General features: G+C 46.4%; 1 protein-coding gene across 4 annotated transcripts; it reads left to right on the top strand.

Moving 5' to 3' along the window:
- The first annotated feature begins 11,911 nt into the window (after positions 1-11,911).
- Positions 11,912-200,639, top strand: ARMC9 (armadillo repeat containing 9). Of its 4 annotated transcripts, none has more exons than XM_010362003.2 (25): positions 11,912-12,045; positions 19,802-19,893; positions 22,552-22,677; positions 29,529-29,699; positions 31,329-31,484; positions 37,727-37,819; positions 41,893-41,917; positions 48,415-48,572; positions 53,643-53,741; positions 70,329-70,363; positions 72,712-72,823; positions 76,348-76,440; positions 86,440-86,530; positions 88,379-88,502; positions 92,059-92,198; positions 94,025-94,101; positions 97,692-97,766; positions 109,679-109,769; positions 115,161-115,216; positions 151,771-151,875; positions 165,680-165,795; positions 178,559-178,695; positions 183,563-183,692; positions 194,715-194,887; positions 196,275-200,639. In XM_010362003.2, exons 2-25 carry the CDS (start codon positions 19,843-19,845, stop codon positions 196,295-196,297), a joined length of 2,457 nt encoding a protein of 818 aa, XP_010360305.2. In that variant the 5' UTR covers positions 11,912-12,045; positions 19,802-19,842; the 3' UTR covers positions 196,298-200,639. The 4 variants fall into 4 exon arrangements, with proteins under 4 accessions (XP_010360305.2, XP_030772755.1, XP_030772756.1 ...); XM_030916894.1 differs by having other exon boundaries at positions 11,978-12,288; XM_030916895.1 differs by lacking the exons at positions 194,715-194,887; positions 196,275-200,639 and adding an exon at positions 186,519-186,711 and having other exon boundaries at positions 178,559-178,719.
- Positions 200,640-205,798: the final 5,159 nt, after the last annotated feature.

The raw sequence follows: 205,798 nt of genomic DNA, 5'->3' as shown, positions 1-205,798 counted from the left end.
CCAGCTGTTTTGATGTTCAGATCCCACAAATAAGTGCAAGATTTGTCGTTCTGTGAACTCTCTTGGCTTTTCATGCTGTGCCCACCTATGAAGAGAATGCCACTCCCCTGCAAGTGCCCTCGCCCAGGGGAAATACACAGATGGCTTGAGGGGTCCCACAGGTGGCTGGACACCCGTGCACCTCAATGTCAGGGACATGCTCCCACTATCTTGTGCTCCTATGTGGGCTGGAAAATGTCCCTCTAAAATTCATTTCCACCCAGCGCTCACAAGGTGACCTTATCTGGAATAGGACCCTTGCAGATGTAATTAGTTAAGATGTGGTCATACTGGAGTAGCATGGTTCTCCAGCACCAGAAGCCAGGAGAGAGGCAGGGATCAGATTCTCCCTCCAAGCCTTCAGAAGCAGCTAACGCTACTGATCTGATGTCAGGCTTCTGGCCTCCAGAACTGGGAAAGAATCAGTTGCTGCTGTGTCAGCTGCCCAGCTGTGCTCACTTGCTACGGGAGCCCCGGCAGACTGATAAGCCACCAGCCATGGTTCCTTTCCCAAGGCCACCTTGTGGTCCAATGTGCCACCTGGGCTTCAGACGGTATATCTGCGTTCCAGAGGGAGGAGGGAGAATGCTGAAGGCACAACCTCCCCCTTGAGGGACTCTTCCCAGAAATTGTACACATCATTTCTGTCTTCATTTGGCCAGAGATTAATCACTTAGTGGTATGTGCCCAGCTAAAAATGTTTGGTTTGGCTGGGCACAGTGGCTCATGCCTGTAATCCCAGCACTTTGAGAGACTGAGGTGGGCGGATCGCTTGAGGTCAGGAGTTAGACACCAGCCTGACCAACATGGCGAAACCCCATCTCTACTAAAAATACAAAATTGGCCGGGTGTGGTGGTAGGCGCCTATAATCCCAGCTACTCGAGGGCTGAGGCGTGAGAATTGCTTGAACCCAGGAAGTGGAGGTTGCAGTGAGCCGGGATCATACCATTACACTCCAGCCTGGGCAACAGAGTGAGACTCTGTCTCAAAAACAAACACACACACACAAAAAGTTTGGTTTTATTCCTTTTATTCCTTTGGAACCAGGGGAAAAGAAAGATGGAGGTGTTATACTGCACACACCACAATAAACATCTTTCTCTATTAGATGCTTCTGGCCCCCAAGTCCCAAGACCCCCTGATGGAGCCAGTGCCTTCAGCACCTCCATGAGCAGCTCACCACCTTGCTAGCTCCCTTTCTCCCCAACTCCAAAGCTCCTTCTAGGCCCCCTTCTAGGCCAGGACACCCCAGGTCAACCCCAGTGCCCCCATGGGACCACACACCCTCCATCCCCTTTGGCACTGAGACGTAAAAGGCCCCCAGGCATGAGGACTCCACTTCCTTGAAGGCAGTTCTGAGACCCTGGAGTCTCACCCTGCTCCTCTTCCCACCTCACCCTAGAGGACTTATGTATGTATTCCTTCCTAATGAATCCATTGCTCTTCCTAAGAGGAAATCTGGAGAAAGAAAGGACCTTCGTCTGCTACCATGGGACCCCATTACCTTTCCAGCCTGCTTGGTTGGTTGGGCTTCCCCGCCCACAGCCAGAGAACCCTCAAATTCAAAGTGTCTCTTCCCTCCGCCCCCCCCGGCTAACAGGCCTGGAGTAAAGGACACTGTGAGGTCCAAGCTGCTCAGGCTTCCTCAGCCTCAGGGCTCTCAAGGGGTGGGTTGAAGGCTTTCTTGAAAGCAGGGTGTCCCCGCCTCCCCAAAGCCCTTCCCACAGACTTCTCTCACTCTCCACGTGTTTTCTGGCTGGTCCCAGGGACTCCCTTGCCTCTAGTAGGATGAATCCCAGAGATTTTTGGCTCCCAAATGGGACTCCAGCGCTAGGAGCGCCTCCTGGGAGCCGGTACCCGCTGCACCCTGTAGTTATGGGACTGGAAGATGGCTGCCAGGTCTTCACCCACAACGTGGGGAACGCTATCCCGACGTGTTCATCCTGAGGGCTGGGGCGCTGACGGGCCAGGGCGCAGCTCTCTGAGCCTCAGCTGTCTGTATTTGATGACGCTGCCCCTTGGGTCTGTGCCAGTGTTCTCCTGTCAGCCTCCGGATGTACCCAGACCCTTGCGGGCCAACCTCTGTCAAGACCACCCCAGCCCTCAGATAGGGTTTGCTTAAATCTAAAGGGTGGGCAGGGCTCGTGTCACTTTTTTCTGGATAGCTTCTAAGCCTTGATTCAAAGCAGGGGCCGAAAATACCAAGGGGAGTGGGTGACTTAACTCCATTTACTAGAAGCGTCTGAGCCTGGACAAACTGCCGCCACACTGCACATAACTTCAACACATCTGCCTCCTTCAGCACCTCCCCCAGGATCCCGCGGCCCCTTTCCAGGACCTGGTCCAGGCATGGAGAAAGAGGAGGACACAGCTGCTCCCCTATCACAGAGGGAGGGAGCAGGGGGCCCCCAGAGCTGAGATGCAGCCACTTGTTCTTTCCTCCTGCCTCCTGGGCAGGAAGGGAGACCTGGGATGGAGGCTGGCTCTGCCAGGGAGCCTGTAAGAGTGCAGACTCTGCCTTGCAAGTGATCAGTGTGAAGCGCTCAAGTCAAAAGGGATCCTTTACCCAATACACTCAGGCATTTTAGAAAGTCAAGAGGGTGCAGCCACGCCAGGGTAAGGACTAGGTCACCAGGCTCCAGGGAAGACCCTGGAAGGCCTCGGTGGCTCCTCTCTGGTTCTCAGCAGACCCAAGGTTACCCAGGCAGAGCTGACATGCAGTCCCAGTCCCACACAGGGCTGAAAGCGGAGCGGAGAGGGAGAGAGCCGGCCGGAAGCCCAAGGGCCCAAGGCACTGTGAAGTCCTATTTCCAGCCCTGCAGAGCGAGACCAGCTCCGCCTCTGACTTCTCGGGGATGTAAGCCAAGGAAGGCCCTTTTGGCTTAAGCTGTTTCAAGGCAAGTTCCTGTCACTGAACATGGAGGATCTCTTCTTTCCTAAGACACCGGACAGCTCTGATCTGTCCTTTGTAAGGAGTTCAGGCAGGGAGGGAAAGGGCCAGGGGCCGGACCAGAGAGAACTTGCAATAAGGGACCCTGGTGGGCCTGGGCTGCCGGCCGAGGCAGCTCCACAGTCAGGGGCTGAGGGCTAAGCCGGGGCGTGCTGAGAGGGGGCGGCTTGCTGATGGGAGGAAAACAGTGAACCTAGGACGCCTGGATGGGGACTGACTCTCCACTCCAGGGCGTATGTTTTCTGGGAACCTCTCGCCTCCTGACCACTGGGCTGGCAGAGATGGACCTGGGTTCCTGGAAATGACGGCCTAGGGGAGGAGGGGGTGCACCTGGGGCCAGGTCGGGCGGTGCTGGCTGCTCTCCAAGACTCTACCTGAGTCCCCCGCGGCAACCAATCCCAATCCTTACCACACCGGAGATCACTGCAGTGGCCCACCCTTCGTTAAGTTTACTGGGTAAAAATCCCTCCAGTCCCTCGCTCGCTCGTCTTGGCTGGAGGCCGCGGGACAGGGCTCACTCCCGCCCGCCAGGACCCAGATCGGGAACTGGCCCCCGCGCCAGTCTGGCTGCGTCTGGGCCGCTTCCTGGGCTGCTCGGCCGCCCGGTTGCTCCCCCTGAGACATTTATCCCCGGCGGGGCAGGGCGCTGGGGAGGCTGCCCCTCCTGCACTGGCTGCGGGTCTGTCCTTTTCTTTTCTTTTCCTTTCTTTCTTTCTTTTTTTTTTTTTTTTGAGACAGTCTTGCTCTGTCGCCAGGCTGGAGCGCAGTGGCACACAATCTCGGCTGACTGCAACCTCTGCCTCCCAGGTTCAAGTGATTCTCCTGCCTCAGCTTCCCAAGTAGCTGGGATTACAGGCACCCACCACCACACTCGGCTGATTTTTTGTGTGTTTTTAGTAGAGACGGGGTTTCACCATGTTGGCCAGGCTCGTCTGGAACTCCTGATCTCAAGTGATCTGCCCGCCTTGGCCTCCCAAAATCCTGGGATTACAGGCATGAGCCACCACGCCTGGCCCCAGATTTGCATTTCTAGCAAGTTCTTGGGTAATGCCGCAGTAGTGGTCAGTCCTTCCAAATTCCCTCCTCAATAGGCATATGGTTTCTCTTTCAGTTTCCAATTTCTGTCACCAGTAAAAGACAGGAGCAGAAAGGAGTTCTACAGGGTACCCTTGACTTTGGGTTCAGCAGATCTCATAGGACATTCATTATAGGTGGGGAGAAGGGTGAAGGGAGAGTTAAGGTTACTATGTGCGCCCTCTAGTAACATGAATTGTTTAGTGGTAAGATTAACCAACCATTTGTTAGCTAAGTTCTCGCTTTGTCTCATACACACCCCCTCTCTAGACCATATGTGGGTCTAACTGCAAAAGTAATCATCGTAATGCAACATTTGTTTGGGGCAAGAAGGCCTAGTGTTTAGACTAAGTCAACAATGAGGCCAGGAAACGCTTTGTGGCTTGCAGGAATCCCTTCTGCCTCTGAAAGGAAGGGATGACCACATGAATAAAGATGTTCTCTGGACCAGGCACAGTGGCTCACGCCTGTAATTCCCAGCACTTTGGGAGGCCAAGGTGGGTGGGTCACAAAGTCAGGAGTTTGAGACCAGCCTGACCAACATGATCAAAACCCGTCTCTACTAAAAATACAAAAATTAGCTGGGTGTGGTGGCGCGCACCTGTGATCCCAGCTACTCAGGAGGCTGAGGCAGGAGAATCACTTGAACCAGGGAAGCAGAGGTTGCAGTGAGCTGAGGTTGTGCCATTGCACTCCAGCCTGGGTGACAAGAGCGTGACTCCATCTCAAAAAAAAAAAAAAAAAAAAAAAAAGTGCTCTCTGTGTGCCACATCTTGCTGGTCACCCAGGTGTGTTGACCTGCCAGGAAACTACCCAAATGTGGTCACTTTAGCATCTATTCCTCCAGCTTAAACCAACATGCCACCCTCTGGGCTAACATCCTGCACCCTGTGATGTGCTTTTTTAAACTTGCTCAGAAAGTGACAGTCCTCATGAAAAGTCTGAAGTGTCTATGTCTATGAGCACCACTGATGAAAGCCCCAGCAATCTCTCCAAGTGTGCTTGCTTGGAAAACACCTGGGAATCCAGTTTTGCTCTTCCATTTTGAGGCCTGAGTTTTTCTGCCAACCTCATCCAGGCCACAGAACAACTGGGGCAGTGATGCGGCTCACATCCTTGGGACAGGGGAGGAAGGACACATACTAGAGGCCACGGTGGCTGCTCAGTGACTTTCAGGGGCTGCCTGCTCTACCGCCCACCGAGAGCTCTTTTGGGAGATGAATATTTCCCCCCGGTGTGCTCTCCTTCCAAGAATCTTCAGCTTCCAGATATAAACAGCTTTTGGAAGGGGAGTGGGAGGAGAAGCAGCCTTTGGGAGACAACTGCTCCTCCATCTCTACATGGACTCCGGGCTGGGAAGATGGATGGAACTGCATCCCCCACACGTCATGAGTTTTGAGCAGCGACCAAGATCCAACTCTCCTGGAAGGAAATGTTGTTCGCTTAAGCAGCGTCTTGTAATTCATCTCTTGATTTATGCCGGGCATTTCAGTACGTTCCTCCTCCAACCCACTGATTAGATCCAGGCGCTGGGCTTGCTCAGAAACATGCTCTTGGTCTGAACTCCCCCTGCAGGAGCTCCAGGATGAGGCAACTGTGTTTAGTCTAGCTGGCCGCTGGTCTGCCTGGGTGGGTCGGGCTCACCGTGCTTGATTTAGGTGGCTTCACCCTTTCATGCAACTCAGGAAAGTAACGTTTACCAACTCTCCCTCTTTACTCGTGGTCTCAGCTCTTTGCCTTCCAATGAAGACAGCAGCCAGGAAGATGCCTGCTATGCCTGCAAAGATGACTTCATTCATGAACTGTGTGTAGCAGGCCACAGAGGAGTGTGACCTCTTGCCCCTAAAGTGCTGGGGCCCACAGAGGGCTCTAGGCTGTAGAAGAATCAGCTGTGTCCCCCACCGGAATGCAGAGCTCCATCAGTCCCTTTGATGTCCAATACAAGGCTGAAGATGTTGGCTACAGTGTTCTGCATATTCCAAGTATTTAATTTGAGGTTAAGTTTTCCCCAGCACCAGCGTCATTATAATCCTAGAATCTGAGTGATGGGTGTATGGCGATTCACTAAACTATCCTCTGGTTTTGCATATGTTTGAAATTTTCATAATTAAACAATTTAGAAAGTCAACTTGGGCCCAATGGCAGTATGTTTCCTATTTTGGGAAAACTGGAGTGCTCAAACAAGAACATTTGGGACAAATGCGATGCTTTGGCAGGTCCTAAGAGTGGGGAAGTTGAGGCAGCTGGTTTAACGTATTGCTATCAACTCATGGAATATACACAGCAGAGCCAACCTAGAGACCGCCTGGAGGAAGCTTCAGATCTAAGCAGCTTTGCCTGTTGTGACAAAAGTATCCATTGTACTCCCACCAGAACACATCGAATAAATTAAATAGACTGAGATTGATTCAGAGATTTTTCCACCTTAATATTTGCATTATGCATTACACAACTGTTCAGGATTCGAAGAAAGTCTTAAATTGTAACTAAGGAATTATAGCAGTTTAATAATTTTTAAACTCTATCAAACCGTACCTATTTGTTCCATATCACTCCTAGTCATAGGGATGATACAATTCAGAAACTAACCCAGATCCCTGACAACTGGAGCTACTGGTAAGAAGCTAGCTACTTCTGTATTTATTATAAGAAAATGAACCACCACCCCTGTTGCTGACGCCACTTTTAGTTGATACGACATTGTGAAATAAGAAAAATATATAGGCCGGGCGCGGTGGCTCAAGCCTGTAATCCCAGCACTTTGGGAGGCCGAGACGGGCGGATCACGAGGTCAGGAGATCGAAACCATCCTGGCTAACATGGTGAAACCCTGTCTCTACTAAAAAATACAAAAAACTAGCCGGGCGAGGTGGCGGGCGCCTGTAGTCCCAGCTACTCGGGAGGCTGAGGCAGGAGAATGGCGTAAACCCGGGAGGTGGAGCTTGCAGTGAGCTGAGATCCGGCCACTGCACTCCAGCCTGGGCGACAGAGCGAGACTCCGTCTCAAAAAAAAAAAAAAAAAAAAAAAAAAAGAAAAATATATAATTAGGCCAGGCACAGTGGCTCATGCCTATAATCCTAGCACTTTGAGAGGCTGAGGTGGGCGGATCACCTGAAGTCAGGAGTTCGAGACCAGCCTGGCCAACATGGTGAAACCCCATCTCTACTAAAAATACAAAAACTAGGTGGGCCTGGTGGCGAGTGCCTGTAATCCCAGCTACTTGGGAGGCTAAGGCAGGAGAATCATTTGAACCCAAGAGGCAGAGGTTGCAGTGAGGTGAGCTTATACCACTGCACTCCAGCCTGGATGACAAGAGCAAAACTCCGTCTAAAAAAAAAAAAGAAAAGAAAAATATATAATTGGTCTCTGCCCCTGGTTCCTGGCACAAAGCTCCTAAAATTCTTGTCATTTCCTGAGTGATAGGGGCACTAGGTGGATCTTTTTGTTCTATTTAGTCTTTGTCCCTTGCTCCTGATGAGGGATCCTAATCCTTGGAATTTCATGGGTGATGGGAACATCTAGTATTCTAATGAGATGACTCTTGGTAGGCTGGTCACCAGAAAAACCAAGCCATGGTTAGAAGCTTGGAACTTTCAGCCCCATCCCCATCTTCTGGGATAGGAAGAAAGGCCAGAGATTGAGTTAATAATCGATTGTGCCAGCTGGGCGCGGTGCCTCACGACTGTAATCCCAGCACTTTGGGAGGCCGAGGCAGGCGGATCACCTGAGATCGGAAGTTCGAGACCAGCCTGACCAACATGGAGAAACCCCGTCTCTACTAAAAATACAAAATCAGCTGGGCATGGTGGTGCATGCCTGTCATCCCAGCTACTTGGGAGGCTGAGGCAGGAGAACCATTTGAATCCTGGAGGCGGAGGTTGCGGTGAGCCGAGATCACACCCTTGCGCTCCAGCCTGGGCAACAAGAGCGAAGCTCTGTTTCAATAATAATAATAATAATAATAATAATAATAATAATAACAATCAATTGTGCCTGTGTTATGAAACCTCTGTAAAAATCCCTGAACTACAGCGTTCGAAGAGCTTCTAGACTGCTGAACCGTGGAGGTAACTGGAGAGGGCATGGAAGCTCTGTGCCCCCATCCTTTGCCCCGGGCACTGCTTCATCTGGCTGTTTATCTGTATCCTTTGTCACATTCTTTATAACGAGCCAGTACATGTGTTTCCTTCTATGAGCCATCCTAGTAAATTAATGGAACCCTCATTTATAGCCATTTGGCTAGAAGTATAGATGACAACTGCTACTTTTGACTGGCATCTGAGGTGGGGGACAGTCTTGTGGGACTGAGCCTTTGACCTATGGGATCTGATTCTAACTCCAGTCATTAGCTAGTATCAGAATTGAATTGTAGGACAATCAGTTAGTGTCTGCCGGATAGTTGCTTAGTGTGTAGGGAAAAACTTCCATACATCTGCTGTCAGAAGCATTGTGTCACACCTGTAATCCCAGCACTTTGGGAGGCCAAAGCAGGAGGATCGCTTGAGCCTAAGTGTTCGAGACAAGCCTGGGCAACAAAATGGGACCCCACCTCTAAAAAAAAAAAATTAAAAAAAAAAAGCCTAGCATAGTAGTGCGTGCTTGTAGTCCCAGCAGCTAGTTGGGAGGCTGAGGCGGGAGGATCACTTGAGCCCGCAAGGTCAAGGCTGCAGCAAGCTATGACTGTGCCACTTCACTCCAGCCTGGGCAACAGAGTTAGACTCTGTCTCAAAAAAACAAAAAAACAAAAAAACAAAAAACAAAAAACAAAAAAAAAAAAACCAGTGTTGAGTGTGAGAAGAGTAAAAACAGTCAGTTTGGTTTTTCCTATCTCAGATATACAGAAATTATGTTTATATTAGTTTATATTAGTCTGGCCTCTTTTGGTTGCAAGTGACAGAAACCCAACTTGAACAAGTTTATTAATTACATTTTTTTTTTTATACAGACGTATTTTTTTTTTTGTACAGATGGATGTTGCTGTGTTGTCTAGGCTGGTCTGAAACTCCTGACCTCAAGCAATTCTCCTACTTTGGCCTCCCAAAGTGCTGGGATTATAGGCATGAGCCACCATGCAGGTCCAAAACAGTTGGAATTAAAAAGACAGTTGAAGTTGGGTGCAGTAATATGTGTAATCCCAGCACTTTGAGAGGCTGAGGCAGGCAGGTGGCTTGAGCTCAGGAGTTTGAGACCAGCCTGGGCAACATGGTAAAGCTCTGTCTCTACAAAAAGTACAAAAATTAGCTGGGCATGGTGGCACATGCCTGTAATCCCAACTATGAGGGAGGCTGAGGTGGGAGGATTGTTTCAGCCCAGGAGGCAGAGGTTGTAGCAAGCTGAGATTGCGCCACTGCACTCCAGCCTGGGTGACAGAGTAAGACCCTGTCTTAAAAAAAGAAAAAATAAAAAAGACAGTTGATTGGAAGGATGCTGGAGGAGCTATAAGAACAAGTGCAGCTCCAGGGAACTCAGATCCTGGGACCAGGGATTTGATGCCCCCAGCACTTTCTTTGCATTTCTCTAGGTAATGGCTTCACCTTCTCAGTCTTTCCCATGTAGTGAAGGCTGTAGGCTGCCCTGGAGTCTCATTTTACAATAACCTGACCACACTTCAACAGCAAAATCCCAGGGAAGGGCTGTCATTGGCTTTGCTTGGCTCATATGCCCATCCTGGAGCCATCACTGAGGCCAGAGGGATGGGGTAAGATTGGTCCAGTCTGGACCATCTGCCCATCCTGTGGTCAGGGATGGGGTGAGTGGAGTATGTTACCAGAAGGGAGAGGGGAGGTAGACAGACAAAGACAATAGCCACCACAATTACCATAATCCTAGCAGTCAGGCAAATGCACTCAGGAGGGAAAGCAAAGCAGGAGGAGTGTTCACGGCGGCTCAGAGCCCAGGGTCCAGAGACACAGAGACCTGGGTTTAGTCCTGGTCTCCTCAGCGGTGTAAACTTGAGGAGTTTCTTAATCCCCTATGCCTCATGTTGTTTATCTTGCCAAAGACAAGACAGACAGCTGTAATCTCAGCTAATCAACCATGAGACAAAGAATGAGAAGCTGAAAGGTCTGTACTTGGCCTTGCCAGCAGGCTCGGGCAGAAGGGAAAAGGTCTGCATTTGTCCTTGTCAAAGGTAAACAAGGGGGTCATCCGTGCATCATACGGGAGGCATGAGAAAGAGAGGACAGTGAGTCTGATGAAGTCATATGTGGAAGGGTAGTTCTTTCTGGTAAGCTACTTCCCAGAACACAAAAGTGTGGAGGATTTTAGAAAACAAAAGGTTTGGGGGTGGGTGGGTGAGATTTCTTAATTATGACTGTTTTCTAAGAGCACAGGGCTCAGGTTAATAACAACATTGTCAATCAGTAAAATGCTGAAAATATTATTCATCTCATAGATGTGGTTTTAGAATTAAAAACTTTTTTTTTTTTTTTTTTTTTGAGACAAAGTCTCACTCTGTTGCCCAGGCTGGAGTGCAGTGGCTTGATCTCAGCTCACTGCAACCTCCACCTTCCAGCTTCAAGCGATTCTCCTGCCTCAGCTTCCCGAGTGGCTGGGACTATAGGCACTGCCACTATGCCCAGCTAACTTTTGTATTTTTAGTAGAGACGGGTTTCACCATGTTTGCCAGGCTGGTCTCAAACTCCTGACCTCAGGTGATCCACCTGCCTTGGCCTCCCAAGTGCTGAGATTACAGGTGTGAGCCACAGTGCCCGGCCTGGTGTGAGAATTAAATAGAACAATCTATATGATTCACTTAGCACAATGCTGGGCACACATATAGGCTGCACGTTTTGCAAACAAAAATACAGAACAATATAACATCCTACATGCACAATGAAATGAAGCAGCATTTGGGATCTACTTACATTAAAACATCTGAAATTTACATTTAACTGTGTGTCCTGTATTTTGTCTGGCAACTCCTGGCACACAGTTGTGTTGATGATAAATATTATGGCCATGGATTGAAGATTTATTTTCAATCCGTATTACCTGGACAGAAGGTAGGGCTCTCTTCTACTAAATACAGCTTTTTTTTTTCTTTTGGAAGACAATCCACTGGCAGGGCTGGGGACTGGGGAGGTGCTGGCCACAGCGCATCTTAGGGCTTCTTCAAAGGCGAGCTGACCTACCTTCTCCGTGCCCCATTCCCTGTCTCTGGCCCTGGTAGCCTCCTCCTTCTTGGAAGCATGGAGGTGGAAACACTGAGGTGGCAACGGGAGACTCCCGCAGAACCTCAACGCCTGGAGGGGAGGGCTTTTCCATCCATGGCCACCTCCTCCTCCTCACCCTCCAGCACTAAGTTGGGCGACTAGCAAGTGCTCATTCAGTACTGATGAACTTCAATTCAAAAGCATCAGGTGCAAAGAGAGGGAAGACGTGTGCTCCTGATTTATTTTTAAAAGCCCACATTTCACATGGAAAACAAAAAGTTTCTCTGAAATCCCTGGAAACTGCTGCAACGGGCGGGACCCTGGTGCCCGGAGCTTTAATGCATATTTTGGGCGTCACTTTTGGTTCTAAGGTGGCCCCAGGTCCCTCCGGTAAGATGGGAGTAACCACGCCTGACTCTTCCCACAGACATCACATGGTCCTGGTTTGTGTTCTCTACGCGACCACAAGCTCCTTGAGGCAAGGGGTTGAGCCTGCTCCGGCTCATCCCCAGAGCCGGCACAGTGACTGGCGTAACGAAGGGGAAATGAACGAATGAATGAACGAACGAACAAAAGTGGAGTGGTGGAGGGGACCGCACGAGACGTAAACGGCGGCCACTGCTGGGCTGTGGACCCTCACTTCCGGCGCCAGGAAGTTTCGGGGTCGCCCACCTTCCCTCCCAGGCTGCTCCGCGCCAGCAGCGCTCCGCGCGATTGGCTGCGCAGCCCCACGTGATGCCGGGGTGGCGGCAGCGGTTGCCCGGGTGACGGCTGCCGAGGTGGCGGCAGGGCTGGGTGAGCGCGAGTGTCCGCGGCCGAGCAGCAGGTAAGTGCGTCCCCGGATGCAGCCGGGTCACCCTCAGCCCGCCGTCCTGGTGCTAGGAGGAGCAGCGGTGGGGTTGGAGGGCCGAGGCTCTGCGGACCTCTTGTTCCGAGGAATACCCCGACGCGCCCGCTCCGCCGCCGCCGGATGCTACCACTTCTCGCCTGCGGTCCAGGGATCTTTCTCCGGTGAGGGCCGAGGCGGCCTCTTGGACATCCCAAGCAAGGACGGGCGCAGCTGCTTCCCGCAAGTACTCCCTGATCTTTGCTGCAGCAGTAGTCCCTGATCTTTGCTGCAGTGGGGCAGACTTGGAGGGGGACCCCCAACCCCTCTAGCTGGTGGTGGCGGTGCGAGCGGGTTACCCGGGGTTTAGATCTCCCTCATAATCTCCATCTGCTAGCCACGTTCCTCAGGCACCCAGGTGAAGTTGATTCCACCTAATCTAAGGAAAAACAGGATGCGTGCTATGCAGATTCGGCTTCCATACAAATCCCGTAATCCCACCCGTTTGTAGGCCCCGAATCTTTATTATACAGGAATTCAAAAGCTGCCACTGCAGTCCCCAAGTGTGACTGGAAAAGTTTTTCTTAGTTTCTGCATGGAGGAGAGCAGTGGTTCTCAAACTTGAGAGTGTGTAAAAGTCACCCAGGGAGCTTGTTTAAAAGGCAGATTTCTGGGCATGGTGCCTGCCGTGGTGTTCAGTAAGACCAGGGTGGAGGCAGGAATTTTCATTTGCACAAGGGTGCCCAACTGATTCTTATTTAGGTGGTCCAGACTTTGGGGAAATACTGTGTCATGGTTCATATTAGCCACTTAGTCACTTACTGTGGCTGTAGGGAGTGTGTCAGACTTCACGAGCCTCGAATTGCCTCATCTGGAATGGGAAAATATAAACTACATTCACCTCTCAGGTTTACTATGAAGATTAAATGTAAGCATTTTGCACATTGCCTGGCATACAATATACCCTCAATAAATGATACCTATTATGATATGAAAGTTTAGAGAAAATTCTGTAATTTCTTTTTCTTTTTTATGAGATGGAGTCTTTCTCTGTTGCTCAGGTTGGAGTGGAGTGGCGCAATCTCGGCTCACTGCAACCTCCACCTCCTGGGTTCAAGCGATTCTCTTGCCTCTGCCTCCCTAGTAGCTGGGATTACAGGTGCACATGCCACCACGCCTGGCTAATTTTTGTATTTTTAGTAGAGATGGGGTTTTACCATGCTGATCAGGCTGGTCTTGAACTCCTGACCTCAGGTGATCCACCTGCCTCGGCCTCCCAAAGTGTTGGGATTACAGGTGTGAGCCACTACGCCCAGCCAATTCTGTAATTTCTAAGAATGTCAGAGTAGTAGGATACCCAGCAGCACTCACGTTCAATGACAGTTGATCACAGCAGATGCTATTTAAATGGCTTACGGAGGACTACTCTAAGGAGGTGATGTTTATTAGGCACAGTGGTTAACCAGGTGAAGAGAGGGAAAAGTGTTGTAGGCGGAGAGAGTAATTTGTGCAAAGGCCTTGAGGTTGGAAGGAGCTCAAATTCTCACAAACTCACTTTTCCTGTTCCAGGGCCTTTAAAATGCCATCCCCTCAGCTCAGGCTTCATTTATTCATCATATGCCTTGAGTACCTTTCTTGCTTACGAGGCACTCTGTTAGGTTCTGGGGATACGAAATTTAAATACAGCTCCCTGTCTTTATGAACAAGTTTTAAGAAGTGCCAGGCACAGTGGCTCATGCCCATAATCCCAACACTTTGGGTGGGCGAATCACCTGAGGTCAGGAGTTCAAGACTAGCCTGGCCAACATGGTGAAACCCCATCACTACTAAAATAATACAAAAATTAGGCCAGGTGTGGTGACTCACACCTGTAATCCCAGCACTTTGGGAGGCTGAGGCAGGTGGATCACCTGAGGTCAGGAGTTCAAGACCAGACTGGCCAATGTGGCGAAACCCTGTCTCTACTAAAAATACAAAAATTGCTGGGCGTTGGTGGCGGGTGCCTGTAATCCCATATACTCGGGAGGCTGAGGCAGGAGACTCACTTAAACCTGGAAAGCAGAGGTTGCAGTGAGCCGAGATTGCGCCTTTGTACTCCAGCCTGGGCGACAAAAGTGAAACTCCGTCTCAACAACAACAACAAAAAGTTAGCTGGGCGTCATGGCGCATGCCTGTAACCCCAGCTACTTGGGAGGCTGAGGTGGGAGAATCACTTGAACCTGGGAGCTGGAGGTTGCAGTGAGCCGAGATCCCGCCACCGCACTCCAGCCTGGGCAACAGAGCTAAACTCCGTCTCAAAAAATAAATAAATAAACAAAATAAAAATATAAAAAAATTCTTGGTAGGGAAAGAAGGGAGGGGTTGTTCATGGAAGACTTCTTGAAGGGGGTTAAGTCTGGCTTTGCTTGGAATCATGAGTCATGTTTACCTGGGGTTCAGGACATACATCAACCATAGGCTTAGGATCCTGGAAGAGCTTGTTACGTGGGGAAATGGCCAGGAGTTTGCTGTTGGCAGGGTCCAATGTGGGATTGGTGGAAGGGAGCAAGGAGCGGGAGAAGGTAGGGGGAAGGTGGATGGATTTGAGGTATAGGTCCAGAGAAAGGCTGGAGAGGTGGGTGTCCTCCAACAGCAACTGCCTTCTTCTGTCCCCTTTTGCATCTGGCAGGGCTGGTGTGGTGCATGGGGAGGTGTCCTGCCTGCTCCTCATTGCTGCTTCCAGATCACAACCCACTCCTTCACAAACCCCAGCTCCTTTGAAGCACATGGCAGACACTGTACCCTTTGCCAGCCCTCCCTGCGGCAGCCACTTCCCAGGGCAAGTCTCTACAGTTCCCTTGGAGCCTCTAGCACCTGGCTGGCTGCCTATCCCTTCATCTCTTTTACTTCACTTTTGGGGGTTTCCACATCCTGGCCCCTCCGGTTTCTTCATCCTCCTGACTTGCAGGCATCTCTTTCCTCCATCCTCCTCATCCACCCACTCCCTTGGTTGAGAGCTTTTTAGTACTAGTCACCTTCGAATTCTTGTCTTCAGGCATCTGTCCCACTCTCTGCCCACTCCTTTCCATCTTTCATGCTCACTGGAATGTGGCTCCTTCAGCAGGCCTCGCACCTCACCGCTTCCTCTGCCCTGCAGCCGCCTTTTGTGTGTTCCCCTCCCCCATTCTTAACCTGATTGGTTCCAGTGTCCCATCATGGTTGTACTGTTTCCCCTTTCCTCTCTCTTCTAGAAGAACCTCTCGCATTGGTTAACCAAACTCAGATAGCTGAAAGTGCCTGGAGAAGAGCTGCAAAACTGTGCAGACTGATTCTATTTTAGATTCCAGTACAGAGATCTTAAGTGGACTCTACTACCAGCAACCCTGCCGTGTTGCTGTAGTTACTTTGGTTCCCACCCTCGCTTCTTTTCAAACTGTCACCTTGCTTCTTACTTGCAGCTGATGACCTTGTTTCTTTCTTTTCTTTTTTTTTGGGGATGGAGTCTCGCTCTGTTGCCCAGGCTGGAGTGCAATGGTGTGATCTCAGCTCACTGCAACCTCCACTTCCCGGGTTCAAGTGATTCTCCTGCCTCAGCTTCCAGAGTAGCTGAGATTACAGGCACCCGCCACCACGCCCGGCTAATTTTTGTATTTTTAGTAGAGATGGGGTTTCACCATGCTGGCCAGGCTGGTCTCAAACTCCCAACCTCAGGCGATCCGCCTGCCTTGGCCTCCCAAAGTGCTGGGATTACAGGTGTGAGCCACTACACCTTATTTCTTGTTTCACTTCCTTTTTTTTTTTTTTGAAACCGGGTCTTACTTTGTCACCTACGCTGGAGTGCCGTGGCATGATCCCAGCTCACTACAGCCTCGACCTCCCTGGTTCAAGTGATCCTCCTGCCTCAGCCACCCCAGTAGCTGGGATTACAGGCATGCACCACTGCGCCTGGCTCATGTTTGTATTTCTGTAGACATGAGGTTTCGCCACATTGCCCAGGCTGGTCTCGAGCTCATGAGCTCAGGTGATCTGCCTGTCTTGGTATCCCAAAGTGCTAGAATTACAGGTGTGAGCCACTGCACCCAGCCTGTTTCATTTCTAATCACTAAATCTGTGTCTTTGCTCAGCACCCGTATTCTCTGCTATCCCTGTGAATGCCGTTCCTGCTTCTCCCTTAAACTCCAGGCTCATGTATCTCTAAGAATTAAAGAAAGAGGAGAGAAACACGAAGGGTGACTCGACAGTCAACAGGTTTGTTTCTTGGGTACCTGCCAAACTTCACCCTCTTACAAGGGGCCTCAGTATAACAGTGGGCCCTAGTAAGGACATTCTGTTCCCTTCAGGTCTACTAAGGGAAGCTAAAAGGAGACTTGGCGGGGTATGCCTCCAGCTGCAGAAAGATGCATGGGAACAGACAGACAACTCTCCCTCCCAGATAAGCACAACAAAGAGACAGAAGCAGTCCAAGCCTCTGATAAACTCTCCCACCCTGAATCCTTAAAAACTCTTAGTCTGTAAGAGAGTGTGGCTCTGACCTAACTCGGTTGGAAGTCCCTCCCAGGTTTGAAATAAACCTGTTGACTGTTGAGTGACCCTTCGTGTTTCTCTCCTCTCTCCTCTTTCTTTAGTTCTTATAATACCCACTGACCATTTCGGAACCTCCACTGGAATGTCTAACTGGCAGCTCAGACTTACAGCCAAAACAGAGCTCTTGGTTTGACCTCAAAACACTCCTTCCCCATGTTTTCATTGACTCATGAAATGACATACTATTCGGCCAGCTGCTCAGATCCCAGGGTTCTTCCTTCCCTTCTTCCCCTCATGTCCCACAACCAGCCCATCTGCAGACTGTGCCTCTTCTGCCTTTTCCATCTGAACTCACAACACTCATGGCCCCTCTTCCTTATCCAAATGACGCTCATGGCTGACATGGCCTGAGCGGTACTCGTCTCCCTCTTCCCACTCCCCTCCAGTCTTCTCTGCAGAACAGGCAACATGCATATTAAAAAATGGACATCAGCAGCCGGGCTTGGTGGCTCACCCCTGTAATCCCAGCACTTTGGGAGGCAGAGGAGGAAGGATTGAGCCCAGGAGTTCAAGACCAGCCTGGGCAATGGTGAAACCCTGTCTCTGAAAAAACTAAGGCTGGGCACGGTGGCTCACGCCTGTAATCCCAGCACTTTGGGAGGCAGAGGAGGGAGGATTGAGCCGAGGAGTTCAAGACCAGCCTGGGCAATGGTGAAACCCTGTCTCTGAAAAAACTAAGGCTGGACACGGTGGCTCACGCCTGTAATCCCAGCACTTTGGGAGGCTGAGGCAGGTAGATCACATGAGGTCAGGAGTTCAAGACTAGCCTGGCCAACATGGTGAAACCCCATCTCTACTAAAAATACAAAAATTAACCAGGCATGGTGGTAGGCACCTGTAATCTCAGCTACTCGGGAGGCTGAGGCAGGAGAATTGCTGGAACCCGGGAGGCGGAGGTTGCAGTGAGCCGAGATTGTGTCATTGTACTCCAGCCCAGGCAACAACAGTGAGACTCTGTCTCAAAAACAAAAACTAACAACAACAACAACAAAAAACCTCACCAAAAACCAAACAAAAAAACCAGAAAACAAATTACTGGGGCATAGCAGCACACTCTGTAGGCGCAGCTACCCGGGAGGCTGACGTGGGAAGATTGCTTGAGCCCAGGAGTTTGAGGCTGCAGTGAGCTATGATCATGTCAGTGCACTCTAGCCTGGGCAACAGAGGGAACTCTGTCTCAGGAAAAAAAAAAACAAAAAAAAAAAACAGATGGTGTCAGTGTCCTCCTCCATATTCTCTCTGAGCCTCCTGTTACTCTCAGCCTAATGTCCAAGCCACTTACCAGCTCTGCAAGGCCCACCTGACCTGGCCTCGGCCCCCCATTGCCTGCTGCTCTCTGCCTCATCTCTAGCTACATCCCAATACCCCAAGACTGCAGAGGTCTGTGGCCTGTGACCTAGCAAAGCCCTCTTCCCCAGATCCAAGCGCTCAATCTTTGCTGAAATGTCACATTCCCAGTGAGGCCGCCAACCACTCTATCTAAAATAACCCCGTACCCGTCTCCTTTAGGCTCTGTCCCTTTCCTTGCACTGTTTTCTTCATGTCTGGAATTAATTTCCACTCCGTCCGTGTTTTTGAGCCCGTACTGTGTACCAGGCACTGGTCTAGGCACTGGGGATGCCAGGGGAACACCTGTCAGGTGCTGTTGAGAAGAATCAAGCAGGAGAAAGGGCTGAGAGGTGATGGGCCGACCTCTTAGAAAGGGTGGTCAGGGCAAGACTGAGAAGGTGACAGTTAAGCAGAGACCTGAATGAGACGTGAATATCTGAAGGAAGGGCAGTGAGCCAGAGTTAACGAGGGCAGGCGTGTGCTTTGGGTGTTCAGTGGGTGTACACAGGAAGCACCCAGTGGCCATTGTGGCTCAGCTTTACAGAACCCATGGGAGTGTGTCAGAGGCCACGTTGTCTAGGGCTTTGGGAGTTGGGCCCAAGGAGTCTCGCCTTCATCTGGAGGGTGGTGGAACCACAGGAGGGTCCCAAGCAGGAAGAGAATGCTCATTGTTAAAAGTGTAGAAATTGGATTGGAGTGGAGAGAGAGGGGATGGGGAGGCACTGCCAGAAAAATGTAAGGTTACAGACTGAGAAGAGATCTGACTGGGTGTGGTGGCTCATGCCTATAATCCCAGCACTTTGGGAGGCCAAGGCTGGAGGATTGCATTACCCAGGAGTTTGGCAGCTTAGTAAGACCCTGTCTCTACTTTAAAAAAAAAAAAAAAATTACCTGGGTATGGTGGGATGCACCTATAGTCCTAGCCACTGGGGAGGCTGAGGAGGGAGGATCGCGTTAGCCCGGGAGTTTTAGCTTGCAGTGAGCTATGATCGCACCATTGCACTCCAGCCTGGGCAACGGAGTGCGATCCTATCTCAAAAAAAAAAAAAAAAAAATGGAAGAGTTCTGATATATTCTGAATTTTATAGATGAAAAAAGGCTCTGCATTTCAGTGATTTGGCCCAGATCGGGTGCCAGTAATTGGCATGGTTAGCATTAGAGTCCAGACTTTTTAATTCCTCTGGGGTTACAGGCAACTGGTTTGGGCTGAGCCTGGGGTGTGGGCCGTGGGGAATGACTGCTTTGGGTACACCTCGAGGGAGGGCTGGTAGAAGGAGTAGGAAGAGTTTCTTTTGACTTTAGCCATTGTATTTCCTAGTGCTGCTGAACAAATGACCATAACCTGAGTGGTGTAAAGCAAAAAAGATTTATTATCTTCTAGTTCTGGAGGTCAGAAGTCTGAAATGGCTCTTACTGAGCTAAAGCCACGGTGTCTGCAGGGCTTGATCATTTCTGGATGCTCTGGGAGGATCTGTTCCTTGCCTTATGCAGCTTCTAGAGGCTACCTACCCTCCTTGGCTTATGCCACTTTCACCCCTTTAAAGCCTGCAGTGGCTGTTGTCTTTCTCACACCTCATCATCCTGACACTGACGCTCTTGCCTCCGTCTGCCCCCCTCCCTCTGCTGTGACTACCTTGGGCCCACCTGGGTAATCCAGGATCATCCCCCAGTTTAAAGGTCAGCTGATGAGCAACCTTAATTCCATCTGCGCCTTAATTCCCCCTTGCTGTGTAACCTCACGTATTCACAGATTCTGGGGATTGGGACATGAATGTCTTGGGGGCCATTATTCTGCTCACCACAACCACCTTTTTGTGGTTTCACAGGTGGTTGAAATGAAAGCTCTTATATTTTTGCCTTCTAGAGATTTTTGCTGTGAGAATTAATTACCAGTAACAGTTCAATATGGGGGACATTCTGGCTCATGAATCTGAATTACTTGGACTAGTGAGAGAGGTAGGTATATTATACAAAACAGAGGTCACAGAGAAACATCTTGAAAACTTGTGTTTTAAAATGCAACCAACTGTTTAGTGCCTTGTAGTGTTTCTTCTATTGTTATGTTGGAGCTATTTTTCTATTATATAATATTCCATGCATTTACATTTTGTTTTTATAACTAAACAGATCTTAAAGTCACTTAAAAAGTCCCTTGAAAGAAAATTATATAAACAATACATGTCCATGGTAAAAGATTCAAGCACTACAGAAGTATAAAAAGGAAATTTCCCTCCCAGACTTTTTTCTATGAATAGTAAAAATATGTTCATATGCCTGTAGTTTGTTTTACAGAATGGGATGATACATTGTTCTGTAGCTTGCTTTTTATCTGCCAACAATAATATAGCATGAACATCTGCCTATGATCTGCCCTAGACATTTGAATGCCATAGAGTGTTTCACTGAGTAAATGCATCATAATTTTTTTAACTCATTGTCTGGTACTGGCCTAGGTTTCCTACACTAAAAGCTTTGACAAGTAGGGCCCAGGCCTTAAACTTTCTGGTGCTGAAGAAATGGTTGGTGCTTGCTGCTGCTTAACTGTGTGAGTAACCATCTGCAGGTTGCGAGAGCTGTGGGCCTGGAGCAAGGATGAGGCATCCACCATGCAAATCCAGATTTGGAATTTGGTGGTGTGATGGTGAATATATATATATATATATATATTTTTTTTTAATTTACATTAAACATTTTTTTTAGAGACAAGGTCTTGTTCTGTCACCTAGGCTGGAGTGCAGTGGTGTGATCATGGTTCACTGTAGCCTTGAACTCCTGGGCTCAAGCAATCTGCCTGTCTCAGCCTCCCAGGTAGCTGAGACTACAGGTGTGCACGACCATGCTCAGCTAGGTTTTATTTTATTTTTTTTTTTTTTTTTTTTTTTTTTTTTTTTTTTGAGACGGAGTCTCGCTCTGTCGCCCAGGCTGGAGTGCAGTGGCCGGATCTCAGCTCACTGCAAGCTCCGCCTCCCGGGTTTACGCCATTCTCCTGCCTCAGCCTCCCAAGTAGCTGGGACTACAGGCACCCGCCAACTCGCCCGGCTAGTTTTTTGTATTTTTTAGTAGAGACGGGGTTTCGCCGTGTTAGCCAGGATGGTCTCGATCTCCTGACCTCGCGATCCACCCATCTCGGCCTCCCAAAGTGCTGGGATTACAGGCTTGAGCCACCGCGCCCGGCCGGTTTTATTTTAATTTTTGTAGAGATAGGATCTCATTCTGTTGTCCAAGCTGGTCTTGAACTCTTGGCTTCAAGCAATCCTCCTGCCTCAGCCTCCCAAAGTTCTGGGATTGCAGACATGAGCCACTGCACCCTACCTGTATAACACATTTTCTTTTAAAAATTTATTTATCTGAGATGGTGTCTCGCTTTGTTGCCCAGGCTGGTCTCGAAGTCCTGGGCTCAAGCAATCCTACCTCGGCCTCCCAAAGTTTTGGGATTACAGGCATGAGCCATGCCACCTGGCCTATAGCGCATTTTCTTTTCTGTTCTTTTTTTTTTTTTTTTGAGACAAGAGTCTCGCTCTGTTGCCCAGGCTGGAGTACAATGGCACGATCTCGGCCCACTGCAACCTCTGCCTCCTGGGTTCAAGCGATTCTCCTGCCTCAACCTCCCAAGCAGCTGGGATTACAGGCCCCCACCACCACGTCCAGCTAATTTTTGTGTTTTTATTAGAGACGGGGTTTCACCATATTGGTCAGGCTGGTCTCGAACTTCTGACCTTGTGCTCTGCCCACCTCGGCCTCCCAAAGTGCTGGGATTACAGGCGTGAGCCACCGCACCTGACACCACTTTTTCTTTATCCATTCATCTATTGATAGACACCTAGATCATTTCCATATCTTGGCTATTATGAATAATGCTGCAATGAGCATGCGGATGCAGATATCTCTTTGAAATACTGATTTTATTTCCTTTCTATCTATACCCAGAAATGAAATTGCTGGATCATCTGGTAGTTCTGTTTTTGTTTGTGTGTGTGTTTTGAGATGGAGTCTTACTCTGTCACCAGGCTGGAGTGCAGTGGTGTGATCTCGGCTCACTGCAAGCTCTGCCTCCCAGGTTCAGGTAGTTCTCCTGCCTCAGCCTCCTGAGTAGCTGGGACTACAGGCACGCACCACTGCGCCCGGCTAATTTTTGTATTTTTAGTAGAGATGGGGTTTCACCATGTTGGTCAGGCTGATCTCGAACTCCTGACCTTGTGATCTGCCTACCTCAGCCTCCCAAAGTGCTGGGATTATAGGCGTGGGCCACTGCTCCCGGCTGGTAGTTCTATTTTTATTTTTTTTGAGGAACCTCCATACAGTTTTCTATGATGGCTGTACCAATTTACAATCTCACGAATAGTATGCAAGTGTTTCCTTTTCTCCACATCATTGCCAACACTTTTTATCTTTTGTCTTTTTTGTAATAGCCATTCTGACGGGTGTGAGGGAATTGTGTCTGTGTGGTTTTGATTTGCATTTCTCTGATTGTTAGTGATGTTAAGCACCTTTTCAGGTATCTGCTGGTCCTTTTAATGTCTTCTTTGGATAAATATCTATTCAGATCCTTTGGCTGTTTTTAAATTAGATTATTTGTTTGTTTTGCTGTTTAATTGAATTATTTATTTTTTATAGTATTTAGATTTTGCTGAATTTGAAGACACCTTGAAAGCATTTTCAAAAGAATGCAAAATAAAAGGAAAACCATTGTGTAAAACAGTAGGTGGATCTTTCAGAGACTCCAAATCATTGACAATTCAGGTAATATTTTGCTTATTTTTCATCCCTGTAGATAATTCAAGATGCTCCCAACTTGTGGAAAATGCTGCCATTGGATAGTGCTGGAATAGTTTTTGAGCACTTGCTCAGAGTTACTTTAGATTGCACAAGTGTTTATAGATGAACTAATAATGTCATTTTAAATCTCTGTACCGTCCCTAGGAAATGTGTAGCCATATACGATCTTTCACAAACGTTTCTTGGGAAGAAGGAAAAGAAGAAACATGCAGTGTTTAGGAACTGAGACAATTGTAGCCTTCCTGCTGAGGAGTTTCAGGTTATTAATTCTAGGCACTGGGGATCCAACAGCGAACAAACGAAATCCGGCCCCTGCCAGTACAGCATTTGCATTCTAGCCTGGGGAGGTTGGAGGGAACAGGGAGCAAGAGTGAGACTGACGAGGTGGGTCTGTGAAAGGAAGTCTGAGCAACTCTGTGAATACCAGTGGGCTGCAGGGGAGGTTATACAGACCTCAACTCTCAGGGTTGGCAGGGAACTTAAAAATCCTTGGCTGAGCATGGTGGCTGACTCCTGTAATCCCAGCACTTTGGGAGGCCGAGGCAGAAGGATCGCATAAGCCCAGGAGTTCAAGACCAGCCTGTGCAACACAGTAGTACCTCGTTTCTTTTTCTTTTTATTTGAGATGGAATCTCTCACTCTGTAGCCCAGGCTGGAGTACAGTGGTGCAATCTTGGCTCATCACAACCTCCGCCGCCTGGATTCAAGCAATACTCCTGCCTCACCCTCCCTAGTAGCTGGGATTACAGGCAGATGCCACTGTATCTGGCTGATTTTTGTATTTTTAGTAGAAATGGGGTTTCACTATGTTGGCCAGGCTGGTCTCGAACTCCTGACCTCAAGTGATCCTCCCGCCTTGGCCTCCCAAAAATGCTGGGATTACAGATATGAGCCACCACACCCAGCCGGAACCTCGTTTCTATAAAAGATAAAAAATTGGCCAAGCGTGGTGGCATGCACCTGTAGTCGTAGCTGCTTAGTTGCCTGAGGTAGGAGGATCACTTGAGCCCAGGAAATCAAGGCTGCGTTGAGCCATGATCATACTGCTGCACTCCAGCTGTAGTGACAGAGTAAGACCCTGTCTCCAAAAAAAAAAAAAGTCATTATTTTAACCGTTATTTGATGTCTTGATCTCATTTGTAATATGCCAGATAAGTAATCAGTTCACCTAGAATATTTCCATTGACCATTTCCTGAGACAGCATGTTTCACCTTTGGATGATTTTATTTATTTATTTATTTATTTATTTATTTATTTATTTATTTATTTATTTGAGACAGAGTTGCGCTCTGTTGCCCAGGCTGGAGTGCAGTGGCAGGATCTCGGCTTACTACAACCTCTGCCTCCTGAGTTCAAGCGATTCTCCTGCCTCAGCCTCCCAAGTAGCTGGGATTACAGGCACACACCATCATGCCAGGCTAGTTTTAGTATTTTTAGTGGAGATAGGGTTTTGCCATGTTGGCCAGTCTGGTCTCAAACACCTGACCTCCGGTGAGCCACCTGCCTCAGCCATCCAAAGTGCTGGGATTACAGATGCGAGCCATCATGCCTGGTCTATTTTATTCTTTTTTTTTTTTTTTTTTTTTTTTTTTTTGAGACGGAGTCTGGCTCTGTCGCCCAGGCTGGAGTACAGTGGCCGGATCTCAGCTCACTGCAAGCTCCGCCTCCTGGGCTTTCGCCATTCTCCTGCCTCAGCCTCCCGAGTAGCTGGGACTACAGGCGCCTGCCACCTCGCCCAGCTAGGTTTTTGTATTTTTTAGTAGAGACAGGGTTTCACCGTGTTAGCCAGGATGGTCTCCATCCCCTGACCTCATGATCTGCCCGTCTCAGCCTCCCAAAGTGCTGGGATTACAGGCTTGAGCCACCGCGCCCGGCCTATTTTATTCTTATAATTAAAAAAAAAAAAAAAGTTATGTGGAGACAGAGTCTTGCTTCCCAGGCTGGTCTCAAACTCCCAATCTCAAGTGATCCTCTTGCCTCAGCCTCCCAAAGCACTGGGATTATAGGCATGAGCCACTGAACCTGGCCTTATTACTTTAACAGATTTTTAAATTTTAACATATCTACTTCCAGAAATAATTTGAGGCTTGGCCTGCAAGCCCCTTGAGTAGCCGGAGTTCAGGTGGCAGCCACCTCTGGTTTTCTCCTAGTACTTGACTCCCTAGTGGCCTGGCATGGGCACTGTTGAGAGAGGGGCACTTTTGAAGTGGCCTGTGGAGCTCAAGGCAGGGCTGAACCCTCTGCCTGCTCCCCTTCAGGCCTCAGGCCCCTGGATGCTGAGCTGCTGCTGCTTTCTGTCAACACAGACTCTTCTGTGGATGCTACAGGAGCCAGACCTCCCTGGCACCCCCTACCCCAGAGAGAGATATGTTCAGAACATAAAAGAATACAGTCATTATTGGAGGCGAAAACAGGTTCTTAGAGTGAAGTGTGTTCCTCGGGGAATCAGCTTCACTCCCCAGCACCTGGCTTCCCTGGTTCTTTCTGGATGAAAAAAAGACCTTTACCCTACACGTGGGAAGTGTATGTGAGCATCTGTTAATTAAAGCTACCATTTGAGAGGAATGTAGCAAATCCTCAATACCTAACTAGCAGAACAGTGAGAATCTTTTGTGGAATTCACACGTGACCGGATTGTGTGATGATACAGGGTAAGGCCGACAGGCCCTGTGTCGTGAAGCTTCTTTGCTTATCGGGGCCCTCCAGAGGCGGCTGCTGTACACTTTTCCAGCTGGGTTCCCGTCGCATTTCAGCTCCAGCTGCATCTGCGAACACTCAAATGTCAGAGGTCTTTTTTAAAAAATTTGATTAAAGATAACATAGAATGTATCATCTTAACTATTCTTACGTGTACAGTTCAGTAGTGTTAAATGTGTTCATGTTGTTGTGAAACAGATCTCTAGAATTTTTCATCTTACAAACATGAAACTCTCCCCATTGAACAGCTCTCCCTTTATCCTCCCCCTAGGCCTTGGCAGCCACTATTCTTAACTTTCTGTCTATGAATTGGCTACTTTAGATATGTCCTATAAATGGAATTATACAGCATTCGTCTTTCTGTAATGGGCTTATTTCACCCAGCATAATGTCATCAAAGTTCATCCATGTTGCAGTATATGACAAGATTTCCTTTCCTTTTAAAGGCTGAATGATATTCTCTGATATCTATTCACACCCCCCACAGCTTGTTTTTCTTCTGTTGCTGGCCACTCGGGTTGCTTCCGCCTCTTGGGTATTAAGAATAATGCTGTTAGGGCCGGGCGCGGTGGCTCACGCCTGTAATCCCAGCACTTTAGGAGGCCGAGGTGGGCAGATCACCTGAGGTCAGGAGTTCAAGACCAGCCTGGTGAAACCCCATCGCTACCAAAAAAAAAAAAAAAAGAATACAAAGTTAGCCAGGCGTGGTGGCCGGCGCCTGTAGTCCCAGCTACTCGGGAGGCTGAGGCAAGAGAATAGCTTGAACCCGGGAGACGGAGGTTGCAGTGAGCCAAGATTGCACCATTGCCCTCCAACCTGGGGGACAAGAGCGAGACTTCTTCTCAAAAAAAAAAAAAAAAAAAATAGCGCTGCAGTGAACGTGGGTGTGCAAGTATCTCTTTAAGGCCTTGCTTTCTGTTCTTTTGGATGTATACCAGGAAGTATTGCTGGATCATATGGTAGCTCTATTTTTAATTTTTTGAGGAATTGCCAAGCTGTTTTACAAAGTGGTTGTACCATTTTCCATTCCCACCAGCAGTACTTAAGCGTTCCAGTTTCTCTACTTCCTTGCCAATGCTTGTTATTTTCTCTCTGTGTGTTTTTAAAATATTAGCCATTTTGATGGGTTTGAAGTGATATCTTGTCATAGTTTTGATTTGTATTTCTTTGATGTCTTCAGGTTCATTTTTATATAACTTGAAAGACCTTGAACCTTTCTGATTGTCACAAACATTTCTTTTCTGCTCATCCAGTCAACAGCTGTGTTCCCTACTATGGTAGATTTCCCAAATGAAATGTCTGGTTTGAGTGAAGAAGAGTGGGGAAAAAAATTTAAAAAGAAGAAGAAAAAAATACATCTAGAACTGAGGTTTAGCAAAATATGCTAATTTTTAGTGGAACTCAAAAAATAGTGAGTTTCCCCCAGCAGTTTTATGTGTATAGTTCAGTAGTGTTAAGTATGTTTCCATTGTTGTGAGATGTAAGAAGCATGTGTGTTTACAAGTTACTATTGATGGTGTACACATTTTCTCATCTTGTTGATTCTGCTTTGATCATAGTTTATAGACCATCACTAATATTTTGTGACTGTAAGTTATAATAGTGGATTCTTTTATGTGTGGTATTATTTTAAGCTCAGGGACCATTTCCAGGTACAGAATATGAGTCATGAGTTAGGAAGGATGATAGAGGTGATTATGATGACAGCAAAGGTTTGTGGTTTCAGGTCTACAAATAGAGACCTTAGAACAAACTGTAGACGGGCCTTTTGACTTGTGGACTCTGCCAAGCCATGTTAAGAAAATACCTTTTCTCTAAGCCATAACATTTCACAAGAGTCTGCGCTCACCTCATCCACACAGTCAGAGAGCTCTTGGTCACCACGCTTCTCGTGGCAAGGCCTCCTCAGGAATGGTCACAGGGCTTGCTTGGGACCTTGGCAGAGGCAAGCATGGGGCTGAGCTTGGCCCCACAGCACTGCCCCGGGAGGATCTGTTCACCTTTGTGGCAGTCGTTAACAAGCATGCGGGTCTCTGGCCAGCTTCCCCAAATTCTTCCAAGAGGTGGCTGTATTCAGCTGCTTGTGCTTTGTTTTGGCAACCCCCACCCACAGGTGCTAACAGACTGTCCCTTGCCTGTGTCCAGGAGGAACAGAAGAGCCAGCCTTGAGGAGGTAGATGCTCATTGTAGGGCTTATTAGAAAAATTCTGAGTTTACTTGAAATGTAACTGGCACCTTCCAGCATAAGGCAGTATTCAGAGACAGTTCTTGATCACATGACATAGTGAACATTTTTGTAATATTCAGATTTGAGGATTCCTTACCAATCAACATCTTTGACATATGTGTAACCAAACACTGTTACATTATTTGTTCTCTATACATTTCCATTTTAAGTTAGAAAATTTGCTTATAAACAGATAAAACAAGTAATTTTTAAAAATGACAATTACGCAGGAAAATTATCTGTAAACTTTTTTCTTTTTTCTTTTTTTTTTTCTGAGACAGGGTCTCATTCTGTCTCTTAGGCTGAAATACAGTGGTGCAATCTCCGCTCACTGCAGCCTCTACCTCCAGGGCTCAGATGGTCCTTCCACCGCAGCCTCCTGGGTAGCTGGGACTACAGGCACATGACACCACGCCCAGCTAATTTTTGTATTTTTAGTAGAGGCAGGGTTTCACCATGTTGTCCAGGCTCGTCTTGAACTCTTGGGCTCAAATGATCTGCCTACCTTGACCTTCCAAAGTGCTGAGATTGCAAGTGTGAGCTACCATGCTCGGCCACGTAAATTCACTTTTTTTTTTTTTTTTGAGATGGAGTCTCGCTCTGTTGCCCAGGCTGGAGTGCAGTGGCACAATCTCGGCTCACTCCAACCTCTGCCTCCCGGGTTCAAGCAATTCTCCTGCCTCAGCCTCCGGAGTAGCTGGGATTACAGGCATGCACCACCATGCCCGGCTAGTTTTTGTATTTTTAGTAGAGACGGGGTTTCACCATGTTGGTTAGGCTGAACTCCTGACCTCATGATCCACGCGCCTTGGTCTCTCAAAGTGCTGGGATTACAGGTGTGAGCCACTGCACCCATGAGCTCATTTTTAAAAGTATAAAAGAACAAAGGCGAATAATGGTGATAAGTAACAATGGTATTGGGTGGGGAAGTGGGGATTCTGTAGAAAATCCAATCTCAGAAACACTGTTACAGCTGAGCATAAAATGTAAGTCCAAACATCTTGGGCATTCGATACAAAAAGAACAGTAGCAGCTGCATTGTTTTAGACTCTTAGGAAGTTCTTTCACTTCTGCCTTTTACTTAAATCCACAAAATTATGCCACAGGTATTTGTGACAGGTGAATTATCTTCCTTGTGAGACAGGTGACATGATAATTACCACCTCCTTTCTCCAGAATTCTTTCAACTAGTGCATGCTAAATCATGACGCTGTCGTTGTCCCAGGTCAAACGGCACTGAGCTGGTGCTCCTTCCTCCACCTCCAGCCTTCTCTGTCACTGCAGCTGCAGCTGGCAGGCATGGACAGTCACCTTATGGTATATTGGGGTCTATAGTGGCTTCCTTCAGCTCCATCTCAGCCTGGTGTGCTTCTAGCAGTGGGGCAAGTGGCAGTGCTATCGCCTAGGCCCAGGATTGACTGGGTCAGTGTGTGTGGGCTCCCGGCCACTCCAGGACGTGGAGCCATGCTGTCAGCAACCTTCTGTGCATGTGAGGTTTGTTCCTGGGAGGCCCGGCTAGACTCGGTCTGGATAGCTTTTGTCAGTTGCACGCTGTGGGTCAGCAGGTCCAAAGGGTGACTTCAGTATATTTACGTGTCCGTGAGTTCTCTGGCCCCAAGTCTTTGTTCTATGCCTGATTCTTTCTGTTTCAAAGACCTTAAATGTTTTTGTGTGTTCTTCATAGTGCCCAGATTAGATATTGCAAAGGTGTGGGAAACCAGGGTTGGTCTGCAGGAATTGCAGGCTCAGGAGCTTGAATCCTGTGGGATCTCTGTTTTTCTATCCTTTAACTCTGAAAAGGAGTATATGGGAAATCTGTGGTGTTGTGAGTTGTGAGAATTTTGGGTGTTGAAATTTACAACGAGGTGTAGTCTGATGTCTTCTCCACAGAAGGATCTTGTTGCTGCATTTGACGATGGAGACCAGAAGGTGTTCTTCAGTCTGTGGGAGGAGCACATTCCCAGTTCCGTCCGAGATGGGGACTCCTTTGCCCAGAAGCTGGAATTCTATCTCCACATCCATTTTGCCATCTATCTTCTGAAGCACTCTGTGGGGAGACCGGTGGGTTTACCTCGTGTTGCGGGTGGGTCTGAGTGGTGTGTTAAGGAACAGTGTTTGCTGTCATTGTCCACATGGGCGTGGATTTTATATGTGACTGTTCTGTTATATTGCTTACAAGGTACAGGAATCCTCTGTCCTGAGGAGTGATTTTCTACCATATTCCCAGCAGCTTATATTCTAATTTCTATGGAGATTTAATAATTTCTGTAATCAAAGCTATATTGTTTTCCTAAATACCTCAAGTTTTTGAAACCTCGTCAAAATTAAGTTTATTTGGCAATTTAGTATGTAGACATGTATGTCTAAGAGAATCCATATTTCAGCTGCATATTAGACCCTATATTAGAACATAAAATTATTTACGTATTTATTGTAGAGAAAGGGTCTTGCTATGTTGCACAGGCTGGTCTTGAACTCCTGGGCTCAAACAGTCCTCTCACCTTGGCCTCCCAAAGTGCTGGGATTACAGGCACGAGCCACTGTGTCTGGCCAGAACACACATTTAAATTTAAGTAGTGGAAAAGGGTACATCTCTTTGTGGAAAGTCCTTTTGAGTGATAGGTTGAATTTAGCGTCTGCAGTCCTTTCCCAGATGGGGCTGGAGATGGGAAGAGAGGAGAGGGCTGAAATGTCAAGCTGCTGGGGTGGCTGAGCTTTGATGACAGAAGGGCAGCAGAGGCGAGCTGGCATTTGACACCGTGCATTAATTACTGCCCTGTGGACCAATGTGAACGCATGAGAACAATGTGTCCCCAAAGGTGGGGACAGTGGTGGAGGGAGCAGCAGGACCGTACGTTGTAGTAGTTGTTGGAAGGCTGTTCCTCAGGTTATTACTCTTCCAGGGAAGATCACAGGAGGTTTTCATTTTCTGTTTGTATTTCTGTTTCTTTTACGTCTGGGGGTCAAAAGAGGGCCTCATGGTATAGGTCAACTGAGATGTGTTTGTTTAAGAACAGGTTAGTCTGTGTACGAGACTGTGAAGGCCATGATTGGTAGAGCCAGTGTGGGAGCAAAGCCCCACGTTCACCAACTCTGGTTTTCTCATTGAGAGCCAAGAGGAGGTAGAACCCTGAGAGGGGAACTAACTTGCCTGGGATACACGTGGAATAGTGACACGGGGCGAGCCCAGGCCTTAGCACAAGAAAGGAAAGGAGTGAGATGGAAGCTTCTGTTTCCAAACACCATAAAGAAATGCCTGTTAACCTTTAGAAACCGCTCCTGCTGGAGGCATGGGAATGCAAACAGATACTTATTTATATCTGAAAAGTAGAAGCCATGTGTCTGTCTAATAATGAGGAAACTAGTTAAATAAATGTGATAGACAAGATGAGGTTTTTTCCTGCCATTAAAAATGTTTATGAAGAATTTTAAGAATGTGAGAAATGGCAATAATAAAGTTAAAAAGCAGCATATTGAACTGTATATACAGTTCTCTGATCTTCCTAAGTTTCATTAAGGGGGAAATTTAGGGTGGATGGTAGAATTCTAGAGACAATGCACCTGCCAGGCTAGATAGGGGAAGCCAGCGACATGTACTGGGATAGAAGGAGCCTCAGAGAGAGGATGGGGTGAGCAGATGGACTGGGCATTGAGCTGGAGACCTCAAACAAGTGCTTTCCCTTCCTCCAGGACAAAGAGGAGCTGGATGAAAAGATTTCTTACTTCAAAGCCTACCTGGAGACCAAAGGGGTAGCCTTGAGCCAGACCACAGAGTTTCTTCCTTTCTATGCCCTTCCTTTTGTTCCCAACCCTATGGTGCACCCCTCATTTAAAGAACTCTTCCAGGTAAGTGTCAGCTTTTAGCTCTTGTGTCAGGTCCTGGGTGACATTGTGGTTTTACCTTCTATAAGCTGGGGGTTTCTGAATGATGATTTAAAAAACTAAAATTTGCTTCTGTTATTATTTTTAGTTATAGCCATAATTTTTTAGTCAGTCTCCTATTAGATGGTTAGTTAGGTTTGGTTTTTGCCATCCTGTACTAGCAGTGGTTTGCGACTTGTACGTACATTAAATCTGGAAGAGTTACAGTAATTAACACTTTGTAATACCAAAAACTAGGAACAACCCAATTGTACACCAACAGGAGCATGCATAAATACATTGTGTTATATTCACACAATGGAATATTATACATCAATGAGAATGAATGAACTAAATCACACAATGATGAAATCTTAAGCTGGATACAAGAGAGGACAAGCTATGTGATTCACTTTACATATACATCAAAGCAAACAAAAGTAGTTTTTAGGCATATGTGTACCAGTGTTAAAATGTTACAGAAAGTTGGCCGGGCGCGGTGGCTCACGCCTGTAATCCCAGCACTTTGGGAGGCCGAGGTGGGTGGATCACTGGAGGCCAGAAGTTCGAGACCAGTCTGGCCAACGTGGGGAGATCCCATCTCTACTAAAAGTACAAAAATTAGCTGGGCGTGGTGGCACGCACCTGTAATTCCAGCTACTCAGGAGGCTGAGGCAGAAGAGTTGTTCAAACCCGGGAGGTGAAGGTTGCAGTGAACCAAGAGTGCCACTGCACTCCATCCTGGGCAACAGAGCGAGACCTTGTCTCAAAAAAAAAAAATTACAGCAAGCAAGGATTCTCACCTGCTCGAATGGCAACTTTAAACTTTTTACATTATCACACATAGAGTTGACTTTTCAGGATGTATAGTTCCGTGAATTTTAACACACGTTATGTTTTGTTTGTTTGTTTAATTGGTTTTTTTTGAGATAGAGTCTCGCTCTGTCGCCTAGGCTGGAGTATAGTGGCGCGATCTCGGCTCACTGCAACCTCTGCCTCCCGGGTTCAAGTGATTCTCTTGCCTCAGCCTCCTGAGTAGCTGGGGCTACACGCGCGCACCACCACGCCTGGCTAATTGTTGTATTTCCAGTAGAGATGGGATTTCACCATGTTGGCCAGGATGATCTTGAACTCGTGACCTCAGGTGATCCACTTGCTTGGCCTCCCAAAGTGCTAGGATTACAGGCATGAGCCACTGTGCCTGGCCTTGTTTGTTTGTGTTTTGGAGATAGAGTCTCATTCTGTCACCCAGGGCACTCTGTCACTCAATAGCAACTGATGCAATTCTTCCAAATCCCAGTACATTTCAGCATCCCGTTCAGTTATAATTCTGTAAAACAACTTTCATCCCTCCTGAATAGTATCTGCTAGACTGAAGGCTACTTAGTTGACTGCTTTCATTAAAGCAGGCCTTTTGTAGAGTAGCCTAAGTTGAAATTTTTGCTGTTTTTTCTTGATCATTCTAGATTTACCTACTTTCTCTCCCAGAAAGTTGAAGAAATAAGCATTAAGAAGGTGGTTAAATTTGGAAGGGTTCAGGTGTCTTGGAGGATTAAAACAAAGAAAATAATAAAAATAAATTTTAAAAAATTAAAAATTAAATTTAAAAATTTCTAAAAATAAATAATCTTGGAAGGGGACGGTAGATTTTCTCACAGTGAGACTTCCGTTCCTGAATATTCTGTTCCTGAATATTCCGGCATAGGAACATGGATAAAGCTTGGACCCAGGTGGCAGTAGAGCTGGCAGAATCAGGGATGGGGCCTAGCAGAGGCTGCAGCTGGCAGCTTGACTCACTCACATTTGGTGTTCCAAGATAGAGTTCAGCTTCTGGTGGTTTAAGGAATGTAATGACCTTCTGTATTCATGGAGATTGATTTTATTCCATTTTTTTCTTTTGTTAGTCTACGTATGTTCTTTTAATGGTAACATAGATATTTTTAGTATGTATACACAATAAAGTCAATTTTTTTTTTTTTTTTTTTTTTTTTTGAGATGGAGTTTCGCTCTTGTCGCCCGGGCTGGGGTGTAATGGCTTGATCTTGGCTCACTGCAACCTCCACCTCCTGGGTCCAAGTGATTCTCCTGCCTCAGGCTCCCGAGTAGCTGGGATTATAGGCACGTGCCATCATGCCTGGCTAATTTTTATATTTTAGTAGAGACGGGGTTTCACCATGTTAACCAGGCTGGTCTCGAACTCCTGACCTCAGGTGATCCGCCTGCCTCAGCCTCTCAAAGTGCTAGGATTGCACTAAGCCACCACGCCCAGCCATAAAGTCTAAATTTAATCTTTATTTTCTTCCAGAACATTCAGGGAACTCAGAATGCATTAACTTCATTCACCCCCTTTGCAATTTATGTACTTTTTTTTTTTTCTCCACCAAGTATCTTAGTTATATATTTTAAATGTACAAATTAGGAAGTTTTACTATTTTATGCAATCAGTGTGTGTAGATTTTCCCTTATAGCTACCAGTATTTTTGTTTGTCATTCCATCTTGTGTTAATAACCTTCCATCTGGGATAGTTGTCTCCTCTTATTTAAGTACATGTCTTTAAAACCCCCTTTCCTTGAAGATCTCTTCTTTCAGTTCTTGTTTGACTGCAGTGTCTTTATTGCTTTCTCAGGTAGGATTTAGAATACTAGGTTTACAGTTATTTTCTCTTAGTACATTGAAGATACAAAGCTTAGCTAGACTGCACCATCTCCTAGCTCACATTGCTGCTGTTTTGAAGTTGGCTGTCAGTCTAATTGCTGTTCCTTTGTAGGTGATCCATCTCTTTTCTCTGGCCTCTGGGATTGTATCATTTCCCTACAGTGTTTCTAGGGATAGATTTCTATTTTTACTTGGGATTTGTTGGGTTTCCTGGATGTGAAGTTTTGTGTCTTTCAACAACTCTGAAAAATTCTCAATTTGTATCTCTTTGTATATTACCATTCTCTTTATTATCGCCTAGATATCTGACTAAATGTATATTAGACTTATATTCTCCATGTCTTTTTTTTTTTTTTTTTGAGACGGAGTCTCGTTCTGTCACCTGGGCTGGAGTGCAGCTCCGCCTCCCGGGTTCACGCCATTCTCCTGCCTCAGCCTCCCGAGTAGCTGGGACTACAGGTGCCCGCCACCTCGCCCGGCTAGTTTTTTGTATTTTTAGTAGAGACGGGGTTTCACCGTGTTAGCCAGTATGGTCTCAATCTCCTGACTTCATGATCTGCCCGTCTCGGCCTCCCAAAGTGCTGGGATTACAGGCTTGAGCCACCGCACCCAGCTTCCATGTCTTTTTTATTAAAAAAATTATAAAATACACATAACATAAAATTTACCATTTTGACCTTTTTTTTTTTTTTTTTTAAAGAGATGGAGTCTCACTCCATCCCCCAGGCTGAAGTGCATGATTATAGCTCACTACAGCCTTGACCTCCTTGGCTCAAGTGATCCTCCCACTTCAACCTCCTGAGTAGCTAGACCGTAGGCATGCACTGCCACCATTTTGACCATTTTCGAGGGTTCAGCTGAGTGGTGCTAAGAACGTGCACATCATTGTGCTCACCATACATTTTAATATCTTATGTTTTCCTTCTCTTAATCTCTCTGGCTGTATTCTGGGTGATCTCTTCACGTCTGCCTTCCACTTCACAAACTCACCCTCCAGCTATGTTTAGTCTGTTCTTTAACCTTTTCATTGAATTTGTAATTTCAGTTAACTCTTTATTAGAAGTTTTTTGTTGTTGTTTATTCAGATTTGCTGGAACATTTTTATAGTCTCTCATTCCTTCCTCTCTTTTATTTCTTTAACACATTAAAAATTTAGGCCAGGTGTGGTGGCTCACACCTCTAATCCTAGCACTTTGGGAGGCCAAGGTGGGCGGATCACCTGAGGTCAGGAGTTCCAGACCAGCCTGGCCAACATTGTGAAACCCCGTCTCTACTAAAAATACAAAAATTAGCCAGGCATGGTGGCTAATGCCTGTTATCCCAGCTACTCCGGAGGCTGAGGCAGGAGAATCTCTTGAACTCGGGAGGCAGAGGTTGGGGTGAGCCAAGATTGTGCCACTGCGCTCCAGCCTGGGCGACAGAGCAAGACTCCGTCTCAAAAAAAAAAAAAAAACTCCTTGGCTTCCTTGCTCTAATTTTCCTTCTGATTTTCCTCCTGTCTCTGACCATCTCTTCATTTAACAAATTGAGCCACCACGCCCAGCTAGGAAATGTTCTTATTCTCAGAGTTGAAAGCACAGAAAAAGTAAGAATGGTCAAGAAAAAATATAAGTGACTCATGTCCAGAGAGGCTTTATTTCAGTCTCATCCTTGTCATTACCAGAGCATCATAAAGTAAGTAATTACATTGAAAACACATATTTGTTGGTTATACAAAATAGTAGTCAGCAACAGAGCAATCTAACTGGAATTCTGCGTGTCCCAAGCATTTCGTTTTGTTTTTTGAGATGTAGCAGTCCTTTCCTGAGATTCTTCTCTGTGTGGTTGAGCATAGACTACCTAGAGTTGTAGCACTTGGGTGATTTCCCTAGGGCTGCCCTAACCGAGTACCACAGGCCAGGTGCCCTGAGACAGCAGACATTCATTGTCTTACAGTTCTGGAGGCTACAAATCTGAAATCAAGGTGTTGGCCGGGCTATGCTGCCCCTGAATCCTAGGGGAGGATCCTTCCTTTCCCCTCCCAGCTTCTGGTACCCCCAGGTGTTCTGTGACTGTGGCAGCATCATTCCAGTCTCTGTCTCCATCATCACATGGCCTTCTTCCTTCTGTGTCTGTGTCTAAATATTTCTTTCTAAATATGACACCAGTCATATTGGATTAAGGACCCACCCTACTCCAATGTGACCTTTATCTTAACTTTAATTACATTGGCAATGACCCCATTCCCAACGACCTCATGTTCTGAGGTACCAGGGGTTAGGATTTCAGCATGTATTTTGAGGGAACACAGTTCAATCCATAATAACACACATGTTATAAACAAAGTTATCATGCAGTATAAGGGAATTACACAATTTTTTAAAAATATAAGAACTCTCTGATTGGGCATGGGGGCTCTTGCCTGTAATCCCAGCACTTTGGAAGCCTAAGGCAGGTGGATAACTTGAGGTCAGGAGTTCGAGACCAGCCTGGCCAACATGGTGAAACCCCATCTCTACCAAAAAAAAAAAAAAATACAAAAATTAGCCAGGCTTGGTGACACTCGCCTGTAATCCCAGCTACTCAGGAGGCTGAAGCAGGAGAGTTGCTTGAACCTTGGAGGCGGAGGTTGTAGTGAACTGAGATTGAGCTACTGCACTCCAGCCTGGGTAACAAAGCAAGACTCTGTCTCAAAAAAAAAAAAGAACTTTCTGTTCATCTGGCAGTATTTTTTCCAGAAATCAGATGACATACTGGCTAGAATGATTGGGTGGGGGTGGGAGGCATGGAGGAGGATACAGAGCTGGAGAGGCAGACAGTGGAGAAGGATGGAAAGGTCCAAGGGCCATGGGGCAGCATCCAAGAGGATGGTGGGTATGCATTTTTAGTGGCTTAGCTGCTTTTTTTGTGGAACTTCTTGGTTTGGGTAGAAGATATTTCTGTATAAAGGAGTATAAGGAAAATTGTCCTGAGACAAAGATAGTTACTTGTTATGTTTTTTTCTTATTTAAGTCATTAATTTTTTCTTCTTAATAAGCATTATTTGAGATAAATAATTTCTTTTTAAAGGATAAATCGTGTTAAGACTATATCATAATTCTTGACATGATGGGGTATTTGTCGCAGAAAATAGCTTCTGTCCTTTTTTCTTATCTAGATGAGGTTTGTGGAAATGAGTCCCTTTCTTGGGGAAACTCTCAGTAACTTAGTGATAATTGTTTATGTTATGCCTCCCAGTGCTGTGCGTGCCTAGACTGTACTGAACTATTTTTGGTATGCAGCCTAATAAGGTTCCTTGTCACGACTGTGTTTAAATCACGTGAAATATTCAAATCATGTTCAGGGTTATTTTTTCCCTGTTTATGAAAGAACTCTATTTTTTCTTCCTACTGTGGACACTTGAATCTTCTATAAATGAGTTGGTCAAATGTCCTAAACCTGTTTTTCACAGCCTCACATCACTGGCAAGACATTTTGCTTTTGGTTTCAGTCACTGTGCAGGGTTTTTTGGCCCAATGACCTCAACTTGATGATACTGTTGGTACTTAGTAATCTAATGTTTGTGTTTTTGTTCCCTTGTTTTTTTCTTTAGGATTCCTGGACTCCAGAGTTAAAGTTGAAGTTGGAAAAGTTTCTAGCTTTAGTATTTAAAGCCAGCAACACGCCAAAGCTTTTAACAATATATGTATCCTTTTGAAGCAAATAGAGACCACCTATGGTTTTAGAGCAGATTTTATTTAGAGTGGCACACTGGCTTAGGTTGCCTCATTAAATAGGGATAATTAATAGTGTTGCTTTCATATTTACAAGATCAAAGAATCATTAGTGGCAGGGCCTGCAGAGACCAACTTCTGTGTCATTAGGCCTCTGAGTCTTTCTTTTTGGCTAGGTCTTATTTTGATGTCATGTGGCTAGAAGCTGTCTTGGTAGAAAAGAAAGTTTGTCTTCTTGTAAAAGAACTCCTTGGGATAATTGTCCATTTGCAAAATATCACTTAACCACTTTTAAGGCCTTCAGGCCATGGCATATGGATCGGGTGACCATCTAACTTGTCATTCAAATTGGGATTTCTTTTTAAATAACTTTATTGAGGTGTAAAATCTACCCCTGGTAAGTGTACAATTTAATGCTTTTTGGCAAATGCACAGAGCTGTGCAGTATCACCACAGTCCAGTTCAAACTGGGACACTTTTGAGAGTAAAACGGGGCACTAACTGGACAAAGTACCAGGGTGACAGGTGTAAACAGAGCCTGTTTCAGGAAGAGCAGAACATTAGGTCACCCAGCCCATGGAAGACTCATTTCCCAAAGGTTATTAGTCTTTAAAGACAAGTGTCTCCTTTTATTCGGAATAAAAATGTATCCAAAGTTATTTCATAACAAGAACATAATGTTTTGAATTATAAAATTGGTGATTGTTTTGTTTTATTTCATGAAAAATATAAGCTACTTTGCCACATAATACCTTCTGCTTCCTTTCTAACTCCAAAGCATTTGACTTTCTTGACCTAATTGAGGTTTTTTTGTCACTAGGATTCTATGCCGCTTTTCTTCTTGAGCTTCCTAAGCCTTCCCTGTTGCCCGTCTTCAAATTCCTTAGGCTGGCCTGAGTCAAACAGACTGATCTACAGCTCTCCTCTCTGCCTGTGTATCCTTAAGGCTTTCGTTTAAATTCTTCTCTTTACCTACATACCATGATGTTGGCATATCCAATCCTTTTTCTTCCTAGAGTTTCATATACAGTAGTTTTCAGTGAAACTAGAACTTTTTCAACTTGACTTAAAATTATTTGAACATGCTTTTAAAAAGTATTTCTTGGCTTAATTTTTTTTTTTTTTTTGGATACTGCTCCTCTTGGAACAGGGCTACCCCATAGGCAGTGTGCCCAGAGTAGCTCAGCTTAATAATTATGGGTGCCAATATGTTAAGAATCTAATCAAAATGATTTACATGGTAAATTATATTAGTTATATTAATAATATATTAGTATATTCAAAACAGTACCTTACTGGGCCCTGTAACTTATGCCTGCAATCCCAGCAGTTTGGGAGGCTAAGGCGGGAGGATCACTTGAGCCCAGGAGTTTGAGTTCAGCATGGACAGCATGGCAAAATCCCATCTCTGCAAAAAGTACAAAAAGTTAGCTGAGCCTGGTAGTGTCCACATGACTGTGGTCCCAGCTATTTGGGGGAGACTGAAGTGGGCAAATCACCTGAGCCCGGGAAGTTGAGGCTGCATTGAGCTGTGATCGTGCCATTGAACTTCAGCCTGGGCAACATAGTGACACCCTGTCTCGAAAAAATAAGAATAAAAAAAAAATCATAGTACCTATTTTATAGGAAGATTATGAAGATTAAGTTAATACATATAACTTGTGTGAAACAGTCCAGTATATAGTAAGTGCTTGATAACTGTTAGCTATTAGCATTAGGGTTTTTAAGTACTTACCACCTTTCATCCTGTTCTACATGCTTTGAAGCATATGCTGAAATGTAGCAGGTCACTATAAATAACATTCTAATATTTTCCTTGTTACATGAAAATATATGCAATTCAGTTCAATACATTAAGCTTCTACTATGAGTCAAATATTGTTCTAGGATTTAGGGTTATAAAGAAAAGGCCAAGGTGTAATTCTCTTAGCCAAATTGGAGCTTTGGACAATAAAATGGGAGTCTGTGAGGCAAACACAGGAGGGATGGGAATTACAGGTAGAGGGAACAGCCTGTGCAAAGGCACTGAGACGGTGCCTGGGAAACTAAAATAATTTGATATTGCTGGAGCAGAGTATTGACATAGACAAACTCAGAGACTAGACAGGGCCTAGGTCATAAAGGTTTATGCAAAGTCCTGTAAGGAATAAGGAGCCTTTGAAGCATTTTAAACAGGAGAATAACAGTTGTATTGCAAAAAATCACTTTTTACTTCCTGATTATAAAATCAACTGTATTACTTATAGAAAATTTGGAAAGTACAGAAATGTATTTGATACAGACATACCCCCAAATTGTAATAAATGTAGGTAAATGTATGTGTGCGTATATTTCTATGTATTTTTATCAAAGGAAGAGAACATTGTCCCATATCATTAAATAGCCTTCAAAAGCAGGTTGAGTTCCCTCAGAGGTTTAAACAGAGTTACCACGTGACCCAGGAATTGCAGTCCTAGCTATATACTCAAGATAAATGAAAACATACGTATGTCCACACAACAACGTGTACACAAATGTTCATAGTAACATTATTCATAATAACCAAAAATGCAAACAACCCAAATGTCTATTGTCTTATGAATGGATAAACAAACTGTGGTGTTATCCAAGTGATGGAATATCATTTGATATTATCCAGCCATAAAAAGGAATGAAGCACTGATTCATGCTGTAACATGAATGATCCTTGAAAGCGTTATGCTCACTGAAAGAAGCCAGTGGCAGGGACCAGGTATTATATGACTCTATTCATAACTTGTCCAAAAGAGGCAAATCTGGAGAGACAGAAAGTAGATCAGTGGTTGCCAGCAGCTGGGGAGAGCAGGGAAAATGGGAGTAACTGCAGTGAGTACAGGGTTTCTTTTGGAGGATGATGAAAATGTTCTAAAATTGATTGTAGTGATAGTTGCACAACTCTGAAAACCACTGAAATGTACGCTTTATTTATTTATTTATTTGTTTATTTATTGAGTCAGAGTTTTGCTCTTGTCGCCCAGGCTGGAGTGAAATGGCGCGATCTCGGCTCACTGCAAACTCCACCTCCACGGGTTCAAGTGATTCTCCTGCCTCAGCCTCCCAAGTAACTGGGATTACAGGCACCCGCAACCACACCTGGCTAATTTGTGCATTTTTTCTTTTTTTGAGACAGAGTCTCACTCTGTAGCCCAGGCTGTAGTGCAGTGGCACGATATCCGCTCATTGCAAGCTTCGCCTCCCGGGTTCACACCGTTCTCGTTCCTCGGCCTCCTGAGTGGCTGGGACGACAGGCGCCCGCCACCATACCTGGCTAATTTTTTTTTTTTTTTTTTTGTATTTTTAGTACAGATGTGGTTTCACTGTGTTAGCCAGGATGGTTTCAGTCTCCTGACCTTGTGATCCATCAGCCTTGGCCTCCCAAAGTGTTGGGATTACAGGCGTGAGCCACCACGCCTGGCCTGAAAGGTACACTTTAAATAGGTGAATTGTATAGTATGTGAATAAAACTGTTACCAAAAAATTGAGGAAAAGTTTAAGACAAATTAAGGGAAAAGAAACATGTTAAGTAACTGCCTTCAGTCATGCAGCCAGACATGTGGGAGCTGAGATTTGAACCCAGGCAGTCTGGCTCCAGCGTCCGTGGTCTTAGCAACACTGTGCTATGCTGTTTTCACCTCAATATCAGTTTCCTTAGGATCAAGCTTTCAATTGAAGTTAGAGTTGAAGTATGTATAAAATCAGATTTCCATTTTTAGTAGAATGGCTTGGTAGCAGTGGGGAAGGCCTTTGGAAGGGGATAGGAAGGGGATAGGAGGCTGTTGAAATAGTGCAAGACTTGAATTCAGACAGTGATAATTGAGATGGGGAGAAGAGGACTTGTTTGGGAGTGAGTCCGGTGAGTATGGAGAAGTTGCTTAGCTATTTATAGCAACAGGTGGAGCTGGCCCTCCCGCCCCGAGAACTCTGTTTCACCATGCTGCGGTGCTTTCTCACACTGGCCGCAGGATGTCCGATACCCCAAGTACTGTTCCCTGAATGCCTGTTTTCCTGAACTTCCTTTTCATCCCAGAAGGAGAATGGACAAAGTAACAAAGGTAAATCATCTAGATTTAAATTTGTCTAAAAACAACTTGGCCAGTTCAGGTTTTAAGTAGTAAGATCGGCGCAAAGATGGAGATAATTCATGATTTTGGCTTTAAGAGTCTAAATATTTATGAAAGGCTTTGCAGTCATATTGATCTGCAGTTCCTTGAGGCCCATTTTCACGGGGGGCCAGTATTGTTAGCTTCGCCTTGCATATCAGATAGCTAAGCCTTGGGCAAATGAAGAGAATCCAATAATGTCCCAAAGGGAAGTAACTGCAACAGCAACACATTTTCCCTAGAAGGCATAGGGCAGCTTGGATAAGGAGAGAATTCTTTTAATTTAATTTATTTTAATTATTTTAATACGTTTAACTTTTACCTTGAACTAGTCAACTGGGGTCTTTGAAGACATATGGAGTACCCATTCTTATCAAGCATTTTCCGTTCCAAAGTAGGAATTCCAGCCTTCAGTTTGTAGCATAAAGTGTTATTTTTCCATGGTCAATCATTTTTACCAGAACTATTCACTTTTGAATAAGGTGAGAAAAAGTATAGTTAATATGAAGTTGGTGGCCACAGCTGGGGCACTGTGCCTCAGTTTTGCCTTTGATACTACATTGTGAAAGCTGCTTAAATGATGATGCTGGGAAGGGCCTGTGATGGTGTGTCCTCCTTCTGGTGAATATTGATGGCATAACCCTCAGTTCCCAGCAGGTGGAGTGTGACTACAGGAGATCTTGTTCCATGCACCAGCACATTTGCCCTTTCAAAGCAGAGTCATGTCAGAGAGGATTTCAGAACTTCCTGCCATTGGTTTTTCCTGTTTCTTTTTAGGGAATGAAACTCTTTTAAAGAAAGGAAGCATTAATTAGTAAATTATTTAGCTCTTTGCTCACCAGGGAGTTGGCAGTTGAGCAATGGGATTTGTCAACCTCAGGGAGAGCTTGGGTTTGGGTTTGTCACTCAAGATGGCTTTGGCAGCGTCAGCCTTTGAGAAGGCTTTGGATGCTTGGTTTCGCTCTTGGTAGCCTCAGGCATCCCCAGCTCAGCCATTCTAAGTGTGCTACTGGTTCTGCCAGCCAGGCTGACCCTTCTGTCCCTCAGAGGGGACAGGCCCTGCTGACCCTTCATGGAGGGGCAGGGCTACAGATGTGGCCCCACGGGATCAACCTAGACTGCTCCAAGGGTCGCAAGAGCACCGTGAGTCTTGGAGCTCCCCAAGGTTGCCCTGCCCCCAGCACAGTATGTGGAGGAAGAGTCCCAGTCTGCATCCTCAGCCCTGCAGGCCCGCTCTCTCAGTTCTAACCTGGGCCCAGGCCTTGGCCAGGGTGCATCGCGGTCCAGTTTACTCACATCCAACACAGCTAGTATCTTCGACTGGGCTGGGAATTTGGATCTCGCCCTGCAGCTCCTGGAAATGCACCTCAGCCCACTGTTCCATTACTGCCTGACAGACCATCCTGACTTGGTGGCACAAAACAACGACATTCACTTACAATGGTGGTGATGAGCCTGCATGGTCTGGGAGCTGTGGGCTCAGTGAAGCTGTTCTCCCCCAGCATGTCTCTCCTGTGCAGTCAGGTGGAGCGGGGTGGGGCCAACTCCAGGCACTCATATGCAGAGTGGTGTTCGGTGCTGGCTATCACCTGGGGTCTCAGCAGAGGCCCTTGACGAGAACACCTCTGTGGCCTTTCCTTGTGGCCTGGGCTTCCTCCAGGCATGTTGCCTGGGTTCCAAGGATGAATGTCCCCAGAGAGAGCCAGGAGGAAGCTGTACCACTTTTTCTAACCCAGCCTCTGAAGGAAGTCAGTCATATCTACTGCATTCTGTTTCATGCAAGTGAATTACTTAGGCCCCCTCACCTTCAGAGAAAGATTACATTCCTCTTCTTGATGGGAAGGAGGTTGTGTCAAAGACTGCAGGCATTTTAAAACCACCACCACACCCTGCATCCCTGGACCCTAGAGAACTGCCTTAGTTGTTAGTTAAATCTGCCAAGTTGCTGTTCTGAACTAGCCTTTGGACACCCAGGCAGTGGGGGCGGGAAGGTGGTGAGAGACTTCTCCCTGGTTCCTGAGTTTCTGCAGCTCATGTGCCACTAGCATACACTTCCATTTTTGAGCATAGCTTTTTTCTGGGAGCATTATGTCAATCTGATAAGTGGCCCAGTTTTGCAGATCAAGTAAACGTGGGAAGGGGAATGCAAATAAAAGAGCTGTGTTTCTCTACAGGTTTTTAATGTTGGAATTTCAGTAAGGAGACGAGTTTTTAAGCCTTCTTTAGGGTTGATTTTAACTGAGTTTTCTGGAAGCCAAGCAGAATGGCTGTGGATTTGAGTCTCACAAGCAAAGTGTGTCTGTGGCGGAGTGAACTCTGTAATGCGGTGTTGCTATGGAGACTGGAGATTCGCATTTTGGGCCCAGGCATGAGAGTCATTTGTCACCCCCTTGTCTCCTCATCCTGCAGCTAAGGCTGCAGTAACCAAAGGCACAGACATGCCCCCAGTTTAATTTAATTCTAGACTCAGGCATTGTTTTAAATGAACTGGTTACGTGATATCATTGTTCTGTATATCTTGATAGGAAGTTTTCATGCCTAAAGTGAGATTGCCGTAAGCTTTTAAAGAAGGAAAGAAAGGTACTTGCAGCAGAAACTTCTCTCAAAAGGAATTACGTTTGAAATGTTGTATGGAATAAAAACAGGTTGACTATATAGTAACATCGGATTATTATTTTTACCTAGTCACTTAAAAAGGATACAGAAATAGTATCTTTTGGCATTTCTAGCATGAATTGATTCAACCCTTTCAGAAAATGAGCAGTTGATCATTTTTCTGGAGTTTGGAGCCCTAAACAGTATTTTAAAAAATAATGACTCATATTCATAAGTTATATTGTAACTTTCTTCATCCAGTATCTGTGGATTAGCAAAGTAGCAAAGAGATCATTTTTATCTGAATAAAAACAGGAAAGAGTATATCATTATAAAGACAGAGGAGTTAATTTTAGCTTTTCATAGTGGGTGAGAAAAACAATTCCATATTTAAAAGTTGATCATTTTGTCTTGAGCAGCCAATTAAAATCTCATTTACCCTTAAAAAAAAAAAAAAAATGCAGTGCCCTAAGTGAAGTAGAAAGGTTAGAAAAGAAAGCCTCAGTGATGGGGGAGAGATTTACATCACTGTTATGTCAGTAGTTTGGGATATGAAGAGTCTCAGTAAAATTCACTGGCATGACTAAGATGGTTTTATTAAAATAACATGAAGGTTATAATAAGACATCTCCATTAAAAGTTGAGGTCTTGCCACTAGGCGTGGTGGCTCATGCCCGTAATCCCAGCACTGTGGGAGGCTGAGGTGGGAGGATAGCTTGAGGCCAGGAGTTTGTGACCAGCCTGGCCAACATGGTGAGACCCTATTGCTACAAAAACTAAAAAAAAATTAACCAAGTGCAGCGATGCCCATCTGAAGTCCCAGCTACTCAGGAGGCTGAGATGGGAGAATGGTTTGAGCCCAGGAGTTGCAGCGAGCTATGATTGCACCAAAGTCTGGCATGGTGACAAAGCCAGACTCCATCTCAAAAAAAAAAAAAAAAAAAAAAAAAAGAAGAGGAAGTTGAGGTCTTGCATGGCAAGGCATCTTGGCTTAGCTGTTCTTGTCTCATAAAACTTTTGACAGGGAAAATAGAAAGTCCTGTTTAATGCTCTGAAATAAAGCTGATGTGTTTGAGCTGTCACCCAAATAGCTTATAGTCACGGACAGGTCTTGTTTGTAGCTAAAGTATCTGCGAGGTGATGTCTCTGGGTAGCAGGCTGTCCTCCTAAAGAGTATACAGTTGTCCCTCAGTTTCTATAGGGATTGCTTCCAGGACCCCCACAGATAACCAAAGTCCACAGATGCTCAAGTCCTTTATATAAAATGGCATGGTATTTGCATACAACCTACACACGTCCTCCCATATACATTAAATCATCTCTGGATTACCTATACCTAATGCAGTGTAAATGCTGTGTATATTGTTGTTAGACCGTTTTGTTTATGACATGAAAATGATATGGAAAAAAAGTCTGTATGTGTTCAGTACAGGTGCTTTTTTCCCGAATATTTTTGACCTGAAGTGGTTGAATCCATAGATGCAGTACCCATGGATATGGAGTGCTGACTGTATTTAAAAATGGTCACAAACATTTCAGCCCTATTACCTGCTTCTCTGTTTCCAATAGGCTGCAGGCAGTTCGGCCTTTTATCCCTGAGATGTGCCACACTTTGAAATTGTCGTAAATTCTGATCCTGGGTTCCCAAGGCAAAAGTTCCACAGATAATCTCTTTATGTTTAGTAAATTGCAGAATGAACTTCTGGGGGAAAGGGTTCCTTTGTGCAGTCCAGAGGGACTGCTTTGGGGACATTCACATTGGTGCTTTCGGAGATCACTGAGCCTAGCTAATGGGTTTTGGTACTCGATTTATCATGTACCACTTGGTCTGTGTTGAGAAAGTTTGCATAGATGTTCTCCAATACTTACTACTGCAATATGGGATTATGAATAGTAATCTGTAGAATTTTCATCTTTAGAAGTTTTAGCTGATCTAATTTTGAACTATATATATATGAAAAACTTTATTTGTATTTATTTACTTTTTTGAGACAGTTCTGTTGCCCAGGCTGGAGCGCAGTGGCGTGATCTTGGCTCACTGTAACCCCTGCCTCCTGGGTTCATGCCATTCTAGTGCCTCAGCCACCCGAGTAGCTGGGATTACAGGCGCGTGCCACCGTGCCCAGTTAATTTTTGTACTTTTAGTAGAAAAGGGGTTTCACCATGTTGGTCAGGCTGGTCTCGAACTCCTGGCTTCAAGCAATTCACCCGCCTCGGCTTCCCAAAGTGCTGGGATTATAGGTATGAGCCACCATGCCCCACCTGAAACAAATTTTTTTTTTTTTTTTTTTTTTTTTTTTTGAGACGGAGTCTCGCTCTGTCGCCCAGGCTGGAGTGCTGTGGCCGGATCTCGGCTCACTGCAAGCTCCGCCTCCCGGGTTCACGCCATTCTCCTGTCTCAGCCTCCTGAGTAGCTGGGACTACAGGCGCCGCCACGTCGCCCAGCTAGTTTTTTGTAGTTTTTAGTAGAGACGGGGTTTCACCGTGTTAGCCAGGATGGTCTCGATCTCCTGACCTCGTGATCCGCCCATCTCAGCCTCCCAAAGTGCTGGGATTACAGGCTTGAGCCACCGCGCCCGGCCTTTTTTTTTTTTTTTTTTTTTTGAGACGAAGTCTGGCTTGGTCGCCCAGCCTGGAGTGCAGTGGCATGATCTTGGCTCACTGCAACGTCCTCCTCCCGGGTTCAAGCAATTGTCCTGCCTCAGCCTTCCAAGTAGCTGGGATTACGAGAGTCCGCCACCATGCCTGCTGATTTTTGTATGTTTGGTAGAGACAGGTTTCCCCATGTTGGCCAGGCTTGTGGTTTGGGGGCAGTGCTACCTCCTTTCGTCTAAAATGTCCTTCAAGAAAGAGGGAAAGTGGTATGGGCGAAGAAGTGCTAACACCGATGGGGATTTGCCTGTTTCTGCCGAGACCAGGGCGGCTTGGCTTCAGTGTCTTTAGGGCTGCCCATGGGGGGATTCCGAGCTGATAATCCTGAGCCTTCCAAGCTACTTGCTCTAAGGCCTGGTGGGAGTGCTTTTATGCTTTACCAAACTGGCATAATGATGGAATCTCTTCTGGATTCTTATTTTTCCTAGCATGAGTCAAGTAACCCAAAGTTTTATTTAAAATAAAGAAGTGTCCTGCAGATATGAATTGTCCCCTAGACGACTTCATAATACAAAAACAGAAAAAGACACAGGTTTGATTTAGGCATTTTGTGAGCTCAGTACAGAATAAAACATTTCTTTTTTTTTGAGACAAAGTCTCGCTTTGTTGCCCAGTTGCCCAGGCTGGAGGGCAGTGGCACGATCTTGGCTCACTGCAACTGCTGTCTCCCAGCTTCAAGTGATTCTCATGCCTCAGCCTCCTAAGTAGTTGGGATTATAGGCGAGCACCACCATGCCTGGCAAATTCTTGTATTTTTTTAGTAGAGATGGGGTTTCACCATGTTGCCCAAGCTGGTCTCCAACTCCTGGCCTCAAGTGATCTGCCCACCTCGGCCTCCCAAAGTGTTGGGATTATAGGCGTGAGCCACCACCAGCCCTAGAAATGTTTATTTTCTTAGACATAGAGAACTAAAAGAAATTGCATGAGATTCAGTCAAGGGAATAAATTTTCTTAGGAAACCCAGTGAGGATTGAGTTGAACTTCCTGAAAAGGAAGTTTTAAGTCAGTTGGTTATAAAGCACTATGTAAATAAATGTGGCATAAAATAGAAGTAAGTGTGAAACACAAATGGTGTCAAGTTTGTTACAACAAAACATTCTGACAGTAAATATGGTAGTTCTTTGAGAAGAATACAATTATTTTTCATATTGTGGATTTGTATTGATGTTGTTTTTTTATTTTAATATAAACTGTCTTCCTAGAAATGTTGCAGCAGCTCCACCAGCAGCTGGTTGAAGCTGAACGTAGGTCAATGACGTACCTCAAACGGTACAATAAGATCCAGGCTGACTACCACAATCTTATTGGAGTCACAGCGGAACTGGTGGATTCTCTAGAGGCCACAGTCAGCGGCAAGATGGTAAGGAAGACCCCCAGTTGTGTGTATGTCTGTTTGGCAATGAAGAAGGCTTATGGGCATGGACTATGTTGATATGGCAGATGGAGTCTGCCTCTCTCCATTCCAAGCCATTGGCACCTGCCGCTCTGTTTCCAAAAGCCAACATGCATGAAGGAGATAAGGCCGATATTTTTTACTGTTTTTATCAAGCTTCTTGCAGTGTTTTATCCATTTTTCTTAACATACTGTCTGCTATATTTGTATTTCTCTACCTTATTCTTTTTTTCCTTTTTTTTTTTTTTTTTTGAGGCGGAGTTTTGCTCTTGTTGCCCAGGTTGGAATGCAGTGGCGTGATCTCAGCTTACTGCAACCTCCACCTCCCAGATTCAAGTGATTCTCCTGCCTCAGCCTCCCTAGTAACTGGGATTACAGGCATGTGCCACCACACCCAGCTAATTTTGTATTTTTAGTAGAGACGGGGTTTCTCCATGTTGGTCAGGCTGGTCTCGAACTCCTGACCTCAGGTAATCTGCCAGCGTTGGCCTCCCAAAGTGCTGGTATTACAGGTGTGAGCCACTGCATCTGGCCCTTTTTTGAGAAAATATTTTTCAAAAAATTGAGACATGGTCTGTTGCCCAGGCTGATTTTGAACACGTGGGCTCAAATGATCCTCCCACCTTGGCCTCCCAAAGTGCTGGGATTAAAGGTGTGAGCCATCGTGCCCAGCGTCTACCTTATTAATATTAGCAAAGGATAAGTCTGGCGAGGAAAAATATGTGCTGGCAAAAAAATGAGGGGGACATGTCCTGCTGTCACGTAGGAAAGCCACTGATTTTCTAATATTGGTTTCATATCCAGCTACTTTTCTAAATCCCATTAATCTTGAGTTTTTTTAATTGATTCTTCTGTATTCTAGATTGACAGTCATGTTATCAAATAATATTTGTGTTTTGCTTTTAAAATTTATCTTAACTTTTCTTAGTACATTGGCTATGGCCTGTGGGATATTGTTGAATAATGTCATCATGGGCATCTTTATCTCATTCCTGACTTTTTATAAAGTACGATAAAATCTATTTGTGGACATACAGATTTTTAAAAAATTGAAGTAATTGTAGATTCACACTGCAGTTATAAAAAATAATTCAGGCCAGGCACAGTGGCTCACACTTGTAATCCCAGCACTTTGGAAGGCTGAGGTGGGAGGATCACTTGAGGCCAGAAGTTTGAGACCACTCTGGTCAACATGGTGAGACCTCTGTCACTAAAAATATACAATTAAAAATAGAATTAGCCAGGCATGGTGTCTCACACCTGTAATCTCAGCACTTTGGGAGGCCAAGGCGGGCAGATCATCTGAGATCAGGAGTTCAAGACCAGAGCCCTGGCCAACATGGCGAAACACCGTCTCTACTAAAAATACAAAAATTTGCTAGACGTAATGGAGCACATCTGTAATCCCAGCTACTCAGGAGGCTGAGGCAGGAGGATCTCTTGAACCCGGCTGGCAGAGGTTGCAGTGAGCCAAGATTGCGCTACAGCCTGGGCGACAGAGTGAAACTATGTCTCAAATAAATAAATTAAATTTACTTTAAAAAAAGATGGATCAGAGGAGGAAAGCTGGACTCTTTACTAACCTTTTTAATGTAAAAGAACCGCATTCTCATAGTAAAAGATTGAAACAATTCAGAGAAGCGTATAGTAAGGAACAAAAGCTCCTTCACCACAATGCTGTAGATTCATTTCCTTATTGATGTTCAAGACTGACATTGTCTTGTATATTATTTTAGAACATTTCTCTGCATGTGTGTGTGTGTGTACACACACACGTACAGCATTTGTACACTTAGTTGGGATCATATGATTCATTACTCTTCTGAAACTTGCTATTTCTCTTTCGATACATCTTGGAGATCTTTACACATGATCAGATCCACCTCATTCTTTTTAATTCTTTTATACAATTCCATTATAAGAGTGAATCATTATCAGATCTCTGGTGATGAACATTTAGATTTTTTGTTTTTTTGTTTGCTATAACAAAAAATGTTGTAGTGGACATCCTTGTGTATACTGTACATCTTAATAAAATTTTTTTTTTTCTTTTTTTGAGACGGAGTCCCACTTTGTCGCCCAGTCTGGAGTGCAGTGGCAAGATCTCCGCTCACTGCAAGCTCCGCCTCCTGGGTTCACGCTATTCTCCTGCCTCAGCCTCCCAAGTAGCTGGGACTACAGGCGCCCGGCCAATTTTTTTTGTATTTTTAGTAGAGACGGGGTTTCACATTGTTAGCCAGAGTGGTCTCGATCTCCTGACCTCGTGATCCGCTCACCTCAGCATCTTGATAAAATTCTAAAAGTGGAATTGCTAGGGCAAAGGTTTGGGCATGAGCATTTGGATAGAGGTTGCCCAATTATTTGTCCTAAAATGTCAACACACGGCAACACCAAATAGGATTAAACTTTGAAATCTTTTTGTCAGTTTGGTAAGTAAAACTTGGCATTCTGCATATTTTAATTTAGATTTCTTTAATTATGTATGAAGCTGAGTATATTTTCATGTATCGTTCTTGGCCATATGTATATTTATTTATTTATTTTTTTGGTCAGCCATCCATCTTCTTTCCTCATTCTCCTGTTTCAAGCAAGAAAGTGACATGATCAGATAGGCTTGTTAGAGAAATGGTTCTGCTAGCAGTTTCGGAAGTTAAAGGAGGAAACAGTTTCAGGACTGAAGGTTTGATCCAAAGTCTCAAAAGCCACAGAAAACTCCAGAGGAAGAGAACTGAAAAGCATCCAGTGTTTTTGACACTTAGAAGTTCACTGGTTGTGAGCCTTGCCACGCGAGTTTCCATGGAGGAACGCAGGTGGAAAGCTGGTCTTGGTTGTGAGCTTTGCCACGCGAGCTTCCATGGAGGAACGCAGGTGGATAGCTGGTCACATTGTATTGAAAGGTGAAGGTGGGTTGAGACAGCAAACATAAGCAGTTCTTTCAAGGACTTTGGCTATAAAGAGAAGCTGTTGAGAGGGTGATTGATAGATAAGGATCTAGGGTGAAAGAAGAAGAAGAAGAAGATCTAGGGTAGAAGATGGGGAAGGTATGTTTTTAATATGAAATATATGTGAACGTGTTTCTAGTTGTAGGAAAGGAATAAGTATAGAAAGAAAGGTTAAAAATACAAGATGAAAAAGGTATGTTTTTTGTTCATTTGTTTGAGATAGGGTCTCACTCTGTTGTCCAGGCTGGAGTGCAGTGGTGCAATCACAGCTCACTGCAGTCTCGACCTCCCAGGCTCAAGTCATCCTCTCACCTCAGCCTTCTAAGTAGCTGGGACTACAGGTGTATGCCACCATGCCTGGCTAATTTTTATTTTATTTTTATTAGAGGTGGTATTTCACTATGTTACCCAGGCAGGTCTCAAGCTCCTGAGCTCAAATGATCCGCCTGCCTGAGCCTCACAAAGTGCTGGGATTACAGGCATGAGCCACTACGCCAGGCCTGAAAAATGAATGTTTAAATTTTAATACTACAGAAATTTACTATAGGAATTCAGAAGGAATGGACTCAGGATAATGTAGGAGATCTAGCCCTGGGATGCGGTCCCTTTTTCTCTGAGTCACTTCAAATGTAGCTGTGCAACAAGGGATGACAGACTTCTGCCGAAGGATGGACAGAGCCTTTTTTTTTTTCTTTTTTTTGAGATGGAGTCTGGCTCTGTCGCCCAAGCTCGAGTGCAGTGGCGCTATCTCGGCTCACTGCAAGCTCCGCCTCCCGGGTTCATACCATTTTCCTGTCTCAGCCTCCCGAGTAGCTGGGACTACAGGCGCCTGCCACTGCGCCTAGCTAATTTTTTGTATTTTCAGTAGAGACGGGGTTTCACTATGGTCTCAATCTCCTGACCTCGTGATCTGCCCACCTCGGCCTCCCAAAGTGCTGGGATTACAGGCATGAGTCACCGCGCCCGGCCGGACAGAGCCTTTTATGTGGCTGAAGCAGACCAGAAGTTTCTAGTGGATAGGCAGGAGGCCCAGGAGGAGAGAAAAGGGCCCAGCCCTTTCCAGCTCCGCAGGGGTGGAGTAGCCCTGCTTCCCATGCAGGCTGGGGGGATGGCCTTCCTCCCATGCAAGGGTATGAGCAAGGGGTGGGAAAGCAGCCGCTTCTACTGCCATGTGGAAGTTTCCCCTGGTGGAATCATGAAGATGTGGAAGAGGAGGCTCTTTTCCAATTATCATGCGTAAAAAAAAGTGTGGAAGGTTGTATACTTTTTAATAGTCGTTATCTGCAGGGATTGGTTTGTGGGGGAAGGGTGGGATTCAGGAGAGGTTGTGGTACTTGTACATTGAAATGAGCATACATTATTTTTCTAAGAAGAAAATAGATGAAAAAAATTCCAAGGTGACCACTTTCGATGTTGTATGTCAGTCCTGCATTCTCGTAGCTGGTGAGAGAGGCACAAGAGATGCTAAAGGAGAATGCAGGATCCAGCAGCATTGATGGCAACAGCAGCTTGGCCACACATGGTCAAGCACTGGATAGTTGATTAAAAGTGTTTCCATCACTCATTCAGCAAGCACTGGCTGAGCCACCTGTCATGTGCCAGAGATATCTGTGACCTCATTTACCTGCTCACTGCAACTGTTACAATAAAGGTGTGGAAAGTGAGAGGCAGAGCTGTTGGTCTTCTCGAGTCCAGGACTTGAGCCCTGATCTTCAGATATGAAGCTTGGCTCTCTTTCCCCCACATTATGGTTGTCCAGTGACTTTGTTGTTTATTTGTAATTTACCAAAATGGTTTAGGATCTGTTTATTCTACATGACAGTGGAGATAGCTGAAGTGGAGTTAGATAATTTGCGTCTGATGTCTCATGAGCACACCTGCAGTGTGTTAGCACCTTGTTCTGTCAGGGCCAGTGCTTTCTCTCCTCCCAGGAACTCTGATGTTAAAGGAAATGATTATTTTTCTAGCTTATATATCTCATCATCGTGCCTTACAGAAAGCTGTTGAGAGACCACTCTAATAATTGCCAGCGTGCCTCAGGTGTCCCTCGGTGAATTTCATGCCGTCACCAGATGTCTTTGTGTCCTCCTTGCAGATCACCCCTGAATACCTCCAGAGCGTCTGTGTCCGCCTGTTCAGTAACCAGATGCGGCAGAGCCTGGCACACAGTGTGGACTTCACGAGGCCTGGGACGGTGAGGCTCTGCGCTCAGGGCAGGGTGCCTATGGTCTATCCCCCCAAATTTAAAAAGAATGTAACTTTAAAAATAGCCTCAGAAAATAACGTGCCAAAGACTACATTTAAGCTGCCTTTGGAAGTCTAGAAACTCGTAGAAGGAAAATAAATCTGTTTTAGAAGAAGGTACAGCTGAAAGCTGGCCTCCTAGGGAGAGTGAGGAGAGAGGCATGTTCTGCTACCAGTTGCAGCCACTCAGTGGGGGCTCCCAGGGTTGAGATCAGTAGGAATGGATGGAAACTTTATTCTCCTTTTTTAATAGCATTGCCATGATGGAAGTTGTGTGGTCTAAAGCAGGGGCACTTTTTTCCCCCTAACTTTACTTGGAATAATTGCAAAATTACAAAAGTAGCACAAAGGACACTGGTATACCTTTTACCCAGATTCACCAACTGTTAGCATTGGCCCCTTCCTTTGTTGTGTCTCTACACATACGTGAATATGCACACATAGGCACACAATCTGTTTTCTGAACTATTTGAAGATAAATTGTATATATTATGACTCTTTACTCCTAAATACTTCAGTGTGTATTTCTTAAGGTTAGGAATATTCTCTCATATAACTATACAGTTACCAACTTCAGTAAGTTTAACATTGATACAGCCTTCTTATCTATTGTCCATTTTCCAATTTTGGTAGTTGAGTCAACAATGTCCTTCATTGCATTTCCTGTCCTCTGGTCATCTAGGGTCAGTTGTCACATTGAGTTGGCGCAGCTCCTAGCCTCTTCTAATCTCGAACATTTCCTCAGCCTTTCTTTGAGTTACATGACATTAACATATTAGAAGAGTATAATTTTCCCCCTTTAAAAAAAATAGAACATTTCGCTGGGTGCGGTGGCCCATGCCTATAATATCAGCACTTTGGGAGGCCAAGGGGGTGCAGATCACCTGAGATCAGGAGTTCAAGACCAGCCTGGCCAACATGGTGAAACCCCATCTCTACTAAAAATACAAAAACTAGCTGGGCGTTGTGGCGGTCGCCTGTAGTCCCAGCTACTCGGAAGGCTGAGGCAGGAGAATCGCTTGAACCCGGGAGGCAGAGGTTGCAGTGAGCTGAGATTGTGCCATTGCACTCCAGCGTGGGGGACAAGAATGAGACTTCATCTCAAAAGAAAAAAAAAAAAAAGAACATTTTTCCTTTTGTGTTTGATGTTTCCTTGTAATCAGAGTCAAGTTCCCTGAATCACCTACGCCAAATGTGACCTCAGTGATCGTGTGTCCTCCTTAGGCTAGCACACCTGGAGGCCCATGGTTTTGAGGCAGGCATTCTTCACCAGGGGAGACACCAGTGTCTCTCGAACTCTTCAAAGTACAGGAACCCACAGGCCAGGAGCTCACGCCAACCTGCTGCCGCATTTGCAGGCTGGGTGAGTGAAGCCAGCTGTATAGATTTGTTGTTGTTGTTTTTTTTTTTTTTTTTGAGACGGAGGAGTCTGGCTGTATAGATTTGGAATGAGGCTCTGTGTGATCCTGAGGCACCCATGTGGGTCAGAGCCACAGCTTTTAAATAAGGGTTTGCACATTAATGTAATACTAGAGTCTTAATAAACAGAAGCCTTTTTTTTTTAGTATTTTAAAGAAAATTTATACCCTACCTAATTTTCAAGTAGATTTGAAGAAGTTTATTATAATATGAGAAAATGTAAATATGAGAAACGAGAAGATGGAAAATAAAAATAAGTAAAGAAATTGTGGTTATGGCTGGGCGCGGTGGCTCAAGCCTGTAATCCCAGCACTTTGGGAGGCCGAGACGGGCGGATCACGAGGTCAGGAGATCGAGACCATCCTGGCTAACACGGTGAAACCCCGTCTCTACTAAAAACTACAAAAAACTAGCCGGGCGAGGTAGCGGCGCCTGTAGTCCCAGCTACTTGGGAGGCTGAGGCAGGAGAATGGCGTGAACCCGGGAGGCGGAGCTTGCAGTGAGCTGAGATCCGGCCACAGCACTCCAGCCCGGGTGACAGAGCGAGACTCCGTCTCAAAAAAAAAAAAAAAAAAGAAACTGTGGTTAAAGGAAAATAAGGGTGGGAAAAATAAAAGTAAGCAAGGGCTAAGACTGGTACAAAAAATGTGTGCTGCAAGTTGTTCCTCCGGAAAGGTGGGCTGCAGATTAGGCTCTGAGCTTTCTAGCAGTCTATGCAAAGAGGGAAACATGAGCAGTTGTATGATTCCCAGTGCTTATAAAGCAGGAGAGGGCAGTTACATAACTTTTATTATGTAACATTTCCTGTATCCAAAACAACATATGTGCTGCATATGCAGGCTAGGAACCATGACAATAAAACAAACACCCACAAGTCTGCCACATGTGGCCCGAAATAGACCATTTCCGTGCTGCTAAAGTTTTCTACCCTTCAGACTTCTTCCAAGTAGGTGTATTACTTATATAATTTAAAAACAAGTTTAAATGTTTTTTTTTTTTTTAAACTGGATGGTCAGATAACTGCTTCACATAGTTATTCCTGGTGCTAAGACCCGGGGATAGTCTCTTGAGTCAGCAGTTTCTATGGATCTTCATAGAAAGCACGTAGTCATGTGCTGAAGAGCAGGCGGCCTTGACCACTTCCTCTCAGCCTACCAGAAATATCTCAGAATGGCTGGCTCTGTCAGCTGTTCCACACACGTGGACAGACAGATGGTAGAAGCAGAGTCTTTGGGACATGGCTGCGGTGATTTTAGCATGCCGAAATCTTAGAGAATCAGCCATTTTTAAAAGGTCAGTAAAGTCACCATTGGATATGCAAGTCTTAGAAAAGTAACTTCCTCATGACCCCTCCAGAAGAAGGACTTTAAGCCACATCCCCGAGAATATGGCTGACCCTCTGTCTACTGTCCAGTTAACATTCGGACAGTTAGGACGCAGAGTGTGCTTACCGAAAATTGTGGCTTTCTCATAGCAATTAGCATGGCAGGATCTGTGTCTACTAGGAGCACTCCTTTCATCCTCCTTCCCATTTATTTGTTAATTAATCAAAGGTTTAGTGTTTTCTAGGTTCAGTTTATAAAATCCGATTATATCTTTTTTTTTTTTTTGAGACAGAGTCTCACAATGTTGCCCGGGCTGGAGTACAGTGGCACAATCTCAGCTCACTGCAAGCTTCGCCTTCCGCGTTCACACCATTCTTCTGCCTCAGCCTCCCGAGTAGCTGGGACTACAGGTGTCCGCCACCACACCCGGCTAATTTTTTTGTATTTTTAGTAGAGACGAAGTTTCACGGGATGGTCTCGATCTCCTGACCTCGTGATCCGCCTGTCTCGGCCTCCCAAAGTGCTGGGATTACAGGCATGAGCCACCATGCCCAGCCGTTGTATCTTATATATACAAGCCATCCTTATATTCCCATCTTCTATAGAAGAAGTGACGTATCCAGTTTATTTAAAACTGATGTTGGGGCCGGGGGCGGTGGCTCAAGCCTGTAATCCCAGCACTTTGGGAGGCTGAGACGGGCGGATCACGAGGTCAGGAGATCGAGACCATCCTGCTAACACAGTGAAACCCCATCTCTACTAAAAAATACAAAAAACTAGCCGGGCGAGGTGGCGGGCGCCTGTAGTCCCAGCTACTCAGGAGGCTGAGGCAGGAGAATGGCGTGAACCCGGGAGGCAGAGCTTGCAGTGAGCTGAGATCCGACCACTGCACTCCAGCCTGGGCGACAGAGCGAGACTCCGTCTCAAAAAAAAAACACACACACACAAAAAAACTGATGGTAGGACACAATGGTGCACACCTGTAATCCCAACACTGGGAGTCCAAGGCGGGCAGATTGCTTGAGCCCAGGAGTTCGAGGCCGGTCTGGGCAGCATGGTGAAAACCCATCTCTACAGAAAATACAAAAATTAGACTAGGCGTAGTGGCTCAAGCCTATAATCCCAGCACTTTGGGAGGTCGAGGCAGGCGGATCACAAGGTCAGGAGATTGAGACCATCCTGGCTAACACGGTCAAACCTCGTCTCTACTAAAAATACAAAAAAATTAGCCAGGCGTAGTGGCGGGCGCCTGTAGTCCCAGTTACTTGGGAGGCTGAGGCAGGAGAATGGTGTGAACCTGGGAGGCGGAGCTTGCAGTGAGCTGAGATCATTCCACTGCACTCCAGCCTGGGCGACAGAGCAAGACTCCATCTCAGAAAAAGAAGAAAATGAGCTGGGCTTGGTGGTGTGCGGCTATAACCCCAGCTACTCAGGAGGCTGAGGTGGGAGGATCACTTGAGCTCAGGAGTGGAGGCTGCAGCAAGAGATCGCACCACTGCACTCCAGCCTGGGTGACAGAGTGAGAACCTGTCTTAAAAGAAAGAAAAAACTGATGACATGTTATTAAGCACAGTTTAAAAGGGAGCAGGGGTATGACATAACTGGTTATCCCACAAGAAGTTATCAATGCCATCTGTCAGGAGACAGTCCCACCACCCCTGACTATTACATTAGCAGCAAAATACAGACTCTGTGTAACCACTGGAAACCAGGGGAGGGAGGATGAGTTATGTTTAGCTTAGTGATACCATTCTCCTTCTACTGAATCATTGACTTAGGAACACACAATAAAAGCTGCAAAAATTCTAGCCGATTTCTCTAACAAAATGATGAAAAGCGGATGGGGGGTCATTGTCAAAATATAAAAGAATATTGTTGGCCGGGTGCGGTGGCTCAAGCCTGTAATCCCAGCACTTTGGGAGGCCGAGACGGGCGGATCACGAGGTTAGGAGATCGAGACCATCCTGGCTAACACAGTGAAACCCCGTCTCTACTAAAAAAATACAAAAAACTAGCCGGGCGAGGTGGCGGGCGCCCCAGCTACTCAGGAGGCTGAAGCAGGAGAATGGCGTGAACCTGGGAGGCAGAGCTTGCAGTGAGCTGAGATCCGGCCACTGCACTTCAGCCTGGGCAACAGAGTGAGACTCCATCTCAAAAAAAAAAAAGAATATTGTTGTTGACTATGCATGCATATATAAAGTTGATTTATGATATCTGTCTCGAGTTCAGATTTACAATGTGTGAAGAAGGAAATTAAGAAACAGTTTAGATGTAACGTCCAGTGACTGGACTGATAGGATTTAGTATTTGGAAGGAGAAGATTGCTTGCTTTTTTAATAATTTTTTTAAGGGGATAAATTCTACTCTAGGGCCCAACAGAAGACCATCAATTTCAAGATAAATACGTGGCACAGATCAGCCTCCTTCACGGAGCGGTCTCGGGTCAGCTGGCCGTCAGGTGCTCTGTTGAGCTTGAGTGTTACTGCTAATTACGTACTGTAAAGGAGTTTGGCTGGGCCCTGCCACAAAGCCGTTGGTGTCTATAAAGTTTGGTACATTTGATACTGGTTTTTATATCTGGCAGTTAACAAGAATCTGGGCTTCTACCAACTTACTCGCTGTTCAGAATTCAAAAGGGCCCTTAAATAGAGCCCCTCTTTCCCCCTGAGTTCTGAACTGATTGAAATATAGGACAAAAGAGGAAAGGAAAATGGAGCTGAAAATATCCCTGTTGGTACTGACAAAGCTTATATTGGAGAATGTGGATCTTTTTTTTTTTTTTTTACAGAGTCTTGCTCTGTTACCCAGGCTAGAGTACATTGGCACGATCAGGGGTCACTGCTGCCTTGACCTCCTGGGCTCAAGTGATCCTCCCACCTCAGCTTCCTGAGTACCTGGGACTATAGGCCTGCACCATCATGTCCAGCTAATTTTTATTTTTTATTTTTGTAGAGATGAGGTCTCACTATGTTGCCCAGGCTGGTCTCAAACTCCTGGGCTCAAGCAGTCCTCCCACTTTGACCTCCCAAAATGATGGGATGGGATCACACCCAAAATGATGGATGTGAGCCACCACACTTGGCTGAGAATGTGGATTTTGTTTGTAGGCAGGTGGGGTCCTACTCTTGTGCCTGGGAATTACAGAAGCGTTCTTGCACAGTCCTGGACAGCTCTGGCCAAGCCTAGCCCACTGCCATTGCTGTGGCTGCCATGAGGGCGGCACGGAGGAGCGGAGTTGACACGTCTTCTCTGGTAGGCTCTGCCCAGAGCAGAAGAGGACAGGCAGGGCAGTGATGCCAGCTCTGCCCCTGCCTCACAAGTCCTGGTAGTCACCCCTCTCTGGAGAGGAAGGCTCCCACCAACAGAGCACCTCACAATAGAAACACCACAAGAGGAAAGAAGTGTGGTTCTGCCCTCACCTAGTTCACACCCAGGTAGCTGTGTTCAGAAAGCTGCCCATGTTATCAAAGCTGGCACAGGTATCTAGGCACTCCCAGAGGGTTTATAATGACGGGATTCATTTCTTTGAGGCAAGAGCTGTCCCAGGTGGCCTTTTTAGTTTGACTCCATGTATTGCTGTTCCAACCCATTTATCTTACTGTAGTCCTTACCTTATCAGAGCCTGTGGCTTGCTGGAATAGGAGAGAAATCAGATTTTATATTATCATCAACTTAGTGATAAGAAGTAAGGGAAAAACTTACCCCTCAGGGCACAAGAGGCTGAGTTTTTTGTTTTCTAAGATTACGCAAGTCTCGCAGGTGTGTTTGTTTGCAGGGAACGCAGTGCTAGGCTGTTCCTGGATGACATTCTGCTGTCGGGGTTTCTGTTGTGGTTTTGCCCGTGGCAGAGCAGTTCCCTGGCTGTGATCTATTGAAAGTCAGCCCTGGGCACCAGGGGTTAGCGTTAAGGTTAGGGCTAGCGTTACACAAATGTGTTAGCTAGAAAGTGTACCATTTTATCTGTAAATGGAACAAAACTCATCTCCTCCCTTCGCTCAGCGCATCCTGCCCTCCCGTGGGAACCTGTTGCCTGTGTTTCATATGCATCCTTCTAGAGCCTTTAAGCATATATCATTAATTTTTACTTATGTGTATATTTTCTTTATCTGTTAGAGTTCTAATTTGAGAACAGCATTCCTCCATCAGACGGTTAGGTGGCTTTTCTGTTTTCTGCTGTTTCTAGTGGTGTAGTACACATTTTTCCTGCCAGGAGCAGTTGAAAGTGCCTTGATTGGTCTTTCTCTTCTTCACCCCCTCTTCCCCCTGGGCAAACGTGAATGCAGAGACCCTGGAGAAAAGGTGTGCCACGAAGGGGGGCCGTTCCACCCCACACCAAGCCTCTGCCCTAAGGGCAGGACAGGAGTGGGTAGAAGGGAGGCTGACCAGGAGCCAGAGTCTGGTGCCAACTCTTAAGGTAGAAATTCGAGCTCCTGTCCCCTGGGTGAGTCCCACATCCCACCTAGTGGCACCTCTGGGTTTGTGGATTCCTTGGATGGGGAGGTTTCCGTTTAAATGCATCCTTATTTAGAAAGATGGCCCATTTGAGAATGAATGCTCTTTTTCTTCAGTGACTCCAGATAAGGCCCCATTGGAAATAAAAGTTAAAACACTTTATTTATTTGGCTTTTATTTTAGGCTCAGCAGGTACATGTGCAGGTTTGTTACATGAGTAAATTACATGTCGCTGGGATTTGGGGTACAGCTGATCTCATCACCCAGGTAGTGAGCACAATCCTGAGAGTTAGTTTTCAAACCTTGCCCCTCCCATCCTCCCCCTGCCAATAGTTCCCGGTATCTGTTATTCTGATCTTTGTGTCCTTGAGTGCTCAGTGTTTAGCTTCCACTTAGAAGTGACAGCATGTGGTATTTGGTTTTCTTTTCCCATGTTAATTCGCTTAGGATGATGGCCTCCAGCTACATTCATGTTGCTACAAAGGCCATGCTTTTGTTCTTTTTTATGGTTTCATAGTATTCCATTGTATATATGTACCACATTGTCTTTATCCAGTTCATGCTGATGGGCACTTGGGTTGATTCCATGGCTTTGCTATTGTGAATAGTGCTGCCATGAACATATGAGTACATATGTCTTTTTCGTAGAACGATTTATTTTCTTTTGCGTATAGTATTGCTGGGTCAAATGGTAGTTCTGTTTGAAGTTCTGGAGAAACCTCCAAACTGCTTTTCACAGGGGCTAATTTACATTCCCACCAACACATACAAAGATTTTTTTGTTTTTGAGACAAGGTCTTGCTTTGTCGCCCAGGCTCACTGCAGCTTTGACCTCCTGGGCTCAGGTGCTCCTCCTGCCTTAAGTCTCCCAAGCAGCTGGGACTACAGACACACGCCACCACACTCGGCTAATTTAAAAAAATTTTTTTGTAGAGACAGGGTCTCACTTTGTTGCCCAGGCTGGTCTTGAACTCCTGGCCTCAAACACTCCTCCCACCTTGGCCTCCCAAGGTGCTGGAATTATAAGCGTGAGCCAACATGCCCAGCCTTGTGATTTTAATTTGCATTAAAATGGTTTTGATTTTGTGATAGATGCTATAGCATTAAATGTAAAAAGGCCCAGGACATGTGGCTCTGTAAGGCACCTGCTTCCACCTCAGCCATCTTTGTCAGCAGCTTCCTGTTATGTGGCTTGTGGCTCTGGCCTGAAGCTCAGCATCTTCAGCCCTTGCCTTATCCCCAGTGTGATTTTCTTACATCTTGGCAAATGCCTATGCTTTCCCCCACATTGCCGCCATGTGTCCAGGCCATCTTACTTGGTGTGACGCCCTGTGTATTGAGGAGTCTCCCAGCCAGCACCCCTGACCCTGCTATACCTTGTATACCAATGCCTGTCGCATACCCAGACCAACCTGGTGATGAGAGGGTTTAACAACTTTGTAGGTTGGGTGCGGTGGCTCACGCCTGTAATCCCAACACTTTGGGAGGCCGAGGCAGGCAGATTACTTGAGGTCAGGCATTTGAGACCAGCCTGGCCAGCATGACGAAACCCCATCTCTACTGATTAGCCGAGTGTGGTGGCACACACCTGTAATCCCAGCTACTTGGGAGGCTGAGGCACGAGAATCACTTGAACTTGGGAGACAGAGGTTGCAGTGAGCTGAGATCACGCCACTGCACTCCAGCCTGGGCAACAGAGCAAGGCTCTGTCTCGAAGAAGAAAACACCTTTGTATTAATAATTCAACCAGTGGGTAGAGCTGTGACCGGCCATCAGCTGAGACCTTTCCGGAGCTCCAAACCCAGATTTCCTGGCCTCCCCATGAATGACAGGTTCACCAGATTTGTGTCCAAATCGGGCTCAACTTTTCCTCCACACAGGTGGTCTCCCCTCCTGAATTTCCTATCTCAGTGAAAGACACTCCAGGGAACACCTGGGAAGCCTCAGGTTTTTCTATGTCCTTTGCCTGGTTATGGGATCGGAAAGAGCTTCCTCCCTTCCTGCCCACGTTGCTGTTGTTTTTGTGTGTGTTTAGGCTCTCCATAGTTCTCTCCTGGCTTAATGTCACATTTCCTAATTGGTCTTAAAGCTCTTACCTTACTGGTCATTTGTCACATGGGACCTGAAGTGGCCTTTCTGGTTGTGTCTTGTTTATTTGTACCCTTCGTGTTCCAGGAAGGACTCAGATGTCTTACAGGCATCCGATCATATTACCCTCTTGCTCAACACCGTCATCACCTTAGGGTGAAGTGGTTTTCATCTTGTGCAAGCGTCCCTTCTTGTTAAAAAGCTGGCAAGGCCAGATGCAGTGGCTCACACTTGTAATCCAAGCACTTTGGGAGGCAGAGGCAGGCGGATCACAAGGTCAGGAGTTCGAGACCAGCCTGACCAATATGGTGAAACCCCGCCTCTACTAAAAATACAAAAATTAGCCAGGCATGGTGGCGTGCACCTGTAATCCTGGCTACTCAGGAGGCTGAGGCAGAAGAAGCGCTTGAACCCAGGAGGCAGAGGTTGCAGTGAGCCGAGATCATGCCACTACACTCCAGCCTGGGCAACAGAATGAGACTCCGTCTCAAAAAAAAAAAAAAAAAAAAAAAAGAGTGGGCCATAGCAGCCTCTTCCCCATCTGATGGGGATGTGCCTCTGGCTTGGGCCTCCATCGCCTCTCCAGTCCCCTGACTGACGTATTGCTTCAAGGGTTCCATTGTGGGCATTTGAACCTCTGTTAAGGTCAAGGGGCCCTACCTTCCTTACCCACATGCACCCTGCACAGCCTGCCCAGCCACAGTGCTCTGTTAGTCCATGTGAGTAGGGAGAGAAGAAGGGGTTGGCAGAAATGGCCTCATCTTCGGGGGCTCACTGGTAGCCTCTGCTGGGGTCTAGCCCCGACACTTACTTTCTGCCCCTCACTGGCCCACGCACCCGTGCCCCATCCTGCTGCTATCTCTACTTAGAGCAGCATTTTCCAAAGCCTATGCCCACAAATGCCCATCCCGCAGGATTTCCCTGCCCCACAGCCAAACAGCCTGGGAGTTAATAAGCTTGTGAACTGCCGTACAGTGAGATTCCCAGCACAGCAGCACAACATGAGACTCCCAAGAAGTCCCACGGGAGAACTGTTACCCTTGCTGAACCCAGTCAGTCTCCAGTTAGGTTGGACCCAGGAACACTTTCCTTACCTGACACCTCCTGCTGGTTTCTCTTAGAAAGTCCCCATCCTGCTAGTCACCAAGAGCTGTCCCAGGCTTGGTGTGGCTCCACTGCCCACCTACCCACATCATGACACCAGCCAGAGGGAGCAGCTGCTCTGGGAGGCAGGCCCCAGGCCCTCCTGTGGCTGAGAGGGGATGGATGGAGGCAGAAATGCAGCTGTTTCACCTTGGCTTAGGTAGACATTTATCCATCCTACCCAAAGATTCCAGAGAACCTAGAAGGGAGCCTGGCACAAGGCAAGTGCTCAGTGAGTAATTGATAGGTTGCTACATTAGTTGTTCCACTGTTCTTCACCAGCACCCTAAAAAGGGTTGCCCCTGCATTTGACCCAGCCTTCTTCAGATGGGAGAACACCACCCACCCGTGCACACCTCCACGGGAGGGAGACCACCACCCACCCGTGCACACCTCCACGGACGGGAGACCACCATGTGCATTCGCAGGTCCATTGTGATTGGGAGCACAGTCCTTTTTCTGATGCCCCAGGCCTGTTAGGCCTTTCCCTGGGCTCTCAGCCTGAAATCCTAGAAATCAGACAGCACTCAGTTGGGCTGGAGTGGGCTGCAGTCAGAGCTTCCGTGGCAGGGGGAGTCCACCCTGTATTCAGAACCCATTGTTAGCTCAGTGAAGGAAATTTTTCTGACTGTGATTGGTGATCCTGACTGTGATGGATGGTTTTGGGGCTTGTGATTGTTGATGTCTTTGTTGTAGGGCTGTCTGTTGCACTGTAGGTTGGTTAGCAGCATTCTTGGCCATCCTCCATTAGATGCCAGTAGCGCTACTCCCACTTTTAACAACCCAAAATGTCTCCAAACATTGTCAGATATCCCCTGTGGGCAAAATCACTCACAGCTGAGAAGCACTAGAGGGAAAGGAAACATGGCTAGTGCACAGTGTGGAAAATGCTGCCACGCACGCTGCGGAGAACTCGGGATGCTGAGGGAAATCAGGGCCAGCCCATGCTCCCAGAGGGGAGGGTAGATGGTGAGGCTGGAGATGGTCCCTGAGAACATGGAAGGCCAGGGAAGATTGGAGCTATCCTGGAGGATGGGGAGTGAAAGAGGCTGAAGGGAGCGAGGGGCCACCAAGGAGAGGAACTGGTGACTGGAACCTTGAGGGGGCCTGAGATGAGACTGAGCAGATGCGATTTTTACAAAGACCCCTGTGCTGAGTGTAGAAAGAGGGCTGGAGGAGAGACCTGAAGCAGGGCAAATGCGGGTTTGGGACCCAACTGCCTCATAAGATTCTTGTTCTAGGGGAAGTTGCTCAGCCCCTGTGTTTGTGCATCTGAAAGTGGAAATGACAGTGCATGAAATGAGTTAATATGTGTAAAGTCCTTGCAATGGTGTGCCTGGTGACTAGTGAGCCCTCCATAAATATCAGTGAGTACATCCTTATTAAGCTAACATGGTAGTTCAAAGGAGAGAAGAAGTCCTGAACGAAGCCCCTGGCACAGGGATTAGAGAGAAGGTAGCAGCTGTAGGATGGAATCAGTAGGACCTGATACTTTGGGGCATGTAGAGAGTGAGGAGGCCGCTCCTTTCCTTTCCTTTCCTTTCCTTTCCTTTCCTTTCCTTTCCTTTCCTTTCCTTTCCTTTTTCCTTTCCTTTTTCCTTTCCTTTTTCCTTTCCTTTTTCCTTTCCTTTCCTTTCCTTTTTCCTTTCCTTTTTCCTTTCCTTTTTCCTTTCCTTTTTCCTTTCCTTTTTCCTTTCCTTTTTCCTTTCCTTTTTCCTTTTCCTTTTTCCTTTCCTTTTTCCTTTCCTTTTTCCTTTCCTTTTTCCTTTCCTTTTTCCTTTCCTTTCCTTTCCTTTCCTTTCCTTTCTCCTTTTTTCTCTTCTCTTCTCTTCTCTTTTCTCTTTTCTTTTCTCTTCTCTTGTCTCTTCTGTCTTGTCTCTTCTCTTCTCTTCTCTTCTTTTCGAGATGGAGTCTGGCTCTGTCGCCCAGGGTGGAGTGCAGCAGTGTGATCTCTGCTCACTGTAACCTCCGCCTCCCAGATTCAAGCGATTCTCCTGCCTCAGTCTCCCAAGTAGCTGGGATCACAGGCATGAGCCACTGCTCCCATCCATGCTAATATTTTAGGATGGCTGTGTCCTTACTTGACCCATATGACTTGTTATCTTAGCTTCTTGGTCTCTGTAATGTGTTAAATGAATAATTTTTTTCTTTTTTGATATAAGGTCTCACTCTGTTGCCCAGGCTGGAGTGCAATGGTGTGATCTTGGCTCACTACAGCCTCAACCTCCTAGGCTGAAGCAATCCTCTCACCTCAGCCTCCCGAGTAACTGGGACCCCAGGCACACGCCATCACGCCCCGCTAATTTTTTTTTTTTTTTAGAGATAGGGTTTCATCATGTTGCTCTGGCTGGTCTCAGACTCCTGGGCTCAAGTGATCCTCCTGCCTCAGCCTCCCAAAGTGTTGGGAGTACAGGCGTGAACCTCTGCCCAGCTAGATGAATAATTTAGATGACATTTCAAACTTGCTTTCTAAACTCACTATTTAAGCCAACAACAGGAATAGGTAATTTCTTTATTAAAACAATCAAGGGTTAAAAAGTATAAAAACATATATGCATGATCTGAGCCATTTTTTAAATTTAAATTTAAATTTTGTTTGTTTTTTTGAGATGGAATTTTGCTCTGTCACCCAGGCTGGAGTGCAGTGGTGTGATCATAGCTCACTGCAAGCTCCGCCTCCTGGGTTCAAGTGATTCTCCTGCCTCAGCCTCCCGAGTAGCTGTGACTACAGGTGTGCACCACCATACCCAGCTAATTCTTTGTATTTTTAATAGAGATGGAGTGTCACCATGTTGGCCACGCTGGTCTGGAACTCCTGACCTCAAGTGATTTGCCCGCCTCAGCCTCCCAAAGTGCTGGGTTTACAGGCTGGGGCCACTGTGCCTGGCTGATCTGCACCGTTTAAAAGTGGTGCTTGGCTGGGCACGGTTTGACTGGGTTGAACCCGGTAGGCAGAGGTTGCAGTGAGCTGAGATCGTGCCACTGCACTCCAGACTGGGTGACAGAGCGAGACTATGTCTCAAAAAAAAAAAAAGTTATGGACCAGAGTTGGGTTTCTCCAAGTTTATTGTGCAGGCATGTCCGCTGGGGACCTGGCTGAAGTGCAGGTTCTGGTTCAGGAGGTCTGGGACGGTACCCAAAATTCTGCATTTTCAATGAGATCTGGATGATGCTGCTTGTCTGAGGAGCACACTTTGAGTAGCAGGGGGCTGCAGAGTCCAGAAATAAACCTAAGGAAAGTTGTATACCTAGCAGACAATGGAGGTAGGAAAGGGGTGGTTTATTTCATGGGTCACGGAGTCAGATGCTGTTAGGGCTAGGAAGTGTGTGAAGCAGCTGGTGTCAGGCTGTAGGGAGCTCTGGGGCCTGAAGATGATGTTTCTTCCACCTTAGTGTTCACATTCAAATTTAAAAAGGAAGAACAAAAAGGAGGTGAAGAAAAAGAGAGGGAGGAAGCAAGATGTACTGATGGAAGCATTTTGAGGTGCTACTGGATGGCCTGGGTGGGACTTACATGGCGCAGCATAACTGGCTCTCAGGGAACAAGAAAACAAAGTTGCATGCATCACTCACACCGCAGAGGAAAACAGCATGAACTCCAGAAGGATGAAATCTCTAAACGTAAAAAATAAAGCTATGAAAATGTTAGAAGAATTGAGAGAATGTGTGTATCACCTTGAGGTAGGTAGACCTTCTGAAGCAGGACTGAAATCCATGAAAACAATCTGGTATCACATAAGGCATGAAGGCAAAGTCAAAAAGCCGGTCATGTCTATGAAAAATAATGGGCAATATCACTAAAATTTAAGAAAGTAAACTGTTTTCGGCCGGGTGCGGTGGCTCACGCCTGTAATCCCAGCACTTTGGGAGGCCGAGGCAGGCGGATCACAAGGTCAGGAGATCGAGACCATCCTGGCTAACATGGTGAAACCCCGTCTCTACTAAAAATACAAAAAATAGCCGGGCGTGGTGGCGGGCGCCTATAGTCCCAGCTACTCGGGAGGCTGAGGCAGGAGAATGGCGTGAACCTGGGAGGCGGAGCTTGCAGTGAGCCGAGATTGCGCCACTGCACTCCAATCTGGGCCACAGAGCGAGACTCCATCTCAAAAAAAAAAAAAAAAAAAAAGAAAATAAACTCTTTTCTACCCATCGAATTGATGGAAGTTTTAGAATGATAGGATCCAGTACTGATAATGAAAAAGGAAAGCTCTTTCAGTGCGGGACGTCTGGCAATGTTTATCAGAATTGAAACTCACATACCCTTAGATCTAGATTTTGCAAGTCTAGCTTAGCTCACAAAACAAAATATCAGTAAGTACAAGCATGATGATGCACACCCATAATCCCAGCTACTCTGGAGGCTGACGCGGGAGGATTGCTTGAGCCCAGGAGTTCAAGACCAGTCTGGGCAATATAGTGAGACCCTATCTGTAAAAAAAAAAATAAAAAATTAAGTATCATTAAATGACAATAACATTTTTAACAAGGCTTTTGTAATTTCATGCATGCAAAGAGGGGAGAATCATAAAATGTGTCCCCAAGTGACCATCACCCAGCTTGATCAATAAATGGCATTTCACTAGTCTTGCTTTCTTTCTTCTCTACTTATTCCCTGCCCCCACCCTGGAGTTCTTTAAAATCCAATTCCAAACATGTCATGTCACCTGTAAATTATTCAATATACATCTCTAACTGATCAGAGACTTTAATGTACAAACACATAGCCACAACACCAAATACAGTTAACACTAATTCCTTGGTATCTAATACCAGTCCACTCCATATTCAGATTTCCCTAATTTTCTCAAAATACCTTTTTACACTTGGTTTATTTGAGTCAGTTCAAACAAGCACCACACACTGTATCTGCTTATATGTTTCTCAAATGTATTTTAGTACATACATAATACAGCACTGCCTATAGTGGCAAAAAGACACACACGCATACACAATAAATGGGACAAGAATCTCTGTAAAGTAGGCAATGATTTTGCCTATAGACAGGATCAGAATTATAAGAGAGTGGGGTGGAAGAGGGGTTGTTAATGTTTTTTAAACACCTCTAGAATGTTTGACTTGGTACAAAGTGCACATTTTTATACTTGAAGAGAAAATGTTAATAAAGAAAAAGCCAGAATAATATAATGATTTCATATTGCTTTTGTTCTTCATAATGTATTTAACTAGGCAGCTTGAAATGCCCATGGGAGTTTGGTCAGGGAGAACCCATCGTTTTCTTTTCTTTTTTGTTTTTTTGAGACAGAGTTTCGCTCTTGTTGCCCAGGCCGGAGTGCAATAGTGTGATCTCGGCTCGCCACAACCCCTGCCTCCTGGGTTCAAGCGATTCTCCTACCTCAGCCTCCCGAGTAGCTGGGATTACAGACATGCGCCACCACACTCGGCTAATTTTGTATTTTCAGTAGAGACAGGAACCCATCGTTTTCTATAGAGGTTTTTTTTTTTTTTTTTGGTTGTTTGCTTTTGTTTTTTTCTAAAGAAAATAAAATAATCAAAGAATGGTTACACCATAGGCAGAGCAGCCTCTACAGAGTTTTGCTTGGAGTGATGTGACATCAAACCAGGGCTGGGTAGGCTGTGAGCTGGATCAGTGGTGTGTAACTTTAGTTTGGGTTGATTTTTACATCATGTGTGACTTTGGTTGGTGAATCCTGGCGGATTAAAACTTTGCACATTTGGGCCGGGCGCAGTGGCTCACGCCTATAATCCCAGCACTTTGGGAGTCCGAGGTGGACGGATCACGAGGTCAGGAGATCGAGACCATCCTGGCTAACACAGTGAAACCCCATCTCTACTAAAAATACAAAACAAAATTAGCCAGGTGTGGTGGCGGGCGCCTGTAATCCCAGCTACTCGGGAGGCTGAGGCAGGAGAATGGCGGGAACCCGGGAGGCGGAGCTTGCAGTGAGCCGAGATTGGGCCACTGCACTCTAGCCTGAACGGCAGAGCAAGACTCCGTCTCAAAAAAAAAAAAAAAAAAAAAAAACCTAACTTGCACATCTGTTGATTACATGCTATTAGGGTGATTTGGGATCCGTGCATTGCTATCAGTGTTTAACACCATCTGTTTTCTTCTGTCCTCTTCCCCCCAGGCATCCACCATGTTACGAGCCTCCTTGGCACCCGTGTAAGTAACTACTCTTAGGAATTTTTATTAAGGAGAACAGCAATGTGTAAAACGGGAATTCAAAATGTCTTTAATAAACACTCCACAGCCTAGCTTAGAGGAATGCCTTTGAGCTAGAGCTACATGTGAATATTAAAGGAAATACGAGTACTTATAAGTAATGTTGTTAAACTAGAATTATCTTTTATTGCATGTGTGTGTTTTGTTTTTTTTTTGAGATGGAGTTTCGCTCTTGTTGCCCAGGCTGGAGTGCAGTGGCGCAATCTCAGCTCACTGCAACCTCCGCCTCCTGGGTTCCAGCGATTGTCCTGCCTCAGCCTCCCGATTATAGGCGTATGCTACCACGCCCGGCTAATTTTGTATTTTTATTAGAGACAGGGTTTCTCCATGTTGGTCAGGCTGGTCTCGAACACCCAACCACAAGTGATCCACCCGCTTTGATCTCCCAAAGTGCTGGGATTATAGATGTGAGCCACCGTGCCCAGCCATCTTATATTGTTAATTCTATTCTTTTGGTAAGGAAGCCTCATACGAAAAAAACTGTAGAATTGTTCATATGGTATTGTATAGAAATAAATTTAATCTACTATCATAGTGCAATCCACAGAGTGTTGCACTGTCTGAATTTGTGTTGTCTGCTGGTTCACACTGTGATCAGGGCCATGGGCAGCCCTGTGTATGCCTGAGCGCTCCTGTCCTGATGAGTTGGGCTGCCCCCCTTGGGAGTGTCTGATGCTGTGGTGGCAAGGGAGTTGAGAACCTTTGACTTGGACATGAGGACCAGGGTGGCTTCTGGGACCCTCTGAGCCAGCTTTGCGGGGGAGGAGGGGAAGATAGGGGTGCTGTGTGATTCCTCACAGCATCCTCCTCCCTCAGCCGTGCCTGAGTCTGACCTTGACCCCACGCTTTATTCTCTCCTACCACTTCGGCAACAGTGTCACTGCACAGACTGCTAGGGTTAAAAGCCCACTCCTGCTACCCTCCCTGGGACCAGGAATTACTTATTTAATTTCTTTGTGCCTCAGTTCCTCACTTATAAAAGAGGAGAATCATAGTAATTCTATTTTAGGATTGTTGTGAGGATCAAAATTAGTTAATACATGTACAACACTTAGCATTTGGCGTAATACTATAGTATTACACCAAAATGAGGAAACCATCATTAATACGATACTATAAACTAGACTGCAAAGCTCATTTAGTTTCACCAGTTTTTCCATGCCCTCTAATCTCCTTTTCTACAATAAAACAACAACAAAACAAAGCATGAAGACACTTGTTTTAGCAACAAGGAAGCTGAGGTGATTCCTTTGGTTTCTGGCTGACCGAAAGTGAGTGGCGGGGCAGTCTGAGCTGTGTGAATCTGAAATCCGAGGTCTCTCCTCACTGAAACCTGGCTCCCCAGAGGTCTTTGCAGTCTCCCTGAGGAGGGTCTGCAAATTGTCCTACAACCCATCTCCTGCCTATGTTCCCATGCTGCTTCCTGACCACACCGTCTACCTCCTCAGAGGGCTGAGCCACCCACCTAATTACTCTTTTTTTCTTTTTTTTCTTTTTTTTTTTGAGACAGAGTCTTGCTGTGTCTTGCCTAGGCCGGAGTACAGTGGTGCAATCTCAGCTCACTGCAGCCTCCATCTCCTGGGTTCAAGCGATTCTTCTGTCTCAGCCTCCCGAGTAGCTGGGACTACAGGCGTGTGTCACTATGCCTGGCTAATTTTGTGTAGAGATGGGGTTTTACCACGTTGGCCAGGCTGGTCTCGAACTCCTGACCTTAGGTGATCCATCTGCCTAGGCCTCCCAAAGTGCTGGGATTACAGGCATGAGCCAACATGCCCGGCCTCTGCCTACTTACTCTTCACACTTGTTTTCTGACTGTCGTTCATATTCCCCCAGTCCAGTCGCTCAGGCTTGAGGGGAACACTGGCTTCAGGTGTTTAGGTAGAACTGTTGGGGCCTACTGATGCTAATTGTCTTTGAACTGTATCCAGAATTCTAAACAGAACTTCGGTGGAAAGTCAAGATGCCCCCAAGGTGATTTCCTCCCCATCCTAGGGAGGTCTGGCTGAAGGTGAATGTAGGGGTTTCTAAATCTGTTCAGACAAAAACTCCTTGTTTTAGGAAAAATGTTAAACAGAACCTAAGTCCATCCAACAGAACAGGCAGAGCTGAGCTGGTTGAAGCTGAGGTAGGAGCCTAGAACCCAGCCCGCCCTCCAGGTGGAAGCCGGGAGGTCTTGCTGGGAGCCAGGGGAACAGCAGGCTCTAGCTCGGGGGTCTTGATGCTCAGGAGGTGTAACGAACATGCCCTTTTGCCCTTTTCTTTCTCTTTGAACTTGTGTTGCTGAGTAGGAAATTGAAGGATGTCCCATTACTGCCCTCCTTGGATTATGAGAAACTGAAGAAGGATTTGATTTTGGGGAGTGACCGCTTGAAAGCCTTCTTGTTGCAGGCTCTACGCTGGGTAGGTACCTTTGTCTTAAAGTTAGAAAACAAAACCAAACCAGTGCTGATTTCTTGGCTGGCTACCTTGCTTGTATCTTTTAAACCATCTTCCAGAAATCATTCTTTCCCGCTGTCTGCTGACACCAAGAACGGAAGTCAAAAGCCACTTCTGAAGATAGCCTGGGCCTCCTTTGAGAAACTCCTATATTACGGCAATTGTGATGTAATGAGTTAGGTAAATGAATTTCAAGGCCTGAGAGACTGCACCTGCGTGTAGCCCTTTCCTGGCCATGAGCCCCACTCTACTTGGGGGGCCCGCGTATGAGTGCATGGAGTCAGGGTTGCCCACAGTCCCACAGAGGTTCTGTATTCAGGCACTGCCGTGTGGGCACCCTGGAGAGGCGCCAAGGAAAGAACTCCTGCTCACAAGGCCTAAAGGAAGTGGCCTGGTCCCCATCGTTACTTTTCTCCCTAGTGTTCAGATTGAGTGCAGTTGAAGTCAGCAATTGATTCTCAAGCTTTTTAGTGTCAGACCCCTTTCCACTCTCAAAAATTACTGAGGACCTCAGAGAGCTTTCATTTATGTGAATTTTGTCTACCAATATTTACAGCATTTGAAATTAAAACTGAGAGGATTTACCTGGGCATGGTGGCTCAAGCCTGTAATCCCAGCATACTGGGAGGCCAAGACAGGTGGATCACCTGAGGTCAGGAGTTCAAGACCATCCTGGCCAACATGGCAAAACCCCATCTCTACTAAAAATACAAAAAATTAGCCAGGCATGGTGGCAGGTGCCTGTAGTCCCAGCTACTCAGGAGACTGAGGCAGGAGAATTGCTTGAACCCGGAAGGCAGAGGTTCCAGTGAGCCAAGATCACACCACTTCACTCCAGCCTGGGCGACAGAGTGAGACCCCATCTCAAAAAAAAACAAAAAACAGCAAACGCTGAAGATTTGAAATATATGTTTATTAATTCATTTAAAATGAGCAATAATGAATGACATGTTAACATAAATAACATTTTTTGTGATGAATGCTACTTTCCAAACAACAACAAAATTATGAGAAAAGCAGCATTGTTCTGCAGTTGTCTTTAATGTCTGGCTTGATGGAAGACAGGTGGATTCTTATATCTGCTTTGTGTTTGATTGTCAGTGTCACACTTCATATAGCCTCCCAGAGATCATAAAAAAGGCATTGTCATATCTTAGTATTATGAAAATTGTGACCTTGCAGACCCCCTAAAGGGCTTAGGGGACCTCTCAGGGTTCTCTGGACCACACTCTGAGAACTGCTGACTAAAGCCAACACTGATTGAGCCAGCAGTTCTTTAACTGAACAGTCCATTCTAATTCATTAGCATCAGACACCTTCATGGACCCCCGAATTTCAAGGTATCTTGGCATAAGGATCCTTAACAATTTCCCATCTGTGGATAGAAACAGTTCTCACATGGCCAGGCACAGTGGCTCAAGCCTGTAATCCCAGCACTTTGGGAGGCCGAGACGGGCGGATCACGAGGTCAGGAGATCGAGACCATCCTGGCGAACACGGTGAAACCCCGTCTCTACTAAAAATACAAAAAACTAGCCGGGCGAGGTGGCGGGTGCCTGTAGTCCCAGCTACTTGGGAGGCTGAGGCAGGAGAATGGCGTGAACCTGGGAGGCGGAGCTTGCAGTGAGCTGAGATCTGGCCACTGCACCCCAGCCTGGGCAACAGAGCAAGACTTCGTCTCAAAAACAAAAAAAAACAAAAAAAGGAACAGTTCTCACTTGCATGCTTCTATGATAGTGCTTCCTGAAGTATGTCTTGAGGACTTGAACGACGTATCCAGGATCCACAGGAAGAGTCCTATGGACAAGCAGTGATGTCTGCTCTGGTTTTGTTTGGGTCAGGACTAGAGTGGGTGGGGCAGCATGAGTCATCCACAGTGGCCATCTCCTCCCTGGCCATTTGCGTCTCTCTGCTCAAGCTCTCAAACTCATCTTTTATGCAGCTCTTGGTTTACTGACACTGCACTTCCTCTCAGTCCGTGCTACTCCTGAGCCTCTTGCTGAGACAAGGTATTCCTTTGCTGAGAGAGTGACATCCTCACAGAATAACCAGGAAAGGTGAACAGGTTTCTAATGTTTTTGTCTGTGTCCCTCTCCAGTGCCCCCACCCGGCTTCTTGCCCCTGCTTCAAACTCAGTGAACTCAACAGAAGGGTAGCAGCACCCCAGTGTGACATTCCAGGCACACCCTGGCCATGATGGTCACATCTGTTGGCAGTGCCTGCTCTGGAGGCCTTCCCGGCTCTCCTTCCAGCCCAGGGCGTCTGATGCTTTGGCCTGTGCTCTTGCCCATGCTAAGAACCAGCATATTCCTTGCACATCCATCTTCTCTTTGGCTAGAAGCAGGGCTTACAGCCTCAGGATTTTTATCTAGTAGGGTTTTCCTGAAAGAACAAGGATATTTGTTCACTCTGTTACATGCTTTTTCATATCCCACCTCACACCTGTACACACCCATGTGCACACATACACACAGCCATTATACTAGCTCTGTGGACATTGCATAAATTTTTACTTATAGCAGCATGACAGACTTATTGCTTTCTAAAATCTACAAAATTCTAGCCAGCTACCTCTACACTCGTGTGCACGTACGCACACATGCACACACACGCATAGGCACATGCACTGTATCACTCTGTCATTCCCTATAGGATAGGATAGAGTGAATTTGTTGGCAGAGCATGCATTCAGAGTGCTCGACAGCCAGCCCTGGGCCCCTCCCACTGAGCCCACGCCACTGTGCCCTGTATTGTACTTCCCTGAGCTAGACCTCACTTCCCTATCCCCCACCATACTCACGTTCCCCTGTGCTGGTTATTAGGCAGCATTTCCTGCAGGGGCCAGCTTCTGAGCCCCTTTATACAAGAAATGCTTCTCTGGGCATGGATGAGCTCTTCCATATCTGCACACTTGCAGTCTGAGCATTTTGCTGCGTCACTTCTCTGAAGAGTTCACATGTATAAATTGGCTCCCTGTGTCACCCATTAAGAAGCACATGATAGGTTCTTTTTTTTTTTTTTGAGACGGAGTCTTGCTCTGTCACACAGGCTGGAGTGCAGTGGCGTGATCTTGGCTCACTGCAAGCTCTGCCTCCTGGGTTCACGTCATTCTCCTGCCACAGCCTCCCAAGTAGCTGGGATTACAGGCACCTACCACCACACCCAGCTAATTTTTTTGTATTTTTAGTAGAGATGGGGTTTCCTCGTGTTAGCCAGGATGGTCTCAATCTCCTGACCTTTTGATCCACCTGCCTCGGCCTCCCAAAGTGCTGGGATTACAGGCGTGAGCCACCGCGCCCGGCCCACATCAAAGTTTCTTGTTTTGGTTGGCCGGTTAACTTGCCACCACCTCCCCAGCTGAATATTACTTACTCTGTTTGCTTAAATGTGTAGTTACTGATAACTGCCATTTAAAACACGCCTGCTATGTGAAACTTTTCTCCATGGTAAGACTTAGGTCTTGCTGCTTTTGTTTCTCCTTGCTCCAGCGCTTGACCACATCCCATCCTGGAGAGCAGAGGGAGACGGTTCTGCAGGCCTACATCAGCAACGACCTCTTGGACTGTCATAGCCACAACCAGGTCGGTAAGAGGTGGGCCAGATCCCGGCCACGGCCTTCAATTCTAGGGAATGAGCTCAGTAGATGAGGGAAGCTTTAATTTGTATACACATTTTCAGCATTGTAACTTTATGTCAGCCTTGAGCTCATGAGGTCTTTTGCTCACCCTAGGCATTGGCCTACTTTTCGCTTCTAGTGAAAAGTTCTAAACAAGTTAGAACTGCTTGATTCATCATCTCTGGAGCTCTTTTCTGCCGTTTTTCCTTTTCTCAAATTCCCAGCTCTTTACCTCACCTCACTGCTTGCCATGAGTCCTAAAAACTGAATATGACTTTGGAGGGACAAGGTAAATAAATCCAGGTTGTTTACATCTGGGCCTGACGAAAAATGTCTTGAACACAGTACTTACGTGCAGTTTTGGACCAGATAGGTCTACTGATCCTGTGGGAAAAGTATGAGATTTGGGGTAAAATAAACTGGCTTTCAAACCTCTGCTCTACCACTCATTAGCCAGGTCACCATAAGCAAGTTACTCAGTCTCAGGCACCCCCTCATCTGGGCAAGGAGTTAACGCCTGCCTCGGGAGGTTGTTGGGATGATTACATACAGTCATGTGTGGAAAGTCCTTAGCCCCATGCCTGGCACCAGGTAGTCACTACATGGTCTTTCTCTTCTGTCCTTGCCTCTCCTGTCTGTATCTGCACCAATCTTCACTGGACAGGAGGAGGATCAGGATTTTGAATTTGGCACATGTTAAGAGGGTACTACATTTTGTTATTTGGTTGAATTGTTATCCAGAGTGCTGTAAAAATGTAAAGCTGTGGTTAAACTTCACAATGTGTGCACTGAGTGGAGTACCAAATGCTCTGAACGCTCACTGATTAAACAGCTGTCGTAGGCCATTTCCTGCTGCTATAACAGAATACCACAGATAGGGTAATTTATAAACAGTCCAAGTGTATTGTGCTCACAGTTCTTGAGTCTAGGAAGTCCAAGAGCATGGTGCCAGCATCTGGCAAGAGTTATCCCAAAGCAAAAGGCAGAAGGCAAAAGTGAGCATGCAAGACAGAGAATGGGGGTTGAAGCTCTCTTTTTATCAGGAGCCTACTCACATAATAACTAACCCACTCCAGCAATAATGGCATTAATCCATTAATGCCTAATGTCCTCTTAAAGTTCCCACCTCCCTGTACTACTACATTGGCAATTAAATCTCGATATGAGTTTTGGTGGGGACATTTAAACCATAGCAGCAGACCCTGGGAAAGTGATTTATACATTCATCTGTTGTGCATACAGGCAATACAATTTGAGTTTTGAGTTGCCAGTTTACTCTCTGAATGTAGTCTTAATGCTCTCATGAAAGAGTTGTGTTAAGTTTGAAAATACTCTCATATTCTTGACTTATTTTCTTGCTTTTTTTTTTTCTGTTTGGATTTATAATGGCACTGAATCCAGCCTACAAGGCATGAAGCACCTGAATAATATATTGTTATAACTTCCAAACTCAGATTCAAAGAGTAAAGTCAATACTGATTATTTTTAACGTTATTTCATTGAGTCGAAGATACACTTTTCCCCTCCATTGTAACATCTTTGCTATTAGGGTGTATCTGACAGTCAGTGGCATATTATAGTTTAATTGGCAGTGTTTTTTTCCTTTCTTGATTATGTATAAAATGAGAATGTGTCCTCTGATGAAAGGTGTGTTGGGTTTTGTCATCTGTGGTTTTTGTCAAAAATGCAGTGAACTCTGTAGCCATTGAAGAGAGTAATTTCTTCCTCAAGTCACTATATGTAATTGCTGTGGTTTACTTATATATATATTTTGAGATGGAGTCTCACTCTTGTCACCCAGGCTGGAGTACAGTGGCGCAATCTCAGCTCACTGCAACCTCCACCTCCTGGGTTCAAGCAATTCTTCTGCCTCAGCCTCCTGAGTAGCTGGGATTACAGGCACCCGCCACCACACACAGCTAATTTTTGTATTTTTAGTAGAAATGGGGTTTCACCATGTTGGCCAGGCTAGTCTCGAACTCCTGACCTCCGGTGATCCATACACCTCAGCCTCCCAAAGTGCTGGGATTACAAGCATGAGCCACTGCCCCCAGCTGTGATTTATTTATTTATTTTGAGATGGAATTTCACTCTAGTCACCCAGGCTGGAGTGCAGTGGCACGATCTCGGCTCACTGCGACCTCCATCTCCTGGGTTCAAGCGATTCTCCTGCCTCAGCCTCCCGAGTAGCTGGGATTACAGGCATGCGCCACCACGCCTAATTTTGTATTTTTAGTAGAGACGGGGTTTCACCATGTTGGCCAGGCTAGTCTCGAACTCCTGACCTCCGGTGATCCATACACCTCAGCCTCCCAAAGTGCTGGGATTACAGGCATGAGCCACTGTGCCTGGCCTGGTTTATTTTTTTAGGAAGAAATGAGCTGCTGGGTGCAGTGGCTTACGCCTATAATTTCAGCACTTTGGGAGGCCAAGGTGGGCAGATCAGGAGGTTAGGAGATCAAGACCAGCCTGGCCAACATGGTGAAACCCTGTCTCTACTAAAAATACAAAAATTAGCCAGGGGTGGTGGCACATGCCTGTAATCCCAGCTACCCAGGAAGCTGAGGAAGGAGAATCACTTGAACCCGGGAGACGGAGGTTGCAGTGAGCGGAGATGGCACCACTGCATTCCAGCCTGGCGACAGAGCATCTCAAAAAAAAAAATAGAAGAAAAAATGAGCTGAACCCTTGAACACTTTTACACTGCTGGTGGCAATGTAAATTAGTACAACCACTATGGGAAACAGTGTGGCGATTCCTTAAAGAACTCAACGTAGAACTACCATTTGGTCCAACAATCCCACTACTGGCCATCCATCCAAAGGAAAAGAAGTCATTATATGAAAAAGACACATACCCACACGTTTTCATTTTGCAATTACAAAGATTTGGAACCAACCTAAGTGCCCATCAACAAACGAGCGGATAAAGAAAATGTAGTATATATACAGCATGGGATACCACTCAGCCATAAAAAGGAATGAAATAATGTCTTTTGCTGCAACTTGGATGGAGCTGGAGGCCATTTTTTTTTTTTTTTTTTTTTTTTTTTTTTTTTTTTTTTTTGAGACGGAGTCTCTCTCTGTCGCCCAGGCTGGAGTGCAGTGGCCAGATCTCAGCTCACTGCAAGCTCCACCTCCCGGGTTCACGCCATTCTCCTGCCTCAGCCTCCCGAGTGGCTGGGACTACAGGCGCCCGCCACCTTGCCCGGCTAGTTTTTTGTATTTTTTAGTGGAGACACGGTTTCACCGTGTTCGCCAGGATGATCTCGATCTCCTGACCTCGTGATTCCCCGTCTCGGCCTCCCAAAGTGCTGGGATTACAGGCTTCAGCCACCACGCCCGGCCTGGAGGCCATTATTCTAAGTGAAGTAACTTAGGAGTGGAAAACCAAATATCGTATGTTTTCACTTATAAGTGGGAGCTGAGATATGAGGATGCAAACAAAAATGTTATAATGGACCTTGCACAGATGGCAGTGTTCACTGTACCCAATGGGTGCACCGAAGACTCAGAAGTCACCACTAAATAATTATCCCTGTAATTAAAAACCACCTGTACCTCACAAACTTGAAATAATTTTTTTTTTTTTTAAAGAAAGAAGAAATAGGCTGGGTGTGGTGGTTCACGCCTGTAACCCCAGCAGTTTGGGAGGCCCGAGGTGGGCAGATCACTTGAGGTCAGGCGTTCGAGACCAGCCTGGCCAATATGGTGAAACCCTGTCTCTACTAAAAATGCAAAAATTAGCCAGGTGTGGTGTGCGCACCTGTAATCCCAGCTACTTGGGAAGCTGAGGCAGGAGAATTGCTTAAACCCAGGAGGCGGAGATTGCAGTGAGCTGAGATTGCACCACTGGACTCCAGCCTGGGTGGCAGACTGAGACTCTATCTCAAAAAAAAAAAAAAAAAAAAAAGAAATGAGTTGAAGTTGAAGTTCTCTTAAGATGTCAGAGAATCTGCAGGGCAGAAAGACTCCTTGCCCAACATGGATGCTGTGTCACTATGGGACCAAGGTAAACTAGCCTGTACAGACAGGAAATTGAACTCGGTCCATTCCTCTCCCGTAGTGGTTCTCAAAGTTTAATGTGCATTGTTATCTTCTGGAGGTCTCATTAAAACAGATCACTGGGTCCCACCAACAGTTTTCATTCAGTAGGTCTACGGTGGGGCCCATGGATTTTCATTTCCAGCAAGTTTTCCCGTGATGCTAATACTGCTGGTCCAGGATGCTTTGAGAATTACAGCTCGAGTATTGGGGGAACCCACCCCCAATACTTCAACGTGGGTTCTTTCTATTTTCCGTAAGTGTCGGCTGGCTGAGAAATAAAGAGAGACAGTATAAAGAGAGGAATTTTACAGCTGGACCGCCGGGGGTGACATCACATATTGGTAGGAACATGATGCCCGCCTGAGTCTCAAACCAGCAAGTTTTTATTAAGGGTTTCAAAAAGGGAGGGGGTATCAGAACAAGGAGTAGGTATAAAGATCACATGCTTCAAAGGGCAAAAAGCAGAGCTAATAAGGGTCTAACAAAGATCACATGCTTCTGAGGGAACAGGACAAAGGGCAAAAGCAGAACTACTGATAAGGGTCCCACAAAGATCACGAGGCAAAGGGCAAAAGCAGAACTACTGATAAGGGTCTATGTTCAGCGGTGCGTGTATTGTCTTGATAAACATCTTAAACAACAGAAAACAGGATTTGAGAGCAGAGAGCCGGTCTGACCACAGATTTACCAGGGTGGAGTTTTTCCCCACCCTAGTAAGCCTGAGGGCACTGCAGGAGACCAGGGCATATCTCAGTCCTTATCTCAACCACCTAAACAGACATTCCCAGAGTGGCCATTTACAGACCTCCCCCCAGGAATGCATTCCTTTCCCAGGGTATTAATATTCCTTGCTAGGAAAATAATTTAGCGATATCTTCCCTACTTGCGTGTCTGTTTGTAGGCTCTCTGCAAGAAGAAAAAATATGACTGTTTTTGCCTGACCCTATAGGCAGTCAGACCTTATGGTTGTCTTCCCTTGTTCCCTAAAAATCGCTGTTATTCTGTTCTTTTTCAAGGTGCACTGATTTCCTATTGTTCAAACACACGTTTTACAATCAGTATGTACAGTTAACACAGTTATCACAGTGGTCCTGAGGTGACGTACATCCTCAGCTTACAAAGATAACAGGATTAAGAGATTAAAGACAGGCATAAGAAATAATAAAAGTATTATTTGGAAACTGATAAATGTCCATATTAAAATGAAATCTTCACAATTTATGGTCCTCTGCCGCAGCTCCAGCCGGTCCCTCCATTCAGGGCCCCTGACTTCCTGCAACACTGGAGACCAAAAACTTGAATGGAGCCAAATTTAATGAAATTATAGAGAACGGAATTTTTCATTTTTAGCTGAATTCTTAGTTTCTAGACTTCATAAATATCTCCCTCCATATCTCTAAGCATCTTACCCATTTTTAAGTGTACAGTTCAGTAGTATTAAACGCATTCATAATGTGCAACCATCACGTGCCATCCAGCTCCATAAATAACTTTTTTCATCTTGTAAAACTGAAACTCTGTAGCCATTAAGCAAGAATTCTCCATTTCCCCCTACTCCAGGTCCCTGGCAAATTCCCATTCTACTATCTGTCTCTATGATTGTGACTTCTCCAAATACCTCATATAAGTAGAATTGTACAGTATTTTTCTTTTTGTGACTGGCTTATTTCACTTAGCTAATGTCCTCAGATTCATCCATGTAGCATATGTCAGAATTTCTTTCCTTTTTAAGGCTAATATTTCATTGTATGGATGGACCATATTTTGCATATCTATCTGTTCCTCCATCAGCGGACATTTGCGTTGCCTCCACCTTGTGGCTACTGTGAATAGTGCTGCTGTGAAGTGTGCATGCACATCCTGACTGTTGTGTTAATCTACCCCTTGCTTTTTCTTTATAGTTTTCCCATCTATGTATATATCCTGCATAATACAGCATTTGCTTTTGTGCTGAGTAGCAAGCACCAGCCTCGCTCTGCAAGGAAACAGGACTGTGCCGTGTTAGATGAAGTTAGCTAGGAGAAGATGGCATAAACCAAAGTTTGGGATGACATTTGGACATAGCTTCCCTGAGCACTTATTGATCCGCTCCGGGAACATTGGTCATCAGAGGTGGGAGACAGTCCTGGGAAACATAGAGCGTCTGGCAGAATTGATAGGTCGGTCAGGTACCAGTTGTCCAACAGCAATATTTATTTATTTTTTAATTTTTTGAGACAGTCTCACTCTGTTGCCCAGGCTGGACTGCAGTGGTGCGATCTTGACTCACTGCAACCTCTGTCTGCTGGGTTCAAGCAATTCTCCCACCTCAGCCTCCTGAGTAGCTGGGACTACAGGTGCGTGCCACCATGCCCAACTAATTTTTGTGTTTTTTATTACAGATGGGGTTTCGCCATGTTGGCCAGGCTGGTCTCGAACTCCTGACCTCAGGTGATCCACCCGCCTCAGCCTCCCAAATTGCTGGGATTACAGGCATGAACCACTGCACCCAGCCCAGCAGCAATATTTATGCCCAAGGGCAATGGTGAGCTGCTCTGTATTTTGTCTCGTAAGCTCACCTGATCTCCTAGTTCTCAGGGGTTGATCACTTGAGAACACTTCTGTGGCAGTAGAAAGACTGTTCACAGCTAATCCACAAAGCAGGGCATGGAAAGGGGAGCTGGAACTTCACTAGCATGTGTTCAGGGTTGTCCAAATGCAGATAAGTCTGGGCTCGTCTCACCAGCTATTTTGTTCTCTGTTTAAAAATTAGGACATGGTGCACTGCTTTGGAACACGGGCAGCATTTACTAAAACTGAATACCCGTGTTCTTGCAAAGCCACTCCAAAGTAAGCCCTAACCAAAACGTGCGCATATGTTCACTAAAAAATATGCAAGAATATTCATAGCTGCACTTCTAGAACCAAAACACTGGCTGCAACCCAAATGTCCATCAGCAGTAGAGTGAATACCTGTGATGTGTTTGTAAAATGGGATACCTCGAGCAATGAGAAGGAATACAGCAGAGATCCTGGGTGAATATCTCAAACATATTGTTGAATGAAAAAGTCAAACATAAGAGAATATATAATATATGGTTTCATTTATCAAAAAATTTGAAGCCAAGCAACATGAATCTGTGATGTTAGAAGCCAGGAGAGAGGTCACCCTTGGTTTGGAATGGGGTTCTGGAAGGGCTTTTGGGACGATGGTCGTGTTCTGTTTCTTGATCTGTTTACTAGTTAGCCACATGTTCACTTTGAGAACACTCATCAGGCTGTACTTGTGATCTGTGCAGTGTCCTGTGTAGATGCTATACTTCAACAAAAATTCGACCGAAATTGGTGTAATGGTAACAGGCATCTTGGGGATGACAGCCTTTGATATGTCACCCTCTTGAATCAGCTGAGTTTAGTCTGGAAAACATTCTGGTGCGTAGCTGCTGTCCAGGAGTCTCTTCACCAAACATGTGTTGATTCCTTTCACCTCTTTCCTGAACTGGATCTCTGTTTCCAGTGTCTGATATTATCTTATTTATTGACTTGTTCTCTCGGTTGGTGGAACACATCCTTTAGTTAATAGCATCTAGAGAAAAAGTGCACATGAAGTATATATTTTGAGATCATATATGGTCAAGAAATGTCGTCATTCTTTGTATAGAATCCTAGATTGTAAATAATTTTCCTTCAGAATTTTGAAGACATTACTCCATTGTCTTTTAGGTTCCAGTTTTGCTGTTCAGAAATCCAAAGCCAGCTGGGTACGGTGGCTCATGCCTATAATTCTAGCACTTTGGGAGGCCAAGGCAGGAGGATCGCTTGAGCCCAGGAATTTGTGAGCAGCTGAGAAAAAAAAAAAAAAAAATTTAAATTAACCAGACACGTTGGCATGCGCCTGTAGTCCCAGCTAACTCAGAAGGCTGAGGCGGGAGGATTGCTTGAGCCCAAGAGGTTGAGGCTCTGAGCTGTGATCACACTACTGCACTCCATCCTAGGCAACAAAGTGAGACCTTGACTCAAAAAATTTAAAACAGAAATCCAAAGCTATTCCAATTCTTTATCTTTCATATGTGACCTGTTTCTCTCTCGAGAAGCATATTGAATCTTCCCAGTTTCCCAATGACGTCCTTCATGAGGCATATTTTAATCCATTGTTTTGAGCACTTTGTGGACCCTTTCAATCTGACAGCTTCCACTTTGGGAACTTTTTCTTGAGTTATTTTGTTGAGGATTTCTTCCTTCTGTTTTCTGTGTTCTCTCTCTGAATGTTGAACCTCCTGAACTGGTTTTCTATTTTTCTTATAGTTTCGCTCATATTTTCTACTTTTTGTTCCATTCTTTGGGAGATTTCTTTCTTTTTTTTTTTTTTTTTTTTTTTGAGACTGTCTCACTCTGCTGCCCTGGCACAATCTCAGCTCACTGCAACCTCTGCCTCCTGGGTTCAAGCAATCCTCCTGCCTCAGCCTCCCAAGTAGCTGGGATGACAGGTGTGTGCCACCACGCCTGGCTAATTTTTGTATTTTTGTAGAGATGGGGTTTCACCATGTCGGCCAGGCTGGTCTCAAACTCCTGACCTCGAGTGATCTGCCCACCTCGGCCTCCCAAAGTGCTGGGATTATAGGCATGAGCCACCCTGCCCAGCCTCCCTAGAAGATTTCTTCATCTTTATTTTCTGACCCTTCTGTTGAAACTTTTATTTCCTTTTTGATAGCTTTCTCTTGTTTCATGGATATAATACAGTTTCTTATATCTTTGAGGATATTAGTGATGAATTTTTATTTAATTTTTAGTTTTCTTCTCCCTGCACAGTCTCATTTACTCCAAGCCTGCCCCCACCCCATTTGTTCTGGCCTCCTGGTAGAAACTCTTCTCGGATGTCTGATACTCCTTGATGATCTCCTAATGAGAGATTTGGAGTGAAGGAGACTACAAAGCCATTGAGTGTGATGGTGGGGCCTGTCCATGGATAGCTCCATCCAGGGGGATCTGGGTGGGCCATTTGCCGGGAACCTCTGATTTCATGGTCTCTCGTTCTTTCCCCTTGCGCTGGTCATTTCACTGTGAGAATAGTCTTCTAATCTTGGGCCTAGAGGGAAAGGGTCTGCTTGCCAGGGTCCTGGGAGCCAAGTTTTGGCGTGGCCCTCTGTTCCACATTCATTCTGCATTTAGACACTAACCCCCCTTTCCATTTTGTTCTAGAACCCCTGCAACCCTTGCTCTCCTCTGCCTGGTGTCCCCCATCCACAGACCCTTTGTGTCACCCTCACAGGGGAACACCCTCTCCCCTGCCCTGTGCTGAGAGGTGCGCAGGACTCACATGAGTGGGATCCAGCTGCTGCTTAAACAACTTCCATTCATTCGTCTTTATTTTTCTTCAGCTCTTAAGCCCTTTGAGGAGTGAATAATGGAAACGGTAATTCCACAGTGCCCGTTGCTGCCTTGACATTTGACCTTCTTGGGCCTGCTAAGCTTCTTGCCATGCTGCATTCCCGCTTCCAGGATTGTGGCGGTATTGTTTCTCGTGCTGTTCTCTCCGTCCTTGGGAATTATCTTTTTTAACGGTCCATTTATTGTAATTTTACTGTGGTTTAGAGGGAGCCAAATTAGGCATGTGTCTTGGATCTGCCATTCTAACCTGGAAAACAGCAGCAACGGTAACAGCAAACAGGACTGCTTCCTTTGTGCCAGTCACTGTTCTGAGGGCTTTGTATAATTAATTCATTTAATTTGGAAATCTGACTTAACTTATTTTTGCCAAGTCTCATCAAATTTCAGCTGGAAATCAAGGCTTCCAGATGAAATGTTTGGCTTTAGTCTGTTTATTTCACCTCTAATAAGTTCAGGCAGAGGAAGAGAACTACCAGACCCAAAGAGGAGACATATGTTTATCTCTCCCTTTTCTTAACCTTGTTGTTTTTCCTCTTGACTTTTTCCCCCAGCGGAGTGTGCTTCAGTTGCTGCACTCCAAGAGTGACGTGGTGCGGCAGTACATGGCCAGGCTCATCAATGCTTTTGCATCACTGGCAGAAGGTGAGACATCAGCTTTGCTTCAAAGAGAAGAGCTTGGTCATATTGGTGTGCTTTTTCCTTTGAAAATGTGCGTTCCTCCCAAGTTTCTTGGAGATGATGCTTCCTCAGTTTGTTACTGTTTAATTTATCTAAGGTCTTTTGTGAAAATTAATTGTTGTCATATTGCTTTCATTTATGTCACAGCACATTTAGACAGTTTTGGGGTTTATTTTGTAAACCTCCCGGTTTTGTTTTATAAAGCTTTCTGGTTTTGTAACGTAGCAACATTTTATATTGCTTTCAAGTATATCACAGGTAATGAATGCATTTTCTATAATTTCCTACTTAAGGCAAAAATACGTGAAACAATTACGGCAAAATAAGCTTAGTGAAACAAAGCAGACGCCAATAAACACTGCACCATTTCCTTCGGAAGACTATGACCTCTTAAATCAAAGGATTTGAAAACTCTGAAAATAACATGCCCCCATAACTGAATTTAAAATGATTTTGCAAAGTGCCATTATCTTCCATAAGTTCTTATTTATTTGAGCTCTTTATAATGTGAATAAAGGGAGTTTTCAAATTATGAATATATGATACTCCAAAACTTTGTTCATTTGTTCGTTCATTCTTCCCTCCTTTTGGCAGACATTTATGATACGCCAGGATATGTTACTGAGGACCATTCATATGATAATACTGTTGAAACTTATGTCTGAAATTAACATCTTCCATATCAGTTCAGAAGTCCACAGCAGGCTAGTGACCATTCTGGGCTTATTACAGGGTCCCAGGTATGGCATCCTGCTTCTTCTCCAGGCCTTGTACAGAGAGTGTGGACGGAAGCATTCTTGGCTGCCTCTGTTGTGAAGACTTAAGGACTCATAACACACACATCTACCCCTCTTTTCTCCTTGTAGATCTGACTGTTGGATTCAGGATTTCATGGAAAAAAAGGACAGTGCTCCCCACAAGAACACAGCAATGAATTATGTTTAGCTCACAAGAAGAGTAGTTTTTCTACTCATCAGATATTTCATTGAATAAAACCAACTTTTGGAAGAAATATCTTTTAATAAGTTTTGTGGGGGTTTTGTGTTTTTTTGTTTTTGTTTTTGTTTTTGTTTTGAGACAGTCTCACTCTGTCACCCAGGCTGGAGTACAGTGCCATGATCTCGGCTCACTGTAGCCTGAACTGCCCGGGCTCAAGCAATGTTCCTCCCTCCTCAGCCCCGCAATTAGCGGGGTTGACAAGTGTGCATCATCATACCTGGCTAATTTTCCTTAGTTTCTGTGGAGATGAGGTTATGCCGTGTTCTCCAGGCTGGTCTCCAATGCCTCAGCTCAAACAATCCACCTGCCTCAGCCTCCAAAAGTGCTAGGATTACAGGCATGAGCCACCTTGCACAACCAGTACGTTTTTGTTTGTTTGTTTGTTTGTTTGTTTTGAGATGGAATCTCGCTCCCTCTGTCATTCAGGCTGGAGTGCAGTGGTGCGATCTCGGCTCACTGCAACCTGCCTCCCAGGGTCAAGTAATTCTCCTGCTTCAGCTTCCTGAGTAGCTGGGTTTACAGGCACCCACCACCACGCCCAGCTAATTTTTGTATTTTTAGTAGAGACGGGGTTTCACCATGTTGGCCAGGCTGGTCTCGATCTCCTCAGGTGATCTGCCGGCCTCAGCCTCCCAAACTGCTGGGATTGTAGGCATGAGCCACTGCACCCTGCCCAGTAAGTTTTTTAGAACATAAAATTACCCAAATTCTACTGTGTTATGTGCAAAGTAAGTTTTCATGGAAAGTGGTTTTGTAGCATACCAGATAAATTATTTCTGTCTTTCACCTGTTTCCTCTCGGGTGTATCATCAGGTCGCCTCTACCTTGCCCAGAACACAAAGGTGCTGCGGATGCTGGAGGGAAGACTGAAGGAGGAGGACAAGGACATCATCACCAGGGAGAATGTTCTTGGGGCCCTGCAGAAGTTCAGCCTCAGGTAATGATTATGCAGTAGGTCACGGCGTCTCCTGTGAGATCAGATTGAATTAAAATTCCCATGGCAACCCAGGAGGTAGATGGTATTTTTCCACTACACTTTGGAGAGGTTGGATGACTCTCTAAGACAGAACTAGAAAGCTTATCTCTAATCCACTAAACTATCCTGCTTGAAACTGCTGGAGATGGAGGAAGACATTTTCAAAGCACCATTGGATTTTCCTAATGGACATTATTGAGTGCCAGCCATGCAGGATTGTGTCTCGGGGCATGTGCAGGGCTTAGAGACAGATACATGAATCAGACCTGATAGAGCCTCAGCCCTCAAGTTACTTCCAGTCCCCTATGGGAGCCACACACATGAATGCATATCCCAGCACAGTGTCAGAGGCAGCCCTGTGGAAGTCAGAGTTAGGGCCTTCTGACCTTGTCCATGATCCCAGCAGCCCACCCCATGGGCTCAGCCTAGACCGTCATGACTTGGAGCCGATGGGGCTGGGCTAATTTCTATATTTTTAGTACAGATGGGGTTTCATCATGTTGGCCAGTCTGGTCTTGAACTCCTGACCTCAGGTGATCCGCCCACCTCAGCCTCCCAAAGTGCTAGAATTAACAGGCGTGAGTCACCGCACCTGGCCCCATAGTCGTCAGTTAACGGCTTTGTTGAGATGTGTTTACACACCATAATATTCCCCCATATTAAACATACAATTGAAGGATTTTTAGTGTATTTACAGAGTTGTGCAGTCACCACCACAATCCAGGTTTAGGACATTTCCATCACCACAAAAAGAAACCTCATACCCATTTACAGTCACTCCTCATTCCTACCCGCAGGCCCTGGTAGCCACAAATCTGCTTTCTGTCGATTGACTTGTACTGGACGTTTCATATAAATGGAATCATGTAGCGTGTGCTCTTTTGTGACTGGCTTCTCTTACTTAGCATCGCGTTTGCAAGGTTCATCCATGTAGCAGCATGTGTCAGGGCCTCATTCCTTTTGTGGCTGAATATGATACTCCATTATGGCTACACCACATTGTTTGTTTGTTTGTTTGTTTTGGAGACGGAGTCTCACTCTGTCGCCCAGACTGGAGTGCAGTGGCGCAATCTCGGCTCACTGCAACCTCCACCTCCCGAGTTCAAGCAATTCTCCTGCCTCGGCCTCCTGGGTAGCTGGGATTACAGGCGCGCACCACCACACCCGGCTAATTTTTGTATTTTTAGTAGAGAGGGGGTTTCACCATGTTGGTCAGCCTGGTCTCGAACTCCTAACCTCGTGATCCACCCGCCTCGGCCTCCCAAAGTGCTGGGATTACAGGCGTGAGCCTCTGTGCCCGGCCCACACCAGTTTGTTTGTCCTTCAGTTGATCGGCATTTGGGTTGTTTGCATTTTTGGCCAGTATGCATAATGGTGCTGTGAACGTTTCAGCACAAGTCTTCACGTGGACATATGTTTCCTTTTCTCATGGATTGGCGTCTGGGAGAGTAACTGCTGGGACATATGGTAATTTTTTCAGAGTTTTTATTCTCTCATGATCACCTGAAGTTCTCTTTGACTTTCTTGAGAACTCTAGTCTCTGGAGTCTTCAACTTTTTTCTGTCGGTCCTCTTCTGAACACACTTTCTTTCCATCAAATGTGGTTAACATTCGACTGACTCACAGATAACCAGAAGCTGCAAAGTGAAATGGTCTAAGCATGTGTATGTTTAGTGGGGGAGGGGATAGGTATTTGTATCTACTATTTGCCAACTCCCTGCTAATGAAAATTCTTTGTTCTAACTATATGAATTGAAAAGAACTGTAAGTAATCTGCAGCGTCATTACTTCCTCAGAGCATACAAACACTCCATTTCTGTTTGTTTATAGAGAGAACTTTGCTTAGTGTTGACCATTTTGGGGAAGTTTTTAGAAATTCAACAACTATAGTTAAGTAACAGATACAAGATATGGTGAAAAAAATACTTCCTCCTGGTAATGCAAATATTTACTGCCTGTTTATCTTTTCCTCCAAATGATAATTTAAGCTTTTTTGTTCTGTAAATGTGCTTAACCTTTTTGCAGTTTTCCCGAGTCTCTGCAATAAATAGAGAAGATAGCTAGTTACCAAGAGAGTGCAGTCTTCACTGTATTCCAATAAGCCACCCTGATTGGGTCAGTGTAGTGTTTAAGAACAGGATGAACAGATAAACTGGCTCCGCTGTTCTGTCCTGAGCAATGGTTTCACCAAAATCTGCTCATCAGGAGATGTGCAGATCTGGCTTCTCTGTGGTATGTCAGTTTTCTACTAACCCAGATGACATCTCATAATGATACCACACTTAGTCTCAGCAATTCTTAAGGCTAACCTGAGGACATTCACCATCACACATTTTGATGGGGTATTGAATTTTGTAGGATTCTACACCTGGACTTTGGGTGGAAAATCATTCCTTATAATTTGCATTTACCAGATCATTAAACTACACTTACTCTATAGAAATGTGAATCAAAATGATGTTAAGCTAGGCTTTTGCTCCTCCTTTTTTTCTTTATTTTCATGCAGCCCAGAGTGCCTAGACCTGGATTACAGAGAGTTTAGGTGAAAATCTATTTGTCAGCCGGTGCAGTGGCTTATGCCTGTAATCCCAGCACTTTGGGAGGTTGAGGCAGATGGATCAGCTGAGCTCGGGAGTTCGAGACCAGCCTGGCCAACATGGAGAAACCCCATCTCTACTAAAAATACAAAATTAGCCGGGTGTGGTGGTGCATGCCTGTAATCCCAGCTACTTGGCAGGCTGAGGCAGGAGAATCGCTTGAACCCAGGAGGCGGAGGTTGCAGTGAGCCTAGATCATGCCATTGCACTCCAGCCTGGGCAACAAGAGCAAAACTCCATCACAAAAAAAAGAAAAAACCTATTTGTTAAAGAAGTATTTCTATGGTCCTGTTTCCTGAGTTAAGTAAACCAAAAGCTACCAATGAATATTTATTAGATATTTGAAGTAATGCTCTGCTAATTTTAAATATTGAAAAGGAGACTTTCAAAGTAGGAGACCTCCTTACCGCCTTATCTTTATTTAAACCCTTAATAAATATCCCTGAAATGTAAAGAATTTTTGTTATTTCAATTGTATGGGTTTAACAAAAATATTCCTCAGAGTCTGTGTCTTCAGTAAGTTTGTCTTTTCTGATATACATTCACACTACTGTTTCCTCTTTTTTTTTTTTGGAGACAGAGTCTTGCTCCATCTCCCAGGCTGGAGTGCAGTGGTGCGATCTCAGGTCACTGCAACCTCTGCCTCCTGGATTCAAGCAATTCTCATGCCTCAGCCTCTCAAGTGGCTGGGATTACAGGCGCCGCCACCATGCCTGGCTAATTTTTACATTTTTAGTAGAGACGGGGTTTCACCATGTTAGCCAGGCTTGTCTCCAACTCCTGACCTCAGGTGATCCGTCCGCCTTGGCCTCCCAAAGTGCTGGGATCACAGGCATGAGCCACTGCACCCAGCCTACTGTTTCCTCTTACATGAAAAGTTTCTTGGCAGTTTTTATTTACAGTAGGCTGTTTCTTCCCAGGCGCCCCCTGCAGACAGCGATGATTCAAGACGGCCTCATCTTCTGGCTGGTTGATGCTCTGAAGGACCCCGACTGCCTGTCTGACTACACGCTGGAGTACTCGGTGGCTTTGCTTATGAACCTCTGTCTCCGCAGTGCAGGTCTCAGCCCCCCAACCCTCATTGTATTGCAAGAAGGGGAAGAGATCTTGACCTCTGAAGCTGGGTTTCTAGTGAGCATGATGTGGTTTGCTTTTAGTCTCGTAGAAAAGTAAAAACAAAAAAGAGTGGAAAGCATTTCCAACTAGTATCAAGCTGTTGAATCCCTGAAGACAAAATCCCTTCTCACCCTGTAAAAAATGTCTTGTATATATGTAGTGCCCACATTAAGAGGAGACTAAGTTCATTTACATTTCTCTTTATTGCATTGTTCAAAGGTAGGCAATTAAGAATACGATCCCCTTTTCTGAAGACAAAGAAGTGTGTTCCCAAGATCCTATAGGATTAAGCTGGCCGCAATAGCAGTGATACTAAACCACACTTCCTGCCGTGAATCACACGCTTTTCCCTGCCCCAGCCCTGGAGGTGGAGGTTCTCCTGTGGGCATAAGTCATTTATATACTTGATCAGTCATTTATATACTTGATCACTGAAGGTAGTGATTTTAGCTTTTCCAGGTACAGGTACTATCTCATTTCAATTGTTACCTGGGATGAAAGAAGCTTCTTTAGAAGAGATGCCAAGTCTAGGCTTTGGCTTTCCTCAGCCTGAGCATCCAGTGTTTGGAGAGAAAGGCCCCCTGGATAAATAGCTGGCTCAGGAGTACTTGCTGGAAGCATCTTCACCTCCGTATTCTTTGTAGACTGAACCACGTAACTGTGTGTTGTTGACTGAGTAAATGACTATTATTTCAGTCATTTTAAAGAATAGCATGTGCAAAAAGTCCTAGCCTTTTTTCTTTTTTTTTTGAGACGGAGTCTGGCTCTGTCGCCCAGGCTGGAGTGCAATGGCCGGATCTCAGCTCACTGCAAGCTCCGCCTCCCGGGTTCACGCCATTCTCCTGCCTCAGCCTCCCCAGTAGCTGGGACTACAGGCGCCCGCCACGTCGCCTGGCTAGTTTTTTGTATCTTTTTTAGTAGAGACAGGGTTTCAATGTGTTAGCCAGGATGGTCTCGATCTCCTGACCTTGTGATCCGCCCATCTCGGCCTCCCAAAGTGCTGGGATTACAGGCTTGAGCCACCGCGCCCGGCCTTTTTTTTTTTTTTTTTTTTTTTTTGAGACGGAGTCTGGCTCTGTTGCCCGGGCTGGAGTGCAGTGGCCGGATCTCAGCTCACTGCAAGCTCCGCCTCCCAGGTTCCCGCCATTCTCCTGCCTCAGCCTCCGGAGTAGCTGGGACTACAGGCGCCCGCCACCTCGCCCGGCTAGTTTTTTGTATTTTTTTTAGTAGAGACGGGGTTTCACCGTATTAGCCAGGATGGTCTCGATCTCCTGACCTCGTGATCCACCCGTCTCGGCCTCCCAAAGTGCTGGGATTACAGGCTTGAGCCACCGCGCCCGGCCGATTTTTATGATGACGTTTATAGCTACTAAAATGCCTGTATGGTCTTTGTGATGCTGGTATCCGTGCGTGGGAGGGAGAACATTGCTCTATAATGTATTCTGCTTTCACTGTAATGACTCACCCTGTGCTCTGACCAGAGTAATAACCATCACTTGGGGTGGTTTACTGAGCACTGAGGTCCTATGCTACACTGAGTCCTTTACATACATTAGTTTACTTAATTTTGCATCACCCTTTGAGGTAGGTATGAATAGTAATCTCTGTTGTAAAGAGGAAGAAACTGAGGCCCACACTGGTTATGTGACTCACCCAAGGTCATACAGCTCATGAGCAGAGGAACCAAGATTTGTCCCCAAGTCTACGTGACCCAAAATTCTGCCTCTGGGTTTAGACATGTCATGTTTAGCTTTGGTTTGTTTCCCATAGGGAAGAACATGTGTGCCAAGGTGGCAGGCCTCGTGCTCAAAGTCCTTTCGGATCTTCTTGGCCATGAAAACCATGAGGTACTCATTCAGCACTGCTAGCCCTGGGCTCGGGGGAGGCTGCACTGGGGACCCAATGCCTGTGACCCCACAGGCACACAGCTGGCCCAGGATGGTTGCTGTATTTGAAAACTGTACATGTTCTCCCTCCTCCAGGGATTTTCATAAGCAGCTGGAACTCTTTTATAATTTTTAGAATTTTGGAAGTCAGAAGCAGGATGTTGTTCTTTCTGTCCTCGTCTGCTTGGCCCACTGGCCTGTGCCGGGCCCCTCTGGCATTGCTTTTTCTCATCATCTAGCCCCCAACATTCCTCCCTCACATGCCACTCCCTTGGTATGGTTAATGTATCTATGTGGATGTGGATGGAGCCTTAAAAGAGATATGATACTGTGTACATGTGTATTGAATTTACAGAAATAGATTACCCTCTGGGTCTCATTCTGTTAATGGCTTTTCCCCTGTGTTTTTAGGACCTTTCTATGTTGCTTTACGTATGTCTAGTTCATTAAGTGTCACTACTGCAAAATAGCCCCTTGTTTGCACCCCTGCCATTCTACTTATCCAGCCTATACACTTTGGGTGCCTCCCACTCTCTGTTGCCATAGCAGTCCTCAGTGGACATGGCCGCACCTGCCCCTCCGGAGCCTGTGCCAGAGCTTCCAGGGATGCGTAGACACTCATCACTGCTGGCTGCCAGCATACGTCAGTTTCAGGTCACTGAGTCCTACCAAATTGTCCTCCAGAATGGCTATACTAGCGTTTGCTCTTACCAGCGTCCCCCCAACACCTAGTGTTCTTTTCTAAGTTTTCAACCTATGGGCCTCAAGCTCTTTTTAAATAAAGTAGAAGTATGGGGAAACAAATTAGCAAAAACAAATAATCAAATGTGATTGTTCTCTCACTTGCCTTCTACAAATGCCCTTGCGTAAACCATGGCCAAGCTTCAACAAAAATCTGACCACTTTAGACAGATGAGACCCAGGGGTATATCTGAGCAGGATACGATTGAGTACCACTTGGTTTCCACACGACGTCTGTTCCCAATTATTTATTTCTTTCCTTTTTTTTTTTTTTTTTTTTTTTTTTTTTTTTTTTTTTTTTTTTTTGAGACAGTCTCACTCTGTCATCCAGGCTGGAGTGCAGTGGTGTGATCTTGGCTCACTGCAGCCTCCACTTCCCAGATTCAAGCGATTCTCCTGCCTCAGCCTCCCAAGTAGCTGGCATTACAGGTGCCTGCCACCACGCCTGGCTAATTTTTTGTATTTTTAGTAGAGACAGAGTTTCACCATGTTGGCCAGGCTGGTCTTGAACTCCTGACCTGGTGATTCACCCACCTCGGCCTCCCAAAGTACTGGGATTACAAGCGTGAGCCACCACACCTGGCCTGTCTGTTCCCAATTCAAGCAGACAGCTCCCACTCTGGTCATTCCATTCACATTTTACAAAAGCCCTATTCACTGATTGGGTGACTTCTTTAGCTAGTGGATGTTTGGTGGCTTTGTGACATTCATTTTATATTTTAAAACTAGTGAGCTCTTAACTACTTCTAGGCCTGAATGAACTCTGTTCCTCACTTTATTCAACTCAGGCAGGTGAAACCACTGGAAAACATATTCTTCCATCTCATAATAAACGTTGGTTTCAAGTACTGGAACCAATATGTCTGCTCTGAAAACTTAATAAACCAAAGGATTCTAATCATATCATTACCTGTTACGAATGCATTGGCTTTGAAAATGAGCTGGATAGGCCGGTCGTGGTGGCTTACACCTGTAATCCCAGCAATTTTGGGAGACCGAGGCGGGAGGATCACTTGAAGTCAGGAGTTTGAGACCAGCCTGACCAACATGGTAAAATCCCATCTTTACTGAAAATACAAAAATTTGCCAGGCATGGTGGCATGTGCCTGTAATCCCAGCTACTCAGGAGGCTGAGGCATGAGAATCACTTGAATCTGGAGGATGGAGGTTGTAGTGAGCTGAGATTGTGCCATTGCACTCCAGCATGGATGATAGAGCGAGACTCTGTCTCAAAAGAAAAAAAGAAAGAAAAAGAAAATGAGCTTGAAAAACGACATACATAATCTGTCTGTGTGTATGTATATGTGTGTGTATATATTTTTTAGAGCCAAGAAATGTGTTTGCTACACTGTAGTAGTCATGATCTTGAAAGACAAAACCAACATAAAGAAAAAGATGCACATAATTGACTATATGAACATTACGTTTTTTGATTGGAAAAAGATGCCATAATCAAAGTCAAAAGATGAATGAAACCCTCAGGTAAAGTTGCATCACATGTGACGAAAGTTTAATGTTCCTAATAGATAAAGAGCTGGTATAAATTGATAAGTAAAAGTCAAGCAATCCAGTCAAAAAAAAAGGATAAAGGATATGACTAGACAGTTCACAGAATCGTGCTGCCCCAGAAATGTGAAAAGATGTTCAATCATGCTAGTTCAATCGGGAACTGAAAATAAAAACTGTAGGATGCCTTTTTTTACCCATCAGCTTGGCAAGCATTGAAAGTGCTAATCAAGTCCAGTGCTGAGGGAGGGCAGTGGGAAACGAGCCCTCCTCCATTGCTGTGGCGGGCAAAGCGTACAGCCTGCTGAAAAGAGAACTTGCTTATCAGCACCTGCCATGCTCTATGCCCGGTGTGTGCAAGTAAAACGTGGGTCCTGTCCTCAAAAAGCTCATAATAGAGGGGACATAGTATGAATTTAAAAGGATACTGCCTCCAGTGCTGTGGTGGAGGGATGTACAAGAAGTGGAAGTGAGCACCCTGTCTGGGGGCAGGGAGGCAGGAGTGGGTTCAGGAGAGCCTTCCCAGGAGACACGTCTGGGCTGAGTTTTCAAGGTTCATTGTATGTATGAAGATCATTCCTGGCGAGGTGAACTGCCAGAACCTGGCTGAGACATGGAGCAGCCTGGTGGGGGGCATCCCTTAGGTAGTATGGACACTTTGTGGTGGCAGGGAGGGAGAAGCAGAGGGGCTGAGATAAAGGCCACACCAAGGGTTTCCGCTTTTCCAACTGGGCTTTATGGAAGATTTCTGAGATGGAGAGAGGGATGATTTGGCCCATACTGTAGAATGTTGGGAGTGATCTGATGGTTACATTAAAGGGTGAATGAATATTGAGGGTAGAAAGACTGGTTTGGAGATCTGATGTAGCCTAGGTCATGGGCGATGATGTCTGAACAAGGACAGTAGCAGTGGATATGGAAAAAAGGGGTTCCTATCAAAGAGGCTTGAAGACTGAGCATTGGAGACTGAACAACAACCACAAAAAAATCAACGATGACTCCAGAGTTTCTAGCCTGAGTGATCAGGAGGTTAAAGGTAACTTTAATTAAGCAATGAAATGCAGCAGGAGTAAGCTTTGGGAGGGAGTGACGAATTTGGTTTTAGACTCAGTAGTAGCTGTCACTTGGACATGCAGATGGAGATGTCTGTCACTTGGGAACACACATCCTGAAGCACAGGAGAGCCGGAAGGACGGGAACACCCACTCTCCCCATTTGCCAGATTGTTCTGAGCTGTGGTGTTTGATATAGAGTTGTGCAGTATTTGAAAACTTGCAAATAACTGTTTTTTTCTCCCCTTAAAGATACAGCCATATGTGAATGGAGCTTTGTACAGCATCCTTTCTGTTCCATCCATCCGTGAGGAAGCAAGAGCAATGGTAAGAAAACGTGCCTGAGAAGCATGTGAGCTTCCTTCAGTGCCACAGTTACAGTTCAGAGCTTTTAGAGCAAGACCTCCTCGATTGGGCTCCGTAGAAGGGCTCAGATCCTTTACAAACTCCTTGAAATTGTAGGCGAAATGTGTATTTGCCATTTCCCGGGGAGAGAGTCTGTAACTTTTATCAGATCCTCAAGGGGATCCCTAACTCCTAAATGGTTAAAAATAAAAGTGTTAAAAAGTTCCCAACAGGCTGACTTTTGCAAAGTTACAGACACTCTGATGGCAACCAAATGGAAAAGATTATAAAACTGTCTAGGACTTGGTTTGGTTGGTAAATAATAAACTCAGTTTTTAATGTGTATGTTAACGCTTGTATGTGAAGTAAAAAACAAACCTCAGGTGATTAGTATCTTATTTTGAAAGGACAAATGTTTCTAGATCTGATCAGCAAAACAGCTAGAGTTTTGTCCTTTTTCTTTCCACCATATGAAACCAGGTCAACAGTGTATTAAATGCTGTGACGAAAGGGAATCTATTTCCACCCTCAAAACACAGGCAAAATTCTCATTGGGAGCAATAAAACATTCTTCTAATTGGTTTTGCTTACTTAGAGGAATTGCTAAATCTTCTCGTTGATCATTTAAAATTACACCAAGAGTTAACACCAGAGATGAAACTTATTTAAGAACCATTGTATGTGATCACACTAAACAATGGACCTTAATTGCCTACTGCTTTTAAATGTCACTACAGAACAGGGGGAAATAAACTTGCTGAAATTCTGCATTATGGTCATTTCAGTGAAAGAAAGGGATTGTCAACCAAGGCAAAGAAGAGGAAAAAACATGTAGGCTGAAGAGAAAGAATGGAGGTAACATTCCAAGTGTGAAATGCAGCATGGAGGAAACACACCAGGGCAAAGGGATGGAGGGGGCGGGAAGTGAAGCCGAGGACAGGGGCCATGTGAGGAAGAGTCACAGTTGCAGCTTGTGAGAGAAGGACTGCCCTTAGAGATCCCAGAGCAGGGACAAAAAAGACAGAAGAGAGAGACAGAGCTTCGGAGACCTATGTGACAATATTAGGTCTGACAGACACCCAATAGGAGTTGCAGAAGGAGAGCAATGTGAGCAAATGGGGCGGAAAAATGATTGGATAAATAATGAAGACATATGGTGAAAAATATAAACGTAACAGTAAGGTGTCTAGGAAACCCCTAAATGTTTGGAAAATAAACAACACACTGGTATTATCTATTACTGCATAACAATTTACCCCAAAGCTTAGTGGCTTAAACAAATTTTTTGTTTTTGTTTTTGAGACAGAGTTTGGCTCTGTCACCCAGACTGGAGTACAGTGGCGCAATCTTGACTCACTGCAACCTCTGCCTCCTGGGTTCAAGTGATTGTCCTGCCTCAGCCTCCCAAGCATCTGGGACTACAGGCATGCACCACCACACCCAGCTGATTTTTGTATTTTTAGTAGAGATGGGGTTTCACCATCTTGGCCAGGCTGGTCTCAAGCTCCTGACCTCGAGTGATCCACCTGCCTTAGCCTCCCAAAGCGCTGAGATTACAGACATGAGTCACCGTGCCCAGCCGATTTTTGTTTTCGTTTTTGAGACAGAATCTTGCTCTTTTGCCCAGGCTGGAATGCAGTGGCCTGATCACAGTGCACCGCAGCCTCCATCTCCCAGGCTCAAACCATCCTCCTGCCTCAGCTTATCCAGTAGCTGGGACTATAGGTGTGTGCCACCACAGCTAGCTGATTTTTTTTTTTTTTTTTTTTTTGAGACAGAGTCTTGCTCTGTCGTCCAGGCGGGAGTGCAGTGGCCGGATCTCAGCTCACTGCAAGCTCCGCCTCCTGGGTTTACGCCATTCTCCTGCCTCAGCCTCCCGAGTAGCTGGGACTACAGGCGCCTGCCACCTCGCCCGGCTAGATTTTTGTATTTTTTAGTAGAGACAGGGTTTCACCGTGTTAGCCAGGATGGTCTCGATCTCCTGACCTCGTGATCCGCCCGTCTCGGCCTCCCAAAGTGCTGGGATTACAGGCTTGAGGCACCGTGCCCAGCCGCTGATTTTTTTTTAAGAGACGGGGTCTTGCTTGCCATGTTGCCCAGGCTGGTCTCAAACTACTAGGCTCACGTGATCCTCCCATCTTGGCCTCCATGTAGGGATTACATGCATGAGCCACTGAGCCTGGCCCTTGAATTTTTAAATTACAGTCATGTACCACGTAACGACATTTTGGTCAACAAAAGACTGCATATATGATAATGGTCCAATAAGATTATAATACTGTATTTTTACTGTACCTTACCTATGTTTAGAGATGCTTAGATACACAAATACCACCTTGTTACAGTTGCCTACAGTATTCAACACAGTCACGTACTGAACAGGTTTGTACCCTAGGATCTTATTGGCTGTGCCATGTAGCCTAGGTGTGTAGTAGGCTATACCATCTAGGTTTGTCACTTACTCTGTGATATTTATGCAATAATGACATCGTCTCACAACACATTTCTCGGAACATATCCCTATCGCTAAGCTACCAATGACTGTTTCTCTGGGTCACACATTCAAGATAGCAGAGTAGTCCTAACTAAGAGTTGCTCAGTTTATAGTTGAGACCTCAGCCTCTGCTTCCAGGCTCACTCACATGGCTGTCAGCAGGAGGCCTCAGTTTTCTTCTGGCTGTTGACTGGGGACCTCATTTGCTTCCCCCTTGGAGCTCTCCATAAGACTTCTCTTGACATGGCAGTTGGCTTCCCCTAGAATGAGTGATTTGAGAGAGAAAGTAAGCAAGACAGAAGCCCCAATGTCTTTTAGAAAAACCTACTCTCGGCCGGGCGCGGTGGCTCAAGCCTGTAATCCCAGCACTTTGGGAGGCCGCCTCGGCCGGGCGCGGTGGCTCAAGCCTGTAATCCCAGCACTTTGGGAGGCCGAGACGGGCGGATCACGAGGTTAGGAGATCGAGACCATCCTGGCTAACACGGTGAAACCCCGTCTCTACTAAAAAAATACAAAAAACTAGCCGGGCGAGGTGGCGGGCGCCTGTAGTCCCAGCTACTCGGGAGGCTGAGGCAGGAGAATGGCGTAAACCCGGGAGGCGGAGCTTGCAGTGAGCTGAGATCCGGCCACTGCACTCTAGCCTGGGCGACAGAGCGAGACTCTGTCTCAAAAAAAAAAAAAAAAAAAAAAAAAAAAAAAAACCTACTCTCAGAAATGAGATACCACCGCATTTATTTTCTTGGTTACACCGACCCACCCTGGTACTGTGTGGAGGGGATTGAACAAGAGTGTGACTCCCAGGAGGTGGAATCACTGGGGCTACCTTGGGGCTGGCTGCCACATACTCCTAAGTAACTGTGGGTCAAAGAAAAAAGCACAAGAGAAGTGAAGGGCTATTATTCTTTTGAAAAATACTACAAATATTTTCTCAATTTTGGTTTGTCTTTTTAAATTATGGTAGTTGGCCAGAAGCAGTGGCTCATGCCTGTAATCCCAGCACTTTTGGAAGCCGAGGTGGGCAGATCACGAGGTCAGGAGTTTGAGACCAGCCTGGCCAACTTGGTGAAACCCTGTCTCTACTAAAAATGCAAAAATTAGCTGGGTTTGGTGGTGGGCACCTGTAATTCCAGCTACTCAGGAGACTGAGGCAGGAAAATTACTTGAACTCAGGAGGCAGAGCTTGCAGTGAGCCAAGATCATGCCATTGCACTCCAGCCTGGGTGACAGAGCAAGACTCTGTCTCAAAAACTCAAAAAAAAAAAATTATGGTGCTTTTGGTCAAACATTAGCTTTAATGATAGCTAAATCTGTTAATATTTTCCTTTATGTCTTCTGACGTGGGTTTCTAGATAGGATGTGAGTTTTTGACTTTGAAAAGGAAATGTGGATTACTTACATAAAGATGTAAGTAGATGACGGGGCATGGTGGCTCATGCCTGTAATCCCAGCACTTTGGGAGGCTGAGATAGGCAGATCACCTGAGGTTGGGAGTTCGAGACCAGCCTGGCCAACGTGGAGAAACCCTGTCTCTACTAAAAATACCATAATTAGCCAGGCATAGTGGTGGACACCTGTAATCCCAGCTACTCAGGAGGCTGAGGCAGGAGAATCTCTTGAACCCAGAAGGCAGAGGTTGCAGTGAGCCGAGATCATGCCACTGCACTCCAGCCTGGGCAACAGAGTGAGACTCCATCTCAAAAAAAAAAAAAAAAAATTATGGTGGTTTTGGTCAAACATTAGCTTTAATGATAGCCAAATATGTTAATATTTTCCTTAATGGCTTCTACATAAATTTCTAGATAGGCTGTGAGTTTTTGACTTTGAAAAGGAAATGTGGATTACTTACATAAAGATGTAAGTAGGTGACGGGACACGGTGGCTCCTGCCTGTAATCCTAGCACTTTGGGAGGCTGAGGTGGGCGGATCACCTGAGATCGGGAGTTCGAGACCAGCCTGGTCAGCGTGGAGAAACCCTGTCTCTACTAAAAATACAAAAATTAGCCAGGCGTGGTGGTGGACACCTGTAATCCCAGCTACTCAGGAGGCTGAGGCAGGAGAATCACTTGAACCCGGAAGGCAGAGGTTGTAGTGAGCCGAGATCATGCTACTGGACTGCACCCTGGGCAACAGAGTGAGACTCCGTCTCAAAAAAAAAGATGTAAGTAGAATAAGCTTCCCTCTGGCATTTAACAGAGATTAAAATATATAAGCCAGGGAGGAACCCCCTTTTAGCCTGAGAAGAGGAAGCTTTTAACACATCACCTAGGCAGTTGCCTACTTAATTATTTGTAAGAGTGACCTCTAAGGGATGATCATGCCCACAATAAGGTTTTTCCTAAAACCCTGAGATTTCCCTCCTTTCACGTTTATCCTTGAGGAAGTTTTTAGATTGATAAAGGCATTATATTCTCTTTGCATGTAGGTCTTACATGGGTACATTTGTTTGGCAGAGTCTAGGTTGTGTGCCTGCACCCTAGCTGCGAGGGAGGCTAGAAATGCTGAATAATGAAGGAAATAAGACAACAAGGAAAACATTTCCCACAATCCCTCCACCTTGACATCTGCTCATGCACGGTGCTAGGGAAGTGGAGGCAGAATTGATGTCCTCAGCCCTGCTGGTATTTAGTTTTTATTTCTTTATTTCTTTGAGATGGAGTCTCGCTCTGTTGCCTAGGCTGGAGCGCAGTGGTGCGATCTCAGCTCACTGCAACCTCTGCCTCCCGAGTTCAAGCGATTCTCCTGCCTCAGCCTCCTGAGTAGCTGGAATTACAGGTGCCCACCACCATGCCCGGCTAATGTTTGTATTTTTAGTAGAGACAGGGTTTCACCATGTTGGCCAGGCTGGTATCAAACTTCTGACCTCAGGTGATCCACCCGCCTTGGCCTCCCAAAGTGCTGGGATTACAGGCATGAGCCACCGTGCCCAGTGCCTGCTGGTATTTGTATGTGTGTCAGCACAGTCCTTCTGGAAAGCAGTTTGGCAGTTACATGAAAAATCACTAAAGGATCTATCTTTTGGACTCGTTCATTTTCTTCTAGTTGTTGATGCACAGAAGAAGAGCTCTATGCATGGCAATGCTCATTTCAACATTTTTATAAGAGCAAAAAGCTGGAAGCAACATAAATATCTAGTAATACAGGAATTGCTAATGAAATTATGATTCTTTTGCTCAAAATATTAATAGCTATTGAAGATGATAATTAGGAAAAGCAGTATGAAGCAGTATGGAAAATTTTATTTTACTGTGTAATGAGGGATAAAAGCAGAACATCTCATTATAAGAATGTATGTGCTCATGGAAAATGACACAATATACATAAAAATTACGTTAGTACCAAATCCTATTATAGTAGTCTTACAAGAATACATAAAGGGAAAAAGGAGAACAAAATAAATGAGTCACCTGAGGCCCATTTGAATTTTAAGAGCCTGCCAAGGCCTGGGGCTGGAGAAGAGATCACATAAGTGGAGCTGCCCTAATACCCACTCCACAGGCCTATGGCTAGGGCTGGAGTCATAGTCAGCCATGGGCCTCTGCCCCAGAGACCCCAACAAACATCCTGCCCAGGGCTGGAGCCGACCAGAGGCTCTGCGGGTTATAAAGGCTCCCAGAATCTCGAGAGCCGGGGAGCTGGGCTTAGAAGCCTCTCAGCCCAGAGGAATGCCCAAGCACACCATGGGGCTGCTCTGCTCCAGTGACCCTGGGGCCCACACCGCAGGCCCATGATGCCAGAAACTGCCTCTGCTCTCCCCAGAGGGCTGGGTGCTGCTGTTCCCCACCCAACAGAATGATGAATGATCACCCACGTGCCTGATCCTCCACGTTGCCCACTTCTGAATCAAAGTCATTTGCTTGGCAGAATCTAAGTGGTGTGCCTGCACCCTAGCTGCAAAGGAGGCTTGAAATGTGAGTGTTCTGTCTGTTGCCTTGGGAAATTAACAGTGTAGAGAACCTGGTTATAAGGCATTCGTCAGCCACAGGTCACAGGTGTCCATTACAGGTGGTCAGCTTAGTCACTGTATTTCGTGATGCTCACTAGGTATGGGCTTGGCTTGGCTTGGCTTGGCTTTGCTTTGCTTTGCTTTTCCTTCCTTTCAACGGGGTCTCACTATGTCACCAGGCTGGTCTCGAACTCCTGGGCTCAAGTGATTCTCCTGCCTCAGCCTCCCAAAGTGCTGAGGTTACAGACATGAGCCACCACGCCTGACCTAAGTATGGGCCTTTCAAAATTAGTGTAGAAATTTTTCATATTCTTGTCCCCATAATTCTACTTCTGAAGCTCCACACAAGACATGAGCAAAGATGTATGTATCAGAATGTTCATTCCAGCTTTATTGATCATAGTGGAAGACAGGAAACAATGACAAGACCTAACGTGAGGGAGTGACTAAGAAAAGAGGCCGGAAGGTGGAGTGGTTGAGAGTGGGTACTCCTGAGCCTGGCTTTGAATCATGTTCTGCCACTTCCTAGTTGGCTAGTGACAATGAAGCTCTCAGTGTGATCGTTTTTCCATCTGTAAGATGAGGATTGTTGCAGTACTAAACTCATAGAATTGTAAGCATTAAAGGAGCTCATAATATAAAATATTTAGAATAGTGCCTGGCACACAGTAAGCACTGAGAGATGTTAGCTACTATTATTATTATTATTATAGCTATGAAAATGTGGTTTATAAGGTTTTTATCGAACATGAAAAAATCATAAAGTTAAATAAGAAGCAACATAATATCAGTATGTTCTGAGTTATGTAAAACAATGCACATAAAAGGAAGGAAATACTTCAAAATGTTCCCAATTATCTCTGGGTGGGGGCCTGTGAGTAATTTTTATTCCTTCTTGTATGTTGTTTGCAAGTTTTCTATACAGAACTTGTGTCACTTTCATAACTAGAGGAAAATATTTATATCTACCTGAAATAGATATTTGAATTTCTCAGGGGAAAATTTCCCTTGAAGACCTTTAGTGATAGAGGATTAGACTGTGAAGCTGGAACGATAGAATGCACTAGAGTTCAGTAGAGTAAAAGTAGAAGTGAGTTCGAAGTTAGTTGTTCTGTGTAGTGTTCAGTGTGTGTTGTCAGTCTCTGGAAGAGATGCTTTCTCTCATTTAATCCCTCAAAGGTGCCCTGAAGGAGTGACTGTGTTGGTGCCCCTTCTGCTGCTGACAACATCAAGGCTTAAAGGTGCAATCCTCTGCCCGGGCCCACACGGCCAGCAAGGGGCTGCTAACCATGGTTTGACTCCAGAGCCCTCTGCACCTGTGCCGCAGTGTCACTCCAGGCTTGGGACTTTCACCTAGTCAGACATCTGCACATGACGAATTGTTTTCTTAAACACTATACATACAAATACAGGCTTCTGTAGGATTATCTTTATGGCGGTCTTTAATCGTAGCTAGCTGCCAGGAACAGGAGTTCCTTATTTACTTTTTGCATACTGCGTGTGTTACCATTTTTACGCATCTGGATGATTCTCTAGGACCTTTTGTTATCCTTCGGTCTACCTGGGCGTTGTTACTTGACCTAAATTATCTGAAATGACAAGTTATTACTTTTAGGATGAGATGCGGTCGTTTTATGACTTCTTTCTATAACTTAGATTAAATATTACCTAATGTATGTGATTTTTTAAAAATATGTGATATTTTGACTGGGCACACAACTCACACCTGTAATCCCACCACTTTAGGAGGCTGAGGTAAGAAGACTGCTTGAGCCCAGGAGTTCAAGCCCAGCCTAGGTGACATGGTGAAACCCCATCTCCACAAAAAAATGCAAAAATTAGCCAGGTGTGGTGGCGCATGCCTGTAGTCCCAGCCACTTGGGAGGCTGAGGCAGGAGAATCAATTGAGTGCAGGAGGTTGAGGCAGCAGTGAGCTGTGATCACATCACTACGCTCTAGCCTGGACAACAGAGTAAAACCCTGTCTCCAAAAAAAAAAAAAGATATTTCTCACTGGAGAATTTGCTATTAAGAAAGGTACAGTGGCCCATGCCTATAATCCCAGCACTTTTGGAGGCTGAGGCATGTGGATCACTTGAAGTCACGAGTTGAACCGGTCTTGAAGACCAGACTGGCCAACATGGAGAAAATCCATCTCTACTAAAAATACAAAAATTAGCTAGGCATGGTGGTGCACACCTGTAATCCCAGCTACTCGGGAGGCTGAGGCACAAGAATTACTTGAACCTGGGAGGCGGAGGTTGCAGTGAGCTGGGGTTGTGGCACTGCACTCCAGCCTGGGCGACATAGTGAGACTCTGTCTCTGAAACAAAGAAAGCTTCAATTCTTCATTACAGAGTTCCCTCCCCCCAACCCCCACAAGTGATAACTACGCTAGAGATACATGAAAGAGAGTAAATAAGAATGAAAAGGTCTGGTTGGGCATGGTGGCTCATGCCTGTAATCCCAGCACTTTGAGAGGCTAAGACAGGAGGATCACTTGAGGGCAGGAGTTTTGAGACCAACCTGGGCATTCCCTGTCTTACCAATAATTTTTTTAAAATTAGCCAGGCGTGGTGGTGCACACCTGTAATCCCAGCTACTCGGGATACTGAAGCACAAGAATTACTTGAACCTGGGAGGCGGAGATTGCAGTGAGCTGAGATTGTGGCACTGCACTCCAGCCTGGGTAACATAGTGAGACTGTCTCTAAAAACAAGACAGCTTCAATTCTTCATTACAGAGGAGTTCCCCCCCACGGCCCCCAAGTAATAACTACGCTAGAGATACATGAAAGAGAGTAAATGACAATAAAAAGGTCTGGTTGGGCATGGTGGCTCATGCCTGTAATCCCAGCACTTTGAGAGGCCAAGGCAGGAGGATCACTTGAGGCCAGGAGTTTTGAGACCAGCCTGGGCATTCTCTGTCTCACCGATAATTTTTAAAAAATTAGCCAGGCATGGTGGTGCACACCTGTAGTCCCAGCCACTCCAGAAGCCGAGGTGGGAGGATCGCTTGAGCCAGGGAGGTTGAGGCTATGAGTTGCCATCACACCACTACACTCCAGCCTGGGCAACAAAGTGAGATCCTGTCTGTCTCAAAAACAAACAAACAAAGATCTTGAAATATATGACCAAATAATGAGCAGATAATCTTGCAGAAGTAACATCTGGTAAGAAAAGATAGACCCTGAGTGAATGATGGCCTCACTCCACTGGTAAAAATGCTCAGACATTGACATTCCTGAGATAGCCAGTGGCGCTTCTGATCTTTGCCACTTAAAGGGCTTATCACCAGGCGTGGTGGCCCACACCTGTAATCCAGCACTTTGGGAGGCCAAGGTGGGCAGATCACCTGAGGTCAGGAGTTCAAGACCAGCCTGGTCAATATGGCGAGACCCCCGTCTCTACTAAAAACACAAAAATTAACCAGGCATGGTGGCACATGCTTGTAGTCCCAGCTACTTGGGAGGCTAAGTTAGGAGAGTCACTTGAACCCTGGAGTTGGAGGTTGCTGTGATCCAAGATCATGTCACTATCCTCCAGCCTGGGTAGTAGAGCAAGACTCCATCTCAAAAAATAAATAAATAAGTAAAAATTTTTTAAAGGGGCTTATCACACTGCTTTTGCATGATAACTTTCTCCTTCCTGTGGCCCTGATATTGAGTGGGGGGTGGAGAAGAGGGGAGAGACACATTTGTGAGATATACAGTTCAGCTCTTGCAGCAGTGCAGGGCCAAGGCAGTCATTGGTTGGTAACTGTCTCTCTGGTACGACAAGCCTGGCCAGATGTGCAAATGGTCCTACAGGAGCCTGGGCACTGCTGGTCCCTCAACTCACGGACAGCTTTCCAGAGTTCTTCCTCACTTCCAGACTGTCCCCTCCGCCTCTGTGAGCTTCCCCATCTCTGCCTCCCAGCTCAGTGTTACTGTTCCCTCAGGTTCTGTCCTCACCCTCTGCTCTTCTCTCACTGCCACACTGGGGAACCTTGTTTCTTCCCTTTGCTTCAGCTACCAGATCTTTCTCCTGAGCCACGAACCCCTACTGGACACAGCAAGCACAATCTTGACCATTTATCAAGCATCCATTCTGTGCCAGCCATTGGACTAGAGGCTATTTCTTCAGGTATAATTTACAAACAGTGAAAAGCACAGGCCTTACATGGGGGAGTTTAGCGCATCTTGACAAATGTGTGTATCTGCATACCAACACCCAATTATATACTTTGTCTTTTAAAAATTTCAAGTCAACTCAAATTGTTATCCTCATTTTTATAGTCGAAGAAACAGGCTAGATGAAGTTAAGTGATTTGAGTGAGGTCACACATTAAATTCATGGGGGAACTAATTGCAATTACAATACTGATTTAACTTCTAGAAGGTAATGCTCTGCTTTGGATGACAAGAACTCAGCAAGTTCAAAGCTGCACTTGGCATTTCTTTGATTCAGTTAGAGCTATTGATTCCAAACTGGCCTACATAAAAAGGGAACTTATTGGCTCATGTAACTGAAAAGTCCAGCAAAATGTTCAGGCACAGTTTGATCAGGGGCTCACATGCCACTAGATCCATTTCTCTGGCAGTACTTCTGGACTCCACTTCCTCTGTTTTGAGGTCATTACTAGAAGCACTTTCCCCTCACAGCGGTTAGAGGCCTCATAAGCTCAAGCTGTACAGACTCATTCAAATCCTGCCAGGGAAGAGGAGGGAGAGGAATTAGACAACGTGCTTAAGTCAGTATCTCATCCCTACTTTTCCCTGGAATTCTTTTACCCAATATTGAGAATTCTGTTGTCAGGGTATTATTATAAACAATGTATAGTGTAGTGACTTTATAATTCTTTTAATAGAAAAAGAATGAAATCTGTTTAAAGAGAGGTTCTATTTGTTCATTTACTTCTCTAAGCATATGGTTTCACTTCTCAATGATCATATTTGGCCCTAAAATCCAGAAGACAGTTTATAAATTTAGGGAAAACACAGGAAAAAAACTGAGCCCCCAGACCAACATATTGCCAAAACTTAAGGCAATGTTGTGCAGTACAATTTTACAATAGTTTGTTGTTGTTGTTGTTGTTAAATGTGTTATAATCCAGCCAGAGAGTCAATAAGAAGAAAATTATTTCACTATGAATTATAAAAAGGACAAAAAAAATGTTTAATATAAGCCAAGGATTTTTCCTTCTGCCCTTGTGGAACCAGTTGGACACCTGGCCAGGTTTGTCTTGCCAAAGAGATAGTTACCAACCAATGACTGCCTTGGTCCTGCCCTGCTGGGAGAGCTGAATTTTTGTATCTATCTCATAAACACATCTCTCTCCTCTTCTTCATCCCCCACCCAAGATATCCTCTTCCTCTCCCCAAAATAGTACGTTTTGGATTAGATGAGATGACCTCATTGCAACGTAGTTTCCCCCAAAGCACTGAAATGTTAACTGTTACTCTCGCCAATACTTCTAGGGAATGGAAGACATCCTACGCTGCTTCATCAAAGAAGGCAACGCTGAAATGATCCGCCAGATAGAATTCATCATCAAGCAGCTTAATTCCGGTCAGTTTGATGGAAGAATCTTTGATCTGTCTTTTGCATTGTTCACATTTGCCAGAAAGACACATGGCATTTCATTCAAGAGGCCTTTAGGAGGCCGGGCACGATGGCTCATGCTTGTAATCCCAGCACTTTGGGAGGCCTAGGTGGGCGGATCATGAGGTCAGGAGTTCAAGATCAGCCTGGCCAACATGTTGAAACCCCGTCTCTACTAAAAATACAAAAATTAGCCAGGTGTGGTGACTTGGCTTGTAGTCCCAGCTACTCGGGAGGCTGAAACAGGAGAATTGCTTGAACCCAGGAGGCAGAAGTTGCAGTGAGTTGAGATTGCACCATTGCACTCCTGCCTGTGTGACAAAGTGAGACTCCATCTCAAAAAAAAAAAAGGCCTTTAGGGAGGTGGGGAGACCCAAGTGAACCCATAGACAGAAGTTCAGCCAGGTAGGCCAGACGCGGTGGCTCACACCTGTAATCCCAGCACTTTGAGAGGCCGAGGCAGGAAGATCATCTGAGGCCAGGAGTTCAAGACCAGCCTTACCAACGTGGTGAGACCCCATCTTTACTAAAAATACAAAATTAGCCAGGCATGGTGGCGCATGCCTGTAATCCCAGCTACTCAGGAGGCTGAGGCAGGAGAATCGCTCGAACCTGGGAGGTGGAGGTTGTAGTGAGCCGAGATTGCACCATGCACTCCAGCCTGGGGGACAGAGCGAAACTCCATCTCAAAAAAAAAAAAAAAAAAAAAAGGTTCAGCCAAGTAGTCAAGGCCAGATTGTCCAAAGATTAACAATCTCTTATCATACTCTAGGCATATAGTCAACAAAAAAAAACTTAAAAGCAATTACAGAAACCCTTCCCTAACCTTGTAAGTTCTCTTTATGTGGCCTCTCCCTTTCCCCTCCTAAATCGTGACTCACTATTAAGGTGGCTTCCCCAGGGTCCAGGGGTTTGATAATGAAAGCAAATGCTACTGTAGGAAACTTCATCATTTTCCCACTTTTATTCATTCACTCCGGAAACACTGATGCTGCCAACTGCAGTGTGGAAGGAGGCAACGTGATCCTCTCTCTATCCAGTCTCCTCCATTACCGTAACAACCCACATCCCATAGTAAGCAGGAGAGAGGAAGGCCAGGAAGCCTGGGATGGGGCAGAGGTCATGGGGAAAGTTCTTTGGCTCTTTCTGTGGACTCCTGACATTGTTCTCCTGCCAGAGGTGCCAAGCACTGCTGGAATCCAGGGCCAGGTTTGTCACCGAGTCTCTCTCCATGCCCTTCCCTGACACCCATCAGTCCACATCACGGCAAGTCACATGCATGAATCCCTTCCGCACATGAGCAGAAAGTGAAGAGTGAGTCTCGAGTCAGCTGCTCGGCCAAGGCCAAAAGCCCCCAGGTGGCCTTTCTTCTAGCTCGGGGTTCGGTCTGGCTGTACAGGGCGGTCACCGGGGGGGATGTTTAAATCTTTTAAGACAGTACCCCACATAAATTAAATCAGAACCTCTCAGGGAGGGGATTTCAAGCTCCCAGTGGGGGTCCCATGTGCAGCCAAGGCAGAGCATCATTGCCTGGGTCGCAGAAACGAGGATGTCCGAGGGGCTTCCGATGAAAAGGAGGCAGCTGAGGAGAGCAGCCAGGGAGCTTTGAAACCTTTGTCCTTTTAAGGCTGGGTGCGCATTTGCATTAAATATCTCTTCTTTGGGTTTTATGGAACAGCTATAATTCATCCCAAATTCAGGTGGGCAAAAATTAGAACTTTATTTTCTGCAGTAACTTTATTTCTGACTCTCAACCCTCATTCTGGCATATTGAAAAAGAATAAAATAAAACCTGAACCTCAGTCCTACCTGAGGTTGCTCTCCCGCCTTCTCTGGGTAGGCCACAGTGTAGGGGCGAAGGATTGTTGCACCTCTGTGCCATAGTCATCAGCTGTGCCCAGCCCTCCCAGGCCAGGAGTTCTCTGCGTTCAGGCTGAGAATCTTCTTCAAGGCCACCTGTGTGTTTTAGTCCACTGAGATACATCTGTCTCCTTGTCTTCCCTCCTTCCTGGCAGCCAAGAAGCAAGAGGTGGGCCCCTTTTACTCTCTGGCCCAAGAAACATCTTTTTTCTCTTTCATAAGCCTGGCCCTTGGACCAGTCTGCTAGAGTGGGATAAGGGGACAGTTTATACTTTTGTAAGGGATGTCTCTGGAAGAAATTGTCTTGGGCAGAGCTAAAGCTTTATAACCCTGGGTGTTCTGGAAGGCTTGGGAAATACCTATTTAGTTCAGTAAGTTATTGTTTAAATAAAGAGGGCGGCCGGGCGCGGTGGCTCAAGCCTGTAATCCCAGCACTTTGGGAGGCCGAGACGGGCGGATCACAAGGTCAGGAGATCGAGACCATCCTGGCTAACACGGTGAAACCCCGTCTCTACTAAAAAATACAAAAAACTAGCCGGGCGAGGTGGCGGGCGCTTGTAATCCCAGCTACTTGGGAGGCTGAGGCAGGAGAATGGCGTAAACCCGGGAGGCGGAGCTTGCAGTGAGCTGAGATCCAGCCACTGCACTCCAGCCTGGGCGACAGAGCGAGACTCCGTCTCAAAAAAAATAAAATAAAATAAAGAGGGCCTAAAGTATTTCTCTTTCTATCTCAAGCACCTAAGTTATTCTGTATCCATAGGACAGCAGCAGGAGCCCACCACTTTGAAACAAAATTTGATAGTGATTGAACATTCAGGTGGAAGACCAGACACACAACTACCTCGGGACATCCATCACCAGCATCAAATCAAAGTGAAACCCAGGAGGAGAGCCTCCATCCTGTCTTCATCCTCAAGTGGAAATCAATAGCAGAGTGCAAATTGTTGCTAGCGTACCAGTTCTTAAGATGTGTGAAATGGCATTGCCACCATCTTTATTTAGAGTATTGGTTTCCTTGTTCTATTTTAATAAACTTGAAAACATCTCTGTGGGTTTTCACACGTCCAAGTCCAATCTCGGTCTTCTAGCACAATTTTTCCAGTAAAGTTTTAAGGTCTTCAAGCATTAAAATTCAAGTATATTTTAGTGACCTAACCCCACAGGTGGGGAAGGACCATTCTGGCAAAGCCTAAAGGAAAATTCCGGCTGGTGACATTGACAACACAGAGTGAGCGGCAACAGCAACAGCAGGGAGATTTGTCCCCAGGCTTGGGCCTGGACCACAATGCCAGCCCTCAGTGAGGGGAGCCAGCGCCAGAGAGAAAACAGGCACCAGCCATGTCACTGGGCAGGAGCAAGGCAGAGCCCCCGGGAAAGGAATGATGCCATTCTAGCCCCATGCGCGTTAGTTATCAGAGTGTGGGCACCTTGTGGAGTGTGCACCAACCCAGGGAACAGGATGGGAGACAGTCGTCCCAGAGAGGTGCTGAGGTCTATAAGGCACTTCACTTCTCAGGACAGGATTATTCTGGGTAGTGGGATGAGTCTGAGCCAGCAGGCCAAGAGGTTATGGGGTCAGGAGAAGGGGAGCTGGGCACGGGGAGGCAGAGAAAGAGAAGCGTGGCTGGGCTATCTGGCCTTACAAAATAGTCAAGAGTCTTAAAAAAGGCATTTCTGTTTTCGAAAATGAGCGGTTTATAACTGATGAGTACAGCAGCACTTCCTGAAAGTGGAATGGTATATGCTGTTCGTGGATAGGGAAGTTAGTCATTAAACTTCAGCCAGAAAACAGAGTGGCATCACATCTTCATGCCTGGAACGTAGCTTTCTAGACTAAATGGCATTCCACAACAATGCTACGACCTGTGGGGCCTGCAGGCCTCAGTGAGCAGGGGCACATTTTGGTGTCCCGCTGGCCTCGGTCCAGTGAAGTCAGTGGAGTCCTTCCCTTTAGAATGAGCGTTGGGTTGAGAACATGGGTTTCTACATCTTCCTTCCTGGGAATGGTTTGATGTTTGATCAAATGTGGATGCATCCTGCTGGCCACCTTTACAAGCTGGGTGCTCTCCTCAAGTATGGCCTTTGGTTCCTTCTTTTCTCCTACTTCCCATTTGACTTCCTTTCTTCTTTCAGGCTTTCTTTACCTTCGTGTCATTTGTTCAAGAAACAAGTGATAATAAGAAAGATGTAGTAGGGATAGAGGGAGGAGTAAGTCAGCTGCTCTGTCCCCAGGGACTCATAGTCCAGTGCAGTGGGTGAGAGACAAGTCAGCAGGCATTCACTCATTAGTAAGCAGCAATCTTCCAGAAGTGGCGTGAATTGTCAGGAGTTCTAGATAAAACGCTGAGTGTGTTCAGGGGAGGAAGAGATGGCTGCTGAGCAAGAGGATCAGGGAAGACTTCATGGAGGAGAAAGTACCAGCACCTCTGTAGAGCCTGCTTCGTACCTGGCCCTAGGCCAGGCGCTTCCCTTGTGGTGTATTGTGCAGTCCTCCCCAACCCTGAGAAGTGACTGATACGATCCTTATTCTACAGAGGAGGAAGCAGGGGATCTTTCTTTCTGTAACTCCATTGTGCTACCAACTTACTGCTCTTTTGTAAACTCTTAAAAAGACCCTCCAATGGAGCACAGAGCCTTCAGGAACCTTGCCTGCCATGACCACCACCCATACTGCCCATGGAAAAATCATGGAGTTTAGAAATAGACTCGGTTTGAATCTCAGCTGTCTGCCACTTACTGGAAGTGAGACCAAGAAGTCTCTGTCCTCTCTGTGTCTCTCTGTAAAATGGGGGATAATAGTCAACAAAATATTTGTAAGGATTAAGTGAAATAACGGGTATGGCAGGATCTAGCATGATGCCTATATATAAATATTTATATACTTTCGTTCCCTTAAATTCCCCTAAAATTATATTCTGGCTTTTAATTTTTCCCATGCTACTATAACTGTGTTCTGGTAAAAATGGAGAGATTTACTCTTTAAAATTGCTTAAGATGATATCAGACAATGACTGAAATGGTTGTGATTAGGATGATTAGGAGCATGATGACTTTAATGTAACCTCATTCTCATTAAGATGTTTATGTCGCCGGCCGGGCGCGGTGGCTCAAGCCTGTAATCCCAGCACTTTGGGAGGCCAAGACGGGCAGATCATGAGGTCAGGAGATCGAGACCATCCTGACTAACACGGTGAAACCCCGTCTCTACTAAAAAAAACACACACACACAAAAACTAGCCGGGCGAGGTGGTGGGCGCCTGTAGTCCCAGCTACTCGGGAGGCTGAGGCAGGAGAATGGCGTAAACCTGGGAGGCGGAGCTTGCAGTGAGCTGAGATCCAGCCACTGCACTCCAGCCTGGGCGACAGAGCGAGACTCTGTCTCAAAAAAAAAAAAAAAAAAAAAAAAAGATGTTTATGTCTCTGCAGAGGCTGACAGATTCCGTGGACCAGTACTCCCACTGTTTATCCATTATTCATTGATTCTTTTTTTCTTTATAGAAGAGCTACCAGATGGTGTTCTTGAATCTGATGATGATGAAGATGAAGATGATGAAGTAAGTTGGAGGTTCTTGACACCACATAGAAAACTCTTACCAAGCTATTCTCTCTTTCCTGCCTTGACAAGTTAGTCCAGAAATGGAGATTTTTCATTCCTGCTACACTGTTTCTCACAATTCTGGGGGTTGGCTAAAGCTCAACTGGGTGGTGGTTCAGGTCTCACTTGGGGTCTCATGTGGACAGCCCAGTGGCCATGTTTGAAGACTCCCACACTCACTGGGTTCACAGCAGAGACGCAGCATTGCCCGCCATTCGGATTTCATGGGAAGCTGAACAATGACCATTCTTCTGCGTGAGCTTTTGCTCTGAAGGGGCACGAGCCTTGGCCTGTCTTCCTCAGCAGTGGGAGTGCTGGGCGCGTAGGTGCCTGGTGAGAGTCTCTGGCTTGAGGGGTCCTGGGTTTAGTTCAGAGCTAACGGAACTGACCAGTTTTCTCTGTTATTTGCATTCTTTTGATTTGTGTTTCCTCAGCTGTGAAAAATCTACTTACTTGTGTTTTAGAGCATGAAGGTTTAGAAGTTAATGTATGTGAGTCTCTGAAATGATGTAAAGAATGGTGACTCGGGGACTGTAGTTGGATTTTCAGATGACAAGATTTTACATGGTTTTCCTTCAGAGACCTAGAAGGAAAAGACCTATTGTCCCCTCTGGTCATACTTGATCTGGCTGCCTTCATTTGCGGGGAGCAGTTACTCCTGCAGTGAATACTGGGACATTTTCATCTATTTTTGGGGGGAGCATTCACTGAAAAAGTGGATGTCAGACGATGTTTTTTTGTTTGGAGTCATGGCCTGTCCGTTTCTGAAATGTGTAAAAGCCAGGTTTTTGATCACTGATGGCATCGGTTGGGAAAGAGGTATTTAAGAGCGCCCGCTAGAGAGGATGTGCTGAGATCTGCTGGGAGATGCTTCCTCAGCAGGCGGCCTCTGTGCCTGCCGTTTTCTTCATGGGCTGCAGGTGGCATCAACGGGCGCGTGCTCCTGCTGGCTTTTCCTGCCTTGTCCCGCAGTGCAGAGCTTGACCTCCAGATAGGGGTCCTGGCCCCTATCATCTTCTCCAGGCCCCTTTGTTTACATAGGTGGAGCCAGAGGGAAAAACACCAGCTTGAGCTCACACAAAGAGTTGATATGGTGGTAAAATTGGGTTTAGAACAGAAGTCAGCAGACGCTTTCTGTAAAGAAAAAGATAGGAACTATTTTAGGACTTGCAGGCCACACAGTCCCTGTTCCAGCCACTCAGTTCTGCCATTGTAACGCAGTGGCTGTCAGCAGTACATAAGTGGCCGGACGTGGCCGTGTTCCTGTAAAACTATGGACACAGAAAATTTGAATTTCATACAATTTTTTTTTATGTCATTAAATCTTTTTTCAAATATTTTAAAACACAAAAATCATTCTTAGCTAGCGGGCATACGAAAGCAGGCACCTGACACATGGGCCACTGTTTGCCAGCCCCTGGGCAGTTCCCGGACTCAGGTGGCCTTCTTTTGATTATAATGAGTCACACCTCCTTTGTGCCTGGCCCTTCAATATCATTCTAAATGATAGTTTAAATTAATGTTTAATTATTTGTTTTTAACAACTTTTTTCATTGTGTCCAGAAGTTCCTCTCCAGATCTGTTTTTTTCCCTTCTTGTGTCATCCCTTTGGGTTTTCTGGTTTGCTTTGGTTTTTCGTTTTGCTTTGTTTTTGCTATGAATCCTGTTTTTATCTTATAAGGGAAAATTCATTTGGTTCAACTGTTCTAGTTAATGATGAGAACTCAACTTTTGGAAATTTCCTTGTGAAAGCAATTGTCTACTATAAATGAACAAACACAGAAGTCTTGTAATTTTCTGGACTTTCACTACTCTTTTAAGAGGTTGATGTTTGAAAATACTTGTGATAACTAGAATTTTCAGAAGATTCCTAGAAGAGGCTTAGTTGGAAAATTATAAGGAAAGGATCTGTCGTTTGGGCCAAATGGGACTCTGTGATGAACCAGATGGCAGCAGATGGGGGCTCCTTCTCCCGGGTAGGCCTCACTGCGCCTCGCCGGTGTCAGCAGGGGCAGTCCAGGCACAGCCAGGCTTGTCCTGGATTTTACTCAGCTTTCACCGGAGGCAAGCATTACGTTTATAACTATCTGTCAAAGTTGGAGGGAAAAAAGAGAGTGACAGATCTTAGGCTAAAAGAAAATTTCCAAGAATCCTTTGAGAAGTAGCACTGTTGTTGGAATGTGATTATCACTTCCCAAGGTGACAGCTCTGAAGGAGACAGCAAAATTATTTGCAAGGTGTTGGAGTCATACCTTATCTTGCTTAGCATTGTGAATGTTCTTTCATTTAATATTTAGACCCAAAACACAGAAAATGAAACCACTCTTTTCAGTTAGCTGCTTAGCGACTCTAAAGATAAAATGGTTCTAATGGGGCCAGGCACAGTGGCTCACACCTGCAATCCCAGCACTTTGGGAGGCCGAGGTGGGCGGATCACTTGAGGCCAGGAGTTAGAGACCAGCCAGGCCAACATGGTGAAACCCCATCTCTACTAAAAATACAAAAATTAGCTGGTTACATGGTGGCGTGCGCTTGTAATCCCAGCTACTGGGGAAGCTGAGGCATGAGAATCACTTGAACTTGGGAGGCGGAGGCTGCAGTGAGCTAAGATCCTGCCAGTGCACTCCAGCCAGGGCAACAAAATAAGACCCCATCTCAAAAAAAAAAAGTGGCTCTAGTGGGATGGGGCCTGAGACCAGGGTAAATTATGCTCACTCTAAATCACATTGAGCTGAAATCTATACACTCACAGCTTCCACCACTACTATCCCTGCCCCACTGGAAACTCTCAAGAGAACCCCCGATGCAAAGTCTAGTTTTTCTCTGTAATTTGTAATGACTTGATCTAACTTGCTAACCTAACAAAGTTATGTCTGAATATACATACATTTATATACTAAAATTTAAAAAAAATAAAGATAGAGCTAGAAATGCACGTTCTGATTTACAGACTGTCTAGGATATAATGTCAAATAAAAAAAGGAAATCATAAAGTAATTTGACCAATAATTTCGGAAGAGGCAAATGTATAAGCGCACATGGCTATGGATTATACGTGTGCCTATGTAGCAGAAAGGCGTGGACATTTACGCCCTCTTTGCTGACGTTATAAACTGCAAGCTGGGAATAGGAATAAGGAAGTTCGGGTGAGAAATGCAGAGAGGCTCTGAGGCTCCTCAAGAGAGAGAAGTGAGAACAGGACATGGGGTTTAGTGGCGTGGAAGTCAGTTGCTGTGCATTTTTGTGGGTTGATGGAGCAAAAGCCTAATGAATGGATTGAGGAGCAGGTGGGAAGTGAGGAAATGGCTTAATAAGTGTATGCTGCTCCTCCCGCAGTCGGGCTGTGCACAAAAGAGCAACAGTGGCTGAGGGGTGCATTTTTGTTTGTTTTAAGATGAGAGAAACCTGAGCATGTTAAAATGCTGATGGGATAGCTCCAGCCTAGAGGGAGAGCTTGAACATTCAAGGCAGGAAGAGTCTGCAGATGACATCGAAAAGATGGTGTTTTCATTGTTTTCTAAACCACTTACACTTTCTTGGCCCACAAGGCCCCAGACCCATTGAAACCTCCAGAGAAACAAAACCATCATCAGATCAGCTTGGACAATACACCCCAGGGAATGGACAGTGACAGCTGTTATTTAAGGCTTCAAATGCGTCTCATTTAGCGCTTTGGAGAAATGTGTTACCTGATGCATTTATTGTATATGAAACAGACGTAATATGTTACAAAAGGGCTGATGGTAAATCACTAAGCTTAGGAGCCTGGTTCCATTGTTCTCACCCCCAGTGACTCAGGTTTCCTTACTATATATCACAGCCAGTTTCCTTGTATGGCTTCATTAAGTAGAAATGCAAGGCCTTTCTGTGCTAGTCTAGAAGACTGGTTTTAAGACAAATATTCTCCTTTCTTGACAAAATAGGTTTAAGTGCCAGGTGAGGTCAGCCATGGACATTTACTTGCTGGCTGCCATGTAAGTGACAATCATATGCTCAGCAATTTCCTTCTGTACAAAGTGCTCAAATCTAAGAGTTGCTCATATATTTACTCAGCAAATATTTGAGGGCCTCGAAATAACACTATTGTAGGAACTAATGGGGAGGGGATGCAAAAGAAATCTAAAAGAGTATCTGTGGTTTAAAATACCTCCAAGAGTTTCCAGCCTAGATAGGGAAGATCACAGTGATTCTGACAACAGCAGCTCCCGCCTGCTGGCATTGCCGGGTGCCAGGCTCTGTTCTAGGCACCTTATGGGTATTCAGTCATCTCCTTTTCTCAGCAGCCCTGTAGTAGGTGCTATTTTATTCACTTTTCACAGATGAGGAGACAGAGAGGAAATAGGTCACTTGCCAAGTTCACACAGCTAATAGTAACTTACGGGGCTGGGATTCAAATCCAGGTAGTCTGACTCAGTTGTCCATGTTCCTAACCACTGCCCTATACTGCCTTCTTGTGAGATACACATGAATACAAAACAGCAAGTAACAGAAAATAAATACGGATTATAGGTTCATAAAGGTGATAGACACAGGAAGTGCTGCAGAAATTCCAAGTACTCCGGGAATACTGGGAGATGGCTGGCCTGGGGTGAAGAGGAAGTGAGATTGGTTGAGGAAGGGAAGGGTGTGGTCAGCAAGGGTGGCATCCTCTAGGGGAGACAGCACAAGCATAAGCGTTATCCTTTGCCCCTCCACTGCACTCACATCAAACCCCCCCAAGAAACCCATGTTAATGATCTAGTATGTGCACATGCTTTCGTACTTAAAAGATGCACAGGCAGAGTACACGGAGGTGTGTACTATACACAGATCCGTATATACTTTTGTCAGTATTTGTTTTTCAAAATGAGATAACATGGAGATAGGAACACACATACTTCTACACCTTTTTCTCTTGTTAATGTTTCTTGAAAGTCCTTCTGAGTTAGGCAGTGTAGCAACTTGATACTTTTTAATGCTATGAATGTATAATTTTCTAGATTTTTATTACTTCAAACAATGCTGTAGTTGAAATCTTTGTAAAAATATCCTTATTTACCAGAGCTTTTATTTATATGGGCTTTTGCTGCTGGATCAAAATGTATTTTTTTATAATAGATTTTTCCAGATTGCTCTTTTCAAAGGCTGTTAATAATTCAGATTTCACTAGGAGAGCATGAAGGAGCCTCTTCCCTCCATCTCCACTAGCAATAGGTGCTGTTACTCTATTTTTTTTTTTAATTTTTTGCCAATCTGGATTTGAATTTGCTACATTGTACATTTCCAATTTCATATCCTTTCTGTTTTTTTCAGCTGTGCTTCTTTCCAAACCCTTTTCACCATCATTACAAATGTTTTAAAGATATATTTTTCTAATCTCTTTGGCCACAAATCTTTTGAAAACATTTTTTTAAGTTAAAGATTGAGGCAGGGTGTGGTGGCTCATGCCTGAATTCCAGCAATTTGAGAGGCTGAAGTGGGCATCTCACCTGAGGCCAGGAGTTCGAGACCACCCTGACCAACATGGTGAAACCCTGTCTCTACTAAAAATACAAAAATCAGCTGGGCATGGTGGTACGCACCTGTAATCCCAGCTACTCAGGAGTCTGAGGCATAAGAATGGCTTGAACCCAGGAGGTGGAGGTTGCAGTGAGCCAACATCATGCCACTGCACTCCAGCCTGGGCAGAGCGAGACTCCATCTAAAAAAAAAAAAAAAAAAGTTAAATATATTGGCTTTTCTTTTATAGCTCCTGGGTTTCCTGTCCTGGTTAAAGTCTTCCCTAGCCCTAAATTTTACATGTAGTCTCCTAGGTTTTCTTTTAAGATTTTAATTTTTTCATTTAAGTTTTAGTTATTAAACATGTTATACATAGGAAAGAAAAACATACAGGTTTATGTAAGGTTTGAAGTAACCATTCTCAAATTTTTGATTTCAGGATCCATTTACATTCTTAAAAATTACTGAAGATTCTGAAGAGTTTATGAGTATTTTGTCTATCAAAATTTTCTAAATGAGAACTTTAATCTGATAAAATGTTAAATATTAAAATATTAAATAACTTAAAATGGCAATAATCTATCACATTAATATTAATAAGATATTCTTATGAAAAAATTATTTTTCAAAACAAAATTTTAAAAAGAGTAGCATTGTGGGTTTTTGGTTTGTTTTTTTTTTTCCAATCTCTTTAATGTCTGGATCAGAAAAACACAGTTTGATCTGGACTCTATCTGTTGTCATATGTTGTTTTGATTGAAGGACATAAAGAAAATCTAGCCTCACACACCTGTGTAGTTGGAAAGGGGTGAAGTATTTTCAAAGCCTTTTCAGGTAGATATTTTTGCTCAGTATTACTTTAAAATCAGACCGGTAATAGTTTATTAAAAGTTAGTTGCAATGTGGAATTAGAAACCAATTTAAAAAATTTTTATTGGCTAGGTGCAGTGGCTCACGCCTGTAATCTCAGCACTTTGGGAGCCCCAGGTGGGCGGATCACCTGAGGTCAGGCATTTGAGACCAGACTGGCCAACACGGTGAAACCCCATCTCTACTAAAAATGTAAAAATTAGCTGGGCGTCATGGTGTGTGCCTGTAATCTCAGCTACTCTGGAGGCTGAGGCAGGAGAATCGCTTGAACCCGGGATGCAGACATTGCAGTGAGCCAAGATCACACCACTACATTCCAACCTGGGTGACAGAGTGAGACTCCATCTCAAATAAATAAATAAATAATCATTTTTATCTTGTTAATTAAAATCAATAATTAAGGTCAATAATCTATTTTGCATTTTGTTAATTCGATTTTCTGATTGTTCCCTAACAATCAGATGTGCTAATGTATAGAAATGCAATTGATTTTAGAATATTGATCTTGTATCCTACAACCTTACTGAATTTATTAGCTCAAAGAGTTTTTTGTTTGTTGTGGGTTTTGGATTTGTTTGGGTTTTTTTGTTTTGTTTTGTTTTGGTGTGGATTGCTTAGGATTCTGTGTGTAACAAGACTGTGTCATCTGTGAATAGGGATCATTTTACTTCCTTTTCCATCTAGCTATCCTTTATTTTCTTGCCTTGCCTAATTGCCCTGGCTAGAGCCTCTAGTACAATGCTGAATAGAAGTGGAGAGAGTAGGCATCTTTCGCTTGTTCCTGATCTTACAGTGGACGTTTTCAATCTTTCTCCATCTAGTACGATATTAGCTGGGATTTTTTCATAGATCTCATTATAAGATTCAGAAAGTTTCCCTCTGTTCCTGGTTTGCTGAGTGTTGGGTTTTGTTAAATGCTTTTTCTTCATCATATGAGATGATCATTCTTTGTTTTTTTTCCCTTTCATACTATTGATATGGTGTATTTAATTATATTGATTTTCAGGCCGAGTGCGGTTGCTCATGCCTGTAATCCCACCATTTTTGGGAGGCCAAGGCCGGTAGATCACCTGATGCCAGGAGTTCAAGACCAGCCTGGCCAACATGATGAAACCCCGTCTCTACTAAAATACAAAAATTAGCCAGGTGTGGTGGTGCACGCTTGTAATCCCAACTACTTAGAGACTGAGGCATGATAATTGCTTGAACCTGGGAGGTGGAGGTTGCAGCGAACCGAGATTGCACCACTGCACTCCAGACTGGGCAACTAAGTGAGACTGTGTCTCAGAAAAATAATTATGGCCAGGCATGGTGGCTCACGCCTGTAATCCCAGCACTTTGGGAGGCCAAGGTGGACGGATCACCAGGTCAAGAGATCAAGACCATCCTGGCCAACATGGTGACCCCCATCTCTACTAAAAATAGAAAAGTTAGCTGGGTGTGGTGGCACACGCCTGTAGTCCCAGCTACTCAGGAGGCAGAGGCAGGAAAATTGCTTGAACCCAGAAGGCAGAGGTTGCAGTGAGCCAAGATCGCACTACTGCACTCCCAGCCTGGCAACAGAGAAAGACTCTGTCTCAAAATAATAATATAATAATCATATAAATATAATAATAATTATTATTATATTGCTTTTCATACTTCCCAATTTCTACGGACATCCTGCCTGTTTCACATTTTCGATAGCTCTTTTACCCATGCAGGATTTTGTATCATAATTGATTGATCATTTGGAAAATATTGGCTTACCAAGTTTTATAGTTTTTCCAAATTTTTTGTTTGTTTGTTTATTTGTTTGAGACAGAGTCTTGCTCTCTCGCCTAGGCTGGAGTGCAATGGTGCAATCTCTCGGTTCACTGCAACCTCCACCTCCTGGGTTCAAGTGATTCTTTTGCCTCAGCCTCCCAAGTAGCTGGGATTACAGGCATGTGCCACCACGCCTGGCTAATTTTTTGTATTTTTAGTAGAGATAGGGCTTCACTATATTGGCCAGGCTGGTTTTGAACTCCTGACCTCAGGTGATCCACCCACCTCATCTTCCCAAAGTGCTGGGATTACAGGTTTGAGCCACTGCGCCCAGCCCCAAATGTTGATACATTTTATTATACAACATCAGACATTGTATATTAGTTAATATCAACACCAATAGCATCAGAAAAGCCTTTAGGTATTGGGAAGCTACTGAGCTCACAATGGCAGATATAGGTTTCTCAAAATTCTCATTTTTTCTTGAAAGTTTAAATCGTATTATTGCTAACAAATACTATCGGTTGTTTTCCTTAAAGTGACAGGCTCACTTCAATAATTTTTGAGAAAACATTTGCCATATACTTAAGTCTAAATAACCATAGTCTGTCTGTCAGTTACTCTTTCAAATGAAAATGGTATTCCTTGAAAAAAGTGGCTTACAACTTAATCTCACAATCCCTTTCCTGAAGATAACCATCCTGCTTTAGTATAGCGGAACTGCTTTATCGGCTTGTACATTCCAGAAGATGGGCCATAAGGGTTGAGAGTTAATAAAATTAATTCCTACCACTTCATCAAGGACAGCCTTAAATGAAACGCTGTCTACCTGTCATTCATCATCTATCTATCTGTGGTGAAATATGGTGACTGCTGCTAGAGTTTGAGATCACTGCCTTGGTTTGTGCTAAGGCACCAGTGGTTTTACCCATCATTGCTTTTGTATCATGAGTGCAAATGTCAATGCATTTGTTCCAGGATAAACCGTGAAAGTCAATAAAGCATCCAACACTTTAAATATTTCAACCAGTATTACTTGTGCTTCGTTGCCAAGTATTTACATAAAAGATCTTTGTGATTAGTGACTCTTGATACTGGAAGATTACAAGCAAAATAACGAATCCAGGTGTAGTTCTGCAGATGAGATATTAACTTGGCATTCATGTTTGCAGCTTAATCTTTAATTCAACAGGCTATTGTTTCATTAGAACGTGACACTACTGTGATTTCTTTTACTAACTTTCCATCCAGCAGGCATTCAACAGTGGCAACTGTACAAGGCTGTTGTATGTGTTTCTCTAGCGAAGGCAATATAACTTACCTATGCTGCAAGGTTCTTTACTGGCTGTGTTTTAAAATTTTGGGTGATTGGGGAAGAATAATTTTAGATTTACAGGAAAAAGAATAGTAGAGAGGGTTCCTGTCTACTCATCATGCAGCTGCAGTGGCTTTTTAATTTCTAGTTTGAAAAGTGATAAAAAACAAATGTTCAGTTTCTCACTTTTGAAGAACTCATCACGATTTAAATTCATCACTCATCAATATTTAAACAAACTCATCTTGTTTAAATAGTCAAATTCTTTTTCATTAAACTCTGGTTGGTCTCAAAATTGCACTCCAACTTAACTGACATTTACACTCCAACTTAACTGACATAGTCAAATATATTCTGTTATATAAGTTACAATAAGGTAAATTATTGACATCTATAAAACTGAGGGAAAGATAGCTTTCATTATATTTATTCTTTATTTGCAGTTTCATCCAGCTTCTTTGGAATAGATTCCTCCCTTCCATGAGTCAGAGAACTTTCCCTCGCTTATTACTTCCCTCCTTCTTGCCACTAGTTGGGATTTTGATTGGGACTACATTAAATCTATAAATCAATTTAAGTTTTTTATTCCATGAGCATAGTATGTCTCCATTGTTTTGAGGCCTTTTTATACTGTGCTTCAAATCTAATTTAAATACCTGATACATAAAGACTTGAGTCATTGCCACCTTTTTAATATCCGGAATCATTTGGAGAATAATCCAATGTGAATAAATTCAAATATGAATCATTTGAAGAAGCTAATTGGTAGAGTTAGAACAGTACAGTGGCCAAATTAATACTTTTCTTCGAATTTAAGACAAGAAATAGAAGAATGTGGTTGCTGGTCACATTAGTGCTACAATGGAATTGTAATGAAACACGACATGACAGATCCAACAAAGTGCAGTCAGAACTAGCTGGACAGGGTCATGGAACTTGTGTACATCTTGAGAGCAAGAAGTTAAATCCAAGAAGATGGGCTAAACAAGATAGAAACAAGCAAACTGTCCAACTCATCAAGAGTAACAAGATCTTCCAAGTGAGGACTAAGAACTCAGGCAAGGAGGCAATAAAAAACGACACAGGACTCGTAATCCACACAACGGAACTGGGCAGTGAGTGTTGAACAACAGAGGAAGTGACAGTGAAGCTTAACACAAAGCGAGAGTTTTATAATCTTATTCTTCCTTCCCTTCTTGACCAGAGCTGCAGGTGGCCTTAGCACAGATGTGGAGCTCCAGGGTGTCTGGCCCAAGGAGGGTGCTCAGGGCTGGAGCATCGAGTTCCTCTGAGAGTGCCTCTCCAGAGGGCCCCAGTACAAACCTCAAGGTGCCCCTGGTTTTCCTTTCCCTTGCTCTGGTATTCACCCCTCTCCATCTCGATTTTGCCTGGGAACAGCTCTGCTCCGTGGAAAAGACAGTTGGCTGCTCACAGTGCCCCAGAGGCAGGGGCGTGCCACGCCACAGGGAGCCATGCAAGGAAGCACTAGGGTGGGGCAAGAGGCCAAGAGAGGGGGAAAGTATAGGCAAGGTGGCATAAGCATGCTGAGGATTGTTTCGTTTGGATGAGTTTCAGTGGGCTCCCGAGCAAAGGGGCTTTCCCTACTTGTCTGGCACCTAGCCCTGTGGTGATTAGGGCAGGTGGATAGTGGCCAGGTGTGTGAGATCCCAATAAAGGAGATGGTTGGGGTGTGAGCTCTGGATTGGTTGATTTGTATTTGGAAAGCACACCTGGGGGCAAATGTTTTAATATTCCTAAGAACTGACTAGTTCTGGAAGGGGCAGTCCCTCCAGGGCCAGGCAGGCTCCAGATATCAAAACACCATCATAGAGGGAATGGAAGACATGGCTAAAACATGAGGCCTCCACTGCCTGGCTGCACTGAACATTCTAGTCTCATCTCCCTCTCCTCTCAGAAACGGGCTCTGGGCCTGAAGGAGTTCCAGGGACCTTACATGGCCCCAAACCCCCCTTCTTGGTTTTCCCACTTCCTTCATCCCATCATTGCTGTCACCCGGGTTCCAGAGCAGGGACAGTTGACTGCCACCAGGCATCTGGCCATAACGTTGACATTGCTCCCCTTGTTAATCAGCCCGATTGACAAAGGCTGGAGTCTTTCAAAAAGGAACTTTTGTTAAAAACTAAAGGAAGAACCTTAGCAAATAAGAGAGGTGTTCAAGCGTAGGTTCCAGATTGAAGTTGCAGTGCAGGTGGGACATGCCAGCTGAGGAGCAGCAGGAGCCAAGGCACCAGCCTGATGCTAACCAAGGGGGTTCACTTTGGCCACAGCTCAGGGAGTGTGGAGGGCAAGGGTGGGAGGCAAAGCTGGAAGGGTGAATTGGAGCCAGACAGTAAAGAACGGACACTCACTGAAGATTTGTGAGCCCAAGAGATGTGAGCAGAGCCATGCCTTCAGAAGACTACTCTGGTGTCAGTGTTCAGGTTCACTGGGGACCCGAAGAGCTTAGTGTGATGGCACAGCCAGTATTTTCCGAGTGCTTCCGTGTACAGGCATGGGCGAAGAGCTTCCCTGACTTTCTCCCCTGTATTCCCCTCACCCTTCTGCCAGCTGGGTGCTATTCTTAGCCTCATTTTATGAATAAGAAAACCAAAGTTCAGAGAGGTTCAGAAACTTGTCTAGGGTCCCAAGGCAGTAGCTGGTGGGACAGAGATTTAAACCCAGGCTGGCGTGAGAGCCTGCAGGCTGCAGCGGGAGCGGGGCTGAACTTGGCCGATGGCAGAGGGTGCTCCTGGAGGTGGGACCTGCAGGAGTTGGGAACTCACAGGGCGTGACGTGAGCAACTGAAGGCTGGTACCTTTGGACCCTAGGTAGCTGGGAGGATGGCGGCGCCATTAACAAAATGGGGAACACAGGCTGGGGGTAGGAGCAGAACACGCGTAGGGTGAAACTAGATTTTGCACGTGTCAGGAGGCACAACAAGATGATGTGGCTAGAACAGAAAATGATGGGGCATAGAACCAGACATTTCCTGACCAGCCTTCCTCCAGGTGACTTTGCATTCCATACGCAGAGACATACTGTTGAAGGTTTGGGGCCTCCTTTCTCACCGGCCACCTTCACACGTGACCTGTGAGATTGTGGACCCACTTGAAGCTGCGTCTGGGTGCATGTCCAGAGAGCCAGAGGCCAGCTGCTCTCCGTGAATCAGTCACCTCTGATGGGTCACCCATCGTGGCCAGCTTGCTGGGCGTGGTGCAGGCTACGCTTCTAATCCCCGTTACCTAATGAGTAAAGAAGCGTCTGTCTTATGTCTGTGTTACTTGCCGGACCTTTCCATTATTTAACCAAGTCAATAAAGAAACCAGTGTTTCCCAATTAAGGCTTTTGCTTTTTTCTGGTACCTTTTCAGCTTCTAAATTCGTTTATTTCTGCAACACGGCTCCTGTGCTCTCAGACCCTGGCTGGGATGCACCACCCAGCAGGCTGACTCATGGCTGCTGCCCTCATTTCCACTCTGGTTTCTATGGAAATAGACATCCAATGGCTCAAAACAAGGTGAGGGCTTGTAGACACCTCATGATTCCTAGGCATTTATAAACCCTATTTGTCCAACATCAGTTGCCTTGGAAACGGGTACAGAAAAGATTTTCTCTCTTATCTGATTTTTTAAAAATTTTACCAAAGCAGTGTATGAGTTTTTTCTGTTACCACAGAATTTTGGAATAATAGTACATTTTATGTAGTGAAGCATATTTCTAGTTTTTCATTATTTGATAAATAACTTAAATGCATTCTGCATTATTTCATTTTACAATCTTTAATAAATATATTTCTATCCGTTTGTTCAAATCACTATCACTTGGTATTCAAAGATGAAACGTTTAGTGTCTGGGTCTAGAGATATGACTGGAGAAAAAATGTGTATGGCCTGCTATTCCTTCCAACTTCAGAATTCGAGGCATCTAGTGCATAGATGTCTTGCTGAACCTTAGCAAGTGGGAAAAGCCAACCAATTATTTCAGTCTTATGCTATCCTGACCAAGGTTCTTGGTTTGCGTCACTGCTTGGTTTTAAGAGCCCAGGGGTGTGTTTACTCAAACTGAGCCATTTTATATCTAAATTCTGTGTGCCATCCATGTTATATAAAATATGGAGCATGTCTGTTATAGAAAACATAGAAATGGGCGCGGTGGCTCAAGCCTGTAATCCCAGCACTTTGGGAGGCCGAGACGGGCGGATCATGAGGTCAGGAGATCAAGACCATCCTGGCTAACACAGTGAAACCACGTCTCTACTAAAAAATAAAAAAATAAAAAAATAAAAAACTAGCCGGGCGAGGTGGCGGGCACCTGTAGTCCCAGCTACTCGGGAGGCTGAGGCAGGAGAATGGTGTGAACCCGGGAGGCGGAGCTTGCAGTGAGCTGAGATCGGGCCACTGCACTCCAGCCTGGGCGACAGAGCAAGACTCCGTCTCAAAAAAAAAAAAAAAAAGAAGCAATTTTCTATTAATAGTGAGCAAATGAGCAATGCACCATACTCGGTTTAGCGGAATGACTAGGATACGTAACTGATAGTCATTCATTAAGCATTTGTTAGGCATGGTGTATTAAAATTAAGCTATGGGCCAGGTGCAATGGCTCACGCCTGTAATCCCAGCACTTTGGGAGGCCGAGGTGGGCAGATCACCTGAGGGTTGGGAGTTCGCGACCAGCCTGACCAACATGGAGAAACCCCGTCTCTACTAAAAATACAAAAATTAGCGAGGCGTGGTGGTGCATGCTTGTAATCCCAACTACTTTGGAGGCTGAGGCAGGAGAATCGCTTGAACCTGGGGGTAGGGGAACGGAGGTTGCAGTGAACCGAGATCGCGCCATTGCACTCCAGGCTGGGCAACAAGAGTGAAACTCCATCTCAAAAGAAAACAAAAAGTGAAGCTGTGATCTGCTGCTAGGGGCAGTCAAATCTTTAAGGGGAAAAGCAGAGTAAGTTCACTTAAAATAGACAGAAAAGCAGGCCAGGCACAGTGGCTCCTTCTTATAATCCCAGCACTTTGGGAGGCTGAAGTGGGAGGATCGCTTGAGTCCTATAGTTTGAGACCAGCCTGGGCAACATAGTGAGACCTCATCTCTACAAAAAATTTAAAAATTAGCCAAGTGTGCTGGTGCATAACTGTAGTCCCAGCTACTCAGGAGGCTGAGATGGGAAGATCGCTTGAGCTTGAGCCCAGGAGGTTGAGGCTGCAGAGAGCTGAAATTGTGCCACCGCGCCCCAGCCTGGGTGACAGAGCGAGACTGTGTCTCAAAAAAATAAAAATAGAAAAAGACAGAAGCATAGTGAAAGTTAATGTTGCTGTGTGGGGAGGGACACTGCAGAGAATTTGCTATGCAGCTCACTTTGCAGCCGGCTGTGTGCTACTTTCTGGCATTTCATATCTCTTTTCCTGGTGGATTCATTTTTTTTTTTCTCTTGCTGCTATTCACACTGCCTTTTATTCTGTGTTAGTGAATTGTAAGTGCTGCTGAGACAGGGCCATATCAGTGTGGTTCTCCAGAGGCTCCCCACTGGCACAGCACTTGGCACATACCAGTGGTGGGGTAGGTATTTGCTGACTGAGCACGTGGCCCATATAGAACATTGTGCAGGGGTTCTACCGGGCACAGTGGCTCATGCCTATAATCCCAGCACTTTGGGAGGACAAGGCAGGCGGATCACTTGAGGTCAGGAGTTTGAGACCAGTCTGGCCAACATGGTGAAACCCTATCTCTACTAAAAATACTAAAATTAGCCAGGTGTGGTGGCGGGCACCTGTAATCCCAGCTACTCGGGAGGCTGAGGCATGAGAATTGCTTGAATCCGGGAGGTGGAGGTTGCAGTGAGTGGAGATCGTGCCACTACACTCTAACATGGGCGACAAAGTAAGACTCTGTCTTAAAAAAAAGAACATTGTGCAGGGGTTCTGATGGTTGCTTTCTGCAGAGAATCCTTTCAGAGGAATGTAAGAAGGCAGATTCACCCAATCCCAGCCTGGAGAATTTTCACAAAGTGCATATACTTATGTAATTCAGACACCACCAACCCCTCAAGTTCTTGCCCTCTTCTTGAAATTTGTATAAATGGAGTTATTCAGTATGATATCCTCATGTGTCTGGCTCATTTGATCAATGTTATGGGGTGAGCAAACGCTCACCCCCAAAATCTAACCCAAATCTTAGCGGCTTAAAAAACAAAAATATTTTCCTCCCAATACTGTGGGTTGGCTGGGCAGGTCCCCTGCTGGTTTCACCTGGACTTACTCAATGTAGCTGCATTTGGCTGGATGTCAGCTGGGCCAGAAGGTGCAAGGTAGTCTGGCAGCTGGTCAGGCTGGCAGTGCGGTGCCTCAGTTCTCCACCACGTGACTTCACTCTTCCAGTGAGTTGGAACTGGGCATCCCTGAGTTCCAAGAGGTTGAAGTTGGAAGCTTCCAGTCCTCTTGAGGCTGAGGCTCCAGAATTCTCAGGGCCTCAGTTCTGCTACATCCTACTGTCAAAGTCACAAGGCCAGCCCAGACTCAAGGGGTTAGAAAAATAGACCCTTCCCTGCATGAGAAGAGTGGCAAAGCCACATAGCAAAAGGATGTGCTTGCTGGGATGGCAGGAGTTTGTGGCTGTTAAACAGTCTGCTACAGGGAGACTCTTCTCAGGACAAACCATTTGAAGATAGTCTGTGTGCAAAACAACCTTTAAGGTTTCACACACCCTTTTTTTTTTTGTTTGTTTGTTTGTTTTTTTTTCAAAATCTAAGATTTTTTTTTCCAATTGAAGTTAGAGTTTTGGTGATCAAAACTGACAGTTTATGTTGGACCTTACTAGGTGGGAAAAGCCAACTGGCTATTTCAGTCTTATAGTACCCTGGCCTTACCACGCTGTAGCCTGAGTTCTTAATTTCAGAAACGTTATCATTTTTCTAACAACAAAAAAGTCATATTGTAAGGACTCAATGAACTAATCTGTATATTGTCCTGAGCAGAGTGTGTAGTACGCATTCAGTTCAGAGTTGCTTTTCTGTTTCCTCCTAGTGCACCCAAGTGGATCAAGCTCTGGGAATCTTGTAAAAACTGACTTGGCTAAAATTCACCTATTTAACAAATATGTATCAAGCACCTGTTATATGCCCAGGTCTATTCTATATCCTTAGTGATTTTTCTGTTTACTCGTTCTACCAGTTACTAAGAGAAGATATAGAAATCTCCAACTAAATTGTGAATTTGCGTATTTTCCCTTTCGATTCTGTCAGTTTTGTGTTCATCTATTGTGGAATTTGTTTGCTTTAAGCATATATGTTTGTAATTCTATCATCCAACAGTGTTGACCTTTTATCACCATGAAATGTCCTTTGTCTCTAATAATGTCTCTAGAATATTTGGTCTGTCCGATATTAATATAGCCACTTCGCCACTTCAGCTCTCTCATGCTTACTGTTTGCGTGGCATGTTTTATTCTTTTACTTTCAACCTATTCGTGTCTTTTAATATAAAGTACTTCTCTTGTAGACAGGCTATAGCTGGCTTTTGCTTTTTTAATCCAGTCTGACAATCTGCCTTTGATTGCAGTATTTATTTAGTGTGTTCATGTTTTTGACAGTTTTATTGAGGGTATAATTTATATACCATAAAATTCATCTGTTTTACGTAAATGTATAATTCAATAAATTTTAGTAAATTTATAGAGTTGTGCTACCATCCCCACAATTCAATTTTAAAACATTTTCATCACCCCAAAAAGTTCCCTTGTACACATTTGTAGTCACCCCTTGCCTGGGTCTCCCACCCCCACAAACCCCAGTAGCCACTAATCTGCTCCTGTCTCTGGATATTTGCCTTTCCTGGACATTTTATATCTAGTGTTTTCATTTTCTTTTTTTGTTTGTTTGAGACAGGGTGTCACTCTTGTCACCCAGGCTGGAGTGCAGTGGTGCAATCACAGCTCACTGCAACTTCCACCTCCTTTGCTCAAGGGATCCTACCACCTCAGCCTCCTTGAGTAGCTGGAACTACAGGTGTGTGCCACCACTTCTAGCTAATTTTCTTTTTTTGGTAGCACAGGGTCCCACTATGTTGCCCAGGGTGGTCTTAAACTTCTGGGCTCAAGGTAATCTTCCCGCCTTGGCCTCCCAAAGTGCTGGGATTACAGGCATGAGCCACCACACCGGCCATCTTTTCTTTTTCTTTTTTTTTTTGAGACAGAGTTTGGCTCTTATTGCCCAGGCTGGAGTGTGATGGCGCAGTCTCGGCTCACTACAGCCTGTGCCTTGTGGGTTCAAGCTATTCTTCTGCCTCACCCTCCCGAGTAGCTGGGATTACAGGCGTGTGCCACCACGCCCAGCTAATTTTGTATTTTTAGTAGAGATGGGGTTTCACCGTGTTGGTCAGGCTGGTCTCAAACTCCTGACCTCAGCTGATCTGCCCGCCTCGGCCTCCCAAAGTGTTGGGATTACAGGTATGAGCTGCTACGCTGGGTCATTTTCCTAATAGTGTCTTTCGATTTGTAAAAGTTTTTTATTTTGGTGAAGTTAGTTTATCTTTTTTATTTTTTCATTTATGGTCTATGCTTTTGTTGTTGTATCTAAGAACTTTTTGCTCAACCCAGACTTTCTCAGCCTTGGCACTACTGACATTTTGAGCCAGGTAACTCTTTGTTGGGGGCACTGTGCAATGCATTATTGTGTGTTTAGTAGCATCCATGGCCTCTGCCCATTAGATGCTAGTATTAATCCACCCTCCTTCCCGGCAGTCACAACCAAAAATGTTTCTAGACATTGCTAAATGTCCCCTAGAAGGCAAAATTACTCCTAGTTGGAAACCGTTGGCCTAAGCCAACATTGCAAAGATTTTCTCTTGTGTGTCCCTCTAAGGGCTTTATTGTTTTAACTCCTGTGTTTAAGTATAGGACTATTGTTAGTTAACGTTTGTGTGCGATGTGAGATAAAGATCTAAATTCATCCTTCTGCATATGAATATCCAGTTGCTCCAGTACCATTTGTTGAAAAGACTGTTATTTGACCCATTGTATTGCTTTGTCAAATTGTACCTTTGTAAAAAATAAATTGGCCGGGCGCGGTGGCCATAATCCCAGCACTTTGGGAGGCCGAGGCAGGCGGATCATGAGGTCAGGAGTTCAAGACCAGCCTGACCAATATGGTGAAACCCCGTCTCTATTAAACATACAAAAATTAGCCACGTATAGTGGTGCATGCCCATAGTCCCAGTTACTTAGGAGACTGAGGCAGGAGAATCGCTTGAACCTGGGAGGCGGAAGTTGCAGTGAGCCAAGATCGCACCACTGCACTCCAGCCTGGGCGACAGAGCGAGACTCTATCTCAAAAAAAAAAAAAAAAAAAAAAAGGCCAGGCGCAGTGGCTCACACTTGTAATCCCAGCACTTTGGGAGGCCAAGGCGGGTGGATCACGAGGTCAGGAGTTCGAGACCAGCCTGGCCAGCATGGTGAAACCCCATCTCTACTGAAAATACCAAAAAAATAGCCGGGTGTGGTGGCGCACACCTGTAGTCCCAGCTACTCAGGAGGCTGAGGCAGGAGAGTTGCTTGAACCCTGCAGGCAGAAGTTACAGTGAGCCGAGATTGTGCCCCTGCACTCCAGCCTGGGTGACAGAGCAAGGCTGTGTCTCATAAATAAATAAATAAATAAATAGATAGATCACAAATATAAAAATTTATTTCTAGATTCTCAATTTTGTTCACTTGATTTGTATGTCTAGATCTATGCTAGTACCACGTGATGTTAATTACTATAACTTTATAGTAGGTTTCAAAATATGAGTTCTTCAACTTTGTTTTCTTTTTTAAAATTGTTTAATATTCATATTTAATAATTGATACATTTGGGTTTAATTCTGTCATTTGCTATCAGTGTTCTATTTATCTCTTTATTATTCTGTCCTTCCTGCATTCTTTTGTATTAAGTAATATATGTACTACTGCCCTTTGTATTAAGTAAATATTTTTTAGTATACCATTTTAATAACTCTATTAACTTTTTAGCCATATTTACCTTTTTGTTTTTAAGTTGGTTCTAGGGATTCAGTATGCATTTTTTACTTACCACAACCTACTTCAAGTTAGTACTGACTATTACTGGTAAAATAGAAAGAACTTTGCACCAGTATGGCTCTATTTCTGTTCCTCTTTTGTTGCCATATTTGCTACATTTATATTTATTACCAACCCAGTGCTATAAATAGTCATATATAATTTAAAGAAATTAGGGGAAGGAACGTGTGTGTGTGTGTGTGTGTGTGTGTGTGTGTGTGTATCTCCAACTACATATTTACCATTTCCAATGCTCTGTAATGCTGGTCTTTTAACAATAAATTCTGGTTTTTTTTTTAATCCGGAATTTTCTTTAGTTCACCTTTTTTTTTTTTTTTTTAATTGCTACTTGATTTGGCCAAAACACCTTCATTTCTCAAGCATTGTTTCACTGTATATAGAATTCTTAGTTGGCAGGTCATAGTGGCTCACGCCTGTAATCCCATCACCTTGGGAGGCCAAGGCAGGTGGATCACCTGAGGTCAGGAGTTCGAGACCAGCCTGACCAACATGGTGAAACCCTGTCCCTACTAAAAATATAAAAAATTAGCCAAGCATGGCGGCGCATGCCTGTAGTCCCAGTTACTTGGGAGGCTGAGGCGGGAGAATCACTTGAACCCAGGAGGAAGAGCTTGCAGTGAGCCAAGATCACGCCACTACACTCCAACCTGGGTGACAGAGCAAGACTCCATCTCAAAAAAAAAAAAAAAAAGAAAAAGAGTTCTCAGTCAACAGGTATTTTTTCCGCAGCACTTTTAATATGTCATGCTTTTGTCTTCTGGCTTCCGTTGTTTGGTTTTGTTTGTTTGTTTGTTTGTTTGAGACAGAATCTCACTCTGTTGCCCAAGCTGGAGTGCAGTGGCTTGACCTTGGGCTCACTGCAAACTCTGCCTCCCAGGTTCAAGCAATTCTTGTGCCTCAGCCTCCAAGTAGCTGGGATTACAGGCATGCACCACCACACCTGGCTGATGTTTGTATTTTTGGTAGAGATGGAGTTTCACCATGTTGGCCAGGCTGGTCTCAAACTCCTGACCTCAAGTGATCCACCAGCCTCAGCCTCCCAAAGTGCTGGGATTACAGGCATGTGCCACTGCACCCAGCCCCATTGTTTCTGATAAGAAGCCAGCTGTTAATTGCATCTTTTATCATTGCTCCCCTGTATGTAATGGGTTATTTTCCCCTTGCTTTTGAATATTTTTTTCTTTGGTTCTCAGCAATTTGTCTATGATGTACCTAGGTGTGGGTTTTCCTGTGTTTATCTTTTTTCTTTTTTAGGATTCATGGAACTTTTTTTTTTTTTTTTTTTTTTTTTTTGAGACAGATTCTCGTTCTGTCACCCAGGCTAGAGTACAATGGCATGATCTTGTCTCACTGCAACCTCTGCCTCCTGGGTTCAAGCGATTCTCGTGCCTCAGCTTCCTGAGTGGCTAGGATTATAGGCACTTGCCACCATGCCTGGCTGATTTTTATATTTTTAGTAGAGACGGGGTTTCACCATGCTGGCCAGCCTGGTCTTGAACTCCCGACCTCAGGCAATCCACCTGCCTTGGCCTCCCAAAGTGCTGGGATTACAGGCAAGAGCCACCACACCCGGCCTGGAACTTCTTGGATCTATAAGTTACAGTGTTTTGTTTGTTTGTTTGTTGTTTTTGGGTTTTTTTTTTTTTTTTTTAACCAAATTCGAGTAGTGTATAACCATTATTTACTCAGGTGGTTTTCTCTGCCCCTTTCCTGTCTTCCTGAAAATCTGGTTGCACACATGTTAGAATGCTGATATTGTCTAACAGATTTCTGAGGCTTTCTTCATTTTTATCCAATGTTCGTTCTCTTCTTTGAGCTGGATACTTTCTCTTGATCGTCCTTCCAGTTAACTGATTCTTCTACCCTTTTTTATCTGCTGTTGAGCTCATCTACTGAATTCTTCATTTCAGTTACTGTACTTTTCAGCTCTAGAATTCCTATTTAGTTCCTTTTTATAGTGTCTATTTCTCTGTTGAGATTTTTCATTTTTCACTGATTTTTAGTATTTTTAAAAAATCTTCTGAGCACATTTTCCTTTAATTCTTTGAACATATTTATAATAGCTGCTTTGAAGTCTTTTTCTACTAAATCTAACATCTGGGCCCACTCAAAGTTAGTTTCTCTTGTCTGTTTTTCCCCCAAGGACAGGTCACACTTTGTTTCTGCTGTGTCTAGTAATGCATTTGGTTGACAACCATACGTTATAGATAACGTGTTGTTGTGATTCTAGATTATGTTTTGCTCTCCAGAGGGCTGTTGCCTTCATTCGTTTGGTAAGCAGTTAACTTGCCTGCTCTTAAACTGAGAAATGTATCTCCCCTGTAGAATGCAGCCACTAGTGTCTCTATCATTTTCTCCAATCCCAGGGGTCTCCCCTGCATAATTTAACCGTTGATTGAGATGGAAATTGTGCTCAGATGCCTGAAGCTGAAGGAGTAAGGTTTCCACCTTCCGCTGCTTGAGCTGTGTGTGGACTGAGGAATACATTTGCAAGCCAAAAAATTATCTGCAAGTTTCCCCACACTGTTAGTTTCCTCTGGGTTCCTTGGAGTTTTCTGCATGTACCTGTAATTTAGCAGTCAGAGATATGTGGAGATTGTAACATCTCTTAGCCTCTGTAGCTCTCTTGCTTCCAGATGTGCCCCTTCAATTTCTAGCAGCTTTGCCTGCCACTTGCCCTCTACCACGTTCACACCTCCAGGCCCTGGGGTTTCACTGCCTACAATCAATGGAAACGCCTCCAGGCAGAAAGGCCGTGAACACACCGTTCTCACCTAGTGCACTAGCACTTCCCCACTGAGCGAGTACTGCTCAAGTTGTTGCCTGCCATTGGTCATTTTCCAGTGTCCTGGAATGATTATTTTTAGTAAACGTGTCACATTTTGCACTTGATATCTGCAGAGAGGAATTGCCTGACCTACTCCTGTTCCACCAACAGGCAATTCCAGGAACAAGAGTATATCCCTAGGGCCAGAAGTCGTTAGGCTCTAGGGATATAGCAGTAAAAGCAAAGTAGACATCCTATTCGGAGAAAGCAGGCCTTCAACAAATAAGCAGAGATAATAGTCGGGTGACCATGAGTGCTTTGAAGAGCAGTGGGGCAGAGGGAAGAGCAAGTACAAGGCCCTGAGGCAGAAGCATACTGGGGGCCTTCCGGGCATGGAATGGGAAGAAGCAGGGAGGGAGAAGGATAAGAGGTCAGATCGCCTAGGGCCTGGGGAAGGACCTTGGCTTCTATCCTGAGAGAGGAGGGAAGCTGTTAGAAGGCGTTAATGAGGAGTACCATTATCACTCTTGCATTTTTAAGTGATCAAAGTGCTAGTTTACTAATTTACAGTGAGAAATAAAACTGCCTGAGTGAGGTCAGTAAGTCATTGACTGGGTTGTGCTATTCCTGGGACTTGAACTGAACCCAAAGGCGCTGGGACCAGGTAGCCTTGTGGAGCCCATGAACATCCAGGTGGAAGTGGCAATTGGGCTTAGCCAAATGTCCACCATCCTAGGATCAGGAGCCCTATTCGGGTCCTGATCCTGCCATGTACAAGCCTTAGTTTCTCTAAATGGGCTAAAACTCACTGCCACGAACCTGAGCAGTGCTCAGCCCAGCATCTCACCCCAGTGCTAGGCACTAGTAAGGGTTCTAACCCAGATGTGAGCATAACAAATACCTGAGGCTCATAAATCGCCTGGCAGTCCCAGGCGCCCGTGCTCCTTAAACTGCTAAGTGACCGGGGACTCTTCCTCTCCCTTACACTTTGCCATCATCTTCCAGATGGTGTCTACACACTGTGGATCATCGTTCTGGAAGTCACTTTCATCTCCCCCTTCATTTCCTTTCTGCTCCACCTCCTGGCTTAAGCCTCATAGCCCTCTCTGTACTGACTTCCTAGTCTTTGGTCTCTGCCCCTCCCAGCTTGTCCTGCATGTGGCCACCAGACCATCTTCTTAAAGCAGAGCTTGGACCACACGGTGACATGATCACTTAATTTTTAAATTAGGGAACATTTTGAACTTTTCAGAAAGAACAGAAAAGAATATAACAGACAGCTGTGACTGTATCCCTTCGTTTGCCTCCCCTCCCCCTCTCCCCAGAATTAACCACTATCCTGAAGTTGGTGTGTAAATGCCACAGATGATTCTGTACTTTCATAATATGCACGGTTATGGTTTTTAATTTTACATAAGTGGCTAGTATTATATGAATTGTTTACTGGCTTGCTTTTTTCATTCAACGTTATGCGTTAGAGGTTTACTCATCCCAATACGTACCACCCAGTTCACCCACTTAGCTGCTGTATGTGGTATTTCATTGTCAGAATAAGCCCCTGTGTGTTTCTCCTTCCTTTGCTGTGTTTTTCACAGTGCAGCAAAGAGCTTCTTCATCCTCGTGTCCTTGTACGCCCTTGAGTGCCTCTCTGCAGCTCACACCTAGATGTTGAATTGCTGATGCAGGGAGATGAGGGTCTCATCTTGACTAAATCCTGCCAAGTTGCTCTCCAAAGGACTGACCCATTTGCACATTCACATGATGCCTTTTAAAACACTCTTGCTCCCCATCACCTAGTACAATCTCAAGTCGCTAATGGTAGTATTCAAAGCCTCACTCATTAAGACCCTGTCTACCTTTATATTTTTATTTATATTTGTTTTTTCATCTGTAAAAATGGGGATAAATAATCATGATAGAGATGTAAACAGTGAGTTCATCTGTGGCCCCTAATGGACAAAAAACAAAAGGATAGTGTCCTTTCCTTCCTTATTTTCTGTATAGTGTCCGCTCACTGGTCCTTCTTCTGGAGCTATACAGAATAAGCTAGTCCAGGAAAGGCAGTGCCAGGGGGTGGCATTAATGATGCCTGGTAGGTGTCTTATTGGCAGGTTAGCTGATGGTTACAGCTCACTGAGGTCTTGGATCACATTCTTGTCTTGTGTCATGTGTGCATTTGATCAGCATGCTCTTCCCGTTCTTATTCCAAGTCCAAGGCAACAGGGAACAGGTGGGGCCAAGCATGGAAGCCTCTTTATACCTGCCAGAGACCCGCTAAAATGATAGATGTGTGGTTAATACTTGCTGAATGTCGAGTCAGTGACTGGCAGGATCTGAACACCAACAAAGGGTTTAGTAGCTAACTCCCTGTGTTTGAGTCCTGCCCGACAGTTTACCGGCTGTGTGTGGCCTTGGACAAGCTGGTGAACCTCCCCAAGCCTCAGTGTTCTCATCTGTAAAGTGAGAATATTAATACCTTTTTCATCAGGTGCTTGTGAGGATCAAATGAAACAATCCATGTCAAGTTCCAGGCAGACTCAATGCTTGTCAGCTGTTTTTAACACCGCCCTTGTGGTCTAGAGGCAGACTGGCCTGACTTGTCTAGAGGCAAGCCGAAGTCTGCTGGAATGGAGGCTCCTCATGTGTTGCCTGGCCAGAATTAGAGAGAGCCAAGGCCGGGGGCTGGCCCGGATGGAGCAGGGATGGAAAGCAGCTGGTGGAGAAGTAGAGCACCCTCAGTGGGGAAAGGAGGGGTGGGAGGAGCCTAGAGACAGGCTGGTCCCAGGCCACACTTCGGGTAGCAGCAGCCTGGGAGTTTTTCCTGAGGTTTTTCCGTGAGAACTTTGAGATTCGTCTAAACAGTATTTCAGAACATAGACGGTATATTGAATAGGTTTTTTTTTTTTTTCTTTAAGACATTCCTGCTGACATGTAAGAAAATCCCTTCACTGGGTCAGGGGTGTATCCACTCCTGGAGTGGTGGTTTCTCCTTAACTAGCCCATCCTCACTCACTCCAGGTTGGGGCAGGGACATACCCTGCCTTGGTCCCTAGGTCTTTTGTTCCGCTTTGCACCTTGTCTCCTAAGCACACTCATAGGACCCTCTGTTTGGAAGGGGCTGTGATTTCCGTTACCCTCTTCCTCTTCTCCATATGAAGCACGGTGTCTGTGGTGCTGCTATAACACTGGGTTCCTCTCCCTCTAATCTCATGGAAGCTTTCTGCTGTCTTTCACTTCCTGTCCCTCTGAGCCTCCAGGTCTTCTCATATTGGGTGTGTTAAATATTTCGATAATTCCTGCTTTTCCTAGGGCAACTTTGCCATCATCTCCACATTTCTTGTTGTTTTTGCTTAGAGTACAGAAAAAGTTTAAGCAGGTAAATGGGGTGGCGAAAGCAAGAGACTGGGAGAATTGGGGAAGTAAAGGTTGTTCAGGTTCTCCGACTTCTGTCATATCATTATTTAATGAACTGGTCTGGTTGTGAAACCAGCTGTCATACCCTGGCTGCATTTTTGTGAACGGGAAAATGAATGTAGAGGGAGACTTTTCCGCATCACGGTGAGCCCTCAAGGATCCCGGACCTGCTTCCATCTGCATCCCGGGCATGCGCTCAGGAGGAAAGCTGCACACGTGGCCAGGGTCCGTTCCACTGGGGAAGTCAGCGCCTCACGCTGCCCGGCCTGGTCACCTCAGTCCACCCTCGCTCTCCCATGTGGAGTGTTTTTCGCTTATTTTCACAAAGAGTGAGATTTACAATTCAGTGTTCTGAGAAGGTGTCTCAAATTTAAACTACTTACAGACGCCTTATAATTATTTCAAGTGGAAGGCACACTGGATACTTTCACTTGTCATGTGTGAAACCACCTGAACACATTCTGCCCTGCATTCTATCTGTGAGAATCTGAGTTTTCAAATGCACTTAGTGGTCACCCTTAGTTTTGTTTTCAGGCCAGTTACTTAGAATCTGGTTTGTCTGGAGTATTATGTATCGAAAGCCTCCAGTTAAGCATCTTGTAATGTCATAAGGTCACCAAGCTGCCATGGGGAAGCTTCGCATTAGGACATCTAAATTCATCTCAGCTCAAGCGCCTTTTTTATGAGGCGTTCTTAATTTCTTGAAGTAATCAGTTATCACTGAGCTCTAACATTAGTAATCTGATGCATTCTGCTCTAGTACATAAAGACCAGTAATTTTAGTCAAATTCCTACAACAATGGTATTTAAGACCCACCCTAATGAGGCATTTATTCTTGGGTATTTCTTTATTCATCACTCCCTTACTTCACAAAGTAGATTTTAAAATATGTCGTTTTGTTTGGAATTCACAAGCAGCTCAGACAAGCTAGCACAGTGGCTGGCACCCTTGTGGCCCAGTGCACCCAGCACCTCGCCAGGCTTGCATTGAGAGAGGCTAGCAGAATTCTTTCCCTGAGTGGGGCACAGTGGCTCACGCCTGTAATCCCAGCACTTTAGGAGGCTAAGGTGGGAGGATTGCTTGAGGCCAGGATTTAGAGGCTATAGTGAGCTGTGATCGAACCACTGCACTCCAGCATGAGCTACTGGAGCAAGAACCTGTCTCTTAAAAAAAGAAATGCAGGGAGAACTGATGGCAGCAGTGGCTCCTCTCCCAGCTGGAAGGCCTGAGCTGGCATTCTCAGAGGGTGCCTCTTGGCCTCACCTCTGGGTTTGCCCATTATAAAAAGTCCAGATACGTCCTCAGAGTTGTTTTCATCTGCCTGGCACTGACTGAGAAAGTGGAGCAAGCGCCTGCTATCAGCAAGCATCATTTCTCTGCTTACATTTCCCACCGCAGGTAGTGGGCTCCTCTGCCTGCAAGTGTTGCCGGGAACGGTTGAATGATGCTCTGGCTTCTTTGTTAAGCTGCACTTCCCACCTCAACTAGTGCAGCTTAGTTTGCTTCCTCTTCTCCACTCCTGAGCCCTAAGGATGCCTCTGTTCCCTTTTCGCTGGCATCAGTATCAGTGTTTCTCAGAAACCATGGCAGTGACTTGTTTATACCTACACAGTATCATGGCGTTCCAAAAGCAGAGAATTTAAGAAATTTCTTCCATCAGTAAGTTATGATTTTAAAGGAGGCAGCTAGGTGATCCCATTTACTAGCTAGAGAAAATGAGGCACTGACAAGAATCATGTCTTTCTGAATTAGAACCTTGGTACAAAACTTTTTAAACCAAGAACCATCGATTTGGTAATGATTTTCACCTCAGTTTTCTTACATCTATGCATTTTACATTAAAGTAATAATAGCATTTGCCTGCATGTTGCACTAGAGAAACTGAGGCAGCAGAAGCCAACTGTCCCTGTTGTGAGCAACTCGGCTGCGGGCCCTGGTTCTGCCCCAGGCCCCCTGCTCACACTGCTATGCTGCAATTCAAGATAACTTTTATTAATGGGCAGCAAATATTAGGACCAAATGCAGAAACTGTCCTGTGTTTCTGAAGGTTAGGGAGGACTATCAATTCTCAACAAATTTAATTATAAAGTACTGGTTTTTTTTTTTTTTTTTTTTTGAGATGTAGTCTTACTCTGTCGCCCTGGCTAGAGTGTGCAGTGGTGCGATCTCGGCTCACTGCAACCTCCACCTCCCGGGTTTAAGCAATTCTTCTGCCCAACCTCCCGAGTAGCTAGTTCTATAGGTGTGTGCCACCATGCCCAGCTAATTTTTGTATTTTTAGTAAAGATGGGGTTTCACCATATTGGCCAGGCTGGTCTCAAACGCCTGACCTCATAATCCGCCTGCCTTGGCCTCCCAGAGTACTGGGATTATAGGCGTGAGCCACCAAGCCCGGCCTATAAAGTACTTTAAATTAAAAAACAGCTTTGTTTTAATTAAAAAAAAAAAAACAGGCCAGGCACAGTGACTCACACCTGTAATCCCAGCACTTTGGGAGGCCAAGGCGGGCGGATCACCTGAGGTTGGGAGTTCGAGACCAGCCTGACCAACATGGAGAAACCCCATCTCTACTAAAAATACAAAATTAGTAGTGGCGCATGCCTGCAATCCCAGCTACTCGGGAGGCTGAGGCAAGAGAATCACTTGAACCCAGGAGGCAGAGGTTGCGGTGAGCCGAGATCACGCCATTGCACTCCAGCCTGGGCAACAAGAGCAAAACTCTGTCATAAAAAAATTAATAAATAAATTAATTAATTAAACCAAAATGAAGCCAGGTACAGTGACTCACGCCTATAACTCTAGCTACTCGGAGGCTGAGGCAGAAGATCGCTTGAGCCAGGAGTTCAAGTCCAGTCTGAGCAATATAGCAGAACTCCATCTCAAAAAAAAATTTTGTTGTTGTTGTTTAATTAGAATAAAACAAAATGAGCCGGGCACAGTGGCTCATGCCTGTAATCCCAGCACTTTGAGAGGCTGAGATGGGTGGATCACTTGAGCTCAAGAGTTTGAGACCAGCCAGGGCAACATGGAAAAACCATGTCTCTACCAAAAATAGAAAAATTAGCCAGGCGTACTGGTGCATGCCTATAATCCCAGCTACTTGGGCGGCTGAGGTAGGAGGATCACTGGAGCCTGGGAAGTTGAGGCTGCAGTGGGGCCCTTGATTACACCACTGCCGTCCAGCCTGGGAGACAGAGCAAGAGACCCTGTCTCAAACAATAATAATAATAAATAAAATAAAATGGAATAAATAAATGGATCTCTTACTAACTTTAACTTGTGATTGAGATGTGTTGTTTGCTAGTCTTTGTATGTATAAGTTGATTTGCAAGTAAATGCGTCTTACATATGTACTTGTCCAGGATAAAGAAATACTTTTGCTAGCGCTGACTGAAGTTAGCCCTTGACTGTGTGTTTCTCATTGAAATGGAATGTGGACGTTTGCTTTGTTTCTTAATGTTTCGTATTCCCTCCTGGCAGGGAAGTGGTGTCTCACCAACACGTTGGTGAAACTGTGATTCCAATGCCCATTTCCAGCTGGGGCCTCTGAAGCTCCGTCCCCTGGAGAAGAGATGAAAGACTATTCTATGCCCAGAGCTCCCTGCCACTCACTCAGACAACAGAGCTGCTGCTTTGGTTCACAAGGAATACTCATTTTCCTAAAATTCATCATCAAATGTACACACACGCTTTGATCACTGAGATGCTGCTATTTTGGTAAAGAACTCTAAGTCAAGGCAACAACCTAAATCTTACATAACCGTCCCAGAGTTGACCTGGGTTAGGGCCTCACATACAGGATTACCTTTAAGGAATTTCAGGACAGCGGGTGTGCTAGCACTTGGCAGAGCTGCCAGCTCAGGTGTAGCAGCAGGAGAAGGTGGCTGCCCTCCCCATAGGACTTGAATCCCAAGTAGAGCTTAAATCACAGGTAACTGTGAGCCTGGGCCCTGGGTGGGGCAAGAGTGGATTCTCCATTTGTGATTAGACAAGAGAAGAGGAGAGAGAGACACAAGACTCTGAACTTCAGATGCCACTACAGCCCTCCCTCCCATTACTCTCTGTGCCCTGTTCAACTCAATCGCAGCCAGGCAACAGGAACCCAAGCTGTCCAGCCTGTACCTCCTCAGAAACAGGCTGCTTCTACGGGGCCCCAAGAGGCCAAGTCAGAAAGACCTGGGCAGAAAGGGGCTGCCCCCAGCTTAAAGTCCAAACTCCTAGACTCAGAGCAGGGCTACTGCTGTGGATTTGTCACTTCTCAGGGCCCTGTTTCCACACCAGGAAAATCCACACCACGCCATTGTGAAAGTTATGATGTAAAGTGCTATGGAAAGGTAAGGTGGGTTCCTTAATTATTCTATGACAAGGAGCATCAAATAAATGCCCCCCAATGCAAGCTAGCAGGAGTGGCATCTGCTCAGCAGCCCCTTCCCTGAGTAAGATGGTGCTGATTATTGGAAAAGGCTCTGATTGATCTGGGGCCTGCCTCTTATTCTGCTGGTGCAGGCATGCCTTTGGGGACAGCCTAGAGTAAGTTGAATCCTCTTTTCTTAGGGCAGCCCATCTAGTGATGGCAGGTGGCACTGACTGTCGGTTAAGAGAGACTGGAGAGACGGGGCAGCTTCCCCCAGCACAGCCCTACCCAGGGGCAGCCCTAGGACAGGCAGCATCACATTTCAGGGCCCAGTTGCCAGCCACACCCCACCCTCCAGGCCCAGGAGGTTGAGCCTTCATAATCCCTTGGAAACTGGCTTGGGCACATCAAACTCACCAAAGACCAGAACATCCTGAATGACTAGAAATTAGTTGGAAATGAAGACAGGTACTCATTTTTGCAGAATAGAGCTTTCTCTTCCCTTTGGCAAGTGTCAAGGAGCCAATTATAGTCATTAGATTGTTGGGTGGGCCAGGAGTCAAAGGGAAGGACTGGCTAGATGATCTTAGGGAACATTGTCACCAGGAGATGATGGCCTGCCCTCCCTCTGTACCCCCAAACCACTCCACACTTGGCTGCCACTTTCCTCCAGGGCCCCTCCTTCCCCTTTTTCCCTCCATAGCCAGCAGCTTCCCTCTTTCTGAGTTAATATTTATATTGCTGTTTGTAATTTAACCTGCAAATGACAGTCTAAGGTCGGCCGGAAGCTTTGGCAGGGACGAGGAGGGAGCAGTGCACACCCCCCATGACTGTGTGTGCCGCTCGGTTGGCATTCGAGTGTACAGAGCCTTGTGACATCTCACGTATGCTAGTTTTTTATTTTTAACTCTTCGTTTTTAATTCAAGATCGGAACTTTTCCATCACTCAAGGATCCCTCATAGAAGGATCCCTTTTACAGCCACTGCCATTTCCTCTTTAACACCTGGCAACCACTAATCTGTTCTCCATTTCTATAATTTTGTCATTTCCAGAATGTTATCGAAATAGAATCATATAGTATGCAGCCACTGAGGACTGGCTTTTTTCACCAGCATCATTCTCTGGAGATCCATCCAGGCTTGTGTATATCAGTAGTTCCTTTTCTTTCTGAGTAGTATTCTGTGGTATGTATGGTACCACATTTGTTTACCTGTTATCTTGTTGAAGGGCATCTATTGTTTCCAGTTTGGGGCTATTATGAATAAAACTGCCATGAAACATTCGTATACAGATTTTTGTATGCCAACAAGCTTTTATTTCTCTGGGATAAATGCCCAGGAGTATAATTGCTGGTTCTATATAGTTGCATGTTTACCTCTTTAAGAAATTGCCGAAATGTAGCTGTATGTTTAGCTTTTTTTTTTTTTTTTTTTTTTGACACTGAGTCTTGCTCTGTCAACTTGGCTGGAGTGTAGTGGCATGATCTTGGCTCACTGCAACCTCCGCCTTTCAGTTTCAAACGATTCTCCTGCCTCAGCCTCCCAAGTAACTGGGATTACAGATGCCCACCACCACGCCCAGCTAATTTTTGTATTTTTAGTAGAGACGGAATGTCACCATTTTGGCCAAGCTGGTCTTGACCTCCTGACCTCATGATCCACCCGCCTCAGCCTCCCAAAGTGGTGGGATTACAGGTGTGAGCTACCGAGCCCGGCCCCAGGATGTTTAGCTTTTTAAGAAATTGCCAAAATGTTTTCCAGAGGACCTGCATTATTTTACATTTCCACCAGGAATGTATGAGTGATCTAGTTTCTCTGCATCTTTGCCAGCAATTGGTATTGCCACTGGTTTTTATTTTTGCCTTTTTCTTTCTTTCTTTTTTTTTTTTTTTTTTTTGAGACAGGGCCTCACTCTGTCACCCAAGCTGGAGTGCAATGGCGCAATCTCAGCTCACTGCAACCCCTGCCCGCTGGGCTCAAGCGATTCTCCTGCCTCAGCCTCCAAAGTAGTTGGGATTACAGGCACGTGCAACCAGGCCCAGCTAATTTTTGTATTTTTAGTAGAGACGGGGGTTTTGCCATGCTGGCCAGGCTATGCTCAAACTCCTGATTCAAGTGATTCACTCGCCTTGGCCTTCCAAAGTGCTGGGATTACAGGCATGAGCCACTGCACCCGGCCTATTTTTGCCATTCAAAGAGGCATGTAGTGATATCTCATTGTGGTTTTAATTTGCATTTCCCTAATGGCTAATGATATTGAACATCTTTTCATGTGCTTATTGCCATCTGTATATTCTCCCTGGTGAAATGTCTCTTCGTGTCTTTTGCCCATTTTCTAATTAGATTTTTTGGGTATTTTTGAATGTTGAGTTTTGAGTTCTTTATTTATTTTTGATACTAGTCTTCTGCTGGATATATAGTTTCCAAATACTTTCTCCCTGTCTATAGCTTTCCTTTTCATCTTCTTAACCGGGTCTTTTCACTGAGCAACCTTTTTTTTTTTTTTTTTTTTTTTTTTTTTTTTGAGACAGAGTCTCGCTCTGTCGCCCGGCTGGAGTGCAGTGGCCGGATCTCAGCTCACTGCAAGCTCCGCCTCCCGGGTTCACGCCATTCTCCTGCCTCAGCCTCCCGAGCAGCTGGGACTACAGGCGCCCGCCACCGCGCCCGGCTAGTTTTTTGTATTTTTTTAGTAGAGACGGGGTTTCACCGTATTAGCCAGGATGGTCTCGATCTCCTGACCTCGTGATCCGCCCGTCTCGGCCTCCCAAAGTGCTGGGATTACAGGCTTGAGCCACCGCGCCCGGCCCACTGAGCAACTTTTTAAATTTTTTGATGAAATTCAGTTTATCAGTTTTTTCCTTTTATGAGTTGTTCTAAAAATGTGTTAGTTTTACATTTAAGTCCATGATTCATTTTGAGTTGATTTTTATATAAAATATGAGAATTAGATTGAAGTTCAGTTTTTTTCCTGCAAATGTTCAATTTCTCCAGCACTATTTGTTGAAAGAACTGTCCTTTCTCATTGAATTTATTTTGTACCTTAGTCTAAAACCCACAGGAGGCCGGGCGCGGTGGCTCAAGCCTGTAATCCCAGCACTTTGGGAGGCCGAGACGGGTGGATCACGAGGTCAGGAGATCGAGACCATCCTGGCTAACACGGTGAAGCCCCGTCTCTACTAAAAAATACTAAAAAAAAACTAGCCGGGCAAGGTGGCGGGCGCCTGTAGTCCCAGCTACTCAGGAGGCTGAGGCAGGAGAATGGCGTAAACCTGGGAGGCGGAGCTTGCAGTGAGCTGAGATCTGGCCACTGCACTCTAGCCCGGGCGACAGAGCAAGACTCTGTCTCAAAAAAAAAAAAAAAAAGCCCACAGGACATACTTGTGTAGGTCCGTTTTGGAGTTCTCTGTTCCATTCCATTGATCTATGTGTCTGTCCCTCTACCAGTAGCATACAATCTGGACTACTACAGCTTGAAATCATGTAGATTGATTCTTCCCATATTGTTCTTCTTTTTCAAAATTGTCTTAGTGTGTTCAATTTTCTTTCTTTTTTTTTTTTTTTCTCTTTTTTTTTGAGACAGAGTCTCGCTCTGTCACCCAGGCTGGAGTGCAGTAGTGCAGTCTCGGCTCACTGCAATCTCCGCCTCCCGGGTTCACGCCATTCTCCTGCCTCAGCCTCCCGAGTAGCTGGGACTACAGGCACCTGCCGCCATGCCCGGCTAATTTTTTTTTTTTTTTTTGTATTTTTTTAGTAGAGACATGGTTTCACCATGTTAGTTAGCCAGGATGGTCTCAATCTCCTGACCTTGTGATCTGCCCACCTCAGCCTCCCAAAGTGCTGGGATTATAGGCGTGAGCCACCACACCCGGCCAACGTGTTCAATATTCTTTGCCCTTTCCATATAGATTTTAGAATAATCTTACTTGTGACTACAAAATGTCTTGCTGGGACTTTGATAGAAATTCCATTACCCCTGTAAATCAATATGGGGAGAACTATGTTGAGTCTTCTTGATTCATGAACGAGGTGTGGTTCTGTATTTATTTGAATTTTTTTTTCTTTTTTTCTTTTTTTCTTTTTTTGAGACAGAGTTTTGCCCTTTTTGCCCAAGCTGGAGTGCAGTGGCGTGATCTCTGCTCGCTTCAACCTCTGCCTCCCGCATTCAAATGAGCCTCCTACTTCAGCCTCCGAGTAGCTGGGATTACAGGCACCCACCAGCACACCCGGTTAATTTTGTATTTTTAGTAGAGACAGGTTTTCACCATATTGGCCAGGCTGGTCTTGAACTCCTGACCTCAGGTGATCCGCCCGCCTCAGCCTCCCAAAGTGCTGAGATTACAGGCATGTGCCACTGTGCCCAGCAGATTTTTTTTTTTTTTTTTTTTTTTTTTTTTTTTTTTGAGACAGAGTCTTGCTCTGTAGCTCAGGCTGGAGTGTAGTGGCGCGATCTCGACCTCGGCTCACTGCAAGCTCCACCTCCAGGGCTCACGCCATTCTCCTACCTCAGCCTCCTGAGTAGCTGGGACTACAGGCGCCTGCTACCCGCGCCCGGCTAATTTTTTGTATTTTTAGTAGAGACAGGGTTTCACTGTGATCTTAATCTCCTGACCTCGTGATCCACCCGCCTTGGCCTCCCAAAGTGCTGGGATTACAAGCGTGAGCCACCGCGCCCTGCTGACAGATTTCTTTCATTAGAATTTTGTAGTTCTCAGCATACAAATGTTGTACATGTTTTGTTAGATTTATGCTTATTTCTCTTTTTTTGAGCAATTGTAAATGGCATTATATTTTTAATTTCAATGTTTGTGTGTTCCTTACTAGTATATAGAAATTGATTTTATATGTTTTTCTTATATCCTGTGAGCTTTTTGAACTCATTACTTCTAGGAGGGTTTTTGTGTGTGTGTATGTGGTTTCTTTGTAGATTTCCTTATTTCTACACAGACAGTCATATTATGTGCAAATAGGGATCATTTTTCTTCCTTTTCTCATCTGTATGGCTTTTATTTGCTTTGTTTGCCTCGTTGGGACTCCTTGCAGGGACTCCTTCTAATTACTGCCAAGTTTGAGTAGAATTCCAGGTTCCACGCTTGGCATGGTTGACAACAGTTGATGGGGGGTCCTGGATCCCCACTACGCCTCCACTAATGCCTCCCTGCCTAGGAGGGACAAGAGTACCCTGTCACTCACTGCACCCCACATGGCCCCTCTGACACCACCCCAGGAAGGATCTGAGGGGCGTCTGGTCACTGCCAAGTGTGGGTAGAATTCTAGGCTCCCACCTGGTCTTCACTTACATGGTGGGGTAGGGGCCTCCTTACTGCCCACCAAGGATAAAACTGCTGTCTACTCAGCCTTCTCTGGTATCGCCACCTGGGGTGTTGGGGTGTGCAGCCCAGCCTGGTGAGGGTATAGCTGAGGCTCCTGAGGCCCTTGCTGGCACAGGTGGGAGTGTAGCTACCATGTTTTCTCCAGTGTTTATTTCCTAAAATTTTCCTGTCATGCCAGCCTTCCCCTGTCCTGATCCTTTGGCTAAAGGAAGCAGGCTTTGGGGGACTTTTTTTGTTTTCACCATTGACATTTCTGGTTGTTGGTTTCTTGGGCTCCAAATGTGGCATATATGAAACAAAAAGAGAACCCAGGCAGCCTGGGTAACCTGGCAAACCCTCATCTGTACAAAAAAAATACAAAAATTAGCCAGGTCTGATGGCGTACACCTGTAGTTCCAGCTACTTGGGAGGCCGAAAAGGGAGGATTGCTTGAGCCCAGGAGGTCAAGGGCACAATGAACTGTGATCATGCCACTGCACTGCAGCCTGGGTGACAAGAGTGAGACCCTATCTCAAAAAAGAAAAGAAAACCCAGGGAAGTCACCAGCTGTCATCCTTGGGTCTCAAGGCCCCTAGGCAGTCTGCCTTCTTCTCTCCATCTTTCAGGGTCACCTTATGTTTCTTTTATAGGTAGTGTCCAGTGTTTTTGGTTGTACGCAGTGGGAGGAATGTGGAAAGGAACATCCACTCCGTCCTCCCAGAAGCAGGACAGTGCTGCCCTTTGTGCTGAGTCTTGTTACTTACCGGCTGTAAACTTTCTTGAGACGAGCAAACCTATTCTAGAGTTTCCCATCCCCCATAAGGCCTGTGTATATGAAGGTGCTTAATAGTGACTGACTGACTGTTCATATGGTGCCTTGACCTCACAGAGAGATAAGTTCTGAGAACTGTGATTAGGAGAGACTTTAAAGAGCCTTCTAGAACCTCCGCACACCTAAGCAATGGAGGCTCCCAGCTTCCTGAAGAGGCTGGTTAGCCTTGTCCCTTTTGTCTTCATGGAGAGGTTGGGAACAGAGGCAGACTCCCCTGAGCCCCCTTGGAATATAAGCCTTCAAGTTGCTGTGGTTGGCTGAGGCCTTCTTGTTTCATGACAACTACACGTTCTGGGGAGCCCCCGCTTGGGAGCTTGTGGCAGGGTGTCCACAGCATTCATCCCATGTCTCCTGAAACAGGAGGACCATGACATCATGGAAGCCGATCTGGACAAAGACGAACTGATCCAGCCCCAGCTCGGAGAACTCTCAGGAGAGAAGCTTCTGGCCACGGAGTACCTGGGGGTAAGTGCCACACAAAGGGTGGGGATCTTGAAACAGAAAGGCCAGATGGACGTTGATGGGTGTCGTGTTTTCAGTGACACAGAGGGCTTAGTTTGGTTTGTTACCATACTGTGTTTATGAGAAGGTCCATGTTAGCCAGTCTTCTCTCAGTGGCCCTGAAATGCACTGTGGCCCTAGCTGCCTGTCACAAGTAGACAGGTATATGGATTGGGGAAAGATATAACTAAAAGGCACATGCCAGGGGCCTTTGGAACATCAGAAGGTATGCCTGACCCCAGTAGCAATCGCCTACCATTCCACTTTTTAATTTCTGCATGCCTTTAGTATTAGAAGGGAATACTGAGGTAGACTTGGAAGTCATTGGCGCAGAGGTGTTGGCTGAAACCATCATAGCCCATGAGGTTACCCGCTGAAGCACAGTGTGGAGAGAGAGTGGGGACTGAGCAAGGAGGGGCATTCCAGCAGTCAGGATGGGAGAAAGGAGGGGACCCCAGAAGGCCAGAAAGTGAGTAGTCGCAGAGTCCTCAGGAGAACTGAAGAGGGTCATGGAAACAGAAGGGAGGGGTGTTTCAGGATGGAGCCAGTGGTCAGTGCAAGCATCCAAGAGGCCCGTGGAGTCACCATCTGGGATGGGGCCTTAAGCTGACTTCTGAGAGCTCCAATTGGCTTGGATGCTCAGCCAGCTCCAGAACCACTGGCTTACGACCCACCAGCTAAACAGGGCAGGGTGTGAGTCGGGAGGAAGCAGCCACTCCTCAGGAGACGATAGCAGTGCCAGGGCCCGCAGGTATCTCAGAGGGCAGGTGGGGGAACCAGGTGGGATGCTGGAGTGTAAGGGTCTGGAAGGGAGGAGCAATTGCCGGGAACCAAGACCAATTCAGACTGAAACCCTGTGTGGGACAGCTGAGCACATATGATAGAAGAGTCACGAAAAGAGACTCCTAGAACTTTGAAGCTGGCGGTTGCTTCGGTCAGTTGTTTGGACCCCAAAGTCTCCTCATAGCCAGCAGGTTGTTGTTGGAGAAGAAGAGTGGAACCAGTGTCTCAACAATTGACTGGCACAGCCAGAGCCTTGGGAAGGAGAAAGACAATGCATGCAGGTGGCCTGAGCCTTTATGGGAGCAGGTGGAAGCAGAAAGTGCCTGCCAGGTCCCATTGCCACCCCCCAGTCAGACCCTCAGTACCTCCCCAGAACACTGGGCGGCCTGATCACTTGACCCTCATGTCTTCCTCATCGTTTGTGGAACTTCAGGAGTGCTAAGCTGGAGGGCAGTGCATGGTGGTGGGACTTCAGGTTGGAGAGACAGCCACAGTCCAGATCATGTGACTTTGTAGGTCATGGCAAGGGTTTTGGATTTTATTCTACGAGAGCTAGGACGCCACTGGAGGTGAGAGCAAGGAAGTGGTTTGGTTTGACTCATGTTCTAACATATCCACTATATGTTCACTCTGTGAAGAAAGGGATGTGACTGATGGAGGCTGGGGGGCAGGGAACCACCACGACCCCTTTCAGGGTTAGGAGCTGCTGAGCCAGTACCTGCCATTCCTTAGAACATCTCAAGGATCAAAGGAGTCTAATTGGCTGTGGAGTTGTTTACATTAGGTCGAGCAGGGAGGTGCTCAGGAAAAGTCAGAATTGCACCCATCAAGGTTCCAAGTTGTTGATGGAAGCCTGAGGCGTGACTAGGCCTGTGTCTCCCTTTGGAAGAATGCTGGCTTTGTCAGAGACGCGGCTCCACGTGATAGGGTAGAAGCATCTATGAGACACTTCTGCTTCACGGGCAGGCGGTGAGGAAAACAGAGGAGGCAAATCGGTGGGGCTTCCTCAGGGGCACATGGTGATACCTGTTGAGACCGCGGTGCATGTACCCCTGACCACACTGCTGCACAGGCAGGCACGTAAACGTGAGTAAGGATGTCCATTTGCAGCCAGGTCAGACAGAAGCTTCAATACAGTGCTCAGTTCATATTTTAGAGGACCTCTCCCCAGTGAAATGCCATGGGGGAGATCTTCTGTTGATATGGTAAACATCTTCAACAACAACAAAAAAGCAAGCTGCAGAACGTGATGAGCCTGCTAGTTTAATCATGCAGATTGGTGAGGCGCAAAGGCACAGAGCTTTCAGATCAGTCAGTAACCCCAGTTTAATGGCATCTGGAAATGATACCATCTTACCATGATACGCAGTTCCAAACCTCCTAAATGTTTATGGATGACCCTTTTACTAGAAGGAAACTGTGGATGGAGATGTGAGTACTGAGAAACACAGAATCCGCTGTGTAGATGGGAAGACCCGGTACAATTTGGTATTTCCCATGGCTGCAGTAACAAAGCACCTTTAACTGCAGACTTAAGGCAGCAGAAATTTATTCTGTCTTAGTGTTGAAAGGCAGAAATCCAAAATCAAGATATCGTTAGGGCTGAGTTCCTCACAAGGACCCTGTGGGAGGACCCTTCTTGCCTCTTCCAGCTTCTGGTAGCCCCAGACCATCCTTGGCTTGTGGCTGCGACCTGCCAATCTCTGGCTGCCTTCACATGGCGTTCCCCTCTTCTGTCTTTTGTAAGGACACTTGTCCCCCGGGTGACCGAGAATGAGTTCTTCATCTCAAGGGTCCTTATTACATCTACAAGGGTCTTTTTTCCAAGTAAACTCATTCACAGTTTCCAGGGGTCAGGACATGGGCATAGCTTTTGGGGGCCACCATTCAGCCGACCACACCAGGTCACCATAGGATCTCATGAATATTTTGATTAGAAAATGTAATGTGGAGCAGTAAGCGCTGAGGCCGGACGCGTGCTCCCAGCACTGCCCCCGTTCATGGGCATCCCCCACCGCCCTGTCACTCGGTCTTGTGATCTGACATTGCCAGCCTGCCAGCCTCTGTGTGCCAGGTTGGGGATCTCAGAAGATGGGATCCCACCTTACCATGCCCTTGCTCTTGTGGTGCATGAAAGGCCCGTACTTCACATTTTTGTTCCGTTTTGTGTGTGTGCCAAGCTGAGGAGCTCTGACCAAGATAGAACACGTTTCACTGGAAAATATGTGCCTGAAAGTAATGATCCAGGCCCCTTGTTCTGATGTACTGGGTACATTGCAGATTTTTCAAGATGAGTCTGAAGATGTTGGCTTTTTGAAACATTCTATCAGAAAATTATATTCAAAAAGCTTTGATTGAACCTGTGTCATCTGCCCAACACAGCGGAATGCCGAAGAGGCTTAAGACACAGCTGTTACCTTCAAGAAGTTTACAGAAGGCGTCAAACAGATAAAACTACTCTTGCTGAGTGGTGTAGATAACAGCTAGGAGTGGTCAGTGGCCGGCAGGTGTGATCCTACAGAGTGAGGGCCTGTCCCAGACCACCGAATCTGGGTTAAGGATAGAGTCTAGGCCCTACACTATACCTCCTGACCATAATCCCAGGAACCAATCATGGTGCACGCCAGTAATTTAAAAACCAGCCAGCAGCTTGGGGGTAGGGGTGGAGGTGCGACTGGAGCATCCGCCAGAGTGTTCAGGGATGAGAGAAAGCTATTCCCAGGATCCTGGACCAGTAGTCCACCCCTTCCCTGCAGGGCCACACTGCTAGTCCCCACCCTCCAAGTCTCCCACACAGCTCCTCTGCTCTGCAGAGCACAGGCTATGACAATGCTGAAGAGCACGGCAATCTCAGAAAGCTAGTGACAGAGAACAGGTCACTCTTCCGAGGCTTGCAGGAGAGTAGCAATGGCCCCGTGAGATGTGTTGCTTACTCATAATTCTAGTGAAGCCCTGTGCTGTGTTCTCCCGTAGGCTGTGAACGTCAGAGTTCAAGACTGCTGACTTTCCTCCTGCTTCTCCTGCCTCTAGTATTTGTGAAATTTTTAGTGCCATGCATACTGTGCTGAGTAATCAACAATGCCTCTGGCCGGGCACGGTGGCTGACGTGTGTGATCCAACACTTTGAGAGACGAGGTGGGAGGATTGCTTGAGCTCAGGAGTTCAGGACCAGCCTGGGCAATGTAGGGAAACCTTGTCTTTACTAAAATTTTTTTAAAAATTAGCCAGGTATGGTGGCATGCACCTGTGGTCCCAGCTACTCGGGAGGCTGAGGTGGTAGGATCACCTGAGCCCAGGAGACGGAGGCTGCAGGGAGGTGTGATTGCACCATGCACTCCAGCCTTGGAGTGCAAAAATAAATAAATAAATTATTATTGTAAAAATAAATAAATACAAATACAAATAGAAAACAATTCTTCCTAAGAAGAATGCTCTGACTTAAATAGCCCCATCACCTGAGTTAAAGGATATAGACATTTATGACAGAATCATGGAATCCCAGTTTTTTTTGCTTTTATTTCAAAGTGACCTTTAACAGTATTAGGCAGATCTCAGATTAATTCAGCACGTGCCATGGGCCAAGTCGTGTGCTGACTGCTTCACACGACTCCATTTGACTGAATCCTCCCGGCAAACTTACGAGGCATCTTCCACTAGTATCTGCATTTTATAGAGGAGGGCACTGAGGCTGAGAAAGGCTGAGTTGCTTCCAGGCGTTACCTGAGCCCACCTGCCTTTTACCACTCAGTCGGGCCGCCTTGCAGCAGCACTGGCCATTGTCAGGTGAGTGGATTCTGTACTTGCAAGCTGAGAGACCTCCAACCTGTGTAATATATCCGTAATTACTATATGATCTATGTTGTTTTTTTTTTTTTTTTTTTTTTTTGAGACGGAGTCTCACTCTGTCACCCAGGCTGGAGTGCTGTGGCCGGATCTCAGCTCTGCAAGCTCCGCCTCCCGGGTTCACGCCATTCTCCTGCCTCAGCCTCCCGGGTAGCTGGGACTACAGGCGCCGCCACCTCGCCCGACTAGTTTTTTGTAGTTTTTAGTAGAGACGGGGTTTCACCGTGTTAGCCAGGATGGTCTTGATCTCCTGTCCTCGCGATCCGCCCGTCTCGGCCTCCCAAAGTGCTGGGATTACAGGCTTGAGCCACGGCGCCCGGCCAATCTAGGTTTTCATCACAGACTCAGTTTTGGGGGAATGCCTGTTGTGAATGCGAATTGCTCCCTTTCCACACTTCCTTTCCCTCCATCAAGTGAGAACCCAGATTCATTTAGTTTTCCTAAGAATCCCCAAAAGGGCTGGTTAAAGTGCAGGATCCTGGCCCCACCTCCAGAGAATCTGAGGCTGTGGCAGTACCCCAGGAGTGGGCATTTTTATTTTACCCTGAAGTGGTTCTGAAGCAGGAGTCTGGGCCCTGGAGACTTGGCCCATTTGGACAGAACTCAGGGTGTTAATGGAGCTGCCCCCAGCCTGTCTTCTGCAGCATGGCACTGTGCAGAACTGAGGCCCTCCTAGGCTGGGCTCAGGCCTGGGCGAGCACCTAGAGATAGGAGAGGGCCCTGGATTCCTGCTGTCCCCTGTCCTGCTGTGCCTAGAGGGGCAGAAGCATGAGCGGGCCTTGAGATCTCCTGCCCCTCTCTGCTCAACAAAAACCAAAACTAGAGGAGAAAAGGCCTGTATTTCCAAATATTACTTTTAGGTTTTTTTTTTCACATATGTCTCCACTTTGGGGCATTTCCTAATCCCTTTTCAGTCAATTATTCCTGCCCCACGTGACTGTAATGGTTGAAGAGCCATTGCCTCTGCTTATTAGGGGATTTGTTGGAACTGACTCAATGTCTATATTGTTGTTGTTGTTGTTGTTGTTGTTGTTGTTGTGTTTTGAGACAGAGTCTCGCTCTGTTGCCCCAGCTGGAGTGCAGTGGCGCAATCTCGGCTCATTGCAACCTCCGCCTCCCGGATTCAAGGATTCTCCTGCCTCAGCCTCCTGAGTAGCTGGGATTGCAGGCATACGCCACCACACCTGGCTAATTTTTGTATTTTTAGTAGAGATGGGGTTTCACCGTGTTGGTCAGGCTGGTCTCGAACTCCTGACCTCATGAGCCACCGCACCCGGCCTCAATATCTATATTCTTGTACATTAAAACACAACCAGACAAGCAGGGAAAAATCCTAAACCCCAAAATATCCTGAATCCTTTTCGTTTGCCATTTGTTTCTTATTCTTTATACAAAAGCAATGTATGCTTATTCTAAAAAGTCAAAGTAAACAGAACATAAAGACCAGGTAACTCTACCTACCCGGAGATAATCACTATCTCTTGTTATCTTTCCTTATCAGTTAGGATTGGGCTGAGGTGCAAATAGCAGAGAGTCCTACCTTATCAATCCAGCTAAAAATTCCTGGTGTGTGGGGGCTGTCAGATCCCAGGCTCTTTTCATCTCTTACCTGCCTGTCAGAGGGGCAGATTCAGACTTTGTGGGCCCTCCAGCTTAGAAGGGCTTGGGAGGCCTCCTCTAAAATAACGGAATACAAAATCTGATATAAAAATGAGTGCTTGGCCGGGCACGGTGGCTCACGCCTGTAATCCCAGCACTTTGGGAGGCCGAGGCGGGTGGATCACAAGGTCAGGAGATCAAGACCATCCTGGGGAACATGGTGAAACCCCATCTCTACTAAAAATACAAAAAAAATTAGCCGGGCATGGTGTCGGGCGCGTGTAGTCCCAGCTACTCAGGAGGCTGAGGCAGGAGAATGGTGTGAACCCGGGAGGCGGAGGTTGCAGTGAGCCGAGATCGCACCACTGCACTCCAGCCTGGGTGATAGAGGCAGACTTTGTCTCAAAAAAAAAAAAAATGAGTGCTTATGTGGAATGAGAATTATAAAATAAATCATAGTGAAATTCACTTTTTTTTTTTTTTTTTTTTTTTTGAGACAGTTTGCTCTATTGCCCAGGCTGGAGTGCAGTGGCACGATCTCGGCTTACTGCAGCCTCCACCTCCCAGGTTCATGCAATTCTCGTGCCTCAGCCTCCCAAGAAGCTACAACAACAGGCATATGTGCCACTACACCTGGCTAATTTTGGTATTATTAGTAGAGACGGGGTTTCACTGTGTTGGCCAGGCTGGTCTCGAACTCCTGGCCTCAAGTGATCCACCTGCCTCAACCTCCCAAAGTGTTGGGATTACAGGTATGAGCCACCTCACCTGGCCCCAATTCAGTTTTTTTATGTTTGTCTGTCTGTCTGTTTGTTGTTTATTTGCGACAGTGTCTCACTCTGTCATACAGGCTGGAATGTGGTGGAACAAACATGGCTCACTGTGGCTTCAACCTCCTAGGCTTAAACGATCTTCCCACCTCAACCCCCCGAGTACAAATTCAAATTTTAAAAATTGACAGATAACACAAACATTATAAAATCTAGAGGCCGGGCGCGGTGGCTCAAGCCTGTAATCCCAGCACTTTGGGAGGCCGAGACGGGCGGATCACGAGGTCAGGAGATCGAGACCATCCTGGCAAACACGGTGAAACCCCGTCTCTACTAAAAACTACAAAAAATTAGCCGGGCGAGGTGGCGGGCGCCTGTAGTCCCAGCTACTTGGGAGGCTGAGGCAGGAGAATGGTGGGAACCCGGGAGGCGGAGCTTGTAGTGAGCCGAGATCGCGCCGCTGCACTCCAGCCTGGGCCATACAGCGAGACTCCGTCTCAAAAAAAATAAAAATAAAAATAAAAAAAATAAAAATAAAATCTAGAAAAATAATGTTTATATTACCTAGCTGCTTGGCAAACACCTCCTCATTTTTCTTCATATATCTTTTGTTTTATGCCCTCTGATTGCTTCTGTATATGGCAGCTTGGTCATGTTTTACGAGCATAAACGTAAAAATGTAATGTTTTTGTCTACATATATGACTATGTTTTTAATGTTTTCTACTGAGAAAGAAAAAAAGATTAGTCAGCCTTTCCTGTAACATATTTGATCAAATTTTCTTAATATTGATTGATTAAAAAACTTTGTTTTGGCCTCACATTTAGTTCTTGGTATGCCCTGTAAATCTTTTTACTTAAAAAATTACATGTATAGGCTGGGTGTGGTGGCTCATGCCTGTAATCCCAGCACTTTGGAAGGCCAAGGCGGGCAGATCACAAAGTCAGGAGTTCCAGACCAGCCTCGCCAACATGGTGAAACCCCGTCTCTAGTAAAAATACAAAAATTAGCCGAGCATGGTGGTGTGCACCTGTAATCCCAGCTACTCGGGAGGCTGAGGCAGGAAAATTGCTCGAACCTGGGAAGCGCAGGTTGCAGTGAGCCGAGATGGCGCCATTGTACTCTAGCTCTGGACTAGACTATGTCTTGCAGAAAAAAAAAATATATATATATATCTTTAAAAGACAAAAATTTAAATCAACACCTGTGAAAAATAATAAAAAATAATACAAAAGAAAATGTTTATGTAAATTTTTGTTTCATTTTGTTTTGTTTAGAGATATGATGTCACTCTGTCACCCAGGCTGGAGTACAGTGGTACAGTCATAGCTCACTGCTGCCTCAAACTCCTGAATGACGATCCTCCTGCTTCAGCCTCCCAAAGTGCTGGGATGACAGGCATAAGCCACTGTGCGTGACCCATTTTGTTATTAAATTTGAGAAAACCATCCTCAAGTTTCTTCCGTGAAAACACTAGGCCAGGTGCAGTGGCTCACGCCTGTAATCACAACACCTTGGGAGGCCAAGGTGGGTGGATCACCTGAGGTCAGGAGTTCAAGACCAGCCTGGCCAACACAGTGAAATCCTGTCTCTCCTAAAACTACAAAAATTAGTTGGGCGTGGTTGCATATGCCTGTAATCCCAGCTACTTAGGCTGAGGCAGGAGTAATCGCTTGAACCCAGGAGGCAGAGGTTGCAATGGGTCAAAATCGCAACACTGCACTCCAGCCTGGGTGACAAGAGTGAAACTCCATCCCAACAACAACAAAAGAGAAACACTCTATGGGGAGGCAAAGTTTTACCTTTATCCCTTAGGATTTTTGTCTGGGCCTGAGAATCAAATTGATGTAAAACAGATTCACAGGAGAAAAGCATATACATTTCTATAAGTTTTATGTGACGTGGAAGCTCTCCTAAGGAAATGAAAGGGAAAAGAACTAGCAGAACCTAAACGCTTTTAAACTAGGTTGAACAAAGAGAGGCAATTGGAGAAAAGTTACCAAATTATGTGGGGAGGCTAAAGGAAGATAAGAATCATATTACCCAGGTCTGTTTGTACAGAATTCTCTCAGCTCTGACATGTGTTTTTTTTTTTCCTGGTGCCCGGAGAGCATCTTTCACATGCAAGTTTTTATCTCTTGTTTTCAGGAAGAAAAGAGGAACATTAGGATGTCCTTCTTGCGTCAAGTGCCTTTACCGCAAAATAATCATAAACCAAAGTGGCATATTTTGGAATGGCATATTCTGCCACCACTTAACTGTAATGGGGGGCATTTGACATTTTCTTGCACACTGATTATTCACAAATACTCTAACAACATAGAGAATTACTAGAGGCCATTTCTACACCAGGACAGATAGCAGTCGTTTGACTATGCATGGAAGGTACTGTGAATCATAGAAATTTTTCCCACTAAATCTAAATTAAGGCCGGGCACAGTGGCTCACACCTGTAATCCCAGCACTCTGGGAGGCTGAGACAGGTGGATCACCTGAGGTCAGGAGTTCGAGACCAGCCTGGCCAGCATGGTGAAACCCCCTCTCTACTAAAAATACAAAACTGAGCCAGGCATGGTAGCACATGCCTGTAATCCCAGCCACTCAGGAGGCTGAGGAAGGAGAATCACTTGAACCCTGGAGACAGAGGTTGCAGTGAGCCGAGATTGCGCCACTGTACTACAGCCAGGGCGACAGAGCAACACTATGTCTCAAAAACAAAAACAAATGTAGGCTGGGCATGGTGGCTCATGTGTGTAATCCCAGTGCTTTGGGAGGCTGAGGAATGAGGATCACTTGAGGCCAGGAGATCAAGACCAGCCTGAGCAACATAGGAAGGCCCATCTCTACAGATTAATTAATTAGCTATGGTGGCACATGCCGGTAGTCCCAGCTACTTGGGAGTCTGAGGCGGGAGGATCACTTGAGCCTAGGAGTTCAAGGCTTCAGTGAACTGTGATTACACCACTCCACTCCAGCCTGAGTGACAGAGCAAGACCTTGTCTCAAAAAAAACCCACACACACATAAAATGACCATGTGACACATGAAGTTTCATGAGTTCTGTGGTAACTCTGCCTTGATATCTTCATTCACATGCCTGTTGCCTCTTGATCATATGATGGGTACATGTCCTGGCACAAATCTGTGATAAACTCAGGAAGAAGGCCAAATGTGCAGGTCAGCCAAATCTGCCCCCTACAGTGCTTTCCTGAAGCTCCACTTGGTGACCTCCACTTACTAACTGGTCAAAACTGGGTCCTATGGCTCCTAGCTGCAAGGGAGTCTGGGAGGTATTTTTAAGTAGACACATTGCTGTGCTGACAAAATCAGTTCTGTTGGTCAGGAAGGAGAGGGTGAATATTGTGTAGACTGCTAACAGTGTCTGCCTCCTCCCCTTTCAGATTATTTTCTGTGAGTACAGAGATAGATATAGATGATAGATACATAGAGTGTACCTGTATCCTCTATTTTTTACAGAAATTTATACTGCTTTATAATGTCTTTAAATGATTCACAAATACTCAAAACCAATAAATGAGAAATTTTTTTTTACCTAAATTGATATGTTGACCAACTTTTACTACTGAATAAATTGCATTCAGCTAAATAATATGCTATCTTTTTTTATTGTGCTTAACTATGCTCCTTTTTATAGTAGCAGAACGTTCTTTCAAATAAAATCTCCATCTACAATGCTGATGAAAGCCGAGTTCTCTGGATGAGTACAGGTGGATGTCAGGAACCCTTGCTCTCCTCTCTGCCCAGACCCCAAAGCATTTCTGTGGAACTCATTATAAACAACTCTGTCTCAGCAGGTTGTTGGACAAGATACCCTCTAAGATCCTTCAGCCCACAAAGCCTTCTTTGCAACTGAGAGGCCCGAGAGTAGGCTGGGTGGCTCACACTGCAAGCAAGGGGAGGGGAAGTCCAGGCCAGCAAGAACAGGCTGGGAAGTGGCTGCGCTGCTAGGCCCTGCACACTGAAGCCGCTCCACTGAGGGCCTTTCTTCAGGCATTTTTGCAACAGACCAGACAGTGCTGGCCCACAGGCCAGACACAGTTTCTCCATCCACGGGAAAGGAAAAATGCCACCCACTTTAAATTATTTTCCAGGTTTCTATAGTTTTAAGGAGATGAAATAACTGGCAGTCTAAAATATTCTCGAATACGTGACATGTTCTGTCATTTCTAGGAAGACATTGGGAGGAGCGAGCTCAGATGACTGTGACACTGGGGAAGTGGAGACAGAGGACTAGCCACAGACTCGAGAAAACCCACATGTTGACTGTTTCCCCTTTTCCAGTTGCCTTCTTCGTGTTTCTCTGTGGGAGGGCTCAGGGGTCCTCTGTCTTGAGGGACAGGAAAAAGAGAAGGCAAGAGCCACGGTGGAGCACTGTGATGAGAGCATGTAGAACCGACCCTGGATCCTGGATCGGGGAAGTGGGATGGATGGGGAAGTCACAGTGGAAGCAGACAGCAGTGTGAAGTGGTTGCAGTGGAAATATCCTGCCTTGGTAGATTTCTCTAGAGACAGAAAAGGCGACGCAACTGCATTTTAGTTTTTATTTACATGGCTTAGTTACATTCCATTTCCCCCAACAGGGTGAGCACCTCCCACTTTCTCACTCTCCCAGGCTTTTTCCCTTTCACTTTCCTTTCCACCCCTCCCACCTCCTAGTCAGGGCAGGTTGTTTTTGTTTTTGTTTTGTTTTTTGAGATACTCTTGTTGCCCAGGCTGGATTACAATGGCGTGATCTCGGCTCACTGCAACCTCCACCTCCCAGGTTCAAGCGATTCTCCTGCCTCAGCCTCCTGAGTCGCTGGGGTGACAGGCATGCACCACCACGCCTAGCTGTTTTTGTATTTTTAGTAGAGATGGGATTTCTCCATGTTAGTCAGGCTGGTCTCGAACTCCCAACCTCAGGTGATCCACCCGCCTTGGCCTTCCAAAGTGCTAGGATTACAGGCGTGAGCCACCGTGCCCAGCCCAGGGCAGGTTTTGACCCCACCTGTCACTTCCCTGGCTGAGACCTGTCCCAGGGTCCAGGTGAGGCTCACTGAATCCCACAGGCACTGGCCCTTTTTTCTTCCTCTCCCTACCTAACATACTAGATAACCCAAAGGAATTTTCAGTAGAAATCAAGAAATCAAAGATGAAATTCCAATGTTCAAGAAGTTTGTTTTTTTTGTCTTTGTTTTACTTTTTGTTTTGAAATAATTATAGATTCATAGGAAGTTGCAAAAGTAACACACAGTTCCCATGCACCCTTCACATAATTTCCCCTGGTGCTAATATCTTATGTAATTTATAGCATAATAGCAAAACCAGGAAGTTGACATTGGTATCATCCACAGACTTTATTCACATTTCACTAGTTTTATAGTGATTTCCTTTTTAAACAATTTTTCTTAAGTATTAACATGATAGTAACCATATAACAAAAAATTGTGGCAGAAAAAAATATTCTTAGTTCTACTGTCCTATGTAGCCACCCTAATCATGTGAAGGTTCATTTCTTTCCATCTTTCTGTGCACTTTTAGCATAATTGAAAGCATTGTTTAGCTGGACATAGTGGCATGCACTTATAATCCCATCTACTAGGGAGGCTAAGGCAGGAAGATCACTCCACTGCACTCCAGCCTGGGCAACATAGCAAGACCTTGTCTCAAGGGAAAAAAAAAAAAAGCATTCTTTATGTACATTATTATAACCTGATTTTTATTTAATGTTTTAAATAGACATATTTCTCCATAACCTGTTCTTTATCATTGTACATGGCTGTATGATATATCAAGTGAATATGCCATATTTTACTTATTTATTCCCGTTACTAGATATTAGATTGTTTCAGTTTTACTCTTCAATAATTTTATAATGAACAACCGTGTTTATCTTACACTTTCCAGGGTTTGGATTCATTCACTAGTATTTACACTCAAGGATGTGTGAACATTTTCACAACTCTTGATAAAATGCCAAATTGCTTTCTAAGAGTTGTCTCAAATTTTAATCTCACTAATTAGTGTTAGTTCCTTAAACTAGTGTTTTAAACTATTGGGAGCAGTGGACGGGATCATTTTTCTGTCATTGTAATAGTTGACGAACGCTACCTTTTCTTGTAAAGTTGAAGTTTCTGATTTCTAGTAAAGTGGGTCTTTTTTGTTTCTTCTACTTACTGGTAATACTTTCTGTTTTGTGACATGGTGGTTTGAATTCTTTGCCCAATTATCAGTTTAGTGTTTTACTTACTGATTTGTGGGAGCTCCTTAGCTATGAAAATGTTCACCTTTAATCTCTTAAACTTGCTTCAGACACTTCTTCCCAGTTTGTTGTTTTCCTGTTGATTTGGTTTATTTTTAACATACTGCGCATGTGGAAATGTTCGTATTTTTATGAAATCAAATGTCCGTCTTTTTTTTCCCTTCTCGTTTTTACATTTTTTTCCCTTCTCATTTTTCCCGTCTCATTTTTTTCCCTTCTCGTTTCAGAGATGTGATGAGTTATAGTGGTCAACCGCTTTCTTCCTTTTCCTATGGTTTATCCTCGTTTTAATTTATACTGCTAAATGGTATGATACGGAAATCTGTTAGCAGAAAAAGGGGTTTTCTCCACAATTTCTGTTTACTTGAATAATTTGTGACATGATCCTTCCTCATTTATTTGCAAAGCTCCTTATCATTAGAGAGTAGTTTATTCAGTGTATTCTGTTTGACTTCCAGGTCAGCTCTCCAGTAGATATTCCTCTAGCCCTTTCTTTTCTTTCCTTCCACCAGATCATGACCAACACGGGGAAGACAAGGCGGAAGGGGCTGGCCAGTGTGCAGTGGAGCGGGGATGAGCCCCTGCAAAGGCCCGTCACCCCCGGCGGCCACAGAAACGGGTACCCAGTGTAAGTCAGAGCTAAAGGAAGCGGGAGTTGACTTTCTTAGGCTTTGTTTCGATTCACTACAGTGTAAGATGTATGTATTTTTAAAAGTCAAAATAAAGGATTCCTTTTGAAAAGCATTTATCTCTTTATTTTGGGGGGATTTTTGGAGGGAAAGAGGTTGAGTCCTTCTCCCTTCCCCCAGGAGTTTTTTATTCCAGAAAGAGAAGTGGTTGGATTACAGGATCTCCAGGGCCACTTCAGAAGACAAATGTTGGCCAGAGTAATTTCAAAAGAAGGGACCTGAAAGGAGCCGGGCCCTCTCCAGAAGGACTCCTGTCATGCCTTTTCCGTGGCCTCTCGCCGTAGCACCAAGCCCTTTGTTGGGATTGGAATGTTACAGTTTAAGACTCGAAATCAATTATTTTAGATGACTTTTTGGAACAACTGGATGCTGTTTTAGCTGCGGAGCCTTATTCATTTTCCATAGCCTTGCTCGTGCCCCATTTATATAAATAAAATTTTAGTCTCATTACGTAGAGCCTCTGGTCTCCCTGGGGGCCTGGACCCCTTGTGGGCTAAGGAGCCCCAGATCAGACAGTCCAGTGGGCAGCAGAGAAGCCAATTCTGTGGTCTGGGTGGCCTCTCTTTTCCTGTCCAGAGAGAATATTACAGCAAAATATTACAGAGAGCAGGCTAAAAACCTCCCTATATTCATTCAACAAATAATGGCCGTGTAATACTTTAAAAGAATATACCATGTTTTACTTAGTTATCCCCTGAAACTGGGCACTTTATTTTTTCCAGTCTTACTCTGTTGTCATTTTGTAATGAACAACCAGGCACTGGAAACTGAGCAACAGAACTCAGAAATGCCTGCCCTCACGGAGCTCTGTGCTACCACGGACACGAGGGACACCAGGCAAGACAGACCCAGCTCCTTGATGAGTTCTGTTGCCCATCAGGATTTGTCCTTTAAATATTTCAGGGCCCGTGCCATAGATGAGTGCACTGAGATCTGTTTGGTTTGATTTCATAATTAGGTATGATATGCTTATATTTCTAGGTTTTTATTTTTAGTTACTGATATATAAACTAGTATCATGCCCTTTTCTCTCTTAACCTTACAATCAGTGTTTTTAACCTACAGAGAAGTTGAAAGAATATTACACTGAAGATGGCCAGGCATGGTGGCTCACGCCTGTAATCCTGGCACTTTGGGAGGCCGAGGCGGGCAGATCATGAGGTCAGGAGATCGAGACCATCCTGGCTAACATGGTGAAACCCTGTCTCTACTAAAACATACAAAAAATTAGCCCAGTGTGGTGGTGGGCATCTATAGTCCCAGCTACTCGGGAGGCTGAGGCAGGAGAATGGCGTGAACCCGGGAGGCGGAGCTTGCAGTGAGCCGAGATCACACTGCTGCACTCCAGCCTGGGTGACACAGCAAGACTGCGTCTCAAAAAAAAAAAAAAGAATATTACACTGAGGGGCTTCCAATTAACATTTGTGTGCCCTATCTCTCTCTCTCGCTCTCCTTCTATGTGTATAATACATAATTTACAAGCATATACATTTTTTGCTGAACTATCTGAGAGAAGATTGCAGACTTTTGCACATAATCCCATTATCACAGCTAAGAAATTTAACATTAATAGTATGGATATAGTATTATCAGTATTCCTTAGTTGTCCCCTAAATGTCCTTTACCTCTGAGCGGTTTTGGGTCATTTGGTTTTCATCCAGAATATAGCCAGTTACCAATTACTAGTAAACTAGTTGATAAATATAATAGCTTTTTAAATGGAAGTAGTAACAGGAACTAATAAAATTCCCCTTGCTTGACACAGGAAAGAGGACACTGAATCATTGTCTTAAAAGTATTTTTCAATTACGTTTTAAAATAATTAAAACCCTGCTTTCCTGAGTGATAACAATGACATAAGGCTATTTTAATCAGAGATAAGAACAGGGAATCTAATAAATGTGGGGCTAACCAGTGGGCACAGTTAATTCTTGGGTCAGGTGTTCTTCTTTGTAGAGAAATTCAAGGACGTTTTCCATGCCTGGGAGCACCTCTCTCTCTCCCCTGCTACGTGGGGGTGGTCCTATCAAGATCTTTGACAGTGGCAAGCTGCCAGGTAATGAGGGCAGCTCATTTTCCTGAAACTACAGGCCTTCCCACTATAATGATGCAGTCGCCCTGTCACCAGCTTCCCCATCAGGTCTCAACAAACATTTTTATCACTTCTCTGCCATATGGTGTCCTCATGGCTGGAGCTGCAGAAATCAGTAAGATGTGACTCCCTGCCCTCAGGAGCACACAGACCAAGCTGTGTGGCAGGCAAAGAGCTGGTCAGTGGAACGCAGTGGGCACTCCCCCCAGCGCATGAGTACTCTGGACGGCTACACGACGCTGGCGTGCAAGATTTGTAGTTCTGCCTTTGCACCTGGAGCTCACCTCTAAAAACGTTTGAACGCTGGGGGTCTTGGACATCATCCTGTACAGATAAGAGACCACTATATGTGATGTAAGATAGGCATCCTGGCTTATTTTTCTCCAGGTAGAGAGCACTCTTCTCTACACCACCTATAAACAGCTCATTATTTCTCCACTGATTCAAGGTGCCACTTTAATTCTGTATCCCCTCCAATCACCCTAGCTCTCTATTTTGACACATTGTCCAGTTGCCTGTTGCCACACCAGTGTTTGTTGCAAAGGTTCTTAGCATATCTAAATATCGCTTAGGAAAAGCCCCTCTCCCCGCCTGCCTTCTGCCTTTTCTTTCAGAGTGGATTTAACTGTGTAGAGACCTTTATTTTTCTGTAAGCATTTAAAAATAAGTCTGGCAACTTCCTTAAAAAATCCTTTTAGGATTTTGATTAGTGTCACATTAAATTTATGTAATGTTTTGGAGATAACTGAAGTCTTTGCAATGTTAAGTCACTGCACAGCATTACACGTATTAATTTTATATGTTAAGACAGAATAATGGTCCCTCAAAGATGTCCACATCCCAATCCCCACAACCTGTGACTAAATGACGTTACATGGCAAAAAGGACTGCTGATGTGATTAAGGATCTAGAGATAGATGATTCTGGATAATCTGGGTGGGCCCAATGTGATCACAAGGGGCCTTACTGAAGGGAAGCAGGAGTGTCAGAAACAAAAGGAGATGTGACAACTGTGTCAGAAGTCTGAGTGACGCAAGGCCATGAACCGAGGAATGCAGACACCCTGTAGAAACTGGAAAAGGCAAGGAAATAAATTCTCTCCTAGAGACTGGAAACTGGAAAAGGCAAGGAAATAAATTCTCTCCAGAAACAATGCGCCCCTGTTGACCCATTGTAAACTCTTGACCTCCATAACTGTGAGATAAGTTTGTGTTGTTTTCAGTCACTAAGGTTGTGGTAAGACTGCAAGTTATGAAACAACTACAGGAAAACATTGGGGAATATCTCCAGGACATTGTTCTGGGCAAATATTTCTTGAGTAATACCCGACAAGCACAGGCAACCAAAGCAAAAATGAACAAATGGGATCACATCAAGTTAAAAAGCTTCTGTAGCAAAGGAAACAACCAACAAAGTGAAGACACAGGCCACAGAATGGGAGAAAATGTTTGCAAACTACCCATCTGACAAAGGATTAATAATCAGAATTAAAAAGGAGCTCAAACAACTCTTTAGGAAAAAGTCTAATAGTTGGATTTAAAAAATGGGCAAAAGAGGCCAGGCGCGGTGGCTCAAGCCTGTAATCCCAGCACTGTGGGAGGCCGAGACGGGTGGATCACGAGGTCAGGAGATCGAGACCATCCTGGCTAACACGGTGAAACCCCGTCTCCACTAAAAATACAAAAAAAATTAGCCGGGTGAGGTGGCGGGCGCCTGTAGTCCCAGCTACTCGAGAGGCTGAGGCAGGAGAATGGCACGAACCCGGGAGGCGGAGCTTGCAGTGAGCTGAGATCCGGCCACTGCACTCCAGCCTGGGCGACAGAGCGAGACTCCGTCTCAGAAAAAAAAAATGGGCAAAAGATTTGAATAGACATTTCTCAAAAGAAGACACACAGATGACAAACGGGCTTATGAAAGGGTGCTCAGCATCACTGATCATCAGAGATGCAAATCAAAACTACACTGAGATACCCTGTCACTCCAGTTAAAACGGCGTATCTCCAAAAGTCAGGCAATAACAAATGTTGACAAGAATGTGGAGAAAAGGGAATCCTCATACACTGTAAGAATGTAAATTAGCACAACCACTATAGAGAAGAGTTTGGAGATTCCTCAAATAACTAAAAATAGAGCTACCACATGATCCAGCAGTCCTACTGCTGGATATATACCCAACAGAAAGGAAGTCCATGTATCAAAGATAGCTCTGCACCCCATGCTTGCTGCAGCACCATTCACAGGAGCCAAGATTGGGAAGTAGCCTCAGTGTCCATCAGCAGATGAATGGACAAAGAAAATGTGGTCCATATACACAGTGGAGCACACAGTGGAGCACTGTTCTGTGCGAAAGAATGACATCCAGTCATTTGCAAAGCATGGATGGAACTGGAGATCATGATGCTACATGAAATAAGCCAGGCACAGAAAGTCAAACATCACATGTTCCCACTTACTTATCTAAACAATTGAGCTCATGGAGATAGAGAGCAGAGGGATGGTAACTAGAGACCGGGAAGAGTAGTTGGTTGGGGGCGGTGGTTGGGGAAGATGGAGAAGGTTAATGGGTACCAAAAAAAACACATAGTTACAAAGAATGGGCCAGGCGTGGTGGCTCACGCCTGTAATCTCAACACTTTGGGAGGCCAAGGTGGGTAGATCACTTAAGGTCAGGAGTTCGAGACCAACTTGGCCAACATGGTAAAACCCTGTCTCTACTAAAAATACAAAAATTAACCAGGTGCGGTAGTGAGCGCCTGTAATCCAGCTGCTTGGCAGGCTGAGGTGGGAGAATCGCTTGAACCTGGGAGGCGGAGGTTGCAGTGAGCAGAGATCTCACCACTGCACTCCAGCCTGGGCAACAGAGTGAGACCCCCAACACAAAAAAAAAAAAAATGAATAAGACCTGGTATTTCATAGCACAACAGAGTGACTATAGTCAATAATAATTTAATTGTACATTTTTAAATAACTAAAAGAGTATGATTGGATTATTTTTTTACACACAGGATGAATACTTGAGGGGATGGGTACTCCATTCTCTGTGATGTGATTATTACACATTGCATGCCTGTATCAAAACAATCCATGTATACTATAAATATATACACCTGTACCCACAAAAATCGAAAAAAAAAATTTTTTTTGAGAGGAAGTCTTGCTCTGTTGCCCAGGCTGGAGTGCAGTGGCACAATCTTGGCAGCTGCAACCCCCACCGCCAGGTTCAAGCAATTCTTCTGCCTCAGCCTCCCAAGTAGCTGGGATTACAGGCGCCATGCCACCACACCTGGCTAATTTTTTAATTTTTTGTAGAGAAGAGGTTTCCCCATGTTGGCCAGGCTGGTCTTGAACTCCTCACCACCTCAGGTGATCCGCCTGCCTCAGCCTCCCAAAATGCTGGGATTACAGGCATGAGTCACTGTGCCTGGCCTTAAAAATTAAAACAAAAGGGCCGGGCGCGGTGGCTCAAGCCTGTAATCCCAGCGCTTTGGGAGGCCGAGATGGGTGGATCACGAGGTCAGGAGATCGAGACCATCCTGGCTAATACGGTGAAACCCCGTCTCTACTAAAAAATACAAAAAATCTAGCCGGGCGAGGTGGCGGGCGCCTGTAGTCCCAGCTACTTGGGAGGCTGAGGCAGGAGAATGGTGTAAACCCGGGGGGTGGAGTTTGCAGTGAGCTGAGATCCGGCCATTGCACTCCAGCCTGGGCGACAGAGCGAGACTCCGTCTCAAAAAAAAAAAAAAAAAAAAAAAATTAAAACAAAAAAATTATGGTGCTTTGTTAGAACAGCAGTAGAAAATGAATACAGCCATCCTGTGTGCAAGTACAGGATGACTCTCCATTTCTTTAGGTCTTGTTTGATATATTTCCTTGCTAGGAGAAACCTGAGGCCAGGCATGGTGGCTCACACCTGCAATCCCAGCACTTTGGGAGGTTGAGGCAGGAGCATTGCTTCAGTCCCAGAGGTCGTGGCTCCTGTGAGCTGTGATTGTGCCACTGGGCAACAAAGTGAGACCCTCGTCTCAAAAAAAAAAAAAAAGAAACTTCATATGTTCAAGGCAATGGGTGAGCATGTTCTTCAGGGAAGGTTAGGACCCCTTCTCAGCCCTGGAGGTTGGATTTGATTAATTTAGCCCAGTGTTTTAAATTTAACTCCCCTTGTCAATGATGATTTCAATGGGCATGCAATCCATTCCAGCCATGGAATCTAAGATTTTCCAACTTCTGTGAAGGGCTTGAGAAATTCTGTGCTTTCTTTTCCCCTTTTGGTCTTTGACTGTTGCTTGAGATGCTATGCTTGGAGGTCCTGCAGCCATCCTATTTGTACAAAGTGACAATTCTTTTTTGGTTTTTTCTTGAGACGGAGTCTCGCTCTGTCACCCCGGCTGGAGTGCAGTGGCGCAATCTCAGCTCACCGCAAGCTCCATCTCCCGGGTTCCTGCCATTCTCCTGCCTCAGCCTCCCGAGTAGCTGGGACTACAGGCGCCCGCCACCATGCCCGGCTATTTTTTTGTATTTTTAGTGGAGACAGGGTTTCACCGTGTTAGCCAGGATGGTCTCCATCTCCTGACCTCATGATCCGCCCATCTTGGCCTCCCAAAGTGCTGGGATTACAGGCGTGAGCCACTACACCCGGCCACAAAGTGACAATTCTAAAAACAAAAGCAAAACCACACCAGGAAGGCCAGGGAAACCCAGCGGAGAGAACCTGGATCTGCAGCAAAGTCACTCAGCTTTGCATTCCCCACCCTGTACTCGCTACCTCTGGAATTCTGTTTATGTTGAATATTACATTTCCCTTACCGTTTAAACCAGTGGTGTTGAACTTTTGTTACTCGTAGTCAAAAACATGTATGGAACAAGTAAATATAAAGAAAATAAAAAATATTTATTCCAGCAGCCAGAGAGAACTGTGATCATCATTTTAGTGCGTTACGTTTAGTGTAGTTTTTTCCTACATATATTTTCAGCAAACGAGAAACCTTTCAGTGTTTGTGTATGTGTCTACATGTGTATATAGTTTGTTTGCAGTTTGATTTTTGTTTGTTTTCTTTTGCATTGTTGAACATCCTATAAAAGATGATTTAATGATTTATATTATATTTACCTACCATAATTTATGTAGCCATGCTGCCATTTCTGACATTCATTTTTACTGATTTGGAGTTATTAAATATGCTTGGTGAACCACTAAGTACATAAATATTCCTAACTAAAACAAACACAAAAAAATTATGACCCTTCCTTCACCACCAGCACCCTCTGGTATCCCGTTGCCAGGAGTGTGGATAAATCTAGAATCTTAGTTCTCTTGAGGACTATGACAGTATGTATTGCAAACAATCAGAATACCAGGACTTTTTTGGTTTGGTTTGGTTTGGTTTTGAGATAGCATCTGGCTCTGTCACCCCAGCTGGAGTATAGCAGCACAATCACAGCTCACTGCAGCCTTGACTTCCTGGGCTCAAACCATCCTCCCACCTCAGCCTCCCAGGTAGCTGGGACCACAGGCATGCGCCACCACATCTGGCTGAATTTTTAATTTTTTGTGGAGACAGAGTCTCACTATGTTGCCTAGTCTTGAACTCCTGAGTTCAAGCAATCCTCCTACCTCAGCCTTCCATAGTGCTGGGATTACAGGTGTGAGCCATTATGCCCAGCCCAGCCACTAGTACTTTTGGAATCAGTAATTCCACTGCTACGACTTTTTTTTTTTTGTTTTTTTTTTTTGAGACAAGAGTCTTGCTCTTGTCGCCCAGGCTGGAGTGCAATGGCACGATCTCAGCTCACTGCAACCTTGGTCTCCCGGGTTCAAGCGATTCCCCTTTCTCTTGTCTCAGCCTCCCAAGTAGCTGGGATTACAGGCACCTAATTTTTTTTTTTTTTTTTTTTTTTTTTTTAAGTAGAGACAGGGTTTCACCATGTTGGCCAGGCTGATCTGGAACTCCTGACCTCAAGTGATCCACCTGCCTTGGCTTTCCAAAGTGCTGGGATTACAGGTGTGAGCCACCGTGCCCACTGCTAGGATTTTATACTGAGAAGTAATCAGATGTTCACAGGATAGATAGATAGATAGACAGATAGATAGATAGATAGATAGATAATAGATAGATAGATAGATAGATGATAGATAGATGATAGATAGATAGATGATAGATAGATGATAGATAGATAGATAGATGATAGATGATAGATGATAGATAGATAGATGATAGATGATAGATGATAGATAGATGATAGATAGGTAGATAGATGATAGATAGATAGATGATAGATAGATAGATAGATAGATAGATGATAGATAGATGATAGATAGATGATAGGTAGATAGATAGATGATAGGTAGATAGATAGATGATAGATAGATGATAGATAGATAGATAGATAGATGATAGGTAGGTAGATAGATAGATACAAATAGATATCTATATATAAACACACACAAGGTTATTTGTTGCAATATTATTCATAAACTTAGATAGTACATTCCCAGGCCGGGCGCAATGGCTCACACCTGTAATCCCAGCAATTTGGGAGGCCAAGGCGGGTGGATCACGAGGTCAGGAGTTCCAGACCAGCCTGGCCAAGACGGTGAATCGCCGTCTCTACTAAAAATACAAAAATTTGGCTGGGCACGATGGCTCACGCCTGTAATCCCAGCACTTTGGGAGGCCGAGACGGGCAGATCACAAGGTCAGGAGAACAAGACCATCCTGGCTAACACGGTGAAACCCTATCTCTACTAAAAATACAAAAAATTAGCTGGGCATGGTGGCGGGCGCCCCTAGTCCCAGCTACTCAGGAGGCTGAAGCAAGAGAATGGTGTGAACCCAGGAGGCGGAGCTTGCAGTGAGCCGAGATCGTGCCCCCGCACTCCAGCCTGGGCGACAGAGCGAGACTCTGCCTCCAAAATAAATAAATAAATAAATAAAATACAAAAATTAGCCGTGTGTGGTGGTAGGTGCCTGTAGTCCCAGCTACTTGGAAGGCTGAGGCAGGAGAATCGCTTGAACCAGGGAGGCTGAGGTTGCAGTGAGCTGAGATCACGCCACTGCACTCCAGCCTAGGCAACAGAGTGAGACTCCATCTCTTTTTTTTTTTTTTTTTTTTTTTTTTGAGGCGGAGTCTCACTCTGTCGCCCAGGCTGGAGTGCAGTGGCCGGATCTCAGCTCACTGCAAGCTCCACCTCCTGGGTTTACGCCATTCTCCTGCCTCAGCCTCCCGAGTAGCTGGGACTACAGGCGCCCACCACCTCGCCTGGCTAGTTTTTTGTATTTTTTTAGTAGAGACGGGGTTTCACCGTGTTAGCCAGGATGGTCTCGATCTCCTGACCTCGTGATCCGCCCGTCTCGGCCTCCCAAAGTGCTGGGATTACAGGCTTGAGCCACCGCGCCCGGCCTGAGCCACCGCGCCCGGCCGAGACTCCCATCTCAAAAAAAAAAAATTACATTCCCAAAATAGGAGGCTGGTTATATGATATATTCACACAAAAGAGTACTGAAGATGATATTTTAGAAAAATATTGAATGACATGGGAAAAGCCTCACAATATATTGCTAAGTGAAAAAGCAAATTATAGAATGGTGTGAATATAGCATGCCAGCCATTTAGAATGAACCCAAGCTAGTATTTTTAAGTGTGTATTTGCATATTTTTAAAATTTTTTTAAAAATCAAATGTTAAGTGGTTGTGCTTAGATATTGGGAGGGCAGGTCATTTATATATTCTATATATTTACCTAATTTTTCATGATAAACACTTACTGGCTTTATAATCAAGGGAAAAAAAGGTTGCAGATAAACATATTTGCCCTGTGCAGTGGGGACCCTCCTACCTCACCTCAGCCTAGCATCAGCTGCACCTCCCTGGCCATTTTCTTCCCACCCAACCCTGCCCCCTGCGTGGGTTCCAGATCCTTCTGTCTCTCCGATCTCTGTGCAATCCCTGAACACATCCTTTGCTCTGTCTTCATCCTCCCCTCCTGCTGCCTTCCTCGGGCCTCTGGACAGGCTCTGGGGCTCTGCCTCCCTTCCTCTCAGACCCTCTCTGGCTGTGTCCCTGCCCCATCTTCTTCTGCATTCAGCCCTCTGTGGCCAGGCGATGACTTCCAGAGGGTATTTCTGCCAAGACCACAGGTGACCTTCCAGTTTCCAATCCCCGAGGACACTCAGGGCACATTGTCCCCGCTCTTTCAGTTGCTGGCTGCTGACCCCTCCTGGGAGTCATTCCACCCCAGTCCCCATGTGCTGGCCTCGGCCTCTTACCCCCTTCCTCTTCAGAGGCCCCATCGAAGGCCCTCACTCCATCCTGCCTGTTCCCTAGTTTCCACTACTCACTGATGACACCCACACTCAGCCCAGATATGTCCCTACAGCACCCCCAATTCAGCATTTCCTAGACCAACACAGCTGCCATCTGAGTCCCCTGCTGCAGGGCATGGCATGAGTGCCCACAAACAGCCAAGCCAGAGTCCAGCAGGTTTGCATGCTCCTCCCACCCTGTCCTGCCCACCACCGGCCTTCACGGCTCGGGGAGGTCCTCCTAACAGTGCTCCCTGCCACCGTTCACCTTCCACAACCGTGGACAGAATGATCTTTCTAGCAGGGAACGTCATTCCTTTGGTTCTGCATTACTTGGGGTTCAAGTTTAAATTCTGGCCTTACAGGGTGCTTCTCAATTGACACCCCTGCCACAAGCATCAGAGCCCCCCAGGACACCCTGCCCCCTCCACGCTACTGTCGCACAGGTCTTTTCAGGAAAGGGAGGTAGGGGGTGTCCATATTTTGTGATTTTTTAAATCTTTCTGTAACAATGCAGCACAAATATATATATGTATACACACACACACCATATATAGATGTATAGCTATTTTTCCCCTCTTCACCTTGCTCATGGTGTTACTTCTGCTGGAAAACCTTCCCTCTTCTGGCACCTGGCAAACCCCAACTCAAGAGTTCAAAACTGAGTTGGCTAGGAGTGTGGTGGCTCACGCCTGTAATCCTAGGACTTTGGGAGGCCAAGGTGGGAGGATTACTTGAGCTCAGTTCAAAACCAGCCATGGCAACACAGTGAGACCTTGTCTCTATTTAAAAAAAAGACTGATCGCCCACCTTGGGAAGACTTTCCTGCCCACCTGTCTCCTTATCTTTGGTGTTGGGTTGAGCCACGTGAATTTTTTTTTCTTTCTTTCTTTTTTTTTTTTTTTTTTTTTTGAGACAGAGTCTCACTGTGTTGCCCAGGCTGGAGTACAATGGCACAGTGTTGGCCCATAGCAACCTCCACCTTCCTGGCTCAAGTGATTCTCCTGCCTCAGCCTCTTGAGTAGCTGGGACTACAGACATACACCACCACGTCTGGCTAATTGTTGTATTCTTAGTAGAGATGGAGTTTCACCATGTTGGCCAAGCTGGTCTCGAACTCCTGACCTCAAGTGATCTCCCCGCCTCGGCCTCCCAAAGTGCTGGGATTACAGGCATGAGCCACCACGCCCAGCCAGACATATGAAATTGACATTCAAGAACAGCCATTTGCAGGGCCCAGCCCTAGGCAGGCACGAGCTTGTTTGTTCCCCCCCACCGAGCCCTTGTTGGAGTAGGTGGCCCATATCTCCTTGTTGAAGGAGGAGCAAGTGCTCCATTGCCTTATAGATAACTACAGGGCCTTCCTCGGGGATCTGTGGTCAAGGCTGACCCAATGAGGCTGTCCCAGCCAGCTGGCCCTCGCATCTGGCTGGATCTGGTGCATGAAGCTCTCAGCGCTTGCCTGCTGGGCGAGGGTGTCTCCCCCAGCTTGGGTGCCAACATTAGACACTGCAAAGGAGCTGTTCTGCACACATCCTTTAGGTAGTGTTATAAGAAAGTAAGTTCTAGGCCAGTCACAATGGCTCATGCCTGCAATCCCAGCACTTTGGGAGGCCAAGGTGAGAGGATTGCTTGAGCCCAGGAGTTCGAGAGCAGTCCTGGCAACATAGAGAGAGACCTTGTCTCTGCAAAAAATAAAAACATCAGTTGAGTGTGGAGGCGCCCATCTGTAGTCCCAGCTACTCCAGAGGCTGAGATGGGAGGATCACTTGAGCCTGGGAGGTCAAGGGTGCAGTGAGCTATGGTTGCACCATGGCACTCCAACCTAGGCAACAGAGTTAGACCCTGTCTCTAAGAAAAAAAGAAGAAGAAAGTTCTTCAGTCTTGTTCTTGGCCAACACTTGCGACAACTGACATGACTTGTTATGGCTTCTCTGGTTGGATTCATCCCTTCATTCACATGCTTAATCCTTGGAGAAAACCAGGAGATCGGTGCCTTAACGTTGTTTGCTTGAAATGTCATGGTCCCATGTCACCCAGAGTGGTAAGACATAATTGTGTGTTAGGAATACACCACGCCATGTATCACTGTGAATACAGAAGGGGGCTGACAGGAGCAAGGGGAGGCTACTGCCTCACAGGGTCAGCCTCCTGGCTCCTGCCAAGACCCTTTAAAAGGTCTGATATGCTAATGATGGTTTAACAGGACTTTGAGGCACCGCCCCCTCCTGTATTTGTGATGCTGCACAGCAGTCGGCGGTCCAAATCTGGCTGGCTGTACTTACCACCGTTTTTCATGTTTTTCTCCAGGCTGGAAGACCATCACACACCTCCCCAGACAGCCCAACACCCCACAAACGGCCACCCGCAGGCCCTGCCAAACCCTCAGGAGGCTGTCTATAGGGAGGGCAAGCTCAGCACCCCAGGGTCCCGCGTCTCCTCTTCATGTAAGAGCATGGGCAGCACGTCAGGTCAGTTCTGGGACTGTGATGTCTAGAACCCACGTGAAACAGCAGCAGGAGTGGCAGACGCACACCTGCTCCTGGGAAGCCCTCTGGTCTCAGCCACAGCCCTGTGTCACAGAGGCTCACGGGATTCCCAGCCCACAGCCAGACCCACGCTGGGCTGGTCCTCTGTGTCCCCTTCTCGGACCACTGCCTGCTGTCCCGTCTGGGAGCTCCTGGGGCAAGATTTCTGACTGGTGAAAGCCGGCTTTAATATGAAACTTTAGAGGAGGAATCCCAGGATGATGTAGATCTGTGACCCTGGTTCTGGTAGCTCAGATTCTCATGCAGAGGAGGTCAGCCGCCTGCTGGAAGGCTGGACCGAGGCAGAAATGTGCAACTAAAAGCACAAACAACTTTGGGATCCAAACGCATTTGAAACTTCCAGCTGGGTTAACCAGAGGCTGATGGGAGATAAAAGTATTTTTTAGATGCCAGAAAAAATATATATGCTTTGAATCAGAAATGTACAAAGTATTTTTTTTTAATTTTTGAAAGGAAATTAAAAGGATTATGAGCAGTTCAGATAAGACTCTAATTTCCATTTGAGTAGGAAAAACAATGGGTTGGATTCCTGTCTGAGAAACATCTGAGAACTTGCATCTGCTCACAATTGGATTCAGACGCTTCCAGACCCAGGTGCAGAGCGGTAGCCAGTGACGAGTCAGCAGTGGCTGGGTTATTTGGGACCCTAGGTCTCTTGGTGGTGAGCAGTTTCAGAGGTTTTGCCAGCATCGATCATCAGTTATTTTACGCGTGCTTTACTAGAGCTGTCAATATTCGTGTGCTCTCTAAAGATGAGCAGCTTAGTAATTTCTCCAGAGATTTCTGCTGTCAGGGTGGAGGTCTTAGGGGGCGTCTAACAAGTTTTGCCAATTTGACTGAATGCCATTGAGTTAAAACTGATTTCAAATTCTTAGGCCTGGACTTCCTAAAAGGCTCCACAGTACATTCAGGGTAACGTAGCGGTAACATCCTTGCTTTACCAAAATGACCACTAAGAGCCCCTTTATTTTTGCACTGATTGGACGTGCCTTTGGGAAGCTGTCATGCTGTTACCTGTAGGGCGGAGGCACTTGAGGTTGGCATGGATGGAAATGGCCAAGGAGCAGCTGCTGCAGTGTTGATGTTATTGTTCTTTTCAAGAACAGTTTACTTGAGCCCTGGCAAAGTCTGGGCCCAGGCACATTCCGGGTCCTTGCATGAACAGGGTGGGCACCCACCAGGAGACTCAGCCTTGGTGGTCATGGGTAGTTGCCAGTGCTTCTTCCTAGGGAGACAGCAGCTGCCCACCAGCCCCCCCAGATGGACCAGCTGGAGCCAAAGCAGTGCTCTTCCCAAATCCTGCTGTCGATGCCACCATTAACCTGCCCCAAATGCTGAGACTGTGTTCTGAGTGTCCCTTCTTCAGGCCTGCTCCTATTGGCTCAGCCTGGCTGGGACCCAGGACACTGACCCCCAGCCCTGCTCTTCTCCACCTGCCAGAGACCAGGAATAGTCACTACCCGCCCTGGCCCTGCCAGGCCCGCTCTGAGCCTCAGGCCAACACCCCTAGTCCTCCTTTTATTTTATTTTATTTTATTTTATTTTATTTTATTTTATTTTGAGACAAGGTCTCACTCTGTCCCCCAGGCTGGAGTTCAGTGGCCAATCATACATAGCTCACTGCAGCCTCACACTCCTGTGCCTAAGCGATCCTCCCACTTCAGCCTCCTGAGTTGCTGGCACTGCAGATGCACCACCATGCCAGGCAAAGTGTTTTTTTTTTTTTTTTAATTTTTTGTAAAGATGGAGTTTTTCTGTTGCCTGGGCTAGTCTTGAACTCCTAGTCTCAAGTAATCCTCCCGCCTGAGCCTCCCAAAGCACTGGGATTACAGGCGTGAGCCATCATGCCCTCTTAGTCTCCTTTAAAATCCTTTTACTTGACAAAAAGTTCTTCCTTTGGAAAAACCAAGCCCCAGGTGAAGTTTCCTCTAGGTCATGAGTAAGCCTTTGCCATGCCTGGAGTAGATTCCCGTTCTGAGTTACTTTCTTTCAGACAGGCCTGCCCACGGCCTGCTGCGTCTCCCCAGTTGGCCTCCCTGCCCCTCTCCCTGTCCTGTCACCAGCCTCTGCCTAAGGGATAGATGGCAAACAGGCCTCCGCTTCTGTGCTCCATCTGGGCTCTGCAGATAAGGGGACTGCGATTAAGCCCGTTAAGCCAGGGGATGAGTGATGTGGAGGGGGATGAGCATCAGGGAGAGCAGAGAGCGGGCAGTGCTGGGCTGGGCGTGGGCACCCCTGAGCCACGCTGCCTTCTGTTGCATTCCTTCCCTGCTCAGGAGCTTGCTCTGACTTCCTCCAGACAGTCCTGCTTCTCCATCCCTCCCCTCCACTTCAATTGATTGATTGATAGATTGATTGATTGATTGTAGACAGAGGTGTCTCTCTGTGCTGCCCAGGCTAGTCTTGAACCCCTGGGCTCAAGCGATCCTCCCACCTCAGCCTCCCGAAGTGCTGGGATTACAGGCATGGGGCCCCCTCCACTTCCCTTCTCTCGCTCACCTTGCCCTAGGCCCATCCTGGCCCCAGGCAGTACTCCCCACAGGTCTCCCTGCACACAGCTCGCTGCTGAGTCTGGCCTGTGCTGGGAACTAACGCCCCACCCAGACACCCCGTGGAAACCCCCACCTTCACGTTGAGTTTCTTGAGGAAGAGCCTTTGCGCTTTGCGTTCAGTCAGCACCGCAGGGAAAACTCATGAGGGGGAACCTGTTGGACCCTCAGACTGCTTGATCGGTTGAACGCAGGGCCAGAAAGAACATTCTAGGCAAAAGACTCAGCCCCAAATGCCAGGAGGAAATAGTTCCCAAGGGAAAAGGCCAATAATATGGCTTAGCATTTTGCAAAACATTGGCCTGAGGAAAGCTATTCTCATTTCCCCACCAACCGGGACTATCTTCAATATCAAAATCACATGCCTTGGGACTTCATAGCCCTGGGAGTTAAAATGCCCAGCCCTGTCTGAAATGGACCAACAGGCAAGAGATACTACTATCCCAGGAAGCCCCTGGTGCACACCCATGGCTGCCCCATCTCCTGGCTCCTGGCTTTCTTAGTTAGGGGGTCTCTTGTTCTTTTTTTTTTTTTTTTTTTTTGAGATGGTGTCTCACTCTCTCGCCCAGGCTGGAGTGCAGTGGTGCGATCTTGGCTCACTGCAAACTCCGCCTCCCAGGTTCAGGTGATTCCTCTGCCTCACCCTCCTGAATAGCTGGGATTACAGGCATGTGTTACCATACCCGGCTAATTTTTGTATTTTTAGTAGAGACAGGGTTTCACCATGTTGGCCAGGCTGGTCTCGAACTCCTGACCTCAAGTGATCTGCCTGCCCCAGCCTCCCAAAGTGCTGAGATTACAGGAGTGAGCCACCGTGCTCGGCTGGTCTCGGTGGGACCTCTGAAAGTCTGCAGTGTGTCCTGTGCTGGAGGAAGTAGGAGAGGAGAATGGGACAGTTGAACCAAGACCACCTCATGGTCTCAGGACACTCCAGCTCAGTTCCTCCTTTTTATGACCACCCCGTCCCCTACCCTCACACACCCTGGGAAGCTCCTGATCCTGGTCCTAGAGGACTTCCTGATGTGGGCACAGCTTTGTGACTCCACGCATTGTAGTGGGGTTCCCCTGCGTGTAGCCCAGCAATTCAGTGTGACTTCACTCAAGTATTCTCTTGTACACCTATGCTTTGTCTCCCGGCCTTATTCTAAGCATATTGAGCAGGTGCCACCTGTCCTGAAGCTCTATTTCTAGACCCAGATACAGGTGGAGACCGCCCAGTGCCACCCGCTGGGTTCTGGTATCAGAAATAGATTCTCATTTGGGTCAAAAGAGAATTATCTGGAAGTCAAAGCCCCTTGCTACAGGGAAACCTGCAGGGAAGATCCCTTTATATTTAAGATTAAATAGATCACATTGCAAAGCCGCAGAGGTGCTTCTAAAATGAAAGAGCTGAGAGGAGCTTGGCCTAAGGGAGTTGCGGATGCAGCCTCTGTTACAATCACTGCAGCAGTGACATGGCCCCCCTCAGCTGTAGGAGGAGAGGAGAGGTGGGGTGTGAGAAGGGGTGCATGGCATCTGAGATGCAGGAACATCTGTCCCCAGGCCACTGGGGAGCCCTCCGTATGCTATGATGCTATCTAGGATTCTCCATCTGCTTCCCCGTGAAGGGCTCCTGTGTATCCCAGGTGGCCTGGTTCCGGGTGGGCATTAGCTATGGCACCAGTCACTGGGAGTGAGGGCACTTCCTGGCCACCCCGGGTGTGCTTAGGGGTTCAGCATTAAGGTGGCCATCCCGGGTGTACTTAGGGGTTCAGCGTTAAGGAGCCTTGGGCTGCTCAGTGAGAAGCACCCTACCTCTCAGGTTGTTGGTTTTAGCAAATAAAACTACACGCCACCCAGTTACATTTGAGTTTCAGATAAGCAAATGTGCCTCCACGTTTCATCTGGAGGTGCCTAGCCATGGCCCAGGGAGACAGTTCGTCGTTCTGAGGGCTTTCCAGAGGCTGAGGGGTGCCAGGAAGGCTGAGTGGCCAGGGTGATCTGCACCTCCCTGGGCTGTGCCTGTTGCCGCCAGCAGTGTGCCTGCCATCCCCCGCTGCCTGGCAAGTTCCCGGCTGCACGAGTAAACAAGTATCCCAAGCCACAGGCGCCAGGGAGCCCGCAGGGCCTGGCCTGGGGTATGTGCTTTTCTTGGCTTTCCAGCCCAGCCCAGGAGAGGGCATCCTTAGAGGGGCTCCACAGCACATGTGAACTGAACTTTCTCTCCTCCTCCCCAGCAGCCATCAACGCCAAGCCAGGAGAGTGGCTCCCAAGAGCATGCCAGGAGGAGCCTCACCCGGCTCCCACGGGGACCTCCCGCCAGCCAAGGAAGGCGACCCCGGACCCAGGCAGTGGAGAGACCACCAGGTAAGGGGGATGTCACCAGACCTCGAACCTTACTCTCGGTGCTCTGGGAGCGGGTGCCCCACGCCGGATGCAGAGCACCCAGGAGACCTGGAAGGCTCCTCTGAGGCCCACCATCTGACAGGGGAAGCCAAGGAGCAGCGTCAGGATTCCCGGTGAAGTGCAGCTACCACTCCTGGCCACCCTCGGAGGGCTGTGCTGCTTGAGAGCCGTCAGTCAGACGGGAAGGACACAGCACTCAGAAGCATGCGCACAGGACTAGTTTTCAGAATTGCCAGGCGGACATGTCCGGGGCTGTGTGATGGGGTGACTTAAGGACAGTGTCCTGTCTTAGCTTTTTGCATTTGGAGGAGGTGGGCTGGAGGGCAGAAAGATGGAGAAGGAGGTGAGTAAACGGGTTGGCTCAGAGGTCACTTCCTGAAACAGAAACTGGGCCTCCAGGCTGGGGTATGGTGGTGCACGCCTGTAATCCCAGCACTTTGGGAGGCCGAGGCAGCAGGAGGATTGCTTGAGCCCAGGAGTTTGAAACTAGCCTGGGCAACATAGTGAGACCCTGTCTCAAATAAATAAATAAATAAATAAATAAATAAATAAATAAATAAATAAATGAAAAAAAGGAAGAAGAAGAAACTGGACCCCCAAGCAGAAGAAAAACAAAAACAGTGTCCTCTCTTCCACTGTACCACGTGAGCACAGACTGGCCCTGTGGGTTATTAACAGTGTCCTGTCTTCCACTGTACCACGTGAGCACAGACTGGCCCTGTGGGTTATTAGGGCTTCTTTTTTTTTTTTTTTTTTTTTTTTTTTTTTTTTTTTTTTTGAGACGGAGTCTCGCTCTGTCCCCCTGGCTGGAGTTCAGTGGCGCGATCTCGGCTCACTGCAAGCTCCGCCTCCCGGGTTCATGCCATTCTCCTGCCTCAGCCTCCCTAGTAGCTGGGACTACAGGCGCCCGCCACCGCGCCCGGCTAATTTTTTGTATTTTTAGTAGAGACGGGGTTTCACCGTGGTCTCGATCTCCTGACCTCGTGATCCGCCCGCCTCGGCCTCCCAAAGTGCTGGGATTACAGGCGTGAGCCACCGCGCCCGGCTATTAGGGCTTCTTTAGGGTCTAGAAAGGACCTTTCCAATCTCACCAGCTCTTTCTTTTGGATCTGGAGAAACCTGTTCAGGGAGAGGGGCCTGGCCTGGGTCTCAGACGCTGCCTGTCCCTGACCCTAGGCATGCCAGTTGCCTCTCACCACTTCCTCCTGGCCGTGAAGGAAGCCAGCCTCCTGCGGTGAAATATGGGGCTGGAGCAGGCTCAGCTTAGTTCTGGGGGCCCCGGGAGAGGACAGGCAGGAAGACCGAGCAGAACCTGCACCCACTGGTGGAGAAAATCAGAGAGAGAGAAAGAGGCAGAAGGAGAAATCAATGGGGAGTGGCAGACAGGAGGAGGATGCAGGAGAAAGGGGTGCAGATGAGTGCTGAGCTTCCTTGGGTGGGGATGGGCTAGAAGCCGAATTGGAACTGTGGGAAGGATGGGAAGGACTTGAGGACCTAGGCTAGGGAAGGGTGGGGACAGTCCTAGCTAAGAAGCAGAGGTGTCAAAGGTGGCCGCATTACTTGGGGAGGGGCCAAGCCTCTGGACTCCTCCAGTCCCACTGCCAACCTGCCTGGGGACCCAGGGACTGACCTCTCCTACCTGGGCCTCCCCTCTCCCTGTGCCTGAAGAGGAGCTCATCTGCCAGACCAGGGGTTCTCAGGCTCTCAGCATCCCCCTGAAATGGGGACTCAAAATGAGAGACCGCTGAGGGGTGGGCCAAAGCTCTCTCATGCTGCCGGTCCAGACTGGATCCTCCCCTGTGGTTCAGCCAGGCCAAACATGCCCTTCCGGTGTAGGCCGCTTCTTTTTACTTCCTGCAAATGCTGAGTTCATTTCTGAGGCTCTCCACCAGGACAGCCCTCTCTCCCCAGAAAGAACTGTTTTCACAGTAGGTAGGCAGCCGACCCCGAGAGACCTCATTACATCAAGTAGGGTTGCCTAACTGGCCCCCCAAGATTCTGTTGGGCACAAAGACCCCCCAGGGTCCAGCCTAGAGGTGCTCTCCTCTTGGTGTCAGTCACTAAAGCCAGCTCTTATTTTAAGCCTAGGGGTTCAGTATGAGGAAGAATAGGATGGAAAGAGGGAGAAGTACAAGTTGTTCCATCTCCCCCTTCCTCCCTCACTGGCAACATCATCTGGAATATTACGGCATTCTAGATGAGAGAGATATATATATACCTCATATGTATATGGTATACCTCATCTAGAATGCCATAATATTCTAAATGACAAGAGGCCATCTCTTGTCAGGCTGGCTTCAGCCCCAATTCAGGTCTCAGCTAAGCATCCCTTCCTCCTGCCTGACCCCAAAGTGTGGGTCACGCCCTTCTGCCAGACTCACAGGAGCCAGAGTCCCTCCATGAGACTGTGGGGAGACCCCACTGTGTTGTCATGTGGCTGCCTCTCACTGCCTCAGAGACAAGCACAGTGTCCAGGGTATAGAGAGTGTGCAGGGCCTGCTGGGTGTACGGGGAATGTAGGGCATGCAGGAGTGTGCACAGTGTGCAAGGTATTCAGGAAGTGCAGGGCTGCAGGGAGTGTGCCAGGAGTGCAGGAAATGCATGGCTGCAGGGAGTGTGCCAGGAGTGCAGAGCATCTGCGCTGTGCTCCTGCACCTGGCCTAGGTGGTCAGAGTACCTGTTGATGAACAAGTGGGAGAAAGGGAGAAAGAGTGGTTCTCTATGTGGCTTTGGTGGGGAACGTATGTCCCCTCAACTTCCCTGAGCTCTGTTCTCTTGCTCTTTCAGGTGAGGTCTCACACCCAGAAGAGGAATTGGTAGATGGGCAGGAAGCCCCTGGGACAGAGGTCTGAGTCAGTGGTAGACTGAATGATGGCGCTGGTTACTTAGCTCAGCTTTCAGGTGTTTTAAGGCTAATGGCCACTCAAGCTCTGTTCCAGTGAATTCCAGCAACTGTCTTGCTGTAAAATTGCTTTCTTGGAGGCTAGGGAATAAAAGTCCAGACCTGCCAGGCGTGGTGGCTCACACCTGTAATCCCAGCACTTTGCGAGGCCGAGGTGGGTGGACCACGAGGTCAAGAGATAAAGATCATCCTGGCCAACATGGTGAAACCCTGTCTCTACTAAAAATACAAAAATTAGCTGGGCGTGGTGGCGCGTGCTTGTAGTCCCAGCTACTCGGGAGGCTGAGGCAGGAGAATCGCTTGAACTGGGAAGCCGAAGTTGCAGTGAGCCGAGATTGCGCCATTGCACTCCAGCCTGGATGACAGAGTGAGACTCCGTCTCAAAAAAAAAAAAAAAAGCCCAGACCCTACAATCGTACTACCTTCCCCCAACCCCCGTGGGGAAATTTTCCTTTTCCTTGGTCAGCTTCTTAGACTCCTTAGATTAAGTAGCAGGAGAAAACTAATGTTGATCAGGCTTTAAAGATGTATTTAAATTAAGAAAGAAATGCATTTATCCTGCGAAGAGCCCAAGTGCTCCCCACGAAGTATGTCAGTCCACAGAGGCTGACTTGCACCCCGGAATGTGCAGGAAGGTGATGGCAGGGCTGCCTTGACTGTCACCTGTCGGTCCTTCTCAGCATGGCTCTGCCACTCCAGAAGAGCAGCGCCAGCCGGGTGCCAGGTGCTTGTGCCTGGAAGTTCACCTCCACGTGGCCTGAGGACAGGTGAGGGAGGGGGCTCTGTCTGAGGAGCTCCTCGCACCCAGGCCCAGGACACGATCAGGAGCAAATGTCAAAGATCCTGTCCTGCCACAGATGAGAAGTGATTATTCTGCAAGTGCTATGACTTTTTTAAAATGAGAAGAGATTGCACATATGTCTACATGTATGCCTTTCCCCTCACGTTTGTCCCTGTGGATGGACAGCAGCTCCCAATGACACATTCATGCATCCAGCTAAAGAAACAACACGGGCCGGGCGCGGTGGCTCAAGCCTGTAATCCCAGCACTTTGGGAGGCCGAGACGGGCGGATCACGAGGTCAGGAGATCGAGACCATCCTGGCTAACACGGTGAAACCCCGTCTCTACTAAAAATACAAAAACTAGCCAGGCGAGGTGGCGGGCGCCTGTAGTCCCAGCTACTCGGGAGGCTGAGGCAGGAGAATGGCGTAAACCCGGGAGGCGGAGCTTGCAGTGAGCTGAGATCTGGCCACTGCACTCCAGTCCGGGCGACAGAGCGAGACTCCGCCTCAAAAAAAAAAAAAGAAACAACACATGTTCACGCCTGTAATCCCAGCACTTTGGGAGGCCGAGGTGGGCGGATCCCCTGAAGTTAGGAGTTTGAGACCAGCCTGACCAACATGGTGAAACCCTGTCTCTACTAAAAATACAAAAATTAGCCAGGCATGGTGGTGCATGCCTGTAATCCCAGCTACTTTGGAGGCTGAGGCAGGAGAATCGCTTGAACCCAGGAGGCAGAGGTTGCAGTGAGCCAAGATCGTGCCACTGCACTCCAGCCTGGGTGACAGAGCAAGACTGTGTCTCAAAAAAAAAAAAAAAAAACAAAAACGACACATGAAGCCTCAGGAGGCCGAGGAGCCTGAGACGTGTAGCCCAATGTGTGCCCACGGCACGGGAGCTACGTGTGCAGCTGGTTCCTATCTGCCTTTATCTGGTATATTCTGTTCTGGCCCATTTCCCCACCTCTGCCCCTTTCTGGGTTTTCTCATCACCCAGATGAAATGTCTGCAGCAATAACTGAGAGCCAGTTATGAACCCTCTGGGCAGAGTCGCCTAGGGGCCCTGAATGCTTTTGTTTGGCCTTAATGCAAACAGAAGGGACACAGGATCCTCTGCTGGGTGATGCTCAGCAGCCGGATTATGACTCAGCAGCATTCCAAACACAGGGAAAGATTCAGCATCTCCCGAGGCATGTTATGGCTCTTCCCTCTCAACACAATGTTCCTGTTGATAAGCTGAGATTCTATAAGGGCCAGGCTGCTCTAATCAACAATCACCTACCTTGCAGAGCGCCTCCCAACTTTCCCGTATATCACCCTTTACATTTTTGCCAGGACCCACTCCCATGCGTTTCTGCGGCACATGACTTCCCGTATGTCATAGGTGACTGCCGTCCTGGACTTCCTTTCCACATGGTTTCTCTGCTCTGCCCTAATCTGGCCTCATCTCGGGCCAGACCAGCACCATTTCCTGGCCCTGGCTCCTGGCTGCCTCCAGGCTGCTGAGCTCACCATGCTGGGGGGATGGCGGGCCCTGAGGCCACTGGAGGCTCAGCTGACACTTACCAACAGCAATACACCCCACCTCCCACTGCATCCTTCCCAGAGCGGCTGGAGCGTCCAATGACAGGGGCCTAGCCTCCTAGGTCCACACAGGCACCGCCTGCAGCAGCCCCCAAGGTGGTCAGACTGCCTCACGGGGTGGGCTCTGCCGGGTGAAGGGACAGCTCCCCGATGCTCTGCTGAGGGCCACTTTCTTTCTTTTTTTTTTTGAAACGTAGTCTCGCCCTGTTGGCCAGGCTGGAGTGCAATGGTGTGATCTCAGCTCACTGCAACCTCCACCACCTGGGTTCAGATGATTCTCCTGCCTCAGCCTCCTGAGTAGCTGGGATCACAGGCATGCGCCACCACCCCCAGCTGATTTTTGTATTTTTAGTAGAGACGGGGTTTCACTATGTTGGCCAGGCTGGTCTCGAACTCCTGACCTCAGGTGATCCACCCACCTCGGCTTCCCAAAGTGCTGGGATTACAGGCGTGAGCCACCACGCCTGGCCACGAGGGCTATTTTCTCCAGTGCCATTGGGAGGGGCCAGCCAGTGGGAGCCCCAGTCTGAGGAGGCTCATTCCCACCCCTCACAGTCATGTCCTAGGGGGAGGGGGGCAGCCTTAAGGTGTATTAGTTAGGACTCTCCGGGGAAACAGAGAGGCTGATTTTAGGGAACTGACTCATGTGATTGGAGAGGCTTGGCAAGTGCAAAATCTGATGGGAGAGTCAGGGGAGAGTTGCAGTTCAGGTCCAAAGGCCATCAGCTGGCAGAACCCCTTCTTGCTCAGGGAATGCCAGTCTTTTTCTGTTATGGCCTTCAGCTGACTGGATGGGGCACTCATGTTATGGAGGGTGATCTGCCTCACTCAGAGCCCACTGATTTAAACGTTCATCTTGTCCAAAACAGAACTTCACACAAACATCTAGAATAATATTTGACCTAATATCTGGGCACCATGGCCCAGCCAATTGGGCCACCATGCCTGGCCCATAAAAATAACCATTATGGGCCAGGCATGGTGGCTCATGCCTGTAATCCTGGCACTGTGGGAGGCCAAGGTGGGAGCATCTCTTGAGGCCAGGAGTGTAAAGCCAGCCTGGGCAACATTAGCGAAACCCCACCTCTAAAAAAAAAATACAATTTTAAAAATTGGGCCAGCCGCAGTGGCTCATGCCTGTAATCCCAGCACTTTCGGGAGGCCGAGGTGGGTGGATCACGAGGTCAGGAGATCAAGACCATCCTGGCCAGCATGGTGAAAACCCGTCTCTACTAAAAATACAAAAATTAGCCGGGTGTGGTGGCATGTGCCTGTAGTCCCAGCTACTGGGGAGGCTGAGGCAGGAGAATCGCTTGAACCAGGGAGGTGGAGGTTGCAGTGAGCCAAGATCGCGCCACTGCACTCCAGCCTGGGTAACAGAGCGAGACTACATCTCGAAACAAAAAAGCAAAACAAATTTTAAAAAATTATTTGTAATGACTATCACATAAGGACTTTTTTTTTTTTTTTTTTTTTTGAGGCAGAGTCTCACTCTGTCGCCGGGGCTGGAGTGCAGTGGCCGGATCTCAGCTCACTGCAAGCTCCGCCTCCCGGGTTTACGCCATTCTCCTGCCTCAGCCTCCCGAGTAGCTGGGACTACAGGCGCCCGCCACCTCGCCCGGCTAGTTTTTGTATTTTTAGTAGAGACGGGGTTTCACCGTGTTAGCCAGGATGGTCTCGATCTCCTGACCTCGTGATCCGCCCGTCTCGGCCTCCCAAAGTGCTGGGATTACAGGCTTGAGCCACCGTGCCCGGCCCACATAAGGACTTTGATACCCCGTGCCAAATTGCTCTCCAAAATGATGGTGTCCTCTTCCGGTTATCCTTGGGGTGGGAGGTCACGTAGTCCTGGGCCCTGCTGCCCAGGCTTTCTTTCCCTGGGCTTCTTGTTGACTCGCCTCAGCTGACCCTGACCCTGCAACTTGACCTTGCTGCCCATTGGCTTTAAGGCGCCATATGGAAGCCAGTTATCCCTCCTGGACTTGCACAGCCAGCTCCTCCAACCCTGGGGGGCCCTGGCTGCCTTTGAGGGCTGCCTCCCAGGCTAGCTGGTGCTGGCTGCCCTGCCCCCAAGACCATGTGATGGTCCTGGGGCTAACCCAGCACTAACCCCTGCCCTTACCACTGCCGGGAATAGTACCGCATTCATGTGAGTCATTTTTACTAGGTTTTCTGTTGTTCCTTCTTAAAATATGGCAGGGCTACACTTAAAAATGCTAAAGATGGTAAATATTGTGGATATTTTACTACAATTTAAAATAAGTTAACTGGCCGGGCATGGTGGCTCATACCTGTAATCCCAGCACTTTGGGAAGCAGAGGTGGGTAGATCCCCTGAGGTCAGGAGTTTGAGACCAGCCTGGCCAACATTGTGAAACCCCGTCTCTTCTAAAAATACAAAAATTAGCCGGGCGTGCTGGTGCATGCCTGTAATCCCAGCTACTCGGGAGGCTGAGTCACGAGAACTTGAACCCAGGAGGCAGAGGTTACAGTGAGCCGAGATCGCACCATTGCACTCCAGCCTGAGCAACAAAAGCAAAACTCCATTTCAAAAAAAAAAAAAAAAGATAAAATAAGTTAACTATTATAATAATAATGTCAAAATATGAATAGTAAAACATAAAAATTTGAACCGGCCGGGCGTGGTGGCTCAAGCCTGTAATCCCAGCACTTTGGGAGGCTGAGACGGGCGGATCACGAGGTCAGGAGATCGAGACCATCCTGGCTAACACGGTGAAACCCCGTCTCTACTAAAAAATACAAAAAACTAGCCGGGCGAGGTGGCGGGCGCCTGTAGTCCCAGCTACTCGGGAGGCTGAGGCAGGAGAATGGCGTGAACCTGGGAGGCGGAGCTTGCAGTGAGCTGAGATCCGGCCACTGCACTCCAGCCTGGGCGACAGAGCGAGACTCCGTCTCAAAAAAAAAAAAAAAAAAAAAAAAAAAATTTGAACCAAATAATATTAAAACACCTCATTTGATGGTTACACACATTATACCTGCATCAAAATATCACACTGTACCCCATAAATATGTACAATTATGTATCAGTTTAAAAAAGAAGCCACCTCACTAGACCACTAGACCATGTACAAAGCTCCTTTGTATGTGTAAAAACATCAGCAAAGCTTTCATGTAATGATTTTACAACCCAGTTCCCTGGTCAGATAGCCCCGTGTATCTGTGAACTCATCCCATCAGGAAATGCATCCTGATCTCTGATCCGGCCCCTAGCAGAATTCTCAGCACACATGAGCTCTATCAATGGATGAAAGAGGCCGGGCGCGGTGGCTCAAGCCTGTAATCCCAGCACTTTGGGAGGCCGAGGCAGGTGGATCACGAGGTCAGGAGATCGAGACCATCCTGGCTAATACAGTGAAACCCCATTTCTACTAAAAAATACAAAAAAAAAAAAAAAAAAAAAATAGCTGGGCGAGGTGGCGGTGCCTGTAGTCTCAGCTACTTGGGAGGCTGAGGCAGGAGAATGACGTAAACCCGGGAGGCAGAGAGCTTGCAGTGAGCCGAGATCTGGCCACTGCACTCCAGCCTGGGCGACAGAGCAAGAATCCGTCTCAAAAAAAAAAAAAAAAAAATGAATGAAAGAAAAGCAGAACATCCATTTATTAAATCCGAGTGTATAAATCAGAAGAAATAATACCAAACTCTTGTAAATGCTAACAACAGTCTGCGTGGACGTGTGGAGAGGGTGGGGTGAGACTCATAAAAGCAGAGTGGTAACGGGAGCCTGTTACTGTACCTGCAAGTAAGCAACAATGTCACATAGGCAAAAGGTAGAATGTGGAAAATATTTAGGGGAGTAGTGTTATGAGTGATACAAAAATTTTAATTTTTGAGACAGGGTCACACTTTGTTGCCCAGGTTGGAGGGCCATGGTGTGAACAAGGCTCACTGCAGCCTTGACCTCCCAGGCACAAGTGATCTTCCTGCCTCAGCCTCCCAAGTAGCTGGGACTACAGGCACGTGCCACCATGCCCAGCTAATTTTTGTATTTTTTTTGTAGAGATGGGATTTCGCCATGTTGCCCAGTCTAGTCTCGAACCCCTGAGCTCAAGCGATCTACCTGTCTCAGCCTCCCAAAGTGCCAGGATTACAGGCATGAGCCACCACACCCAGCTATGTTGCAATTAAAATAATAATAATAATAATAATAGGGCTAAATCCCTACTATTAAACCTAGTTTGAAGACTTCTTACCTAAAAAGTATGAGCAGTTTGTATACCACTGTTTTCCAATTTGGATTTGGAGACTTTTCAGATGTAAGTATTTTTTTTTTAATTATTTTATATATATGTGTGTGTGTGTGTGTGTGTGTGTGTGTATTTTTTTTTTTTTTTTTTTTTTTTTGAGGCAGAGTCTCACTCTGTCGCCCAGACTGTAGTGCAGTGGCACAGTCTTGGCTCCCTGCAACCTCCACCTCCCAGTGATTCTCCTGCCTCAGCCTCCCGAATAGCTGGGATTACAGGTGCGCACCACCATGCTTGGCTAATTTTTTGTATTTTTAGTAGAGACAGGGTTTTACCATGCTGGCCAGGCTGGTCTCGATCTCCTGACCTCGTGATCTGCCCGCCTTGGCCTCCCAAAGTGCTGGGATTACAGGCGTGAGCCACTGCGCCTGGCTTATTTTTCTCATTATTAAAGTGGTATATTATCAATGTAAAAAAAGGCATATAGAAACAAATCAAACCAAAAGAATCCCACAGTCTCCTCCCAAGTCCTACTCCCCAGAACCATACCTCCATCTAAGGGGTCCTAACAACTGGGCCCAGGATATGACCTCACTGAATTCTCACAGCTCTTCCTTAGACATTTTACAGGCAGGGAAACTGAGGCTCCCAAGGTGTCAGGGAACCCCCATGCAGTCACCTTATGGAGAGCAGTGGGGCCGGACCCCAAGCTCCATGGCACAGGACCTCAAGCTTCTTTCCCATTGGTGCCTGCATTTCCCCACCCTATGCCCATTGTCTCCTTCTTCCTGTGATTTCTTATTTATTTATTTATTTATTCATTTATTTATTTATTTATTTTGAAACGGAGTTTTGCTCTGTCACCCAGGCTGGAGTGCAGTGGCATGATCTTGGCTCACTGCAACCTCTGCCTCCCAGGCTTAAGCAATTCTCCTGTCTCAGCTTCCTGACTAGCTGGGACTACAGGTGTCTGCCACCATGCCTGGGTGATTTTTGTATTTTTAGTAGAGACGGGGGGCGGGGTCTCATCATATTGGTCAGGCTGGTCTCGAACTCCTGACCTCGGGTGATCCACCTGCCTCTGCCTCCCAAAGTGTTAGATTACAGGCGTGAGCCACCGTCCTCGGCCAGTTTCTTTTTTCTTTTCTTTTCTTTTTTTTTTTTTTTTTTTTTTTTGAGACGGAATTTCACTCTTGTCGCCCAGACTGGAGTGCAATGGTGCAGTCTTGGCTCACTGCAACCTCCTCCCAGGTTCAAGGGGTTCTCATGCCTCAGCCTCCTGAGGAGCTGGAATTACAGGCACCCGCCACCCCGCCCAGCTAATTTTTGTATTTTTAGTAGTGATGGGGTTTCACCATGTTGGCCACGCTGGTCTCGAACTCCTGACCTCAGGTGATTCATCCGCCTTGGCCTCCCAGAGTGCTGGGATTACAGGTGGGAGCCACCCCACCCGGCCCCTCCTGTAGTTTATAACACTGTAGTAGCTGGGACTCCAGGTTGCACGTTTTGTTCTAGGGAATGTGCATCAGCCTTCACCTGCAAGCCCCGGGCCCCCGGCACTCCAGAGATGCTGGACTGGAACCTACCCAAGGCAAAGGTGTCAATTCTGGCCCCTCTGTTCTCTTCGTGTGGCCCCCAGCAGGCCAGCCGCCCCAGCTCCACAACGACCTCTACAAGGGTCCTGCCGAGTAAGTCAGCCTGGGTCCCGCTGGCATGGGAGGCTGGCTACCCGCCAACCCGGAGGGAAGGGCATTTTGCTGCTGTGTTTGGCCCCGTGCTCCTGTGTGTGCCAGGCCAGGCCAGAAGGGGAGAAGGCCTGCTTCCCTTCCAAACACAAACAGGCCCCAGCAGGTGGCTTCCTTTCCTCCAGGGACAGGTTCTGCATGAATCTTCCTTCCTATTAAATTCCCTTTGGCCTCAGTGACTCAAACTCAAGCTGAGGAGTGAGACTTCCAGGCAGGTCACTGAGAGAGAAGCCCCTTCCCCCTACCCTCTGTGGAGCTTATAGATTTGGCCCTGAGCTGGCCCTACTGCCCTGGGGTTAGCCCTGAAACTCAGACCTGCCCTGGTGGAAGGTGGTCCAGCCCCTGGTACAGCCGCTGTGTCCCTGCCTGGCCCAGCCCATCAGGCCACCCCCAGGTCAAACAGAAGCGGGTGTCTGCTTGCAGGCTGGATGGAGGGGCTGTCAGAGGGCCTGCAAATGGGATGGGCCCAAGGGCCCCCACTCTCTCCTTGGGGCCTCCCTCTCACCCTCTCACCTGAGGCTCACTGTAAGGACAACTTCTTTGTCTTTCTCTGTCCCCTTCCAGCCCCTGCCAGTTGATAGCCCCTCCATCTCCATGCCCCAGCTGAGCTGAACCTTTCTAGAGGGCTTTACCAAAACACAGGGGAAACAAAAGGACAGAACAAAAGAAGGTCAGGCAGGATGAAAGGAGTCCCGCTCAGGATATGCGCATTTCTGTGGCCACCCCCAGCCCGCCCCACCCCACTACCTTCCTGGCCGGGCCCTGGGCCCTCTGGTCAGCTGGGGACATGCTGGGTTGGAAGTGGGGGTAATGGCCATGGCTGGGGAGCCAGGTTGGGACCCCTCCCGCCTCCCACTGGGAAACACGCCCAAAATCCCAGCCGAGCCAGCCGCAGCCCAGGTCAGGGGCAGAGGAAATGCAGCAAATCCAGGGGCGGCTCAGCCAGGAGGAAGGTGCCACTGGGGCAGGGATCCCCAGTTCATAGCGACAGTGACACCAGCAGCTAGCGGCTGGCCTGACCCCACATCTAGCAGCATAGCATGGTCGCTGTGTGGACGGCTCAGCTAGCCATGGGCGTTGTGTGTCCTGTGGGCTCAACGAACACGTAAGCTGTTGCCAGCAAAGCTGGCTGAGCGACCCGCACCAAACGGCCTGCTTCCTCTGAGGAGAGAACTGGCCTGCCAGTCGAGCCCCGGCCACAGAACAGGCGACCTGGGGGAGGGAAGGTTCCCTCACTTCTAAGCCGGCTGAAAGAGGGACTGAGCGGGACAGAGGGGATTCTGTGCGGAGACCGCACAACGCTGGCATCTTGCTCTGGCTTTCTCTCCAGGCAGCCAGTCTCACAGGAAGTAAGGATGTCCCCGGGTGTCCCCATCACATTGCCGGAGGACCAGCCAGTTTCCCACTCTCAGCTGGTAGCAGCTGCCAGTGATAGATGTAAAGGGACAGTTGTCCACAAGGCTCTGGGAGCTGAGGGGAGGCCGGCTCTCCAGGCAGCACCAGACCAAGGCCATCGCAGCCCCACCGGCCGGGTCACTTTCTCCTGGGGCAGAGCCACCAAGGAGGGCTGGGGAGAGCCTGGAACTGCGTCCTGGAGAGGGGGATTTCCTGCTCACCCTTCACACACACAGGAGAGGGGGTGGCTTTTGCCCCCGGGAGATCTTCTGGCCCCAGAAACAGCAGGTGCTGGATTTGCAGCCCTGGCCCTCCAGGCCCCAGTGGGATGACAATGTGAGGCCAGCCTGGAGCAGGGCCTTTCCAAGGCTGCTGAATCCAGCTCTCCTCACTCAGACCAACTACCAGGACCCAGAAGGAACTTAGGGTAAAGCTCATTTTTTTCTCAAGCCTGCGTCTCAGCAGCAAAGTTGGTGTTTTCTTCCTCTGTTACAATCTGAGAAAGAAGGCCGGGCGCAGTGGCTCACGCCTATAATTCCATCACTTTGGAAGGCCGAGGTGCGCAGATCATGAGGTCAGGAGATCGAGACCATCCTGGCTAACACGGTGAAAACCCATCTCTACTAAAAAAAAAACAAAAAAATGAGCGGGGCGTGGTGGCGGGCGCCTGTAGTCACAGCTACTCGGAAGGCTGAGGCAGGAGAATGGCGTGAACCCGGGAGGCGGAGCTTGCAGTGAGCCTAGATCTTGTCACTGCACTCCAGCCTGGGCGACAGAGCAAGACTCCGTCCCCAAAAAAAAAAAAATCTGAGAAAGAATATGGTGTGCTCCACCCTCTTCAAAGCTCTGTGCTTCTGCACACGTTTTTTGAAGGCCTTAAAAAGGTCACCAGTGTGACCAGGGAGCGCCTTCTGCCTCCCTCCCTGCACCGGGACCATAGACACAAACAGCTCTACCTGCAAAGTGACCCGTCCCGCGGGGCAGGCCTGTGCGCCCCTCACCAGGGCTGTCGTCAGAGTCCAGACTTAGGACAGAGGAAGGATGTTTGCCTTCAGGACCAGCAAGTCACAGGTGTCCTGGATGTTACCCAAGCTCTAAAATCAAATAAAACCCATCAGTATTTAATGCTGTGTGTGTGTGTGTGTGTGTGTGTGTGTGTGTGTGTGTGTGTGTGTGTGTGTGAAGGGAAACGGAAAGCAGATAGAAATCATGTGCCCTCCCCCAGGCACCTGATCTGCCCACCAGACCCTTCAATGGGGACATCTCTGTGGTCCCAGTGGTCGTAAATAAAGGCTAAGCGCTGGATTTTTCCACAGCCCCCTGACGCCTCAGGAGCGCAGGTAGACGAGGCAAACAGGAGGCCAGGTTACCCAAGAGATGGCCAGAAGCTCATCCAGGGCCAGGACCCTGGTTAATCTTGTGAGTTCTTGGTAGTGGCTCCAGGCTGGGCACATTAGATACTGTCGTGTGACTGGCCTGGTAGCCACCTCTTGGTTCTCTGGAAATGTGTGAGGCCACTCTGTGCTCAGGGAAGAAGGTTGCCGTCCTGACCTGTCAGCCACCAGGCCCTCTCTGAACTCCTTACTTGACCTGGAGGCTTCGGGAGCAAACACACAGCTCGCCCCTGGTGTCAGTGGTGCAGACAGAGGAAAAGTACAGGGTTCCCAAATGCTGCTCCTCCGTGGTGAGACTTTGAAAAGGTGTAGAGTGGTTGCAGATGAACAGCAAAGGAGTGAAATGGAAAAATCTCTCTCGCTCCCCACAAGAAGTCCACTCCCCTCCGGATTCCTCAGATGCCACTGGCTGGCACAGCCTTTCCCGCCCTTGGTGTGGGAGCAGCAGAAATCCAGGGGATGGGAGAATCATCGGGGTCAGGTCAGTGTCTACCTCGTATGAAGTCAACAACTACTTTTCCCTCGAGCCTACCAAAGAGCTAACGTCTGATCTGGAGTTGTCTGATGGTTTGAGGAGAAAAGATAGTCTTTTAGAGAAGTGGGGAGTATTATCCAAATTAGGGTCAGAATACACTGAGATTAGGCTGGGCGCAGTGGCTCATACCTATAATCCCAGCACTTTGGGAGGCCAAGGCAGGTGGATCACTTGAGGCCTCCAGGAGTTCAAGACCAGCCTGGCCAACATGGCGAAACCCGGTCTCTACTAAAATACAAAAAATTAGCTGGATGTGGTAGTGTGCACCTGTAATCCCAGCTACTCGAGGAGGCTGAGGCACAAGAATCGCTTGAACCTGGGAGACGGAGGTTGCAGTGAGCCGAGATCATGCCCCTACACTCCAGCCTGGGCGACAGACAGAGACTCCGTCAAAAAAAAAAAAACCAGGTGAGATATGGGTGGTTCTTCCGGGAAAGTGCTGAAAATATCACCCAGGCCTCTGCACCACACCCTGGGAGAGTCCACTCCTGGGCGCACGCCTCTGCATTCCAATGCTGACAGCTAGAAATATACTTTGTAAAATACCAACAACTTATTCACAAATATTCCAACTATCTACTGGCTCCAATGAGCTTGCTGAGGATGGGTATGACCAAAGTCTAAGGGGAAAAAATCGAAAACACAAATAAACTTGCGTAAAGGTCAGATCTCCAGATGGAGATCCGAGCAGATGGCTCCTAAGATTTGCCCATGAAAACTACCAAGGGAAGCCACAGAGAGGGATATTTGGACCTTCTAGAAAATAGTAAGGCCCCAGGTGGATTATGGTTCCTCTGCCCTGGAGGCTGAGCCACCCCTCTGGTTACCTCGTATCTTCTGGTTTCTTCTGAGTGGGACTTGATCTCATTTCTGCATTAACAGCAAGGTGGAACGGTCTGGCAGGAGCTTAAATTAGGACCTGTGGTGGGGACTTTAATAGGCAGGTGGAGGTTTGAGATCCAGTTAGCTCCCAGAGATTAGTCAATAGGTGAGGAAAGATTTGACCCAAATCAAAAGAGCTAAAAAATAATAATAATAAAATAAAAATTAAAAACCCAGATGAACAAATAAAGTTCATGCAAAAAAAAAAAAAAAAAAAAGCCGTGATAAAATATCAAAGTTTTAAATAAAAACAAGTCTGGCCCTGTACTTGGACGACCCCACCTGGCTTGTCTAACCCTAATCCCAGCCCCAGTTTTAATAAAACTGTATTTACAAAATAGGCAGCTGGGACATGGACCAGAGATACCAATTTGATTTTTTTTTTTTTAATATTGCATTGAAGTATTACATCATTTGTCTTTGTACTGAGTTTTGGGGTATCCTTTTAAATTTTGTATGCAAGGTGAATACCTCACCCCCCTCTTTCTAATCCTGGCCTAGAATCTGGGGGATCCCTCTGACCCTCCCACAGTGCCTGATAGCACAGCCTGTGACTGGTGGTGTGCCTGTTTGCCTGTCTTTATCTCTCTAGATACTATTTGGGGTATGCTGTTCTAAGAAGTGATTAGGTTAGCTTTTGCATATAACAAACTACCTCTGAAACTTAGTGGCTTAAACCAACAAATATATTAGCTTTATAATGATGTGGATCAATGATGGGGGCTGGGCACAGACAGGCAATTCTTCTGCTGGGCTTGGCTGAACTCAACTGTGTCTTGTGGTCAGAGGGCAGTCAGGGGCTTCACTCATGTCTGGTAGTGGGCTGTTGGCTGAGCCCGTAGTTCTCCTCCAGCTTAGGCTTGTTCACATGGTGGCCTCGGGGCTCCCATGGCAGTAAGAGAAATCAAGCCCAAGCCTCATATCCACGTTCGCTATTCTCTCATTGTCCAAAGCAGATCACATGGCCAAGGCGCAAGTCTGTGTGAAAGAACGTGGATACAGGGACCCCGAATGAACCAGGGGCAATACTGCTGCCATCTACCACAGAGATACTGTTCAGAACTTTGCAGAACTGAACCTTTAGGGCTGTTTTTCCATTGTAGTATACCCTGTCCATTTAGATTCAATTGAACAAATATATTCTTTGGGGCTGCAGTGTGTCAGGATGGGGAGACACAGTCCCACTGGCTTTCAAGTTGCCATCCATCTTCTAGGGAGAATTTCTGGCCTTTTTGGATGGCCGCAGTCCAGGCCGGAGCACCAGCCCCAGGTTGAAGCATCAACCATTTCTAGGAAATGGTTGCAAAATTAACAAAAAGTCAGGCCTACAGAGCCCTGTCCAGAGTCATCTCCTTAAGTTGTCTACTGAAGCCTGGGGGTCGATGGGATCTCAGAAGGGGGACTAGAGAAATAGGAAACGGGATAGAACCCGGGGGGTGAGAAAGAAGAGGGCAGGTGCAGGAGTTTCAGGGAAGGAGGAGGAGGAGGACTTGGGATGCAGGGAGGAGGACTGGGGGTGCAGGAGGAGGACCAATGATGCAAGCTCTGGAACCCAGGGAGGAAAGCAGGGGATGGAGGGCGGTTGCCATGATCAGGCTGTAGAGGAGATGGGGAAGAAGATAACAGGCTGAGGCCAGCTTGAGAGCAGTTTCCTTAGAGCACTGGCCAGAGGTCAGCCTGCACCAGTGCCTGTCAAGGCAGTGAGCTGGTTGCCAAAGGCATTGAGGTCAGAGGGGAGACCCGGAGAAGGCAGGAAAGTGGATGGCATGAGCTCTAAGAAGGGAGGCTGGAGCAACGGCCTCAAAGCTGTGATCCTGAGGGGTGCTGGGGAGCAAGGAGTCCACCAGGCCGTCCTCTGGCTCCTGGGCAGGAGGCAGTGCTGTGTGGCCAGTTTGGGACAGCTCACGGAGCTGATTACTACGTTTGGGGGGACTTCTTTTTTTTGTTGTTGTTGCTGTTTTTGTTTTGTTTTGTTTTTGAGATGGAGTCTCGCTCTGTTGCCCAGGCTGGAGTGCAATGGCACGATCTCGGCTCACTGCAACCTCCACCTCCCAGGTTCAAGTGATTCTCCTGCCTCAGCCTCCCAAGTAGCTGGGATTACAGGCATATGCCATCATGCCTGGCTAATTTTTGTATTTTTAGTAGAGACAAGGTTTCACCATGTTGGTCAGGCTGGTCTCAAACTCCTGACTTCACGATCCGCTCACCTCAGCCTCCCAAAGTGCTGGGATTACAGGCATGAACCACCATTCCTGGCCCAGTTTGGGGGAATTCTATGAGCTGCTTTTAAACATAGCCATTACCAAACTTAAGTTATATAAACTTACAGTAAAATAAATTCTATTAAAAACAAAGGGAATAAATAATCAAAACATCTTTTCCTAAGGATTTTCCTGCATCCACTGTCCTCTGTCCTGGAGGTTATTCACATCTACTGCATCTGTATGGTGGAAATATGACAGAATTAACGAAGGCTGCTAGACATCTCTTCCCAACTCTGTATTCAGTGACATCATTTTGGTAGCTTGAAACTGGCCATGGTGGAGGTATTTGCACCACAAACCAGAGCTTTAGCCCCCACCTCCAAGGGCCGGTTGTTAAATGTTTACCAGCACACCACTGGCAGAAGAAGTGCAAGACGGTGCAGCCGCGCAGGCAGGATGCTGGGTGGACCAGGAACTATGTCAGGGAGAGCTAGAGGAAGCAAGGCAGTGTGTGTCCCTGAAATGGCAAAGCCAAGGGTGTGTCATGCGTGATGGAGAGGCAGCGGTTGTCTCTGCCCACGTCTCTTTCTACAGGTCCTCAGGTCTCACACTGGCCCAGAGTACTTGCGTCAGCTCCCCTTCCAGCATCTGGCCCAGAGCCTCTCCCCGTTTCTGTGATCAGCGAGGGCTTCTTCCAGTTGCCCTGGGTGTCGCTTGGACACATTCCTGCTTGGCACAGCGTTGCTGCTAACACTGTCACTGTCCCTCTGGGCCTCTGGAAACATGCCCGCCCCAAGTGTGCACAGGTGGAGCTGCTCTTTGTCACCAGTCTTCAGTGATGAGTCACCAGATCCTGGGAGTGAAGAGTTCACTGGATACGTGATAAGTGTGGCCTGGGTTTTAAACAGCCTGGAGTGAGGCGCACTGACCAGGCTGAAGGGGAGGGGAGTACAGGGTGCCACCCTCTGACCGGCAAGTTTCCAAGTTATGCCAAGCCAGGCCTCAACTCAGGCAGCACTGTCTTCAAGGGAGAAGTCAGGCAGAGGGTCCCAATGGCTTATAGGCCCTGAGGGGCAGGGCCAGGGACCCCGGATTTACTGAGGGAAGGTGGGGTAGAAGTTGGATAAAGTACCTCAGCCAAAATCAAGAAGAGTGGGGCTGAAGGCCTGGGGCCTGGAGTCAGGAGGCCATTACCATTGCCGTTCCCAGCCAGAGGCCAGTCTTTTTTTTTTTTTTTTTTTTTTTGAGACAGTCTTGCTACGTTGCCCAGGCTGTCCTTAATTGATCCTCCTGCGAGGCCTCCCAAAGTGCTGGAATTAAAGACACGTGCCAGCATGCCCAGCCAAAGGCCAGTCTTTCAGGCCCCATGATTAGAATGTGTGCACAGCTTGCAGGGTGCAGTGGCTCACGCCTGTAATCCCAGCACTTTGGGAGGCCGAGGTGGGCGGATCACGAGGTTAGAAGTTCGAGACCAGCCTGGCCAACATGGTGAAACCCTGTCTCTATCAAAAACACAAAAATTAGCCAGGCACGGTGGCACGCGCCTATAATCCCAGCTCCTCAGGAGGCTTGAGGCAGGAGAACTGCTTGAACCAAGGAGGTGGAAGTTGCAGTGAGCTGAGATTGTGCCACTGCACCCCAGCCTAGGCGACAGAGAGAAAAAAGAATGTGTGCACAGCATCCGAGGAGGCCCTTGGCCCCAGGATCTGAGGATAGGCCAATGGCTCAGCCTGGCCTCGGGCATCCCACCTGGGCCCTGTTGGTATCACTGCCCTGGGGCTATGTGGCAAACCAACAAGAAGGCGGCTGCTGTGCACTGAGCACCCTGGACAAGGCCCAGGGAGGCTGCAGCAGAGACGGGGGTCGGGGAGGGAGGCTGGGGGAGAGGGAAATCAGCATCCCTGGGAGACCCCAGCGGCAGCCAAGACTCCGAAAAGGACATGAAATAGTGGTCAGGTGGAGAAATGCGCAAACCAAGCCAAAGAGGAGAAAAGGTGCAGATTTTGTGAAACCCCGCTCCCCCGGGGACCCTGGAAATAGTGACAGGGAGGAGACCTGGCTCTCTGACTCACTGCTATTGCTGTGCCACATGAGTGCACATGAGTGGGCAAGGCTGCTGGGGTACCAGGAGACCCCAGGACCAACGCCCCCATCCTTGGAAACGAGGCAGAGTTGGGCAGGGCGAGGCCATCCTTTGGGGTGAGGCCAAGGCCCAGGCAGCCGGAGGTTTGCTGTTCTCATGGCTGAGAGGAAGAATGGAGGGAGTGGCCACTGTCAATACAAGGACCTCAAGGACAATTAATTCCTGAGTCGGGCCGACTAGAGCTAACAAGGGGGGCCACGATCAACGATGCCGCCTCCAGAGGATGGGTGGAGAGTGGCATCGCACAACACCTGGAACTCGGGCTTCAGGGCGTCCTGGTGCTCTGCTGAGCCCATCCATCAGGGTTGTCTGGTGTCAGCTGGAATCCCAGAGCCATCAGCAGCTACGGTGCTGCCGGGCCAGGGTGAGGGTTGAGCGGGCCTCCCTCCAGGCGGAGGCTTCCCCTCCGCACTCTTGCCATGTGATCCACATGGGAACTGCCCGACTGCCCTGGTCGGGAGCAGATGGGGCCCCCCACTTTCCCTTTCAAAGACAAAGCTGAGATGAGAGCTGCCGGTGGGTGGGCCTCCATCTCTGGAGGAAGCCATGGTACAGGAGGAGAGACAGAGCCGCTATTCAGGAAGAGGCAGAGGGGCCGATCACCCGGTGGAATCTGGTTGTTTCCAGCAATACCCGGCCCTGCTCAGCTTATCTGAGCCAATAAATCCCTGCCTTTAAAATAAAAAAGATACTTCAGGTTGGGTGTTGCTAGGAATCCAAAGGTTTATAACCAAAACACTGACCCTGGTCACTCAGACTTGGAATTGCTGCTAGAGTTTTGTGTGCCTCATTGCTGCCACCTTCCTTCAAAACCCACCTTCAAGCCCGGTGTAACTCTGGTCCTTAAATTAACTGTGAAACCACCTCCAATGCTCCACAGGCCCTTTACCCTTCCATCAGGTGGTGCTGATGGATGCCCAGGGCTTGGGTTCTTCCAGGGAAATCAGCATTTGGCTGGGCCCCTTCAGGTTGCTTAGGAGCAAACACCTCTTTCTTTTAAGTTCAAAACCACTCCAGGTTCCATTCCATCCTCTACTCTCTACTCCATTCACCACTCTCTTCTCCACTCCATCCTCCATCTCTCCTCCACTCTCGTCCACTCCATTCTCCACTCCATCCCCCACTCCATCCTCCACTCTATCCTCCACTCTCGTCCACTCCCTCCTCCACTCCATCCTCCACTCCATTCTCCACTCCCTCCTCCACTCCATCCTCCACTCCATCCTCCACTACATCCTCCACTACCTCCTCCACTCCCTCCTCCACTGTCTCATCCTCTCCACCCTCCACTCCATCCTCCACTACATCCTCCACTCTCCTCCACTCCCTCCTCCACTCCATTCTCCACTCCCTCCTCCACTCCATCCTCCACTCCACCCTCTACTCCATCTTCCACTCCATCCTCCACTCCCTCCTCCACTCCCTCCTCCACTCCCTCCTTCACTGTCTCTCCTCCACTCTTCTCCACTCCATCTTCCACTCTCTGCTCCACTCAGGAAAACAAGCTTCCACCTTCACTTTTATTCCAAAATCATGAGGGTTCTCTTGGTGTCGTGTATAAATGCAAGATAATGAAGGGACAAAAGAGGGGATGATGTGGCCTGTGATTAAGGAATTCAGCACAGGGATTAATGGTGGGACAGATGGTGACAGTGGCAGTGCCCGGCTCGAGGTCCAGACTCCGCTCTAGGCTCTTTTGGTGGGTGAGACCCGGGCCAGAGCCTGGGCCATGAGGCCCAAGGTTCATGCTGAGGATTTTAAGGTCTCCATCAGGCACAGGCAGCAGTGGGCCCAGCAAACTGGACTGAAAAGTTCAAGGTCATAATTGTAGTTAAATAAAACTCAGAAACTCAATCTGGCCCAGGGATGAAATACACCAGTTTTTTCCCACACAGTGGTTTGGCTAATGAAAAGTTTACAGCTGGACTATGAGGCTCCATGACCAGTGGCCATGGGTGGGGACAGGCAGGCACTGCAATGCCGTGGCTGGGCTTCATGCCCCACCTAGGGGGCTCTGGCCTTGCAGCACTGTCTCCAGGCCCAGGACTCTGCAGCACACTGCACTGGCCCTGCCCCTCTGCCCTCACCCACTCCCTCGCTGGTCTCATGGGTCAGACAGCAAAGCAGGTCCCCTAAGCCAGACGGACGTGGCATCAGACCTCATAGCCTTGCAAAGTGATGGAGACACAGCAAAAGCTGACACCTGTCACCTGTGAATCAGGCTCCAGTTCTCTCACTGAGGCCTGTCACCAAAAGCCCTGAGTCCCGGTTACAGCAGCCTTCTGCTCTTACAGCAGCAAA

The sequence above is a fragment of the Rhinopithecus roxellana genome, chromosome 14, assembly GCF_007565055.1.
Source record: "Rhinopithecus roxellana isolate Shanxi Qingling chromosome 14, ASM756505v1, whole genome shotgun sequence".
Classification (NCBI taxonomy): Eukaryota; Metazoa; Chordata; class Mammalia; order Primates; family Cercopithecidae; genus Rhinopithecus; species Rhinopithecus roxellana.
The sequence above is the reverse complement of the archived record's forward strand: the minus strand, read 5'-3'. Positions and strand labels throughout refer to the sequence as shown.

Coding starts and splice junctions, on each gene's coding strand:
- ARMC9 (XM_010362003.2), top strand. CDS start 19,843: ATGGGGGACATTCTGGCTCATGAATCTGAATTACTTGGACTAGTGAGA. Junction 109,770..115,160: donor CATCAAGCAGCTTAATTCCG/GTCAGTTTGATG, acceptor TTTTCTTTATAG/AAGAGCTACCAGATGGTGTT. Junction 183,693..194,714: donor GGCAGTGGAGAGACCACCAG/GTAAGGGGGATG, acceptor GTTTTGTTCTAG/GGAATGTGCATCAGCCTTCA.